The 288,358-nt window shown below is 38.8% G+C and overlaps 1 protein-coding gene and 1 pseudogene across 2 annotated transcripts; one reads left to right on the forward strand and one right to left on the reverse strand.

The window, feature by feature from the left end:
- Positions 1 to 76,453: 76,453 nt before the first annotated feature.
- KCNJ3 (potassium inwardly rectifying channel subfamily J member 3) lies at positions 76,454 to 215,333 on the reverse strand (the record flags this gene model as incomplete). The annotated part of the gene is made up of 3 exons (XM_081095680.1): positions 214,623 to 215,333; positions 203,965 to 204,181; positions 76,454 to 77,040 (listed from the first exon to the last, which is right to left on the reverse strand). Exons 1-3 carry the CDS (start codon positions 215,322 to 215,324, stop codon positions 76,454 to 76,456), a joined length of 1,506 nt encoding a protein of 501 aa, XP_080951806.1. The 5' UTR covers positions 215,325 to 215,333.
- LOC308522329 (large ribosomal subunit protein eL34-like) lies at positions 146,226 to 146,583 on the forward strand (annotated as a pseudogene). Its single transcript has one exon. The product of its transcript is annotated as a large ribosomal subunit protein eL34-like (transcript).
- Positions 215,334 to 288,358: the final 73,025 nt, after the last annotated feature.

Raw genomic sequence — 288,358 nt, forward strand, 5'->3', positions numbered from 1 at the left:
TTTATCCTCTGTAATATGAATCAGGAGGTTTTCCAATTTGGCTGGTTGGACCAGACAATCTTCTAACTGACTAAGCACTGCGTGAAGTCCTGTCATTGTTCTCTCTAATCCTTTTGGAAAAGTCCTCAAACTTATGTACTTTTTTCACAAGTATTCATATGCTTTCAGTATACATTTGATGGGACTTTCTATAGGCCTCTGGAATTCTTTGTAAGGGAAGCTATCTAGCCTTCTGTACGTTCTCTTGTGAACCCTTGTCTTCACCTGCTCAACATAAGGAGTTTCCTGGGTTTTGTCGGAGTCTACCATCCCGTGCTGCAGCCTGGTAACTCATGGGAATAAGCTGACACAATCATGGGGTTCATTCATTTGTTTACAACACTTAGAGATCCTTCATTGTCTGCTATTTAGTCTCTGGAAGCCTCTGTATCCCACGTTTGTGCATTTTTTGTGTTTTGTGTTTGTGTTTTTTTGTTTTTCAGAATGGGGGGAGTGAGGGTAAATTATGTCCATGTTTTATTCCATGTTGGCCAAAGGCTCCATTCACTTTTTTAGTTTAAGAGTCTCAATATTGCAAGATTTTTAATAAGTTGCAAGAGTATTCTACTTTTTAAAACTCTCTTGCCTGTGTAATTAAACATTGATATGAACCTTCCATTTTCCCAAGAGTTGCAAACTACTTGTGGAAGAATATTCATAGAAACTTTTCAACTATACTCTGCTTACTGTGTCAGGGTGTTCTTGTCACCATGAAAATAAAAAATAGATGGTATCATCTGGGGAGAAAACTCACTGACAACCAGGAGATAATCTCTGTGAAATGGCATTTAACTTGAACTTAGCTCTGACTGAGGCCGGTCCCTTTACTTTGGCAACACAGAAAAGGAGTTGTGTCAATATGCTTGGACATAGAGTACTTGAGATTCCAAGTTTAGGCAAAAGAATCACAACATTCTGCACAAAAAGAAATAAATAAAACAAAAAGAAAGCAAATAAATAGATATATATTGAACACCTACTATGTGCCAGACACTATTTTAGACATTGAAACTGACATGTAAAAACAAAATACCCATTTATAAATTTACAATGAATAATATCATTGTTATAGAGACCAAACAGACATTTTTTTTTTTCTGATGTATTTTTTCTCTTTCTATGAGCAAGCAATATGAAAACTCGGCATGCCTAGTGACTAAAAATTTATGTGTAGAATATCACAAAATCAGTTAAATGAAAATGCATTTTCCATAGTAATGTTCACTGTGAAGAACATATTTCTAAATAGATTCAGTGTAGAAAATAAATTTGAGTTTATAAAGATAGATACAAAAGCTGCCTTGAGTGGATTAACCTTCCACTGTATCTTAAACATGATGTGATTTAAAAACCACTTCTGTCTATATTAGATTCTGAGAGGAATTTGCTTTTTTTAAGATGAAGATCATTGCATCTACTGTGGGCTTTGAAATAATATTACATTCCAGCGACGAAATTGACTTCTTCAGCACATTTATAAATGTTTCACAGGCCTTTTTAAGGAATCTCAAACATTCTAGTTTGCATCTTTGCACTTAGGATGTGCATGGTAAAGAGAACATTGAATTTGGATAACAGATATTATTATCACATTTTAGTTCAGTGTTATAATTTGTAAAGCACATTCATGCTTCTCTGTATTTGATTCTACAACAGTAAGAAACTCCATAATTGTCTTATTGGGGTTGCATACATCTGCATTCCACAGAGTCTTTTCACGGTGCCAGATTGTCCTTGCATTTAGAGATGTTAATGGGTTCTAATGAGGCTTCAAAGATGATAAGTGTTCAGAAGTTCTCTTTGTACCACTCAGAACTCTCTACTGTGCTTGTAATAACAGTGCAACAATAACAGTCTAGATTGTTTTGCTTGGGGGATCTGCCTCTATGCTTTTTAGAGAAAATTGTTCTTATCCATGTTTTTTGTTGCTGTTTTGAAAAGTAATTTCTATTCAAATTGTTATACTATAAAAAAAAGATTATTTGTGTATTTTGAAACTAGTTTTTTAAAAGTTTAAATATTTACTTGATGAGGGACAAAAATAGAAAATGCCCAATGTTTTAGAGAGTTGAGTTACCAAAGGTTGCAGATAAATAAAAAGTCTTTTAAACACACCATATATTTCTTGTTCAATAGTCAGAAAATTATGTTTGAAATGTTGTGACAAATCTGAAAGTTATTCTGTGTCCACCATCAGCCCTCACAACACAAATATTGTGACCCTACAGTAAAGAAAGCCTTTCAGCCCTAGCTCTTTTGGCTCAGGGGATAGAGCGTCAGCCTGTGGACTGAAGGGTCCCAGGTTCAATTCCAACCAAGGGCACATGCCCGGGTTGCAGGGTCAATCCCCAGTAGGGGGCAGGCAGGAGGCAGCCAATCAATGATTCTCTTTCATCATTGATGTTTCTATCTCTTTCTCCATCTCCCTTCCTCTCTGACATCAATAAAATATATATACTAGTAGCCCGTTGCAGGAAGATTCCTGCAAGAATAGGGCTTCCTGAGACTGCAGCGAAGCAGAGAAGGGAGCGAAACCCACTGAGGCGGGCTTCACTCCCTTCTATGCTGCCTCGCTCCCTCCCTTCCCTGCTTAGCCCTCAGGTCCCTCCCTTCTCTGCCACCTGGGCTCTCTTTCTTCTCCGCCACTTTGCTCCCTCGCCAGGTCACAGATCCAAGGCCCGGATCCCCAGGGCAGCGTCAGGCGCTACCTGCCCCACCTCTCCGGGTCAGGGATCAGGGGCCCGGGTCCGAGGGCAGTGTCGCACGCTGCCAGCCCCGCCTGCAGTATGCAAATTAGCCGCCATCTTTGTTGGCGATTAATTTGCATATTGTGCTGATTAGCCAATGGGATGCATAGTGAAGGCACAGTCAATTACCATGTTTGTCTATTATTAGATAGGATATATATATATATATATATATATATATATATATATATATATCCATTCAGCTTCTGCTGTGTCTACAGGCATCTTTGTCTGGGCTTGCTCTCTCTTCCATTTCTGGAGGCTTCTCATAATCGGTTATTATAAGGGGAGTGTGGGTGCATGAAAGAGGGCCTTTCCCACTGAGCCATTTTACAAATTAGGTCTTTCCTTGATTCAGTCCCCAGAATGTTCTGCTAATGATCTCTGGAAAGAAATTAGGTTTTGCTAAATTCTCAGGAGTCATTTCTTTGGAATTTTGGATGACGATTTAGTATTGACAATCATAGGGGGAAAATAACTCGGCATAGAAATGTGCAAAAAATCCTTTATCTAGACAAATAAGCTAGGTCTCCTGGGCATGCAGGTTGAGGATGAAAATAACTATTCAAACTATTCTAACTTCAGCTTCAATGAGGCCAAATGGGGACACTTTGTGTTGGTCTTGAACTGGTCCTGCTCCTCCTATTCACCATGTGCCTGCCTTCCCTGCATATCTGATTTTTTTTTGAGGGGGAATAAAATGGCTCTAGGGAGAAATAACTAGAGAAGAATGAAACCCTTGTCACTGATAGTTAATGTACTCTAAGTATATACCTATTTCTGTATTTTTAAGACATCCATGTGAATTGACTTTACAGTGAAAAATCTTTGATTTAGGAACTAAAAGGTGAATAAAATTATTTATAGATTTAGTGATTGCTTATATTATTTTGGATTGGCATTATTTTTTTATCCATATTCATGTTTCTTTGGGTGGTGTCTTTGTAAAATAGACTCCACTGAGTGGAGAAACTTAATTTAATCAATTAGTATAACTAGACTGATATTTCTTAAATAAAGGTATAAAAGAAAATATGTGTATTAATTTTTTTTATTTACAGAATTTATTTACCTCTTTTAAAAATGTAGCATTTAGAACATTTCTATTTTACCTTTTCCAGTTCTCTAATTTTGTTTTAAAAAATAATAATTTTACTTTTGCCACATACTGCACAACTTTCAGTACATTTGAGGTCTTTATTACTGAATCAGGGAAAAGGACAATTCAGTAGTTTTGTACCTGGGTATATGGAACATTGGGGAAGCCCTTTAATGAGGCTTCAAAGGGGTTGCTCTTTGGAACTGGCCCTCGGTGGTTATTGTTTCAGTTCCATGATGACCCACATTAAAGTACATTAAAAACATTTTTCTTTTTTAATGAAAGGAGCCTGGAGTACATGGGGGAAGGAGAACAGAATTAGAAGGAAAAGGAATCCCAAATATAGGATGTAGTAGAATATATAAAGAAGAAAGAATAACATGTGCAGTTGTCAGACCTGCTACAAAAAAAAAAAAAAAAAGAAAAAAAAAAGAAAAGAAAAACAATCAAAAACAGGGAAGAAAACTGATGTAACAGTAGAAAATTTTCTGAAATTTATTTTAGGTCACTGGTAAGGAGCAGAGAGTGAGGGTGCTGGCTAGGACATCAGAATCACGTTTAACATACATCCTGTTTTCCTAGGTGCAAAAGTGGAAAGGGGAAGAGAACATTGCCTTGCAATGCTGCCAGTGAGCAGGAAGGACATGGAGGTGGGAGCAGACCCCAGAGAGATGATTAGAGTGGTCTCCTCAGCACCCACGTTTGCCAGCTCTTGAAGTTCCACTCTGGTGAACATTTCATTTCTACAGCTGAAAAAAAAAGCAGATGAAAATAATTATAGTATACCAATTTAAGCTACATCAAACATATAAACTCTACTGTGCAGTTTATCCAGTGTCTTCTTAAAAGTAGTTTTTGACAGAGTGAGCATGAAGAAAATAAGAAAGGAATAGAGTTTTGAGTGTCTGGAGGGGTTAGGGTGGGAAGGCAGTCAGTGTGGCTGGGGAAGAAGGCAGAGAAAAGTATGAAGTTGGATGCCAAAGATAAACTTGGCTTATTTTGAATTTTGCTTAAAGTGACATGATAAAATCTTTGTCCTCCAGCACATGCAACATCTGACCACCTTGGTAGGAGAAATTGCCTGAAAAAGACAAATGGATTTATGCACTAAACAGTGTTAGAATATCATTATTATTCTACAATTGTTCAGTCTCTTTATTCTAGGGAACCATGGGATTCTTAATTCAACTGCCTCCAGGCCCTCATAAAAAATACATATTACATGGTATGCTTGCAAGATAAAATCTGCATCATAAAAGTTCTCTGACCCTGTATGTAGATATTTGGAGACTACCATACTAATTTAAATGAATAAAATTTACCCACCAACTCAGAGGGTCATAAGACAATGGCATTAATTCATTCTCTATTCTTGAAAGAAGGAAGAGCGATAAAACATTTTTCCAAATCACTGGACTTGATGACTATGCTGCCTACTCTTTCAATCATTTAATCAATTCCTGATTGAGTTTTTGATTCTTCAGTTTAAAATCTAGTTGGTCTTTGTAATAGATTTGGCAGTCCATAGAAGGTCTCCAGGATGAATTGCTAGCACATTCATTGTTCCATCAACCTTGTGACAATTCTGTCACATCACCTGCTGGATCCCAATTTTCTATTTCTCCAGTGAGATAGCTGTCTTCAATCCAACTCTTTTGATGTTTTGAAATTCCAACCAAAACAACTTGAACCATCAATAAATTATGGGCGGTTAGCAACAGAAGAAAAACCCTGCAGCCTTGAACCAAGACTCTTAGTTATATGCTCAGCAATGCCATATAACAATGCAGGAGAACCTACTACAAAAGGGACAGATTGGAACATAAACCATGTCTTCAGTCCTAGAATTCCTTATGAATTCTTAAGAGTGCAGGATTCAGTTACTTCCTGAAATAAGAACTTATATATAAAGTGGAATATAAACTATGGCAAACACCCCACATCTTAAACTTGCTGCTATTCCTATACACTGTTTTTGATTTGGAACACAAATATCCATCCAGTTACCCATCATCAAATACAGTAATTATCTTTAATTCCTTGTTTTAATTTCCATATCCATTTCAACTGAGTTTCACCAATTCTTACATATCTTTAGAATCCATCCTCTTTCCTATTTTCATTCCTATTTCTTTAGCTTGTACACACCTCATCTCTTCCTATTATAATATTACTAGAGGCCCGGTGCACGACATTTGTGCACTGGGGGATATGGGGGTCCCTCAGCCCGACCTGCACACTCTCCAATCTGGGAGCCCTCAGGGGAGCCCTCTTCAATCTGGGAGTTTCTGTCTGTCTTTGCAATCATATGAGCAAATGGTCTGAGACCCCCAACCCAGTTTGGTTTGTTGCTCACAGAATAACAGAGGCATGTTTTTTTTCTTTGCTTCATTGGTGGAGAATTCCTGGAAGTTTTAGGGTATCTTCTCTTTAATTTTTTCTAGACACTCTGCTTTTACTTATGTCTCTCTCCTTGCTTTCCCTCCATCCCCCACCACAACAGTAACTTGCTTAGGCTCACTTTGCTCTAGAGTCTAGGAGATCCGTCTGCCACCAGAACTATGATTCTCAGCATTCCTGGTGCTCCCCATGCTCTGGGCTTCTGCTTCTGGTCCTGGGGCTGCCACCAGAACTACTATTCCCAGAATTCCTGGTTCACCCTGCGCTCTTGGTTTTCCCTTCTGTCTCTGTCTCCATTCCATGGCCTCCCACTCTGCCAAGTCCTCCAAACCACCAGCTCTCCCCCTCTGCTCTCTGTCTGGTGGCTTGGGGAGCCAAATTCCCTAAGCCGCTCCACTCTCTGCTGGCTCTCCCACTCTGCTCGCTACCTGGCAGCTTGTGGGGAACGACTGAGGGAGCCACCCCCCCCCCCCCACAAGCTGCTGGCTCTCCCACTCTGCTCTCTGCCCAGCACCTGTGTATGCAAATTAACCCGCCACCTTTGTTGGGTTAATTTGCATACTCACTCCTGATTGGCTGGTGAGCATGGCAGAGGGGTGGTCAATTTGCATATTTCTCTTTTATTATATAGGATAATAATTACTAACTGAATCCCTACAAATCTATGTCTATAAATGTTCAAGAACTTACTAGAGTGATTTTTTTTTCAAAGAAAGAAATCTATAATAATAAAAGTGTAATATGCTAATTAGACCAGATGTCCTTCCGGATGAAGGCATGGCTTCAAGGGAAGCCTGGGTCCCGAGTGCCTTCTGGCTGCCAGAGGGAAGCCTGGGTCCCGGGTGCCAGAGGGAAGCCGGTGCCAACAGCCAAGGGAAGGAAGGCATATTCTTACATGAATTTCGTGCATTGGGCCTCTAGTTAATTATAATAATATATGAGCTCCAAAGTTAAATTCTAAAATATAGGAAGGAAATCTGGGTCCTTTCAGAATCTAGCCAGCACCCATTTCTTATAAGCATCCTCCTATACTTCCATATATACCTTAACATCCCAGGTTTTACTAAATGAGTCATGTTTTCTTTTCTGGTTCTTCTGCCTAGAACACTTTTCTTCCTCCTGTCCATTTAGCAAACATCCACTCATTCCTCATCTCAGGTATCATTTCTTCAGTCAAACCTCCTGAAAACTCCCTCCCCAGTCAGAAAAATGTCCCCACCTCTTAGCTTCCCAAGAATCATGATCCCAATTCAATTAAATTTTCCACATAGAAATTTCTCTGCACCAGCCTGAGCTGTATGGAATTTAGGGATCACATCTTACCCTTCTTGGGTGTCAACACTGCTTCATGGATAGTAAGGATGCCAGACAAATTGGTGAGAGTGTTATCTGAACTTTATACAAATGTAATGCATTTTTGCAGGTACTTTGGCTTTTTAAGCTTGGTTCTCTTAATCATGTACATTGTTTCAATTTGGGGGGATATCCCTTATAAGTGTCTACATTTTAATTTCTTTTTGTTATGAATGTCATAGGGGTGGTAATTCATTAAGGTGAAATGTTTTCTTTACATAAATCCCATCGTAGCACCAAACTGCTGTTAACTCTCAGGAGATGCTTGCTGAAGTGTCTGGAGGAGGCAATGTTAAGAGTTAACACTTCCAATCTCTTAAATTACAACTGGCTCCCAAGAGAGAAGTGAACTTTAAAAGGATGTGTGCCAGAGAATCATCTCATGAAAAGTCATTTCTGGAAAATAATCTGTGTTAATGAGAAAAAGAGGTGAAGGAAAAGTGGGATGTGTTCTTCGCTATATTCAGCTTTCCGTGTTGCTTTCAACAACCCGTCTCTAATCCTTGCTGTAGATATGGTGCATGCTGCCTGGGTCTCATGTTCCGAGAAGTGCCAATGAAATCATGCCGAGCCATGGCACACGCCACGTGTGAGAAGAATAACCTGAATCACTAGCTTAAAGATAATTGCCTCTGGAGGTAGCTCTGCAGAAAACAAAGGACACAGTCGGTTTTACTCTTTTAGACACACAAGGCTGAAAAGAACACTGCTGACTGCACAAGCAAATGTGGCCAGCCACGCACACCTACCAGTTTTACTAGCTGTTCTGCATGTTCAAATCCTAGGAAGACAGGGTTGGAGAACTCAAACTTCTTTACTGTCTCTGAGAAAAATTAAAACCTTGCAGCCTGCCTTGATTCAAAGAATAATAGGGAATGTTTTCTCAGCCAAAAAATGCCATTAATTTTAGTAGGCTGAGTATAAAATAATGTCATTTATAGCTTTAGCGCAAACATTTTTCCCTGATCAAAGTAAGAAAACCCAAGCCACTCAGGACTCTTCCTATTCACCTGACCCTTTACAGCTCACAAATAAATAAATAAGTAGTTACTACGCCTGCTTTAATATTTTATGTTGTGCAATGGTGCTTCAACGCACGTATTCCCTACAAATAAATAAAACACAGGAGAATCCCTGTTGTCCTTACACGAAAAACTAAATAAAAGATAAGTATCCCTTTAATCCTTTGCTATTTCATTTTGTGACAAACTTCGCTATAATTGAATACAACACCAGAACACATTGAAGCATGGCTTTGTATTTAGAAAAAGCCTCATCTTTTAAAGCAAAGAAATGGAATTTTCTCAGATATGTCTTCTAGACTGCCAACTCATTCGATGCTAGTTACAGAACTCTAAAGTAATTTAGTGAACTTCTTCAGTGTTCTGTAGGCAAACATAAGACATTTTAGGTAACACTTTTTTTCAGGTGAGGTGATCATTTAAGATATAAGTATTACTACTTATAGATCTGGGATGTTGATCAATAACTAATTTGTCCCCAAAGTCACTAAATAACAGGTTATTCTGGTCTATTTGTATCTTCCCTCAAGAAGAAAAGCACAGGTAGATGGTGTGTTGGTGTGCAACAGATACTGTTGTCCTGACTTTACATCCCATGCTCTGTGGGAACAAGGGGTCTCCATGAACAATAAACCACAATTGAAATCCTGATCCTGGTATTAGTTTATAACCTGTACCTAGCCAAGAACATTGCTGTCACATTAACTCTTAGACAACCTTAACCTAAGTCATCTTTTTATTAAACTTGAGGTGATGAAAATTTCCTTTTCTGGTCTTAATAACCAGCATACTAACATATACAGGGTGCAGCAAAAGTAGCTTCACAGTTGTTCCTATGGAAAATAACACAGGAGTTAATAAATAACAATGCAAGAATAAATTCTGTGTTTTGCGTACTCACACTGCAAACCTACTTTTTCCCACCCTGTATATGAATACATGTAACTGGTACCTTGCAGATTACAGGATAACTGATACAACAGACTTGTAAGGAATATGTTATTATTATTATGTTGTTGTTGTTGTTGTTGTTCTTAATCCTCACCGAGGATATTTTTCCATTGACTTTTGGGGAGAGTAGAAAAGAGAAGGAAAGACAGAGAAAAACATCAATGTGAGAGAAACACATCAATTGGTTGGCTCCTGCACAGGCCCCAACTAGGGCTCAGGCCAGGGAGGAGCCTTCAATCAAGGTATGTGCCCTTGACCAGAATCCAACCTACAACCCTTTGGTCCACAGGCTGATGCTCTATCCCCTGAGCATACCGCAAGGGTATTATTGTTGATTTTCATTTGGTCAGATGAGAAAAAAATATAGATCAAACTTATGTGACTTGGTGGATGTCACCAAGCATAGCAGTGGTAAGGACAAGATTTCAACAAAACTTTTGTGTTTCTACTAGATCCGTACAGTCCAATACGATAGCCATGAGCCACATGTAACTAAGGAACATTTGATAGATGACTAGTTCCAACTGGTATATATGAAACATATATCGTATTTTGAAAACTTGAGATGAAATGAAAGATGTAAACTATCTTATTGATAATATATATTGCTTGCATTTTGAAATGTTAATGTTTTTACATTAGGCTAAATAAATATATTACTAAAATTTATATCACCTGTTTATTATTTTAAATAGTGTGGCTACTAGATAATTTGAAATTTTATATGCGCTTACATTTTGGCTCATGTTATATTTGTATCAGACAACATTATCTTAGATTATACTGTCTACATCTGTACAGGAAAATTGTCAGTTGATTACCTACTGTCTTTGTAAGAGAAGTAAAACACTTTTCTCAAAAGTGGATTGGGATTTCAGACTCACACTAAATGTATGGTTGTTTTTACATGTCCCAGTAAGGCTGATCACAGTTGAAGAAATTCACTTTTACCAAGATTGTGCTCCCCAAATTCAACCTGGAGAAACATCATGTTGTATGCTCTGTGTATATTTCTTTTTTCTCTCTGTGCTATACTATCAAGTATCATCTCTTCTTGTGGATATTATTTGTACTTCAAAATTCTCAACACCTGGATCTCTGAATGACTGAATAGTTTCTCCAGTTAATCAAAGTGTCTGGAATCGCATTTTCATATTGAAGGAGGGGCTTTATATTGAAAGTTTAGCAGCTGTTGTCACACTTTTGTGTACAGAACAATGTTGAAGGATGCTTGTTAAAATTATGAATCCCCAGGTTTCTATTTCTTTTAAGTATATTTTATTAATTTTTTATAGAAAGAAAGGGATAGAGAGTTAGAAACATCGATGAGAGAGAAACATCGATCAGCTGCCTCCTGCACACCTCCTACTGGGTATGTGCCCGCAACCAAGGTACATGCCCTTGACCAGAATCGAACCTGGGACCCTTCAGTTCACAGGCTAATGTTCTATCCACTGAGCCAAACTGGTTAGGGCCCAAGGTTTCCATTTCTGTTGAGCTTTATTCAGGCAATTTGAGTGGTAGGCAAATATTCATTTTGTCAGACTTCCCAGGTGATTCTAATGTATGTAGCCTGTAGACCACCCTCTGGGAAGCATTTCTGTAGAGAAAGGGCTGTGTATGCATTTGCGGGCAGAGGACATAAATGTCCCAGCAAATGGTAAAGATATCCATGATCAGAATCTATGTATTGTTTGCAAAACTATATAGATTTTTATATAGCCCCACCATGAATCAGTCATGTTAGGAAATATAAACTAATCAGAAATGGAAAGTTTGGGGATAGATTAATGATTTTCTGATCCCTGGAATTTTAAAGAAAAATGTTTTTTTATTATTTAAAATTAAATTTTATTACCTGTAAAATGAAGCAGAATTACTTAAATCACTAGAAAATGCTGTAAAATATTGTTTTTAATTCTTTAAACTTTGTATACAATAATTTAATTAATAAACATCTGGTATGATCCAATCTGTAACCTTCACTATAGCTTGGAAAAATATATGAACTATACTACCTAAGTTAGAAATTAATCAGCATTCTGACTTTTTTCTCTGATTCAAACCATACATAGGACACCTTTCAAAAAATGGAAAAGAATTTGATATTTTTAAAACATATTACTTTACAGTGAAATGCTTCCTCTCTCTCAATAGATAGATCAGAGAGAGAGAGAGAGAGAGAGAGAGAGAGAGAGAGAGAGAGAGATATTATGTCTATTATATTATACTAGAGGCCCGATGCATGAAATTCGTGCACGGGGGAGGAAAGGCAGTCTTTCAGCCCTGCTTGCACCATTTCACAATCCGGGATGCTTGCCTGCCAGCATTCCTGATTGCCCCTAACCACTCTGCCTGCCTGATTGCCCCAACTGCTTACCTGCCTGCCTGCCTGATCACCCCTAACTGCCTCTGCCTGCTTGCCTGATTGCCCCTAACTGCTCGCCTACCTGCCTGATCACCCCTAACCACCTCTGCCTCGGCTGTGCCACCACAGCTTCATCCGGAAGGATGTCTGGAATGATGTCTGGAAGGTCGTTTGGCTTTCTGGTCTAATAAGCATATGACACTTTTTAATATAGACTAGAGGCCCAATGCAAAAAATTCATGCAAGAATGGGCTTTCCTTCCCCTGGCTGCTGGCATCACCTTCGCTCCATCCTGAGCTGCCTTTCTGCCTTCCCATGCTGTCCAGAGGTCCAGAGCAGCTGGGGTGGTGTGGAACGCCTGCATCGTCACCATGGAGACAAGACAAGTGTCCCACCCTGCCCTCTGCCGCTCGGCGCCTGCATATGTAAATTAACCCACCATCTTTGCTGGGTTAATTTGCATATTCACTCCTGATTGGCTGGTGGATGTCACGATGGTATGGTCAATTTGCATCTTTCTCTTTTATTAGTGTAGATAGTTGCCTTGCTCCAAGCTGTCAGGACCTGCTTGCAATTAACTAACACAAATGGCCACTAAAAAGGTGACTTACCAAAGGTTATATAGCAAATGGTGCTGTTAAGTCCTCTTCTGTGAAAACTTGCATGTTGTGCATTGTATCTGCCTGGCTACATAAAAGAGTGAAGTTTCTGTCTGTCTTTGCAATCATATGAGCAAATTGTCTGAGACCCCAGTCCAGTCTGGTTTGGTGCTCACAGAATAATAGAGGTCTTTTTTTTTTTCTCTGCTCCATTGGTGGAGATTTCCTAGAAGTTGCAGGATATCTTCCATTTAATTTTTCCTTGACATTCTGACTTTACTTATGTCTCTCGCCTTTGCTTTCCCTCCATCCCCCACCCGCAACAGTAACCTGCTCCAGGCTCACTTTGCTCAAGTGTCTCTAGGAAGGAGATCATGCAATGCGTCTGCCACCAGAACTACAATTCCCAGCATTCCTGGTGCTCCCGTGTTCTTGGTTTCCACTTCCGGTGCAGGGGCTGCAGAAACTGAAAGGACTGGGAACTCCAGCCACAGTCTGTCCACTGGACTTCTGTCCACTGGCCTGGGGGTGTGCCCTGAGCCATGTGGTGGTGGCTAAGAGCATGCCCCCAGCCCAGCAGCACTGCTTTGTGTCCGCAGCCCTCCCCCCCCTCCACGGCCGGGGAGCAGGACGCTATGGGCACCACCATCATTGTTTCAGAGTGACAGTTAATTTGCATATTACCCTTTTATTAGATTAGATTTTATTTTATATTGTATAATGGTCAAATATTGATCCTCTTTTACTTTGGTTTTTACTGATATTATTTCCAAATTTCTAAAATCTAAAGCCTTCTGCATTCTAAAGTCAATTACTGAACTTTGCTGTTTATTTATTTATTTATTTATTTATTTATTTATTTATTTTAATTTTTTAGATAGAGTGGAAGGAGGGTAGGGAGGGAGGAAAGGAGAAAGAGAGAGAGAGAGAGTGAGGCATCAATATGAAACTTGAACCCACAACCCAGGTATGTGCCCTTGACCAGGAATCACATACGGTGTGCAGGTTGAAGCTCTAACCACTGAGAAACACTGGCCAGAGCTGCTATTTATTAAAGAATGTCAATGGAATATGAAATTGGCAAAGATGTAGCATTAGTACGATGCAATGCATGTGATTGATTTCTAATAATAAAAGTTCAGTACCTATAACATAGAAAAAGAAAGTATTGCCTTTATATTAATAAAATTCACTGACCATCTTCTTTCCCCTATTTTTATCAATCGTATCATGGGGAGCCAGCAAATGCTGAAGTAAATGTAATACAGCAATTCTTTTCCAAGAATCATTTGAATAGAATTGAGTAATCGTGATGTAAAGCATCTTACCAAGCACATTATAACGGGAAAGCAAAAGTCATGGTCTAGGCCTTGCTACATAAAGGCTGGCAAATACGGTATATCCCATTTGGAATAGAATCAGCATTCATTAAAAATTGATCATAAGTAATAAATGAGTTAGTGAATAAACAAATGAACAAATACGAGTGGAGCTAAGCAGCTCTGTAAAAATTCAGGAAACAACACATTCCTAACAATGGATGCTCTATTATCAGTGAATATAAAACATTTCTTCTTAGGTTCCAACAGCTTCTCACAATGTTGCAGGAGGAAAAATTTTAACTGTTAAGCTTAATTGTTTTACACTGACTTGTATGGCACAGGCTTAAGGTTCCTGTAAATTACACAAACAAACAAAACCTCAACTGCCAGCTATGGGAGTGGAGCCTGAGAAATTAGGAGACTGCACTCATTAAATTAGGGGTACGTCAGGTCCACAATCACAAAGACCACCAGACCACACAAAAGTTACAATGACAAGATGCAAATCTTTCAGCAGGTAGTTTTTCACTAGTGCAAAGGTGTGATTACACTCAATGCTTAGATTCACAAGCTAACATTAATGAATAGATGATGCTCAAACCAGCACAGTGCTGTGAAGAACTAAGACTGACAGCATCGGGGCAAAGCGAATAGGGGAGCTGAAGGAAGGGGGTCCAGCATTTGTTGAGGGGTTGCTGTGTACTGGACCCTTTACATTTGCTTATCTAAATTAATCCTGACCCCAAAACGGAGAGGTAGTATTGCTCTAATTTTTCCAGCAATGGAAATTGAACTCCTATAGCCTCAACTACCTAACAAAGCCATACGGTAAGTAAATGATAGATCCAAGATGTCCATTTTAATTCTTCAATTTTCTGTTCTGGTTTTGTTTTTTTGTTTTTTTGTTTGTTTTTTGTTTGTTTTCTCACTCTGCTGCCCATCAAGGAAGAATAGTGCTATGCAGACATCTGAATCATTTCTGGTGTCACTGGTATTAGTTTTAACTTCCAGTCTACGCAGAGAGCCTTCTAGTGTGATATGCCACACAGTAAGAAGAAACAATTATGGTTAGGGAAATGTCCTAATGTTCAATTCAAATGAACTCTGCATTCTTTAATGTCAGAGGTCAAAGTACAAGCAGAGCAAATCTATGAAATAAGTGCAGACTTTTACTTATGCAGGCAGAGTTTGCAACAGTCTATCCGAGGGCCACCTACCTGCTATGACTCTCCACACAGACCCTATTCATTTCACCACAACAAATTAGAAAGGCGAGCAGGGAATAAATAGTTAGCACTTTGGCCAGTCCCAGTAGGTTTTCCAGTCTAATTGTATGTATGACTCTATTCCGCAGCAAGTTTGAAACTGTGAAAACAATCGCAGAACTGAAATGAACATTTAGGTGCCTCTGAATGATCCTACAGTCTATGTTACAGTACCTGTAACACAGAAAAATAAAGTATTGCCTTTATATTAATAAAATTTACTGACCATCTTCTTTTCCCTAATTTTATCAATCATATCATGGGGAGCCAGCAACTACCAAACTAAATGTAATACAGAAATTCTTACACTGTAGGTTTTAACGAATGAATCTACTTTATTGAAATGAAAGAGAACTTTGGAACTAACTGGATATTGAATCTCTGTCGGGACATTTCTGAACCTCTTACCTGCATGCTGAACTGCTGCTTCTAAAACATATCCATGAGACATAAACAGACATATTATTGGTATCTAAAAATATTGCTAGCTAAGTAAATATTTAAAATGAAGGATGCCTAAAAAAGAAAAATGAAATATCAAGAGCAAAAAAAAAATTAAAAAATAAATTATTTATGCTAATGTTTTATACTTGCTGTGTATAAAAATATTAATTAAAATAGCTTAGACCAACTAAAACATTTAAACTCTACATTTTATAATTGAGAAAATTGAAGCACAGAGAATTTAAATAAGAGATAGGAGCAAAGTACTACTGTGCTAATCAAAAGGGAATAACAGAATCAGCAGTAAATCCATCATCTAGGTTTTTACATCTTAAAATATACCTCAGCTCAGATATTGTTATGTACATATAGGATTTATTAAAATAAAATCACACTATTCATTACAAAAAATTGATTGATTTAACTGGATCAGCTAAATTTAATCTGATCAACTTGGTCAACTAAATTTAATCTGATCAAGTTTGTTTGATTGGATCAGAAGGTCAGTCACAATTCGATTACCAGTCAGGGCACATGGCCAGGTTGCAGGCTCGACTTCCCAGTAGGAGGCATTCAGGAGGCAGCTAATCAATGATTCTCTCCCTATCCCTATCTCTCTTAAATAAATTATATACATATATATATACACACACATATATTAGAGGCCCAGTGCACGAAATCGTGTGGGTAGGATTCCTAGGCCTAGCCTGCGATCAGGGCCGTCTTCTGCCCATTCGCCAGTCCCCAGGCCGAACTCCACCTCTGCCACCGGGGAGGGTAGGTAACAGGCGCGTCCTGCAGCTTCTGTCAGCTCCACAAGCCCCAGCAGCAGTGGCAGCAGCAGCAGCGGTGGCAGCAGTGGCGCCCGAGTGAGCGGCCCTGAGTGGGCAGCATGTTCCATCTGTGACCGGCCCAGCATACGCACATGAAGATGAAGTCACCGGTGCCTGCTTTCCTGCCTCCCTGAGCCGCCGAGCATCCAGGGATGAGCTGGGGATCCCAACAGCCTGACAGCCAGTCGGTCCTCCCACCCCGGTTGCCCTGTTCACCATCGCTGATCCATCGGAGCCTGCAGGCAGTGGGGAGGGACCAACAGGTCAGCTGTTCCACCTGCTCGCCAGTCCCCAGTCCTGCCCCGCTGCCACCCACACGCTTTCCCATGGTTCCCCATTTGCCTGAGGGCTGGAGTAGGGAGTGGGGGTGGTGGGGGAGGGGAGGGACCGAGAGGTGGTCAATGCACCTCATGGCGACTGGTCAAGCAGTCATTCCGATCATTATGCTTATGGTCCCTGGCCTTTTATTATATAGGATTATATAGGATGTATATAAACCCTATATGATAAAAGCCTAATATGTTAAGTGTCCAGTTGACTGGTCAACTGTTCAACTAATCAGAACATAATATGCTAATGATATGCTAAGGCTGCTCAACCACTCAATATGACATGTACTGACCACCAGGGTGCAGGCAGTCGACCGATGGACCAGTCGCTATGACATGCAGTGACCACCAGGGGGCATGTGCTCCGACCAGTAGGTTACTGGGGTCTGTGCTGCTGGGGTCTGGCGAATCGGGACTGAGCAAGACAGGCCCAACATGCCCTGGAGCCCTCTTGCGGTCCCTCCCTGGCTGGCCAACCTCCCATGTTCCTCCCCAGTCAGCCAGCCCTGATCGGCCCTGATTGGGACTGGGCGAGACAGGGTCGAACACGTCCTGGAGCCCTCCCACAGTCCTTCCCCAGCCCCAATCATGCACTGGTGGAGTCCCTTGGCCTGGCCTGCACCCTCTCGCAATCTAGGACCCCTTGGGGGATGTCAGAGAGCCAGTTTCGGCCGGATCCTGCAGGCCAGGCTGAGGGACCCCACTGGAGCATGAATTTGTGCACCTCTTGACTGGATAGTCAACTCACATCATCAATGAGGTGACTCCAGAGGTGATACCTTGAGAGGAACACAGTATCACTTATATAGTATTCAAGTTGGGATGCATAATCTAACCATGAAGAAACAGCAGAAAATCACCAAAATGAGGAACTTTCTATTAAACACAAAAACAGGATTGTACCTTCAAAAGTGTCATAAATGACAAAGAAAGGCTGCAAAATATTCCAGATGAAAGGAGACTAAAGAATTGTGACAACTCACCCTTACCGGTTTGGCTCAGTGGATAGAGCGTCGGCCTACGGACGCAAGGGTCCCAGGTTTGATTCCGGTCAAGGGCATGTACCTTGGTTGCGGGCACATCCCCAGTAGGGACTGTGCAGGAGGCAGCTGATCGATGTTTCTCTCTCATCGATGTTTCTAACCCTTTGTCCCTCTCCCTTCCTCTCTGTAAAAAATCAATAAAATATATTTAAAAAAAAAGAATTGTGACAAATGAAATACTTGAACCTACATGTGTTTCTATACTAGAGGAAGAAAAAGAAACGTTATAAAGAACATTATCGAGTCAATTGACAAAACTGGAATATGCATGGTGGATTAGATAATATATTGTATTGATGTTAATTTACTGAAGTTGACATGTAAGAGAATATTCCTATTCTTAGCATTGAACTGTTTAAGAATAAAAGGGCATAGTGTATGCAATATATATATAAAACTCTACATTCAAAATAATATAAAATACAATGAAGAAGGCCTTCTATAGACCAATGATGATATCATACAAAGAGAAACAAACTAAGATTGACCCAATTCTGTGCACCTGACATCCATCAAGAAATAAAACACTTAACCTAGAATTTTAAAATAATGTAATAATAATTATAAGCTATCCAGGTCTTCTTTAACATATTAATTTCTGATAGAAATGTAAAATACACACACAAGGCAAGACAACAAAATCTATCATTTTTGAAGATGCTTATGCTCAAATACCGAGAATGATGATATGAGTGAAAAATCTAAATTATTTGTAACTTGCATGGATTTACAAATCCTCATATGCAGTTCCCTGAGCAGCATGCAGCAGTATTCCCAATATGGACACATCAAACTGACTTGGTTTCCAGGGTGTCCCAGTGCTTGTTTTGGATTTGCTCGCATACAGATTCAGATGCATTTTAATCTCCAGCTCAGCCCATATGGTCACCCCATGAGCAATCAGAATAATTCTCAGGTACCTAGTCATTCAGCTTTGAAACAAAAGTGTGAGCATGCCAGGCGTGTAAATTATTCATCATCTTCAATATAGTAATTCATGAACCTCAAAGAAAATGGCACAAACTCTTCCGAAGCCTATTACTTCCCAATTCCATTTAATAGCAGGATCAAAAGCTGCCTCTGCTCCCAGTGTGAGGGGCATGCACGGTGAGAGAATGGAAGGCTTTCACCACTAAGCCGGGGTACAAGCTTCTATGTGAGTAGGAGTTTCGGATCTGTTCTGTGATTTCTGTTGCTAGGCAACCGCTTCCTTTGTCTGTTTTGTTCGGAACAGTTGCTTTATTTATACTTGGTTTAAGTGATGCAGATCATAATGTGAAATCATAAAAGAAAATAGAAAAAATTATATTAAAATTGTTTCAGGGAATTATAATTCTGTATGAAAACTAATGAATGTTAATGCAAATTGAGTTCCCACAAAAAACCCCCAGAGAACTAAAACCCAGCAGTACCATCTACCTAATACTTTTTGAATAGGCTAGATAATAACTAGTTAACTTCTGATTTCATCTATGACAGAGCAAAATAAAATCAAGTGCCTAAACAATAATTACTTCAAAATATATCTTGAGGGCAATGTACAGGAAAAATATAACTTTGTTCATTGTGAGATGTTGAGATAATCTGAGGGAATTTAAAATAAAAAACTGAGAAACAAAGAAAGCAAAGTAAATAAGAAAGTTAAATACAGGAGATGAAATGTATATTCATAAACTTGCCAAAATTTGACAAACCTTAAAATAAACTATGTAATAATTTTTCCTATAACACTGATCTTCAGAGTATAAGAATTGAACAAAATTTAATCCTCATTGTTAATAAAAATCTCACCTTTAATCAAGCATCTAACTTTAAAAAATTCTTCCAAGTCTATTATTTTTAAAGGCAATTATTCAATGAAGCAAAAACAATGGTTTTGCTCAGACCCTCCTGTCACTTAAATTTTGCCAATGCCATACATATTCATTGATTTTCTCATTAGCTAGTTCTCCATTTTTTCTTTACTCAGTAATAACAATAAACCATAAGGTCCAGATATTTTAGCACTTTACAGATTTTAATTCATTTGATCTTCAAATGGCTCTATGAAGAAAGTACAGTTATTATTACCATTCCCTTGTATAGGTGAGAAAAATGAAGCACACAGGTGTAAAATAATTTTCCCAGAGGCATCCAGCTAGTAGGTGGCAGAACCTGCGGAGCCACTAATTTATGAACTGTGAATTTTTTCCCCTGTGATACAATTTTGCAATTGATTACTTTCTCTCTATACTTCTTCATTTGGATTTTCATTTAAAAATAAATCAATATCTTCTATTCCCCACTATCTTTATCTTTCAGCATATGCACTGTGGACTATAAAACATTTGAACTGCTGCATTCTAGTCACAATAAGGCCTATCTAACATGTGTCCTATTTGCGTCATTAATTTTCAGGATTTTTTTTACTGTTGACTAAAGTATTCAATTCTTATATTGTTGATGTAGTTTAGTTTTCTTTCCTACTTATTAATGTCTTCAGGCCTTTGGTTTCTCCATTATGTAGAAAAAGTGTTAAATAAATACTAATAATTAAGGATCAAATATGGGCACAGACTATACATGAAGTCTGATTATTGATATTGTGGCTAATGAAATTGGGCTTTTACTAATTTAAACAGAGGCCTCACAATGATTTTTTAAAATGCCCCCATAATTACAAAACCTTTATTTTGTCTGTCTCATTATTATTTTATAAGGAAATAATTTGACTATTTTTTTGAGTCAAGAAGAAATCTTGTGTCAAAAGTTTTTGTTAAACTTATGTCTAAATCTAGAATTTGAGAGTATTCTCTCTTATGCAGAGGCATTACTGAAAGTAGAAACATGAATGGGAAGTACAGAGAGATTTTGATTCATTGGGATTTGTCGTTTTAAGGCTACCCTTCAATAAAGGTCAACTTTGCTTTAGCCCATAAGCAACTGGCTCCAGATGAAATATTTCTCTCTAGGTCAATACTTTTCAAACCTTGGCTTCGAGACAAATAGATAAGAGTCTCTCAAGAGCACATTGTTAGCACTTATTTCTTCATTGAGTAGAAATAGAAGAGCAAGACAAAGCAAACCAAGAAATAGTGGCCATGATGAGGGGGCATTACATTTTCTTAACACTTGTAAATGTTATGTAATTCCATCCAATGGTGCTTTGACCAAATAAAGATCATTTCAGTTTGTTTACAAAATTATAATTTTCAGAGTGTAAACACTTTCCCTATAATAATATACTCAAAATAAATGTGTTTGTTACTAAATTATTATCAGTATTAAAGTTATAAGAAAATTATTCCTCAGGACAGCTCTTTGATGGAATGCACCGAGACAATAGACTGCATGTTTTATATAAGGTAATCTTCTATTTAAATTTTTTTTTGTTGATTTCAGAGAGGAAGGGAGACGGGGAGAGAGACAGAGGCATCAGTGATGAGAGAGAATCATCCATTGGCTGCTTCCTGCACGCCCTCCACTGGGGATCGAGCCTGCAACCTGGCCATGTGCTCTGACCTGGAATTGAGCCGTCACCTCCTAGTTCATAGGTCGAAGCTCAACCACTGAGCAACACTGGCTGGGTGGTAATCTTCTTAATGGTTTCCATAGTTGCTAAATAGTAATATTTATAAATATTATTTACTTCATACATTGAAATGTATTTTTGAAATGAAGTGTAGTGTGTGTTATAAAATGTGTAAATAAAAGAAATGAAATGTAAATAAAATATACTGTTGGGTCTATAACAAGAAGACCCTATGTGAATTGCATATAGAACTAAAAAATCAGCTAACAATGTCAATAATAAAGGTATTTTTTTAGTTTACTATGATACAGAGTATACATAGGGTTCAATCAAAGAATAGAGAGGTATTGTTCAAAAGCCCACCCTGAGATGCTACAAAGTCTCAATATTGACTGACAAGGTAAATGAGAGGGCTTGCCAGGAAAGGAGGGATGAGATTGCAAACTTCTCATTTTTTGTAAATTCATGAAAGTTCTGCTTCCTGCTACTTTAGAAAATTTATCTGGGTACAAGTTTCTCTTCATAACATCACATCAGAAAATTAAATGACTGTAAGGGTAACACAGGTACCAAAAGCATTTGGATTAGACCCAGTATTAAATAGGCAGTGCTAATTTTTTTGAATAAAGATTTTCCTATTTGGTATCTTCAGTTAGAGTCATAGTCAGCCAACAGAATAAAAATTTGGGTGGGAGTCATTTTGTATAGCAATATGAAAAAGTTTCTTATTTAAATTAATAATAATAACAACAACAACAAGGAGCAGGTAGGTAATACTAATTCACACCAAGCCCTACTCTAAGATCTTTTATATACCTTGATTAATTAAATTCATGTAATAACTCATAAAATAGAAACTGTCCTATTCCCATTTTAGAGATGAGGCACAGAGCAGTTAAGTAATTAGTCCAAGGTCACATAGCTATTAAAATAGTGTAGGTAGGGTTAGAATCCATGCAGTCTGGATCAAAAATCCCAGTGTTTACACTGATTTATACTTATTTTGACTTTATATTGCTTTTCCCTTCAAAGAATTAATGAGAGTTGTCTTTTTTGAAATTTTTAAGTTAAATATAATTTTCTCTATGTCCGGGGCTTGCCAATTTTTTTTAGGCACTCAAAACAGAACCAAACATGATAGCTGGGACCCATATTCCATAAGTATAACTTGATGTCACAGACTCCACTAAAATGTAGACTGCCACCTCTGTTCAAGAGAATAGATCCTCTTAAACTTCATAAAATATGTTTCTGTATTATCATATATCTTCTGGTTAAATATAAAATTATCTTTAATTTCAGAAAACAAATTGTAGATAAATAATAGCTTAAGTTCAAATTATAATGCTACCAAAAATAAATAAAAAGGAAAGTACAAGATTATGACACAAATATTTCAGCAAAACAAGCTATGTCATACTATACTTTCTACTTCTCAACCATAGGTCCTCTTATGATGTGTGTGAATAGATGTTTGAGCAGTGGACACTGACTATGAAAATTCAGTGCCTCTTCCTACCCATCAGAACATAATCACTGGTGATTTATAGGTGATATCTGAGTTTGTCCTATGCTTTATATAACACTTTTGGTGTTTTTGCCTAATTTATCCATATTGGCCTTTTTTTCCCTTCAATACAAAGCCACAGTGAGAGCTAAGGGCACCTTGAGATTGGGGAATTAATACAAATTAGCTTTAGATTACAAGAAATTGTATCCTAGGTAATTAAAAACACTCACTATCCCACAATATTGCCTATCTATACATCCGGGGGGGAAAAACCACAAAAAATTCCAAATGACCAATAGATTATGAATCTACTATTTGTTAGTTAAAATTACTAAAGAATTGTATTTTGTACTCAAGAATCTTACACGCTAAATAACTGTAAATACTGAGTCAAGTAAAGATTCATTGTCTAGTTATATTTGGAGCTATCAAAAGGCACAGAATTACCTGATATTCATCATCATTTAGAACCATTTTAAGTGCTAGATAATTAATAGTATGACTCTTATATTGAAATACAACATCTGTCTAATCCTAGAAAAAGGCCTTCAAATACATGTATGTATTTAAACTGATAGTGTTTATTGGTCTATAACGAGGCTGTGCAAACAGGAAAAATGTCACTGTGACAGATAATAAATTCATGTTAGTTGAAATATAAGAAAAATCTCATGCTGGTGAGAATGATTACATTAGAAATAGTGGGATGACTATGAAATGTGAGTTTTATATCCAATTTGGCCAACTCACACTATCCCTAGTAATGACTTTTTCCCTAACTGGAAATATTAGAATATCTATGGTCTGTTTAGAAATTTCTGGCAGTCTGCTATAGGCCAAGTCAGAATTTCATGCTAATTTAAGTATATACCACAAATGTTTATAAAATAAAAAAGTTAAAACAGTTCAGCAAAATCTCTTTTTAAAATTCCCTTTGGTAGAAACAAAGCTTTTGTTTTTGTCTGCAGGCCAACCAATTAGACACAATTATATGGAGATCTTAGCGATAACTGGATTCTCATTTGGAACAGTGTTATTCTTCTATTGCATTCTTTAGTTATAAACTCTATGCTACCAGGATTTTGAAAACTCAGAGTTTAAATGATTGTGGATTAAAACCAAAGACATTTGGCACACAGAGAAGGTTTAATGCATTGCAGGGGGTACCATCAATAAGAACAGCGGGGGTGAGCTTTATGAAAGTAGTTTTGCCACCCTTTGCCTATAAAACTCAAGCTGTTCTTAAACATTAGTTTTGATGTAGGTTGCCTCCAAGAAATGGAATTCTTTGCAAAATTTCACAGTGCAAGTTCTTGCCCTTGGCATGTCAATAGGTGTGTCTTTGTTGTTTTTTTGTTTTTTTGTTTTGTTTTTTAATAGGAACAAAAACTTCTTTTATTGGTTCTAAATATTGATGTTCTTTGTCTATATTTTTTATTTTTTCTCATAAGCAAATGCTCCTATAGTTAAATGAAAAGTCAAATTACATTTTTTTAAAAATATGTGGAGATTTTGCATTTTGAATATATTGCATTTTGTCCTGTAGCATATGTTCTATCCAAGCTCCATACAATTTTTCAATTTTAGCTTACATCTGACACTTTACATTTGATAACCCCATTTTATCATAATTAAGTCCTCTTTTAGGAGATGCTAAAAAAGTTCACTGATAGCACCAGATAATACATCTAGTCAACCCATGGCTGGGACCCCCGTGATGCTTCAAAAACTTTTGATTGGTCTGGTTCTTGAATTTCGATTGCCTTCTGTGTTCATTAGACTGAAATTATCCTATATTTCTAGCCTGAACATTCTATAGCTTACAGATTCTCACACTAGGAAAGAAGCAAGTTGTTCGTAGTGCTGCACACCTTCTGGTAGTGGCTTTGGGTGTCACTTAGTGTGAAATGTGAAAAAACAGCAAGAAAACAGATGACAGAGAGAGGTTTATTTGTGACAAATTCACCTTTGTGTCTATCTTAATGCAATATTTATGGAGCATTGTGGGAGGGGGTTTCTGTCTTGTCCTGTGGATCCCTGCTGAAAAGGATAGCATAGTCAAGGATTGATTTTTGAATTTGCAACAGAGAGGTTAAAATGAAAGAATTGGAATAAAACAGTAACAGAAGGCAGATAAAATTTAAAGAAGAATTTTACAATCACATATGTTTTTAAATTCATAAGAGATGAAAGGCAAGTTGTCAGTTCACACATCTCCCAGCCTAATCCCGTAAGTCAAAAGAAGATGGGACTGCAGAGTCTGAGGAAATTCACTGCTGCGAACAAGTGGGATTTGGAAGCACCCTGTCATTCTATGAACTAACATAGAGTGCCTACAGCTTAACAGGACTGAGGTACCATGGAAATCACTGGCCTCAGATTACTAGATTCTGCCTAAAAGTTTTCCCAATTCCATGGCTCAAATATTTTAATCTGGACATTGATCAAATTAAAAAAAAAAATGTTTTCACCTTTTTTTTCTTTATTCCTTAACATTTCATAGGGTTGGATCATATTCTGATTTTTTTTTCATCTTATTGGGATATTTCTGTAAGCCACGCAAACTTAAATGTGGTTCTAAGTAATGCTGCCCAAATTCTGAAAGGCACATCATTTCCCTTTTGCCTACCCTTGAACTCTCACCTGTCAAAGTGGACCCTCTAAGGGCCTGAAACCAACCTGTTTAGATTTTTTGTTTTATTTTGTTTTTAGTTTTTCTTATATTTTTAAAAATCTTTGCTTCCTTCCAGAAGAGAGAAGATCACCAGTCTTGCTTTGCTGTTCCTCTCTTTCCTTTTACTTTTCCATCAAGCCACAATTACCCCATGAATTTCAGTACCCTCTTTAGTTGGCACATGCCTACATACTAAGAGAAAACTAATTATAGGATCTGATTGTGATTATTTCCCCCCCATGGGTGATTACTAAAAGATAGTAATGTTTTGTGTTTAAGTGATGCTATCAATAAAAAAATAACAAACCTCTACTTGTCAGTTATATTTGAATAAAATAGTATGGGTCTTTTATTCTCTATCTCCCTAAGCAAGATAAAGTGGGAAACTAAGAATAATTGGAAACACAAAACTACTCTTAGGTTTAAATATGATAATAAGAATTAAGCCCCCTACCTTGGAAGATTTAAATCAGTAGTGGTCAGGTAAGAAGTAAGTAGAAGAATAATGTTTGACTGTTGACGCTAGAGTGGGTCAGTGGTTGAGTATTGACCCATGAACCAGGAGATCACGGTTCAATTCCTGGTCAGGGCACATGCCTCGGTTTTGGGCTTGATCCCAATAGAGGACAGAAAGGAGGCAGCCAATTGATGATTTTCTCTCATCATTTATATTTCTATCTCTCTCTCCCTCTCCCTTCTTCTCTGAAATCAATAAAAAACATATTAAAAATAATTTAAAACTATTGATTCACCATATGATTTATTGATTCACATCGTAGGAGGACTTTTCATAGTACATGTCTTTTCCTTTCATATGACACCTTGAGGTCTGACACAACCTCCTTACCTTTTCCTGGAAGAGTGGCCTTAGAAAAGATCCAGTGCCGTCTAGACATGATTTATAAAGAGTTGAGATGTTGTAGCCATCACTGCCATATTCACTTAAAGAGAAAAAGCCTGGACCATGGAGACAGTTGAGAAGATTTACAATTTTCACAAATTCCTTTGAAGATGACAGACTGCATAAATGCATTGTCCTTCTTTCAGCTACAAAACTTTTGTGAAATAAGTCTAACTACACAAAAGGAATGAATCTATAACAGCAAAGAGAATGTAAAAATAGTGGTTACAATAGAACAGGATTTTTATAACAAGATATAAAGGGGAGATTGCTGTGTGACTGCTAGAGTTGGGGCCATGTAACCGTGAGAGCACAGGAAAGGATCAAGTTTCTAAATCAGCAGATATATGGAGTTTGAAGTGAGAGATAAAGATGCTGTAAATGGAAGATCTGTCTGTGGATTATGTAATAGTCAGTGACAGTGACATTAACCAGAATGAAATTGAACTTGACCATGCTAGGATAAACAATACTTGCCTAATCAAAATGATAATAAAATTATTCTCAAATTTCTGAGCCAAGACATAGGCAAAGATGTATCTTTGATTGAGAATGTAATGTAATCTTAATGACCTCAACAATATACAATTAAAATAAATAGAGATAGGATATGGAAAAAAAGAAGAAAATAAATTTACAGGCACTATTATTCACTGTTATTTGCATATTCAAAAACAGGAAGTCAATAGATACTATTAAAAATGGCTGAAGCAAGAAATAAAAATTTAATTGTAATATTTAAGGTTTTATATAATCAGTTTATATAATCAGTTTATATAATAAAATAATACTATAACTATAGAATATTGAGAAGATGAAAGGACAAGAAGGGAGGAGATAAAATGAGCTAAGTCCTTAGCTTTTAAAAGTACAGTCAAATGTCAGAAGTTGATAAATTAAGAAGTTGAGGTAATAATACAGTCTATAATTATGGAAGAAATTGGTGGGGAAAACTAAAACAGACTACTGTTAGAATGTTGCCTCAGAATAAAGGCACAAGAGCTGGGAAAGGTGATCTCGAAGACATGATTTTAACCATAAATTCTTCTACAGTACTATTTGGTGGATCATAATTGCTACATAATTTTTATGACAAGCCAAAAAAATCGTATTTATTTAACTCCTAAATTTAGATATAGTTCTAACATTTATTCTTTCTAAATTACAGTTTTCTTGGGTCAAAATGAGATCATGACGGTAAACTGTTGAGTATAATAACTTATATGAGAACTCAGTAAAACATTTGTCAATAGTATAGTTCCCTTCATTAGCATCATTGATATTTCCTTGGATGACAGAGTAATTGGTAGAGAGGAAGATACTAAATAATAAAGCATGTGCTTTTATGTCCACATCGTTCTAATGAATAAACTGGAACTCACTACTAGAAACTGAATCCTGGAAGTTAGCAACCTCAGAGCAGACAGGTCTCATTTCCGCTATTCTGTGTAAAACTTAAAAAATAATATAAACAGCCTGGATTTGGACTTCTCTTTCTACCACTAACATCATCACAGAGATGAGGAACTGGAAACCAGGTGGAGATATGAGCTGGAAGCCAGCATTAACACAATAGTTGTTAAGAATTATTGCACTTCCCTTAGTGTCTTACCCCTAAAGTATGGTGAGGATTCAAACCATTCGGATTCATCTCATATAACTTTTAGACAACCCACTAGAAGGAAATGATGTTTTTTAGACTGCTCCCCACTTTACCTTGAAGTGTTTACCATTTATTAAAAAAAGACATTCTTTTTTTTAATACATTTTTCTATTTAAGTGTAGGAGGTTTTGATTGGAGATGACATTAATTATAAGTACAGCTAATTTAACAGATGGATGATAATGAGATACATTGACTCACCAGTAGAGAGAAAAATACAGCCTTAGAGGAGAATGCCTATTCAATGGTCATTTGTAGGCTATGTATTCAATATTTTAAATAATCATATTTAGAATAATATATTACCTTCACTAGGTAGTACATATGTATCATAAATGTGAGCTATGCTTATACCAAATTACATAATTTCAGTGATGCTAAAGTAATATATCTATATAAGGACATTGCTTATGTGTTTATGAATGGGCCAAAAGTTGAGGCAACCATTATTTTCACAGTATCTTCCATTAAGTTCTGTATTAACATTTGAATTTTGTACAGCAAACTTATTTTTTAAACATAATGAGGTGGTTGCATGAATTTCTTTAAACATTGTATAAGCATATAACAGATCATTAAAACCCTGAGGTGCTTATTTGTTAAGTCTGACTTAATGACATTAAATAGTTTGTAAGGAAGTTAAAGACTGGAGAAATATTTTTTTAAAAAAATTAGGAAAAATGTGTGATTCTGCATACATGTTGATAGATTAATGGATTGGTGAATACAACAAGTTACCATTACTTCCACATGGCATATTTGAAAGGTAAAGAACATACCAACAGCACTATTTTCATTCTCTGAACACAGAAGAGTCTCCTCTGGAAGAGACAATAGTGAGTATATTTCAAAGCTGTTTGTTAAGTTTGCTTTAGATTATTCTCAGTTTTCAGATGTGTCAAACTTTGCTTTAAGGAATTCCTTTACATTTAATTAGTCAACTAGAATAAGATATTTTAACATGAACATATTCCTGGTAGTTATTTCTCTATTAAGATTTTTTTAAATGTTTTTAATACATTTTAATGATTTTAACACATACAAAAAACACACATTGTGGACTTCCTTGATAATAACTTTCTAGTCAGGTACTACAAATGTAATGCCTGCCTCTCATTTAAGGATTTAAGAGCAGACAGCACCTTTTTATTTGTCCTGAATTGTTGGGGAAAGGATTCAGAGAGTTAACTTATAAGTTTTACATTCATGTCAAGTAAAATTCAAATTTTTTCACAATGCTCTATAACAATATATATTTTTCAGTTTAATTAAAAAAATAAAACCCAAATCTGCTTAGGATGTCTTAGATATGACAACCAAAAACAAAGACAACAAAAGAAAAAAGCTAGCTAAGTTGGATTTCATCAAAAGTAAAACTTTTTTTTTTCATTAAAGGACCATATCAACAGAGTGAAAATACAATCCATGACTAGGAGAAACTATTTGCAAACCATATGTCATCTGATTAATATAAATAATGTATTAAAAATTCCTTCAGCTTAACAACAAAGAACCTGATTTAAAAATGGGGAAATGGCTTCAAAAGACATTATTCCAAAGAAGATATAAAAGTAGCTAACACTTACCTGAAAAGGTGCTCAACATCACTCATCATTAGTGAAATGCAAATCAAAATCTCATCAGCAGATGAATGGATAAAAAAGCTGTGGCCCATTTACACAATGGAATACTATGAGGCTATAAAAAAGGATGTCTTAACCTTTGCGGCAGCAAGAATGGACCTGAAGAATATTATGCTGTGTGAAATAAGCCAGTCTGAGAAAGGAAAAAACCATATGGTCTCACTAATATGTGGAATCTAATGAACAAAATAAATGGACAAGCAAAAGTGGATCCAGAAACATAGATACATGTAACAGACTGGCGGGTGCCCAAGGGGAGGGCGAAGGAGGAGACTGGATAAAGAAGGTAAAGGAAATAGCTAAAGAACATATATGCATACCCCATGGACACAGACAATGGTTTGGTAAAGGTCAAAGAAGAGGTAGGTGGGGGAAGCTGGAGGTGGGAAGATAACACACAATGAGACTGATGCCTACAAGGATGGCTAGTATAAAAAAAGTTAAACTAAATGGAAATTTACAAGTGTTTGTGAGGGTCTGAGAAATTGAAACCATGTGCTTTGCTGATGGAAATGAAAAATAGTGCAGACACTGTGGAAAATGAGATGGCTTCTCAAAAAAGTAAGCAGAATTATTATATGATACTAGAGGCCCAGTGCACAAAAATTTGTGCACTCGGGGAGTCCCTTAGCCCAGCCTGTGCCCTCTCGCAGTCTGGGACCCCTCAGGGGATGTCCACCTGCTGGCTTAGGCCTGCTTCCCAGGGGACTGGGCCTAAGCTGGCAGTCAGACATCACTCTGGCAGCCTGGGAGCACTCAGGGGATGTCCACTTGCCAGCAGGGAGCAGGCCTAAGCTGCAGTCAGACATCTTTAGCACTGCTGAGGAGGCGGGAGAGGCTCCCACCACCACCACTGCACTGGCAGCCATCAGCCTGGCTTGTGGCTGAGCAGAGCTCCCCCATGTAAGAGAGCACTGACCATCAGAGGGCAACTCCTGCATTGAGTGTCTGCCCCTGCTGGTCAGTGTGTGTCACAGTGAGCAGTCATTCCCAGTCATTCTGCTGTTAGGGTCAATTTGCATATTACCCTTTTATTATATAGGATAGAGGCCTGGTGCATGGGTGGGGGCTGGCTAGTTTACCCTGAAGGGTGTCCCAGATCAGGTTGGGGGTCCTGCCTGGCCAGCCTAAGTGAGGGTTTGAGGGCTGTTTTCAGGTTGGCCCCAGCCCCTTCAGGGAGGGGGGTCCTGCTGCAGTGCCTGGCCAGCCTGGGTGAGGGGCTGATGGCTGCTTGCAGTCTGGCCACAGCCCCTTCAGGGTAGGGGTCCCTGCTGGGGAGCCTGGCCAGCCTGGGTGAGGGGCTGGTGGCTGTTTGCAGGCTGGCCACAGCCCTCAGCCACCCAAGCTCCCAGTGGAGGCTGGCTGGAAGCCAGTATCTGGGATTTATTTATCTTCTATAATTGAAACTTTGTTGCCTTGAGCGGAGCCCACAGCCGTCTATGGAAGGTGGGAAGCTTGGCTTCATCCATCACCAGGGCAACCAAGCCTCCTGCTTGCTCCAGCTCTGTGGCTGCCGGCCGCCATCTTGGTTGAGTTAATTTGCATATAGTCACTCTGATTGGCTGGTGGACGTGGCTTATGAGTGTAGCAAAGGTATGGTCAATTTGCATGTTTTTATTTTATTAGATAAGAGAAGATAGCAATTCTATTTCTGGGCATATGCCTAAATGAATTAAAAGCAGTCATTGAATAGATATTTGTATACAAATATTAATAGAAGCATTATTCACAATAGCCAAAATGTGGAAGAAGTAAAAAAAAAAAATGTGGTATATACACATAATGGAATATTGTTCACCTTGAAAATGGAATAAAATTCTGATACATGCTACAACATGACTAAATCTTGAAGACATTATACTAAGTGAAATAAGCCAGGCACAAAAGAGCAAATATTATATGATTCTATTTTATAAGGTGCCTAGAATAGCTAAATTCATAGAAGTGATATAAATAGAATTGTGATGGCAAAGTGCTGGGGATGGGAGTTGGCTAGTTATTGTTTAATGGGAATGGAGTTTCAGTTAGATAAGATGAAAAAGTTCTGAATGTAGAAATGGTGGTGATGGTTGCACAACAATGTGAATGTACTTAATGTCACTGAATTAAATACTTAAAATCATTACATTTTAAATTTTATGTTATGTATGATTTACCATAATTTTAAAAACTACTAGTAAAATTAAAAATTGAAACAAAGTACTGTTTAAAGGGTGTCTAAAAATTGTAAGCATCAAATCAAGGGGGCTTCTTTAAGAAGATTATTTTTTACAGTCTGACATTCTAATTGTTGCAGAGGGGTGGGTAGGATTTGCTCTTGGTCTTGACAACTCTATTGTAGTGAGATCAAAATGGAAAATGTGTTGCAAAACAGAAAAAAATTAAAATTGACCCTCTCAGAGGCTATTCTTATTTTAAAATGTTATATATTTTTTGGCATAGAAGTCATTGAACACACAGCCCAAAATTTTTTATAGATTTAAATGCATAGCAAATCTGGTATAGACATTAGTAACTCTTATAACTTCATATTTCTAGAATAATTTTCTTTTGTGTGTGTGTGTGTGTGTGTGTGTGTGTGTGTGTGTGTTTCTCTGCTGGGATTCAGCTTTAGTTCCCCAAGGGCATGAAATAATTTCTTCTTTTCTGAACACTCTGTTTCATAGTCTAAAAAAAAAATCTGTTCTTCTTGATAGCATTTTTTTTTTCAAAACTTTTCTCATTTGTATCTGGATGAAACAAAGTTGAAACATACTAGGCAGCTTACCTTTCTTTTCTAGTATCTTGTAATAATATCCCCTGAAACAAATTATTGAACTTTAAGCTTTACATTGGTCATCTAAACAATAGTGAAACATATTTTTGTGAAAATACTTTATTGAAGTATAAATTGCATTATATAAATTGAACCCTCTTTGAGTGCAGAGTGCAATCGTTTGTCAAATGTAAACACCTTTTAACCACGAACATAATCAAGATGCAGAAGACTTCTATTACCCCTCAGTGTCCCCCACAACGCTGCCCAATCACTGCCAACCCCACCCGTGGCAAACAGGCAACCACTGATCTGCTTTCTAAAAATATAGATTTGCGTGTTCCAAAGTTTCATATGTGAAACTTTACAACATGTGCCATTTTGTTTGCGAGCCCCTAAAAGTAGAGGACTTTCTGGAAGAACAGCGATGACGGAAGGAGAAGTCAGAGAGATGTAAGGCACCAAAAGGACTTGGCTTGCCGTTACTGGTTTGAGATTGCAGGTGGCATTAAAGAGCTGAGAGGCTCCCAGCTCTCAGAGAGCAAAGAAATGAGGACCTCAGTCCTACAGCCAGAAGAAACTCCATTGGAAGAACCCTGGGGAGCCCACGCCTTGGTTTTGGCCTTCTGAGACCAAGAGCAGAGGCATGGTTAGAGTACCTGGGCATCTGACCTGCAGGCTGTAAGATAGGATTTATTCCAGAAGCAATAGAAATCAAATGGAATGTATAAATAAAAGAGAAGAGAAATATTTATAATTGCAGAAATAATTAAAATAGAAAATAACCGAAAATGTTTAAAATGCCCCCAAAATGGGAAAACTAGGCTCTTTTAAAATGCCCATGAAAGAGAAAAACTTAGAGCAAGACCGATTAAGAAAACAAGAAACCTAAAAGATTTTAGGAAGTTAAGTATAACAATGGTAAAGACTAACATTACTGGGTATCTAGATTTATTCAGTCTTACTATATTTAAGGCAGGATGATTTGGCATAAGTTTAGAAAAATAAACCATTGGAACAGAATGGAGTCTATAAATAGACTCACTCATAGACCTGGTTTATAACAAAGAAATCCACTGCAATTCATGGGGAAAGGATATTCTTTACCAAAATATTAGTGCACAGCCAAGTAAATATTCATAAAAAAGGAAAAAGAAACTTTGAGCATTATTTCAAATAATTCATAAAAATTAATTTGATGTGGATTTTAGGTCTAAGTGTTAAAATTACAGCCCTGGCTGGCCTGGCTAAGTGGTTAGAGCATTGGCCTGCATACCAGAAGATGGCGGGTTGATTCCTAGTTAAGGGCATGTACCGAGGTTGCAGATTCTATCCCCAACCTGGGTCCAGGTGAGTGCAGAGGGCAACCAATCTATGTGTCTCACTCACAATGATGTTTTTCTCTCCTTCCCCTCTCCTTTCCAGTCTCTCTAGAAATCAATGGAAAAAATACCCTCACTCCTCGGGTGAGGGTTAAAGAAGAAAAATAAAAAGATGTAAAAAAGTGGCTGCTAGAGGATAATCTAGGGCAAAAAAATCTTAAACTTTGGATAGTAATAGGTTTTTAAACAAGACACAGGAGGAACTACCATAAAGAAGCCTCTGTGCATTAAATTACAGTAATAAAAAGTAAAAGTCACAGACTTGCAATAAATACCCTTGAATAAATATATCCATAAATTATTTAGCATGCATATAGTAAAAATACGTGCAACATCATTAGTCATCAGAGAAATGCAAAGTAAAACCAGAAGACAATTATACCACATAAGAATGGCTATAATCAAAAGGGCAAATAATACCAAGAGTGTGCTAAGAAGGCAGACATCTAGAACTCTCATATATTTCTGGTAGGAGTTTAACTTGATTAAACCAGTTGGGAAATTGGCTGTATTTATATGTAAAAAAAATCATCAAGTCATATACATATGATTAGTGTATATGTCATTTTTCACTAAAAGGTAAAAAGAACTAATGTAGAAATAAAAAAGATATAACTAAAAACAAGAGTTACAGGAAAGTACAATAAATTACATTATACAATATATTTGAAAAAAAATACTTGATTAATTAATCCAAAGTATTATATATTTTTAATCTGAATCAAGAGGATATTTTTGTCAATGCCATTAATTAGTAAAAAAAAAATGAGGTTTAAGGATTGAAAAGAAAAAACAGAAATATCATTATTCACAGATGATCAATTTTTTCAGATGATAGATTTTAAACACAGAAATCCAAAAAACCAACCCACAAAAGTTATGAAAATTTCAGCAGTATTGTTAGCTCAAATATATATTATCAAATTTGTGTAATTTCATGCACTGGAGACTAGTTAGAAAATACAATATTTTAAGTACTTTTTTAAATAGCTCAACTGCTGTAGCATATCAAATATTTTCCAATATTTTAAAGATTAAATTAATAAAACATCAAAATGTAAAAAAAAGACTCAATAAAGAATGAGAAATACCATGTTGCATAGAAAAATTGAACATTTAACAGCTATAAAAATATCAACACAATTTTAATAAAAATTACCAAGTTATCTAAAAAGCATGTAAAGGAATAAAAGAGTAGCCATGACAATTTTGAAAAGTAATAAATAATAGAAACTTATTAATAAGATTTGAAAATTTATTGACTAATTAAAACTATGTGGTTTCAATATAGTGTTAGCCAAATATATATTTACTAGAGGCCCGATGCATGAAATTCATGCAAGAGTGGGCCTTCCTTTCCCCAGCTGCTGGCACCGGCTTCCTTCTGGCACCCAGGACCCAGACTTCCCTCCGGCCACTGACAGGCACATGGGACCTGAGCTTCCCTCACAACCCTGGCTTCGTCTGGAAGGTTGTCTTGAAGGACGTCTTATCTAATTAGCATATTAGGCTTTTATTATTATAGATGCTACAAATAGAGAAATGGAAATGTGGCATAAACAGATCTCTGACTATATTGGAAGGTGGTTTTGGAAGAAGAAATGCTAAGCATCAGCAAGAGAAGGATGCATTCTTCCTATAAATGATGCTAGGACAACTAGCTCTCCATATGGAGAATGACAAACTAGATGCCTACCTCATACCACACTCAAAAATAAATTCCAGATGGGTTAAATAACTACATGTATAAAGCAAAACATTGCAATATTTAAAAGAAAATATATAAATATATAAAAGTATCTTTATGACATCAATGTGAGAGATTAAAAATAAGACAAACAATATTTTCCCTATAGAGTTAAATAAGAGGAAATCCAGTCTGAGAAAAATATTTGCAATGCATATTACTAATGCAATTTTTGTAGTCATTCTCTTTCTGGAAATGCATGCATACAAGATCTGTGAAGGTTTTCAGGTGAAGCATTGTTAGAAATAGTGAAAAATAAGTAAATTTTGGAAATAATGTACATACACACACATATGTATATGTGTGTATACAGAAATGTACATATATGTGCACATTTTATATGATGACAATTATCAATACAGTTTTAAGACACTGTATTTTCTACTTACAATAAAGTGCTTATAAAGTATAATGGTATTCCCCTTGCCTGTGCACATATTCCACATTTGAGTATGGAGAATGCCCAATTATTTACTACTAGAGGCTTGGTGCACAAAATCATGCATGGGTGGGGTCCAGCGGGCCCCGTCCCCAATTGGGGTGAGGGGGCCGATCCAGGTGGGACTGGCCGGGGGGAGTGGCTGCAGGCTGTTGGCTGGCCAGCCCCACCCCAGATTGAAGAAGGGGGTCGATCAGGGGTGAGGCTGGCTAGGGGAAGGGGCCTCCACTGGTTTGCCGTCTGGCCCTGCCCCTTGGTCAAACTCCCAGTCGAATTCATGTTTGAAGGGATAATTTGCATATTAGCCTTTTTTAGTTATTATTATAACTATAGCAGTTATGGCATTTGTTACAAATTTGGTTACTTCAGTGTTTTATCATGTGCAGCAATGTTAAATCTATGCTAAGGTTGGGTTAATCAACCTCCTCAATGGTGGGCCCCCAGGGAACACCACCAAATGTAGGGGCCTCAACAGTGGGAAGCTTCCAAGCATTTCTTCCCCATGCCTCCTGCATGCTGGAGCTTAGTAATATTGGGGCAGTGCCAGGCCAGTGGGTGCCAGTGGGCAGAGGGAAGGGACAGCGATCGGGGGGCAGCGGCAACCAGCGGTGGCAGCAAGGTGATGGGGGGCAGGGCCAGAGCTGCCCCCTGGTGGTCAGTACATTCTCACAGGGATATCTGTGAGGAGTGGGCCTAAGCCATCAGTCGGATATCCCCTGAGGGCTCCTGGGCTATGAGAGGACGCAGGCCAGGCTAAAAGAACCCCCTTCCCCCCGGGCCAAGTGGACTAATTTTCATACACCAAGCTTCTAGTCTCTGTATATAAAAGCCTAAGCAAACAGTCACTATGACATGCCACCGGGGGCAGATGCTCAAAGCAGGAGCTGCCCCCTGGTGGTCAGTGTGCTCCCACAGCCAGCCTCTGGCAGAACCTCCCCAGGCTGGCCAGCCAACCTCCTGAGGTTCCTCCCCACAGCCTGCAAGCCCCAATCAGCCCCAATCGTCAGCCAGGTCAAGGAACCCCACCATGCACGAATTCATGCACCAGGCCTCTAGTCCTATATGATAAAGAAATAATATGCAAATTGACCCTCACACCCTCACAAGATGGCTGCCTACAACCAGGCCAGCAGGGGGGTTACTGAGGGATGACCAAATGACTAAACAAGCAGGATGAATGGGGCAACCAGGCTGGCAGGGGGATTAGTGAGGGATGACCAAACAACTGAACAGCAGGCTGTGTGGGGTGACCAGGCCAGCAGAGGGGGGCAGTTGGGGGCAACCAGGGCAGTGGGGGGGGCAGTAAAAGCCTGTTGGGGGGTGCAGTTGGGGAAAACCAGGCCACCACGAGGGGGGGGGGCAGTTGGGGGCAATTAGGCTGGCAAGGGGGCAGTGAGGGGCGACTAGGCTGGTGGAAGGGGGCAGTTGGGGGTGCCCAGGCTGGCAGGAGGGGCAGTCAGGGGCGACCAGGCCAGCAGGGAGGGTGCAGTTAGGGGTGACCAGGCAGTCAGGCAGGTGAGCGATTAGGAGCCAGTGGTCCAGAATTGTGAGAGGGATGTCCGACTACCAGTTTAGGCCCAATCCCAGGGCTGGGGCTGGGGCTGGGGACATTAACAGTTGATTCATTTATATTTTCTACATGAAATAAATTTAATCTTTATGATTAATTGTTTTTGGTTGGCCCCATAATGGGTATTTCTAGCTATTTCCTAAGGAGAGTGGTTCTGTTATCAATTTACTGTTCTCTAGCAGGCTCAGACTGTTGAAGAATGAGTTCAGGTTGGTCCAGAATGATGATGATGCTTCTACCTTTAAATGATATAAATTCTTCCCAACTCTCCACTCCCCAAACCTCTTCTCATAAGAAATAAACTCTGTATCTCAATGGAAGTTTAATAATGTCCAAATTAATGGAGCTGGAGATTATTCCCAAATGGTAACATATGGCTGAGTTGGTAAATTGGGGCCACCTGCTGTGCTTGATTTTCAGATCTTTTGTTTTTCCTGGGATTTTCTGAGTTTATATCTGATTTGGACACCCCTTGGGCTCTCAGAAGACCTCCCCCATAATCTTCTCAAATTCCTCCACTTTCCACTCTCTTTCTGGTTTACATTAGAAATAAATATTTTCTTCTTTTCATATAACTTTGACTCTACACCTTCTAAAAAAGCTATAAATACTTTTTCTCTGAAGCCATACTCTCTGGTTTGGAATATGAGTTCTGTTACTATCCATTTATCCTCTGGAAAGTCATTACATTCTTAGATTGATTGTTTCCTCAAGATAGTAAAAGATCAATTTCATAGTGTTTTTCTGAATATTAAGTGAATTAACATGTATTCAGCACTTATGATAGGGCCTAGCAGATGGTAAGTGTTCAGGATAATTAATTGCTTGCTGTTTTACTATCTGGTATTACTTCACATCTTTCCTGGTGACCTTTCACTAGTAACCTCTAGGGAGCACCATCAATATATATGCTGCTAGAGTGTTAGATTGCTAATATTCATTGCTACTCTTGCTAATGATAACACCAATTAGAGCTTTTTACTGAGGAGCAGGCTAGTTAACTCAAAAATATATCCAATCCTGAATAAGAAGGAGGCCATTTTCTCACCACTCAGTGATAGTGGGTAAATTAGGCATTGTTCTCGTTTTAAACTCTAAGAAAACTTTTATGTCTCATTGTAATTAATGAGACAAAAAGCAGGAATTTTATAAAATGGTATGTTGTTATTAGAGTCATGAATAATAAAGTACTGGGACTCTTCATAATTATTAAATTTCATGTTAGAAAAGGAGAGACAAGAAAATCTTCTTAGTATAAAGAACTAGAAGAGGGACAATGTCTATGGAAAATCTATCCAAACTACAGAGAATCAGTGGATTCAACAAATTGATATGTGAAGAAAAGATTCAACAGAAAGGTGATCTTAAATGTGTGCCAGATTACTCCCTCAGGGAGCAGATTGCCTTGCTTAATACCTACAGGTTAGAAACATTTTTAACTACTAATAGCCCCGCAAGTGTTTAATTGTAATAAAATGTATTTCAGATTTTCAAAAAAATTTGAGAAAAGTCTTTAGATTACACAATGTGACATTTTCTTGGCTTTAAACCTCACCTCAGCACTTTTCAGATGTGCTTGCAGAGAGAAATATTTTGACTTTGCTTTAAATCTTGGAATTAATATTCGAGTTAATATTGAGAGTTCAAAAAGAATCACATTTCACCTTCCTCTTATAATAAAAACAGTTAATTCTGATTTATTTGCTCAATCTGATCTATATGTCAATGTACAGTAAGCCTGAATTTTGCAGATTAATGCAAAATAGAAAAAATTATTTTAAATTAAATTTGGTTTTAGAGTATCCATTTCTTTAAAAAATCATTTTGTTCTTTAAATTTTAGAGTAACAGATGTTGGAAAGTTTTCTACCCCTTGTGTTGCTCAAATTAAAAAATAAACCTAAAATTATAAATCATTACAAAAGTAATTTTAAGAATCTTAAAAATGAAATACAAATGGTGATTTAAAAACTTAAATAACAAAATATGTATGGCATTACCACCTCAAAGCATTTATTACAACACTGATTATTTATGATATGATATTATATTAAGCCTTGATAATAATCAGGTGTCTTTAGTTACAATGACATCTGTTATATTGTGAGTTCCCAAAGGAAAGAAAATACACTGTTTATTTTCAGAATTCTCAGCAGTCTGAAATACCATTGGTGATTGGCTATAATCATAAATAAATTACAAGAAAGGTTATATCTAACTCAGTGATCATAAACCTCTTTCCCAATTTTATATGAACTATGGTTATTTTAATTTAATACATTTTAAGTCATATTCTTGAAGGTTAACTTACATATGATTAAAAAATATCTTTCTGTAAGCATATGGTTCGATAAGTTTTGCGAAATGAATACAGTAGTGAAACCACATCATAAGACATGTTTTTATTGCATCATGCACTTTGTAGTTGATTCCCATCACCAATCCCAGGTCCTTGGAAGTCACTGATCTAATGTCTGCCTTCACAGTTTTTTTTTTCTTTTCCATAGTACCATATAAATGCCAGCATTAAATATGTAGCTTTATAAATCTGTGTTATTTCACATGGCATAATGTTCTATTAATTCATCTATCTTGTTGTATACATCAGTAGCTCATTTCATTCAATTATTGAGAACTATTCTATTGTATAGAAACACCACATTTGTTTTTCCATGTACATGTTGATGGTCATGTGAATTATTGACCATTTGGGGCAATTATGAAGGAAACTGCCATAACTACTTATGTACAGGTCTTTCTGTAGACATATGTTTTAATTTCTCTTGAGTAAATACCCAGATGTGGAATTATTGGTTCATGTGTTCAGTGTATAGGTAACTTTATAAGATATTGCCAAACTGTTTTCTAAAGTGCTATCTCAAAATAAGCCAGCCAGAAAAAGACAGGTATCGCATAATCTCACTCATATGTGGAATCTACAGAACAAAATAAACTGATAAACAAAGTAGATACCGAGACATAGAAGCATGGAAAAGACTGTTGAATCTCAGAGGGAAGGTGTGGGTGGGTGGGAGGGTGGGAAGAGATTAACCAAATAACTTATATGCATATATGCATAACCCATGGGCACAGAAAATAGGATGGTGAAGGCCCGGGGGAGGGGGTAGGTGAGGGCTAGAAGGGGACAATGGGGAAAAAAGGGGGATTCTGTAGTACTTCAACATAAAGATAAATTAAAACAATAACAAAAATGCTACCTCATACTGCATTCCCAAAACAATGTAGAAGTGTTCCACCTGTTCAGTAGCCTCATTAAGATTTGGGAATTATCGGTATTTCTAAATGTAAACATCATAGCAGGTGTGTAGAGGTACCTCTTTATGAGTTTCATTTGCATTTCCCTCATGACTAATGTGCATATTTTTTTCATAAGTTTATTTGCTCTCCATACATGCTCTTTGGTTCACATCCTCAGCGCTATAATTCAGTAAATTATTTTTATTCTTTATTATTGAGTTGCAAAAACTCTTCATATAATTTGGATACAAGTTATTATTCAGATATGTGTTTTGCAATTTTTTTTTCTGCCAGTTCATAGCTTACATTTTTATTTTTTACAATGTCTTTGGGAAAACAGACATCTTTAATTTGATGAAGTTTAATTAATTTTTTTATTCATGGCTCATGTTCTTTTTGTTCTAACAATTCTTTGCCTAATCCAAGGTACAAAATTTTTCCTCTTATATTTTAACTAAAAATGTTACCTTTATATCTAGTTCTTCAAGTTTCTTTTTACCTTTATACCTATTTCCTCAAGTTAATTTTGTATATAATGTGACATAAGGTTAAAGATATATTTCTTTTTACATATAAAAGTCCAATAATTGCAGCAGCCTTTGTTCAAAATATTATTTTTTGAGCCTTTGAATGAACTTGACCCCATTCACAAAAATAATAAATTTATACAGGTCAGTCTGTTCTGGACTCTGCATTATGTTTCATTGATATTTATGTCTTTCCTCCCACCCCCCAAAAAAAACCACACTGCCTTGAACTCTTCAGCTTCTGATTTTCTTAAAATGTTTTTACGTATAGCATGTCTTGAAACCTCATAGTCTCTGTTCTTCTTCAAAATTGCTTTGACTGTTCTGGAGCTTTTCCACATAAATTTTATAATTGAGTGGTCAATTTCTAAAAAAAAAAAAAAAAAAAAAATCAGGAGATTCACTGGGATCAAATGAATTCATTTTGGGGAAAAATTTGATTTCTAAACATATTTTTCTTCCAAACACCAAATATCATACATGTTTCCATTTACTTAGGTCAGATATACACATGTAGACAAATAAACAAACAAACAAAGACCCACCCTCAACTGACACCTTATACTAACTGATTCAAAATGGATCATGGACACAAATTTTAAAACTTCTAGATAAAAACATAGCACAAAATCTTAGGACCAAATGCAAGGCAGTGTTTTTTGACTTGTCATAAAAGTGGATCCATGAAAGAAATATTGATAAATAGACTTAATAAAAATTAAGAACTTTTGTTATGCAAAAGTCTATGGGAAAAGGATGGAAAACTACATACAAAATATTGGCAAATCTCAATTTGAAGAAGGACTACTATCTAGTTTATATAAAGAACTCTACCCCTAGTTGTTTTGGCTCAGTGGTTAGAGCATCAGCCTGTGAACCGAAGGGTTTAGATTTGATTCCCGGACAAGGGCATGTACCTGGTTTGCAGGCCCAATCCTGGCCTGGGTCGGGTGTGTGCAGGAGGCAACAGATGTATCTCCCTTCATCCATGTTTCTCTCTCTCTCTCTCTCTCTCTCTCTCTCTCTCTCTCTCTCTCTCTCTTCCCCCCCCCCCCTTCCCTCCCTTCTACTCTCTCTGGAAAAATATCCTCTGATGAGAATTAATCAAAACAAAACAAAACAAAAACCAAACCAAAAAAAAAAAAAAAACCCTCTCAAAGCTTGGCTGTCAAAAACAGAAGTTATTCAATTTGAAAATGACAATATGAAAAGATGATTTACTAAAGGGGATATACAAATGGCAAATAAGCACATGAAAATATATTTAACAGCATTAGCCATCAGGAAAATACAAATTGAATGCTCAATGAGACATCACTACACACCTATCAGTATGACTAAAATTTTTAAAAAGTGACAAATACAAATGCTAAGAAGAAACTCTAGATAACTCATACATTGCTGATGGGAACTACAACCACTTTGTAACCTCATTTAGCAGTGTCTTAAAAAACTAAACAGGCAACCACCACATGACCCAAACATTTCAGCCCTGGGCAATTATCCCAGAGAAATAAGAAATTGTGTTCAGGCAGAAATGTGCACACAAGTGTTCACAGCAATTTTATTTATAATAGCTCAACACTGGGGACAACTCAGAAGTGCTTCAAGGAGTGAATAGTTAAAGCATGTTATATACCAGTTCACAATAAAAGGAACAAACTTTTGATACATGCAACATCTTGAGTACATTTCAAGAGAATTCTGGATAAAAGAAAACCCCATTCCCAAAGATACATGCTCTATATTTTCATTTATATAACATTTTGTGATGAGCAAGTTGTAGAAATGAACAGATTCGTAGTTACCATTGGTCAAGGGCAGGGTGGGCAGAGGCTCATGAGTGTGACTCTAAAGGGCAGCAGGGAGGATCCTTGTGCTGATAGAATGTTCTGCATCTTGACTATATTAATGAAATTTGCTTTAAGCACTTGAAAATATACTAGTAAGATCCACTTATTAAATAAAGATATATGTTGATATATATTTTAATATATACATGTCAAATATAGACTGAACAAGTATAAATTTTATTAAACTGCGAATATATTCACCTCATGTTTTTGTAACGCTGGATGTTTACATGGTTAGCCTTTTGTATGACATTGTTAATATTATCAATAGCATCCTATCTAGCAATGATAACTATTCAGTTTTAATAAACATTTAGTTCTTCCAACTACTGCTACTGATATTATTTATTTGATGAATAACCCTCTCCATATATATATATTCATGTTTTCTTCCAATTTTTCATTAGACTTATTCCCACAAAGAAAATTGCTCTGGGGATAAGTATGTTTTAATTTTTAAAATTTATTGAAATATTTCCCTCCTCCTGGAAATATTTCACACCTTCCTATTGATACCAAATTTTTGGACTGGAACCCAGATTCTTCGTCTGCCAGAATCGAAGAATGAATCCACGGACAGAAAGTGGTATAGCAAAGATGGAGATTTATTGAAGAACAAGTACAGACTCCACTTTGGGAGAGGGAAGACTGGGTTCCAAGTAGGGAGGGGGAAAGGGTCCCACTGAGTTCCTGTTCCCATGGTTTATATAAAGGCTGCAGATCCTGGTGCCTGATATCCCCCCTGATTGGTCAACATTCCCCTTCGAATTGCTTACTGTAGTGACTCCTAAGGCCCTCCTCCCTCATAGTCCTTCCATTCCTCTGGGCTTTCTTCTTTTCCATCTGAATGAAAGGCTTCCTTCTCTTTATTTTGTATATATAGACCTTTCCTAGCTACTTCCAGTTCCCTTGTCTTATATAAATTTACCTGTTGCTGCTCCCTTGTCTTATGGAGATGTAAGTGCACCTGGCTTCCTTGTCTTATGGAAATGTACCTTCTCCCAGTATGCAGTCCCACACTTTTCCATGGACCCCAATTCTAAAAAAATTCCTAAGCCTGCCTATGTCCCCCCAAAATTCCTGCTTCACTATCCAAAGGGTGTGCATGTTCCCATTTATCTAATACTAGAGTCCTGGTGCACAAATTTGTGCATGGGTAGGGTCTGGCTGGCCCACCCTGATGGGAGCCCATTGGGCTGGGCTGGCGGAGGATGGGCCGCAAGAGGTTGGCCATCTGGCTCCATCCCCAGTTGGGGTGTTGGGGGCCAATCGGTGGTGGGGCCAGTTGGGTGGAGGGGGCACAGGAGGTTGGCCTACCAGCCCCACCCCCAATCGGGGTGTTGGGGGCAAATTGGGGGCTGGGCCGGCAGGGGGAGGTGGGAAGTAATCAGGGCCCAGATCAGGCTAGTTGGCTGCGGCAGTGCATGTCATAGCCACCGGTCATTCCGGTCGTTCTGGTCATTCCTCTGTTCTGGTTGCTGGGCTTTTACATATATAGATTAACTGAACCTGGAGGAATGATCACTAGCCAGAAAACCCTCACTTTGAGAAGCCAGTGCAGAATTTCTAGCTATTATTATGATAGAGGCTAGGCCAGCCGTGGGCAAACTACGGCCCGTGGGCCGGATCCGGCCCATTTGAAATGAATAAAACTAAAAAAAAAAAAGACCGTACCCTTTTATGTAATGATGTTTACTTTGAATTTATATTAGTTCACACAAACACTCCATCCATGCTTTTGTTCCGGCCCTCCGGTCCAGTTTAAGAACCCATTGTGGCCCTCGAGTCAAGAAGTTTGCCCAGGGGTGGAGTGTTTGTGTGAACTAATATAAATTCAAAGTAAACATCATTACATAAAAGGGTTCGGTCTTTTTTTTCAATAGTTTTATTCATTTCAAACGGGCTGGATCCAGCTCTCGGGCCATAGTTTGCCCACGGCTGGGCTAGGGGATTTGGACGAAAGGGGCCACATGCTGACCTGACAAGCTCAGGGGAGGCCTGCATGGCGGTCTTGCAAACTCGAACCTAAAGTAACCACAAAGGATGGTCTGAAATTAAACTTTAACTAAAGCAGTGATGGTGGGCAGTTATGTCCTAGGCCGGTGTCTTCACTGACAAGGTCCACCTTTACTGTAACTGAGCCTGTCTTTTTGCATCTATGATAACATGTCCTTGGGACGTCTGGGTAACTTGTGACTTCCTTTTTTGTGGAGCCGCTGGGGCACAGCCAGGTGCGCTGGGCCCAGGACAGATACCACAGATTCCTTCATTTAGCATGTTAACTGTTCCTGTCCATCATTTTACTTTTTATCCAATCCCGGAGGTTTCCCCCGCTTTGCTTTATCCCTCCTCCTTAATCTATCACCAATGAATTTCATGTAACTCGCCTATGTCCCTCCTTTGATTGCAATGTATAAATACAATTGTAACCCCGCCATTCTTCGGAGCACTATCTCAATTCATTGAGGTTCTGCTTCCCGGCATATGTCGACAGTTTGGCTCAAATAAACTCACAAAAATTCTTTACAGGTTTCAATGGTTTTTTACGTTAACAGGGGCATTCAAGTAGTAAAAACTTGTTCAAGTTTGAATAACATGGAATGAAGCAGAAAGGTGGAAAGAGGGAATTTACTCTGTTTAAGCACCTAAGAAGGAATTCAAGCCAAAACGGAGCAAAGTCAATATACTTTAGGATAGTTTACTTTTCGCAAACACCCAATGATTATGTTTCACATATATTGATATAACAAAAACAAACTAGGTGTTATTGTCTCAAATTAGCAATGTATTATACATTCCCAGCCATAGTTTGGGGAACATAATTCTGATGAATTTAATGTTAGTGCCAAATGACTCAGCTGCCAGTTTTTCTTGGCCATGCCCATCTTTAATCCTCCTTTGCTGTCTACAGTGTAGCTCTAGGGACTAGGCCTGCTTTTCTTCATGTTACACAGGAGGTATTTTCTGAAAGCCAAGAGATTTTAAAAGGGACAGACTTATTGTAGCTCATCAAATCCCAGTGACCACGGAAAGACAGCAAAAGAAGATCAATAGCTTCCCCCAAAATGTCATCAAGACAAAGCCTTTGATTCCTCAACTATAACAGACAATTTTTGATAAGCAATCTAAAGGTGTTTTTAGTTTTTATTTTGAATGATATGGCTATTTTAATGAATCAATTTTATAGAAATAATTTAGATAATCCTAGAAAAAAAATTTAAAACATATAAGTTACCTTTATGCCCTTATGCTTCAAAAAACAGACTCATGGAACGGACAGTGATGTGGAGCTCATGAGGTGGTAAGCACAGTCAGCTCGCTCTGGAATCTAATCCTGACTCCATCCATCCTTTTGCAGCACAGACATTAACAAGTTATTACCTCATTGCTCTTCCTTTTCCTTATCTAGCAAAGGCAACAGAAAACCTGCTTTATACTGTTTTGGAATAATCAGAGATAATGTCACATAGTGCCTTCCACCACGAGCTGATCAGTGATTGTAATATTTATGGTGACTATCATATTGTTGTTCCTCACATGTTATTTCACCTAACATACTGAATTATAATTCTGTGCTGCATGATCTCTATCTGCCAGCTATACTGTGAGTTCACTGTATACAGAGGCCATGTCTTATCTCTGTGCCCAACTATCTAACACAGGGTTGTTCCTCCATAAATATTTGCTGGCATCAACTGAAAAAAAGTCCCTGAAACCACCTTATGGCAGGTGTAGAAATTACCATAATTCATGTTAAGGATATGAATAAAGTGTGTATATAAGTAATTAAAGTAGCCTATATGAACTTTATGTAACTTGACTTAGATTTTTTATAAAGCTTTTATGAAGCTAATCAATGCTTCCAAACGGTTCATTCTTTATCACCTATTCTTATTCTGTACTTTTTAATATCCTGGAGCCTTATAAGCCGGATTTTGATAAATGTTTTTAAAATTAATTGTATATGTGTGGCCAAATTTATTCAAAAAATTCAATAATTTTCTGAAATACCTTTTATGTATCAAGAATAAGCTAAACTGTATATTAAAAATTATAAAATGAAAATATTTAAAACTCTCTAAGTTGTAGGAGAAAGGAAAAGAATGACTTGAGTATTGAGACTCACAGGAAAGAAATCAGCCTTGACCTTCTTGCATTTCTTTTTGGTGATAACCTAGCACAGTGGTTGGCAAACTCGTTAGTCAACAGAGCCAAATATCAACAGTACAACGACTGAAATTTCTTTTGAGAGCCAAATTTTTTAAACTTAAACTATATAGATAGGTACATTGTTTCTAACTTAATTAGGATACTCCTAAGGCTTAGGAAGAGCCACACTCAAGGGGCCAAAGAGCCGCATGTGGCTCACGAGCTGCAGTTTGCCGACCACGGACCTAGCAGATACAATGCTGTTGGCTGACAAACTGATGCCAATTGTAGTTAGTTCTTATGAACCTATCTACATTCTGTGTCTCTTTGTTACTATGATTTATCATATATTTATTATGTTTTATAGTATATGTTATAACAGAGCGCATTATATATTTGTGTATTAAGATTACAGAACATTAATTTAGCTTATGTTTATTAGGTATATATTATTACTATTGTTACTATTACACATTGCTTACTATTCACTTGCCTAAATAATCAGCACAGACTCTAATCAAAGTATGAAAATTTTGAGATATTCTTGACCCTCATTTGCTTTCTTCTGAGTTTTAATTTAATCATTACATCTGCTATCAATTTATTCCTATCATTTCATAGTATCAGTGTATCTGTTGTATAGTCTCTTGCCTAGCTAACCTCCTCCTCAACTCTCCATTAGAACCTGTGGCTGTTCATGAATCAGGGCTCACACTTCTGTCTTCCAGACCCAAATGGGCCCATATGGTTTATACTTCCAAGGCCTTGCTCTCAAGATTATTTCAATGTGATGATTAATGTGATGGGCTCTATCAATGTGTTTTAACGTAGAAAAGGCAGGTAACAATCCTCCTTCTGTAGGTCATTTCTGTGCATTTTTGAAGTGCACAGAAGATCATCCGCAGGCTGAATATTCCAGGCTGGAAGGGACGTTAGCAGTTTATGTCAGTCCCACCATCTGCAGAACATCAGACTAGAAACACAGTAGTGGTTCTCTCTTCATATGTCCACATTCACAGCACCTAGGCAATCACGAGGTTGAGACAATTCTCCCACTTGGATATTTCTTAAACCCTTTTTCTTCTGTTCCACTCACTTCCTTTTCACTCAACACCCCTTTCTGAACACCTGAAGCTGCCTCACTGGGTCCTATTACCTGAGTCTTAGTCATCACTTCTGTCAGGGAGACTCATCATGTAAATCACTTTGTGTCATGTCCTTGTTCAAAATTCTTCAGTGGTTCTCATCACCTGAAAGAAATTTTCATGAAAGAAATTTTCATGCCAAGCAGGACCATTGTCATTTGGCCCCTTTTCCCACCACGGTCATCCCCAAACTCTGTGCTACAGGAATTTATAAGTATTTGCAGTCTCCAAAGCACAATTCACATTTGCTTTGCTTTTCTCTAAAGTAGTCAACCTGACTTATTTACCACGACAATCTTACTCCTCTTTCAAGTCTTAGATTATTGTTGCCTGTTCTGTGACACTCTATGTGACTCTTACAAATCAACCTACTACTGTCGGCCATTTCCCCACACCATGCCATACATCCTACTTATTATTGTTCATGTCTTAAAATAAACTACATATGTTTTGAGGATGTGGGTTAATTACAGTCTTCATTGTGTTACTAGGTACTAGCATAGTCATAGCACATATTGGGAGCTCAATAAAAACTTGTTGAGTGTATGAATGCATGAGGGCCCTGGGCTACCATTCACATCATGACTAGATATACTAATTGCTAGCTCATTTTGTTAACAGTCATCACAATAAATTCAATAACAAGAATTTTTAATCTTTTAATCTACACTAATAAAAGAGAAAAATGGTAATTGGCGTACGGCGATACCTTTTTCATTGGCTAATCAGGGCTATATGCAAATTAACTGCCAACAAGATGGCGGCTAATTTGCATATGTAGGCACAATGCAGGGAGGCGAAAGGGAGAGCAGGAAGAAGCCCCCTGCCACTGACAGTGATCAGAAACCCAGGGGGGTGCTAAGAGCTGGGGGGCAGGGCAAAGGCGGCCCTGGGGCCGCCTTTGCCCTGCCCCCCAGCCATGATCAGAGAATCAGGCGCCTTTGCCGCCCTGGCCAGTGATAGCAGGAAGTACGGGTGGAGCCAGCGATGGGAGCTGGACACGGTCGAAGCTGGCAGTCCCGGGAGCTAGGGGTCCCTTGCCTGGGCCTAAAGCGAAGCCCACGATCGCTGCGCCCCCCGCTGCCACTGCAGGTCCCCGCTGCCCGGGCCAGACGCCTAGGCCAGAGGCATTAGGCCTGGGCAGGGGCGGAGCCTGCAGCCGCGGGGAGCTGGGGGTCCCCTGCCCAGGCCTGACACCTCTGCCGGAGGCCTCAGGCCTGGTCAAGTGGCCGATCCGGTGATTGGTGATCGGAGGGTGATGAGGGTCAACTCCTCTGGCTGAGGCATCAGGCCTGGGTTGGGGGCAGAGCCAGGGATTGGGGGGATATGATGGTCCCCTTGCCCAGGCCTGAAGCCTGGGTCAGAGGCGTCAGGCTTGGGCAGGGGGTGGAGCAAGCGATCAGAGGGAGATGGGGGTCCCCTGCCCAGGCATGATTCCTGGGCCAGAGGCCTCAGGCCTGGGTGGGGGCCAGAGCCAGTGATCTGGGGGAGATGGGGATCCCCTGTCCAAGCCTGATACCTCTGGCGGAGGCGTCAGGCCTGGGCAAGGGGCCGATCAGGCGATCGGAGGGTGATGGGGGTCAACCCCTGAGGGCTCCCAGTATGTGAGAGGGGGCAGGCTGGGCTGAGGGACACTCTCCACCCCCCCCCACACACACACACCCAGTGCACGAATATCGTGCACTGGGCCCCTAGTATTATATAATACACTAGAGGTCCAGTGCATGAAATTCGTGCACTCACGAGGTGGGGGTGGGGGGTCCCTCAGCCTAGATTGCAAGAGGGCACAAACCAGGCTGAAGGACCCCACTGGTGCACAATCAGGGCTGGGGAGGGACGCGGGAGGTTGGCCAGCCAGGGAGGGACCACAGGAGGGCTCTAGGGCATGTCCGGCCTGTCTCACTCAATTCTGATCGCCTGGACCTCAACAGCAAGCTAACTTACCGGTTGGAGTGTCTGCCTCCTGGTGGTCAGTGAATGTCATAGTGAGCAGTTGAGGGCATTTAGCATATCATTAGCATATTATACTTTGATTGGTTGAACGGACAACTGGACAACCAGACACTTAGCATATTAGGCTTTTATTATATAGGACTAGAGGCCCAGTGCACAAAAATTTGTGCACTCAGGGAGGAGGGGGGGGGTCCCTCAGCCCAGCATGTGTCCTCTCGTAGTCTGGGACCCCTTGGGAGATAACGACTTGCTGGCTTAGGCCTGCTCCTGGGTGGCAGAGAGCAGGCCTAATCCCTAGGTGCAGCCCCTGGTCGGGCTCAGAGCACGGCTGATTGGGGAGTTGGGGAGCCGCGCCCTGTCATGCACAGAGAAGGGTTGATTGGGAGGTTGCGATGCCACCCTCAGTCACGCTCAGGGTAGGGCCGATTGGGGGGTTGGGGCACCGCCCCCTATCACACTCAAGGGAGGGTCGATGGGGAGATTGTGGCGCCACTCCCTGTCACGCACAAAGCAAGGCCCATCAGGGGGGTTGGGGCTCCTTACCCTGTCACACACAGAGCAGGGCCGATCAGGGGGTTGGGGAGCTCCCCACTGTCATGCACAGAATAGGGCAGATAGGGGAGTTGGGGCACCGCCCCCTGTCACACACAGAGCAGGGCAGATCAGGGGGATGGGGCACCGCCACTCTCACACTCAGGGCAGGGCCGATGGGGAGGTTATGGCTCTACTCCATCACACACAGAAGCAGGGCCCGTGGGGTAGGGGTGTTGGGGTGCTGCACCCTGTCACACACAGAGCCGCAGGGCGATCAGGGGGTTGGGGTGCTGCACCCTGTCACACACAGAGCCGCAGGGTGATCAGGGGGTTGGGGAGCTCCCCCCTATCAGGCACAGAGCAGGGCCGATCAGGGGGTTGGGGCGCCTTCCCCTGTCAGGAACAGAGCAGGGCCGATAGAGAGGTTGTGGCCCCGCCCCCTGTCACACACAGAGCCACAGGGCGATCAGGGGGTTTTGGCGCTGCCCCCTGTCATGCTGATCCTGGTGCTGGGAGGCATATTACCCGTTTACTATATAGAATAGAGGCCTGGTGCAATGGTGGGGGCTGGCTGGTTTGCCCTGAAGGGTGTCCTGGATCAGGGTGGGGGTCCCCACTGGGGTGCCTGACCAGTCTGGGTGAGGGGCTGAGGGCTGTTTTCAGGCTGGCGCATGAATGAAGCTCCCAACCGCTCCTTTTTCTCTCTCTTTTTTTTATTCTGGGCCAGCTTTAGCTCTTGCTCCAGCTCTGAGGCCTCAGCTGCTGAAAGCAGGTATGTGGTTTGTTTTGGTTCTATAATCGAAACTCTGTATCAACTCCAGCTCTGAGATCCCGGTGGCTGAAAGCTGGTTTCTGGGGTTTTGTTTAGCTTCTATATTTGTTACAATGTTTCAAACTGCAAGCTCAGAGGCCGGCAATGCAGGCAGGGAACATTGCAGTCCTCCGTCACTGAAGCAAGCAAGCCTCATGTTCAGTTTAAGCTGCCTGGCTGTCGGCCGCCATCTTGGCTGGCAGTTAATTTGCATATCAACCTGATTAGCCCATGGGAAGGGTAGCGGTTGTACGCTAATTACCATGTTTCTCTTTTATTAGATAGGATAGTATTTCTAATACTTAATATTATCTAGTACTCTGTGTCTTTGGAAATTTTCTAAAAACATTACATGGGTTAATTCAATTAATCCTTAGGTGCTATCATTATCATCATTTTCTAAGTGAGGGAACTGAGACAGATGTTTTGTACGTTGCCAAAGATGTTACAGAAAGTAAGTGAAGGGGCAGGGATTCAAACAATGACAGTGTAGCTTTAAAGGTCTGTTTCCATCTGTAACAACTGTATCCCTTTATAACTGACTGGCACACGATTTTGATTCAGCTTGTTTCTAGGCTTGTCTGATGAACAGTTGGTGAATCCACTAGGAGTTATTTTCAAGAGAAATTTTTTTAACCTGAAAAAATAAATTAGGGAAAACGTTTCTGGGAAGGTGCCTGGGAGAATTAGAAAGGACTGTGGAACATAGCGTGTTGCCTGCTTTGGGTAATAATTCTCCGGCAGGGGCAATGAACTGTGCCTGAGGCAAAAGGGGAGAGGAACTCTAGGCTGAATATAAAAAGCTGATTTTACAGGAGGCAGAAGGCATAAACAGCTCTCAGAACTCCAGATGACAAACAGTGGTTAGATTAGCATCTATCTCACTTCCGCACAGAGCACAGCATGGACTTGGCCTCTTAGTTCTATAGGTCTGTGCTTCCAAAACTTTTAACATACATGGGATACACCTGTGCCATTGTTAACATGCAGACCTGATCCAGTAGGTCTGGGTGGACCCGGCATTGTGTGAATTCAGCCCCAAGCAATCAGTGAGAGCAATCAATGAAACCATACCTTCTATAAACTTTAAATTATTTCACAAAAGCAAACATCTAAATCACTGAGATCATGACAGAATTGTGTCTTAAGAGCTATCACCATACTTTGAGGTGTAACAACCCAGAATTAAAGTTATTGGTTATTGTTAAATTCAGCAATAGAAGGTAATCATCATTTCTCCGGGGCAGAGGCATTGATTTAGAGATCATTTTATTTACTACTGTCTTGTAAAGCCTGCATTTGGAAGGCTCACTCTGCTTTTCTCTTCTTTTTAATTGCAATGAGATGAGGTAACCTTTTATTTTTCTTTTGCTAAACAAAGATCATAAGTACTTTTCCTACAGTTATGAGCCATAGGCATCATGAGTTGAATGCCATATGGTTTAATGCAAAACATTCTCTGGATACCAGCTATGATTAATAGTCCAATAGGCACAATGCCAATTAACCTCCATGACCTAAATGGAAAAGGAGTACATGCAACTGCTAGAACAATGCAAAAGACCGTGCTAGAATGCCAGGCCACAAGATGATTACAGGAGGGAAAAAAGGTGCTAAAAAAAGAAAAGAAAACATATCATAATTGCCAGAGTCAAATGACAACACAGTATGTGCTTGTACTAGACTGTTTAAATAAAGGTCATCTCTCAAGCAAGTAAATATGTATTTCTGTGCCCTCTTTCCCATCAGTAATTCATTATTAAGAGAGCAATGCAGATATTGACCTTGGGCCTATTTCTGAAAACCCGTAATATGAGACTGCTGCATTTTTGCACAAAGCAGGTCAGAATGTGCCATGCTGGGATGCTGGAGAGAGAACTGCCCCACTACAGAAGTCTTCATCTAAAATCTCCTGTTCCAGCTCCCGGCTTGACCCTCAGTCTGTCTTTTCACAGTAGAAAAAAATGTTAATACTGTTACCTTGCCTCAGAGAACAGATAGGACACACCATTCATTCCTTATTTACCCCTTGGTTTTCTTGTCGACGGGTGCTCTTCAGGGCTGAGACCCCAATCTACCCCTAATCTACCGTAACGTTGTTCACTTCAGAAAGAACCCTCTCCAACAATCACAGTCTGGAGACAAGCGAGATGAAAGAAGAAGAAGAAAAAAAAACCGTAGGCGGATAGGTAGGTGGACGTGGGGTATAAGTGAGAGTAAATTGAAAGGTAAGAAATGAAGTAACTCGCTTCAAGAAATGGAAGATTAAAAAATAATGAAGCCATGAAAAATCTAAGGGCTACGGTTAGGAAAGGCTTCTCCAAGACCTCGTGGCTGTCGCTTTGTCTTCCTGGCTCAAACCTGAGCTCAACAAAACTCTTGTTCCACAAATCTTGTTACCCAAGAACTTTAGGAAGTATTCTCCTTGCTGTTTGATGGCTGCATCACTCACATGTTTGTATATATATTTGTGTTTGATGATGATGACTTTAGTTTTGTAGAAAAAATACATCCTTTACCAGGCGCTATGCCAGGTCTCTGACCTGCTCCCTTTCTTTGACAGAAGCGGGTCTGGAGGCACCAGCCTCCACACCTGACGGCCAAATACTAGAAAACTGCATCACAGCTGCCAAATCCAGGGCCTGCCAGGGACCCGGCAGGACACCTCCGCTGCGCACACCCTCCACTCCCACCTCCCTCCCCCTCCCCCCGACCCAGGCCCTTTCCCTCCAGCTCCCACCGCAGAAAACACAACCCGCGCCCCTGCCCCACCTCCCAGTCCTGCAGCCTGAGCCCAGGCCAGCGCTGACCTCTACCCACCACTCCAGGGGACTTGCAGCCAGGACCAACCTCCAGGCACCTCCCCCAACCCCTCCATCTCAGCCCGGCCCACCTCTCCCCACACACTGAAGCTCAGGCCTCCCCACTTCAGAGACCCTGTCTGGAGGAGGGCCGGGGAGGAAACACCTCCCCCAAACACACCTTACCCCCTTCAAGCGCCCCCCCCCCCAAAAAAAAAAAAACACACACCAGAATCTGGACTTCACAGTCCACCCCCTGCCCCGGCACATCTTCTCCCAACTTCCCTTTCCTCCCAACTAGCTCTTCACCAGCACCACACCTCTTTTACCGCTGTCCCCATCCTATGCCCCAAACCCTCCCTTCCTTCCTCTCCTCTTACAATTACTCTGTCTTCCCAACACCTGCTCCATCCTATTACCCCAAGGTCTACCCCTTCTCACCACTTCCAGTTCCCCCACCAGCAAAGAGAGGGAGAGGGAGGGAGAGAGAGAGAGAGAGAGAGAGAGAGAGAGAGAGAGAGAGAGAGAGAGAGAATACATCCAATGTAAGTTGGACAAATTCACAAAGTCAAACAAACATGAGGCTAATAAAGAAGTTTATTCACACCAAATTTACACATGATCTTTGCCATTTATATCCACAGCAATATAGTAAAATGCCCTAGCCACTATTTCTCTTTTATTTCCAGTTCTTATACTGTACTTCCATTTCTGACAGAGTACACATTCTTCTTTTACTGACATTGTGGAACTTCCTATGGTTTATCCTCATTTTGTTGGCTGCTGCCATGGCCAACCTAAAAATGGACACAAATCGCAGGTTCAGCTCAGAACTATCAGCCCACTTCAGGTCAGCTAGAACAAGTTCTGTCAAAGAAAACTGACACCTTGCCCTGCCTCCATTAGAGTGAGCAGTGCACCAAACCCATGTCAGAGAAAAAGAACTTTAGTCCTTCAAATAAATCAACATAAAATCAATAAATGAATGAGTAACCTTCTCTCCAAAACAGCTACCCATTTCTACTTAGTTACAGTTCCCTAAATAAATGACACCCTGAGGTTTTCCTTAACCCTCTCCCAATAAAAACAAATATTCCCCCCTCCTCCCATGTAGGGGGCTCATCAACAATAGCCTTGTTTTTCTTGTGTGTGTGTTTTCCCCCCTTTAAAACAATGAGATATTTTATTTGTTGACTTTTTTAAAAAACTATATTTTTTTTTATTGATTTCAGAGAGGAAGGGCAAGGGAAGGAGAGATAGAAACATCAATGGTGAGAGGCAATCATTGATTGGCTGTCTCCTACACACCCCCTACTGGGGATCAAGCCTGCAACCTGGCTCTGACAGGGATTGGAACCCTAACCTACTGGTTTATAGATTGATGCTCAACCATTGAGCAACACCTGCCGGACCTCATTGACTTTTTGCAAGTAAACTTTGTGTGTGTGTGTGTGTGTGTGTGTGTGTTTCTTTTATATCTTGACATTTATCATTTAGACGATGCTTTGGTGGGTGAGTTAGGGTTACAAAATATGTATAGACACTTGGATTTGTCATGGGTTGTGTTAAAATTATAAGGGTGATTTCATTCTGTTATCCTAGGAAACCCTGTAAGTCAGCTGAGAGAATATTCAGAAGACAGCCACCATACCCACAGCTGTCTCCCTGGTTCTTTTGTTAGCCTCTCTTGTCTGGCTTATTGCTAACACCTCCTGAATAGTGTCCCTGAGTTGTTTGTGATCCATAACAATCTACTTTCAACACAGCAGCCAATGTGATCATGTGAAAATGTAAATGGGATTAATGCCATTTCTTTGAGCTCAACATTTTCTCAATAATTCCTCACTCTGTGGCAGTGAAGTCTAAAAGCATTAAAATATTCCACCCATCTTTACACATCCTCCACTCACCACCACCTCCTATTACCTCACTGCTTTCATCTCACCCTTCTCAGTCATCCCTCGCTAAGTTTCCCTTGTGTTTTTTTAAAAATATATTTTATTGATTTTTTACAGAGAGGACGGGAGAGGGATAGAGAGTTAGAAACATCAATGAGAGAGAAACATTGATCAGCTGCCTCCTGCACACCCCCTACTGGGGATATGCCTGCAACCAAGGTACATGCCCTTGACCAGAATCGAACCTGGGGCCCTTCAGTCCCCAGGCTGACACTCTATCCACTGAGCCAAACTGGTTATGGCAATTTTCCTTGTTTTTTGAAATAAGATTTCTAAACATGTCTGCGCCTGTAGAATAGGCCCACTTTCTGGAATGTTCTTCTCTCAGAGAGCTTCTGGGAGCTCCTTCAGGTCATTATTCAAACATCACTATCTCTGTAAAGCCTTCCTGTGTCACCACTCCAGCACCGCTTATCATCCTTCCTCTATACAGCCGTTGTCACTGTCTATATATCATATATTTTATCTATTTGTTTTATTTATTTCTTATCTTTCCAACACTATAATATCAGCTCCAAGAAAACATATTTCTTTTTGTTTTGGGTGTTTTTGTCTCATGTCATATACATTTTTAGGAGATACGTTCATTTCCTTCATTGAGCATGTACATCCCTGTGTTAGAAGAGCATTTGTCAAGCTACTCACTGCCTTGATGTGTCAGTATCTTCATTTTTAATGTGAGGGTGATAGTTACATTTATTTCATAGAATGTTTCTGACAGTTAAAAAGAAGAAAATACATTCAAGAGTTGTCACTATGCTGGGCATCTAGTAAGGGTTCCATAAATAACAACTATGATGATGATGATGATGATGAGTAATAATGGTTAGCTATGTGATTCAGGGAATAATTGGTTTGATTTGGTCTCTTAAAATATAAAAATCAAAACAAAAAGTTTACTGCTTAGTTTTTAAAGAGCTTAGACAACTAAAATTTAATTAGCAGAGAAGATTCATATTCTCAGAAGTCTATTAGTATTTTCCTGCCATCCTGTGTTCACCAGGGCAGGCCATTTCAATATCTACAATCTCCTTCTCTGTCTTACTTCTTTACTTTATTATAATTCTCCTTACTTTACTATCAAAGCAAAAAAAATATCATCTTTTGAAAGAAAGGACGCCCTTTTTACCTGTTCCATTTTTCAAGCTGTGCAGTTCAAAACATACAGGCAAACATTTGATCTTCCCAAGGCTTTAATTCTCAGTGGTAATTGCAGCTTCTGGCATCTGTTACCAAATGATTTCACTTTTTAATATAACTTCGGTGTACATGTTTTCCATTTGAACAATAACAAATCACTGGCCCTTCTACATTACTGGGATGTTACTTATATACCAGAGGCCCGGTGCATGACATTCATGAACTGAAGGGGGAGGGGGTGCGTCCTTCAGCCCAGCCTGCGCCCTTTTGCAGTCTGGGACCCCTTGGGGGATGTCTGCCTGTAGGGAGCCAGCCTGAGCCAGGTGGACATCCCCCAAGGGGTCCTTAGTGCTACAGGGGAGGCAGGAGAGGCTCCCGCCACTGCCACAATGCTCGCCAGCCATGAGGCTGGCTTCTGGCTGACCAGCATTCCCCCTGTGGGAGCACACTGACCACCAGGGGGCAGCTCCTGCATTGAGCATCTGCCTCCTGGTGGTCAGCACGTGTCATAGTGACCAGTTGTTCTGCCATTTGGTTGATTTGCATATTAGGGTTTTGTTAAATAGGTTATCTACTTATTCCTGTTGTCACTTTCAATCACATGTTTTTACACTTTTGCTGCATTACCAACAACACCATTGTTAGAAAATTGAACACAATTGTCCCAGCAATTTAGTGATATTATTATTATTTCATCAAGTTTAAGAATGCAAATATTAAAGTGATTAAGTATTATTACTATTCTGTGATCAGCTTCATCTAAAGATCTTAGTAATTTTGAGGTACATAAAGGCATTGTCTTAGAATCCATATAAATTTTTCTGTTGAATGTTGCAAATTAAATTATCGATGTCAAATTTAAAAACTGATCTCAGTCCAGCTAGTGTTGCTTAGTGGTTGAGCATTGACCCCTGTATCAAGAGGTCACCGGTTTGGTTCCTGGTCAGGGCATATATGTCCAGGTTGTGGCTAGATCCCCAGTGGGGACTGTGCAGGAGGTGGCCAATTGATGTTTCTCTCTCATAGATGTTTCTATTTCTCTTTCCCTCTCCTTTCCTTGCTCTCTAAGAAAAATCAATAAAAACATATCGTAAAAACTAATCTCAGAACCTGGAATATGTAAATGGCTTATTTTTTCAACAATTTTCTCAACAAAATTTGAACACACACCCAAAAATAAAAATTACCTTGCTTTCACCCAGAAAAATTAAGATTTTTTAAAGGCCAAAAAATTGGTTTGTTTTTAAAGAAAACAAAAAGAAAAAACTTTAGTGAAATAAATATTGATTCTATTTGTACTTTGAACTTTAAATTGTATTTTGACCTTACCACAAAAAGATATGTGTAGATAAGTTCACTTTAAAAGTGTTTGCTTTTTAAAAATAATTATTGAATTCAATGATTGAGTGGACTAATATGCACAGGTTAAATAATTTAATTAAATTTTATAGTGCATAGGCTTATAATCATATTAGAGTTATTTCTGTAGAAAAAGTTTTTAAGGAGAAATGGAAAGCCTAAAATATTGAAAAAATAATTAGTTGATACATTATTCCCTTTTAGTAAAGGCATTATGAGAATCTAATTGCTTACATAGAAATACCTCAAAAATTCAAAACACATTTTGCTTTTGGAAAGAGGATAATATTTAGTTTCCAAATGTGTGCAAAAATCACCATCGTCTTGTAGGTCATTTTTATTGGAAATGCAATATCGCATTTCTTGCTGCATTTTATAAGTTGTTATCCAAATAAGTATGTGGAAATTTTCAAAGTATAGCTTGTGAGGTGTGGTGGTGGTGGCAGCGGTGTTTTGTTACTTACAGAGGGAAGCAAGCTACAAGATAAAGCTCCAGAAGCCTGCAAAGTAAACTCAAATTCTCAGCCCAATTAAAACACAATCTAAGACCATTTTAGTCATATATTTCTGACTAATTTTCTTTTTCTTTCTTTCTTTCTTTTTCTTTTCTTGGTTTGGCCATCATTTTCTCTTTGACTTTTAAAATAATTTATTTAAATTTTACATATTTGAACACCTGGAGTGGGTGGGTAGGGGCTGGGAGGTTAGGGAGAAAGGGGGAAAGTAAGAGATATCTATAATACTATCAACAATAAAAAAATATTAAAATAATAAATAAAAGCTACTTCAGATTTTTTTGTGGATGAGGATCTAAAAAGCAGAAAAATGAGTAAAATAAAAAATGAATAAATACATAAGGAAACAAAAGGTACATTTTTGTAACAGGTATTAGAAAAAAATATTAATTTAAGCATAAATAGAAAACTACTTTTCCTAATTACTGCTACACAGATTTTTTTTCCTCATAAAAGTCTCATTTAATATCACTGATAAAATCTGATTCAGAGGTATACTCTTTTCATCATTTTAGAAATCTTAAAACATATGAAAACATGCTCAATGTTATTAATCAGAGAGATGTAAATCAAAATGACAATAATGTATCACCTCACACCTGTCGAAATGATTACCATCAATAAATCAACAAACAACAAGTGTTGGTGAGTGTGTAGAGAAAAAGAAACCCTAGTACATTGCTGGTGGGAATGCAGACTGGTGCAGCAGCTATGGAAAACAGTATGAAATTTCCTCAAAAAATTAAAAATGGAACTGCCATTTGACCCAGTGATCCCACTTCTAGGAATATATCTTAAGAATCCCAAAACACCAACCAAAAAGAATATATGCACCCCTATGTTCATAGCAGCATTATTTACAATAGCTAAGATCTGGAAACTTCTGGAGTGCCCATCAGCAGATGAGTAGATAAAAAAGCTGTGGTACATTTACACCATGGAATACTATGCAGCAATAAAAAAGAAGGATCTATTTCCCTTTGAGACAGCAGGGAGGGACCTCGAGAGTATTATGCTAAACGAAATAAGGCAAGTAGAGAAAGACATATCACATGTTCTCACTTATATGTGGAATCTAATAAACACAATAAACTAATACATAAAATAGAATCAGAGGCTTGGAAACATGGAATAGACTGACAAATCTCAGAGGAAAGGGGGGAGGGGCAGGAAGAGATTAACGAAAAAATTTATATGCATATATGGCTTGCCAAAGACACACACAATGGGGTGGTGAAGGATTGGGGAGTGTGGAAACCAGGCAGAGGGGGGCACTGGGGGGTAAAAGAAGACATCTGTAATACTCTCAACAATAAAGATGAAGGAAAAAAACACACTTTTGTAGGACTAAACAATGTAATTGGTGATTTACTGGAGGTTTGTGTGGAATCCTACACATTTGGTATATTCTAAAGATGCAGAGAGCATCAGGGGACATATTCTGACAATTTCCTGGAGAACTAGATTTGGGGACTATCTCTATCTGTTCCAATAGTTAAATTGTACTTAGAATTGTCAAAGTCTCCAAGACAGAGAGAAAAAAAAAAATCCTCCTCATGATCCCCATCTCCTGGTGTTAATGCCTTATGTAATTCCTACTCTTGAGTGTCCACAGAACCTGTGGCCTGCTTACATGGAATGATTGTGCAAAGGTGATGGGCTTTAGACAGTTACATATATATGATATATAAAAGTGTTGCACCTATTTCTACTGCTGGCTTTAAGAAAAAGAGTTGCCTTGAATCCTACAGCCACAAGGAATGGAATACTTCTTACTTATCTCTATCATATTGCTTCTGAGCAGTAGGGTAATTATAATGCAGGACTTAATCATTATTCAAAGATAAGCAGACCCATATATTTATCACTTAGTGGTGGGAGAACAAGAGTCGATTTAATTAGGCTTTATCAGGAAATAGCACTCAGCAACTATATTGCATATTTAATGTTAGAAGCTACCTTTGTGTTCGATATGAATGGAATGCACATTAAGGAAAGGTTTAATGGGTCTTTATCGAAAACCTTCTGCAGGATGGTTGGAACAGTAATTGCACACCATTATTCCCTGAGGAATGTGTTTTCTTGTACCATAATTCTAGAAGAGAATCTAATATAATTCAATACAAATATATCCTCACTGGCATGGGACTGTTTAGTGGATGAGTACGAAAAAGATTTGGCAAATACCTAAGGTGTTATTTGTTTACTGAGAAGAATTACTGACCATCAAGCCACAGAGTGAAGCCAAGTCCCTAAATTTTCTCCATTGTAATTAGTTTTCTTTTATAGACTCAAATGAAATTATGCTATAAATTGTGTCTCACTTATAGATAAATATAAAAGTAGTCCCCCTAATGCATTAAAAATAATCCTGAGTATTTTATCTATTTTCCATATCCTCTGACCACTCACATATTATTTTGAAATCACTTATATATGAGAGCTCAGGGATCTAAATAGAAAGTGTCCACTCTTCCCTCTCAAGACAAACCCATAACTTTCACATTACAAACATTCTGGGAATGTGTTTAAACACATGTATATGCAAATATATTTAGGTCATTTATTATTTTGAACTATGACCTACTTATTTTTCATGTATTGAATAGGCATGAATTCTAGCACTAATTAAAGAAAGTACTTGGCTTAATGATCTGGCAATTTAGACTTTTAAAAAAGTTACTTTAAGACTGAGTTAGGCTGTCTTTATTTTTCTCATAGTCAGGCTTCTTAGTATTGTTTCCCTTTTGGTTTTTGCCAAGTCAGTATGGCCAGTAAGCATACTGAGTACTCAGGTAAGTCCAGGAGTGAATTTCTTCCAAGAGATCCTCAAAATTAAATTTTTCTGAAAGAAAATTGAAAATAAACCTGATAATAAAGCTAAAATATGTGCTCTGTTTACATATTTTTTCACCAGCTATCAATGAAACTAGAGTTTTATGGTAAGACAAAATGGAGTGTGGCATATTTCCTAACCTAACTAACCTATCTGTGCCCCTTGTTCCACATATTGATTAGGGTGGTCAATTCACTTCAGTTCAATTCAATTTCCATTGACATTCTAAAAGATCTGCATGATTCTGGAGACAGCAAGTTATATGCCACTGGTTGGCTATGTTTCTTTCCTCTTTCCATAGATGTGGGATATTAACTATATATTAAAATTGTATAAAAGGAACTCTGATTTGTATCTCGCCAAAGCTCACACAGTCCGAGGGATGAAAAAATATAGGGATTATCTATTAGAATATTGGTCCACATGTAGTCCACATTGATGGGTCATAATGCTGAACCCCTAGGCTGAAGGAAAGGGTCAATGTATAAACATTTCTTTCTTTTTATTGGTATGCAAGTAATTATTGGAGAACAACATTTGTTACATACATTTACAATTATAAAAATGATTTAACCAGTGAATTTTTTAAATATATATTTTTAAAATATATTTTTACTGATTTTTAGAAAGGAAAGAATAGGGAGAGAGAGATAGAAACATCTATGAGGGGAGTCATTGATCGCTGCCTCCTGCAGGCCCCCCTGGAGACCTAGCCTGCAACCCTGGCATGTGCCCTGACAGGGAATCAAACCGCGACTTCCTGGTTCATAGGTTGATGCTCAGCCATTGCGCAACACCAGGCAGATTAATCAGAGAATCTTAATTATTAAATGCCAAATCATGGAAAATCTATAAAGTTATTTTGGATGGCTCTAGCTTATATGCCAACACTAGAAATTGCTTTTTTAATATTCTATCTTGGATTAAAACTGAATAACAGCTCATATCTTGAAATGTGTTCCTGATACAAAACCATCTCTTGAGTAGCAAGAGGTCCAGTGTCAATATTTTTAAACCTTTGCTTTTTCAGAGTTTACATTTTACCACCTTATTAAAAAAAACCAATTTAATACTCTTGAATGTAACAAGAAAAGCAAAGAGAGGAAATAAACGTTTAAAGAACGCTTTCCTTTGGGGATGGTTCAGGTAATTTGTAGTGCTTGACTGCAATGGTTGAGAAAAGAGAGACATTTTTGTGGAAGTCTAATGAGATATAAAAAGGTCTGAAATTATTGGCTGCTGCTGGTAAATTGTTGTCTTTGTTCTTTACAGGGAAGAAGAATGACACAAAATGATGTCCTTACCTGCCAGGAGTGAACTATTGCATTCAGTTACAGCATCTATATTAATCTATGCAGTTAGAATATATTCTTGTTCTTGCTCCTTATCTTTCTTGTGTATTCAATTTTATTCATATTTTCCTATAATATTTTTAAGCCCCCAACATTCTTTTTCTGAGGGATGTGAGCTATAAATAAAGTTTAATAAAAATATACTGGTTCCAATAAAATGAAAATGTGGAGTTCATTTATCTCTGGTGTATATTGGAAGAGTGAACTTTTTAATGTACATATCTGATCCCACCACCCTTTTATAATCTTTAAAAGTTGTCTTCATAGAAATCCAACTAGTTTCTAGGGGTTATAAAATGAATGGGCCCCTACTAACCTCTCTAATTATTTTCCAAATTAATCCACTTCTCACATCCCATGGTTTATTTAGTCTTTCAGAATTACTTAAATTTGTAAAACATAATATTGTTTCCAAACTCCATGAATCTACACATGCTGCTTCCTTTAGGTCCCCTCTTTCTGATAAGAACAGATACTACACTTGATCTTAGCCAAAAGGCCGAGAAGCAATAGGTCCCCTCTTTCTATTATCTATATAACTTCCTCAAATTTCTGAAAACATAATTCTAATATATCCTTACTACAAAACAAGATCTTTCTTTAACCCAACACCAATCCCACATTAGATTTGAACTGGATTACCTGTTTTCAGGGTACACTCATAGTATCCTGTGCAGTTATGTTTCAAACATTTAGAATGCTGCAGTTTCATTAGCATTAGTGGATCACATTGGTAATAAGTTTGGAGCTCCTTTCTTTTATATGGTATACTCCAAGGATACCATATAATCTATAACATAATAGGCCCACAAAATTACCTAAACAAATGATTATTCATGTGAAGTTGATAGGTTTCTGTAGATATTTCAATCCTGAAGTTAAATTCAAACTGGAAATGAATGCCCAGAAAGTTCATGTCAAAAGGAATAGCAGGATACAAATAAATATTCAGATTTCAGTTGCATTTCTATAAACCAATAATTAACTATCAAAAAGGGAGACTAATAAAACAATCTCATTTACAAATGCATCAAAAAATAAAATAAAATACCTGGGAATCAATTTCATCAAGGATATAAAATACCTGCACTAGAAAAAGTATAAAGATAGTAGAAAAAAAGAAATTGAAAAGGTACAAATAAGTGGATGCATATGCCATGTTCATGGATATGAATAATTAACATCATTAAAATATATATATATATATATATATATATATATATATATATATATACTACCCAAAACAACCTATAGATTCAATGCAATTCCTATCAAGATGCCAATTGCATATTTTACAGAAATAGAACAAATATTCCAAAAATTTATATGGAACCACAAAAGACCTGACATAGATACAGCAGTCTTGAGAAAGAAAACCAAAGTTGGAGAAATCAGATTACCTGATATTGAAATATATTACAAGGCTACAGTAATCAAAACAGCCTGGTACTAGTATAAAATAGACATATAGATCAATGGAACAGAATAGAAACCCCAGAAATAAATCCACTCCTTTAAGGTCAATTAATATTTGACAAAGGAAGCAAGAACATTCAATGGGGTAAAGACAGTTTATTAAATAAATGGTGTCAAGAAAATTGGGCAGATAGGTGCAAAAAATGAAACTAAACCACTTTCTTACACTTTACACAAGAATAAAACCAAATGGGTTAAAGACTAAAATATTAGACTAGAAACGGTAAAAATCCTAGAAGAAAACACAGCCAGTAAAATCTCAGACATTTCTGGTAGCAATGTTTTTTTTCTGATGTATCTCCTAGGGCAAAGAAAACAAAATTAAAAATAAACAAATGGGACTACATCAAACTGAAAAGGTTTTGCACGGCAAAGAAAACCATCAACAAATGGAAAGATAACACACTGAATGGGATAATATATTCACTGAAAAGATAACACACTGAATGAGATAATATATTCACTGATACATATGATAAGGGGTTAATATAAAAATTTATAAAGAACTTATAAAACTCAACTCCAAGCAAACAAACACTCCAATTAAAAGATTGGGAAAAATTGAATAGACATACAGATAGCAAACTTTATGAAAAGATGCTCAATGTCACTAAGTCTCAGAGAAATGCAAATTAAAACCACAAGGCGATATCACCTCATACCTGTCAGAATGGCTATCATCAATAGATCCATAACAAGTGTTGGCAAGAATGTGGAGAAAAGGGAGCCCTTATGCACTATTGGTGGGAATGCAGATTGGTGCAGCCACTGTGGGTAGCAATATGGAGTTCTCAAAAATTAAAATGGGCCCAGCGGTATGGCTCAGTGGTTGAGCATCGAGGCAGCCAATCAATGATTCTCTCTGATCATTGATGATTTTACCTCTCCCTCTCTCTCTCTGAAAATCAGTAAAATTTAAAATAAATAAATAAATAAATAAATAAATAAATAAATAAATAAAATGGAACTGCCTAATCATCCACCAATTCCACTTCTAGGAATATATCCCAAGAAATCAGAAACACTAATTTGAAAGACTATATGAACCCCTATGTTTACAGCAGCATTATTTACAATAATCAAGATTTGAAAGCAGCCGAAGTCCGTTAGTAGATGAGTGGATAAGACAGCTGTGGTACATTTATACAATGGAATACTACTAAGCCATAAAAAAGAAGGAAGTCATACCCTTTGCTACAGCATAAATAGACCTAGAGCAGAGGTTCTCAACCTGTGGGTCCCGACCCCTTTGGGGGTCGAATGACCCTTTCACAGGGGTCGCCTAAGACCATCAGAAAACACATATATAATTACATATTGTTTTTGTGATTTATCACTATGCTTTAATTATGTTCAATTTGTAACAATGAAATTGGACGTCACCAAAACATGAGGAACTGTATTAAAGGGTCGTGGCATTAGGAAAGTTGAGAACCACTGACCTAGAGAGTAGTATGCTAAGTGAAACAATCCCGTCAGAGAAAGACAAATACCATATGATTTCATTTATATGTGGAACCTAATGAACAAAATAAGCTAACAAAATAGAAACAGACTCATAGACGAAGAACACAAACTGAGAGCTTCCAGAGGGAGGGGGAGTAGGGCTGGGAGATAAAGGTGAATGAATTAAGAAAAAAAAACAACAACTCATAAACACAGACAACAGTATGGTGATTGCCAGAGGGAAAGGGGATTTGGGGAGGTAAGAGAGGGTAAAGGGAAGATAAATGATAATGGAAGGATACTTGACTTGGGATAGTGAAAACACAATACAATATACAGATGAGGTATTAAAAAACTGTACCCCTGAAATCTATATAATTTTATTAATCAATGTCACTCCAATAAATTTAATTAAAAGTTAAATAAATACATTTAAAAACACAACAAAGGACAATAGGTGGCACAGTGTCCACATGGCACAAAGTAAGAGGTCCACCTATATACAGGGCATTCATGTTTGACAATTTGGAAAGTATTAGGAGGGTACTGGAGAAAGCAATCAATAAAATATATAAAAAGTTACTTAAAACTACCTTACCTTACTGGTTCAGAATAGACTATTGGCATGAATACTGGTCATTCACAGTTTGTGTTCCATTTCAACTGTAACCAACATCTTTATTCTTCCCAAAGCAATTTTTTCCCTCCAACTTGATCATCAATAATTATGGATGGATTGAATAAAAAAGAAGAGAGAGAGAAAGAGAGAGAGAGAAAACACTCATGGACATGGACAATAGTGTGGTGATTGTGGGTGGGGGCAGAGGTAGAGGTGGAAGAGGGCATGGAGGGGATAAATAGTCATGGTAAAAAAAAATGACTTTTACATTAATAAATCAAAAGATTATGGTTTATCCTTACTTTTACTTTCTGTAAGAAACTGTGTAATCCTATCATGGTATCGATCCAAATATATCAAATATCTTCCACTCAATCTCTTCTTTAAAGTTGAATATCAACTCTGTAAGGCTGCTAGAATGAAAAGGGACTGGCTTTAAATATAAATCTAATGTTAGTAAACTACGGTTGGATCAGAGAGTTCATTCAAATGTCCAAATCTACATATTTTAAGTAAAGTTGTAAATAATGTAAAATATGAATCTAAGAATGCAATATAACTTCATACTATTAATTTTGTATATAGGGAAAGTGAGAGCCAGTGAAGTAAAGCCTATAAATGGTTACAAAAATATGAGTCTCTATCATAATTATTATGTGCACAATTTTTCCTATAATGCATGCTTTATAAAACTGAGAAGTCCCTCTACAGTAAAAAGGAAAGGGCGGTAAAAGTTGATGATAAGAAATCATTTTAGAGTGTCGGCCTGTGGACTCAAGGGCCCCAGGTTCGATTCCAGTCAAGGGCATGTACCTTGGTTGCGGGCACATCCCCAGTAGGGAGTGTGCAGGAGGCAGCTGATCGATGTTTCTCTCTCATCGATGTTTCTAACTCTCTATCCCTCTCCCTTCCTCTCTGTAAAAAATCAATAAAATATATTTTATTTAAAAAGAAATCATTTATTTAGGAATCTATCATAATAAAAGCATACTATGCTAATTAGATTGGACATCCTTCCAGACGAAGCCGGGACTGCCAGGGAAGCCCGGGTGCCAGGTGCCAGAGGGAAGCCGGCGCTGGCAGCTGGGGGAAGGAAGGCCTACTCTTGCATGAATTTCGTTCATTGGGCCTCTAGTCTTTAATAAAAAAGAAGCCATAAATCTCATTAGCTATCACAAGTCATTTTCATAACAATGGGATGCTAGGTAGAAGACTGGCTATCATCTTTCACTTACAAAAACAAACCTGCATCTAAGTGACATGTTCACATTTACCCTTCTCATTCAGTCAGCCGCTGAAACAAATGTGATCAAAGTGCCAGCTCCCAAAGGGCCCATCCAATGTGTCTGCATACAGTTCATCGATCATTTGGCTAAAATACAATGAAATTTATTGCTAAAAGTAACTTCAGGTCATAAACTTTCATATATTTTAAGTGTCTAAGTGGCACAGTAATGTTTTTCTGCCAACAAATGATACCAGTTTAAGGCTGATTTACTGAAACCTAAACCCACCGTTGATATAGTTTTAAGACCCAAGGGCAGGGTGGCTAACCAAAAAAAAGTGGATTTTACATACAAAGTTAGGATATAACAATCTATTTCTTGAATCACTGTTTTTTGGATGTTATTATCAATCTAGTTCTTGAAACACTGTTTTGTTTGTCTGTTTTCTCCATGAAGAATTGTAAAATGAAACCTGGTCAGACATTTGTTCACAATGACAAAAATAGATTCCTAAGAGAATAATTAATGTCTTACTAAATACTGAGGCCCAATGCATGAAATTCATGAAATAGTAGGCCTTTCTTCCCCTGGCTATGGCACCGGCTTCCCTCTGGCATCTGGGACCCAGGCTTGCCTCTGGCTGCCAGTAGGCACCTTGGACCCGGGCAGCCCCGGCTTCATCTAGAAGGTCGTCCGGAAGGACATCTGGTCTAATTAGCATATTATGCTTTTATTATTATAAATGTTTCTTAACAAGCTAGGATGTAATTAATTTTTTAAAATGCCTGCTCTTATTTTTAAATCTACATAAAATTATACTTAGATTTTGGGAGGAAATGTTTTATTGAAATTAAACTCTCTTTATATAAAAGGGGATAAGTAAGAAATGTTGTGAGGTAGTCAGAATAATGACCCTCAAAGGAGTCCACGTGAATTTGTTTCTAGAACCAATGGATATGTTACCTTACTTGGCAAAAGGGACTGGAATATGTGACTAGATCAATAACCTTGAGATGAAGGTATTATTTAGATTATAGCATAGTGGGAGAGAGAAAGGTAGAAGAGCCACAAAGACACAGAGATTCAACTTTGCTGGCTTTGATGATGGAGGGAGGGGGCAATGAGCCAAAGAATGTGGATGGCCTCTGGAAAATGGGAAGATCAATGCAATCAATTCTCTTCTAAAGCCTCCAGAAAAAAACAAACAAATAAATAAAAAACACAAAAGAACCACAGATGTGTTGAGATTGATTTTAGCCAAGTGAGACCTATGTTGGGCTTCTATCTACAGATTGTAGGGTAATAAATTTGTATTATTTATGCTGCTAATTTGTGGTAATTTGTGATAACAGTGATAGAAAACTAATGCAGTTATGCTAACCTTTCTTCTCAAAGTAGCAGATTAAATACTATAAGTACTTATTCCTACTGCTTCCTAAAACACTAAAATTATAGAGAATTTTAAAGGCTTAGCAGAGCAAAGAGGTCAGGAAAGGAGACAGTAGCAAAATAAAACTTGAAAGTCTGTTTTAAAGGCATATTTAGAGAACAAAAAAGTTATTGAAAAATAAAAATGTTATAGAAGGAATGAAAATCTTGGAAGATAAATGAAACCAAATAAATGGACATAAACTGAAAGCCATAAAACTTAAAATTAAGACCATCTTCAAGAATGTAGAGAAAAAGTACATAACAATAACAAAAGAGAAAATGTAAGAACATTAGAAAATCATTCCAAGAGTTCCAACAGCCAAATAATGAAAATTCTAGGACGACAGAATAGAGAAAAATAGAGGGAAATAAAAAAATTAAGAAAACTGTCCAAACTGAAAAGGCAGAGCAAAATGGACTAAATTTGACTCACACTTAGGCAGAACATCTTGCAAATTAAGAATAGAGGGGAAGATTATAATATTCTGAAAGCTTTAAATTAAAAAGGAATTAAAACTCAGAGGAGCATCAGACATCTCAGTAGCAACATTAGACGATAAAGAAAAAAAAAAAAGAAAAAGAAAAGAAACAATGTCCCTGAAATGTTGAAGGAAAGTGATTTCTACACCAGGCCAAATTATTAATATTAGTTAGGAAGTACAGATTGATTATTTTAAAAATCAAAGTCTCAAAAAGTTCACTATCATATTTTTTTATGAGAAGCTCCTGAAAAATGTGTGTAGTGAAAACAAAGAAGTAAACCAAGAAAAGATGAAAATACATGCCTCATAAAACAGGGTTTCTACACCAAGAATGCCATAAATGGAATTCCCCAGCATGATGATAAAGGGAGATCCCAACACAATGGGAAAATGATCAAAACATACGGGCTCAGTCAGAGAAAGATAAATAACACATGATCTCATTCATTTGTGGAATATAATGAACAACATAAACTGATGAACAAAAATAGATCCAGAGATAGAGAAGCATTGATCAGACCTCCAAACCTCAGAGGAAAGGCAGGGGAAGGTTGGGATAAGGGGAAGAGATCAACCAAAGGACTTGTATGCATGCATATAAGCCTAACCAATGGACACAGACACAGAGGGGCAGGGGGATGGGGGAAGGGCATGAGTGGGGGGTGGGGGGCAATAGGGGGATAAGGATACATATGTAATACCTTAATCAATAAAGAAAAAAAAAACACATGGGCTCAATTGTTATAGCACTTAAAGAAAACACTGATAGTTAATCTAATTAAAGCATGCTGTAACAACATTGGAAATTTAGGGTAGGGTGGATATGGTGGAGGTGTAGTGGGTAGCAAGAGTTAAACAAAACAAAACCAAATTGGATTTTCATCTACTTCAGTTAAAAGCAAATAGATAATGTTCCCAAATGGAAAATCAAGAAGCAATTTAAGAATGGTTAAGGGATTTGCATGTAAATAACAGTAGAACCACCCAAGAGGGCAGGGACTTCTCATGTTTGTAGATTTAATTTAATTAAAAACAGACTAAATGGACTGACTACCTGAGAATTAGTTTTTTTCACTGTAAAATCTCTACCATATAGTTGTTTCGAAGATTCAAATAATGTGGGCAGATCACCATGCAAATGATTGACATGCGGAGCTGGGAAAGGATAAGCAGGAGTTAGGGATGAGATTCTTAGTAAGCAGTGAGGAGGTAATGGGCCCTACCTTATTTGCTGTCCATAGTACTCATTGATCACACAGAGCCCAAATATTCTGAGACAGCCAAGATTTCAAGACTTTTCAGGTAAGAAAATCAGAATTTGAAAAAAGAAAAAATATATTCTACTAAATGATGAGATCCATTTTCTTTGAACTCCTCTAGGCCAGAAGCTGTAAGAACTTGGCTTTCTGAATTAATTCTGAGAGGTACCAGGGAGTTGGCATATTACATATCACAGAACTGGCCTGATCCAAAGTTAGGAATACTATATGCTTTTTCTATGAAACTCTTTCAAAAAAAGCAACAGAACACTTTTTAAAAAGGTGACCTCTTATTTAAAGAAAACAAGGATTTGTCTGTTGTACTTACTGTGGCTTTTGAAACACTCTGGCTCAGCAAAGGAGAAGATGTCCATGAAGACACCTCCAAGAAATGCAGATCTCAAATAATGTGCATGAAGTTCAGGTTCCATATTGCTGACATGTCTCACCAATAAGGAGCCAAAATAAAAATTAACCTCAAGGATGGTATTGTGATGGATTAAATTATTACCTTTTAGGAGTTAAGAGTCTTCTGATAATCACATTGAATCAAGAAATATGAGTAGTTAACTGTTGGGAGGTGGAAAAATAATGCACACACTTTAATATTAAACCCAATCATGATTTGAAAGTTAAATATAGTTTTTATAATACTGAAGTTGCAGTATTGAATATATGATTTTATATTTTTATAACCTAAATGACCTTGTTCATTTAAATAATTATAAGTTGCATGCCAGACAATGAAATTAGTTTGATGGTAATTAAGTATTTATGTAATTCAAGCACAGCTACTGAAGTAGAGCTCACAGATGTGCTGTGCATCCAAGGTGAACTCTCTTCATGGTATGGAATGATAGAAAATTTCATAATACAGTGTATAAGACACCTTCCCATAATCACACTCTTCCTCCCACAGAAATGATCCATTAAGGTTCCATCTTGTCTAGACAAAGTGGCTCTTGAATAATCAGACAGCTAAATGCTTTTTTATAGTATTTAAAGCCATATATGAATGTATTTAGAACAGCATAAGAATTTTTTCAGAAATAATTAATGATATATCCTTATTTTTCATTTGGTAAGTATTTATAAAAGCCTATTCACCTATTGCTGAAAGTGATGAATAATATTTAAAATGAAGATGAGCATTATCAAAATAATTGTATTTCTTTTATTTACATCATTTTGATAAATAGAATGGAATATTTTATCATGACAGGAGCTACATACACCATAAAAATCCCATAAAAAGGGATTAGTTTGCAGTTGTTAAATAATTATTCAGTTCAATGAACACATTATATTTTGGTGGGCTGAAAGCTTCATTGGCTTAAGTTGACTTTTACTCTCTTTGATTTGAGCTCATACAAGTTCCTGAAATGGAAACGCCACAGGTTTATTTTTTATTCAGTCAATAAAATGCATAACATTTCACTGCTGAGAAAACACGTCACGTGTAGAACGAACAAATGTTACACAAAATCACTTTGATAAGAAGTCACCTCTTCTAAAATAATTATTTCACCCAGTCACTTTTCCATATATGAAACTGCAATGATTTTGTGTGGAATGATCAGTGTCAAAAAAATCAACAAAGGGAGAATAAAAGCAATTCTTTATTTTTATCCAAATATATTAGACTTTATAATTTAGTTAGTTTCAACAAAAATGTAGAGTCACCATATAATATATTATTCAAACCAAGACACTCTAAGAGTGAAAGGGAGTGCTGTTAATAGTTACACAGGTACAACAGGACAAGCTGGCACTCTTGAATGGAAACTGGGACTTATGAGCAGCTTAGCAATAGGGGTTAAACTGCAATTACATGCAGAAATCATACCTTTCCCATACATACGTGGTAAAAATAAGGAACTAGCATTCACTAAGAAATATTAATTTTTGCAAGAGGGGTTGCTTTCTCATCAGCCAAGTATCTGTTTAAGCATCACCCCCTCCCTAAACCAGTAACCTACTCTAAAATGATTATTATTTCACCCAGTCATTTTTTCATTTTACCCTGTTTTCCTTTCCTTAAGTAATATGTTCCTATCTGAAATCATCTCATTTGTTTTTTGTCTGTCTCACGGTGCCCCTCCCCATTCTCCTACTGATATGCATTGTTCAAATGGGCAGTGACCTCCTCTGACGTAGTCATACCCAAATCCCCCAGGAGCGAGAAATCCTGGGACATAAAAAAACAAAGCATGCAAAAAAAAAAAAAAGTTAAATGAATTAATGAAAATATTTGGAGAGTTCATTTTGGGGCCCATATTCTACTTGGTATCAAAGACAAAATAGCTCTCCAAACTGAATTATGGCTCTATTTAGTTTTAAGTGTTTGGGCTAAATGATCTATGCAGTTTCTTCCACTGGTAATAAATATACTATCCCCTCCCACTCCGCCCTCCCCTCACCCTCCCGCAACTCCTCTTTCTGCTACTATTTCACTTCTTATATCCAGCAAAAAGGAAAGTTCAGAGATTAAGGGGTAGGGCAACCAGCTTTATTCACAGTGGATGGATGCTCAAGGTTGATCATTTTGCCAGTAACAATTCCCTGGTATATGTTTGCACCTACAGAATTTGGTTGATACAGAGGTAGCCAGAAGGTATTCTTGTAATCAGTGATTGAATTGTTGATGTACTAATTTTCCAATAAGGGAATTATCACAAGATTGCTAAAAACAGGAAATGATGAGTGCCCAAACCAGCCATTAAGGATTTGCATGTTAATAAGGACAAATAGATTAATTATGGGCAGACTTGCACTGCAATGTTCAAAAAGTTTTATCGGAAAATCCATTATATTCTGATAAAGAGCACTTATAAATTTTCACTAAAATATCTGCATTCCAAATCTTTATTTTGTAGTTGTTCCGCCAAGCAATAGCTTTGATTCTGTAATGAATTATAAATATAAAACCTTAAGGTTAAAAAATAGTACTGCTAAAATTATTTTGGTAGGCCGGGGATCCAATATACCAATGAAATCAGTGTTTAACCAACCAAACAGTAACATCAAAAAAGAAAAAAGAAATGGATGGGTAAAATACTTGCAATTCATCAAATTTTAAATTCTCTCAAGTATATACAAAACATTCATCACAAACTGAGTGACAGGAGTTGGATAGGATAGGTTCCCCAGGTGAGGAAACAAAGTCTGTCCTATTACAACTAATGCCATCAACAAAAGAAAGGCATAAGAAAAGAGAATCGGAGGGAACACTCTGTAAACTGTATCCATGTCTGTCTGCTGTGCTGTACACCTGAAACTAACACACACAAAAAAGTGTTGAATGGAAACTGTAATAAAAAAATAAAATTAGCCCAAATTGCGTGGCTCAGTGATTGAGCGTTGACTTAGAAACCAGGAGGTCATGGTTTTGATTCCTGGTGGGGGCATATACCCGGGTTGTGTGCTAGATCCCCAGTGTGGGGCATGCAGAAGGCAGCTGATCTATGATTCTCTCTCATCATTGATGTATCTACTTCTCTTCCCCTTTTCCTTCCTCTCTGAAATCAACAAAAATGTCTTTAAAATTTTTAAAATAAAAGAAATCTCTGGAAAGAAAAGAAGACACTCAATAAGACATATATATTTAAAACATAAATATTTATCATCTCTTTCAGTGTATTGTTGTGTCTCCGCAAGAAAAAATTATTGGTTTTTGAAATGACAGAAGTTTCAGAAACAAAGTGGAAATTGACTCATTTTGAAACAGGGACCATTAATTATGTAATTTCACACATTCTCTGAATTCAGTATAACTTGGCTACTGACTATCACAATGACTCAACATTTGTTCAGAGCTCACAGTTGTGTTAAATCATATACAAAACAGGTGTCCAGATTTTAATTAGTCCAGGAGAGGACCAATTCTCAAATTTATTTATCTTTATTTCCCCCCAGTACTAGCAAGTTTTAAAAATTGTAAAAAATCTTCAACATATTGATATACTCTAAAATTTACAAGTTAAATATATAATGGTTATATTTTGGCAGGGCCATAAATAGCACAGACTTGTGTGACTCCCTCATATAAAGTACAATTGAAACCCTTTCAGGACCTTAAACAGCAGAAAACATTAAATTAGATTTTAAAAATGACAAATAATTTAAGGCTAAAATATTTGGTATTAATAATTAATGCCAGTAGCCTTCCTAGCTTAATAAAGTAAACATGCACAAGAACTACAACTCTGAACAAAACATCACAATTTTATCTGATATATATGTATGTATGCATGTGTGTGTTCATATATATATGTATATATGTGTATATACATATACATACATATATGTAGTTTTATCGCCCTGAAAGATAGCTATTCATCTTCGGCTTAATTTACATATTAGAAATGTCATGGAGAATACCACCCCTTTAAATATATATATATATATTTCCAGAATATACAATATAAATATACCATATATAAATCATGCCATAAAACTAAATGCAAAATTTGCACATTATTGCATGCATGATGTGATAATACATGCCCATTAGTAGGAATTTCCTTATGATGCCCTCCCTTCACAACGTTTGCTTTCTGCACAGTAGTAGTACTTGGGAAATAAGGCTTCTCAAATAAGCATATCTGACTGGGGAGGAAATGTACCTTTCAGATTCCTTAGAGAGGATTCCCTCATCAGCCAAATATTAGATTATTACTAAATCCCACAGTAAATAATGCCTAAGAGGGTGTTTGTTATGTGAATCGATCAGAGTTCATTTTCCTTAATTTGGCAGGGAGATTCCCCTCCATCCTGGCTCCTCCCCCAGCCATCCTTTGAAGCTTGGGTGGCAAGTCAGCCACTGACTGGCTCATGGGATCAGACAACATCTTGGTGGCTTTAGATACCAGTTTTTCTTCTGAGTTGCCAGGAACTGAGCTTATTCGTTGAAGTTTCATGGGCAAATCTCCCAAGCTGTAGGCTTTTTCTGAGGTTGTAGAACTCATCCTCAAGAGTTTCCTGGGAAAGTCTTCTCTTCCCGTCATTTTCTGCAGCTTGGATGGAAGTTTTGTACTAATGTCATCTAGGCCATCTAAGCAATCCACAGAATTATGTCTTTCTTTGCTGTTAGTTATGGCTGGTGCTATTAAAGGGGATGACATAAGAAGCATTTCTTCCTGTTCTTTCACACTGTAAGGTGTGGTGGGGACTTCAAATGTTGCATGGAACTGGGAGTAATCAACTTTAAAGAACCCTTCTTCTAAGGAAATTACAGGGAAAAAACGATGACCCCAAAGAACTTCATCTTCAGTGTATGATGTTCGAGCTTGACAAGTCATCCCTGCAAGCAAAAAAAAAAAAAAAAGTCCTTGATAAAACTTATGCATAGTGGAAGCACAAGTGAAGCTAGTTTGAACTAAGGAATTTATCTTGGTTTCTTATTTAAGCTTTGGAGTGTCCATCTGAGTAGAATAAGTAACAGAATATGTTAAAAGTTTTCATAAAGGTTGGTAGCTTAGAGGCATATACTTTCTTCCAATGAAAAACATGGGGCACTTCATGTTTAAAAGTTAATGTACCAATAGCATACTTAATTGTTTATCCATAAACCAAAATAAAAGGGCATTGAATAATAGCAACAATAGCAACATATTTATCTCTATAAGGAGATAAGTGTAGAAATTACATAATAATTTTCCATCATTCAAGAAACAGTGTGATTAATGAAACAAACTTGCCTTTGAATCCAAACATCACCATCGTGTAAACTTATGAAATATATTTAACTGAGCATCACTTCCCTATTCTGTTGAATAAAACATGGAAAATAACACCAGTGCCACAGGACAGCTCTGAGATTGAAATATAATAAATAACATGTACAGAAATGTAAAATATGTTGTATAATGTCTACACACAGTTTGTTCTTATAAATGACAGCAAAAATAACTAACCCAAGTATTTCTTAAATAAATAAAAGTTGGAAATATGTCTTTGTTAGATAATGGGAAGTCATTGTGGTGGCTCCATTCTTTTGGACCTTTAAGACCAGGTAAAGTTTTGGTCAAGTTAGAAATCTACATGCTAAAATCAGTAATCTGGGCCACGTGATGTTTCAAGTTCTATTCCTGCTATAAGAATCTCTGAAACCGATGCTGGATATCAAATGCCAAATTTTACTATTTATTTATTATATCACTTGGACATTTACCTCATGCTAGTTTGTTTTACGCAAGTGTGTTCTCTTCATAAACAAATATTTAAGACTAGAGGCCTGGTGCATAAAGGTTGATAGCTTAGAGGCATTTCCTGGCCTGTGGGATCGAGCCTAAACTGGCTCTCCGACATCCCCCAAGGGGTCCCTGATTGCGAAAAGATGCAGGCAAAGCCGAGGGACCCCACCGATGCACCATCGGGGCTGAGGAGGGATGCGGGAGCTTGGCCTGCTGGGGAGGGAATGCGGGAGGGCTCCAGGACATGTCCAGCCTGCCTGGTTCAGTCCCGATTGGCTAGACCCAAGCAGCAAGCTAACCTACCAGTCAGAGTGTCTGCCCCCTGGTGGTCAGTGCACATCATAGCGAGCAGTTGAGCGGCCTTAGCATATCAGTAGCATATTACTCTTTGATTGGTTGAACGGACGACTAGACAACCGGACACTTAACATATTAGGCTTTTATTATATAGGATGAGTTACTATTAAATCAGTCAACTTGTAAATATTCATTGTGTGAAGACTGGAAGTCCATGAATAAATTAATAACATATCAAATTTCAGTCTTATATTAGTCAAAAGACACAATTTCTCTAAGTTGCAAAATTTACTATTTCCCTCTACCTTTATTCTCAGACTTCTATTAGAAGCTATTACAATGTAAAATGATAGATGAATCTTTAAAAAAATGCATCTCCTCAATAATTAAGTGTAATTTAAACAATGACAGTCTTTTGTCTTTCATTTCTATTCTCCCTTTGTCACTTTATAAATAATTTCTATTGTGTTTAAGCCTAGAATAGTTTGCATAAAGGGACATTCTGTCCTTTCCCCCTGACTAATAATTATACATACAATACTTAGAATAAAGTGCATAATTAAAAAGCCATATTAAAGATAAATCCTTCATTGATTCTTTCCAAATATCTCACCTTATATTATTATCAGTTATATATCACCAAAGAATAAATTGTTGCCACTTATAATACTGTCTTTTTCCAGAAAGTTTTAAAAGAAACTTATATCAAAAATAAATACTTATCATATCTCAGGTACTATTAGCTTCTCTCTCTACATTATTTCTAATCTTCAATATTATCCTGATATGGAAATATTCTTACATCCATTTTTAAAATAAAGAATATGTTATTCAAAGAGTTTAAATATCTTGACCTTTCTTGGGAGCAAATCTAAGAAGCTGTAGGAAAAAAAAAAAGGTGTCAGTATTAATCTAATTTCTGGGGTTGTTGTTGCTGTTTTTATTTTGCCATCTGTATATTTGTTAAGAAACCAATTTTAAGGAACCTATCAATTTAACTATGATGCTAAAAATCTGTTAGTGACCAAGTATCAGTCTTAATAATCAACATTATATGAGGAATAGCCCCCAGAAATCTATATATATATAAAAGCCTAAGTGACTGTTTGACCATCCGACCAGATAGTAGCTATGATGTGCAATGACCACCAGGGGGTAGACGATCAACACAGGAGCTGCTATGCTGGGGTGACTTGGCAGCTGTGGTTCTTTGGTGACACCGGGAACCAGAGAGGAGGGAGCCCAATTCCGGGGTGCATCACCCAAGAACCACCCTCTTGTAATCTGGGACCCCTCGGGGGATGTCAGAGAGCCAGTTTCGTCCCAATCCCCACAGGCCAGGCCTGGGGATCCCACTGATGCACAAATCAGTGCACCGGGTCTCTAGTATTTGTATATGAAGATAACAATATTAGTATTAAAAGTTTAGATCCTGGATTTGTTCAGTTATTTCTACCAATAGAGAAAACACTGGAACAAAATTTAAAATCAAAAGTGTATGAATTTGACTACCAATTCCACTACTAAATAACTTGTGAAAATTACCTAAAGCTCTCTGAACCTTGGTTTTTCTCTTTTACAAAGTAGAGATAGCGACACCTTCCTTTATAATGCTGTTGAGAATCTGAGATAAGTGAAGAGTACAGAACAAAGCCTAGTATTTAGGCAATGCTCAGAAAATTATGACTGCTGTGCTTATCCTTCTGTAGTGATCACTTGCAATTCCTGTTCTTCCTGTAAATCAGTTATATTGAATTAACATAAGGAAAAATTCTGACATATTAGTCATTTGTCCCATATGAGAAATAAAGAAAATTAAATTTAAAAATCACTAGATATCAGATAGCAAATCTCTTTTATAAATGGTCAATTAAATATCTAAAATTTTTTAAAATATAGAAAAAATGCATTACTTATGTTTGCAACATTTAGAGTTTCTTAATATTTTCCACCTGTTATCTCTGATACCACAATAGCAGGAGAGGCTGACTGTGGACTCGGTGTATTGCAAAGACCTGCAGCGAGCTGAGTGACTAAACCCATTATCATACTTCGGTCATGATCCCAAGAATATTTGCCAGCACGTTAACCTTTGTTTGTTCTTCTGCTGTTTCTTTGACACTTTTATTAGATATAGGTACACAAACATCAGACATTTCCATTTTAAAAATATCATAGTTTTTATACATGGCTTCACTTCAAAATACTCATATGCAATCAACCTCTGGATAACGATAGGAAAGCATTAAAAGTTGGGTAACAGGAAATGTCTATGATGGTCACTCCGTAGTTTAAACAAGGTGCTAACATAACATGCGATTGAGAGACTACTTCGTTTTACAAGTTATTCCAAAAATGGTGCTAAAAAAAATACAAATTCCAGTTGAAAAGATTTAAAGTATAACTCTGTTTTCTAAGAACATGTATGTATCATAGTGTTCTTCCTTCTAGACTGTGTTATTTTCTATTTCTTACTCTAACCCAAATTATTTTAAAATAATTCATACTTGGATCCATAATTGAAAATGTCACTGGAATCAAAATTAATGCAGAAAAATAGCATTATTCAAAGGGTACGATATGATGCATCACTTAACTGGCAATGCAACTGTTTGCATGTTTTAACCAGATTCCAGATTTGAACAAATGTGATGAAAATCAACACAAGCTCATCTCTGTGGAAACTGGCAAAGCAACAGATGTTGCTTCTGGAAATAGCTGGGACTTTTGAATCCTTAGATGAAAAACATTTTTTTGAGGGGTGGGGGTGGGGATTTATTCTGTGATTCATGGATAAAACCTCTATATATTATTGTTTCATCTAATTCATTCCAGTGTCAATATGTCAATCTAAAAGGACAGAAGCAATGTAGGCTAACACCTTTATTTTTTACTTTTTACTTTCCTGATTCTGCCTTTCCACCATGCTATTATGACCATCTATTGAACCGAATAGAATGTTCATTCAAATAAGAAGCCTGAATGCTTTTTAAGTGAACATGGCAAAGTGAGTTGTTATTTGACAAGTCCTTTATTCACCTTTCAGAATTCTTCTAACTCAATATATCCTGGTCAGGGGTGGTACGTATGTCGCCGACATGAGGTGAGTAGGAGATTGTTAAATACAATATAACCAGGCCAAGGGGGCTGTCTGACTGCTGAGACACAGAAACTATCAAACAATCAATAGCTTCTGCACAGTGGAGGCTTTATCGTAACCTTACTATAGAAGGTGGGAAGTGGGAGAGATTGGGAGTGGGGAGAAGGGGGAGCCTAGGGTGGAGGTGGGAGGAGAGAGAGGATTCTCCTATAATGGTGGTTGTGTTTCATTATGTACACTGTAAACAAAAGGAGAAAAAAAGCAAATCCTCAATTAAGTCATGTAATAATAATAATAGTTAATATCCCTTTAGGGCTTACTACGTGCAAGTGTCTTTCTAAGCACTTTTTGCATATTATCTTGAATCCTCAGAACAACTCTGTAAATTAAGGGCTGATTTCATTAGTTTCACATGGACGTTGTGATGATTAAATGAATATGTATAAATTGGATGCACAATAAGTATTGGCCATCTTTTCCCAGAAATGTCCTTAAATACAGGCTATACTACTATTCTACAAATGTCATTAATAATGCACTCACATCCACACATACACACACAACTGCGAAATTCAGCCAAATCATATTTTGTTTTTATTCCTTAAATTTATCATTTTTGCCTATTTTTCTTCAACAGGGCAATTGATGAATAGCTTAGCATGCACAGTATGAGTTATATTTACAAAGTAATTTTCTAGACCGCTCTCTGGTTTGCTCTGAAGATTATTGAACAAGGTCTGTAGCTGTTTCTTCCCTAAAGTACTTCCAAAATTTCACCCATCCCCCAAGACATAATAACTGTAATGTTTACTTGGCTTTCTCTGCACAATCTCTACTATCTTGCACTGAACTGAACCCAAATTTAAAGAATAAACTTTTTGAGGAAGCAAATGATACTTAAAAGAAATCTTGTTAAATAAAACATAAAGACACTGTGTACACCACTGTTCAATAACACTACCATTGTGACATCAGGCTCCTCAGGGATATAGGCTGCAAAGCTGCTAAGAATATGTAATTGCTTCCAGAAACTTTACTTTTCAAACAGATGCAATCTCTTTAAAGCTCAATGTACTCTGTTCAGATAGACTTTTAGAGAAGTTTCTGGCACAGAGTCAACCCAGTATTATCCTCTATTATTCACAAGCAGTTGTTCTTACCATGTGTTCTCGTGTATCAGTTTGCTGTTATTGCTCAAGCTAGGTCAAAGAATTCTAAAAATAAATAAAAAAATAAAAACAAGAAGGAAGCCCCGATTATATTTGTTAGAAAATAAAGTGTCAATAAGAAGTTTAGTACCAAATATTTCAAAAGGAATAGTTTCGGTTTCTAAGTTCTCAGAAGAACAAAAGAAAGGAAAGCCAATTTTCAACCATGACCACTAGAACACGTTAGCTCCCAAAAAGAAATATAAGTGCAGGTGCTATAGTCAAAGGCAGGTAGAAAATCCAACAGGGAGTTTGTGGTCATACTGCTAAAAATATATTTGAAAGACATGGACTTTGAATGTAAATTTGAGATTGTTGCTGTTTTAACCACACACTTTTAGTAAGACCTTGGGCATATTATTTCAGTTATCTGACTGAGATAAAATATGGATAGTAATAAGAGATAATAATATGTAATTTATAGGTTTATTACAGTTATAAATGATATATTCTATTTAATAAGTCTACTATATTACCTGGTAATAGCTACCAATAATTTGTAGCTATTATCAGCTATTATCAATCATTATTATTATTGAGGTTCCAATTAACTAAAAGGTCATCTTAGCTATATGTCAATTCTTTAGTGATCACCTAATTTCTTAGGCTCCACTTAAACAGATGAAGTAATTTCCACTTTGTTAAGTTCTGTTAATTTGATATAGACCATGTTGTCTATACTTATTTGGAGTATGAAAAAAGCCTATTAATACACACATTATGAACTGAATCAAGTCTAGCATTGTCGATCTGACCTGCCCTGCACTAATGTGACTAACTTTACAGTAGCAACTACATCTCACAAAATAGATTAACTTCTGCTGCACTACCTCTGGCTCTCCACTCTGACTTCATATAGAAGTATGACAGAACTTTCCCAGTTCAGTTTCAACTGACTTCCTTCATTCCCCTAACCTAACGATGGAATTGTTCCATTCTTAGCACTTGGTTTTCTCTTTTCCTTCATAGTATCTACTATAACATGCTTCCTTGTATTGCCAATTATAGAAACACTAGAGGCCCAGTGCACAAAATTCATGCACTGGTAGGGTCCCTAGCAGCTGTTGGCTGCCAGTCAGGGCCTCCCTCTCTTCCGCCGACCGGCCCCACCCCCTGGTCGAACTCCTGGTTGAGGGGACAATTTGCATCCTATGCCTTTATTATATAAGATTAGCAACCTAAATTCATTCATGTCATTGTTTACTCCTGCAAAGTTATGACCTTTAGCTTCCAAAACATCTTACTGTCATAATGTCATAGACACAACGCAACCTAATCACTGTTGGGGAATAACCCATATTATAAGCCTGACATCAGAAAAAATATTTGTCTAAGAAAAAATGTAATAAATTTCTAGTGTGAAAGAAAACAGCATCTTTAAGATGACAATGGTATTAATTTATTTTGGAGAAGATGATTCCTAGTCATTGAGAAGAAAACTGTTTGAAATACTGTTCGAAGCAACAACACATATGTAAACTTTTAAAAAATGTTACATGTAAGTTACAATAATTAAATGTTTAGATTAATCCCTGTTTTTAAAAGATACTCCTAAAACTTTGCTTTCAAATAAAAATTCAAAACTGTTTTGTGTGGTGTGATGGTGGAAATAGGTTGAAAACCTACCCTGCCCTACTGTGATGGTATAAGAAGGTAGGGATAAGTAACTTTTAAACTATGTAATATTAAAACAAAATAAATAAATAAATTGAAAAAAGAAACAAACAATAACCCCCAAAATTACTATCATGTCTTCCTAGTTCCTTCAAAATCTAGTTCTAAGTTACCATTACATTTTATCTCTTCTAAAAACCTTAGTAATAATAACCATAATACATGGTAAACAATACCAGCCAGGTGCTAAGTGTTTTGTACTATGTATGTTATTGTGTCATTCTCTCCAACACTCTAAGAAGAATGAACTATTATTTTGCTCATATGACAGATAACAATACTGACTTATCAGGAGGGGGAATATCTTGTCCAATGATATATGCAAGAGATGGTTGTAGTCAAGAAATACACTCAAGCCCTCCAATTCCAGAGCCAGCTTTTTTGACCTCTATTCTATTCTGCTTCTATTTTCTTGGACAACTTTCCCATTAGAAACTATTGTTTCCCATGCACATTTTTTGGTCCATGCTTTTTCAATGGCTTGAAATATCCTCTTCCATCTCTCCACCCATTGACATAATAATTCATATTCAAAGCTCAGATCATATGCTATTAATTCTATGATTTAATTTTAATTTATTGACTTTTATGTATATCACTGTCATGCACACATGTGCACATGCACAGGCACATGCACCCACATTCCTCTCTATCTAGGTACTGTACATATTTCAATGACATACACAATTAAATTCAATCAGTAGTAGTACTTAACATTTATTAATTTATGAAACATCTTTGTTCTGCCAGGCACTCTCCTAGGTGCTAAATTATAAGGTGCCATGGCAATGGGGGGGAAAAAAAAGGTTGAATCCTTTCAACCTCCATGTTTAAACCTAGTCTTGAAAATGAGTAGTAGTTAGCCACACAGTCCATATTCACAATGTGAGAAAAACACATTCTGAGGTGGGGAAAAGACATTTACACACATTTTGTTGTATAATGTTCCTATTTGTTCATTCATTCAGTTAAAGAATCATATTGTATTAAGAACAAGCTCTTAAGGGAGCTCTTATCCACCTTGGCATCTCTAGTATCCAACATTGTACAATGCATCAGATACTCAATGAAGTCTTGGGAGAGACAGTAGGAGGATTGGAGGAAGAGGAAGAATAGAAAGGTTAAAAATGCCTGTGCAGAAGTTAACTTCTACATACTTTAGCAATCTATTTACCACCAGGAGTAATTGTCATTGACAAGGAATATAATTATTAATGAAGTAGATATCTGTAATATGTCCATCTTAATTATTTTCTACTAGAGGCCTGGTGCACAAATCTGTGCACCAGTGGGGTCCCTAGGCCTGGCTTGCAGGATCGGGCCAAAATGGGCTCTCTGACATCCCCTGAGGGGTCCTGATTGCGAGAGGGCACAGACCAGGACCAAGGGACCCCACCGGTGCATGATCAGAGCCAGGGAGGGACTGCAGGAGGGCTCCAGGGCATGCCCAGCCCATCTCGCTCAGTCTCGATTTGCCAGACCCAGCAGCAAGCTAACCTACCAGTTGGAGCGTCTGTCCCCTGGTGGTCAGTGCACATCTTAGCGAGTGGTTGAGCAGCCTTAGCATATCATTAGCATATTATGCTTTGATTGGTTGAACCACTGACTGGACAACTGGGCATTTAGCATATTAGGCTTTTATTATATAGGATGCTTTCAAGGAAAAGATCAGGTCTACCCATGAACTCCAAAATTGGCTTTGGAACATATATACTAAAAGTTTAGTTTGATCAGTAAGTAGGGGGGAAATTCTCAAAATAAATTATATATAATCACTCTATAAAATATGAACAATTCTTGCACAAAGAAGTAAGACACATTTGCTGGTAAGTTGCATTCAAAGATAACCAGTTAGTTTATAATTTCACTTTTGTAAAATTATATACCAATAAATGTATTGTCTACATACTTTTACTGGAGAGGTTAAATTCATCTGCATTTAATTATTAAATCACATGATAACTAAATTAATTGCATATTAAGATACACTTGCATACTTGATCTCTAGTTAAACCTAGTTTTAGAGAAATTTCTATCCCTCATGAAGCTATAACAGATCACTTTATAAAATAGGCTTACTTAAACACACACACACACACACACACATATTTTTATTGATTTCAGAGAGGAAGGGAAAAAGAGAGAGAGATAGAAACATCAATGATCAGAGGGAATCATTGATCGGCTGCCTCCTGCATGCCCCACACTGGGGATGGAGCCCGCAACCCAGGCATGTGCCCTTGACTGGAATCAAACTCGGTACACTTTAGTCCGCAGGTCAACACTCTCTCCACTGAGCCAAACCAGCTAGGGCAGGCTTACTTTTTATATAGCCTGCTACTTCTTTTTAAATCACTAACTAAAGCCCTTCTATTAACATCTTCTTTGGCAGAAATTCACATACATTTTGTTTGCTTGCAGGCTTAGAATGGAGCCTGAAAAAATATTTGCAATTCAGCAGTTGTTCTGGTTCTATGCTTTTCAGGGAAAGGTCAGAGCATTTTGCTTCTAATTTTGCTGTTATGTTATTTTTGAGCCTAAATGAAAAATAAAGTCCATATAATTTTATGAGAACTATTACTGAGTGTTTTTTTTATTTTAGTGTGGAAATGCCACATCACAGCAATAATCACAAATACATGATATTTTAGTACATCTATTTTTAAAGAAAAATAAATGATTGGTTAGCACCGTGGTTGGCAAACCGTGACTCGCGAGCCATATGCGGCTCTTTGGCCCCTTGAGTGTGGGTCTTCCACAAAATACCGACACACTCAAGGGGCCAAAGAGCCGCATGTGGCTTGCGAGCTACGGTTTGCTGAGCTGCAGTTTGCTGACCACTGGGTTAGCACATGTAAGTCTTATGAAAAAATTTTATTTTCTGCCCTCATAAACAAGCATTTAAAAGTCAAACTATAAAGTGTTTCCCAAATTACATAATTTCTTATCTCCTTTGATAGTATTTTAATTTACTTTAGTTAAAAATATCTCAAAAAAGGCAAATATATAAAAATGCTGAGGAAAATATCATATAAAATGCAAACAGTAACTTCCTTAAATTTGACATTTGCAGAAAGCAAATAATCAAACTCTGTAGGTTTAGGTTAAAATACAGCTCAACTCCTAAAGCAGCCTAGATATTCTCCCAGGTTTTAAATGACAAATGATCTGTCAACATGCATTCTGTTAATGTAGAGAACCAAGGTCTAAGGGTAAAATTCTCAGCTGGTCTGGTGACTTTCTGGGGAAATTTTATCACATATATCTTGGCAGGATGTCATATAAGTTATGAGCAGAACTGTTTACATCATATAGATGATACTAAGATATACAACATATAAAACTGCTTAATATCCAAAGGCTTATTAATGTTGCAAAAACAATGTAGCCAAGTTCTAATCAAGGAAGTTAGTGGTGAAGAAAGAGGAAAGGCAGGTGAGTTAATCCACTTAGAATGTGGTAAATCAAACTTCCAGGCCAGATGTCCACTTAGAAATTATAAGATAGAATTAATAACTGGTAAAGAACAGACCTATTTGGTGGCCACAGGTATCAATTTTGTGTTATTCATAATCAGATACTACAATTTATATATTCTACCAATTTTAACAGACTTTTCAAAAAAACAAATGCAAATAAGTACTAGAAAATAGCTTAATATCATGAGTTATTTTATTTCAAGTAATATCTTACTCTGCCTGATAAACAATCCAGAAGTTAACAAATTAATATTTCATTTGATTGACCTAAAAATACAAATACAAAAACTGAATTGTATTTGTTTAATCCTCTTTCATTCATATATATATATATATATATATATATATATATATATATTAAACAGGGAGACAGGGAAGGAGAAGGAAAGAGAGATAGAAACATCAAAAATGAGAGAGAATCATTTATTCGGCTGCCTCCTGCATGCCCCCTACGGGGGATCTAGTCCCCAACCCGGGCATGTGCCCTGACCTGAATCAAATCATAATGTCCTGGTTCCTGAGTTGATGCTCAATCACTGAGCCACAATGTCCGGGCATCTCTTTCATATATATTGACATAAAATTATCCAAAATTATTCTGAGACTGTTTCATTCACTAATTCATGTCTTTATTTAACCAAATTTCTACAGAAAGAAATGACAGAAATTTGCATTTGGGGGATGCGTCAAGAATAATAGAACTATTTTAAGTGAAATAAAAAGAAAAAATATTTGAGGTAATGATTTTCTTAAAAATGGGAATGAAAGCTAATTGGCAGGCTAGTTGAGGAGTAAGTTTTATTTCAGATGTATAATTATAAAGTAATTTAGATAATCCATAACAGCACTATCATCTAATATCTACTGCACATATATTCTAGAATTTATGCTACAATATTTAAATAAATTATTTTGTTTTCAAATTCTCTGTGGAATAGTTACTATCTTCTTTTTTACATGATAACCTTGCATCTAAAAAAATGAGTAAAAGGTCTGAACAGACATTTTATCAAAGAAGATATACAAATTGCAATTGCTCATATAGAAAGATGCTTGACATCATATGTCATCAGGGAATTGAGAATGAAAACAACAAATGTTGGTGAGGATTTGGAACAACAGGAATTCTCATTCATTGTTGGTGGAAATACAAAATGGTACGGCCACTTTGGAAGACAGTTTTATGGTTTCTTACAAAATTAAACATACTATTACCAGCAGGTGGTCATTCCTCGAGGGGTCCCAGACTGCAAGAGGGCACAGGCCAGGCTGAGGGACCTCCCCCCCCCCAAGTGCACAAATTTTTGTGCACCGAGCCTCTAGTTACCATATAATCCAGCAATTAGGCACTTTAGAATTTACCCAAATTTGTTGAAAATATAATATCCACACAAACATCTACACACAAATATTTATAGCAACTTCCTGCATAATTTCCAAAACTGGAAGCAACCAAAATGTCCTTCAATGGGTCAATGGATAAACCTGGTTTATATCAATACAAAGGGATATTATCTATACTAATAAAAGTCTAGGTGGTGTCTCACCCCCGCATCATCACACGATGGCTGCCCCCACATCATCACAAGATGGCCACCACAAGATGGCCAGCAGGCAAGGGCAGTTGGAGGAGATCAGGCCTGCAGAGGAGGGCAATTGGGGGCGATCGCACCGGCAGGGGAGAGCAGTTGGAGGTGATTGGAACTGCAGGGGAAGGCAGTTGAGGGCAATTGGGCCAGCAGGGGAGGGCAGTTGGGGATGATGAGTCTGGCGGGGAAGGAAAGTAGAGGGCTTCAGGCTGGCAGAGGAGCGGTTAGGTTTCAATCAGGCCAGCAGGGGAGCCGTTAGGGGGCAATCAGATGGGCAGAGGAGTGGTTAGGGGGTGATCAGGCTGGCAGGCAGAAGTGGTTAGGGGCAATCAGGCAGGCAGGCAGGTGAGAGGTTAGGAGCCAGCAGTCCCAGATTGTGAGGGATATCCGAGATTGGAGAGGATGCAGGCTGGGCTGAAGGACACCCTCCCCCGCCACCCCCCCCTCCACCCCAGTGCATGAATTTTGTGCACAGGGCCTCTAGTTCAATGATAAAAAGAAATGAGCCATCAAGCCACGAAAAAGATATGAAGTAACCTTATCTGCTTCTTCCCTCAAGTAATACATCATTTTCTTAATTTTCCTTTGGATATCAGTTCTTTAAGTACATATAATATCTAATAAATGGTGGAAAAAGTAGTGCTTATGATAAATACTATTATATAAGACTAGGGCCCAGCATGTGAAATCGAGTGAGACCCAGACTCGGTGCACCATGGGACACAGCATCAAGGCACCTCCTGGTGACTGGTCTTTGGTCGTTACAGCATTACAACCACTGGGTTTTTATTATTTAGATTTAAGCCTATGCTAGTTAAGAGCATATGCTAGGATCTTAATGAAGAAATGTTCCTATTATCATAAAAGAAAGAGAAAAGTACATTTACTATTTTTCAAAAGAAACAGAAGGTAAACATTCAAGACTTCAATCTGCCAGAGGCAGATTTAACATGATACTTATAAAGCTTAAGCTTCAAGGACTTTCACTAGCAGGCATCTTTTCCATTTTCATAAATTTGATTTCATAATGTTGTATTTGTTTTTTCCCCTTAAAGAGAATGTTCTAAATGATGGAAGCATTCATCCTTGCCTAGATTTGCTCCTGCAGAGTGCAATAACATAATCAAAACCAGGTTCACAACTTAGACTGCAGGCACAGTTAAAAAGATTTGCCATGACCTTGAGAGATTATTTTGTAATTCATTTGTTCTTGATATTGATTAACTTTGGAAGGAGATTATACATTCTGTCTACCTTTTATAGACATTTCCCATTTCGCCTCCAGTCCACACCTCATTCATAGAAATTGGCCACTGAACACTATTTCTTAACCTAATCTCATGTGCCCCCTCCCCACACCCCAAAGCTAGTCCACAGCACCTGGCAATTACCTTGACCTTCCTCACATTTCCATTCTTCGCTTTCCTGGAGGACTAGATTAATGTTGTAGACAAGTCTTTGGTATTCTACATTGAGGGAAAATTGTACTTATCACCTGAAAAAAATGTGTTACTCCCCTCAGTGGGTGGTAAGTGATGTGTTTTATCATAGGCTTGACACTGTCTGATAGTGTTTTGCAGAAATCACCTTGACTGTTCAGGGCAAGACTGAAGCAGGTACAGCAGTTGGGAAGCTGTGGTAAAAGACAGCTACCAAGCAAGTGTCTGTGAAGATGCATCGAAAAGATATTTATTTAAGAGGCAAATTTAACAGGATTTGACAACTTATTGGATTTAGAAGGTGAGAAAGACTGGCAACCAATGATTTCTTATTGTTAGAATGATGAAAATGGCCATGCCATGAAATTTTACTTGTACTTCTTGTAAGAAATGGGAGATTAAAATAGTAAATTAAATCATAACATTTTGTTTTCTTAACTTTAGAATTAAAATGGTCAGACAGTTTTGTACCCTTGAGCCTGCCAATTTATAGTCTTAGCAGCCAGTAGCATGAAAGAAACAACCATCTTCATCTAATCATTAAAGAAAGAACAGTACTTCATGCTAAACTGTCTCTTCATTCTGCTAAGCTCAAAGGAAATGTTATGACCGAAATGTCACCTCAAATTCCATTTCTATATCTGGCATTAATTATAGCTTCTTTGTTTTACTCCTGGTCAGACAGAGCACCAGCCAGGTCTCAGCAACTAATCAGATTAAAAAAATGCTTGACGCGAATCTTAACACAATTGTTTCTCCAACACTCTTTTCTGAACACATAGGATCAATAATCTTCAAGTGATCTAGATGAGGTTAAAATATAGTTTTAATGGAAGCCATTAACTTTCTTATAATTAATAGGAATCTGTTCAAATGCAGCCATAATTCACTATTCATTTCCAGGACTATCTGAGCAAAATAGGCAAAGAAAATGTACTTTGTAGCCTGGCCAGTGTTGCTCAGTGGTTTAGTGTTGACCCATGAACCATCACAGTCAGGGCACATGCCCATGTTACGGACTCGATCTCCAGTAGGGGCCATGCAGGAGGCATCCGATCATTGATTCTCTCTCATCATTGATGTTTCTATCTCTCTCTCTCTCCCTTCCTCTCTGAAGTCAATAAAAATGTTTCTGAAAATAGTAAGAAGAAGAAGATGTATGTTATTAAGGAGTATGATGAGACAAAGAATTATGCTTATTGTAAGATGAATAACCATATGGCCTGCGCAGTGCAACTGAAGAAACTCAGAATAGTTTGAGTTAGAGAGGACTCAGGAAATACCATCTAAAACACCAACTGTATCCAAGAGGGAAACTGAGGTACAGAGGAGTAACCTCCTGTACATGTGCCAGCATTAACTATTTTTACCTATGACACAATTTTGTTTATAGATGATGTCAACACCAGAAAAGTGAAACGGGAACATGGGCTCACTGACCACATAATTTGAATACAATCTAAATCCCAGCTTTAAACTGAAGAGTTGTGATCTTGTCTAAGTTATTTAGATTAATTTAACTCTCAGTATAACTTTTGTTACATTCTTAATTACCCTTTATTTTAATTAATAGCTCAGGCTGTTAGAAAATGTGAAGGGAATGGTCATCTGTCTCTTTCTCTACTGCCATTTAAAAACAGTATCTGTATGTCCGTCCTTCAGCTTATCCTGAGGTCCTATCAGCTACACTGACCTCTACTTAACTAGGGTAAGGAGACAAGTAACAGAACTAAGAGGGTGAACGAAAGCATACTACTACACAGTTATTTTTAAGTCTATTAATGTAGACCTAACTATTATATAAAATCTATTATATATGCCAGCATACCTAGCCTAGAAGCATCTTTTGCTGTAATGAAATGGTTAAGTAAATTCTACTTTCCCACTGACTTTTGTTTGAAGAACCTAAACAAAATATTTTACCCCTAAATCTATCTCATAATTTAGAGCAAAAGTTCTTGATTTTGAAAGGATATAAGGCTTCACATATCTGAAAGAATGAACAAGAAGAGAGAACAACAAGAGATTTTCCACTTCTGTCAGAGGGAGAACTTTCCAAGGGAGCAGCCTGGGTGTCATGCCTCCGCCTAACCTTGTGCTTCACATTAGAACAGAATAGCCTCTCACCTGAGCTAAGATCCATATGAACTGCTGTTCTCGTTGCCATCTCCATGATGACATCTCTCAGCCCTGATGAAAATTCATGATGATAAATAGGTGGGCCAAACAGGTTTCACCTCTGTGCTAGTGGACTCATGAGTCTAGCAAAGAATATATTTTTAAATACAACATTTCATTGAAGTATGATGAATTTTATTCCAGGCTCTTTTGGGACACAGAGCTGATGCATTCACCATGGTCATTACAAGTCCAGGAAAGTGAAGCTTTCCAAGACAGGTAAGGAAAGAGTAAGCTGGGAGGAAGACTGTCCCAGGCCAAGAGCTCTGCATACCAGAGGGGAAGCCAGAAAGCACCTCACGTATATATTGAAGAAAACCAGTTGTGGACCAAGAAAGAACAGAAGGGATGAGACACCGAAAAAGAAGGAAGGGATGAGACACCAAAAACACAGACAGTGACCAGGTCATGGGAAACCATGAAACCATAGTAAGCAGATTAAACTTTAAGGGAAATACATACGCATTGAAGGATTTTAAATGTATCACATATCTAGCAAGTGATCACTTCCCTTTGGGATTTATTTCCTTTTAAACTTTTCGCTTTTATAGCCTCTGAACATGGTCATTTTCACCTGTGCTTTACAAGATCCCTTTTCTGCAGACCTTATTGTTAAGCAGTTGCTTTGGCCTGCATACCCTGGAAGGTTAACTAGAAATGTGTTTGTTATATAAGCTATCATCTAGTTACACAATCCTTCATATGGCTCTTGCAACATCCTTTTCTTGTGGCTGCATTTGGCTTCTTGGTTTCCATACATGACAATTTATACTTATGGTCTATTTCATATGATTTAAAAATAAGCACTGTTTTCCCATTTTGTAAATGCATTTACATTTTTCTCAGGAGAAAGAGTATCATTGCAAGAAAGAGCTATATCTTAAGCCTCTTTCTTTTTAGACCTCATTTTCATAATCATGAGCCATGACATGACCCAAGCCAAAAATTTACTCAGTGCCTTTGCTGCTATGATTATCCCATGTATTTCTCATGATATGACTTGACACAACTGTCCATTGCCTTGGTCACACCTGCACTAATACAGCTTTTGCAAGTTTGTGACTGTGGTCTGCAGGAATCTTCATCTGTTCTGCTTTATCTCATTGCCTTTGGGATTTCTAGATGGCTTTGCTTAAACTGACTTAAATTGGCCCAGTTTGTTCCACCTGAAATTTTTCTCTATTATTGGATATTAATAATAATGTTTCTACTTTATTTTTAAAATAATTTTTCAATTATAGTTGATGTACAATATCACATTAATTTTAGTTGTACAACAGAGTGATTTGACATTTATATAACTTACAAAGTAATCACTCTTATATACCCAGTACCCACCTGGCACCATACATAGTTATTACGATATTATTGATTATATTCCTTATGCTGTACTTTTTATCTCAATGGCTATTTTGTGACTACCAATTTGTACTCCTTAATCCCTTCACCTTTTTCATGCATCCCTACAAATCCCCTCCCATCTGGCAACCAATCAAAATATTCTCTGTGCCTATGTGTCTGTTTCTATTCTGCTTGTTAATTTAGTTTGTATTTTAGAATCCATGTATACATAAAACAATATGGAATTTGTCTTTCTCTGTCCGACTTATTTCACTCAGTACAATACTCTTTTTTAGGTCCATTATATTATTGCAGATTGCAAGGTTTCATTCTATTTTTTTAAAAATTATCTTTATTGTTAAAAGTATTACAGATGTCATCTTTTTTTCCCCATTGACCATCTCCATCGTGTACCTTCCCCCTCCCCAGCCTTCACTGCACTATTGTATGTGTCCTTGGGTTATGCATATACACATATAAGTCCTTTGGTTAATATTTTAAGCTTCTTATAGATTACTCACTGGTTTTATTTCAGTGGTAGACCCTCAATGAACATTTGCCTTTTAAATTACTTTGCAAGGGCTAAAATTTGATGCAGTGTGACTTTGAAATTTTACGCACTCAAAACTTTGTTGGAATGAAGGGCTGATGGTTAATATTTAAGGAGACTTACATGAGTGTGTTTATAAATAAATATCAATAAAATAATATTACAGTAATGTAATATCAAGTGTAGAATAATTTAAATCCAAATAGATTTTCCCCACATTTACATCCCTTTAAAAACCAAAGCAAATAATCCAAGTACTGCACACCAATATCTTTTACGTCAAGAAGGTGGTAGCTCTTTTAAAAATTCACTCATGCAATTCAACAGTTATATGATGAGTGCATCATTTATGCTAAACATTAAAAGGTAATGACAGCAGAGAAAAGTAAATGACATAAACCCTCTGATTCCACAGAATTCATAGCCATATACAGAAGACAAAATTATAAATAAATACCTCACAAAAAGCAACATGAATAAAACAAAAATGTATGTATAAATATTGACAAAACAGAAAATCTAATCAATACTGGGCATTATGGATGAGAGGAGAAACACTATTCAACAGGAAGCAATAGATGAATTAGTCTTTTAATACACATGTAATTTATATGATTGAGAAGGGCAATATAAGACAATGAATGGATCTATTGAAGGGCTAATGAAAGCAGTAAGATTATAGACAGGAGATAACATGTAAGGGTGTTGGCATTAAGATCGATGAGGTTGCCACATTAGATGCTTGAAAAATATTTGTTGACTGAGGAAAAAAAGAATGAATAAATAAAACCATGTGTTATTGTTGGACTTTGGTCATTGACATGATACGGGAAGAGAGAATATGGGAAGTTTCTATGGCATCTCACTCCTCTTTAGTTTACCCTGACCTTTTTTCCACTTCTATGTTCTAATTCTGTATCAACATTAACTGTTCCTTATGGTACCATTGTCTTTTTATTTTTCAATTATTCTTTATATTATTACATTAATGTATAGAAGTACATGGCTAAAAGTCAACTCTGTTGCATATGTATGATTTATACACCATACTTTTTGTTACTGCTTGACCAATATTATTTTTCAATATGAATTATTAGAAACATCTGTTAAAGTCCAAGATGTTAAAAATGAATATAATGGTATTATGTACTTCATTAAAATAACATCTTTCATATTAGAAAATAAATTCAATCTTTAATATTTTGACAAAATATCCATTCTAAAGCAACAGGAGTGCCATCTTTGGTGTGGTTCTGCTATCAGATGCAGGTTCTCTTTTTTTTTTTGGAAAGGTTTTTGGTGCTCGTTACTGTAAGCTTTATTATTTTTAAAAATTTATCTTATTTTATTTTCTTTATTTTTCCATCACCATTTATCCGCTCTATGCCCTGTTCTATCCCTACCCATCTCCCCCCAGCCATCACCACCCTGTTGCCCATGTCCATGAGCTCTCTCTTGTTTTGCTTTCTTTAAGTGAGAAAGCCATTCCTAGGAAGATGAAAATATAATTAATAAAAATTTTTATATTACTTTTCAGAAAATGATTTATAGATAAATAGATTTAGAAAAGGTACTGGTAAAATATTTTTTAATAAAATTTCGAACTTCTAAAGCTTTGTGGTAGATTATTTTTGAATAGTCAACTGCCTATTAATTTACCCACGAAAATAATGTATTTCAAGGAAATATACATTGTCAATGTTTTTGACTCCTGTGTTCAGGCTATGGCTTCTCAATACATTTTCACACACACACACACACACACACACACACACACACACATGATCTTAGACTTTTTGAAGAATTGGCTCATTCCAGATCTTAGATAACAAAACACAAAATGAGACTCTTACATCTTGTGCTGAAAAACTGTCATAGTCTAGTGGGTTTGTGTAAAAAGGACACAGGAACCAGGCTGATCTGGTTAGTACTGATGAAAGATGAAGAATTTCAGTATGAAAAAGTATAACAACGCTCTGACCTGTGTGGTTTAGTGGGTTGGGCATTGTCCCAGGCACCGAAATGTTGCCAGTTCAATTCCCAGTCAGGGTATATGCCCAGATTTTGGGCTGAATCCCCAGGACGGGGTATGCAAGAGGCAACTCATTCATGTCTCACTCTCACATCAATGTTTCTCTCCTTCTCCCTTAGTTCTCTAAAAAAAAAAAATCAATAAAAAATCTTCAGCAAAAGAATAAGTACAATTAATAGAAACACTATGTATAAAAAATCATGAGCTCAAAATGACACTTAAAAACGTATTTCCCAAGAGAAATATAGATGTAGATATAGATATAGACATATATAGATAGGTATATAGAGATAGATATAAAGAGAGATAAAGTGTTCAAACAAAATAAAAGAGAAAAATAAAATCTCTGTGTATATTTTTAAATCCTGAGGATATGTTTTCATTGATTTTTAGAGAGAGAGGAAGGAATCGAGAGAGAGAAGAGAGAAACATTGATATAAGAGAGAAACATTGATGGTTGCCTCCCTTATGTGCCCTTAGCGGGGATCAAGTCAGCAATCTAGGTATGTGTCCTGACCAGGAATCAAACCCACAACTTTTTGGTGTATAGGCTGATACTCCAAACAACTAAAATACCCGGTCAGAGCAAAATATGTGGTATTCACTGGAGGTAGCTAGAGCACTAACCTTTTATTATAAAAATTGGTAGTTAAAGGGAGAAAATTAAATTTCAGGGTGTTGCAGACTGAATTTTGTACTCTCAAAGTTTATATATCAAATATGTAAAATCCAGTAACTTAGAATGTGACTGTATTTGAAGACAGGGCTTTTAAAGGGAGAATCAACATAAAAGAAGTTCATCAGTATGGGACTCAAAGCCAATATGACTGCTATTCTTATAAGAGACAGAGAAACTAGGGATTCATGAGCACAGAGAAAAGGTGGTTTAAGGCCACACCGACAAGACCGCCATTTGCACACCAAGGAAAGAGACCTTAGGAGAAACCAAACCTGCTACATCTTGGTCTTGAACTTCCAGACTCCAGAACTTTTTAAGGGTGTTTTAAACCATCCAGTGGGTAGTAATTTATTGTAGGAGTCCTAGGTAACTAATACACAGGGTAACTAAATAACATTAAAGGCATTTTGTTTTGTTTTTACATTGTGATTCCAGATAATAAATTGTGAAAGAAATAATAAAATTAGAAAATTACCACCATTTTGCAATTCCAAATGATTCAATGGATACTAAAATCATACAGAGAATTGTTTTTGGAAAAATGTACAATGTAAGAACCTGGCTGCGACCAGGAGGATATTTTTATTATATTTATTGGGGTGACATTGGTTAATAAGACTATATAGGTTTTTTAGGGAAATGGAGGACATCTGTAATACTCTCAACAATAAAATGACTTTTAAAATAGTTTTTAAAAGGTTATAAAAAAGGGTCATTTTTCATCACCATATATTTGGCCTCATTTTCCTTTGATTACCCATCTTACTCCCCTTGGTTCTGGTAACCACCATACTATTATCTGTGTCTATGAGTTTCAGTTTTATATCCCACATATAAGTGAAATCATATAGTTCTTAGCTTTTTCTGACTGATTCATTTCACTTAGTGTAATATTCTCAAGGTCCATCAATGTTGTTGCAAATGACAGTATTTCATCTTTTCTTATGACTGAATAGTATCCCACATTATGTATGTACCATATCTTCTTCTCCATCTATTGAAGGACACATTAGATGTCTCCATAGTCTTGGCCACTGTGAATAAGCTGCAATGAACATAGGGGTGCTTATATCTTTACAAATAAATGTTTTCAAAATTTTCAGGTAGATACTCAGCAGAGGAATTACTGGATCACATATAAACTATTCTTAATTTTTTGAGGAAGTGCCATACTTTTTTCCATAGAGACTGTAGCTGTTTACATTCCCATGAGGGATTTCTGAGATAGAGGAAGAATATGTTGTTCCCCCATAACATAGAGAAACTCCAAATTATACATCCTATCTAATAAAAGAGAAACATGGTAATTGGCGTACGACCGCTACCCTTCCCATTGGCTAATCAGGGTGATATGCAAATTAACTGCCAGCCAAAATGGCGGCCGGCAGCCAGGCAGCTTAAACTGAACACGAGGCTTGCTTGCTTCAGTGACGGAGGACTGCAACGTTCCCCGCCTGCCTTGCCGGCCTCTGAGCTTGCAGTTTAAAAAACATTGTAACGAATATAGAAGCTAAACAAAACCCCAGAAACAAGCTTTCAGAGAGCTGGGATCTCAGAGCTGGAGTTGATACAGAGTTTTGATTATAGAACCGAAACAAACCAGATACCTGTTTTCAGCAGCTGAGGCCTCAGAGCTGGAGCCAAGCCTCAGAGCTAAAGCTGGCCCAGAATAAAAAAAAAAGAAAAGAAAAAAAGGAGCAGTTGGGAGCTTCAGTCCCAGCCTGAAAACAGCCCTCAGCCCCTCACCCAAACTGGCCAGGCACCCCAGTGGGGACCCCCACCCTGATCCAGGACACCCTTCAGGGCAAACCAGCCAGCCCCCACCCATGCACCAGGACTCTATTCTATACAGTAAAAGGGTAATATGCCTCCCAGCACCGGGATCAGCAGAGCTGAGAGGCCTCCCGGCACCGGGATCAGCGTGACAGTAGGCAGTGCCCAAACCCCCTGATCGCCCTGCAGCTCTGTGTGTGATAGGGGGCGGGGCCACAACCTCCCTATCAGCCCTGCTCTGTGTGTGACAGGGGGCGGCATCCCAAACCCTTGATCAGCCCTGCTCTGTGGGTGACAGGGGGCGGTGCACCAACTCCCCTATCAGCCCTACTCTGTGAGTGACAGGGGGGAGCTCCCCAACCCCCAGATTGACCCTGCTCTGTGCGTGACTGGGGGGAGCTCCTCAACCCCCTGATCGGCCCTGCTCTTTGCGTGACAGGGGGGAGCTCCCCAACCCCCAATCGGCCCTACCCTGAGCATGACTGAGGGTGGCATCGCAACCTCCCAATCCGCCCTGCTCTGTGCATGACTGGGGGCGGAACCCCAACTCCCCAATCGGCCCTGCTCTGAGCCTGACCAGGGGCTGCACCTAGGGATTGGGCCTGCCCTCTGCCACCAGGGAGCAGGCCTAAGCCATCAGGGCGTTATCTCCCGAGGGGTCCCAGACTGGGAGACAGCACAGGCCGGGCTGAGGGATCCCCCCTCCCCCAGAGTGCACAAATTTTTGTGCACTGGGCCTCTAGTCATATTATAAAAACATATTCTGTTTCTTGTCTTAGTCTGTTACAACTGCCACAGGAAAACCAGACTGATGTGCTTAAACAAGAGAAATTTATTTTCTCTCAATTCCGGAGGCTGAAAGTCCTAGGTTAGCCAATTCAGTTCCTGAAGAGCACTTTCTTCCTGGCCGGTGGACAGGCCTCTCTTGCCTTTCTTTTGAGAGCCAGCAATCCTATTAGTCTAGGGGCCCACCCTTATGACCTCATTTAACCTTAATTACCTCCTAAAGGCCCTATCTACAAATAATCATATTATGCTTTTGGACTTCAACATATGAATTTAGGGGGAGGAGCATAATTCAGTCCATAGCATATGACAATGAAATATTTGTTCTAATCCTCTCCCTCACCAAGTGGGGTACAAACATCCCAAATGATAAAGTCTGGCTCAGTATTTTGATAGAAATTCTGCACAGGGATTTCCGTTAGAACATGAGAGGGGAACAATTTATACAAAAATGACTATCTCAGTTTCTGACATAAAATAAGGACATTTTTTAATTGATTAATAAGTATGACTTGCTTGTCCAAGATTTTACCTTTCTAAATCATCTTGTTACCCACATTTTGAATGTTAATTGTATCAATGTAAAATTTATACGCAATATGGGCTGTATATAATGTATAGAAACAAGTGGACTATAAAACAAAGGTTAAAATAAGAGGAAAGCATGCAATTAAAGGGGAAAAGGCCTAACAATTAAAAAGCACTTTCCAACAATGAAATCTATTAGAGCAGGGGTAAGTTCTCTCAGGGGAAGTAGAGAAGTCTTATGGACCCAGTCATTCCAAATAGACGTGATAAAAATAATAAAAACTGGCATTAAGAAAAGAGTCCCTCATGAGAAAGATAGGGTAGGAGGTTGATTAGATAATCTAATAGAGCGCTCCCTTAAATTCCATGATTCTAATGTTCTATGAGATTTTCAGACAGTTTGATCACCCAGTGGAGAGATGTTAATTTCATTTTTATGACGTATCTAATAGTTGAACAGCAGTCATCATGAAAGCTTGGCCTGGCTTGATCTCTAGGGCTCGTATTTCTGGCACAGCACTAACTGCAGCTCTCACAGAAGCCTCAATGAATCCAATAATTACTAAGTAATCCCTGTGCACCATTTCCCTCAGACATCGAAGGCTCACATCAGCACTGTTAATACAGAATTATTCAAATTTAAATCAGAAGTGTTTATCCAACACTGTGATGAGATAAAGTGATGTGAGACTGCTTATCATGATTACGGTTGCAGATTGCAGGTATTATTGGAATGAAATAGGAGTATGAAATTCATGGGAAGAAAACCCAACATAGGCTCTTACGATCAAGGGGAAGAAAAGATTGCATGTTGAATGTAATGCGTGCACTAAATGCTTGTAATCCTTTCTTGTTTGCTCACATCAATTGCTTTTTCAACTGAGGACTGCTATGACGTCAGACAAATGCCTCCGGACTTGCCAGAGCACAAAAGCAAAGTCAAACCAAAAACAAACTATGATTTTTTTTTAAATCACTGATAACCATACTGTAGTATAACTATTGTTAATGTAAGAATTTTTAAAAACTTTAAGTCCCAACAGTCAGCATTCCCTTTCACACAGTATTATGTATCACAATTTTTACTCGCTGTAGCTACTTTTCTAAGAAAATGTTTGGTTTATGTTAACTAATTCATTAAATTAAAAAGTATTCAGAATTTCTCATAAAGAATTTTTTCAATTATTTACAATTATTTCAATTATAAATAATACTGAGAATCTACCACATGCCAAGCAAAGGAACACCCTCATGAAATTTATATTTTATGGAAAGACAAAACAATAAACTAATTGAATAACATCATTTTGGGCAGTGATAAACTCTCTGAAGAACAATAAAGCAGTGTGATGGAGCATGTATTCACACAGTGGGTGTCAAGAAACACCTCCATGATGGGCAAATGTGTAAATGAAGAGAGCAAAGGACACTGAAAATATCTGTCAGAATAGGGTTCCAGAAACGGGACAGTAAACGCAAAGGCCTGGAGGTGACTGCAAACGTGGCAAGTAGCAGCAACAACAGGGCATGAGGCATTGAACATTAAGAATTGAGTCGGGGAGTCTGCTCCCATGGGCCTTGTATCTGAAAGAAGGAGATACAGGTTATAAGGAAGACAAGAAGGGGATCTCTTCCTAGTCACAATGTGTGAGCTCTTCATGCATAATCTGATGCATCAGTGCACATGAGGTCAATGCTGGGGTGACGCATACACTTTCCATCTACCAGCCTTTGATTCTCTCTGGTGAATGTGTGCCTGTGTAATAAACCTACAAATAAATTACAAAGAAGGACACTGTTGAAAGCTGATTTTACAATCAATATGAATGTCTAATGCAGTGTTTTTGTTTTTTAAAAAAGAGGTAAAGTAAAGGACTGAATAAAATGTAGTAAACGTTGTTTGCTATTAGCAAGTATTAATATAGCTTTTGGGCCCTAGCCAGTTTGGTTCAGTGGATAGAGTATCAGCATGGGGACTGAAGGATCCTGGGTTCAATTCCGGTCAAGGTTACCATAGTTGCAGGCTCCCGGCCCGTCCCCTGGTCAGGGTGCGTGCAAGAGGCAACCAATCAATGTGTTTCTCTCACAGTGATGTTTCTCTCCATTTTCTTTCCCTTTCTCTTCCACTCTCTCTAAAAAAAATCAATGGAAAAATATCTTCAGGTGAGGATTAAAAATATATGCATTTTGGGGGACAGAATTAGCAGTCAAGAATTTTTAAACTCCTGTGTTTTCTCTATAGCAGAGTTAATAAGCATGTATGTTCACCTCTTCAGGACTGAGTTAAGTTCAAAACATATATTGAAGGAGCTGAGAAGCCAAAAAAAAAAAAACAACACAAAACAAAACACAGAAAATATTTACATAGAAATATGGCTTAGAGGGAATATTTATATTGAATAGAAGTCAAACAAATTAGGCAATTCATACTTTCATATCTGCCTAACTCAGGGGCAGCAGTAACTATTCCTGCACATCTTACAAGCCATAAATAGACAAGCTTTGCTTCTGTGTAAGTCACGGTGCCTGCTTTAACTGTCTTACCTATTTATGGGTGTGATCTTTTCCAGGGCTGCTCTCTGGCTCTAAAAGTATTTTGTTAAGTTACCCATCTCACAATAAATCCTTTTGTTACCTTGTTCTTAGGATATAAGAAAGATCTTAAAATGTTCGTTGGTGGCCAACTTTCACAATAATGCACATAATATATCACTGATTATTAAATTTTTCCCCGAGGAGGAACATTTTAATAATTTTATCAACTTAATAATATATTGAAAGATTTCCTCCTTTAATGTATTTTATTTTTAAGTTGTACAACAACACTGTGACTTATGCTACTAATATGCCTATACCTTTCACAAGGCACTATGCATTTGAAAGCTTTGCTGATCATTCATAGCACTACCTCTGTCCCCTGGGAATGGAGCTGCGTCATCTGATGTTGAAAATCACACAAGTAAAGAACAGGAAAAATCTTTAGATATAGGTAAAAAAAAGAAAAAGAAAGAAAGCTACATCTTTTAAAAACTGTGTGTTAGGCAATAATCTGGACAGAAGTTTTGAGGAAGTAATGATAGAGTAGGAAAGAGTATGATAAAAGTAGAAGTGATGACACTGTTTAGTTAAAGGGACATGTAGAAAATGCTCAATACGTGGCAAATATGTAGATAGCATACACAATTGATTAATATACACATTTTATAGAGGTACAAGTTGTGCATATTTATCTGGGCATGTAAACCCTACTTTGGAACATAGTATTATAGGGACAATGCACTTATTTTATATCTTACTCAGTAGGAGTGGAATACATTGTTCTTATTTTTTTAAGTTATCTTTATCATTGAAAGTATTGCAGATGTCCCCTGCCCATTGACCCCTCCTCTCCATACCCACTCCTTCCCCAGACCTTCACCACACTATTTATTATCTATGTTCATGGATTATGCATATCCTATATAATAAACCCTAATATGCAAATTGAACGAACGGTGGAATGACCGGTCACTATGATGCACACTGACCACTAAGAGATAGACACTCAATGCAGGAGCTGCCCCCTGGTGGTCAGTGCACTCCCACAGGGGAAGCACCCTGGCATGCACAGCTGCACACCAGCAGTAAGGAGCAAGGGGTCCTGGGCTGCGAGATGGATGTCTGACTGCCAGCAGGGGGATCAGGCCTAAGCCAGCAGGCAGACATCCTCTGAGGGATCCCAGACTGCTAGAGGGTGCAGGCCAGGCTGAGGAACTCCCCCAAGTGCACAAATTTTGTGCACTGGGCCTCTAGTATAAATATAAGTTGTTTGGTTAATCTCTCCCTTCCCCCCATCCCCGGCCTAGAATCATTAGCCTGTTGCATGCTTCTATGTCTCTGGATATATTTTGTCTGTCATCTGTCTATTGTTATGATAGTATTAATTTCATACATTGCTTTAATAATTGACCCTTATAGTATCTTATCCAGTAGAATATTTTTTTAATGTGCCCCTATCTTGCTTGTTTTTTTATATCCTGACCTTAATGTAAAAAAAAAGTCTTAATCATCTTTAAAAACCATATTTAGTGCCCTGAACATACATATGTGGTACTGAAGTAAAGTTTTGGAAAATGTAAGTAAAATCAGTGTGCGTATGCATGTATGTGCATATATCCAGATATATACATATTTTTCAATGATGTAGAATTTCATATGCATTATGTGAAATAGGTAATATTATCCTAATATATAAAAACCCTGGGTCGTCACATCTGCAACAACCAGGATGCTTGACCAACCGGCGGAAGTCATTCCTACAGTCAGCGCTGGGTTGCTGTGGTGACCCAGCGCTTACTGCTATGGCTGCAGGCACAGTGACCCAGCACTGACTGCTGAAGGGGCTGTGAATCAGGCCAAGAGAGAGGGCTAGAGAGAGAAACAAGGTCTGATCCATAGCCTCTGTGGCAGCTGTTGATCAGCACTTGCCTCTCTCTTTAGGTCTGGGCCTGGTCAGCAGCCGCGCCTCCATTTCTCTCCAGGCCTCCACTGGGGCTGTTGTTCAGCACTGCCTTTCTTATCAGGCCCTGTTGATAAGCCCAGAGATGCTGACTGGCATAGAAATCGACCAATCAGAACCAAATTGGCTGGCAGAGGAGGGTAGTTGGGGGCAAATTCAGGCTGACAGGGGAGGAACCAGGCCAGCAGGGAAGGGCAGTTGAAGGCCATCAGGCCAGCAGGAGAGGTCAGTTGTGGGAAAGATCAGGCCAGTAGGGGAGCAGTTAGGGGGTGATCAGGCTGGCAGGTAGGTGAGCAGTTAGGTGCCAGCAGTCCCGGATTGTGAGAGGGATGTCCGACTGCCGTTTTAGGCCCGATTCCACAGGGATCGGGCCTAAACCGGCAGTCGGACATCCCCTGAGGGGCCCCAAATTGGAGAGGGTGCAGGCTGGGCTGAGGGACACGCCCCCCCCCCCCCATTGCACGAATTTCATGCACTGGGCCTCTAGTTTCTTTGTAAAGATTCATACAAAGATATAAAAACTTGTATAAACTAGGTATGCAATGCTGGCTCTTTGCGTATTAGACAGAAAATAAAATATTATGATAAGACACTACAAAATATGTTATTGCTATATATGAGTTCATAGTCAAAATGACTTTGGGTTGGCTCAGTGGATAGTGTTGGCCTTCAGACTGAAGGGTCCCAGGTTCGATTCTGGTCAAGGGCACATGACCAGGTTGTGGCCTCAATCCCCAGTGAGGGGCATGCAAGAGGCAGCCAATCAATTATTCTCTCTCATTATTGATGTTTCTCTCTCTCCCTCTTAATTCCTGTCTGAAATCAATAAAAAAAAGAAAAATAAATAAATAAATAAACACATCCCCAAAAAAATGACTTTGGGTTTCAGTTTAAAGTTCATGAAGGAGCATACACAATTGACCCATCTGATTCTAACGGAAAACCAGTGAATGAAAGAAAAATCTCAAGGCTTTCCAGGGTAAAAGTTGCTGATACAAGAACTCTACTACTCTTTGTCAATCCAACATCACTTAGTCCCAGCCTTGTATAAGTGTTTCTGATAAACGCTTTTGTAGACAATTTATTTTGCCTCTCAATTCAGTAATTAACCTGATTATCTTATGTAATTAGCTAACTCTCTAGCCTAGTCATTTGCACAACACTGCTGCAGGTGAGATAATTCCCTCTTCTTCCTGGCATGCTGTCTATTGAAATGAAGTTTTCATCCCTCAGAGGTACTGGGGAAATCCCCCTCACTGGTCTCATTTATCTGGCTTGTGAAATCAGGAGAAAGTGATTTATCAGGAATTGCAGGTTTTCTTCTTGCTGATCTCCTCTGCTATGTGGTAAGGTGTCCACTGGACAGGGCTACCTGCAGTGTCTAGCGCTGCTTTTATCTAGGGAAGTAAGCTGGCTGGGTGGCATGAAGCTATTGCTAGACCAATCTGATCAGCCAACCCCACTGGCTGACAATGTACTCATTTACCCTCTGGCAATAATACACTTTTTGTCATAAAGGCCACCCAAACTTTGGCCAACAGTTAAGGTATTCAATGGACAGTTCATGCCTCTTTTCATCTGAAGTGTTGGTAGCCTGATCTTTAAAAGGTATTAAGTAGCCTGATCCTTAAAGAAATATGTGAAAAAAGAATTTCTGATTCTACCTTTCTTACCTTGCCCTCATCTACACACCTTAGTAAAAGCAGTTTGGTCACTACTGATAGCTGTTTCCCAAAATAGTTGGTCTTGTTTTTGTCCATCTCCTATGGAATGACCAGGATCACAGAGCTGAGGAGTTGTACAGACCTATTTTGAAACCTCAGGGTCCCACCATTCCATTCTGGCCATGAAAGCTTCTTGTTTTCCTCTAACATCAGCCTCTGGCCAGCTTGGCAGGTACTCTTTATGTGGCAGCCTGGCCAAAAGTTAGCCATCTGAATCTCGACTTGGGTTGATATGGTCTGGATGTCATAAAGATAATAATCACTTGGTTTAGTGCGCTGACTTCTGAGTCCATGACAGAGACCCAATTGAGGCACAGTGATGGTACAATGCATCTCAATAAATTTTACTAAAATGTTCTTATCCTTCTTGCATCTGACATTGTAGATGAAAAGTTCTGGGTGCATGGAGATGCTGATTGGAGAAAACATGAACTTATAGCTACTGGAATGGGACACACTGATTTTGTGGGAGTACAGGGAGAGTAACAACAACATCTGGCAAGGGAACACCTTAAAACCAAGGAGGTACAGAACAGAAAGAAATCAAAGATCCTTTGTCTTTCAGAGACACTATGGAGAAAAACACACAGTGCACATTACCAAAGAGTAGCAAGCTACTTAAATTTAAATGACTCCTAAATCTGTCATTCCACACTAACTGGTAGAGACCATGACTTTATCACCAGACTCAATAACTTTATCTAGAAGTCAATCAGAAAGTTTAGAGGGTGGCCTCAGCTCCTGCAGCTCCCAAGCAAAATGCCTGAGAACACTTCTTAATGTCTTCCTTATTTCCATTCCCATCTCTGTCATTGGGTCACTCCATAGGATGGATGAGTTCCACCTTGTAAGTGTGTAGACAAACAGCAGTAAGTCAGACTGACACCCTCAGGCAACCCCTCTGAATACACAGGCTAAACGAGAATTGGGGAACCTGAGATCTACCAGCTGGCCTGGAGGCCACATTGGAGGCACTGTTCACCTGTGTCCCCTGACTGATGTAGGTCATACTTGGAGTGAGCAACAATTTACAGAACTGTTATCGAACATAGTATTGTACTACACATCCCTCTTTCAGACCAAGGTGGAACTTGTGTAATCACTCATTGCTGTACCTAAATTATTTCCTCTAAAAAAGTAGAAAGGTCAATGCAGAGGCTTAAAGAGAAAGTCAGGTGTCTTTCTAAAGTATACACCCTGATGTTTATGGAGCTTGATCAACTGAGTCTAGGACCCTGGGAATCATGGTTGAAGCCAATTTTGCAGGTTGGCTCCATCTGCTGTGGAGTCCTGTTCATGGTAGCTTTAATTAAATGTTGTATGAGGCAAATGCTGAACTGATGCAAGTCTAGTCTCTGTAGATAAGATTAATCATAGGGGCCCATTAAGAACTTGTAGAGAGCTAAGGGGTAGTTTGGTTTTTTATAAACAGTCCGCCAGGGCTCTGAGCATCCCTGCATATTCTAGCTGAGTGTGCGAAACTACAAAGGTCATTCATCTCCTGATACTAAGCAGTATTTCTAGATAGTCACATAAGCAACTAAGCAGGCCAAGTCCACCCGAGTGAGACAACCACGTAACTGCTTCCACTCCAGTGAAAGAGGGATCTGCTTTTCCTTCTTTGCCATAATGTTTGCTGCTTGCTCAGAGAGTGCCTGGCCCTGGGTTCCTCAGCAGTGAACCAAACCCACTGCCTGTACAGCATTTATCTGGGCCCACTGCACGGCCCCCGCGGGACCTGGGAGGCAAGGAGGACAGAGAAATATGCTGATGCTCATGTTGCTTGCTGTGCCAGGAGTAATATAGTCCTTTGTCTCTGACCCAGGAGTCTTGTGTCTTCTGCCAGCATGCTTGCGATTTTGGCCAGCTGACTTCTTGGCTTGCAAATAGGGTAAAATCAAATCTCAGAACCTCCACAGTTCTTTAGAGAAACAACATCCATTTTGAAAGGGATGTACTTGTATTTTATTTAAGTATATCTTAACCACTATCCAAACTTTTTTTGAATGTATCTTTAAAATTAATAAAAGTCACACTAGCTAGAAAGTAGCTGGATTAGGGTTTGAACTAAGCAATATACATACAAAGAATGTTTTTAACCACTCTCCTATACTATATGTTGATATAGTTTAAAAGAATTGGAACATTTTGCATTCTATTTAGTATATTTCCAGTCTATTTTATGTGATTCTGTTTATAACTCATTAGACATCACATTTTCAAAGTCCTGTTTTCTAAATTGATAATTGCTTTATCTAAATTTGGCAAGTCTGATCATCATTCTCTTTAATTTGCATATACCTTAAATGTTTTTTAAGGAAAACAATTGAATTGTAACATGTCCATGTTTCACATCATAATCTATCTTCCGAATATAACAGTTAAAAGTTTAGGTTAGTATTAAAAATAATTTCAAGCCAATTAGATCATAGCCCTTTTATCAAAAAGTTCCAGAAATCTAGAGGCAAGAGTTTACAAAGTAAAAATACAATCTTTATGTTACTTTGTTCCAAATTATAATTCATAGGATGTGCTGACTTAGAAATCATCCCTGTACTACCATTTATTAATTAACCTGAAAGAGAAAAAGACATATGTAAACGTATTATTGAAATGTTTTCTAAAACACAAAAGGAAACCAATATGACTTACAGATCCTATGTATGAGTACAAAGTCAGTCAACTTCGCAAGGCTTTTATTTCACCTTAAGCCAAGATTGTTCTACTCCTTCTCGAGTTTTTGCTCCAACCCAGTGATTTTCACCATTTTAACAGCAGAGCTTCGCCAGACTGACTGCGCCAGTTCAGGAGCAAAGGAAAGATATCAGCCCCCAATTCCCATCCCTTCCTTTCAGCCTTCTCTTTAGTTGTTAGTTAAGGGTCTATACAAAATACTACATATTTATCCCCATTTTAAAAATGTTTCAACAATTATTAAATCCACCTCTTTTGTACACACATCTATAGATTGTGACTTTTCCATTACGCACATATTCCAATTACTGAAAGGACTTTTTAGGAAAAGTGTTTGTTCTTCTCAGGATTCCATTTGCTAGTCCTTCAAAATACTAAAAAGCCCCCATATAGAGCTGAATACATCTTGACCCGTCTCTTTATTTCCTGATAATTATACTTGCTTTTTGTCAACTTTCAAGACAATTTTAAATTGTATTTCTTATCCTCATGTTCTAAATTAAAATACAGAAAAACACAAATGATGTAATAATGAAAACGGATGTGTAAATATTTCATAGTACAGATTATTAAGTCTAGTATTCAAAATGATGAGGAACATGTCAAACATTGGCAAGCATTCTTCAAGTTGGGAACATAGCTTTGAGCCAAACTGACCCATCCTTCAACCTCCATATCATTCGTTTTTAGTATCTGAACTCAGATGAACCCCTTCACTCCCTCTGTCTTGGGTTATTAATCAATAAAATGTGGATAACACCTACTTCACAGAGTTGGATGCTATATCAGTGGCACCTGGCATGGTACCTGACATTTACTTGTCATAAGGGCTGGAGTAAATCTGAGCTATTATCATGATGAGAAATTTAGCAGAAAATTTATCATGTGAATAATATCATGCCTTCATCTACATACTAGATGACCACGTCTCAGCACGAAAACAATGTGAAAAATCTTCCAGACAATTGAGAAATACAGAATTCTTGCAGATACAGACAATGGAGAAAAAGTCTGTGTCACTGACAAGCAAAGCAAGTAATATAGTATCCAAAACAGCTCCACAATAAATTTACTCCATTAGATTTTTAGCAAAAACTGGCACTTTTCAGTTTTGTTAAAACCCTGCTCAATATTTCCTTAGAGGTAGCCCACATGCCTTTCCCCTGGGTTAAATGTTTACAAACCTTCACTGGGGATCTTTTGTGCTCACACTGTGCTGTGCTATTTTTCATACATTATCTTTCACTGTGTCTCAAAAACTACCCCCTGACGTAGGCACTATTTTTACTATTTTAAAAATAAAACCAATACTCAAAAAATAAAACATCTTGAGAAAAATCTTAGTTATATTTATTAGAAATATAAAAGGGTTTTTTTGCAAAATAAGTTTGAATACCTTAATATACAATGCATTTAAATAGCAAGATACTATCACAACTCTTAGATTTTATAACCTTTCTTATGCTCTTTTTTATTTTTCCATCAGCTAAAAAATAATATTTAAAACTGCATTATTTTCTGTAGCAAGGACACCATTATTATTCACCTACCACCTCATTAGCATTATTTATTCATTTTGCAATACATTTCAGATCAAATTCAGTTTAATCTAGACTACATTTCATTTTCATGCTACAAGATATCTTTATTTCTATATGCATCTTGTCAACAAGAAGTTCTAATTAACTTTTTTCATGTTATTTCAAATTCATGACAGAGGAAAAAAACTTAGCATATCTCCATGTACAAGTATTTTGCTAGTAGCCAGAATTTAAGTCCTCGGTTTTGAAAGTTATGATTAGAGAGTAACTTAATTCAGGGATGAAAGATAAATTCATAATTCAGAACATGCAATTGAGATTTTCTTTTTTTGTTTGTTCATTTGCTGCTGTTGTTGTTGTTAATCCTCACCTGAGAAGATTTTTCCTTTTTTTTGAAAGAGAGTGGAAGGGAAGCGGGAAGCGGGAGAGAGAAAGGAGCATCGATGTGAGAGACACATTGATTGACTACCTCCTGCACACGCCCACCAGGACTGGGGCTGGAGCCTGCAACTGAGGTTTGTGCCCTTGCCAGAATCAAACCCAGGACCTGTTAGTATGTGGGACGATGCTCTATCCACTGAGCAAAACTGGCTAGGGACAATTGAAATTTTCTTAGTCCTTTGGTGAAGCTCTTCATTGGCTTAAAAACACTATGAAGATACACAACTCCAAAAACTGGCAATAATAACCCAAACCATATGTGAGACAGCACAATCAAGTTAAGGCAGAGACCAGTATAAAATTAATAAGAAGTATGGCATCTATAAATAATAGTAAATAAAATCAAGAGTAAATTTGCTAATACAGATTTCTTACTATTTGTCAACCATTCTTTAAGATATTTAAAATACATCCACTGATAATTATTTCCACTTTACAGATCAGAAAATTGAAGCCCAAGTAACTGGATTAAGGTAAATGACTTGCCCTGGGGCATGCAACTGACATGAGTGGGGAAAAGTGGAATTTAAACTCATGCATTGGGTTATAGACAGAAGCTTAGTACCACATCCTACCTTCTATACCTGAGGCTTTAAAAAAAGTAAGAGTGTCTAAGATTCTACACCAGCAGCTGGGCACCGCCTCCAAGCCAGGTAGGGAGCCTGACAGGCAGGAGCGTTTGGGGACACGAAGGTCACTGAGGGGGATAATACTACCAAGTTCCTGCTTTCCACATCCATCTTCCAATTAGGCTTTCATATCTTTTACTTAAAACGTAATGTACATAACAAGGCAGCGTTTCCTGTAAATGCACTACCAAAAGGCACAGCAGGATTCAAACTACTTTTTTTGAAAATAATTACTTGGTGACATCAAAGAATGACATGCTCTACAAAACAAGAAAATGAACTATAAGGAAAAGACAAGCTAGAATGAACAAGTTATTACAAAGAAGTTGGAAGAAATAAGTAAAAGTTGCAAAAATTTCTAAATGCTGAAGCTTAATTAAAGTCCATACCTGAAGGCAGTAAAAAGCAGAATTAACTGAACATTAGTAATGTAGAGGAAAAACATAAAAGGTGCTCTGAAAATTGAGAAGAATATCACTAAGAGAAAAACTACAAAAAAAACAAACAAAAAAAAAAACACCACAATATATGTGGGGGAAAGAGAATGGAGGACAAATCTATACATCTATTTCCATTTCTTCATTCAACAAATACTTTCCCCCACTAGGACTGCTTAAACCCAAAACCTCTTGCCTCTAAACGCATGTCCATATTTGTATGGCATTCATAAACTGAAAGAATCTGACCTCTGACCCTCATTTTGTTGAATTTCAGTGGAATTCCAATTATTCTTATAGAGGAAATTAGGACAAACTAAGCTGTATTCTAAGATATTAATGGGAAACTTTCCAGAACTGAGGGAAGGGAGAAGCTAACCTCTAGATCACAATAAATTACCGAAGACTGAACAAACATACACAAATGAATGAATAGGGACATAGTCTCTTGACTTTTTTTTTTTATTTCAAGGGTAATGCAAATAAACTTTTTACATAGGTCCAGATATATGCACTGCTAATCCAATCCTCCAACTTCTTTCAACACTTGCCACAAATGTCACTTTCTCATTTCTCTGTACTAACCACCTTATTTAAAATTATAATCCACTCGCAACTTGATCCCACTGTGCTCTACTTTTATAAATTCTTAGCACTTAACACCTGCATTCCATCCACATTTCTTATTCTCCAAGTGTAGGTTCTTGGGGCCTGATATTCTTCCTGTGTTTTTAACTTGTCTTCTCTTCCCTCCCTGGTCACTTCACTATGTAATAAAACTAGCATTTCATTGATACCTGTTATGTGCCAGGCACTATCCTGTTCTTGGGATTTATCACTGAGTAGCATGGACTAGTCCCATCTCTCATGGAGCTTACATTCTGGTCATAATATGCACTCATAACTGTTTTCAAATGTAAAAATGTCTTTACATTTTGGAACTATATATTTTTTTTCTTTATTGATTAAGGTATTACATATGTATTCTTATTCCCTCATTGCTCCCCTCCCACCCCCACTCATGCCCTCACCCCCCTGGTGTCTGTGTCCATTGGTTAGGCTTATATGCATGCATTCAAGTCCTTTGGTTGATCTCTCCCCCTTACCCCAACCCTCCCCTGCCTTCCCTCTGAGTATCTTTTTAAATAAGTATCATCACAAAGGAAACTTTAAAACATAATTTGAATTCAGTGGCTCAAAAATTAATGAGCAACACAGACCACTGTGTTAGCTTTCCAAATGGTTAATGTTTTGCCTGCATTGATGGAAAAGCATACCCTAGAATCAACTCAGTCATTACTAAAAAGATGCTAAAAAGTGTCAACCACATAGTTGAATAAGGTGGTTAGTGTTTATAAGATACAAAACAAATAATTATGTCAACGTATCAGAGAGGTCACTGAGAGAGAAATTGATAAAGACAGGTAATTGGGATACTTAAACATTGTCTAGATCATATAAATGGAAAAACTGCCTTTTCACTTTTGTATGAAGATACTCTGCAGGATTTTTTTATACCTACAGAAATCTGTATATAAATATATAAATTCTGTATGGCTATTTCACTATTCTAATGTAGTAAGATTCTTTTAATACTTTTATAAACGTTTCAGAAACTTTAAATGCTAAGACTCATTTTTTACTATCTTCTTACTATCTTTTACTATCTTTTTATTTTTTACTGTCTTCATACCTGTTTCTAGTGTGTTTCTACCTGGCTTGGCTTTTTTTTTTTTTTTTTTTCTGACTATCGGCTGAGTGCCACTTCTAGGATGAGGCCCTCTATTGTAGATCTGATCTTGTACTTTAAAGGCAGACTTAAATTCCTTTAGATAACCTCAAATGATTATGTGATTTAGCACTGCATCAGAACCTTTGTTGATTTCTAACATAACTTTCTGTTTAATCCATCACCCATGTTATGCAAGTGCTAGAAGGAGAAAGGCCAATGGGAAAAAACTTGTGATTTAATAACAAAGAACAATGATTAAAGGCAGCAATTTTCAAGACTTTAAAATATGCAGTACCTGACTATTTAGTCAGCAGCACAGACCTATTTCTCCTTAAATTGTCAAATTAAAAAATGCTAACAGTCAACACAACAATAACTGACCAGTGTGAATGAATCGAAATTATACCTATTTTTTTTGTCAGATTGGCAAAAAATATATTTTCTGGTGTGCCGCAGAATTTTAGTAATTAGTGTATGTGTGCCAGGAGATGGAAAGGTTGAAAATCGCTGGCCTAGTGCTTTGTGAATTTGTCTGCAAGGACATTTTAAAATGTGTCTTTCTCTTAGAGTTTGAGTTACTGTCATTCACACTCCAATGGGGAAATCAAATTCCTCAAAATCCAATTTCCCAGGTAGAAATCCAATTCTCTAAGTCTTTCCTTACTCTGTAATGATGCTTTGGGCTCCACACTGATTTAGCAAGGAGGATAAAAAGGAAAGCACTTCACAAAGAAATACAAAAATAAAACACGAGATCTTTTATGTCTCCAAAAGGCCTGCTTTTCAAATGTATAAAAGACAAAAATACCACATGTAAGTTATTTCCTCTAGACAGTTAGAAAACAAATCAATATGAAACATTAAAAATAAAGACATCTAGCCTATTAGAATGGCTCTGAAATTCTAAATAAAAATGTACTTAATTAGTTAAAATACTTAAAAATTTAAATATGAAAAAGTTATACATGATAGTAAAAAATTAATTTTAGAATTTAAAGTTTCTGAAAAACTTATAAAAATTATAATAAAGAAATTAATATATTACAGTAGTGAAAGAGCCATTGGGAATTAAACTTTAAGTACTAATTGCCCATTAAATATGAAGCACAACATATATATAATATATACACACATATATGGAAATATAGATGTACATGTCTATATATGAACACATACATACATATTTACTATAGGCAGTAATATAATTTCAGCCTCAAAGTGATAATTTTACTTCATTTCTGATTTTCTAGGTGAAAGGCTAAGAATTTATGATCTTTAATTTTATAAAACACTCTTTTTCCTGCTAAAACTTTACAAATGACTTCAGGTTTTTTCACTGCACAGAATATAGTCAAAGACTGCTGCAGTTAAATATTTTAGCCTTTGTTCTCCCTGCGTGATCTACAATAATAATCTGCTTTGTGTTGATATTTACTACTGTGCTGCTGACAATTACCTGGAAGAGAAGTTGGGGTGCTTCACTGGGCTGAAAAAAGTTTAGCTACATCAGAAAGCAGCTCCAATTAAGCAAGTTTACTCTCTCTATATAAAAGGCTAAGTTGACTTGTGCATGTGAGATACATATAAAGCTCTCGCTGGTGCCAATCACACGCACGTGTTTCAATCTATCATTGTCAATCATGAATTTGGCTAACACTTCTATTATAGAGAAAGGGCGAATAGAGATATTAAAATATTTCTTCTCATTAATTTCCTTTCAATGTGCGTGAATCCATGCATGGGGTCACTCATATATTATAAGTCTGAATTGAATCTTGTAAACATTCATGAAGTCAAAGCTTTTTACTGAAGGGCATTGTTTTGTGACAAGGGACATGCATGTTGCTGTTCAACAATGCATTCTCACTTGATAGATTTAAAATGCAGGCTCCCTGGAGAAGGTAAAAAGAAATTATGGTTGTTCAAAAAGTGAATTCTTCAAAAGGATAGGTTCAATCAGATTGTCCCAAGATACTTGCAAATGTTCCTTCATGAAGCTTCTTTAGTGTCCTTAGTGTTTCTTCCTTAGTGTTACAGACTGTGTCCCTCCATTTACTATGAATTTCCTAATGGCTGCAGCATTGTTTATACTCTTTTTTTTTTTTTAAGTTGATTTCAGAGAGAAGGGAGAGGGAGAGAGAGATGAAAACATCAATGATGGAAGAGAATCAGCTGCCTCCTGCATGTCCCCTACTGGGGATCGAGCCCGCAACCCAGGCACATGCCCTGACTGGGAATCCAACTGTGACCTCCTGGTTCATAGATCAATACTCAACCACTGAGCCATACTGGCTGGGTGTTTACACCCATTTTTATAACCCATTACACAGTGGTTGGTATACAGTTTGGGTATTAGGAAAGAAACAAAACATGGTAATCATCCTTTGTTAGGGAAAGCATCAGGAAACTTTTTATCAGTTACATTTACTGAATACCTACCATGTGCTAAGCATTGCGCACATACTTATATCAATAGAGTAAGACACTAAATTAAACTTCCATTGAAAAGATTGGGGCATTTGATTTATTTGTTATTCAATAATATTTAGTGCTTCACATAAATGGAAAAATTCAACAAAAGTAATGATCCCACTTGTTCATAAATGAAATTCAGTATGACTTTCAGGGCAAGATGCCATTTGGTGGGTTAATCCCCTTTGCTGGGGAAATGAAAAGAGAGATTTAGCTGTGAGTTATCTTCTAGATCTATTTATTCCTGGATCTCTCTTTCTCTTCCACTCAGTCATAATGCAACATATTTCACACTGCTTCAACTTGGAACAAACACCATCTTCAAAATTCAATTTGCAGAACATTAAAAATAGACTGAACATATCATGACAAATCAAACGTTTTGAAATAACACTGTTTGTAAGGTGGCTTTTACTTAAAATTGAAAATGTTAACATTTTGCAAGGAGGTGAACTATTTTCTTGGCAGATATATTTTAAAGAGCATTGAAAGGAAATAGTGCACAAGAAAATTTCGAAAGTACACTCAGCTCTTAAAGGAAATAAAAACATGAAAGAGACATGACAACAAAATATATATGATTACCTCTCTGACAAAACAACCCTGAACAGCAGCTTCCTATCAATAAAGCAAAAGAAATTCTTACGCAATAGCCCAAGATATAGAATTACAGAACATATTAACCTCATTCTTCCAGTTACATTTCAAATGCCCACTACAAATTAAGCCAAACCAATCTTTCCTCACAGGCTGACTTTGAGTTTCCAAACACTTTACATTGCTGAAAGTGAACATATAACAGCCCCTGAAAATAGCAAGGGGTTTATTTCAGGAGAAAAAAAAATTAAAAAAAGAACTACCATAATGTTTGGGCTCAGAACTGGCCATATGAATGCCTAGAGATATTACATTCAATTACCTATGTTCAATCCATAGCCATTTTTCAACCAACCAATATTTATTAAGGGCCAGGTTTAAATGATGCATTCCTGGGATGCATTTCCTCACTTTTCTGAATCACCTGCTGCATAAACTATCCTGCGAAAGGGCATAGATAAAGGCGGGATTTGGCACCCTCTGCAAGACTTGTAGGATCACAAGTGAACTGCTGGCCTTTGGGGACCCCTGGACCTGCTGGGACAGGACCCCAGCAGTGAACCATGGTGGACTGTCTGGCAGCATATCTGAAAATTGCTTGGTATGGACCCAAAGTTGGGAAGCTCCTAATTAGAAACAAAAAAGCAGATAAAGAACAAACCATCCACTCTACTTCTTTGCCTTTGGAAGATGCTGAATGAGGATGGGCTTTTGTTTGTTTTTTGACCTAATATAATCTCAGGACCTAATACAGAGCCTGGACCATAATAAGGGTTACTATATTTTTCTAGAATGAATGAATTCTGTTTTCCTGTGCACTTGTCCCATTCTATTAGGCATCTTGCTGATTAACAGTTTGGATCTAGTGTATTTTGTGCTTGAATCGCCATTCTTGGTTGTAAAAAACACACAAACACTATTATATATATGTAATGTTCTTGTAAACTTAGTAAAGGTTTCTAGTCTCTGTTTGACAGCCTGGTTCCCAGGCCTTTGCTTTAACTGCCTGCCCTTTATCTACCTCAAAGCAATTATATCACGAGCCGAACTCTGCTCTCCACAGTAGCGCATCCTTATCGCCTTTCCTACTGGTTCTGACACTTGTCCATAATGGTTGAAAGGGCAGATTTCTTGGTCACAGTCTAGTTTCAAAATCTGGCTTAGCCATCTGCTGGCTGTGTGAGCGCAGATAGGTTTCATAATCTCTTTTGAACTCACATTCTTTAAAATGGTAATAACAATAGAACCCACCTCATAAGAATTAAATGAGATAATGCACGTGTAACCAGTTTGCAGAACCTGCTAGTCTCAGAAGAGTTTGACGAGGAATTAAAAACATTATTTTTTTTTTAACATTATAGCCCTCCAAATCAACTTTGAAGTACCCTTTCTCCCTTTCCCTGGAAAAAAATTGGGGCATACCCTTTAGATTTTTAACCACTTTTAGAAATTAACAAGTAGTTCTTATAGTCTGTATTTAAGCTACTAAAACTTTAATTTTTTTTAAATATATTTTATTGATTTTTTAACAGAGAGGAAGGGAGAGAGATAGAGAGTTAGAAACATCGATGAGAGAGAAACATCGATCAGCTGCCTCCTGCACATCTCCAACTGGGGATATGCCCGCAACCCAGGTACATGCCCTTGACCGGTATCGAACCTGGGACCTTTCAGTCCGCAGGCCGACGCTCTATCCACTGAGCCAAACCGGTTTCGGCCTAAAACTTTAATTTTAAGCAATTTAAATTTCAATACTTCTCTAGCTCAAGCACAACCAACAAATTCCAAAGGTGGACAATGGGAGCAGGATTTACCTTTTTATTCTGTTATTTTTCCCCTCCTCCTCTAAACTCTTCCTCCCCTAAGCAACGCCTTCTCCTTTTAACTTCTATCACTAATACATCTCCCACCTGCCCAGAAAGTAGAGGAGAAGATAAAAAATGTGGGGATAAGATAAAGTCTTATTTAACTAAGGCTGTTGAAATCCAAATGCTAGTCATCTCTACTGGGATAATTTCTTGAGTTAATCAAAGATCACTTTTTGTGCTCACTGAGGTCCCACATTACCCCGCTCCTCCACAGAAGGGTCAAAACCTCTCTGGCTGACCCCTCAGGACTCTCACCCAACCCCTGCAGTACATTCCATAAACTCCTTTCTGCTATGATCACCGCAACCATTGGAGGTACACAGATTTGAAAACATATACCTTTTAATTGGAAACTCATCCAAAAATTCCAAAATCTTAGTCATCAAAAATAAGGAAGCTCTCTTACATCCTATGATAAACTTTAAAAATCTGTTTGATGTTATTAAGAACAAAGGAAACGCTCTTCAAAGCATTTAACCTCAAAACAAAGCTACAGTCAAAAATAACAGACAAGCAAAATAGTTAAAAATTAGTTTACTATCATCATTACTAATCATTCATTCAGGAAACCTCTGAGCAATTTAGGAGTGTCAGATTTAGGACAAGTATGTAAAAGGAGTAATGAAAGCAAGCAGAGGAGATAATTGAAGTTCATGTAACAATATAATTAGGAAATCATCAAAAATGTCAAAAGAGGGTACATGTTCTGTTTGGCATCTGCTGCTCTATTTCCATAGTAATTTGGCTGTCAAAGTAAGATTTACTCAAGTTAAAGTTTGTTGTACACATGGCTGTATTACCAGTGATAGCAACATAGATATCCAAGTTCCCTATATTACCGGTGAATAATTTGGTCAACTTGTGTTGAAAGTTGTGCTATTTTTTGGACTTCCATTAAAATAATATTTGATACCTGCCTGTCATGAAGGTGGGAGCCAAGGACATGCCCTGCTCAATGAGACTGGTATTTATGAAATATATCAGATCAGTTGTCTATCCCTTTCCCTACATGTAATAAAACAGCAGCTTGTTACTGATCACACTTGATGGAACTTGATTTCTGTGAATTTTTCAAACATTATACAGTAGGGGTGGGGAACCTTTTTTTCTGCCGAGGGCCATTTGGATATTTATATCATATCCTGGTCATACAAAATTATCCACTTAAAATTAGCCTGCTATATTTGATCAAACATTTAATTAACTCACCCCTAATACCTTGGCAGGACAAGACCAAAGGATTTTGTGAGCCTTATATGACCTGCAGGCCAGACGTTCCTCACCCCTGTTATAAAGTATTATTAGTAATATTCTTATTAGAGATCCAAAATCACATTAGTGTCGATTTTGTATTTCTTTATTTTGTTCCAAATGCTCTCTGTTGCAAATCATATTCCTCCCATCACAGTTTCTTTAAACTTTCTTTTTCCAACTACCTACTTATATTTGAATATCCAAAGCCTGTCCTGTTTGGATACTTTAGTACCAAAAATACACAGTTCTCCACAGAATGTCAATAAAGATTAGACATTAAATGACAATATAACATACCTGGGTGAAAATACATATCTCTAATGTTGAGGACAGAGGATAAAGGGAATTAATTTCTCTATATGTCTTTTATAGCTACATTTTGTGTAGCCAAGAAGAGTTTATGTTTTAACAAATTAATTATATCTAACGTTTGAAACAGACAACCATATGCTTTATATATTTCAAGGCACTTTTGCATGCATTATTTCAGTAGTCAGATGGACTTCTACTTCTATTCTGTTAGGTATATTAAGAGCATAAAATGGAGAGTTAGTATTTTCCAAAAAAAGTAACTCATTGCCAAGCTTCCTTAGCTCCTCTAGCTAGCTCTTAATAAAGTCTTCCATAAACTTACACAACTCAGATTCCTAGATAAAATAAATATCCTTAGTGTTTTCCCCATGATATTTCAACAAACAAAGCAAATTCAAAGAGATAGTGAGTTTAATTTCCCCGGAGGCCACTGTCTTCTTCACTTTAAGTTTAGCCTGATTACTAGTAGGCCCTGGGTACATGGTAACTTCCTGGGCTTGTTGGTGAGACAAAATAAGAAATCTAATTTGCAAAGATCTTTGTGCTTTTTTGGACAATATTATACAAATATTAAGAAAAATATCAGCTATCAAAGATCTGAGCCTTAAGCAAATTAAGGGCTATGAAATTTATGTAACACAGGGCATTCAATAATAGCAAAAGTTAACATAAATATCAACAAATTCTTGACCAACTGATAAAGGTTTCTCAAACCTTAAAACTGAAATTCAGAGTGAGACTCACAAGTAATTCTGAATCAATCCCAGATGACATAGTTTTCTTTAGAACTCTCATATCCACACCAAGGCAAATTTGGGGTAATGTGGTTTTTGATCTTCCATGGCCTCCTTATTTTGTACAGCATGCTACCTTGCTTCTTAAATATTATCCTTTCAAATACATCTGATGAGTAGGTCTCACACTTGAGCTAGAACACACCTCAAACTCACACAGTAATTTTTTTTCAACCATTTAAAAATTATAGAAATATTAATAGCAGAAAACATAAATATACTTGAAGTCAATATTTAAAAAGTAGGAAGAATGTGTGCCCATGCAAAACATGTGTGTGATAACTGTTACTAGCCATTTCAAAATTTTCCATCAATGCTTATTTAAAAAACTAGTTTTGTAGCCGGCAAGCAGTAGTATCAAAGGAATAAGGGCAAATGACAAAACATCCATTTAGACACAAGACTCTAACCAATAAATGGCTTCTCCTGCAAAATAAGAAAGGCTGCCATTTTTCTCAACTGCAACAGTATAGAGCCTCAATTCAAATTCTAGGACACCTGGAGTCTGTGCTATAAACCAGGACCACTTGTTCAGTACATGAGTTTATATTTAAGCAATCCCTATTTACCAAAAAGCAACTGGCTACAATAATCAGCAATGATTTTTGCTAGTTTCTTCATTATATATTCCCCATATTTCTATTTTCCATGTGCACATATTAGATGAGATTTGTGTAGATGACACTTACCTTATATATCAATAAAGATACATGTGTGCTGCTTCTCTGACTCTCTCTAACTGGCCTCCATTTCTGTATCTCAAATATTGGTTATCTTCAAGGCTCTGTTCAAACACCTGTTCTCATCTCAGTTTTCATGAATTCTGTGGTAACATCAGCCACTCCATTTCTTAAGTTTCCTAACTGATGACATTTATGTGGATGAATGCCTATTCTCTTCCTGAATACTCTTCTCTCTACTCAAGGAATTTCTGGCCAATTAGCACAAGTGAATGTTAGAGTATATTCCAAGAAAGGTTAAAATTATTGTCATAAAAAAAAAACCACACTGGATCTCATTTAGTTGGAAAGCACTAAGGAATAGTAGTTAGAATATTGAGATGATATAAAACAATGCATTGCTTTTCCAAAGCCAGAGATGGAAGAAGTTGTGTTCCACCTAGAAGAAAAATCAAATGCATGAATGCAGAAGGGCACAGGTAGGTTCCAGGAACCTGAACAGTACAGGTTGAATAGTGGGTGAGGTATGCTACACTTCTCTACATTTGCATCCACCCTCCTATGGCTTTTCCATTTATTAACTTCTACTTGTTATGAGAATTGGACTTGAGGAAGTTTGAGAAAACAAAGAATAAGAAGAGGCAAATAAACACGTTTCTAATGCTAGCAGCAGTCACATTCATATCTTGCTCCTGGTTCCCTAGGATTTCGAAGAGGCTCTTCATGGTTGCTGTGGAAGGGAGGAGGGCTGAGAGGGAAGAACACACAGGGTGGACTCAATCCCTGGTGCAGAGTAGCTCCATAACGATATGTTGAAATTCTGCCAAAGTTTTTATTCCAAATAATAGGGTAAAAATAGCAAAAGAGAATACAGAAAATCAGTTTTTTAGAAACAGTGTTAGGAGAAAGAACCATTAGTGAATGGAGAGGAAGACAATGTAATGTCAGAAATACCTAAGTTACAGAAAATACAAAGGGGATGAAATGGGAAGCTTAATTCCAAAACCAAATATAAAAAAAAAGTTCTCCTGCATTTCTCAATTATAAAAAATCCTTTTCATTTCAATATACTTTTAAACTGTTTTTAAATTGACATACGTTCTTTCTAGTGGCAAAAGAAAAAGATTTATTGACTGATTCCAACACAAATGCTAAACAGTATCATCCATTAATATTTTTCTCTCTTAATATCTCAAAGATTTCCTTAAGTTGCATAGTAATCTCAATTTTAAAATAAATTTAATATTCTCTGGTTCATATTTATAAACATAACTGTTAAATCTTCCAAGTTCCCTGTAATGTGGACAATATCCTCTGGTATATCATGGCTAATTCATTATTGTTTAGCTCTTCAGCTAAAAACAATGTCATCATTCAGTTTTGGCAAGTATTATCTTAAACCAAGGAATGAATATATATATATACATACACACACACACACACACACATACTTTCTTGTTTTTCTCAGTTGATTAAAATGAAATTCTTTTTATATACCTTTCATTTATGATACACAGGAATCCTGATGTCATCAGAAGACATTTTGATTTGTTTTATTTGGCTAGGGGTAATAAGTAACAGATAAGTATTGAAAAAGAAATATACATGCATCTGCATCACAATAAGAAATACAACAGCATCTAGTACTAAGAAACAATTGAACTGACTGAAATTAGCATGGGGCATGACATTTTATCCCTCACATAAAGGTGTCCAATAACTAAGTGTTAGTTATAGAGCTTGGGTGGGTAACACTATTGATCCTAAAACATACTTCTCATGTCCACTGTTAATACCCCAGAAATGAGTGAAATATTTATACATTTGAGTATCTGTTTTTCAGGAAATTCCTAGCCTTTGATGTCTCCTATGTTCCCAGGGGTCTATCCAAGGAAACTTTCATAACCTTCTACCCTCAGTTCTCAAAGTGAAGCGATAAAAAGTTCATCAGGAATCAATTGAGGTAAAAATAGATAGAACACTGACACTGACTTTTCTAACTGGTGGTAATTTCAGAATAAATGGAGTAAAAACTCTATTTCAACAGTTTCCATCAGATTTGAAACCCTTTAAAATAGCTTCGGTCTGAGTGAGCACAGTGCTTTTTATAATTAATCCATTTCCTCAGGCAATGATATTCATACCACAACAGACAATCCTAAAAAGAGACCCAGCAGTTTCAAAACTGAGACATCAGAAAGAGATGAAGATATTCCTTGGTTGGTTCAGACATTTAGTCACTGGTCTTAAATTCATTTGTCACAATTATGACTGTTACGGGCTGAATTGTGTTTTCCCATAATTCATATGTTGAAGCCCTGATCCCAGTACCTGAGAATAGACTATATATAAAAGTAAAGATGTTAAATAATAAGTTAAGGTGAGGTATTTAGTGTAGGCCCTAACCCAATCTGATTCATGTTCTTATATGGAAAGGAAATTTGGACAGGATGAGAGCTGAGGAAACACCATGTGAGGACATTGTGAGAAAGCAGCCACCTGCAAGCGAAGGAGAAAGACCTCAGGGGAAACACAACCTGATCATACCTTGGTCTTAGAACTCTAGTCTCCAAAAGAAAATAAATCACTGTGGTTTACTCTACACAGACTTTGCCATTTTATGACAGCCCAGCAAACTAATGTAATGTTTTTGCCACACACATCTTACCATTTATATAAAATTACGTTCGGTGCATGAAAATTCATGCAATGGAGGGGGGTGTCCATCAGCCCAGTCTGGGAGCCCTCAGGGGAGCGAGGTGACCTGGAGATCAGGGGAAGGCGATGCCCCATCACACCTCTGCTACAGCCACTGCTGGCAGCGCAAGCCTTGGTTGACCCTGGTTACCTATGCCTCAGGCGGCCCTGGGCGGCTGGGCAGCTGCCATCTGAGGCTTGCCTGCACTCAGGCCGGCCCTGGGTGGCTGGGCAGCTGACATCTGAGGCTTGCCTGTGTCTTAAGCCAGCCCTGGGCGGCTAGAAAGCTGCCATCTGAGGCTTGCCTGTGCCTCGGACTGGCCTTGGGCAGCTGGGGGACTGAGGAAACTGGGGGTCTCCGGAGGCAGGCACACGGAGTGGCCGGGCCCACCTGCGGGTGGGCCCAACCTTGCCGTGTGCCTGCCACCCCAGCGGGGCTGAGGGGACTGGGCACTGCCATCTTGTGGCTGTAGGCACCGCCATCTTTGAGGGTGTGGCAGTCAATTAGAATATTCCCTCCTTATTGGCTGTGGGTGCCACCATCTTTGTGGTGGTGTGAGGGTCAATTAGCACATTCCCTCTTTATTAGATAGGACTAGAGGCCTGGTGCATGAGATTTGTGCACTGCAGGGGAAGGTCCCTCAGCCTAACCTGTGCCCTGTCACAGTCCAGGACCCTTGGGGGATGTCCGCCTGCCGGCTTAGGCCGGATCCCCCCGGGGATCCGGCCTAAGCCAGCATTCAGACATCCCTCTTGCAGTCCAGGGATCTCACAGTCTGGGACCCCAGGTGGTCAGTGCGCTTCATAGCGACCAGTCGTTCTGCTGTTCAGTTGATTTGCATATTATGCTTTTATTATATAGGATATATATGTGTGTGTGTGTGTGTGTGTGTGTGTGTGTATATATATATATATGTATATATATATATATATTTATATATTTATATATACACACACACACATACACACACACACACACATATAGCCATCCTATATTCTCTATGAGAGAACAGTTGATAACAGCAAATTTAGAGTAATATTTCATTTACATAACTGGTTTCCCTGTCTTAGCTGCTATTAGAACATTCAGATTACAAGTCAGTAAAATGCCACCACCTCCTCCTCCTCCTCCTCTTTTTCCTCTCCACCACCATCACACCAACAACAGCAAAATCTAACTCTTATTGAATACATTGGATGTTGCAGGACCTATTATAAATGCTTTACATAGTAAATAATTTAATTCTCATGATTCTACAAGGTAGCTACTATTACTGTGCTCATTTTATCAATTGGGAAAAAGACTCAAAAGGTAGGTAAGTTGGCCAAAGACACAGAGTTAGGACACAAAACCCAGAAGCCTCAACCTAGAACTATTCTTTAACCATTATGTTATCAGGCAGTGATGGCGAACCTTTTGAGCTCGGCGTGTCAGCATTTTGAAAAACCCTAACTTAAATTCTGGTGCCGTGTCACATACAGAAATTTTTTGATATTTGCAACCATAGTAAAACAAAGATTTATATTTTTGATATTTATTTTATATATTTAAATGCCATTTAACAAAGAAAAATCAACCAAAAAAATGAGTTCGTGTGTCACCTCTGACACGCGTGTCATAGGTTCGCCATCACTGGTACAGGGTTTAAAATACTATTCTGACTTTTACAAAGTGAAACTCTCTTCCATTTTGGTTCAGTTACTTTTGGTTAACCTGAATCTTTTTTTTTTTTTTTTGGTTGATCTAGAAAAAAGAAGGGAGAAAGAGAGAGAAACATCAATGTGTGAGAGAAATATGATCAGTTGCCTCTCACACGCCCCAATCAAACCTGAAACCTGGGTATGTGCCCTAACTGGGATGCACAGGATGATGGTCCAACCAACTGAGCTACACCAGACCAGGGCAACCTGAATTTTTATTACAAAAATCATCTCCACTTTCTGCTGACAGGTTATTCTCTTTTATATAATGCCAATAGTTTTTTGGTCAGACACATTAAATCTAAATTTTGTCCAGTTTTTAAACAGTCATAAATAATATTTCTGTGATAAATGAGAACTTTTAACAATTAAACAGTGTTTGAAAATCCTTGGTAACATTACCAATTGGAAAACCAAATTTATCCTTGCAACAATTATTGCTATATCATTAATGTAATACCTTCAAATCTAAATGAGGTATATTATAAACCTCAAATTTTATTTCCCAGCAAGAAAAAAGTAAAAATTTGATTTTTATTTAAAGTTTGTAAGTACCATACTCTTCCATAATTCTTTTGTGAATACATGTTGAATTTTACTTTTATATGTGTTTTAGAAATTGTTTTCTGTATCTAATCCAATCAAAGAGCAGTAATCCAAATACATCTTAAGATCCAGCATGCATAGTAATTAAATGGTCCTCTTTGTTTGAGAAAATAGAATAATGGAAATAGTCACCATTTAGTTTCTTACATATAGAAGAAACACTGTCTCTTGCAGTTCAGAAAGGTAGAGAGTATAAGGTTAGCTGGGTTCAAATTTGACCCTACCACTTTGTAGCTGTGAGCTCTTGGGTAAATTATATAACCTCTGGGTGCCTTAATCGTCTCTTCTCTATGAGAATTGTTCTAACACCTACCTCAGAGTTTTTATGAGGATTTAACATTTACAAGTTAATATTTATAAGTTACTTAAAACTGTGATTTGGTCATAGTATCTTCTATATATGTATTTTTAAAAGACATGAAAGGGCCCTGGCTGGTGTGTTCAGTGGTTAGAATGTTGGCCTGGGCACCAAAGGGTCTCAGGTTCGATTCTCGGTCAAGGGCACCTACCTGGGTTGCTGGTTCAATCCTGGGCCTCAGTGGAGGAGCGTGTGGGAGGCAACCACTCAATGTGTCTCTCTTACATCTCTCTCTCTCTCTCTCTCTCTCTCTCTCTCTCTCTCTCTCTCTCTCTCTCTCTCTCTCTCTCTCTTCTTTCCATTCTCTCCAAAAAATAATAGAAAAAATATTCTCAAGTGAGGATTAAAAAATAAATAAAAAACATGAAAGGATTACCATTTGGTTGTTAATCCAGGATGTTTGTTGTGAGAAACTGCCTATTGTCTTCACTAGCAGAGAGGTGTGGACAAGGAGCCCGGAATGCTGGTGACCCTTGAGCCCTGGCAAAGGTCAGAGCTATGCACCCACTGTTTAGTGGAGACAATGGTAGCTAAAGCAACTTCCCCACTAGATAGTCATGTAAATCCTTTCTGATAAGATTGTCTGTCTGTTTGTTACTGAGAATTGCCTGCCTAAGGGCTATAGGTGGATCCCAAATTGAATAAAAGTACGGCAAGGCCTGAGCCCAAGTGCAGTCCTTCCTCTTGGGATGGGCTCCCACCTGGCCGGCCTGGCCTCCCAATTTCCAAATTATGATTTCTTGTCTCGTCTCTGTCATTTGCATGCGGCCCCTCTTCCAGAGCCCGAACCCTGAACCACGTGGGACGTGGGTCATTCCCAGTTTGTGGTGGCAGAAACACATGTACTAAGGAGACTTCTCTTACTATGTCATTGGAACTCCATCACCATGTTTCCTCATTTGTCTCATTCCAAGCAAAACAAAGAATTCAACAAGGAACAGCTCTGTGAACATTACTATAATGCTCATTAAAAAAAAAAAAAAAAAAAAAAAAAAAAAGCCGGAACTGGTTTGGCTCAGTGGATAGAGCGTCGGCCTGCGGACTGAGAGGTCCCGGGTTCGATTCCGGTCAAGGGCATGTGCCTGGGTCGCAGGCATATCCCCGGTGGGAGATGTGCAGGAGGCAGCTGATTGATGTTTCTAACTCTCTATCTCTCTCTCTTCCTCTCTGTGAAAAATCAATAAAATATATATAAAAAAAAAAAAAAAAAAAAAAGCTGAATCATGCAAAATGCATTTGGGGATGCAGATAAAAATTTTTAACATCCTTGACTATTCCAACACTATTAAATTCTAAGCTACTTTTTGTTGTTCCAATATCTCCTCTGTGTGTTTCCTCACCAAAATATACTAAAAATGTTCTTTCATGAAATGTTCTCTTCATTCCAAGAAAATATTAAATTTTGTCTCAAGTAATGTAATTTTAACCCTTAGTCTTCTTTTGTATCCATACAAACCCTGTTCTAATAAGAAAGTAAAGTAGGGATGGAATTCTCCGTGCTTTGATTTGGGTAGAACACTACCAAGAAACCCTATCTGTCTTCCAAATCTTTTCACGAAGGCAGATTGGAAGGGAATACTTTATCAGTTCTCATGCATGACACCAGACAAGCAGCTGATGACCTGTTTTAATTAATAGACATTTTATCATTATTTTCCTCCATTTTCTGATCTATAAAATGCATGTTGAAGGTGAAAGTGTGTATGAGTTTGTGTGCCTCTGTGCTTTGTATAAAACAAATACCTATGCTATTATGTATGCCATGTATTATAACAGTTTAAAATGCATGTTTCACCCATTTTTAATTACATGTTAAGTAATTATAGCTAACATTTATTTAGCACCTACTGTGAACCTGTCACTATTCTGAGTAACTTAAATATATTAACTCATTTATAATTTCAGCATTCTTATGAGGTAGGCATTATTATTATCTCCGTTTTACACATAGGGAAACTGAGGCATAGAAAGGCAAAGGAGCTTGCCCAGAATTACATGGTGAGCAGATAGCAGAACTACATTTAACCAGGTATCCTGGCTCCATAGTTCTTCTCAAGTACCAAGTGTGTCTTTAAACAACCTCATCAAAGAATGCTTCCCAATAATCATGATGCACATAAGCAAGATGGAGCTCTTAAAACAGCACCAATCCTATATAAGCACCAATCCAATAAAAGCCTAATATGCTAAGTGTCTGGTCGTCCAGTTGTCTGTTCAACCAATCAAAGTGTAATATGCTAATGATATGCTAAGGCTGCTCAACTGCTTGCTGTGACATGCACTGACCACCAGGGGCAGACACTCCAACTGGTAGGTTAGCTTGCTGCTGGGGTCTGGCCGATCGGGACTGAGTGAGATGGGCCGGATATGCCCTGGAGCCCTCAAGCAGTCCCTCTCTTGCTAGCCAATATCCCACGTTTCTCACTGGCCCCAATTGTGCACCGGTAGGGTCCCTTGGCCTGGCCTGCACCCTCTCGCAATCCAGGACCCCTCGGGGCATGTCAGAGGTCCGGTTTCAGCCTGATCCCGCAGGCCAGGCCAAGGTACCCCACTGGTGCACAAATTCGTGCACTGGGCCTTTAGTAAAAAAATAATTTTACATACTTCAATGTCACTGACAGGCCAAATAATAACAAGAACAGCTTAAAGGGCACAAGGAATTATGCAGCCACTTCAGAATATTTGTCAGCACTCGAAGGCACTGAACATTCTCTCCAGCAGTATAGACCAGTTCATCATTTGTTAGCTGACCTAATTAAAACATTGAATGAAAGCAAGTGAATTCATTAAGTCTTCACTGAGCTCCTACTAAGTACAAGGTAGGCAAAGTTGGAGAAATGAAGTCACAGAAGTACTCTACATTTACATCATTAATCTCTATATGCATTAGATATAGCTATTGTTAATAAATTTAACAGTTCAAGCCAGTAAAATGCATCCAAATGTTGATTTATTTTCACCTATAAAATCTATTTTTATCTTACCACTAGAGGCCCGTTGCACGAAGAGTTTCATGCAATAGGCCTTCCCTTCCCCTGGCTGCCAGCACTGGTTTTCCTCCGGCACCCAGGACCTAGGCTTTCGCTCTGGACGGAGGCTTCAGTCTTCGCAGGTCCGGACGGAGCCTTCAGTCTTCGCAGAGCCTTCAGTCTTTGCTCCGCCACATTGCCCTACATATGCAAATTAACTGCCATCTTTGTTGGGTTAATTTGCATACTCTCCTGATTGGCTGGTGAGCATAGCGGAGGGATGGTTAATTTACATGTTTGTCTATTATTAGGTAAGATGTCGTCAGTAGCCAAGAAGCAAGCCACTCAGAAGCCAAGATCTTGCATGCTATTGAATTCTATTATCATTTCAGTAATTAAAATGGACATTACTTAAGTACAAATTTCTACTCTTCATGGCTTATTCTTGCATTTGTACTTTTGTTTCATTGTGTGTTTCTCCTTTTTCTGTGTTTTAGACTGGTTTCGTTTTCTAAAATTCAAAGCTCAGTCTTCTCTGGAAAGGTTGTGGATGGTAGGTTGATACTAATATATCACTCTTGCAGTCTTCATATAAATAAGTAAGTGGCTATTGAGTTAGTTTTTGGTTCTTTACCATTAGAACTTAATCATTTCCTACTGGCTACCATACAGCCAGTCTCACACAGCCCACGTGGCTCAGTGGTTGAGCATTGACCTATGAACTAGGAGGTCACAGTTTGATTCCCAGTCAGGTCACAATCCCCAGAATGAGGTGTGTAGGAGGTAGATGATCAATGATTCTCTCACCATTGATGTTTCTATATCTCACTCCCCCTCTCTCTTCCTCTCTGAAATCAATAAAAAAATGTATATATTTTTTTAAAGCCAGCCTCCTTTCTCTCTTCAGTTTCCTTTTTCAACTTGGTCTGAAAATTAAATTGGGTCAATTGACTCAGAGTAGCTAAAGTTGAAAAATTCACCAGGTTTATATTATATTAAAATAACTTTTAAGCCTTTGAAACCACATTACTAAAGAATGAACTTTAAAAGAAGTAAACATTTGAAAAGTTAAAACACTCCCCAAGCCCCATATATTTAAACAGAATGTATCAAACAGTGGGAATGGGGGTGGGTGATTACTGATTCAACTTTCCAGTATCCTACACCAGGCAAATCTATAAAAAGTAGCAGTTTACTGGCAGGGAATGGGAGGGGCATGGGGATGTTAAATAAAAATGAAAAAAAAAAATAGAATTTGACAAAGTGACAGAAAGCAGGAAGGTCAGTTACGATTTCACAGGATTGTTGCTGGTTACATATCTTGCACTGGGTCAGTAATTTTTGACAGCAGACAAAGTCAACCTGGCTAAACTGAGATATGTGCGTGATGCCCATTACAAAAGAAACATTTTAAAATATAATTTAAAAAAAATAATTTTCTTAAGTTTCACACACACACACACACACACACACACACTCAAAAACCAAGGAACATGATGCAATCACAGGAAATCAGCAAGGCTTATTGCAATTCAATCACACATTCTCAATGAAAACTGTTTGAAAAGACCCTACTTATACAAAATGTTTTTATTCATCTGTGGTATGTATAAAGAGGTGTTTCAGGCTGGATTTACTATTTTTATCCATCAGACAAATTTAGCTCATGCCCCAACTGCCTCTTCCCAATTCATGACTTTTTTTGAGTGTGTGTATGTGAAAATTAGTTGAAGACACTGCTGGAAAAATTCCTTTGGAACATTTAGAAACGGAGTGATGATATGTGTGATGCCATTTTAAAATAGAACACTAGAGCATAATTCCACTTTACAGAAATTCTTAGTTTCAAATATGTAGGTTTTTTTCCCCTACTTATTGGTGATACATTGCTAAGAAAATGAAAATGCAAGACAAAAGATAACACATTTTCAATAAACTTGAGGAACATTGCTAAATGTCTAATACTATCATCTTTTTCTTGGATTATCATAATTTAACTATAGTAATATTTTTTTACTGACATTGTAGATATATACCTTGTCTTCAGTGAAACTAGGATATTAATTCAATGTAATCAAGGATAAGTTTTTTTAAGTACTTGACTATCCTTACTAAATCATACTGAACAGACATGATAATTCAATTAAGAGAATGCTTCCTATTTTATGTATAAGACAATTTAAAGAATGGAATGGATGGACCTGTTATACTAAATATTGTGCTTTTAAACTTACCTTGAAATGGCTGAAATCTTCAGCTTTAAATGCACTACATTTAATTAAATAGTTTAGCCCTAGCCAGTTTGGCTCAGTGGATAGAGCACAGGCCTGCAGACTGAAGGATCCCAGGTTTGATTCTGGTAAAGGGCACATGCCTGGGTTGCAGCACGATCCCCAGTAGTGGGCGTGCAGGAGACAGCCAATCAATGATTCTCTCTCATCATTGATGTTTCTATATTTCTCTCCCTCTCCCTTCCTTCTTGAAATCAATAAAAATAAAGATATTTAATTAAATAGTTTATAAATTACTTCATTATATGTATATCAATATAGTATTGTGCTTATATGTCTTTATCATGACCAATACAAAACAACTACTTTTGATCAAGCTCCTTTGCCATCTATTCTTCAAACTTCCAGGCAGAAAGGGAGGATGAGAAAGAAAACCATGACAGGGGAAGAGCAGAAGCACTAAAAGTCCCTTCTCCTGAATTCCTTTTAAAAATGCTCATGGTCTGCCCTGTTGGCATGGCTCAGTGGTTGAGCATTGACCTAAGAACCAGGAGGTCACAATTCAATTCCCAGTCAATGTTCTCAGGTTGTGGGCTTGAGCCTCAGTGTGGGGTGTGCAAGAGGTAGCCGATCAATTATTTTCTTATATCATTGATGTTTCTATCTATATCCCCCTCACTTCCTCTCTGAAATCAATGCTCATAGCCTGAAAAATAAAGATGCTGCTATGAACCGCAAAATAAGAAAAAAAGCAAGCTCAGTATGTTGGAAGGAATTTTTGTCTGCCTCATAGATAAGTCAAGTTTATCTAAACTTTATCTCTCTCCCTCTTCATATTTTTCCACCCCCCAAGGTTGCCCTGGTCTAAGTTCTTGTACTTTAAATTTCTATATAAATACATATTGTTTAAGGGAGAAGTTCTATAAAATTCCAAATGGAGATATGTTGCATTTCTTTGATTCTAAAATAAATGCTGTTACATAATGACATTTATAAAAATGTTTTCTAAATTTAATTAGCATATTTAATGAAACAGCATTATTTGATTGTTGTTGAAGTTAAAATAAGTCAAAGATGTAAGAAACTATAACTTTGGTTCTAAATATAAAATACTAAGCCAGTTAACTGTTTTTGTAAATTTGTATAATTGGGGTATAATAAAGATGTACTATATAAAAATATTTGATGCAAAATGTTAAATGATGCCTAAGACTATAGATTACTATATTAAAGCACTGAAGTAATGCAAGTGATCAAGAGGTATAAATAAGTGTAGCCTTCTTTATTCAAATGCTGTTAAACCAGTACTGGGAATGGCCCTAACTGGTTTGGCTCAGTGGATAGAGCATCGGCCTGCGGACTGAAGGGTCCCAGGTTCTATTCCAGTCAAGGGCATGTACCTTGGTTGCAAGCACATCCCCAGCAGGGGGTGTGCAAGAGGCAGCTGATCGATGTTTCTCTCTCATCGATGTTTCTAACTCTCTATCCCTCTCCCTTCCTCTCTGAAAAAAATCAATAAAATATATTTTAAAAAAAAAACAGTACTGGGAATGAAATGAAGTGAAGTTTATAGGCATAGAAATTAGTTTCTGTTTGAGGAAACTAGTTTTCCTCTGTAAAATCCTTTAAAACATTTGCCCTGGACTAGTTAGATATTTTGTTTTAGTTTTCATTTTGAGAATATGTGTCATTTCAAAAATTATGTGCTGGAAGCAAATTATGATTGGCAAATGATAGTTGGTCTACTTGGAAGTGACTAAAATATTAAAGTATCACGATTAATTTTTTTTTTAATTTAATAAAATAGGAGACCAATATCCATCCGTGGCCAACTTAACATGTCAAAGCTACATTTAATGATTTTTTTTCTTTGCAGCTAACTGGGATGCCATAAATGAAATGTGAACTCTTAAGAATGTAGACAATTAAAGAAAAACACTCTTGTGCATTGGTGGTATTAATAGTTGTATAGTAAGTCTATGAATAGCTGAAGATTAATAAATTTGTATCTAAGAAAATCATTCCCTGACAAAGTGTTAAAGAAATAACGTAACATCTCATAATGACTACACAAATATTTTTAGCAGGTATAATTTACATATTAAGACATGCTCTCAAGTATGAATATTAGACATTCAATCACTTTAATAACTCTTCAAAACTTCTAAAAGTGAAGAAAGGAAAAAATGTGCAACCAAAAATGGGATAGGCCTGAATTATTAATATAACATTGAAATACAGAATACTAGTGATATCCAAGTCAAAAATAAAAGGCATTAATTGAAATATGACTCTAGCACGATAGTTCTTGACATGTGGAAAAAAAAGTGAATTCTACAGCACTGTCATTCTGCTCAAAACTGGAAAGTTTTCCAAAAGTGAAGTTCATCTCTGGGCCATAAAATTTCTCCCCAAACCCTCCAAATATCCTAACGCTCCCTTAAACTACCTCCAAATTCCTGTTTTCATAATTGCACTTAAGCCAACGAATTTGCAAAATGGCCCATGGCTCAAAGACATGTCAGAATCAACAACCACCCCTCAAGTACACACTCTTGAATTCATACGCTGGTGCTAATCTCAGCAGTTATCAAAAAAAGTAATCCCAACCCAGTCAGCGTGGCTCAGTGGTTGAGGATCAACCTATGAACCAGGTGGTCACAGTTGGATTCCCAGTCAAGGCACATGCCCAGATTGGGGGCTGGATCCCCAATGCGAGGCATGCAGGAAGCAGCCAATCAATTATTCTCTCTCATCATTAATGTTTCTATCTCTCTCTCCCTCTCCCTTCCTCTCTGAAATCAATAAAAAATATATATACATATACATATACGTATTTTTTTAAATAGCCAATTTTATGGTGTCATGATTAAGGGAAATACAGTAAACCCTTCAAGGAGATGTCTTTAGGATAAAAATAAAGACTAAATACAGAAGAGGGGCCAAGAGAGATGCAATGGAGGACATCTGTAATACTGTCAACAATATAATCTACACTAATAAAAGAGAAAAATGGTAATTGGCGTACGGTGATACCTTTTTCATTGGCTAATCAGGGCTATATGCAAATTAACTGCCAACTAAGATTGGCAGTTAACTGCCAACAAGATGGCGGCTAATTTGCATATGTAGGCACAATGCAGGGAGGCGAAAGGGAAAGCAGGAAGAAGCCCCCTGCCACTGACAGTGATCGGAAACCCAGGGGGGAGCAAAGAGCTGGGGGGCAGGGCAAAGGGCCGCCTTTGCCCTGCCCCCCAGCCATGATCGGAGAATCAGGCGCCTTTGCCGCCCTGGCCAGTGATAGCAGGAAGTAGGGGTGGAGCCAGTGATGGGAGCTGGGCACGGTCGAAGCTGGCAGTCCCGGGAGCTAGGGGTCCCTTGCCTGGGCCTAAAGCGAAGCCCACGATCGCGGCGCCCCCCGCTGCCACTGCAGGTCCCCGCTGCCTGGGCCGGACGCCTAGGCCAGAGGCGTTAGGCCTGGGCAGGGGCGGAGCCTGCAACCGCGGGGAGCTGGGGGTCCCCTGCCCAGGCCTGACACCTCTGCCGGAGGCCTCAGGCCTGGTCAAGGGGCCGATCCGGTGATTGGTGACCGGAGGGTGATGAGGGTCAACTCCTCTGGCCGAGGCATCAGGCCTGGGTGGGGGGCGGAGCCGGGGATTGGGGGAATATGATAGTCCCCTTGCCCAGGCCTGAAGCCTGGGTCAGAGGTGTCAGGCCTGGGTGGAGGGTGGAGCCGGGGATTGGGGGGATATGATGGTCCCCTTGCCCAGGCTTGAAGCCTGGGTCAGAGGCGTCAGGCTTGGGCGGGGGGTGGAGCAAGCGATCAGAGGGAGATGGGGGTTCCCTGCCCAGGCATGATTCCTGGGCCGGAGGCCTCAGGCCTGGGCGGGGGCCAGAGCCAGTGATCGGGGGGAGATGGGGGTCCCCTGTCCAAGCCTGACACCTCTGGCGGAGGCGTCAGGCCTGGGCAAGGGGCCGATCAGGTGATCGGAGGGTGATGGGGGTCAATGCCTGAGGGCTCCCAGTATGTGAGAGGGGGCAGGCTGGGCTGAGGGACACTCTCCCCCCCTCCCCCACACCCAGTGCACGAATTTCGTGCACATGGCCCCTAGTAAATAAATAAATAATAAAAATTAAAGCAATTCGTATACATTATAAATTAATTTCAATAATTAAAATATGTTGTTCTCTCCATATTAAATGTGATACCTTTTAATTGGGGGTCTCTTCTTAGGCCCCATGCTTAATTCAATTAACTATTTTGTCCCAATGTATTCACTGGAATTTACCTCCCTATTTCTTAAGGATTTTCACAGATTGACAATAAGAAAAATTTAAACTTGAAATTAAAATTAAAATATTATTATAATACTAGAAGCTCAGTGCACAAAATTTGTGCACATGGGGGAGGGGGTGCCCCTCAGCCCAGCCTGTGCCGTCAGTCAGACATCCTTAGTGCTGCCACAGAGGCGGGAGAGGCTCCCACCTCCACTGCTGCACTCACCAGCCATGAGCCTGGCTTCTGGCTGAGTGACGCTCCCCCTGTGGGAGCACACTGACCACCAGGGGCAGCTCCTGTATTGAGCGTCTTCTCCCTGGTGGTCAGTGCACGTCATAGCGATCAATCATTCCGCTGTTTGGTCAATTTGCATATTAGCCTTTTATTATATAGGATACTATTGAGTTAGTAGAACCTTTTTTAAGAGGAAAAATCATTATATTTGGTTCAACTTGAGTGATTAAAAGTTTTCTCCACTTTTTTGACACTGAAAATGGTAAAGGCAAAAAGAACTTAAAAGACTGTCACTGACATCAGAATCAGGCTTATAAAAAATAGCCTCTAAAAACAGAAGTTTAAGGCCAATCATTCAACAATCTCAGCTTTCAGTATCTCTGATTGAGTTTTTAAAATCAAATTTTTATTAGACATGTTTTTACTTGCTGAAGTACCTTTCTTTCCCACCAATCAGGGAAATTACCAAGGAAAGTAAAACATTAAGATGACCATCATTCTGTCACAAATCATATTTCAAGAGCAAAACCATTAATGCAGATTTTATATTATTTGTGCTTCAACCTTTCCAATTTACATGATGCATTCTTAATACCTACCAATTGCATATTAGAATGTTTCTTATTCCAGCAGTATGGAACAAGTGAAAACAATGAACTCTGATAAAGAAATTATTAGCTGTAGTTATATCAGCTTTTAAGTCTTGTTCTCTCTCCCTTTTTTCAATGTACTCTATCCCAAGGAGAACGTAAATGTAAGGAGATGGTGATTATTCAGTACATAAAATAAAATTTAAGAATCCTGCATCTTTGCAAACAATTAGAAAAATATCTGTTTGGATGTCTCACTAAATTCAAATTTTTATTATAGATGGTTAGTTAATATCAATGTTGGCTTAGGGCAGTGATGGCGAACCTATGACACACGTGTCAGAGGTGACACATGAACTCATTTTTTTGGTTGATTTTTCTTTGTTAAATGGCATTTAAATATATAAAATAAATATCAAAAATATAAGTCTTTGTTTTACTATGGTTACAAACATCAAACAATTTCTATATGTGATACAGCACCAGAGTTAAGTTAGGGTTTTTCAAAATGCTGACACGCCGAGCTCAAAAGGTTCGCCATCACTGGCTTAGGGCCTCATCAAAACCAGTCCTCTTTCTCACGTTGGGCCACACGTAGGGTGGCACATTTGGGCACCACATGTGCCGCACCAGCATGGCCAAGGGTGAACCTGAGGAGGGCGGGTGAAGGATTGAAGAAAAGACAGACAAGAGAATACAGCTGGGGCTTGGTGGATCTCCTGTGCCTGGATGAGGACACAAAAGACTCAGCCTGTAAACTGATGCTTTATTTCATAGTCTGATTAAAACAAGGGTAGATTAACATGTATACAAATGTTCTTGTTTTGGCAACACTTGCTGCACCTCACACAGCCCATTAGCTACCTAGGAAGGAATTAGGGAGGGCTCCAAGGTCAGGCTTAATTATGCTAGGAGAGCTCTGCCCTCCAGGCTGGGACTTGTTTGTGACCCTGCCACAGGTCAGCCCAAGGCTTGACCCTAGAGCCGCTCCCTACAGTATCAATTTATATATTTTCAGCTCTTGAAACACCCAATATTTCACTTCTGTCTCTGCATCTGTTTCCAGCACATGTGAGACTAAATGTCCACAACCTCATGTGATTTCTCTGATTAACCCCAAACCTAAGCCAGAATAATTCAGTATATTACTTCAATACTTAGTAACAAGTCACCCTTTATGTGAAGCTACCACTAATGTTGAACTTCAAGTTCCTTATCTAGTAAATAGCTCACTTTGCTAGTATAAATTCTCTCTAAGGATTAGAGGAGTCAAGCCCCTGATGTCATGTAAGGAGATGGTCCCCTCAGCTATCAACATAGAACCTAGAGTCAGTCTATCTGTTTTTTAAACAGTGTTTGCTCCTTTTCCAGAACATTCTAACCCTGCTGGAAATAGCTGATAGCGACTGCAGTAAAGACCATCTGCTTGCTTATTGGCTCAAGGTATAATGAGTTCTACCTTTTGGAACACACTGCCTCCCCACTCCCATGGTTGGGTGTGTCCTATTCTGCCCCTTCACCTTTACCTTTTCAACTATCCCTCCCTAATAGGTCCAAACTTTCCTATAGATTCCTTCTCACTGACATTAGTTTTTTATATTACCACTCCATATTTATAAAGTAATTCCCTAATATTTTTATCTAGTACTTTTGTGCTTTCATTTTTAATATCTGAATACTTGATATGTTTGAAATTCATCTCATGCATGTGAGCTATAGATCCCAATTTATTTTACTTTTCAGATATAACTATTTACTTTGCCTAAAACCATTTATCGAAAAGTCCTGTATTTTGTGGGGAGTAAAATCACTAGTTTTTTTATTCTTTTTTTCATCTTATCAACAAATTGCTCTTAACAACAACCTTTAAAATTATCTTCTTAAGGCTTACTATTTGAAAGAATATTTAATATTTTAACTATCACAATTCTGTCACATAAATCAAATTCTACTGGCATCTTCAAAATGATGGGTTCAGTGTTTTGCCTAAGAGAGCTGCCATGCAGAAACTTGAGTAGGGGATAACAAAACCACTTCTGGTAAAGGAGTTAATAAAAATTACAGCATCTTTATGGATCCTTACGATTCCTAACCTCCCTCTATTTCACCCCCTTCCTAATAATCCATACTAACAACAAAAACAGTATTTTCAAAAATAATCAATAATAGCATATATAAAATAGATAAAAGTCAACTTCCTTGAATCAGAAAATCATCTAATTAGCATTGGCACAAAATAATCAAGATACTATATGATAACACAGAATGTTGGGATTGGTAGATAGAGGCCAATACAAATGCAAAGAATGCCTCAGCAGTTAAACAGGATTTGGATTGTCAGCTAAAATAAATTTGATTTAATTATAATGGTACTTACGCAATCTATGGCACAATTTAGCAAAAGTTATTGAAAAAGAAAATGCAAAGAGATTTGGAGTTTAACTAATGAAAATGATAATTATAACCAATTCCAAATAAATTCTTATAAAAGCCTTATTTAGTTCAGCCAAGATGTTAATAACTTACAAGTTTAGTAAACATCTAGTAGATACAATAATAAAGTCTAACATATACTGAAAAAAAAGCTTAGTTTCAGCTTTAACAGGCAGATAGCTCCTACAAAAACAAAAAATGCAAATGAAAATGGATAATTTTAAATAAATTTTCTTCTTTCTATTTAAGAAAACTATAAAGTGCTCTAAATCAGTCCCAAATTCTCTGAGAATTGAGCTTCAGCATAATGGCAGAATAAAACCTGCAACCTATATCAATCTTAAGTTTCTTATATATCCTTTTACAAATCATGATGTAGCATGTCATAAATGCATGATATACCTCTTAAAATATGAGCATATAAGTAACTAGAAATTAGTGTCTAATAAAAGAAAGTGTCTAGAGTGGACATAATTAAATTGGCTAAATGCAGAGATTTCCAAGCTCTCTCTCTTCATTGCTTCCTTACTGCCTCAGTAAAGTTTGTCATTAGTTTCTTAACCAAAAGAAATATCTACTGTTCTATTCATTAAGTAGTTAGGTTCAAACAACCTACCAATGTGTTTCTTTTTTTAAAAAAAATATATTTTATTGATTTTTTACAGAGAGGAAGGGAGAGGGATAGAGAGTTAGAAACATCAATGAGAGAGAAACATCGATCAGCTGCCTCCTGCACACTCCCTACTGGGGTTGTGCCCACAACCAGGGTTACATGCCCTTGACCGGAATCGAACCTGGGACCCCTCAGTCCGCAGGCCAACACTCTATCCACTGAGCCAAACTGGTCAGGGCCCAATGTGTTTCTTAAACAATTTGGTAGTCATTTTAAAAACTAAACAAAACAGTATTTGATTTCATTCTTAAATAACCACAGTTACTTACTACTGATATGTGTGCACCTGTTTAGTAATTCACCATTTCTCAGTTTGAACATCACCAGCCCCATTTTTGGTTCCATGTTAATTTTTCTTGTAGTAGTTACTTTTTGTGTCAAAGCAACTGTCAAAACCTAGCTACACAAAGATATGACATTGTCAAAAGTAACAGAATAGCTGAAACCGGTTTGGCTCAGTGGATAGAGCATCGGCCTGCGGACTGAGGGGTCCCAGGTTTGATTCCGGTCAAGGGCATGTTGCTGGGTTGCGGGCACATCCCCAGTGCAGGAGGTGGCTGATCGATGTTTCTCTCTCATCGATGTTTTTGGCTCTCTATCTCTCTCTCTTCCTCTCTGTAAAAAATCAATAAAATATATTTTTTTAAAAAAAGTAACAGAATACAATTTAGTGTTGAAACTGAAACAACTAAATCTAGTAGTTTGCAGGGATGTTACTGTATTTTCCTTGAAAAGGTATTTAAAATATTCCACAACCTCGGTGAGTTTACTGGGCACCTTGGCTCATGGTTTGGGAATCACAGAGCTAAAGATTATTTCAATGACAATAACAAGACGTTCTGAGGACTCTAATGATTGCAAAGAATCACTAATTTAAATGTATATTTAAAAAATAAAATAAATATATATTCATTTTATATAATATAAGATAAACAGACACAAATCACAGTTCATTAATTTTACAAATGCATATTGAGTGACAGCTATATGCAAGGCAGTGTGCTAGGCACTAGGATTATAGTGCAAAACCAGGCAAGAAAAGTCATTTCCTTCATGGATTTACATTCTAGCAGAAACATATAATGCAAAGTATAAAAATAAATATTAATAGTTATTTTTGTGTTATAAGTGCTGTAAGGGAAACTAATAGACAAATATGATAGCCTGATGGAGAACAGATAAAGGGTGGAAGGTACCAAGTCAGTTTAGGGGATGAGAAGTCTTCCTGAGGAAGGATATAACATTTGCAGTAAGCTCTAAAGTAGTGATCCTTAACTGAGGGTGAGTTTGCCCCATGGGACATCTGGCTGACTTTGGAGACATTTGGGTTGTTATGACTGGGGAGGGATTCCGCAAGTAAGCCCAGTGGGTAGAGGCCAGGAATGCTGCTAACATCCTACAATGCATAGGACAGCCTCAATGCACTCTCCCCGAACAAAGAATTATCTGACCCAAATGTTAATAGTGCTGAGACTGATTTAAATAGGTGTGTATGTGGGTGTGTGTTTGAAGGTGAGAGGGCATCAGTGTGCACTCCAGCTAAAGGGAACAGCATGTGCAAAGATCTTAAATAAGACTATGGTGTACCCACTGAACCAAGAGAGGGCCATTGTAGATGGAGGCCAGTGCAGACAATTGCAATAATCCTCAAAAATGAAGTGTAAATTAGAAGAAAGGAGATTCTGCGTAAATAATCATCAGGATAAAAGGAAGATGGTTGTTATTTTAATTATTCAAGTGAATGCCAGCCTATATGAAGTTTCAACTTTTGCTTCTGCTGTAAAATGTGACACAGCAGGCAAAGTTGGTGATGTACACGAAGGCCTATACAGTCATTAAATGACTATCGTGGCTTGTTTTGGCCACTGAGCAGCTGTGAGATTCTGCAGGTTGGACAAGCATAACTTGATCAAACCAAAAAACCAAAAGCAGAAAAGAGAGAAAGGTATTTTATCGTCAGAGATGTTTTCATCCCTTGGTTTCCATTATAAATAATGACTTTCATTGCTCTTCACATTGACATTTCTTTCAGCCCAGCCTATAACTGAGATAGTTCCAGCATTTTTCATACTTAAGCAAGTCCAGTAAGCTGACAATAAACATTGATGTCACAACCAAGGGCAGAGAGAATAGCTCATTTCTTGAATAACTTTGGATAATTCAGCAGGGACACCTGCACACCAGTTATATCCTAATTTATAAATCTAGAGGCTATACATTCTTCTAAAAAAATGTCTCCTCACAGTAGCAACTGCACAACAGAGGGGACAGAAAGGAGGAATGTGGATTTGTTAAACACCTAGTTTGTATACACCGGGTTTGAAGCTAAATATTTTCACTTGTTTCTATCCAGACTCAAATGTTCTCACTTTAAGGCAGAGAAAGTGAGGCCATCCAAGAAAAAGTCACTTGTCCAAATCCAGTACTTAAAAACTGAAAGCCACAGCCAGGGTTTGATTCTCACAGTTTCCCAATATACAGCGTGGAGCAAAAGTAGGCTTACAGTTGTTCATATGGAAAATAATAAAACAATTAATAAATAATTATACAATAATAAACTCTGTTTCATGTACTCACTACTGTAAATCTATTTTTGTTCCACCCCATGCAAACTCCTACCATGCCACACTTGTTTGTAGAAACAAACAAACAAACAATTCTAACTTCCCTCTTCTCTGTAACTGATTCTCCTTCTGTATTTCATCCCCTTGGTGCTCTCCATAGCAGCTGGGCAGACCCTGAGGTTGGCTGAGCACCTACTTCCTAATCTTCAGCTCTTCCTCTTGTAAGGAAAGTCTATGCCACTCTGGGTCCCAAAATAGGCAACCCATGGCTACAGAAGGTCACGACTACCTCAGATCCTTCAGACTACCAACTGCAGAACACATAGCTGAAATGAACACCAATTTATGTTGGTCAGAAACCACTTGAAAAGGACAAACACATGGACACATAGAGGAAATCTAATGGGAGCCAAAGATTCCACCTTCTTCTCCAAACTGCACTAGGTTCTAAGCCTTATTAGGTAGCCACAAGAAAGAGACTACATTCATTCTGGTAGCAAAATATGAAACAAATTATAAAGGTATACTCTAACACAGTTAAGTTTTTAATAACTAGGCAAAATTCTCACGAAGTAGATAATCAGACATCCGAGTTCCAAAGTTACAAATATAAGTAGACGGGACAGGAGACAGGACAGGTATTTCCATTATGTGACTTCATTTTATCATCACCACAGCTCTGCAAAGCCTTGGAATTGTGCTCATGTTACAGATGAAGAGACTAAAGCTTGGAGAAATTAAATAATTGGCCTGAGCCAATAATTCATAGCAAAATGGAGAATTATCTGAAATTTCCAGCAGACCACCTGCAAGACACAGTCCCCCATCCCTTACTCACTCTACCCCATCCCATACTCACCCCATTCTTTCTCTAAGCCAAATAGCTTAAAGCTTCCAGCCCTCTGAATAAGGAGTGGAAGTTACTTACAGTATGTTCAAATCAATATCCAAAGCCATGTAATGGCCAGATTTAGAAAGGATCTTGTCCAATTTGATTACCAATTGATTTTCTCTTTCTGATATGATCTTCCCTAGTGTAAGCCTAGAGAGTGAAGTCCTTCCTACTATTTTCCTCTGAATACTACTTGACAGTTTATATATAAGACCTTATTTGTCTTATATATACCAACAACTTCTGGATCTAGGAGATACTGGATATAAGAGATGTCTTTTCTGATAAACAAAAAACAAACCAAAAAAAAAGGAAACCAAGCACCGAAGAGGTGAACTGGCCTTTGCGGGAAGCACTTTTGTAAATAAATGTCTATCGGGTCTTCTAATGTGTAGCATAGAACTCCCTATTATAAATGACTGCCTCTCTTATCTTCAGTCAATCTTAATTTCTGGCCCACTCTATAGGGTCCGTTATATATACACAATTGGTAAAACTGATCCTCTCCCAAATGCCCCTACTCCTAGATGCACCGTTACTAAATTAACAAACATTTTTAATAGATAAAACATTTGCTATTTGATACATAATATTAAAGACACTTTCTACCTCACACTGAAATAGAACAGAGCCTCACAAAGCAATTTCATCAGGGCACATATTCATTTCTGTAATAAAATACCACAAACTTAGTGGTTTAAATCAACACTGATTCATCTTACATGTCTGGAGGACAGAAGTATAAAACCAAGATATTGGGAGGACTGAGTTTCTTCTAAGGGCTTTTGGGGGAATACATTGCTTGACTTTTCAAGCCTCTAGAAATTACCTACATCCCTCGGCTTGTGGCCACATCAATCTAGCCTCCATTTCAATCAGTTACAACTCTTCCTTTGCCTCCCACTTTTATCTTTCACTTATAAAACCTCATGATGACACTGGATCCATTTGGATAATCCAGGGTAATCTTTTCATCTCAAAATCTTTAATTTATACATCAGCAGATTTTTGTTAGGTAAGGTAACATAACATATTCACAGGTTCTGAGGATTATGACATGGGAAACTTTGAGAGGCCATTTTTCTGCCTACCACAAAACTTATATTAAAAAAATGAAAGTATCATCAATAATCACATGTTACATAATTGTCACAGGCTTTGATAAAGTCATTTCAAGAAGTTAAAAGAAATAATCTGATTCACAATGAATGGTAAAAACTTAAAGTATTCCCAATGAAATCTACTACTTAACAAAAACTCCTCCACAAACGTTTAAAGCTACAAACAAAATTGTTATAAAACACATTTCTCATAAAAGCTTATATCCAAAATAATCAACGAATGCCTACAAATCAATAAATAATAAGTACTTGAATAGGAAATCAAGTAACTAATAATATTATGGTTACATTTGACTAGAATCGGGAAAATATAAATTAAAATAATGACAGTGACAGTTCTAAGTCACTAGACTGGCCAAAAATTTAAGAGTCTAATTACACTGGGTATAATCTAGAATATTTTTTTATAGAGTTCATGAATATAGTTGGTAAGAGAACAAACTGAAGTAGTGCTTTGGAGAAGAATTTGGCAATGTGTTACAGTACATAGAAAATCTGTCACTATGCATTCTCTACCATCCAGCATTTCTTCTAACAGTTCTTTAGTCTTGCAAAACCTTATCTTACCTAAAGAAATTTCTACCTTTTCCTCTTCTGGGGACGGTGACTTCAGGCATTCACCATGGTGCAGCATTTGACATACTGTTAGAGACTCTCCTGCAACACAATCTCTAGCAAAACTAGGCTGTCCTGACACCCTGGTAATAGAATTGGTTACCTTTATACCAACAAAGTTGGGAAAGCACCAAAATCTGCATGTGGCATGTGCCCAGGCCGACTTCTTGGAGTTTGTGCTGTGAGACCTAAAGCTCTAATGAGGGTGTCTAAAACGAAAAAAACATGTCAGCAGGACCTATGGTAGACCCACATGTGCAAAATGTGTATCTAACAGGATCAAGTGTGCTTTCTTTATTGGGGAACAGAAAATCATTGTGAAAATATTTAAGGCACAAGCACAGAGTCAGAAAGCTAAATAAAATTTTAAAAGAAGCTTTTTTGAGTAACAAAAGCAATTAAAAAGCAAAAAAAAAAAAATGAGAGAGAGAGAGAAGCTTCTAAAATGCTATTCAGTTCAGCAAGGGCTTATCATACTTATAATTGGAAACAACCTATCAGTAAAATACTGATGAAAGAATTTTTTTTTTCCATACTATGAAAGACTTTAGAGCTGTTAAATGCATGAGTAAAATCTCAGGTTTCAAAACATACAATAAAGTTAACAATAAAAACAAATTGAAAATTATATAATTTACCTACATTTTATATATATATATATATATATATATATATATATATATATATATATTTTATTGATTTTTTACAGAGAGGAAGGGAAAGAGATAGAGAGTTAGAAACATCGATGAGAGAGAAACATCGATCAGCTGCCTCCTGCACATCTCCTACTGGGGATGTGCCCGCAACCCAGGTACATGCCCTTGACTGGAATCGAACCTGGGACCTTTCAGTCCACAGGGGGACGCTCTATCCACTGAGCCAAACCGGTTTCGGCATTACCTACATTTTTAAGAGAGAAAAATCAACATTCATTTTTATGAATGCATACAAATCCTATATAATAAAAGCTTAATATGCTAGGTGTCCAGTCATCCAGTTGGCCATTCAACCAATCAAAGCATAATATGTTAATGATATGCTAAGGCCACTCAACTGCTCGCTATGATGTGCACTGACCACCAGGGAGCAGACAGGCAACTGGTGGACCAGTCGCTATGACATGCACTGACCACAGGGGGCAGATGCTCCGACCAGTAGGTTAGCTTGCTGCTGGGGTCTGGCCGATCAGGACTGAGAGAGACAGGCCGGACAGGCCCTGGACTCCTGCCACAGTCCCTCCCTAGCTGGCCAACATCCCACGTCCCTCCCCGGCCCTGATCTTGCACCAGTGGGGTCCCTCAGCCTGGCCTGCGACCTCTCGCAATCTGGGACCCCTCGGGGGATGTCAGAGAGCCTGTTTCAGCCTGACAGCAGACTGACCGGTCGCTATGATGCACACTAACCACCAGGGGGCAGATGCTCAACACAGAAACTGCTTCCTGGTGGTCAGCGCGCTCCCACAAGGGGAGCGCCACTCAGCCAGAAGCCAGGCTCATGGCTGGTGAGCGCAACGGTAGTGGCAGGAACCTCTCTCTCTTCCACAGCAGCCATGCCCGCCTCTGCGGGTACCACTAAGGATGTGTGACTAATGGCTTAGGTCTGATCCCCCGGGGAGCAGGCCTAAACCAGCAGGTGGACATCCCCCAAGGGCTCCTGTACTACAAGAGGGCACAGGCTGGGCTGAGGGACTCCCCCACAAACACACCGAGTGCATGAATTTCATGCACCAGACCTCTAGTATGAAAATAAAAACTGTGCAAGGTATTAATACATGTCATTTCAGAATAAAAATGTCCTTGGGAGAGGGAAAAAGTGAAAAGAAAATCAGTTAGATCTTAGTGATTTGTGTTTTTAAAACACAAAATCTGTAATGAATATTTCCAAATATAAACAACTCTTACATTTTGAAAAATGGGTACACAAATGTTTCTGCTTACCCATATGTTTGAAATATTTTGTAAATAAAATTAAATTGAATTAAAATCCAAACAAAGAAGGCCTTTTGGCTATATTGCAAAAAGAACCAACTTAAAGGGCAAATAAGAAAGCTTCTAGAACTACACTGATATAAAAAGTGCAACATCCTTCTGGTGTGTCTGAGATAATCCTCAGTCCAAACACTAGACTGAGATGTCCATTCAACTGTACAAAGTACTAAGAATTGACATTACCCAGCATTGTGAGTTTGTTCTGAGGTTCAGTTCAATTCCACATAAACCTGAACTTTACAGCTGTGAGATGCACTCTGGGTTGGCTACAGACATGAACAGTACAAAAGGGCATTTCATGGAAGGATTAGAAGCACCATCTGTTCATGAGTCAGCAAAACCAGAAAATTTCCATCATCCATTAGAATCTTTTGCTTATGAAACTTGTTTTACTGTTGTCAGAGGTTTCTAGGGCAAACCCAGAAGTCCAATCAACAGTGGAAGCTGCAAACTTGAAATCACTAAGCATAATGCCCTTAAAGGAAAAGCTAAAAAAAAAAAAAAAAAAAAAAAAAAAAAAAAAAAAAAAAAGAGCTATTAAGACAAATACTTGAAAAGCACCCAATTTCTTTAAATTGGACTCCCATGTAATTAAACTGTCCTCATGTATATTAAGTTTTTTATTTAATCCAAAAAGAGGATCAGTATTTGTTTCAGGTTAAAAAATAAGCTTTCTCTCTTACCACATTCTATCTTTTGTTCAAGACTGCAATTCACCCAGAGACATCCAACATTAGTATGCAAATGTACCTGGTTTAGGTACAGCTTTTACATTAAGACCTTGTGTGCTTTATGTTTTTACTTTGCATTGAATTGCATTTAATCTGCCACTTCTCTGGAAGTCCATCATTGGTATAAATTCTGAACAATATTGTTTATCAAGTATCATTTTTTATAACAATAATAGTACGCTTTAAAAGCAAAGCAATCTCAATTTGAGTCCACCAAGATGTTTTTTCTGTATTCCAAAATATTTTTTATTCTGCACTCAAGATAGCATCAAGGCATTTCACTTGTATGGATCCTTATAAGAAGGAATTAATTGAAATACAAAACCTATTATTTCTTTAAATGAGTACAAAGTAATTTTAATAGATGTCATAGGTTGACACGCCCCTGCCTCCAAATTCATATGTTGAAGTCCCAATTAACCCACAACACCTCAGAACATGGCTGTCTTTAAAGGGGTAAGTTAAAAATTAGATCATGGATGGACCCTGCTGCTCCATGATTGATGTCATAAAAAGGAAATAGGTCAGGCAGACATAGGAGGGAGATCATGTGAGGCCCAAAAAAGAAAATGTACCAGTTATTTTCCTAAGAGAGAAATCTTATTTGTTTGGTATTGTTATTGACCTCAGATGATACCCTAAATGCTCTCTTACTGGACACAAATTTTGTCTAATGAATTATAATGTAATGACCATGTGTGTTTTTTTGTGTGTGTATTTTTAGCAAGCCCTTTTGAACTATTGAAATATTTATTTGTCATGGACTGCTAAAACTATAATTATGAGGTCAAAGGACAACAATATGACCATCTCCCTGTTAGTTTCAATGCAGGTTAAATCAGTTATACTCCTCCATAAATGAATTGTAGTAATGTTGATTAATAGCAGCATAAAGCCATTTGGAAACAACATGGCATGGTACTGATTAAAATTGGGCTGATATGACAAAGCAATCTGCAGGTGGCTGCTGCTTGTGCTGGGTTTGGAGATGCCCAGGAGAGGTCAAGCTGTAAACCACGGCCGGCTACTGCTAGTGCTGAGCCTGGGGCCACTTAGTCACAGGTATAGGGCAGATGCCATTTGTCTGAGAGATTTTTGATAAAGTCTGAATCATAAGCCAAGACAGACCATTTGAATGGAAAGCCACTGGAAACAGCTGGGATGGGCTTGCAACTTGGTTGGTGCTGTGTCTCAGGGAATCATTTGGTTTTCTGCTTCGATTTTATCAGTAGTTACTGGCCTAGAAAAATACAACCTTCTAAAACTCAATCAAGAAGAATCAGAAAACCTGAATAGACTGAGCACTACTGATGAAGTTGAAGCAGTAACAACAACAATAACAACAAACAAAAGTCCTGGTCTGGCAGATTCACAGGGGAGTTATAACAAATATTCAAAGAAGAACTAACACCTCTACTCCTCAAACTATTCCAAAAAAATTCAAGAGGAAGGAACACTTCCTATGAGGCCAGCATCACCCTAATTCTTCTGTGTTTTAAATATACTATTGTCCTTCGATACCATTTGCCCCAAAAGATGTCACTTTAAGGACATTTCTTTTCACTTTTATTCTGATGGTCTGCAGCATTTTTACATTATAGTTCCTAGATTTTATATTTTCATATTTTTTATATAGAATTTATATTTTTATATAGGCAGGTTTATATTTTTATATAGAATTCATGTTATACTATACCTTTTGTTCATTTTTCACTTTGTATACATACAGTAGGACTTTATACCAGTACCAAAGAGACTTAGCTATCACCTATGTATATAAATAATAATGATGATGACTGTAGCAATTGTCATACATATTAATAACTTCCTATATGCAAAGTTCTATCTTAACCACTATATGTGTTATTTTATTTTTTAAACATCACCATTTTATGTACTTAAGCACTAATATCCTCTAGCCTGCTATCTTGAGTGCAGAATAAAAAATATTTTGGAATACAGAAAAAACATCTTGGTGTACTCAAATTGAGACTGCTTTGCTTTTAAAGCGTACTATTATTGTTATAAAAATATTACAACAATAATCAGCAATTTTTCCTTGCAATAACCAATTAGGAAATGTGATTGGAAAAAACAAATTTATTCATAATAACAACACAAACTACCACATAAACTACAAAATCCATATGAATAAATATAAGAAGGAATGTGGAAGATACAAAAAAAGTATGAAGCTTTATAGAAGGATATAAAAAACATGAAGAAAAGTAGAGACATGTTTTCAGTTAAAGCAATCTCAATTTGAGTACACTAAAATGTTCTTTGCCTGAAAAACAATCAAGGAAAATATTAATAATAAAGCTTAAATTGAAATGCCACATATTAGGGAAAATTGTAAAATAAAGTTTTAAATACCCTAACTTTAAAAAAAGGTAATTAGGAAATATTTTTATATTAAATGAAAACTGTATTATCCAAACTTGTGAGATGGAGTTATACCTTTTCTTAGAAGTAAGTTTGTACCTTAGAGGGAAATTTATAGCATATATCTAAAAAGAAAAAAGGTTGAATGTCAACAGGCTAAACTTTTATCTTAAAAAATTAGAAAAGTGAATATCCATCCAAATAATGAAGCTTTAGCCATTATCTACATTAATAAAAGTATAATATGCTAATTAGACCAGATGACCTTCCAGAAGAAGCCGGGGCTGTGAGGGAAGCCTGGGCCCCGGGTGCCAGAGGGAAGCTGGTGCTGGCAGCCGGGGGAAGGAAGGCCGACTCTTACACGAATTTCATGCATCAGGCCTCTAGTAATGATCATATATGCAAATTTCAACTTGCCAAGTCCCAAATACAGATTTTCAAAATTTTTTGATGAAAAATAATTCCTTAACACTGAAGTAAAAACTGAAAAACAGTTGTTTCTGACTAGAAAATATATGCAATTATGATTCCAGTTATCACTCTTGATACACAACTTACACTCTTTTTCATTCTATCCATGATCTATAAATAAAAGAACTGTGATGAAGGGGAAGCTAGCAAAAGCCTCCTGTTAATAACAAATCCGCAAGTGCCGGGAGCTGGTCCATCCTTGCTGTTTCAAGGGACCTGGCATATATAGCATACTGTTCTTAATATGTTTGCTCCCCTTAGCGCTGTGTGTTTTAACCAAGGTCACCTCTCCGAGAAAGGTTGTTTCCCCAGGTAGGAATTTTTCCCTGAAGTCAGGGAGGGGATGCCTCTCCTAGAAAGGTTGTTTCCCCAGGTAGGAATTTTTCCCTGAAGTTAGGGAGGGAATAAAACCCCTCAACTAAGTGCCAGGCGGGTAATTAATCACTTTAACTATGAACAATCATGCTTAAGCTACATAATCTTTACTCCCTGGAATGGAGATAAGAAACGCCCTAACCTTTGTAATAGAGATTGACAGGATTAAAATCAACTGGTATAAATACAGATGTAATAAGACAGCAAGACACAGAACTTAGGAGACAGAAAGAAGACAGCACCTACACAGAACCTACATACAGAAGAACTTCGCTGGAGAGAACATGGCAAAAGATCCTGGACTGAACCTGACTACAGAAATTGGCAAGAGAACCTGACTAGAACCTGGTGACTGAACTTGGCTGGAGAACCTGGACAGAACCTGGCTGGAGAACCTAGCGAGGGAACATGGCTACAGAACCTGGCTGGAGAATCTGGAGAACCTGGCTGGAGAACCTAGCAAGAGAACATGGACACAGAACCTGGCTGGAGATCCTAGCCAGAACTTCGCTGGAGATCCAGACCAGAACTTGGCAGGAGACCCTGACAAGAGAACCCGGCTATGATGATCAACTGAACGCTGCCTCCGTGTCATTCCTTCTTCGCCGACTCCGTCCACACCTTTGGGGACCCCTCGACCCGCTGGGGTTGGACCCCGGCACGCAAGGGTAAATCAAAGCCATGTCTTTAGTTCTATCTTATAATGAAGTTGTATAAGAGGCACAAGCAGCTATGAGATTGAAGATAAATTGGTCAACTAGTGTTTTTGTTGTTATTATTTATGTGCTTGTCTATTTGTTTATCTCAGGCTGATATGAAATAAAGGGATTATATCACGATTCAGAACCTATTCCAATAATTGGTATAATTTCAAAATAAGAATTTATGGAAAGTCATATGTAAAGAATTCTAATCAGTTTAGAACAAGTTACCACTGCATTAAGTAGCAAAAAAACATTAAATTTGTAAAAATTCCATGTCTTACCCAGAAGTTTGTTCAGTATAGATATTTTAGTTAAATTATCAATAATTATTTCTAAAATACTATAATGAATTAGGAAAGCTTATGACCAAACCCTATAGATATTGAAGCTAACATGAAGACTTTGCTAATTAATTACCTGATTAATTACTTAAACATAATTGTGTTTAAATAATATATAAAGGATTTATTTACATGGAACTATCCAATTCACATGTTTCCCATAATATTTATATAGTTTTATTGTTTAATATTATTCAAAGGGAAAATGTGAGTAAAAGATAACTTCTGAAAATGTCACATCTTAATTGAAGAGCATAATTTTCACAATTTTGTGTCTATACAAAGGTAAGTGAATGGATATTTATTTACTGTTAATATATACTCACCACCACTTTCTCAAAAATACCCTGTTCTCATTTTACAGATGAGAGAAATAAATATCAGAGTAGTCATGTTACTTTTCCAAACTATAAAACAAAGTGATAAAGCCAGTAATTCATGCATAGCTTAAAGTACAGAAGAGCAAAAGACAAAATATCTCGGATTACAACCCTCTAAGATGAGTTATATTCTTGTAGAGTTCAATGATCAGCAGTTCTGTCTGTGCAATATTATGACAATCAGATGCAACCACAAAAGGTTTTGCTTATTTATTCACAACATGCCTATGGAATGTTGAGAATGACAGAGAAATGGGATACCATACTAGGGATTAGCAAGCTAACTACATTCATGACCACAATAAAGGAGATCTCCTGAGACTTTTGAGCAAATCCAGCCTTTTCATGGACATGGACATGAGCCTATTACAAAAAGATATCTGAGAAAACTAATTTTGGGGGGGGTCACTTGGTATCAATTACATATATCTGAAAGGTCTCTTACTTGTCAGTGAATCTATTATTCAGTGTTCAGTGGCTAAATTTCCAAATGATGATTTGTACAAAATTAATATCCTCTATAATAACTGCTTGACCTCTGTGTTGACACAATTCACCCCACAATTCCTCATTCCAACCAAAAATAAAAGCAGCAATCCTGTTTATGTACACATTTGGTAACTTTTAAAAATGAAATGAGAATGGTCCCTGCTAATCTACACTAATGAAAGACAAACATGCAAATTGACCATACCTTTGCTACACCTTAAGCCATGCCCACCAGCCAATCAGAGTGACTATGTGCAAATTAACCCAACCAAGATGGCAGCTGGCAGCCACAGAGTTGGAGCAAGCAGGAGGCTTGGTTGCATCAATGATGGAGGAAGCCAAGCTTCCCGCCTGCCATGGCTGGCTCTGAGCACCACTCAAAGCAACAAAGTTTCAATTATAGAAGGTAAATAAACCCCAGATACTTGCTTTCAGCTGGTCGTGGCCACGGAGCTGGAGCGAGCAGAAGGCTTAGGTTGTCCCTGGCGATGGAGGAAGCCAAGCTACCCTCCCGCCTGCCCTGGCCGGTTCTGAGCTCCTCTCAAGGCTACAAAGTTTCAATTATAGAAGGTAAATAAATCCCAGAAAAAAAAGAAAAAAAGGAGAGGCTGGGAGCTTCCATCACTAGGGGGGCTTGGCCAGCCTGAAAATGGCCCTCAGCCCCTCACCCAGACTGGCCAGGCACCCCAGAGGGGAACCCCCACCCTAAAAGGGGTGTGGCCAGCTTGAAAACAGCCATCAGCCCCTCACCCAGGCTGGCCAAACCTCCATGGGGTGAGGGTCCCCACTAGGGGGGGCTTGACCAGCCTGCAAACAGCCATCAGCCCCTCACCCAGGCTGGCCAGGCATCCCAGCAGGACCCCGACCCTGATCCGGGACACCCATCAGGGCAAACCAGCCGGCCCCCACAGATGCACGAGCCTCTATCCTATATAATAAAAGGGTAATATGCACATTGACCCTAACAGCAGAATGACTGGGAATGACTGGTCACTATGACACACACTGACCACCAGGGGGCAGATGCTCAATGCAGGAGCTGTCCCCTGGTTATCAGTGCGCTCCCACAGTGGGAGCTCTGCTCAGCCACAAGCCAGGCTGATGGCTGCCAGAACAGCAGTGGTGGCAGGTGCCTCTCCTGCCTCCTCAGCAGTGCTAAGGATGTCCAACTGCAGTTTAGGTCTGCTTCCTGCTGGTAAGTGGACATCCCCTGAGTGCTGCCGGGCTGCCAGAGGGGTGCCTGACTGCCAGCTTGGGCCCGATCCCCCAGGGAGCCAGCAGGTGGACATCCTCCAAGGGGTCCCAGACTATAAGAGGGCATAGGCTGGGCTGAGGAATGCCCCCTCCAAGTGCACAAATTTTTGTGCACCAGGCCTTTAGTCTATAATAATAAAAGAGTAATATGCTAATTAGACCGGACAGCAGAACAACCTTCTGGTCCAGACGACCTTCTGGAACAACCAGTGGTCAGGGGCAGGACCGGCCATGGCGGTCCCAGCACCTCCCCGCCCCCTTCCACAGAGGCAGTGGGAGAGGCCGCAGTGTGAGCCTGGTCCTAGTCCGGGGTCGCCCCTTCCACAGAGGTGGCAGGAGAGGCCATGGTGTGGGCCTGGTCTTGGACCCAGCTCCGCCCCTTCTGCAGAGGCAGTTGCAGAGGCAGTGGTGTGGGCCTGGACCAGGTCCTGACACCACGCCTTCCACAAAGGTGGGGGGACAGGGGACGGCGTGATCCCAGAGCCTCCACAGAGGCTGGACAGGGTACGACCGTGGTGCCTCAACCTCCCACAGCCCCTCCCCCATAGGCCTGGCCCCAGATCACACACCCACCAGTGGGCAGGGGGCGGGGCCAGGGCTAAGAAGCAGCAAGCCCAGCTTCTGGTTGAGCCACACTCCCTCCCCACCTCCCGCTCAGCCAGAAGCCAGGTTCACAGCTGGCAAGTGCAGCGGAGGTGGCGTGAGCCTCTCCTGCCTCCGTGGAGGCAGGCAGTAAGGAGCAAGGGGTCCTGGACTGCGAGATCCCCAGACTGCGAGATGGATATCTGAGTTTCAGCTTAGGCCAGATCCTCGGGGGTCCTGGACTGTGAGAGGGCACAAGCCAGGCTGAGGGCCACTCCACCCCATGCATGAATTTCATGCACCAGGCCTCTAGTCCTATATAATAAAATTGTAATATGCTATTTGTTAACCACTTGACCAGTTGCTATGACATGCATTGACTACCAGGGGGCAGACACTCTAACCAATAGGTTAGCTTGCTGCTGGGGTCCAGCAGATTAGGACTGGGCTAGAGGGCCAAACATGCCCTGGAGCCCTCCCGTGGTCCCTCCCCATCCGGCAGGCCCCCATCGGGACTGAGCAAGATGACCCTGATCAGCCCCGACCAGGCCGAGAGACCCCACGCATGCACGAATTCATGCACCAAGCCTCTAGTATCAAATAATGAAAATATTAAAAGTTCTATATTGCAATGAGTCTAGTCAGCTGAATTTTGCAAAGTGCTTTGCAAGCCACTTCATTTATCACCATCATGCTAAGGAAAAGTCAAGTAGCTGACAGATAATTGTTACCATATCCATAAATGTAGTACATTTACCAAATGTCTAATCTCCTGAGATCACATGAAACAATTTATGTTTCCTAGTATGTCTATCAGTCTTCTCCCTGACAGTTTTAGCTAAAATAAAAGAAAAATCTGGATTTTATTACTGCTTCTTGAGCGTGTAAGCTATTACCTAGTCTAATTTCCTAATATATCTGAATGAAGAAACTATAGACTTCTAAACAACTTGTTGACCACTGTATGACTAATAATTTTCAGGTTACTCACATTTATTCTAAACTAGATCTTACCATTGGATGGGTTTGGTTTGAAGGCATGGGACAAAGGGCACAAGGCATCTTAGAAATATCACATAGAATTGCTCCCTCACTTGCTCTCTCTAGACAATAACATTCTCCACAACAATTTGAAAGAAAAAAATAGCCTGTAACAAAGAACCACATGTAACTTTCTTTTTGTTTTTAAAAAGGACAGTCAACTGCCCTGGCCAGTTGGTAGAGCATCTTCCAGTGCACTGAAAGTTTGCTGGATCAGTTCCTGGGCAGGGCACATGCCAGGTTGCAGGTTTGGCCCCCAGGTGGGGTGCATATGGGAGGCAACAAATTGATGTTTCTTTCTACATGTTTCTCTCTCTCTCTCTGTCTCCCTCCCTCCCTCCCTCCTCCCCTCCCTCCCTCCTTCCCTTCCCTCCCTCCCTCTCTACAATCAATAAAAGTTAAATAAATACAAAGCTCCCTATCTTATATAATAAAAGAGTAATATGCAAATTGACCCTAACAGCGGAATGACCGGGAATGACCAGTCGCTATGATGCACACTGACCACTAGGGGGCAGACGCTCAATGCAGGAGCTGCCTCCTGGTGGTCAGTGTGCTTCCAGACGACTCATGGCTGGCCAGAGCAGCAGTGGTGGTGGGAACCTCTCCGCAGCAGCGCTAAGAACGTCCGACTAATGGCTTAGGTCCAATCCCCTGGGGAGTGGGCCTAAGCTAGCCGGTGGACATCCCCTGAGGGGTCCCAGACTATGAGAGGGCACAGGCCAGGCTGAGGGACTCCCCCCAACCCGAGTGCATGAATTTTCATGCACCAGGCCTCTAGTTTAAAAATAATAGCAATAATAAAAATAAAAGGGACAGTCAAGGTGATATATCATACTCTAAAATGCCAACATATTTATGTTTTTTATATAAGTTTTATTTAAAAGATATATTTATATCTCTAACACATGAAAGGTTTATGAAATGAAAAAGTACTGTAAGTGCAGTATGCACCACCTATTGTACAAAAGTCATGACCTGGGCTTCCATATTCTTTCAGTAGAAACAGCAGGAAGTAGTTTCTCTGTTAGAAGTCTATACTGTCATTTACATCAGGAAGACTAGATTTTATTGCTCAGATTCGAGCAACATGATGTTCTGCTTATTTAGATAAAAACATTGACCCTTTCATTGTGGTGTGATAACTTAGAGAATGCATTTCATAAATGATTCTGTAGGAAATTACAGCAAGAAAATATCAAGAAAAGATTTAAAGGCCTATTAATTTCCTATGTAGCTTTCAGAGCCTTTATGAACTTTCTTGTGCTCACTGTGATTTTTTTCTCCAAACTAAATACATTTCAAATATATATTACACCTATCTTATATGTGAGTAGGTATCTTTATTACAGTAATGATCATGGAATGATGTTATTACATGTCTTTATTATTTTAGCACACATACTGGTATGTCTACAAATCAAAATGTCACAAATTTCTCTGGGAGATAACTTGTTGATATATTATATTTAATTTTTTATATAAAATAAAGTCCAAAGTGACTTCCTCTTCTGGGAAGAAAGAGTAGATATATTACCCTTGTTCCTCCAGTTACATGTAACTAAAAACTCTGAATGTTATATATAAAACAAACATAAGAAAATTGAAAGCAGAAAAAAAAAGGCCAATATGACAGGGGATCTCAGTCACTGGGGAAAGATATGGCAATTAATTTACTGTGTTTCCTTTTGGCCTCTTATTTCCCAGGCTTGAAGCAAAAGAACTGGCAACCAAGAAATGCCAACAGACAAAGATCCAAAAACGTCCCATGAAAAGCCTGTTCTCCTTGCCAAAGAAAAAGACAAAGGGCAGAACAGAAGTATAGAAAATTTAAACAATGATCACTCTGCTCTAGTCAAACACCATAGAAAACATTTGGTTCTACCCCAGGCACATCGGCAAATGTCAAGTGGGCAATTCACGTTCACCTGGGGTACTCCAACTCTCCACCTGAGTGGTCTCAGAGAGGACTGAGTGGGAGCTACCCAGCGCCCCTACCCCTGTGTCAATGAAGACCATGTGAGAAGCCTGGATTTCCCTCCCAATGGGTAGTAACAGGGTGCCCTCCTCACTCCTGTGACAGTGTCAGAGGACAAAGAGACAGGACTTGCTCCAGTAACCATGCCACTCCCTTCCACCCATTGACTCAGTGGAGGCCACGTGGGGAGCAGTATCAGTGGTGTCCTACTAGGGGGACAGAATTCCCAGCTCTGCCTAGCAGTAAGGAGGAGACTCCAAAGTCAAGGAGGCTAAGTGGGAACTGGACTCCCACCTACCGCTCTTTCACTGCACCCAAGCAGTGTTAGAGGAAGCCAGCTAAATGAGAAGTTAGACAAAGTCCAGCGTCTCAAAATGTGCACTAGTCATTCCAAGATTCAAAAAAATATCAAACTAATCAAGGATAACCAATATATACCAAAACTGAGATGACAAAAAATATTAGACTAATCTGATAAAGAATTTAAAGCAGACACATCATCCTACAATTATAAGTATGCTTGAAACAAAAACTATGGTCTCAGCAAAGCAAAAGACATAAAACGAACAAAATGGAAATTTTAGAAGTAAAAACACTATAACTGAAATAAAATAACCAGGGACAAATAAGGACATTAAATAAGAAGTAATAACAATCCTAAATGTGTATATAACAAAATGCATAGATAAAAAGTAGGTGAATCAAAATCTTAGAGAAATGAAATGAGAAATGCATAAATCAATAACTATAGTTGGAGACCAAAACCCCTCATTTGAAAATTGATAGACTAATTTCAGAAAACTAGAAAGGATATAGAACTAGAAATACTATCGACCAACAGGATCTAATCAACATTTGCAAAATATTCCACCAATCATCATCAGACCATGTCCTGGGCCATAAAAACAAACCTCATCAAATTTAAGAGATTTGAAATCAAGCAATGTGTTTTCACTGAACACAATAAAAGCAAAGCAGAAATCAGTCTCAAAAAGATAATAGGAAACTCTCCAGACACTGGGAAATCAAACAGCACATTTCTAAATAATCCACAGGTCAAGGAGAACGTCTAAAAGGAAATCAAACAGTACAATGAATTGCATGAAAATAAAATTTTAACATATTTAAGTTAGTACAGTACAGCTAAAGCAATGCTGAGAAGGAAATTTACTTCACTAAATGTATATATTAGAAAAAAAGGAAAGGTTTCAAATGAACAATCTAAAGCCCTATCTCAAGAATTTAGGGAGAGTGGGGAGAAAGCAAAATAACCCCCCAGTAATCAGAAAGAAGAAAATAAGAGCATAAGCCAATGAAATTGAAAGCAGAAAAACAACTTTAAAAAAATCAGTGTTACAAATAGTTGGTTGTGTGATATGATCAATAAAACTGACCAACCTTTAGCAAAAGTCTAACAAATATACATACAAATTATCAGTGTCATTACAGACTCTGTAGACATCAGAAGATTAATCAGGGAATACTATGAACAACTCTACAAAAGTTTGACAACATCAATAAAATGGACTAATTCCTTTAAAAAACACAAATGAAATAGAGGATAAAATATTTGAATAGCCTGATAGCATAAAGAAATTGAATTTCTCATTACAAACTTCTCAAATGGAAATCTTCTGGCTGGTTTCAATGGAAAATTCTACCAAACACTTAAAGAAGAATTAACACCAATTGTACATAATCCTTTTAAAGAATTAGAAATGAAGAAATGACTCCAAAATTCATTTTATAAAGCTAGAATGAATCCAATACCAAAACAGAAACAGTACAAAAAGGAAAATTACACATCAGTATCCCCCAGAAATACAGATATCAAAATCTCTAACAATGTAAGCAAATAGAAGTCAGCAGCATATGAAAAGAATTCTAATCCATGACCAAGTGAGGTGTATTCTAAGTATGGAAGGCTGGTTCAATATTCAAAAATCAATCAATATAATCTACCATATTAAAGAGAAAAATCACTGTATCATATCAATTGATGCAGAAAAAGCATTTGATTAAATTCAACACCCATTCATATTAAAAACATTTGAAAAATAGGTAGAAATTTTCAAAAAAAGTTGTTTTAAATAAAACCCCTCTATCACTAATAAGTAAGTTCAGCAAGGTTACAGGTATGTCTAAGTCCATTCAGGCTGCTAAACCAGAATTACCAGAGACCGGGTGGCTCATAAACAAACAGGAATGTATTTCTCATAACTCTGGAAGCTGGGAAGACCAAGGCACCAGCAAATTCATTGTATGGTGAGAACCTGCTTCCTGAATTCATTTATAAATATTTTTTTGCTGTGTCTTCACATGGCAGAAAGCAAGGAAGCTCTTTGGGGTCTCTTTTATAAGGGCACTAATCCAATTCATGAGAACTCCACCTTCATTACCTCGCAAAGGCTCCAGCTCCAAATACCATCATACTGGGGATTAGGTTTCAACATATGAATCTGGGGGGGGGGGGGGACACAACCTTTCAGTGTATAACAAGACAGAATATATATATATTAAATACCAATTTTATTTCTATATACTAGCACCATTTGCAACCACTAAAAAATAAATAGTTAGGAGTAAACCTAACAAAACATATATAAAATTTCTATGCTGGAAATGACAAAATGTTGGTGAAAGAAATCAAATCAAATAAAAAATATATAAAGACATACATTGTTCCTTGATTGGAAGACTTAAAATAGTAAAGATGCCAATTCTCCCCCATATTGATATATAGGTTTAAAGAAATCCATATAAAAATCCAAACAAGATTGTTTATAGATGTAGACAATATTATTGTATAATTCACATATAAGAAATAAGAATAACTAAATAAGGTGGAAGAATATGTCTACCTGATTTTAAGACTTATTATATAGATATATAACAAGAGTGGTATTGCCAAAGGAGGAGACACATAGATCAATGGAACAGAACAGAGAATGCAGAAATAGATCCACACAAGTATGCTTAACTTATTTTTGATGAAGGTACAAAAGCAATTCTATGGAGCAAGGATGGCCCTTTCAACAAGTGGTATTAGAGCAATTTGACATCTATTGGCACAGAGAAAAAGAATTAATCTTGACCTAAGTCTAACATCTTATAAAAAATAACTCAAAATTGTCCACAGACTTAAATGTAAAAGTAAAACTAAAAAGCTGTTAGAAAAGAGTAGAAATTCTTTGGGACCTAGGGTTAGGAGACTTCTTATCTTTTGCACCAAGAGCACAAATTCAAAAAATTGATAAATTAAGCCTTATCAAAACTAAAAACTTTTGCTTTACAAAAGACTCTGTAAAAAGGATAAAAAAAGAAGAGCTACAGACTGAATGAGAATATCTGAAAACCACATATCTAATCTAACAAAAGACTGTCTAGAGCTAGAATATATAAAGAACTTTCAAAACTCAACAATTAAAAAAATACAATTAGATCATAGGTAGAAGAAATTAATATATATTTCATTGAAAATATACAAATGGCAAATAAGCTCAAGATAATAAGTTATCATTAGTTATTAGAGAAATGCACATTAAAACCACAATGAGACACCTATAGGGATGGTTGAAATAAAAATTGTGTACATCATTGATGTTTCTGTCTCTCCCTCTCCCTTACTCTCTGAAATCAATAAAAATATATTTAAAAAAACACACATAAAAATAATAGTGTGCTTTAAAAATATTTTTATTGATTTCAGAAAGGAAGGGACAGGGAGAGAGATAGAAACATCAATGATGAGAAAGAATCACTGATGGGCCGCAATCTGGACATGTATCCTGACTGGGAATCAAACCCTGACCTCCTGGTTCTTAGGTCAAGGCTCAACCACTGAGCCATACCTACAGACAAGAATGAGCTATTGATACATGCAACAATCTGAATAAATATCCAGAACTATGCTGAGTGGGGAAAAAAATTTCCAATGTTACATACTGTAGGATTCAATTTATGTGATATTCTTTAAATGACAGAATTAGAGAACAGATGAGTAGTTGCCAAGTGTTGAGAAAAGGCTGAGCAAGAAGGGGAAGTAGGTATGCCTGTATAAGAGCAGCTTAAGCAATCCGTGTAGTGATGGAAATATTCTGTCTTGACTGTCAGGACCCTGGCTGTGATATTGTACTGTATGAAATTTTGCAAGAGGGTTACCATTAGGGGAAATGAGGTAAAGAGTACAGGGAATCTCTATTATCCCTCAAAAGTGGATGTGAATAAACAATTACCCCAAAATAAAAAGTTTAATTAATTATATTAAGGCCCCAAACTGTTAACACTGAAATTTGCAAGAACTACCCCTGAGCTTTCTACTGAGTCACTTTGCCCGAGTTAGTCAGAATTATAATATAGTAGAGTGTCAAAACAAAAGCTTTAAATGACTGTACAGTAATCAGAAAGCAAGGGCTGATGGGTTCTAAAATAGGAAGATCAATCAGAAGAAAAATCCAAGATGGGAAGGAAGGTGAAGAATAGGAGATCTCAACTAAAGGTCGACCCCAAATTTTCAGTTTTCTGCCTGAAGAGAGTAAAGCTAGAAAACACAGGAAAATTTCACTGGCTCACAGGTTACCTCCTATATTAAAAAAGCTCTCTCAGCATTCTCCCCCCACCTCACCCAAATCTGGATCAGAAATCAACTAATATTTATGGAAGGCCCAGCAGGTATACTTAATACTTTGGATATGCACTGCATAAAATCTGTCTTGTAGGGTTTTAAAGTGTATTAAGAATGCAATTACAAAAGAAAGTTTTATTATAAATAATGTGACCAATATGAGCATGAATTTTGAACTATTTTGGGATATTATCCATGGATAAAATGTATGTTTAACCATGTACATTTATGTATATTTAACACTTGCAAATATCGTATCTATAATAATAAAAGCATAATATGCTAATTAGACCAGAAGTCCTTCCAGACAAAGCCAGGGCTGCGAGGGCAGCCTGGGTCCCGGGTGCCAGAGGGAAGCCGGTGTCAGAAGCCAAGGGAAGGAAGGCCTACTCTTGCATGAATTCCGTTCACCGGGCCTCTAGTAAATCTATAAAAAGTTATTCTCAGTACAGCAGTCACATACAATATATCTAATAAAGCAAATTAACTAATCTTTGTGAAATACACCCCATTTCTATTTTGTTGTTGTTGATATATTACCTTTGACAGGAGTATGGAATCATTGCAGATTTGCTAAATTACCAGTGTATTTACATAACTTTTAAAAATTAATTTGTTTGCTTTTGAGTCTCTTCTAACTAATGACTGAAATATTTCAGCACAAGCTTCCAGCAGACTGCTCATTTTAAAAATTGTTTTTTATTTTTTTGTATTAGTCTCTAAATTACATATTACCTTATTTTTAAAAAATCATTTAGTTCCTGTAGTCTGGTATATCTCTGCCTGCCCTTTTACTTCGTCTCCCTAACTGACCTTTGTCATTTTAAGCGTCACAGAGCTGGGTTTTATAAAGCAACCTAAGAGCCCCTTTCAAGCAGAAAATGTGCCTTAGGTTTAGGAATGTGAAGTCCTGAAGCCCTAGTGCCCTTTATTTTGCTCATCTCTCAGTCCACATTGACATCACCTTTCCCCAGACCCACACCAGCGAACTCTCACTTCTGCTAAACTCTTGTCCTCCCAGGCTCCAGAGGTTGTGAACATGGAAGCTGGCAGAGGGGCAGAGAGGTCCAAGTGGGCCACTCTACCAGGCTGTCTCCAAGTACCCCTGCATAGCGCCTTCTCTAAGGGGAAGAATTCTTTTGGTTCCTTCCATAAAGGGTGATATCAATTTGCTCTGAAGCAAATTTCAGGTTCAATTTTTGTGTTTCAAATTTCTCTGCTCTGATACCTCCCTCAGTGCATTTTAATGGTTTAACACATTCTGATAATTCAGCAAAATGTCTTATCTACTGATTGTACCCTTTCCTGCTTCCCAGGATTCTTATAAACTCATTTCTTTGCACATATATATTTTTTTTCTGTCATTTCGATGAAATTTGGGGGTGGAGGGAAGCCAAACTCATATGTTTCACCTGTCATCTTAAACCTCAAGTCAATACTTTTAAGTTCTATTTTCAGCTAAAATTGTCCATAGACATATTGGATTTTTTTTTTAACTCAAATTTTCATTCAAGTCTGGCTACAAGCAGAAGATTTGAAAGACATGACCATGTCCCAATATCTATAAAACAATTCAATTTTGATAATATTAATACAAATGTTTTTTGTCACCCATTTAAGGAAACATTTTATGCAAAACAAACAAACAAAACTAAGGGCTAAAGAGGAGAAAAACTTTCATTAAAATATAGCTGGAAAATCATATAGCAAAACTAGACCAAGTGTTTTTTTTCTCTGTAAGGTAGTTTAAATTCAATATGTCAGGGAAATGTGGCACCAAATGGTTTTGTAAATATATCCCGGAGACAATCAAACAGTACATTATAATGGTCTGAAATCATACTGAAAGAGTTCATATCCCAGATGCACCATTAGCTAGCTGTGTGGCTCTGCAGAGGTTACTTAACCTCTCTGACAATCGGGTTCATCTGTAAAATGCGATGAGAGTGCCTTCCTCATAAGGTAATGAGAGGTTTAAAAATATATGAAAACACTTAAAATAAGAACTAAGAAACAGTAATTACTCAAAAAAATTTACCTGAACTAAGACAGTAATTACTCAAAAAAGATTTACTAAGGTTATTAGAAGTGGAGTTTCTCAGAAAGTATGGATGTAGTACTGCCCAGAGATACAGCCCAAATATCATCTCAATATTAATATCAGTTCCCAGATTCCCTGGAAAGCAGCACTGTAGTGAGTAAAACAGGAAGCTATTTGGTACTTAGTACAAAAGCTCAGGAAAAAATGACAAACGCGCTTTGTCTTGGTCTTATTTGCAATTTGTATTGTTTTCTGTCTGGCAGAATGCAGAGCCAGAACTCATCGATTCTGCCAATACAAAACCTGTGGTCTGGATTTCATATCATGTGCCATGATAAAATGATTTTATATGGGCTTTATTTGAGAAACAGCATTTTTTTATTACAGAAAACCTTCACCAAAAAATATATAGAAAAGAGATTTTTAAAAGTCAAGGCTAAAGCTGCCTGTTTAAAAGCAAAATCCTACCATCTGTAGCTGGAGGACTTTATAAAACCCAGGGGTGTCTTTTACCCAACTGTCAACACCAGGAAATGTGCCAAGGGGACAGATGCTAAAATTGGAAAGTCTCTTCTGGGGCGTGACATCAGAGTTTTATAATTTCTCTCTCAAAAAGCATCAGTCACCAGAATGGCAACAAAATCCTAAGGAGAAAACAAAAGCAACCCCCTTAATGAGGAATGGCTTCCATTAGATAGTTATACTACTAAAATTCTATTAACAAAAATGAACATATTGTAGGATGGGAAGCAAAATCTGTATTGAGCTAGTTTCCAAGTGACCAGGCAGCTTCTTTTTTTTTTTTTTTTTTTTTTTTTTTGGATTGTTGGCAACAACAGGGAACATATGAACAATCAAGAAAGTAATAAAAGCAGCCATTACTGAAAACAGTTTCCAATGACAGCGCAGAATTGAAGAAAAACAATAAGGAAAGCTCTCCCCTGTTTTAACAATACACTCACAAAGATCTGATTATGAAAACTAATAACTAAAAAATAACATTCAGCATTAAAAAATGAAAAGCAATCTATAATTAATGCCATTCCATGGGGGCTCCATTGTGCAGAAAGTAGAATGTACTTCACGCTCATTCAAGAATTTGTTGAATTTGGATTTTTACTCCCATTAGATTTTTCCCATGCATCAAAGAAGAGATATGACTTTTAAGATTTTAGAGTCTTCAGCTGTTTCACACCCAGGCTCAGTCTGAAAACATACTTGCTGAATGCAGCTTTAGTTCCTAAGGGAGAGGTTGCAAACTCAGAGTGTGCCAAGCAGGTAACATGAATGAGCGAAGGTGACCGTGAGCCTGTGGGAACCTGGGGAGAGAATGCCCTAGGTACAGAGCACAGGTGCTATTCAGCTACAAAGCTAGCCTGGTATTGTGAAATCTCATTTTTCAAGAGAAACCTTAAAAACCCACACTTCTATTTGAAATCTCCAAGTTATGTAAGTGTTGGTTTAAAAAAAAATCAAGCATCACTGTATTTACAAATATGGGTGCCACCAATGAGCTAAATCCAACACACAGGTTATCTCTGAAGGGTCTCCACTCCATAATAGTAAGAATGGCTGTTTTGACATTGCCCCAAAATCATATCACATTTTATTTGAAGATAACGCCCATTATTTGCAAATTCTGTTCAGTTTTTATATGTAAGAGATCTAAGGTGGCTAAGAATAACTGAACTCGTGTTTATCCAGCCTCCCCACTATCAAAAGTAATACTCATTCTCTCACGAAATGAAAAGTAAAATGAGAAAAAAAATACTAGCAGTTATTTGCTTTATTTCTAAAAGGTAAGAGAGCAATATAAATTTCCATTTGTGCTGTAGGTGAGAAGAAGCACTAATGTAACCCAACCTGCTTTGGGCTTATTCAATGTTTCAGAGGGAAATAAAATTAGTAATAAGAGCTGTGTTTTAATGAGATATGAGCCACTAAAGACAGCAACTCTAATGGAAGAGACTCAGATAAATATATTGTTCTTTCCCTTACTCTATGAGTAAAAACTGTCAATAAAAACTCAAAATATTAATAAAAGAGTACCATAGGTGAATATTTTATCACCTTCAACTTCTATACAACTCCAGGAAATCCTTATAATCCACTTTTACCTCACTTCATTCTAAGCCTTAGAATCTAAGGCAAATTAATAAGGAGATTTTCTTCCCATCAGCCAGTCTTCATTTCCACCCCTCACTGCTTCTCATTTCTATTTACTGAGAAGAAGACTCATACACATCCCTCTATAACACAATGACATATCAGTCCATTGCCAAACAAAAATGAATACATTGAATTATTCTCCAAATTAGCAAAATAAAGGCAGAAAGCTCACTTTTGTCAGAACATATATGGATATATATATATATATATATATATATATATATATATCCTATCTAATAAAGAGAAACATGGTAATTGGCGTACGACTGCTACCCTTCCCATTGGCTAATCAGCAAGATATGCAAATTAACTGCCAGCCAAGATGGCGGCCGGCAGCCAGGCAGCTTGAAACTAACATGAGGCTTGCTTGCTTCAGTGACGGAGGACTCCAACATTCCCCGCCTGCATTGCCAGCCTCTGAGCCTGCAGTTTAAGAAACATTGTAACAAATATAGAAGCTAAACAAAACCCCAGAAACCTGCTTTCAGCGAGGCGGGATCTCAGAGCAGGAGTTGATACAGAGTTTCGATTATAGAACGGAAACAAACCAGATACCTGCTTTCAGGAGCGGAGGCCTAAGAGCTGGAGCCTCAGAGCTAAAGCTGGCCCAGAATAAAAAAAGAAAAAAAGGAGCGGTTGGGAGCTTCCGTCACCCGCCAGCCTGAAAACAGCCCTCAGCCCCTCACCCAGACTGGCCAGGCACCCCAGTGGGGACCTCCACCCTGAAGGGTGTGTGATCAGCTGCAAACAGCCATCATCCCCTCACCCAGGCTGGCCAGGCACCCCAGTGGGGACCCCCACCCTGATCCAGGACACCCTTCAGGGCAAACCAGCCGGCCCCCATCCATGCACCAGGCCTCTATCCTATATAGTAAAAGGGTAATATGCCTCCCAGCACCAGGATCAGCAGAGCCGCGAGGCCTCCCGGCACCGGGATCAGTGTGACAGGGGGCAGCGCCCAAACCCCCTGATTGCCCTGAGGCTCTGTGTGTGACAGGGGTGGGGGCCACAACCTCCCTATCGGCCCTGTTCTGTTCATGACAGGGGAAGGCGCCCTAACCCCCTGATCAGGCCTGCTCTGTGCGTGACAGGGTACGGAGCCCCAATCCCCCTGATTGGCCCTGCTCTGTGCGTGACAGGGGGTGGTGCCGCAACCTCCCCGTCGACCCTGCCTTGAGTGTGACAGGGGGCGGTGCCCCAACCCCCCAATCAGCCCTACCCTGAGCGTGACTAAGGGTGGCATCGAAACCTCCTGATCCGCCCTGCTCTGTGCATGCCAGGGGCGGTGCCCCAACTCCCCAATCGGCCCTGCTCTGAGCCCGACCAGGGGCTGCACCTAGGGATTGGGCCTGCCCTCTGCCACCCGGGAGCAGGCCTAAGCCAGCAGGTTGTTATCTCCCGAGGGGTCCCAGACTGCGAGAGGGCACAGGCTGGGCTGAGGGATCCCCCCTTCCCCCCGAGTGCACAAATTTTTGTGCACCGGGCCTCTAGTATATATATATCTTGAAGTATTAGCCTTAGTACTCTTCTGTATACTTTTTTGTATGTTTGTCCTAATACTGAATCGTCTAACAATGACCCATGAATTATAAGGTTTTCTACTCTAGCAAGTGAGAACAAGAGCTCTTGTGATTTCCAGCTACTGTTCCCTCTGATCCTTCTGAATGGTTCTTTCTCCAGTTGAGGTATGTTTCCTCATGCATGTGAGCTGAAGACTGTAGACGTCTGCAGCTCTCCAACGTTCTTTCTCTGTGCAGCTCTATCCTCTCGTGCATTCTGCCCTGTGAACTCCAGCCCCTTGGACCTCTCTGGGCTACCCGCTCTCCTTCTCAACTTAGGGAAGGCTCCAGACTCCACCAGGGGGTCTCCCATTTGGCACCCCAGTCTGGGAACTGTGCAGGCAGTAAACAGGGGCAGTCATAGGGCTCACCTCATTGGTTTCAAGTCTCCCAGTGATCACTGCCTTTCCTTGTCTGATACCCAATGTCCTGTTTCAGATAGGTCATTGTCTTTGTGAAACTTTTATGTTTCAAGTGGGTTAATTTACCTAGTTCCCGTTGTAAAGACAGGGAAAAGAAGGCCTTTCTTTTTCTTTCCTGTGGCCTTCCACAATTTATGAGTAGCACCTGGTAATTAAACCCAAAGATTGTTAGCTCCTCTGATTCAAACAGCCCCTCTGTTCAAACTGCAAGACAAGATAAATTACTCTCAGGGTTACATTTTTGCATACATATCCCTCCTCTCTGCTGTTTTCACAACTCAGGGATTATTAGTAGAAATTTCCCTCTGCCCTCCCCTTCAAAAAGGCCTCTTTCAATCTCTTCCTAATTTGTAATTTTCACTCCAAGGGTTTTATGGGCTTGGGATGATGCTGATAAAGACAGCTCCCTAGGACAGTGGTCCTCAACCTCCCTAATGCCGCGACCCTTTAATACAGTTCCTCATGTTGTGGTGACCCCCAACCATAAAATTATTTTCATTGCTACTTCATAACTGTAATTTTGCTACTGTTATGAATCGTAATGTAAATATCTGATATGCAGGATGTATTTTCATTGTTACAAATTGAACATAATTAAAGCATAGTGATTAATCACAAAAACAATATGTAATTATATGTTCAATATGTGTTTTCCATGGTCTTAGGCGACCCCTGTGAAAGGGTCGTTCCACCCCCAAAGGGGTCGCGACCCACAGGTTGAGAACCGCTGCCCTAGGACATCTGCCCAGACTGTCTCCTAAAGAACAAACAAACTACTATTCCTCTGATGTCTGCTCAATTTCAGCTCAAAAGTGCCCCTCCCTGTCTTGTTGCTTAGCAACAGCCAAGGCTTAAAGGGGGAAGCCACTTTTGTTTCTTGCCCTTGTATTGATTAGCAATGCACTGGCCCTTTCCCTTTGGGAAAAGTAAACTTTCTCTCTGCATTTATCTCTTCTCTCAGTTGTGAATTCTTTCACAGCCCACATCACCAGCCAAAACCTTAACACCTGTTACTCCAAAATTGCAGGCAAGGTAGATTTTTTATTTTGTTTCTTCTTTCACATATATACTTTGAAGATTAAGAATATGTTCTCTTTCTTCCCACACTCATTACTCTTTACAATTTCTATTGCTTCATTATACATACACGTTGTTAATGCTCAGGGTTGGTAAATGGTATTAGAATAAGTTAGCCCAGGCAACAAGCAGAATCCAATGTTAGATCTTTTGGTTTTGTTTTGTTTTGTTGATTTTTACCTATGACTAGTGACTCCCTTTCACTTTCTCCCACTCTAAAAAAACAAGATAAGCCCAGCTGATGTGGTTCAGTGGTTGAGCGTCGACATATGAACCAGCAGATCATGGTTCAATTCCAGTCAGGGCACATACTGGGTTGCGGGCTTGATCCCCAAGGTGGGGCATGCAGGAGGTAGCTGAACAATGATCCTCACTATTGATGTTTCTATCTCTTGCTTCCTCTCCTTTCCTCTCTGAAAATAAATAAATATATATATTTTTAAAAATAAAATAGATAAAATGGCAAGAATCTTTGAATGTCTCTTAGTTTTGAAAAAGGCTCAGGCTGTGGCCATTAAAATGTCCTGTATCAAAAGCTGTGATAATTAAGTTTATGATTTATTATACTAACCAATGTGTGATAAACTCAGGGACACTACCTAGTTTACAGCAACAGGAGAGAAAGAGGAAAGAGCATAGGAAACAGGGATTCCAAGAATGATTCAAAAGATAATGCAAGTTTCCAAAAGGCAATGAATGCCACAATAAATCACATTTACTCTGTCTTAGGATATTAACAGAAACATGGTCACCTTTTCCTAAGAATCAAAGATTATAACTTACAATTCAAAACTGAATTTACTACAGATTTTGTATCAAATTAGAGAAATGAAACTAAAATCATTTAAGCCAATGCATAACAGCGTTCTATGAAACAGCGCAAGGTCTGTCACTCAAAATAAAAATTTTCGCTGAAACCGGTTTGGCTCAGTGGATAGAGCGTCGGCCTGCGGACTGAAAGGTCCCAGGTTCGATTCCGGTCAAGGGCATGTACCTGGGTTGCAGGCATATCCCCAGTAGGAGATGTGCAGGAGGCAGCTGATCGATGTTTCTCTCTCATCAATGTTTCTAACTCTCTATCTCTCTCCCTTCCTCTCTGTAAAAAAAAAAAAAAAAAAAAAAAACATATATATATATATATATATATATATATATTTTCAGTTTTCTTCTGTTTCTCCTAAAAGATATTAGGGGTGTGGGGGATGAAAATACACAAACCATGACTTCCTTCAGACATTTTGACTATTCTGAAGGAAATAAATATTAAGATGGTAATTTAAAAATGATAATATTAAGGAAAAATTAAATTTTCAGAATGACTGGTAATGTCTCTATATACCCTAGTTTCACTTTTAACTCGGACTTCTTAATATCTTAATATTCAAAAACACTTTGTATTAGCATCAATAATTTAAGCAAATTGAATTAACTACACCCCATATAGAAAGAAAATAAGATGGGATTTTACTAAGCACATATCCAGTGTTTTTCTTCATGTCTGGAGAAAAGCTGCCACATAATTACAGCTGTTCTTATTCTGGAAGGCCGATTGTCTTGCAATTTCAGGTGGTTTGTGTCAACCAGAACAAAGATTAAGATATTCATTCCTGTGGCCTGGAGACAGGCCCACAATGGGGTGCAAAGTCCAGAAAGCTAAATCCCTCACTATTGCTTGATTGAACATAAATGGAACTTGTTTATTAAGCAACCTGAACATGATGTGGACAGAAAAATTGGCTTCATTCTTCTTCTTTTTTTTTAATCATCACTCAAGGATGGAGAGAGAGATAAAAACATCAATGATGAGAGAAAATCATCGATCGGCTGCCTCCTGCACAGCCCCTACTGGGGATCGAGCCCACAGATCAAGCCCACAACCCGGGCATGTGCCCTTGACCGGAATTGAACCCAGGGCACATTGAGACCCTTCAGTCTGCAGACTAATGCTCTATCCACTGAGCCAAACCAACTAAGGCAAGCATGATTTTTAATTGATTTTTCAGAGAGAGAAGTAAGGAGAGAGAGGTAGTGACAGAAAGAGGGAGAGAGGGAGAGAGAGCGAGATGAAACATCTATTGACTGCCCCCTGTAAGCGCCCCGATCGGACCAAACTCTCAACCTAGGTATGTACCCTGATTGGAAATTGAACATGCAACCTTTTTCTGCACAGACAATGCTCCAACCAAGTAACACTCCAGGGCCATTTTTCTTTGCTTTCTGCCTTTTAATTCACTTTGCTAGATCTTCATTCTTCAATGAATGGCAACATCTCAACATTCAGGCATAGAATATAGTTCCTTAACTGATAATTACAATTCACTTTTACAATTAATGGTTCAAACTTCTATAAAATCAAACAATCTCAGATTTTTTTTCCACTCCATCTCAGTGGTCTGCTCTTTCATTCTCCTCATCTGTTCCCTCACCCTTCTTCCCATCTCCTATTCTGCAAAATTGGAGAGGGCAGTGGGAGTAGAAATTAGAGGTAGATGGGTAAAACACTAGTACCTCTCTTGCTTAACACAAAGAGGTTGTCTTTTAATCCGTCTAGCAATCGTTAGTTGCTAGTTCTTTTATAGGATGCGTGTGTGCATGCGTGCGTGCGTGCGTGCATGTTTGTGTGTGTTTGAGCAGCTCACAATTTCTTACCCTTAGTACTTCACTAATTCACTTTTTGGAGGTGAGATGCTATAACGACCGCTTTCTCAGATCCTGACCATAGAAAATCATCCTAGATTTTCTTAATTTAAGGTGCCCTCCCTTCCAGCAGGCAGGATTCCCCTTAGGACAGATGAAGCCAGTCTCTTGCTCTGTCACGCAGTTAGCTTCTGGCAAGTAAGGCATCCTCGCCATGCCAAATGCTAGCTGCATTAGCTCTTTCAGGCCTGTAAAATTCTGTTATCTCAAGCATCTCTAGTAAATGTCCATGAATTCAACAAGTAGGGAGCAAATATTAGTTTATATTAGAGATGGAGTAATCGTAAAGATAAGTTTAAGTTCAGGATGTGATGCCGTTATAATTAACCTGGTTATTAATAGCAAAAGGAAAGAAGCAAGGGGAAGGTAAACATATGCCCAATAAAGTTGGGGTGACATCAGGTAGGTACCTGTCTATCAGTCACACCCTGAAACAGGTCATTGGACAGAATGGGCATGGCCACTGCAAGGGCATGGAATTTGGGATGTTTAATCCCCTAACCCGTGGTCGGCAAACTGCGGCTCGCGAGCCACATGTGGCTCTTTGGCCACTTGAGTGTGGTTCTTCCTAAGCCTTAGGAGTACCCTAATTAAGTTAATAACAATGTACCTATCTATCTAGTTTAAGTTTAAAAAATTTGGCTCTCAAAAGAAATTTCAATCTTGTTGATATTTGGCTCTGTTGACTAATGAGTTTGCCGACCACTGCACTAAACAAAGAGATTCACTCTCGGTTTCTCTTGGGACTCTTGCAGGTGGTGCACTCTCATGGCTCTCCTGCATTCACTCACATGGCCCACGGACATTGGGATCCCCACTCACAATGGACTGAGGGACAATAACTCGCCTGATGCTGAACTGGACCCGGCTGCAACACGGAATGGAAACTCTGGACACTGGCTTTGCTTTTAGCCTTACTAAAACCCGGCTACACTTCTGTGATTGGACTGGGACTTAGGAAACCCAGGGATGTAATTCCACACAAATAAAAACCACTCATCCTCCTGTGTGAGTCTCAGAACATTATTTTTCTTGAGATATCATAAGGACCCCACCCCCAGCACTCAGTGGAGAAAGGGATACCCCAATTTCCCTGATAACAAGCCCTTTCCAACTCTCTGAAAAGGGCCTTAGCAATGTATTCATATCATCAGATAGTTTGTAAAATTTGAAAAAAATAATATAAAGCTTAATGTAGTCAAACCCCATATTATATAAGCTAAGCTTTAAGCCCCACAAAACTTGGAACTTCTCCAGCCATTCTCTATATGAAGTTATAGTCACCAGACTTCAAGAGGAACAAACATACCAACTTCTCATAAAGACTCTCAATAGGATTTCTCCTCTTTAATCTTTTATGAGAGAGGATGGAGAAATGATGCAGGACAACAATCTCTCCAGTATGCAGACACACTCTACATTAATACGTCTCAATAATACCCCTTCAAATGGAAGTTGGCAATGAGGTTGAGAGGTACCAAACCAGTTTTGCTTTTTTTTTTTGAAAGCCCTATATGAACATATCTAGGATTTCCTTATAATGTGAGGCCCTTATCACTTAGTAATTTCAGCTTTGGAGCCCCAGCCTCAAAATTCACGATAACAAGGAATTGCATGTGACTTCCTCTGACAAAATAAAAGCATTCACCCAATACAACACATGTGGATATCATTGACTCAAGCTTCTTCCTTCATCCAAAAGACAGACTCAAAACAAAAATGATTAAAATATTCAGGAAGATAAATTTATTTTATATTTTATTTTACTAGGAAAAAACATTGTTTCCCTTCAAGGTAACATGGAAATAAAACTGACCATTCCCTAAAATGTTTATTATATCTCAATGAAAAGCAAAATTCTAGAGATTAAATTTGTAGAAGGTAAACATTTGTATGTTTAACCATAAATTTAATTTTGTAATTCATATAGAGTAAGAAAAAATATCTTGCAAATTAGGTTTAAGGATAGATAGCCAATCCAAACATAGTAATTTAACAATTTAATTTTGCAATGTATAAAAATTGTGAGAAATCTGTGAGAGAAAAAATCTATTTTGATATTCAAAACTAGTTTTTGTCATCAATAAATTGGCTGGTTTAATCTCTAAGTCTATATAAAAGGAATGTAGATTTTGAAAACCAAAATGTATACATAACAACAGGTTAAATCAGAAATAAATACTAGAGTTTTTATTTGTTTGCATTTTCTTATGTTGTGCTGGGCAGACTTGGCTTCTGTTTCCCAGAAGCCAATAAATATCTGATTTATTTTCTACTTTTAAAATAAATCACTGATAAAAGCTAACTGTGTTTTTATACTTTCCTACCTTGACTAATCCCTAGTACTTTCAAGTGATCTGTAAATACTGCATGCTTTTGAATGAAATCTTGCCAGATTGTTTGTAGCAGGCCCAGAGCTACACATTTTATTTTGATGGGCAGTTAGTGAGACATGCAAAGAAGGCACAAATGAACAGCTAATGAGCCACTCAGGATGCTGGCCTGGAAAAACTTCAAACCAAGTGGTGATACAAAGGGGAAAAAAATGATTAAAGTCACAAATCTTTTCAATCCTATTCCAAAATATGATTCTGTAAGATATTTTATGTTTCTAGAGTCCACTGAAGTCTGCAATTGTCTTTCATTTATCTGAAAACCAATAGGTAAGAAAAGTATGGACTGTCGTGAAGAAAAGGAAGTGAGGGTTATAAAATAGAAACCCCCCCATAAATGCTATGCTAGTTAGCAAACAATGACAGCTTCCATAGCACCGAAACAGTCCTGGGATGTCTAGGACACTTAGAAATTTAAAGTACATAGACATGCAGAATCAGACAGGGCACAAAACTCACTTTTCACTAGGTTGTACCTCTACAGACAGTTTCATAATGGCAGAAAAAATGAGTAAATTGTACAGCTAGCACTTTTTTACCTACTAGGTAGGTGTCTTAGCTTATCTTATAAGATTTAAATGGAGACTTTGACATGTAAAAGGCAAGTACTCTCAGATTGTTTCCTATTCTATATATATATATAAAAGCCTAAGCGACCATTACGACCTAGCCCCCTGGTGGTCAGTGCACATCATAGCTACCGGTTGACTGATCGACCAGTTGACTGGTTGCTATGATGCTCACTGACCACCAGGGGGGCAGACGATCAATGCAGGAGCTGCTCCCTGGTGGTCAGTATGTTCCCACAGCCAACCTCCCACTGCCAGCCAACCTCTCCTGGTCCTTCCCCTGAGCCAGCCAGCCCAAGGGACCCCACCTGTGCATGAATTCGTGCACCTGGTCTCTAGTCTACAAATATGAGAAAATACTGCCTAACTCATGGAAAGGTTATGACTAAACATGTTTTAGTAACAGTACAATTTCTAGTAACTGTACTAGCAATATATGTCAGTAGAGCATTATAATATTTTTTTGCTCTACAAAGACCCACTAAAATAAATTAGCATTTTCATCTTGACAAATTTATTCAGTAGAAAAATTGTGAATTGAATTATTTCAGTTGAAAAAGTACTGACAAGCAAGCAAAAACTCTTTTTTTCCAAAGCAAGATCTGTTCACCCGTCTATTTTTTAAAAAGGTAATTTCATATGACAACTATATAAGACAGTATATATATATATATATATATATATATATATATATATATATACACATATATATATACACACATATATATATATTACATATTAATTAATTTTATAAAATACTTACTTATATTTAAAAGATACCCAAAGAAGTTATCTGGTTTATCAGAACAACTCAAATATATATATATAACATTTGTATTTTAGAAAATGATTTCCCTTCAATTAACTAGGTAACTTCTCTTATTACAAAACAACTGGCCCAGCTGGCATGGCTCAGTGGTTGAGGGTCAATTTATGAACCAAGAGGTCATGGTTCCTGGTCAGGGCACATGCCCGGATTACCGGATTATGGGCTTAATCCCCAGTGTGGGGTATGCAGGAGGCAGCCGATCAATGATTCTATCTCATCATTGATATTTCTATCTCTCCCTCCCTCTCTCTTCCTCTCTGAAATCAATAAAAATATATTTTAAGCAACAGAAACAGTAAACAAGTATAGGTATTGTGGCAAAAATTACTAAAAAAAAAAGGTAGGCAATGGAAACTAATAATTTTAACAGAAAAGTTTACCTTATAAATTTGAATTTTTAAAACTGTTGAGAATTCTGCTAATCCCAAACCAGCTATCTAAATATCTTCATGATCTGGCAACCCCATCTCTTACCTTGTGTCTCAGACAGAAGGGCACACACATAACTTTCCCTAAATCACACCACACTGCATCACTCCTTCAATCCCTTGCTCTCCGTGCTGGGTAAGTTCTATTCCTCTTTTAAAATTCCAGTACAGTAAACACTTCATCTGGATAGGCTGCCTTGACCTCAAACTCAAGAGGAAATTTAATTATACCATCCTCTAAAAAGAACATCTTTATTCCACATCCCTCTAACATTATATGAATCACAACAGAGAATTTAAATGAACTGCATACTTTTTCCTTTTTTAAAAAAATTGCTAAATTACTTTTGAAATGTGATTTCAATTTTCGGTAAGCTCATTGTACCATCGCTTAGGTAGGGAATAATTGTAACTTACTGAAGGATGTGATTTACATTACATTGTAGATTTAAAAAAGTCTACTGGGAGAACATTTAAATCTGTGATGAGATTCAAACCAGAATATGTTTAGGAGAAAAAAGCCCCTTATATGAATGTATAATTAAGGATAAAATAAAATTGAGTATTTGTATAATATTTTACATGGGCTTTAGTATTTATAGGTGCGAAATTAATGAGGCAATGAAAAAAAGCCTGTGCTGTTTTTCTTTCTTTATACCTCAGCTTATCCTATATAATAAAAGCTAATATGCTAAGTGTCTGACCAATTGGTCGACCACTTGACCAGTGGCTATAACATGCCAGGGAACAGACACTCCAACTGGTAGGTGAAGTTGCCACTGGGGTCCAGCTGTCGGTACTGGGCGAGAGGGCTGGACACGCCCTGGAGCCCTCCCGCGGTCCCTCCCCCACCAGCCAGCCAGCCCCCAAAGGCCCCCATGGGGACTAGGCAAGATAGCCCCGATCGGCCCCGATGGCAGGCCGGGCCAAGGGACCCCACCAAGGCACAAATGTGTGCACCGGTCCTCTAGTTTAATATAAAAAAGCAATGTATGTTTGCTTATTTGGGTAAAACCAAATCACTAGGCTGAATAATTTTAATATTTCTCTGTCACTAATTTTTCTACCTTATATCAGCTTTTATGGGGAAAAATATAAAATTCTTGCATTTGATTATTTGCCTTTTAAAATTAAGTAGAAAAAATTTCATTTAAAAACAAAACTTTTCATTATATTGCCTTATCAAAATGACTTTTAAAACTTGTCTAAGTTTCCTTCCCCCCCCCCGAAAATATTTAGTCCCCCATCCTGTTATTCTTACAAAAAAAAATCCTTATTTAATTCAAGAAATTATGCACAGCTAAAAATACTCAATTCCTAAAACTCTTCCAGTTGGCACAAGGGCCTAGGAGGAGGTTCTGACCAATACAATAGAAAATATCCTAGGAAATGCCCTTTCCCGAATGCAACACCAAAGCCTCTCTAGGAGAAAGCCCCATTGGGCTTCTTCCCCTTCTCTCTGCTTGTAACTCTGAAATGATGCCTAAAGGTGCAGCAGCCACATGACAACCACCAGGAAAGACAAATGTTAAAGACAGCAATGCAGGAAGGCAGGAGGAGTCTGGTCTTTGATTACATCCTTGAGCAGCTGGACCAGCCTGACGGCCTGTTTCTGAACATCTTGTTACAGATGAAAAATAAACCTCCAGCTCCTGAAGCCACTGGCTGGATTATCTGCTATTTGCAACCACATGCATGCCTAATTCATACGCTATTTGGGAGAAAATATATTGCAAATTTAAATCAAGCTTTCTGAAAGTTAGTCTTATTTAACAATATTTTATTATAGCTTGTTTTATAATAAAATATTCATGATTCTTATTCATTCCACTTTTAAAAACGGATTTATAAGTGTGCTCTGCTCTAGATATGTAGCATATTAGTCGCCAGTCCTTGCTTCTCATTGATGATGAAAAGTCTCAATAATTAACTTTTTTTGGTAGTCATTGTATACCAATGTAATGTTTTACTGGTGATGGTTTAGAAAATGATTAAGCTATTGAAAAATGCTTTCAAAAATATAGCATAACAAAATGGAAAAAGAAAGGCCTAGCTCATTTAAGAGCTAAATATATAGATGATGATAAAATAAAATGTAAGACCATTATTCTGAACAGTCAATATTACATTTGGATCATGGACCAGTTCAAAAAGAACTTAATTAAATTACTGTGGCTTACTCAGTTACAGAAAAGCCCCTTACTCTTGTTATAATTTATGACATTTAATAACATTAAAAATTAAAGAATAGGTGAATTCTTCTGTCTGACTGGCAAAGCTAATTGTAAACATTATAAATTTTGAAGCTAATCCCTCCAAACTGACATAAATAAATATAATTTTCAATCCATTCTAATCATGTTAAACTTACACTTATCAATGAAAACCCTGCTGACACAGAGGAAGCCTTCATTTCTGGTACTCATTAATAAAATTTCATTATGCGTTCCCATCAGGTCCATCCTTCATCAGTAATTTTTTAAAAAACTAGTCTAAGGAAATTTGTGTATATTACATATGTTAATACATTATTAGTCTTCAAAAATGAGCTAAATTAAGAATTCTGGAACACTGATAATTTTTATTATAACAATAACAATCCTATATGATAAAACCCTAATATGCAAATTGACTGAACAGCAGAATGACTGGTCAATATGACGTGCACGGACTACCAGGGGGAAGATGCTCAATGCAGGAGCTGCCCCCTGGTGGTCAGTGCAGTCCCACAGGGAGAGTGCCACTCAGTCAGAAGCTGGGATCACGGGCTCTGCTGCAGGCAGGCGGTAAAGAGCGAAGGGTCCCAGACTGCGAGAGGGATATCTGACTGTTTGCTCAGGCCCAATCCCTGGGGTATCGAGCCTAAGCCAGCAAGCGGACATTCCCCAAGGAGTCCCGGACTGCAAGAGGGACCCCGCCCACCCCCACCCCCCCAGTGCACAAATCCATGCACCAAGCCTCTAGTTAGTAATATATACTGGTTGGCACTTAAGTACTAGTTAATATGCTCACTCTACTATCTTATTTTGATATCATTAATTTAATTTCCCCTCCTCAAAAAAAGAGAGATAGGTAAAATTTCTACCTCCATTTTCCATATGAGGATACCAAGGCAGAGGAAAGTTAGTCAACTTTCCCAGAACCATGCAAATAATACATGGTCTATAGACTCTAAAACCAGGTAGTCTGACCCTAAAGTCTATAATCACCCTGTGTGCTAAATCTCTTAAATTCAACAGCCCACTTTTCTGTAGCACCAGACATGTTTTTAAATCGACAGGTTGAAATATCATGCAACACATTCTTCTACAGGCAAGTCAACTCTGCAAAAACTGACTCTTTTTACTAAGGCTAACAGATTTACTCCAGTGCTTTCAGGAACCAACCACAAAAATGTCCAGAAAATGTGATAAATTAATAGGGAAGCGGTTTATTATACATCACAAAAGTTTTGAGAACATATGATCCTTCAGATATTCCCCTTCCAAACTGGCATCAATACAAAGTAGCCTAGACACTTATATGACTATCCCAGCATTAGAGGAGAGTATATAAATACATAAAGATTCTATATAATAAAAGGCTAAAATGCAAATAGACCAAACAGCGGGACAACCAAAGCAACCCAACAACTGAATAACCGGTCACTATGAGTGCACTGACCACTGGGGGGTAGGGGTGTGGAACATGGTGGGCATTGCCTGGGGTGGGATGGTGGAGCAGGTGAGTGGGGGTGCCAGACCGAGGCGGGGCACCAGTCACTGTCATTGGGGCTAACATCTTGTGGTTATTAAAAATTCTTTGCTCCCACGCACTGCAGTCCCACCCGGCGCTCACACTTGTTACCGGTGCTGGCCCCTCTCACATCCGCAGCCAGAGCCAGAGCCACCACTCGCACCCACTGCCAGTGCATGGCACCGGTCTCAATCACTCGGTGCCATCAGTGGTGTAAGCAGCGGCTGCTGGCCCTGATTGTCCCTGAGGGCTTCTCCACCTCCCCCTGCTCCTGAGGGGCAATTGGGGCAGCAGCCGCTGCTCACACCTGATGATGGCACCAGCCCCGCTCGCACCCACTGTTGGCGCTCGCCCCAATTGCTCCGTGCCATCAGCAGATGCCAGCAGGGCTGATGCCACCAGCGCGTGGGAGCAGACAGGAGACCAGGGCTGCAGTGGAAGGGGCTGGGCAGGGGCGCAGAGAATGGAATGAGACCTGCCCCTGTGACTACCACAGCCTCGTGGCCCACAGGTCCTTTCAAGGTGAACTAATTCATGCACTGGGCCCTTAGTAAGTACATAACATAGTAGATATAAGGAAACCGCAAGTCTATTTCTATAAAAATAAAAATAAAATGTCAAGCAGTTTTACTGGCCATAAATATACTGTCATAAAAAATGAGGTCACAATAACCACAGATGTATCTGTCCTGAAAATATATGCAAAATGACATAAAATGCTATTAAACTTTTGATACAACCATAAGGGTTAAAGAAACATAACTGGGAGATAATGACACAAGTGAAATACTAACAAGATGAAAATGACATAAGAAAATAATGTGTTTAAGTAATTGTCATTTATCAAAATCGTATTTTATATATTCTCACATTTAATAATTTCAAAAAAATATACATTTTCTTTGCCTCAGAAGAAACAGGACAAGAAACATTACTCATATATTGCAAATAGGGAAATTTTACTCAAGAATACCATTTGACTTGGCAAAGATAATATGGCCAGTGAAGGGCAGATCTGGATTCTAATTCGGCATTCTTTCTACCACAGTAGCTAGCCATGCAGGTATAGGTTATTCTAAATACCATATTAAAAAGTCAATACTATGTATAACCTCTGCTCTCTAGAAGTTTTCAGTATAATCAGACTTTCAATGTGAGAAACCATATAAAAGGACTTACAGTATTCTGTAAATAATGAAAGATACAGCTTTTAAATAAATTTAGTTTATACTCTTTCCATAACTTAATGTTCAGGTTACTGGTAGATCTCTGTAGATTACACCAAATAGTTAAATAAAATGTTAAGAATATTGTCAAGAACTAGTGAAATAAATTTTGACACAAAAAAATTAGTCAAGTATCTATAAGAAAAAATGCTGGAAGTAGAACCTTGGAAGTTCATGTTTTTAAATAAGTGGTGCGGGAATGGGGGTGAAGGGGGTAAAAATGAAAGACCCGAGTTTGGAGACGTTTTCCTACACAGGACTTCTGTGCTGCAACACATGCTTTATACAGTATTTGAATTCTTTGAGAGATAAGTGGAGGTGGTATATTACCATTTTCCAAAAAAGGAAACTTCCAAAGAAAACTATATTCCCAAAACACCCAAGCAGTTGGTAGAGGATGCAAGATATAAAAAGCAGAAAGTAACTGAAGACAAATCTCCAAAAGAGAATTTTGAAGAGAGGGAGGGGGAAAAAAAACAGTTAATAAATACGTATTAGCTGACTAGTAAATGACAGTGGGAGAATGTGATCCAAACCAGTAACAATTTGAAGGCTTTGATTTTTTTAAAAAAAACAAAAGGCTGAAGTTGAGATTATTACCAATGAAGTTATATTTCTTTAAGGTTTTTGAATGTCTAAGGAAATTATTTTAAAACATGGACCATTAAGCAGCAGAATAATATCCCAAAGGAAACATCAAAAGCCTAGATGAGCCATTAAAAACTCTTCAGAGTCAAATAACACTTCAAGTCTCAGCTCTACATTAAAGGTGTATGTGTTAACAAAATTAAAATTAATTTTAAAAATTAAAATTTTACCTATATTTATAAACAAAACAAAACCTTACATGTATAATGTAATGGTAATATAGAATTTCCTGTATCCACTACCATCAGATTTTATTCTCCCAGTCATGTAAGATCCTTATTTTCCAAAGTGAAACCACATTATATTGGGGCATGGCAAAGTGAACGCAGGAAGACAATACCCCCATGCCTATGGCACATAACTGCTGTCACAGTTCCAGAAAATGAAATGTGTCAGGGAAGGCATTTTTCAACAGATTATGCTCTATTCTCACTTTTGTGTGCAGAGTAAAAACCACTGCACAAGCAGGAAATGTATAACAACTTAGACAGATTTTGGAGACACATCAAAAGAAAACCTTTGAACCATAAGAATAATTGATTTAGCCAGGCTGGCATGGTTCAGTGGTTGGATTAAGAGGTCACAGTTCGATTCCCAGTCAGGGCACATGCCCGGGTTGCAGGCTCAATCCCCAGTGTGGGGAGTGCAGAAGGCAGTTGATCAATGATTCTGTCTCATCATTGATGTTTTTATCTTTCTCTCCCTCTCTCTTCCTCTCTGAAATCAATAAAAATATATTTAAAAACAAATAATTGATTTATCTATACCTTTTTTCCTAAATAAGTTTGAAATTTATTTTAACCAAAGTTGGGGCAGAATTCATCTATAGTTAGCATTTATTGAAGTAAGTTATTCTCATAACTGCACAAATCAAATAATAGCAGCTCTTTATTAACTTTCAGTATGCTCATGAGAAGGCACACACATATTGACATTTTGCAATTAAGATACTCATAGAATCTTATTAAATGGAAAGTGTCATTAATAGCATAATCTCCATAACTATAAAATTTGTCATCTAATTTTAATATATCAAATGTCTAAGATTTTACTTTTTCTTCAATTATAATTTTATTTCTTAAAGAATTCTAAAAGACAAGTGGGGAATGATTCAAAAGTGCTCTCTAGAACTTAATTTTAAATTATAGAGTACACATGTATAATTGAATGATTTTAAATATCTTCACAGATATCTTCTAGAAAAGGTTTTAAATTCCCACTTTAATTGGACATTGTATTTTCATATCACTGTATCTTTAAAATATTGTGTTTTGAAGACAAATATTCTAAATACTTAATAACTCTTTAAAATGAATTTTAGCAACAAATTTCAGATTAAAATAATAATTTCAGACTATTTATTTTTACCAAAGCACTGAGCATATAGCATCTGATTTATAAATGTACTCATCACATTGATATAAGGCATGTTTCAAAAGCTAAATGAATTTAAGTTATATCCATTTAACCTATGTTTCCTTTCCCAGGAAGGACAAAATGAACACAGAATACAACAAAATGATAAATACACACTATTAATACACACTATTGCTATTTTACACAGACTTAAGTACAAATCAGAACATAGCACTCTCCTCTTAAAGACCTATGATCGTTTTGCCTAATAATTGAAGTTCTAGCATCCTACGCCAGGGGTCTTCAAACTACGGCCCGCGGGCCACATGCAAATACAAATATTGTATTTGTTCCCGTTTTGTTTTTTTACTTCAAAATAAGATATGTGCAGGGTGCATAGGAATTTGTTCATAGTTTTTTTTTAAACTATAGTCCAGCCCTCCAACGGTCTGAGGGACAGTGAACTGGCCCCGTTTAAAAAGTTTGAGGACCCCTGCTAGGCTGTCCAATATCTTTCCAGCCTTCTCCACTTTATACCTCACACTCTTCGGTCCAAATCTGAATTTAGAAACTCCTCTATCTATTCCCTTCATTTTTGCACCCCTAACCCTATACTTTTACAATCTTAAATGTCTCTCCTTCATCTTCAGGCTTCAAACTTCATTAAGCGCAACATCAAATTTTATTTAATTCAATTTTTTGCCCTGGCCAGTGTGGTTCAGTTGGTTGAGCGTCACCCCAAGCACCAAAAGGTCACGTGTTGGATTCCTGGTCAGGGCACATACCTGGGTTGCCCGCCGATCCCCCTGGTAGGGGCGTGCAGGAAGCAGCCAACCCATCTCTCTCTCAAATCAATGAAAACATATTTTAATTCCAATTTTCAACAAGGTTTCTCCAACAGCCTAGCCAAAAGTGGTTGTTGATTCTTCAAATTTCCACTAGCAACCACCTCTCATCTAAATTCCTGCTATAGCACTTGAATTGATTGACCCACTTCCAGGTTTGCCCCATTTAACACTTCCCCAAGGTCAGCCAGAGTAACTTTTTATGCAGAAACGTAATTGTGATCATGTCATGTTCATGCTTAAAATCTGTGACCCTCCTCCATTATCCAAAACAATTAAGTGCAAACACATACATGGCTAAAAACTGCTACGTTTTCCTGTCTTCTCCCACTACCATCTGCTGCAACTCCTCCTTTTCCCTGTGACCTCACACATACTCTACCTCTAACCCTATGAGTGCCATTCAGGACCTTAAAGATAGCAAGTGTTCTCTTTCTCCTGCACTTCCGGCCTTCTAACTTTGTACACTGTTTCAATAATGCGCTTTGCATTTCTCTTTGCCTGGCTAACTCCCACTTACCTTCCTGAGCCTAGATGGTGGTCTTCACACTGCCCTCCATCTCCTGGTATACATCCCAATTTACACCATTCACCACTGCTTGTGTAAGAGTTTTTCTCTCTCATTGGATTATGGGTTTTGCTGGCTGAGAACCACTGAGTTCCTCATTCACTATTGTGTACCCAGAGCTTGGATTAGTGCTTTACATCTAATGGTTGCTTAATTCATAGTTGTTGAAAATATGAATGTCTCAATAACCACCACTCTTACTGTATTTGCTCAGAAAAGAACTTTTAAAGTTGTTTGAGATACAGTCTATAAGGCATTAATCTCTTGACTGACCTTCCCCTCTGCTGAGCTAGGCAACTAGATGGTCTGACCTAAAACTTAGAGCCAAGTAACAGAGAAAAAAATAATATTATTGGCATTTCTGAACAAAATACAGTCTCCGTGACCATAAATTGTGTTGTAGTAGGTAAGCAAGAAATGCAATTAAGTAAATGAAACATTGTTGGTAATAAGAATGCCAGAATAACACTCAAAGCACAAAAACATATTCCAGACTATTTTGTCAACTGGTTTTGAAAAAAATGGACAACTTATTTTATCTCACAGAATCATAGTTTCCATTTCCAGCAAATAGACATTTTGATTAGATTATCACTAAAGTGTATTTATAATTCTATCATTCAAATTCTATTATTGAATTAGGTGACAACTGAGCTTCAAAAATCATAAATGTGCCTTTTTTTATTCTATCAACTTTTTCTGGTTCTAATAATACTATGGCTTCTACTACAAAGAAAATAAAGGCTCCCTTAAAGGTGAAATTAGCATATTAGATTGTACCAAGCATATGCAAGCAAGGGAAGATATCATATCATAATTAAATGATAGCTTCAATAATATCGGATACTTTAACTGGTATCTGTACTGCTGGTCTAGTTGAACCTGAAACATAGGAAGGCACTCCATAAAGGTCAGGTCCCTTCCTTTACTGATAATTCAGACACATTTTAGAGATAAGCTTAATTCAGCTTTTAGACAATATTCAATAACTGAATTAAAAATATCGGATAGACATAAAAAGTTCATGATCAAAAAGTGTCTTCAATCTTAGCCTCAAAAACTTCAGACACTTGAACTTCTTTATAAAGAATGATTGTGAGGCACAACCATTCTACAATTTACAGTTTATGAAATATTAAAATTGTAACTAAATGAAGAGAGTAGCCATATAAGTTTAATAAACCTTCCCATTTTTTTCATTTACTGTATAAAAAAATGGATGGTAACGAAGCACATTTGAGAAAAGGCCACTGGGAGAAACTGCAGAGCAAAGCAAAACCAGAAAGAAACAGATAACACATGGTAAAACATTTTTGGAACTGATAATGCTAATCTGAATAAATACACACATAGAAAGAGACTGTCATTTTCTCTCCACATTCTCTAAGTAGTGCTGCCAAATACGGGAGGATTGGAGCCATTTCGGGGAAACTGCTGAATCAGGAGCATGAGTCAGAAAGTAAGCCCTTCACACAGAAAAAGTGCTTTAAAAAGTGCTGATACCTCATCCACAAACAGGCATGCATTCGGTTCAGCAGGTCCAAGCCTTCTCTAGTCACCATGGCCCCAGGCACTCTTCCCTTCCCGAACTCATCGGCTCATAGCATGTGCATTTGGAAGAAAGTGATTCCTCCAAAGGACCAGAGTTTATCTGTGACTAAATGCTGCCTGGGATGTCTGTAAAGATGTCTCTAAAAACTAATGGCAGAACGTTTTCTAATTCAAATAACAAAAAAAGTCTAAAATAAAAAATAAAATTAGGCAAACTAAAATAAAGGCTTAAATCATATTACAAATTAACTGAGAGACACAGGGGGAAATTGCTTGACAGTAATTTCAGGGAAACTCAGAAACCCTTTCTCCACAAGCCTGTAAGATCTAAGCATCCCTCCCACCTGGTCTAGACATTGCTCTTCTCTGAAGGTGGCAGCAGGGATAGATCCTAAGTAGAGTTACCCTCAGGCTGATGAGGATATTTTTGGCACAAGCGGTTCAGCAAGGGCACCCTGTGTATAATTACCACAGGGTGATGCTCCAAGGTCACGGCATCCTTGGACAACAAGGAATTGATTGTTCTCTCTCCTCCCAAGACAAGACCTTCTCATGCTGAGAATCTCCATCAGTGTCATTAGTAAATATTAAAATGCCCCAGTTTATAAAATTATTTCCTATTGATCTCATTCGACATTTATTTTCTAACGCAACAATAACAACAGCAGCAGCAATGATTTCCCACTTGAATTTCAGCTCTAAGCACTCCTCTGTGAGCTGAATGGGTTAATGATCTTAGCTCTTCTTCAGACAGAGCCTAAGGCATAGAAGGGACAATGTAATAATTAATCAAAGCAAGCACTGTTAAATTGGGCCTAGAATTTTTATTTGTCAAGATAAACTCACTCTATTTGGATCTCAAATCATCATTTCCTACTTTAAAAGCATATTTCTATTTCATTTCTGCAATCTCCACAAAATATAACATCATAAAAGAAAAGGCCTCAAATAGTTTAGCTATATTGTGTAGTAGCCAGTGTCAGTCTTAGTATAAAATTATGGAAACTGTCCTTTGAAACTTTTCAGTAAGCATAATGACATCCCCTCCTATGAAACAGTAAATAACCACACAAAGTATTCTGTAATAATGCATGTGCAGCGATTTCAATGATCAGAATTCTCTCCATCAATGAATGGTACTAACATCCTTGTTTGGCATTTCTATTACATCTTCACGCAATGTTCCACAAGAGCTATAACATCTTGTTCCTAGTTATGATGATGAATAGCAATGCATTTTAATTCATACTCCTGATTTTCACCCTTTTCTACCCACCTTAATTTGCATTTGGCTACACAGTCTGAAGTGAAATAAAGCTTCATCTCTGAAGACTTGAGAAATTTAAAGAATTATGTTGTCCTTCATTTTTATCAAATGTCAGTGTGACAGACTAGGCCAAAATATTGCAGTTGAGTAGTTAATTCAATAAAGTTATCAAACTTTATTTTCTTAATAAGAATTAGCCCTAACCAGTTTGGCTCAGTGTATAGAGCATCGGCCTGTGGACTGAAGGGTCCCAGGTTTGATTCTGGTCAAGGGCATGTACCTTGGTTGAGGGCACATCCCCAGTAGGGGGTGTGCAGGAGGCAGCTGATCGATGTTTCTCTCTCATTGATGTTTCTAACTCTCTATCCCTCTCCCTTCCTCTCTGTAAAAAAATCAATAAAATATATGTTTTTTTAAAAAAGAATCACCTGGGTACTTTTTTAAAATGCAAATTTCCTGGGCCACAAGCACTAGACGTTTTGACAATGTAAGTCTAAGCAAGGACCCAGAAGTCAAATTTTTAATAAGTATCCTATAGGGTTTTAGTGTAGGTCATCCCAGGATGTCACCTTGAAAATCTCTGAAAATGAATTAGTTAATGTCTAAAATGTGAAGTTCCTTGTCATTGAACTATGCCACATCTTCACCAAAACTGTTTTCCCCAATTACAATTCCCCTATGCCTACATTAAAAATTAACTAGGTTATTCATAAGGTTTGCTAACATATTTTATTCATATCAGCCATAGGCAAGATTGTGACAAATACAGTGTGAGTACTGTCCAACACACCTCACGCACAGCAATTTACCCATCCAACCTCCTACTCAAAAAAAAAAGGAGAAACTTCCATCCTAAGAAGCTAAGGATGGTATCAATGATAAGGGTTAGCTAGCTAACTTAATTAGGCACACAGGAAGTGGGGGGTCCAGGAGGCATTTCTGGCCTGAGCAAATAAAACAGCCATAAACAAAGGACAGAGGTATCTCTGGCCTGAGCAATGAAAGCAGCCCTGGCCTGAGCAGCTGGAAGAGCAGAGGGGTAATAAAACATCCTCAGCCAGGACACCTGAGAGAGAGCCATAAGGAAGTTCAAAACCAACTCCAACCAGCAAGGTAAGTGGAGAGTGAGGGGCACCACGTGGGCTTTGAGCTTAGAAACTAATACTGTGTAGCAGAGGAAAGCACGGGGTTCCCAAATTCAGGAAAGGGTCCAATTAGGAAAGGTCATGCTCAGACAAGGAGCTACCGCCTTTATACGCCCAGAGACAAAGAGACCCAGCAGATTACAGATTTTTTATTTTGTCCCATTAGAGAGAGAAAGAGCAGGCTTTTTCCATTTGGGGGCCCACCCCGAGGAGTCCCCTTTGGGAACACCCTTGCCCAGATGGAGTTTGTATATGCTTTCAATAAACTTTTACATTTTTATGAAAGAAATCTGTTAGTCCACGAATTTATTCTTCAACTTCGTCGGACAAGAACCCAGGAGGAGAAGTCTGAACCACCGAACCCCATGTTTCATTAATTAAATATTCTATAAAAGATAGCAATAAAATTATAGAGAAAATAGGTAAGTGAAAATATTCTTTTTATGTAGTTTTGAGACAATGTTGACAAAAACAGAGTAAGAGAATTAGTGGAGTAACACCCATCATGAGTTTGAAAAGATCTATTCCACTATTAATAACTCAAATTTCTCAATTAAACTGAAACCGGGATGTAGGAAGGTTTAACTGACCAACCATCCCAGCTTGATTTTAGCACTGAAAGCCCCCCTGGCCCAGAAAACCTTTTAGTCCCAGGGCAACCAAGACGGTTGGCCACCCTATTTCCTGCCTCAATATTTAGGTATTAATTTTCAAAATCCATTGAAAATTTCTACAACGTCCTATTAAAATAGAATGATGGAGTAGGATTTGATTTAGGAATTGGTCATAAAAAGTTGCCTTAAATTAAAAAATATCAATATACCCCCCCAAAAAAATTTTGGTTTTCTTTTGACTCAAAGACTTATTGAAAAGGATCTCTAAAAAAGCATCATAATTAGGAAGCAATAAATATTTAATCAATGTATAATAATAAAAATTACTGGGAGGAAGGTACTTTGAGATTTCTAATATATACATATCCATATGCCATGAACTTTTATCTGATGAGGTGGAATATCTTCTGAAATGGCAGCAATTACTTAAAAAAGTAACATCAATCTGGGCAAAAACAGGCAACCAGAGAGACAACCCATCGATGCTCCTGATTTAGGGCCTGGCTACCCCAAATATAAAGAGCTCACAGGCTAATGACTCAGAACTGCAATGAGGAGGGGTGAATAACATTTCCAATGGTCAGGAGAGTGCTACCTCATTTACAATAACACTAGGGGGTTTGCTGATCACTACCTTCTGACAGATCACTAAGGAGTAATGATTCATTACAGTTAATAAAGCTAAATACTGTGGAATCATTCAGGAGGAAAATTATTAGCACATCTCAATTATTCACAAGTTGAGCTCTCCTCTGTGCTTTATTCATTAGAAAATTTGAAAATGTTTTTCACTAATAAGAAGAGTCAATAGCTTGTTTGTGCTGTTTTATTCATTTTTTCTCAATTTATCTTTTGATTTTTTGGGTGCCTTGACTTCTTTTAAATAGCCTGTGGAACCTCAGTGGGAAGGATCCTGTGGCCCTTTTTCCTATTCCTGGTTAATCATAAGTAACAGCTTTAAACTAGAGGCTTTTCTCATTATTTTCAAAAATCACATAGTTGCCTGAGCCAGACAATTCCATGCAGGACCCAATTACCTCTGGTCTGGCCTATTGTAACAGCCTAATAACTGGTCTGTCTCCGGTCTCAGCCCCGCTCAATCCATCCTCCACCTGCAGCCAGAGGGATCTTTCTATCAAACAAATCTGATCATGGCATTCTCCTGCTTAAAATCATTCAAGGGTATTATTGCTTGAAGAATTAGGTATAATTATGACTCAGGGATAGGCTCATCTCCAGCCACTTCCGCTCCACCTCTTCAATGCTCTGACTGTACCAAATCATGTGATTCCTCTAACAAAGTGAATTCTCACTGTTTCTCTGGCCAGAATGCTCAGCTTCCCTTTCCCTGCTGATGAGCTTCTGCTTTACCTTCCTGTCTCAGCTCCTGCTATGTCCTTTAGGGTGGCCTTCTCACTCTCCTTAGGAACAAATCCAGAGGGAAACCAAGATGGCAGTGTAGGTAACCGCTGGTACTCGCCATCTCCCACAACCACATCAAAGTTAAAACTAAAATACAGAACAACCATCATTCAGAACCTCTTGAAATCTGGCTGAAATCTGGTTGTAGGAATGGAAGTCCTACAACTAGAGAAGTAAAGAAGAAAGCACATTGAGACTGGTAGGAGGGGCAGAAGTGTGGAACAGGCTGATCCAACACCCACACGTGGCATTTATTTAATTGAGAGGGATATCTCTAAGGCCTCCTGTGAGAAGCAGGGGGCCCCAGCCCCACACCAGATCCCTAGGAAAGGCCAGGGGTCCAGAGCTTGGAAGAGAAGTCTCCATAACTTTGGGCTATAAAAACCAGTGGGGATTGTGACTGAGTGACATGGAAACTGCTGGAGTCCCAGATATTCCTCTTAAAGGGCTCGACAAACTTACATGGTCCTGCTTCCTCTGAGCTCCAGCTTCGGGCATTGTTTTTGGGATCATCCAGGGACATACAGGGACGAACTGGACTGCCTGACATTGGGGCAGGAACATGGAGATCGCTTCTTCCCAGACAAGGGCACTCCCAGGGGTCATTATTCCTGTGCTAGAACCTCCCTGTCATAGAGCTGACTGGCAGCCAAATTTGAGTTTCCATCAACATGGCCCACACTGTTCATTCCACCCTAGTGATTCCCTGAGACCCCAGCCCATCCAATTTGCAGCCCCACCCAAGCTGTTTGCAGCAGCTTTTCGATATGAATGGCCTGTCCTGGCTCAGGCTTTAGACTTTGCTAAAATCTCTCAAATAAGCAGCAGCTGGCATCAGACCTATCAATAAAAGGCCCAAGACTCGTCATCAGCACCAGCCTGCCTTGCTTCACATATGGGCCTCACCTGGGCACTTCCTAGCCCAATACAAGTAGCAGCCATCTGCAAAGCTCTTTTTAGCTCCTGCTGGGTGGCCCCAGGCAGTGGCTGACTTTGCAACTCCCTAGAGGTCCCAAAGCCATGCATGAACCCAACAGACAGCTTCAGACCAAACCAGATTACAAATCTACACATCCACAAGCAACACACTCAAGAGACAGACTCAGTGAGCACCAAAGCCCCACTGAAACAAGTCCTGCTCCATAGGGTTTTCTCCTGCACAGCAGCTCTTCCATTCTAGACTCAGCTGTTCCTCATAGCCAATTAGCCTGGACACCAACAGCAATCAAGGCTCAACTACAATAAGACTGTGCACACAGCCCACACAGAGGCACACCTAGAGTGCCTAGCTGAGGATAGTGGGGAAGCTGAACCACTGGGCCTTACAGGACACCTAATACACAAGGCCACTCTACCAATTCCAGGAGATATAACAGCTCTACCTAATACATAGAAACAAACACAGGGAAGCAGCCAAAATATGGAGACAAAGAAGCATGTCACAAATGAAAGAAATGGAAGCAAGCAACCTACTGGATATAGAGTTCAAAACAATGGTTATAAGATTACTCAAGGATCTTAATGACAGCTTCAAGGGAATTAATGAGAGCTTCAAGAGACTTATTGAGACTTTCAAGGATCTTAGTAAGAATGTCAAAGACATGAAAAGGGACCAGAAATTAAGCATACACTAACTGAAATAAAGAATAATTTACAGGGATTCAACAGTAGAGTAGAGGATTCTGAGAATCAAATAAACAATTTGGAATATGAGGAAGCAGAAAACACCCAATCAAAAGAGCAAAAAGAAAAAAGAATCCAAAAATATGAAAATAGTGTAAGGAGCTTTTGGGACAACTTCAAGCATACCTACATTCTCATTTATGGGGGTTCCAGAAAGAGAAAAGAGAGAGAGCAAGATATTGAAAACCTATTTGAAGAAATAATGACAGAAAACTTCCCCTACCTGGTGAAAGAAATAGACTTAACAGTCCAGGAAGGCAGAGAGTCCCAAACAAGAAGAACCCAAAGAGGCCCACACCAAGACACATCATAATTAAAATTCCAAAGGTTAAAGAAAAAGAGAGAATCTTAAAAGCAGCAAGAGAAAAGCGTTAGCGTTACCTACAGGGGAGCACCCTTACAACTGTCAGCTGATTTCCCAAAAGAAACTTTGCAGGCCAGAAGGGAGTAGCAGGAAATATTCAAAATGATAAATAGCAAGGACCTACAACCAAAATCACTTTATGCAGCAAAGCTATCATTTAGAATTGAAGGTCAGAAAAAGAGCTTCACAGACAAGAAAAAGCTAAAGGAGTTCATCACCACAAAACCAGTATTACATGAAATGTTGAAGGGTACACTTTAAGAAGAAGAGCAAGAAGGATGATAAAAAATATGAAGGATAAAATGGCAATAAATACATACCTAGCAACAATTAATCTAAAAATCAAAATAAATGAACAAGAAATCTAATGAACAAAATAAACTGATGAACAAAATAGAATCAGAGGCATGGAAACATGAAACAGACTGATTAATCTCACAGGGAAGGGGTAAGGAGGTGCAGGAAGAGATTAACCAAAGATCTTATATGCATTTATGCATCACTATGGACACCGACAATAGGTTGGTAAAGGCCTAAGGCAGAGCAGGTGGAAGGGTGCAATGCAGGGAAAATGGGAGATATCTGTAAATATCAATCAGGTACCACTATTTTAGACCCCAATGTAAGACTGGCATATGTCTTTTTGAGTACATATTGGTAATACTCATTTTAGTTCATCTTTTGTCTCCCTCTTGACTCTAGACTTTCTCCTTTATCATCTCTGTATTATCTTACACCTAATATAACAGATAATCAACAAGCATTTATTGATTTAATTCCTATAAGAAACAACTGATGACTCTGAAAGCAAGCGTATGAAATAGAGAACAACTCTATTAAAATCAATAAAAAATAACAACAAACATCAGAAGCATTTACTGGGATTGATCACTTTCTGAATTCTATAACATATTTAAAAAAAGCCATGAAACAAAGTCTCCAATCAATCCTGGAAATTTCAAGTTTATCTGACGCTATTATAAAGCACATACAAAATAATGTGATAAAATTACACATGTATATCTTTGTAAAGAAAATAAGCAATATTAACTAATAATTTATTAAATAAAGCCCATAGATGATACAATAATTTCAATCTCACTAATAATTGAAAATCAAAAAAATAATGTCAAATTGGCCACAATAAAAATGATTATAAGGGTATGAGAAAATGGGCAATTTCATATACAATTGTAAATTGCTACAACTTTCTATTTAATAACTCTGAAATATATATTTAAAAACAACAGCTTCACATGCCCTGTACCCAGGAATTCCATCTTTAGACATTTATATAAAACTAGGGGCCCAGTGCATGAAGATTCATGCACAGGGGTGGGGGATGTTGGGAGAGGGGTCCCTCAGCCCGACCTGCACCCTCTCCAATCTGGGAGCTCTCATAGGAGCCCTCTCCAATCCAGGAGTTTCTGTCTGTCTTTGCAATCATATGAGTAAATTATATGAGACCCCCAACCCAGTTTGATTTGTTGCTCACAGAATAATAGAGGCTTTTTTTTCTTTGCTTCATTGGTGGAGATTTCCCAGAAGCTTTAGGGTATCTTCCCTTTAATTTTTCCTAGACACTCTGATTTTACTTATGTCTCTCACCTTTGCTTTCCCTCCATCCCCCACTGCAACAGTAACCTGCTCCAGGCTCACTTTGCTCTAGTGTCTAGGGCAGGGGTGGGCAAACTTTTTGACTCGAGGGCCACAATGGGTTCTTAAACTGGACTGGAGGGCCGGAACAAAAGCATGGATGGAGTGTTTGTGTGAACTAATATAAATTCACAGTAAACATCATTACATAAAAGGGTACGGTCTTTTTTTTTTTTTTTTAGTTTTACTCATTTCAAACAGGCCGGATCCAGCCCGCGGGCCGTAGTTTGCCCACGGACGGTCTAGGAGATCCATCTAATACCAGAACTATGATTCCCAGGATTTCTGGTGCTCCCCACACTCTGGGATTCTGCTCTGGTCCTGGGGCTGCCACCAGAACTACTATTCCCAGAATTCCTGGTGTTCCATGCACTGGGAGCGACCAAGGGAGCCACAAACCCCCAAGCCTCTGGCTCTCCTGCTCTGTTCTCTGCCCAACGACCAAGGGAGTCACATCCCCCCAAGGGAGCGACTGAGGGAGCGACCGAGGGAGCCAAGTCCTCCCAAGCTGCAGGCTCTCCCACTTCTGCTCTCTGCCCGGCACCTGTGTATGCAAATTAACCCACCATCTTTGCATATTCACTCCTGATTGGCTGGTGAGTGTAGCGAAGGGACAGTCAATTTACATGTTTCTCTTTTATTATATAGGATAGTAAATTTGTAAAGGAGGCACATATATCAAATCTATTATACTATTTACATTATTAAAAAAAGAAATGACTAAAAATCTCAGACTAGGAGATAGGTAATAAGAATTAAGATATATACCTATATTAACATACAATAAAGACCAAGATTAGCACACAATAAAGACATTAAAACTAATGGTATAGAATGATAATTTGACATGAAATGTGTTAACAATATATTATACAATAAAGCAAGTTATAAAACAGCACACGTGGCATAATAACAATATATCTGAGTGCAATTGTCAAAAGGTTAATGACCAAATACCTTAATAGAATAGTAGTTTAAATTAACAGTAAAGTTTTTATTTTACATATTTCTATTTTTCCCCTTATGGGAATGTATTTAATATCCCTTTCATTATAAAAATAGTTTTTTAACGTGTGTTTTAAAGAAAAACACGTGAACTAATATTCTCAGGGAAGAATGGACTAATATAGTAGCTATTATGCCATATGAGGGAAGACAGAGTGCTATCCAGGCAGTGAAAATAGTATTATCACAGACACGGAAACCAAGAATGAGCATCAGTGAGTGTATGGACAGACATTACATGAGGAAGAGCAGCCTAATATTCTCAGGAAGAAATAAAAGCATTCGGATTTGGCAGTCATTAGGGATTTTGGGACAAAGGTATATCATGAAAGGAGTGTTGTAAGGAAATTTACCAAGCAGTACTGCACAATCTGCATGCAAGCAGAGATCCTAGAGACAGGGACCTATTCCTGAGACAACTGCTGTGATTTAGAAGCACATGTTGCAGGCTTACAGAGGAACAGATGAATTGACAGACTTTGGGAACTAAGAGAAAGGAACAGCCAGGTACCTGGGTCCTTTGGAGCATTTACTGATATTTCCTCCTGGAATGCCCTTTTCCTAGGTATTTTTTTCACTGTGTTTGAGTTCAAATGTCTCCTTCTCCCTGCAGCCTACCCTGATCTCCCTACACTCCCAGTCTCTCTCTTGACTTTATTTTTTCCCAGAGCACGCATCACTTCCTCACATTCTAGATGAAACACTACTTCATTCTGTGGTCTGCTTCCTCAATAAGGAATATATGTACCCAGAGAGGAAACAGGTAGAGGGAGGGTGAAGTGGGTAAAAGGGGGTCAAGTATATGGGAACTGAAGGAAACTAGTCTTCAGGTGGGTAGCATGAAAAAGATGTCGAACTATATAATCTTATGCATCTGAAAATAATATAATGTTATTCAATGTTACCACAATAAATTTAATTTTAAAAATGAGAAAAAAGAATATATGCACCCACAAGGGCAGAAATGTGTCCCCTATGGTCGAGAATAGGTGTATCCTGTAATAGGTGCTCCGTAGGTATTTGTGGAATGAACAAACTAATTGGAAATGGTGTGGGAAGAAGTCTGGGATAAAACTGCAATCTCCAATACAGACAAACTTTCCAAATGAGGATGTAATTTGAAGGTTAAATGATGACTTGGCACTTGGTCAAACTGACTCTAAATTAAAATGCCCCAAAAATGAATAGCAACTATAAGATCATAGCTGGTAGGAGGCTCCACAGGAATGGTGAATTTGTACTTTAAGAATTCAATTAAAAAAGAAAAAGGCACCCAGCCAGTGTGGCTCATTGGTTGAGCACTGACTCATGAACCAGGAGGTCATGGTTTGAATCTGGGTCAAGGCACATGCCCAGGGTTGTGGGCTCAATCCCCACTTGGGGCTGGGGGAGAGGTGTGCAGGAAGCAGCCAATCTGTGATTCTCTCTCATCCTCTCCCTTCTCTCTGAAATCAATCAAAAATATTTTTAAAAATCAAAAGGCAAGTATGTAGATACTAAGGAAAAGAAGACAAAGAGAGATACAGGAAACATCAGAGAGGAGGATTAGGAAGGGGCAATGACACGGTATATAAGGAACAATTGGAAACTATAAAGGGGGAGGGATAATGCTGTGTCTCTGAATCCCAGGAACAACCTTGAGAATAAAGTGACAAATAATGAGATTTTTTCATTCAAAAAACAAAACACGGAAATGTCTGAAAGCAAATAGAGTGGATGGGATTTTAAGTATTTGACATGTATTGGTAAGTTTTGGAGCTTGAGTCACAACGTAACTAGTTATAAAGAAGATGGCTTTAGAGACTAAAGATGCTTTCCCCCACAAACACTAGGAAAGAAAAAAAAACTACAAGAGAAGGATTAATGAGAGTAAGAAATATATAAAAGTTGAAGTGTTACATTTTTGATAGACTAGGTGGAGAGATGATATGCCAAGGAAGGGATAGGACAGCTGGGACTGGGGGCACGGAAAGAGAGACAAGGTCTAAAATAGCTCCCATGGGGAGAGAGCCGGGGAGTACAGAAAAGACAATTAAACAGACTGCCAAATAGCAGCAGAGAGCAGATTGAAGTTTGAAAGCATCCAGTTCTAATGAGCCAAATCTGCTACGCTGTTCGCCTCTAGCAGTGCTCTCTCTCCTGGGAGAAGAAGCAAAGGAAGCAGGAGTTAGAGGTAACCTGTTCTCAGGAATGTGTTGGGTGAGGTCAAGGTTATTAATGAAGAGGCCAATCTTGTGTTCCTTGTTGGGAGTGAAAATCCACCTCATCTGAAGCAAGGAGGGCAACAATGGGTGCATCTGATCCAAGGAGGGCGGGACAAGTAATGATTGTGAATCCCAAGCTGAAAGTTGAAACTTTCAAGGAAATTAGAAAGCTTCTAATTTTCTAATTTCTCATCTCCCATTCCTCCACTCCAACCACCCCTGCTGAGACCACAGGAGCTGGAAGAAGCAGAAACTAAATGAGATAAGCAGATTCTTGTCAGAGGACTGCTGTGAAGTGAGTGCATGCAGATGTGTGTGTGTGTGTGTGTGTGTGTGTGTGTGTGTGTGTGTGTGTGTGTGTGTTGGGGGGAAGTGGGGATGAGGCGGGTGTTAGCATCAATACAATAAAAAGTGGAAATCTAAACTGCATTCAGTTCCAACACATTAGGGTCACTCACTGTTAAATATACTCCATGAAAAAAAAAAGTGTTTCTATTTTTTTTGTTATATACAGTTTAGATTACTAAATTATTACTTTCATATAAATATAGGCTTTGCTTTTTAATCAAATCTTCCCACTTCCTGTCGGAGCAACGCAATCATCTAGTGAAGAGGCGGCCCCTCCGCCACTCTGCCTTCTCCTCACCCCACTCTTCACATTGCTCATCTGCTCCAACCACCTCCACCTTCTTTTAGTTCCTGGAATCAGTCAAGCTGATTCCCAGCTCCGAGCCCTTGTCAGCCTTCACCAGGCCTGCCAAGCTCTGCCTCCAGATCTTTCTGGACAGTCAGGTCTCCTCTGAGGTGTCACCTCCTTGGAAAGGCTTTCCTTGTCAATCTGAAGTAGCCTGGGATGTACTCTTTACCCCATAACCTTGTTTTGTTTTGTCTTTTATTATTAAGACACTTTATCTATAATATCTTGCTTTTTTGTTGTTTTGTGGTCTGCCTCCTCCATTTAGAATAGAACTTCCATGAGGAAATGGATTCTGCCTCTCTCGGTCACCATTGTATCGCCAGCATTTCAAACACTTCTGAGCACACAGTATACACCCAAGTACTTGTCTAATAAATGAACGCATGATTTTTAAAAACCTTAGTATTTTCATGCTTAGTATGATGGGAAGTTACATTGAGTAAGTGTTTATTCACAGGCTGTTGTTACAAAAAGGGTATTACTGCTGTCTCAGAATAACCTGAAAGATTTCATCTAATTCTGAGCAATAAATATTAGGAGAAAGTAAAATATTGAGAATGAAAGGATAGAGCAGGGGTGGGCAACCCCTGGCACACGTGCCAAACATGGCACGCCAGTAACTTTTGCTGGCATGCGAAACCCTCTCTTATAATCTTCCATTTACAATTTTTTTCTTAATATCAACTTTTTTATTTTTCAGATAAATTCAATGTAGGTGCATCTTAGATAAATAAATAATTTTACATAACAAGTTATCAGGGGAAGAGCAATTTCTATGCCTCTGCCTTAACTCTCCCTGCCTTCCTAGATCCAACCATTGTTTTGGTTTCATCCACATACGCTTGTGAATCTTTGGTCTCAGTGATGGATTTTGTTAAGCCTCAAAATAGGAGTAGCCTTACGGATGAAAGTAGTAGCTCGTGCATATCTCTGAAGGTCACGAAATATAAACCTGATGTAAAATCTCTATCATCAGTGATGCAGCAGCAAAAGTCCCACTGATAATATCAAATGGAGTCATAAAGTTTTCTGTTGGACTATCAGTGTACATGTATACATTAAAAAATAAATGTATTTTTCATTATCAGATAGTGTGTTTTTGTCGCTCGAATGAATTTTATTATTTCTTCAAGGTTCTTCACATACATACACTTTAAGAGATATCAAGTAGGCGTAACATGTTCTCAAAAAATTAGGGTTGGCACGCAGAAGAATTTTGAGTCAGAGATTTTGCTGATTTTGGCACACACTCACAAAAAGGTTGCCCACCTCTGGGATAGAGGATGAAACATCCTTAAAAATGAATCTATATAAATTTTAGTAAGATAGTAAATAGATAATAAATAGCATAAAAGTGTTTATGCTATTTTTATAAGGCTCAGGGAAGTCTGAAAATATAGATATATTTGATAGAATCTGAAACAGTATGGGATTTAATTAGAGCAAATACACAAATAAAATGTCAGATAAATTTTCCATGATATAATTTCTATAAATTGTGAGTAATAGTTATGCTGTTTGGCTTGCTATATTAGATCTAGAAAGCAGGCTTAATTAAGAGGTTAAGAGGAAGCAAATTTTAATCTCTTCTTCATAAAAGTAAATATCTAATTAAGAAACTCAGTCTCCATTAAGGTTTCATATTTTCTGTGAAAAGCATTCTCTGTCAGTTCATTGTTTTGTTATTGTTTTGATTTAAAAGGGAGGCGGGAGGGCCCGGCTGGTATGGCTCATTGGTTAAGCATCAACCTGTGAACCATGAGATCACAGTTAGATTCCGGTCAGGGCACATGCCCAGGTTGTGGCTCAATTCCTAGTAGGGGGCATGAAAGAAGCAACCAATCCATGATTCTTTCTCATCATTGATGTTTCTATCTCTCTCTCCCTCTCCCTTCCTCTCTGAAATCAATAAAAAAAAAATATTTTCAAAAAATAAATAAATAAAGGGGAGGCCGGAGGAAATATTAAAATCTACAGTCCTAACAAATAATTAAATATTACAAAACTTCTAATGACCTTATGTAAGACATTATATACTAACCATGGCCTTTTGAAATACGATGACATGTTAATTGCATAAGGAATACATAAGTAAACTTAAAAAGCAATCTGCTTCAAAATTCCCTTAAGATGTCCAGGTAGAAGTCAAAAATCAAAAGAATTAACAAGGGAACCCCAGACAAATTCCATTGGGGAGGCATGCTACAAAATACCTGGCCTGTACTTCTGAGTATGTCAAGGTCAAGAACACAAAGTGAGGTTGAAGAATGACTCCATCTTGGGAGTAAGAAGACAAGCGATCCTTAAAGTGATGCTGAAACGGGGGGGAGGGGGGGAGGAGGGGGGAATAGCTCGGATAGAAATTACTATGACAACGAATGGTATTTGGCCTTGCTCTCAGAACTAATGGCAGTCATGGTATTGCTAAATTTCCTGTTTTAAAAATTTCACTGTGGTTTTGTAGGGAAATGTCCTCATTCTTAAGAAAGAAACATAAACTAGCAATAAACAGGAAAAAAGAATGGATAGATAGGTTGGTGGATGGAACTAACGAAAGGCTTCTAGGGCTGTCAAGTGAAACAGAAACTTCTCACGTGTCCGTAACTAGAATAATAAGCAATTGGTAAGTTGTAAGCAGGTCTGTCAGACAGAAGCATATACGAAATACACCAATAAAAACTGCAACATCTGCTGTTTAAGTTCTACCAATATATGACTACTGCAATATATAAGATGACTAAAAATTGAAATTTAAATGTAAAGATTTTCTTAAATTAAAAGGCTTTGTAAATTGACTGTATTCTTTATCAACATATGGCATTTTAGAAATACACTATGGTATCATTTAAATATTAAGTTAAAAAACTAAATAGAGGACTTAAACCATAAAATATTCTACAGAAATCAAATTTCCTGTATAGATTGATGAGTTCAATGTTTACTCACTGTTCTTAAAAATCTTAATGTTTAAACTGAAGTCATTACTATAATAGAATGCTAGAAAATGACAAACAGCTTCAAGGTGGTTATTTTATGATTCATGCTTTAAAGAGAAAGAAACGCTTATAGAGATTATGTATATTGCCCAATTTTCAAAGAGGTGTTATTTGACAGGTGTAGAAAAATTGCAATGCCTTCTTCACCCTGTTCCTTGGACAAAGCTTTCTACAAAGGTGAGAGATATTTGATTATGTAGTTTCCCACCTGGCTTTGAAGTTTGAATGTTTCCATGTTACTGCCTATGTTATTTTCTATAGTACTACAGTTTATACATAATAACTAGCATTTTAAGATTGTTAAAACAATATTGGTTAAAATATTGAGAGCTAAAATATGTCTTTCTTTCTCATTACTTGTAGAAAGGGTACAACACAACTGGAATACAACACATATACTAGTATATACATACATATATGTATACAATTACGTGGATAGTATATTATTCCTCTCAGACACCTTTCAGGTTCCAAACGCTCAGGCCCCAAACAAAGTACTCTAATTATTGTTTCATTCCTTTTGACAATTTTACTCTCCTTAGAGAATAGAACATTGGGGTATACCAATGCTACATTGCGTCTTAACAAATAACACACAGCATGTAGCTTATCCCAAAGCAGAAAAAGAAGAAAAAATATGCTTCAATTTTTTTTTGGTCAAGGTTCATCTGGGGAAATCGACTGACCCATTTTGACATTAAAGTGCTGCTTTAGCACATGTGCCCGCGCACGCATGCACATACACACACACACACACACACACACAGGAATTTTCCATTGAGGTTGCACATAGCAGCATATCAAAGCTCTGTCAGTGACACCCTGAATCATCATCCCCAAGGCAAGAACGTGCATGCTGAGTCCAGGCTGCTCACTAATTATGCAGAATTTACTTTAACCTTAAGTCTTTAAAGAAAAATTATGATTATAGAAAATCCAAGACTGTAATAAAAACAGAACATCATAATCATTTCTAAGGAGTCATCTCAGTTGCGGTTTTGGGTTTTTTTTGCAGTGAGTATTCCTGAGTTAATATTACATCTGCAATCATCACCACAGTAAATCTTCATATTAAAAGTATCAATTTAATATTACAAAGAAATTAAGAGGCAAGTCATCATTTTCAACATTGTGAGCTGAGAAATTTAACCCAATTTGTGACAAGCATTGTGCATATAACATAATGCCATTATGAAATAAAGAAACGTGATGGTATATCTCTGTTTTTACTCACCAGTTGTTTCCACAATGCCTTCTAGGATGACGACAATCTCGAACTGTTCAGTTTGCATGCTTCGCTGGGATAGGTCATAAAAGGGGCTTTTGGCATCGATCACGTGGCAAATCGTGAGGGGGGAAACAAGAAAAAGTTGATCTGCCCCTGTACTAAAACCTACATCCAGTTCAAGTTGATCAAGGGGAAGGAACTCACCCTCAGGTGTCTGCCGAGACTAGACAAGCACACAGAAAAAGAGAAGAAATCACCACTTGCACTGAAATTTTCAAGGCAGCCTAACAGTAATTTACATCATTGCCAACATTCTGCACTATCAATCATCAGCAACAAACTCCAAACAAATCTTTATGCAGCTATGTTCTGGCAAATGGGCCGAAATCCCACATAGCTCATGCGGGACATCCATGCATTATTTATAATATACGACTTACTATAATTACCATTCCCTAACTCGTGAGCTTTGGAGAAATGCCTGGTCCAACAATGGCTGTTAGGACAAACTGTGCAACTGAAAGTGCATGTGCTACTTCTTGACATAAATCGCTGCATGGGAACCCATTGCAAGCCAGATATTTTCTCAGAAAGCAAATAAGCAGGCAATTCTTATGGAGTTTGTTAAAGCTGAAGAAGGTTGATCAAAATTTAAAGTGAGATTTATTTCATTATTACAAAGCAAAACTTAAGAATTTATTTTCCAGGACTTTTGAAAAGCAACAAATAGATATAAAATAGAAGAGTGAAGATGTTACCATATTAAATTATGTTATGTACACACACAACAGTTCACAGTTAAAATAAAAGGCAGATGCTATTATTTAATGGCTTTCAAACTCCTAATAATAAATTGCATTAAAGTTGTTCACTTCTCTATTTATTTTATGAATTTTAAAGTAGTGTACAAAATTGGGCTAAAGAGAAATTTTTAAGACCAAATGCCATTTAATAATCTATCTTGGATAAACTTATGGTTTATTAAAACTTTCATGAGGCAGCGGCATCCAATATCAATCAGCATAAATCACTGTAAACCTTATTGAAACTTAAATATGCAACTATTTAAAATTAGCAAACCACGAAAGCAAACCTATTTTTATTTTCTATTCATTTTTACTTTATTTTCCGTGTCTGTTACTTATAAGGATCATATATAAACAAATATTAAAGTTTAATTTACATAATGATGCTTGCTGTTTGTGAAATGGGGCTTGGAAACATTTAACAGGTTCTTTGCAAAGCTAATTCAATGAACAAAATAGAATCACAGAATCTGTTAACAGGTCTGTCCAATGAAGTGGTAGTTGGAAGAGAAAATCCTTACTTTCAAAATTCCAAGAAATACATTGGCTTTTTATGTAGAATAGATGAGTGTGAAAACACTGAGAAATGCGCTTTAGGAAGATGTACTCTACTGCAAAACAGAACCAAGAGTTTCAAATTGGTGGGCAATTGTACGGCAGCAAGTGCCAGAAAGAGTTTCAATAGCAGAATTTCAGAGGCTATTTTCTAACTAATGATACTCAGGACTTTTATTGTGTAGAAAAAAATCCAATGAAAATATTGAGACTATTTATCTCCTCTACCTTGTGAGTGGTTCATTTAAAAAAAAAAAAAAAGACATGAGATTTCTGATAAGAAAAATCCATGAAAAAAACCTGATAGTGCAAAAATAAAAACAGTAGCTCCACCAACCAATATTAGAGAAAACTGGGTATTTCCGGGCAGGTAGAAGTCACCTATGTTTCTGAACCTGTCTTCAACCCAGTAAAATATGGATGAGACCAGATTCTTTCCAATTACACCGTTGTATAAGTATTGATTAATATAACACAGTAAAAGCCAAAATCAAAACAAAAACCCTGTGTCACTGTTATCTACTAAGAAACAGGTGCTATATAAACACAAGGTGGTACTCTGATGTTTATAATTGATAAACAGATATTGGTAATTTTATTAAATATTCTAAGCTCTGAATTTTCAGTACTAAATGGAAGTGTTCACAAAGATAATTCTATAAAAACTCAATTTCTCATTTGTTTAAAAAATCATTTTTCCCAAAGAAGATACATTTTTCTAATGATTATATATGTACCTCAAAATTAAATTTCATCCTCCTTTTATGTATATCTTTGCTATTAAGCCTTTGCCTCATTCTAAAAGCTTTTGAGTAAGTAATTAACTTTTAAATTCACTGATCATCCAACAACCCATGAAAAGAAGTAGCCTAGAAATACAGGTAGGCAGTCTATCAGAAGAATGCCAACCTAGAGTAAGAAATATTTTGTTTTTAGCAAAGCAGTTTATTCACATATAGGTAATTTAGACTTAAATATGCATGGAAATGCTCTATTCAAACTCCATACACCTTCTTATTTAAAAGAAATCTGTCCTATATACTCAAAATTATACCTTCCCTCCCACCACCACCAATGTTTTATGTCCTATCCAAGTACTGGTAGGAAAAACTTGACACTGTACCTCTTACGTGGCACTGTGTATAAAGTATTAACATTACATTGCTTTGAAAGATGTTTTCCATGTTTATATATTTTTCAAGTAAGTGAAATTCCCTATGTATTAATTGAAAAGTATTTGCCAGTGGATACTATCTAATTTACCCTTCCTTTAAATGACTCAGAGACTCTATATCCCCAATTTTATCTTCAGGTCTTTATGTTAGACAATCAAATATTTCAACTTTCTTACCTCCTTGATTTTTGTTTGCTTTCTTCACTTATTATAGACTGGGAAACCTATTAATCACTGTGGATTAAATAGAATGCTTTTTTATTTATAAGAGAGGAGGATGTGGTTTTTGTTGGAAGGTGCTTGGAGTTGTGGACTTGTTTAAAATCTGAGCTCCTGGTTAGAGCAAGTTTATGTTCAATCAAACACCTATGATGTTCTAGAAACCTACATATGCCTACAGAATACATTTTCAGAAGCATAGACTTCTACTCTAGGCTTACAAAAAATTCTAATCTAGGTTTTTCTAATTCTGATGCAATTGCAGACATTTTCTGGGGCCAAGGGGAAAATGCATAGTAAGTCTCTGGACTTGTATAAGCAGAGTGAGAAATCTTTTGTTCAAGGAACTGTCATATACACATGTATATGAAGAGGAGAGGAGAGGGGAGGGGAGGGGAGGGGAGGGGAGAAGGGAAAGGAAAGGGGGAAGAGGAGGGGGAAAGGAAAGGGGGAAGAGGAAAGGAAAGGGGGAAGGGGAAGGGGGAGGGGAAGGGGAAGGGGAAGGGGAAAGGGAAGGGGAAGGGGAAGGGGAAGGGGAGGGAGAGAAGAAGGGGAAGAGGTAGGGGTTATGCATGTCCTTTATAAAATTAAAGCATGATCTCTACCTGGACTATGTAATAAATCAGGAGCATTGATATTCCATTGATATTTCTAATTCTCTTATTTAACTATCAATTGGCCCAGAAATTTTGACAATAGGTGTAAGAAATTTTAGATAAAAACCAATTTAACCTTTATTATGTTATCTCTTATGACATATAAGAAGAAATCTTTCTTTTATAGAGCAATTTGTTAATGGTTCAATTGTCTCCTTTAGTTCTTTAAACTTCCTAAATTTCAAAGGGAACACAGAACCATGATCATTTTCTAGATAAAATTGTGTAAATAGATATGCTAGAGATCAACAATAATTCAAAACAACTGCTAAAGATTAGGATTGATGTAGTAAAGAATGGATAACGAATGTTGACGTCAATTGATGAAATAATCACTTAGAACTACAAAACTACTGAGTAAACAGGAAAGTGAGAAAAAAGTGAAAAGAAATTCATCAGAATTTGGAAATTCTTAAAAATTCAGAACATAATTTGAAAACAATAGGACCAGAGTTGGCTTTAATACAACTTCTATTTTCAATTATATAGAATTTTGGGAAGGAAATAAAAACTTTCCTCCATTTGAAAGGTTTTCTGGTTGACTGAGCTATAACAAATGCTGGGAATTAAAATAAAAATCAAAGAAATCTATAGCTTAAAGTTTGTTTAAATTTACTGCCCAAAAATTATAATTAGGAGATCATGGATTTTTTAAATGATTGTTTTTACAATTTAGGTTATGAAAATCATTTCTAAGTTATTTTTCACAAATAATAAGAAAAATATTATTATTTAAAAATAGTATTCCTATGATACAGATTTTAAATTATGTGCAAATGAATATATGTATAGAATTTAAGGCTTGTTGCTCATTTTATCGCCACATGTACTAATTTCAAAGAAGCAGGTAATGTCAAATGACTTTAAATTGAGAGTCCAAAAAGACCCACACAATAATTACAATTCTGACTACAGGTGGAAAAAGATTCAAGTCAGAGATGACTAGAAGGGACTATCATGATAGTCCCCAATCACATACTTTACTGATAAATGGCTTTTATATTACAAAAAAACAAACAAAAAAAAACCTGTTGAGCACTTGTGCAAAGATACACACACACACACACACACACACAACTGGAATACACATTTAGCACTGTCTTGGCATAGCAGATCCACATTTGGCCATCCTCCTTCTGGGAGATTTGTGACCAGTTGTCCACATTCATTCAGCAAGAACACGCTTCACCAATACAATCAATCTCATTGCTGCCTTTCTCCCATTTCTCTAATCCATTACTCTGTTCTAGTTATAACCACTGTGGTCTGTCCTGGCTCCAAGGGAGGCTTGGGAAATTTTGAATGAAACATTTAGTCATTATCATCTGACTCATGAAATTTACCTCTATCATGTTCTAACGGTTCTCAACCTGTGGGTCCGACCCCTTTGGCGGTCCAAAGACCCTTTCACAGGGGTCGCCTAAGACCATCCTGCATATCAGATATTTACATTACGATTCATAACAGTAGCAACATTACAGTTACGAAGTAGCAATGAAAACAATTTTATGGTCGGGTCACAACATGTGGAACTGTATTTAAAGGGCCAGAAGGTTGAGAACCACTTTGATCCACACCCCTTCACCTCCCACAAGTCCCTACTACAGAAGGGCACTGAAGGCCAGTTGTAGGGAAAGGGAAAGGAAGAAAAGGAAACCAGTCCCAGCTGGAGAGGGAAAGCCAGTCTTGCTAAACACCTCCCCAGGATTTCATCAGTAATTTCACTTCTCCTTAAGTGTGTGTGTGTGCGTGTGCGTGTGCGTGTGCGTGTGTGTGTGCGTGTGTGTGTGTGTGTGTGTGTGTGTGTGTTGAATATATGCTGAAGTCAGGAAGAAAACACATGGAATGAGGTCAGAGTACTCTCTGGAAGCTAAAATTAGGAAATGAGCCCAAATGCCAGCACCACGATAAGGAATAAAAAATGCCTTGGGACTGAAAGCAGTTTTGGCAATGGTTTTGGGACTCAGACCAAAATTAAGGCCAGGTAGAGAAGTGTGTGGATGTATCATTTTATTTAGACCATCTACAATTAAAGTGCACATTTCTTTTGACTATGTAAGCTTGACATTCCATCAATATCAAGTGGAAAACCCTATGGCCAACGTCAATTCTAAAATAAAGATTTTTTTAATACTAAGCTACTTATCCCATAAAAATATGTTCACTTTATAAAAATAAAGTACCTCATGGAATGGAATGGAATTTGTGTGGTAATCAATCATGTGAGACTTTTATGCCATTCAAATGAAAGAACGGCTTTATAATTATTTAGGGGCCTTTTATGGAATTTATAATAACTGTGGACAGAATTTGTATCCTTCCATGCACAAGCGCCCTCCTACTTACAAGCAACCTCAAATGCATTAAATGCCTTTTCCTGCTTCCCTTTATCATTTCTCCTTACCTACTGCTGTTTATATTTGGATCTTTATTTCCCTTATGTATTCAGCCTGTATTCTCCTGAGTACAAGCCACCCTGTCCTTTTCAGTACTAAGTTAAAAATAAAGAACAAAAGCAAACAAAACAACATATTACTACTATTTTTTAAAATAATAACAATTATAGATTTTAAAATTATTGTACTTGTTTCAGAGAAAACAAAGGTAGACTAAATAGGAATTGTGTTCTTTTTTCCCCCAAGTCATAATTAATCCATGTAAAAAAAATTACCCAATTATAGGATCTAGCTCTAAGAATTCTGGAGTATTCAGCTCTAAACTCTTTCAATATTTTTATTAACAGCTTATATGATGTTCAGAAAAACTGTTTTTGTAAAATAATCATTTATAGATTTAACTTTTTTAAAAAGAAGTTAAAAACTAAAGTGCAAACTGGCCTGGCTCAATCAGTGAAAGAGTCCAACAATTTTGTTTTTATTGCATCTTAACTTGTTCACACGTATATGAGTAAGCCAGATAACACCCAATTTTGAGTATCCATATAAATAAAGAATTTAAAAGTGATACAAAAATAATGTATGTGATACACTAGAAGAAGATTGTACACCATTACTTTTTCAACAAGTGAAAATTAAGGGTTGCACAGCTGACCTCCCAGGAAAGAAAGAAAACGACTACCTGCAACGAATAAAAATATAAAGAAATATACTTTCATAAGAAAATTTTTTCCTTATCTCTTTATTTCAAAATATGGATCCAATAATAGTTGATTTTAGGTTTACTTTATGTGAATAAGGATTAACTGAGTGCCTATATGTCATATATACATATGACAGCTTCTGAATAAGTTTGTAAATTCCTGAATAATATATCAAAAAAGACAATTAAAACCTTCCCCTAATAAGATGTAAATCTAGGGCAGTCAACCTCTAGTATTAGATTTGTAGAAAGAAGTATGTGAAATGTCCAAATCCTTTATACCCATCAGTAAATTACAGGATCCAACATTCCAGCCATCAATCTCAACTCCCTAATCCAGACATTTTTATTAAAACTTTCAACTAGATGATGTATTAACATGACATTGCTATTCATTAGTCACTATATTTTAGGTCAAAAGAAAAAGAAAACTAGAATAAATATAAAAATCTAATAAAAATCAGCATGAAGACAAAAATAAGAGAATGGTCATCTTAAAAGAGTTGATAAACTTATAAATATTAATGTAAAAATAACTTCATAGTATATTAATGTTTTAAATTTAATCTGCTTCCTTTTTTGTTTTCTAAGTAGAAAAAGGACCAACTGCTCCAGGCATAAAATTGGAAAATCTATATTTAAATAAATAAATTTCAGTATTCACAAGCTTGGAAGACAGAAATAGTGTTGAAGTAAAATTTGCTTTCATATAAGTGAATAACAATTAAAAACAGGGCAGAGAAGTTATAAAAAAACTTCCATCAAAACGTAGAGAATTCAACAGAAATATGCATGAAAACTTTCATACTAGCAAGGATTAAAAAGTCATATCCTTATTCTTACAATCTTCCAACGAATAGAAAGTGCCTTATAGTTATTAAAAAGAAAGTTTTTATTAATACTAAAAAATCCGATTTTATTCAGCAAAAAAAGAAAAACTTCAATAGAAAAATACAGGGTGGACAAAAGTAAGTTTACAGTGATTTCTATGGAAAATAATACAATAATTAATTAATAATGCAAGAATAAACTGGTTTGCATACTCACAATTGTAAACCTACATTTTTTTATTACAAAGAGGACGGGAGAGGGAGAGAGGGATAGAAACATCAATGATGAGAGAGAATCACTGATAGGCTGCCTCCTGCACACCCCGCATTGGGGACTGAGCCTGAAACCAGGGCAGATGCCCTGACCTGGAATCGAACTCTAACCCCCAGGTTCATAGGTTGAGGCTCAACCACTTAGCCATGCCAGCCAGGCTGTAAACCTATTTTTGCCCAACTCTGTACTAGTATAAGTGAAATTAAATTAGGTAATAGGAATAACATACATAGACTATAATTACTACCATTAAATATAATGGGTGTTGGTTCCTTAAAATTCTGTATATTTCTCTGTATTAAATATACATAAATCTTATATTTAAAATGTCAAACGGGGGTTAAAGGAGGAAACTGAATATGTGTAGTGATTTTTATAAGAAGCTGTATAAGACTAATATCAAAATAGTATACTATATGATTTGGTGTAGGTTCTCTTTTAAAATATAGTTGGCTGTTTTAGGTCAATTCATATCAGGCCCTTAAAAAAATAAGGGAAACATATTAAAAGCAAATCTCCCACCTAATTTTGCTGAATGTTATCAGTTCCCTAATAAAACATGACTCCTTTTAGTGAAGTCTAAGGAAATAATGTGAACTATGAGAATTCATTTTAATTACCATGGTTACAAGAAAAATCAACTTCAAACTACAACTGGCTGGATGATGAGCTGCCACCAATCAACTTTCTTGCTTCACAAAAAAGCAAGAGAAAATCGCCCCATATTTTGTTTAAATACAAATTTATGCCACATGCCAATCATTTTAACTTCTAGCAATGATATCTTCCTAACAAATCAAGAGCAAAATATTTTATAGAAATATCATACATATTGTTTTAATTAGATGTTTTTATCACCTTGTGTTGATATAGCACCTTGGTTTAAATTTGCCAACACTATCAACCTTTCATTATTATTTTTTTAATCAGGACATTCCTTAAGGTACATATGGCACATGGTCTTATGCACAGAAATCATTATTAATGTTCTGAACCACTGTAGCAACTGAATAATTCAGATTCATTGTCCCTTTGTAAAAAACAAACAAACAAACAAAAAATTGATATGTAAATTAATTCTAATTATTTCTGGCTTTTTAAAAATAAAACTTGATAAAGTCTAAAAGCACCTAAAAATATGTTGCCTTAAAAGGATATTTGCTTTAATAAATGGCTTTACATATTTGGAAAACTAGAGAACAGCATGTAAAATGACCTTTAAAGTCTAATTTTAAATTTCCAATAGAGCAATCAATATGGTAATCTACTCTTCAATAAGAATCTCAAAGCAACACATAACATGGGTTCCTTGAGAGACTGCACTGTATTAACAAAGTAGGTCTAACACAGAGAGATTATACATCTTGTTCTATTAACAGAACAGGCACATATTACAAATATCAATGCAATAAACATATCTACAACACAACTGCTTAGCTTAACCCAAACTACTCACTTAGTTCAAACAGTGGTCAGTAACACAATATGCTAAGTTAAATAAAAAAGCTGTATGTAGCTCATTGAAGTTAATTATACAGCATATGATCTATTCAAATTAATTATTGCAGTTATCTTAATGAACACGTACATCAGAAACAGGCTGAAAATTTTCCACCGTGCCCTACAAACTTTAATTTCTACACTGTCTGTAAGCGTAGTAAATACGTGCCTGATGTGGAATGACAGAACAACTGAACTGCTTTAATCTAACAATTTGCTGAGCAACATGGTCAAGTCATAGGGTAAGATCTCATACGTGAATCATGAAAATGACAGGAGGTCCAAACTTTTCAAAGCAGATTGGATCACCTTTAACTGCAACCTAAGTTGAGACTGTGTAAAACAATATGTATTTGTAGAGTGCAAATTGAATTTTAAAGCCAAATCTCAACTTGTAACTGTAACCGATTTTCATCTTATCAATGCTAAATTTGGAAACTGGCTACGCTTCTGTATGCAAGCTCAGATAAGTTTTCACGATTTCATTTAAGGGCACGCTTTTAAAGCTGTGAATACTTGAAAACTACCCAAATCCATCCAAAAGATGAATTGTAAATAACACTCAGAGAACTGGGCTTATATCCTGTTCCCAGACTCTGACTGGCTGAGTGATGAGGGTGGGCTTCTCTTCCTGTTTGTAGTGGTGCCCTCTAACGACTAGATGAACTTTGCTTTAGCAACCACTCTTAGGTGCAATTTGTTTTAGCATTTACACTGCTGATGGTAGGAGGCAATCTTCTTTAATGGATGCTGAAAAGCTTTAAGTGAAATCGGTAATTGACAAAGGCTTCATAGAACTAGGCAATTGAGAATAAAATTAACAAGAGGCTCTACAGGAAAAGCACTCAAGCTTTCACAGAATACTTCTCTAGGAAAATATTTAGTAAAAGTAAAATGTTAAAGAACCAGGTGTTGTTTCTTCCACTTTATTAACTGGTTTTTTTTGTTGTTTTGTTTTGTTTTTGTTGTGTGTTTTTTTTTGGGGGGGAGGGGGGCTCTGTGTTCATTCAAAAGATGGCCCTAGACAGAGTTACTGTTACTGGCTCTAGAGGTATACTCCACCTGCTGATATTATTAAGGAGGGGGAAAAAGAAATAATGAAAGGAAGAAGAGCTCTAAGTAAAAGTTGGGGTAAGTTCAGCACCTATTTCTTCCAAATAAAACCTGCCCAGTTCTCGTACCCGAAATTTAAGGAAGCAAAGTATTGACAACAAATCCAAAGAGCTCTAAAGAGCAAAGCAGCAAGGGTAAGGCAGAAAACAGGGCACACTCATTCACCTCTGGGCTCCAGGAAACCAGCGCACTCCTTAAGTGTCGCTAGTCCAGAAAGTGATACAAGCACAACCAAAGGATGCATAGGAAGAGCAGCGAGGGAGCGGAGCCAGGGCAGTACTGCCCACTGTGCTTTCTGGGCCCAAGCCCCCCACCCCCCCCAACCCCCCCCCCCACGGAAGTTTACCTGTGGCGGAAGGTGAGACTGAGGGGGCGGGGTGGGTCTCAGGCTGGAGGGGGCGCGGTGGCCGGGTGGGGAAGGGGGCGGGTCGCACTTACTTTGAGCAGCTTGCAGCGGATCTGCGCGGAGACCATGTGGCTGTTGCGCAGGTTGCCCACCCGGAACATGAGCGTGAGTTTGCCGTCCCGCATGGAAATCACCGCGTGCTCGCTGAACATCAGGGTCTCCGCGCGCTTCTTGGGCTGGGACATCTTGATGAACATGCAGCCGATGAGGAAAGCGTCCACGATGGAGCCGAGGATGGACTGGAAGAGGAAGAGGATGATGCCCTCGGGGCACTTGTCGGTGATGTAGCGGTAGCCATAGCCGATGGTGGCCTCGGTCTCGATGAAGAAGAGGAAGGCGGAGGGGAAGTTATAGACATTGGCCACGCAGGGCGTGTAGTTGCCGACGTGAGCTTTGTTGAGGTCGCCCCGAGTGTAGGCGATCACCCACCACATGGACGCCATGAAGAGCCAGGCCACGGTGTAGGTGAGGATGAAGATGAAGAGGTTCCAGCGCCACTTGAGGTCCACCAGGGTGGTGAAGAGGTCCGAGAGGTAGCGGCTGGTCTCGCTGCCCAGGTTGCCGTGCTGCACATTGCACCGGCCGTTCTTGTCCACGAACCGCTGCCGCTTCTTCTTGGGCACGAGCTGCTGCTGCGGGCCCTGGCCCGGCCCCTGGGGCTGCAAGCCCGAACCGCTGGACGAGGTGGTCACTACCTGGTAATCGTCCCCAAATTTCCTTCGGAGTGCAGACATAATACGGAGGGGCGAGCCAGATTCACACGCGAAAGTGAAGGCGCAGGAGCCGAGCGCTGCAAACCAGCACCAATAAGGAGGTGGGGGCGGGGGAGAGAGTGGGGAGCCGAGGGGGGTGGACAAAAGAGAGCGCACCTGGCTTGGGGGGCGCAGCGGCCGGGAGCGGCGGGCTCTGCAGCCGCCGCTCCTCCCCTGGGACGGAGGCTCGCCTCCCCAGCCGAGTCTCTAAAAAGTGTCCTCCCGCCCTCAAGGCAGGAGGGCGGCCAGGACCGCAAGCGCAATTTCGCCTCCAAGCTTCCCGGGGCGTCTCTTTTCTTCCCCCACCACCGGCATCCCGGCCACCCCTTCTCGCCTGGCCCAGCCCTCCTGACCGTCCTCCCCAGCTGACTCTTTAAATGAATAGTTGGCAAGCGAGTTCCACTCCACCTGCCAACTCGCCGGGCTGCCCAGGCTGCGTTACCTGCTGGGGCCAGACCCTCCCCCTCCCCCGCCGCTCCCGGATCGCCCGCCCCTCCCCGGGACGGCTCCCGCCTGCCCCCGGCGCTCCCCCTCCTATCTTTTGGCCCAAATCCCGCCCCAAGGCATGTCTGCCAAGTAGTGTTGCAACACCCCTTACCCACGCCTCCAGGCTCAGAGTCCCCCGCTCCGCACTCCGGAGAGGTGTCTGCTGGCCTCCGAGTTTCCGTGGGCGCCCCCAGGCCCTCGGGCGGACCCCGAAGGTCCCCAGCCGCCCCCGCGCGCACTCACCCCGCGGAGACGGCGCCCCGGCCGCGGGAGCCCGGCCTCGCTCTGCGCTCAGGGCTGCTTCCCTCGCCCCCACTTTTCCTGCTGTACCTCGATGGGCGCCGGCTCAGTCCCCCAGAGCCCCGTAACTTCCAGAGGGCAGCACGCTGCCCCCACCAGAAGGATCCTGGCTCCGCCGGCACAGACCGATGGGGGCGCGGGACTTAGGGGTTCCTGGACGCCGCGTTTTCCCAGCAGGCGGCGGCGGCACCGTGGTGAGGGTTCGAGCCTCGAGCTGCCGGTCACTTTGAGGTTAGAGGCGAGCGGCACTCCAGCTTTTCCTCCGCTGCACGGTGCTTCCCTTCACCCCTGTCTTCGAGGACCTAGGTCTTCCTACTCCCGGCCCGCGCCTCGGGGGCCCGGCCCGGGGAGAAGACGCCAGGCGCCGGCGGGAGCGGCGGGAGAGCGGGGCTGTGCGACGCGTGTGATCAGCTGCAGAGCCGCGCTAGCCCCGCCTGTCCCCGCTTCCCCCGCGGCTCCACCAGCCCGAATTGCACCTCCGCGCCTCAGTTGAGCCTGCAGTGTCTGGCAGCTCAGGAAAACCGAGCCTCTCCAATGAGAAGCGATTCTCCATTGGCTCCCAACCGCCAGGCAACACTCCTTCGCCGCTCCGCATCAGGCAGCAAGCCCCCAGCAAGCAGCAGATGCTGGTCTCTGAAAGCAAAGGAGTACAATCTGTCTCTATAACTAGGGCTCTGCTCTCATTGAAACGGATGCCTGGGTCGGGGACTACATCACAGAGATCCCAACTGGCTCCGAGATAAGCATGTCTAGAACTCAAAGTTGCAAGTAGCCAAGGGGGCCTTGGGCTGGGAACAGAAAGGAGAAGAAACACTTATAGGAAAGCTCATAATCTCTCCTGAAAATGGCTCCATTAAAAAGGTTCAGGATGTCCAGAGTTAACGCGTGGCTGTAATTGAGGGAAGAAGGCTGGATTGTAATGGCCCAGCTTGGCAGTTAACTTAATGGAGGGTCAAAGTGCAGAAATAGCTCATATAGTGCCCATGTGTAAATACCAGCTTATTTACCACCTTTCATGTTTGTTTTAAAAATGCCATGGTATCTTGTGGCACAGTCATTACATTCAGGCCTTTCAGTACAGATGTATAAAATTGATTTTGTTAGAAAAAATATCATCAAATCCTGAGATTAGTAAAGCAAAAGGCTGCTATAAGACTCTCAAGCAAAGGAAAATAGGTACATAATCACTCGACCAATTCTCTGCCTATAAGCACTCCTCCCTACATCTCCACCCTTAAACCTTAGTGCAGGCAAGCAGGTGTGGCCTTCTCAGCCACAAACCGAGGGCTTTTCACTGTCATTTAGTTAAAACAGCTGCCCGGAGTTACAGGCGCCTCTCCTGCAGGCCCTCTGGTAAGAGGCCAGTCATCCTCGTATTCTTTAGGATTACATAAGAAGGGAAGTGACACTGCGGGAAGTGGAAACTGCTCCGGACCTGGAATCCTAAGACCTGATGTGGGTCCTGGCCCTGCCATTCACAAACTGTGTGACCTTGAACAAGTAGCTAAGTATATTTGGGCCCCGGTTTTCTTCTCTGAAAAATTGGGAGTTTCAACATATTTCCAAAATTTGCATGGAAAAAGAATGAATGTGGTTCTATTAACTACTTTTGCTGCCAGGGATGCTATCTCCTGGGCTATAAAAATGCAACAAGGCCAAGAGGAGATTAGAAATGAGTTTTTGGAGTTGACTCCATCCAGTGAACTAGCATGTGCATTGTCTTCTTATTTCTGACTGCTCTCCCTCTAACTCAGCGGTTCTCAACCTGTGGGTCGCGACCCCTTTGGCGGTCGAAGGACCCTTTCACTGGGGTTGCCTAAGACCATCCTGCATATCAGATATTTACATTACGATTCATAACAGTAGCAACATTACAGTTATGAAGTAGCAACGAAAATAATTTTATGGTTGGGTCACAACATGAGGAACTGTATTTGAAGGGCCACAAGGTTGAGAACCACTGCTAACTCATTATGCCCTTAACAGGCTGGCTTCTTTCAATTCCTAAAACCCACCAAAGCATTATCCCCATCCTTGTACCTTTGTGCTACCTGTTCCCTCTTTCTGGAATGTTCTTGCCCTACTCTTCCATGTCAGTGGCTCCTTCTTTCATTCAGCCTGAATGCTTCTTCCTAGGGAGAACTTCACTAGCCCTGTACTCTCTATCACATCAGTTTGGCTCATTTTCTTCACAACACTTTTTTCTAAAGAGTATTATCTTCATTTGTTTGTTGTCTCTCTCTCATTACATCACAGTCTTGCAATGCAAGCTCTACAAGAACCGGAACTTTGCCTCTCTCTTTTACTATGTCCCTAACACCTGTCATATACCAGGTCCACAATTAATATCTGTTGGATCAATAATATGTACCAATCCATATCACTAGGAACTCCACATACTTTGAAACTCTCTCTGAGTAATACAAAATTAAAAGTCATCACTAAGTCAGGTCACTTATATGATTTAATATAAAAGAACATGAAATAAAAAAAGGAATACTTCCTGTGCTTCTTAGGTATAGAATGGATACTCAATCAGATGCCAAATTCTTTTGATTGTACCACTGCAGTATCTCTCATATGATTTCCCCTCTCCCTTTAAAAATGCTACTATCTTTCTTTAAATCCCAATTTCAGTTTAGGCCCAATGTGAAATGATTTTCTTGTCTTCAGTCTTTTACACCTTCAAACTGTCCTACATAGTATTACTAGATCTATTTTCTTAGAATCATAAAAAGTTTAGTAAGGAAATGAAAATGAAAGAATTCTCTGATTATTTCATTTGATTATTTTATCCCCAAGCTTTTAAACATTCTCACTTTAAAAAACAAAAACAAAACACTTTCCTATGGGAAACCTTTGCCATTTTTCAGCAACCAAATTTACAAACAAATAATTTGATACCTCAAGAGACATAATTTAATCTAATTCTCTCCTTTAACAAATAAGCACATTGAGGCTAGAAAGAGAAAATAATTTGTTCAGTATTCGAATTGACAAGTGAAAACGCTGAGATTTGAACCCAGAACATTGTACCTCCAGAACCAGAATGCTCTGCCATCCCTTACAAGGTGCCTGGAAGACAGACTAGGATTTCTGATTCATATCCAGGGCCACCCTCCACTACATCATGCTTCTCAGAAGCTTGAGATCTCAGGGCCTTACAATATGCCTAACCTCTAGTTCCAAAATTATCTCCTACCCTGCCTTTAATGGGGGCAATACTCCAACCAACTTTGACTGTTCTCAATTCCCCAAAAATGCCCTATATGAATTTCATTTGCTCAATTTCTTCCCTGTCACTTAAGTACCCTTTTTCTATCCCTGCAAAATGCAAATCACTGTCCCTAGAGAAGAAAATAATTTATTTGGCTTTTATTTTCCAGTGCCACCTCCCCCAGGAAGCTTTACATTATCTTTCCACTAACAAAAATCTCTCCCTTTTTGAATTCTTACTTCCCTAGATTTGTAATGTGGCTTTTTTCTTTCTTTCTTTCTTTCTAGCCTATATTTGAGCTCAGCATTTACCAAGATTTCCCTCCAGAGCACCTCGAGCATCTACCTCTTAATATTTTTATACCATTCAGTACTCCAGTTATCTGACCTTGCCTTGCACGTGGTAAATATTTATAAATATTTAAACAGGACTAAAATTTATTGAGCTTACTTTAATGTGCCACGCAATATTGTTGGTGCTTGGAACTTTACAATTCGTATTCCCATTGTATAGCTAGAAAGATCGTAGAGCATGTATTCCAAAACATATCTGCCCATTTTCAAGGTCTTCATTTTAAAGAAACAGTACTTCTTGAAACATTAAATATTTGTTCAGGATGCCATAATGTCACACGGTAAAGGTGGCTGAGCCTTGACCTCTCTGGGACATTAAGTCCAACTCCTTGAAAATATGTAAAGATGAACCAAACTCTTCTTCTGTCAGCACAGCTGCTTCCACGATGAGGTTCTGGAGGCCGGCCAGCCCCGCGGTGCCAAAGCCAGGCGGGATGTGTGGGGAATGGATGACAGAAGGCCGCCTAATCAGGTGCTGTCTGATGAACTGAAGTGAAATACTGCAAACAGAACGGGTCAAAGGAAAGAGACGCACACGATTTCAGCCAAAGCCACAAAGCCAGAAAAACCTGGAAAATACAACCACAGAATGTACAAGCATTTGGAGTCTAACATATAAAGACAGGGTGGTTATAAACAAACTACCATACAGATCTTGGGAGTAAGGCGGGGAGGGGTTAAAGCTATATTTACCAACAAACTCAATTAAGAACAAGCTACATATTTATTCTGTGTTTACAATGACTAATATCACGAAAAAGTGTAACTTTGAAAACAAGGTATACGATTCTGTGTTTTAATACTGAAAAGGCATGACTTTGCACCTGCACTCACCCTATTATGTAACTGAACAGTGTGAGGAAAAGAGTACATTGACTGTAAAAGAAGAAAAACCTCTGCTCTTGAGAAGTCCAAATTCTAAAAATGACTTAATCGGCCAACTACGGAAAAAGCCAGGCTTTGAACACCTCAGTACAGCTGGAGCGCGCCTTCTCGTCATTCACTTATTGTCACTGTGTCCTGCTATGTGATGGTCTGTGCGACCGGAAATATTAATTACTCTCAGGTGAAAATGGTATTATATTTAATACTCCTTTACTCTTAACCCTACCATCCTCTGAACTACAATGAAGAGATGGGCAGGCCTGGGGATCTGAAGCTGTGTGCTTCAAACAGTAACACATTCCCATTGTCACCATAAGTTCTGCTATATCTGGGAAGAGGTCACTCTTTGAAATTCTATATGCAATTTTAGGCAATGGAATTGTGTTTCTTTTTTTTTTTTTAACCCTCCTAAAATAAGAATACTGAATTTATTTTCTCTCTTGCCAAAAAAAAAAAAAAAAGAATAAGAAAAATGAAAAGGAGAAATCAGCTTGAGATTTCACTGCACAGATTTGAGAACAGAGCCATTGCCCTCCCCTGGCGGTGACTCATCCAGCCCTTAATGTTGGCTCCAAATCCCGGCCTCTGCTTGAAGATTCAGAGAAAAGCTAAATGCCATCGTCACTTGGAGGCCATTTATTTAGCAACGTTTTCCTGACTTAAACCCTCGCTTTACTCCAGCACTGTGCCTGGGAGTACTCTGGTTTGTGAAAGAATAGAGTCTTTAAAAACTTTTCCAGAACTCGACATCTGTTAACAAAGAAATGATGGTTTTTATCAGACTCAAGGGCTTATTGGCAAAGCATCGAGGAAAAACAACAATGTTCTATCATTTTCCATGTCAGTGGAAGTTATACTTCTCAGGATTTCTCCCCTGAGCACACCAATGAAATACTAGATGTCAAAATATGGACAAGAGTGTTGTTTAGTTCAATACAACAGACACCTAATGTGCACCAACCATGTGCCTAGCATTAGATCAGGTTTGTGCAGGTCAGGAATAATGATGACAAAATCTATTAACAACAACAACAACGATGAGTAATACAATGTAGTGAACACCTAAAGGAAAAGATTGCTTTATTTACATTTAGAAGAACAAGTCTCGTTAGGAAATACTCCTCTAGCTAATGTAACCTATCAAACAGGAACCACATTTTGTTAAGCATGAAGTTACCTCTGTCCAAGCACCTTTATTTTGGAAATCTGAAGATAAATTTTTAAAAAGTCTTTTTACTGATTTCAGAGAGGGAGAGAGTGAAACATCAATGATGAGAATCATTGATTGGCTGCCTCCTGCACACCCCACAGTGTGGGATGAAACCTGCAACCTGGGCATGTGCCCTTACCGGGAATCAAACCATGACCTCCTGGTTCATAGATCGATGCTCAACCACTGAGCCATGCCAGCTGGGCTAGACTTTTAATGACAAGCTTTCTAAGAGGTAAAATTTTTGCATAATTTAAAAAAGAGGAGATATAATTTGTACTCATCTTTTAGAACCTTACAAACATGTATTAAAATACTAGAAGAAAAATGCAAATAGCCAGCATTTTTGGAGGTGGTAGAGTAAATTTGTCACTTTAATTTCCTGTGTTAGTGTATATAAAAAGATTGGAATCATTTCCACTATTGAAATATGATAATGTGACTTTCACAATTTAAAAAATGTTTTAAAAGATTGAGAGGTCGTGTCAGTACAGTTTATCTGGGAAGAAGCAGATACTGAGACAAAGCTAGGGAGACAAAAGGTTTGTTAGGGGTAATGCACATTAAAGATAATAAGGGAAGGGACAGAATAAAGCTGAATTAACTGTAGTCTATGATGCTGATCTGACACCAACTAAAGAAAAGGAAAGATAGGAGGAGGCAGAATTCAGTAGCAGGACACTCAGACTATGGTGCAAATTTTAAAATTGAATCCTATCTAATAAAAGAGAAACATGGTAATTAGCATACGTCCACTACCCTTCCCATTGGCTAATCAGCGAGATATGCAAATTAACTGCCAGCCAAGATGGTGGCCAGCAGCCAGGCAACTTAAAACTAACATGAGGCTTGCTTGCTTCAGTGACGGAGGACCCCAACATTCCCCGCCTGCCTGGCAGCCTCTGAGCTTGCAGTTTGAAACATTGTTACAAATATAGAAGCTAAACAAAACCCCAGAAACCTGCTTTCAGCCCGCCAGGATCTTAGAGCTGGAGTTGATACAGTTTCGACTGTAGAACCCAAATAAACCAGATACCTGCTTTCAGCAGCAGAGGCCTCAGAGCTGGAGCCAGAACTAAAGCTGGCCCAGAATAAAAAAAGAAAAAAAGAAAAAAAGGAGCGGTTGGGAGCTTCAGTCACCCACCAGCCTGAAAGCAGCCCTCAGCCCCTCACCCAGACTGGCCAGGCACCCCAGTGGGGACCTCCACCCTGAAGGGGGTGTGACCAGCTGCAAACAGCCATCATCCCCTCACCCAGGGTGGCCGGGCACCCCTGTGGGGACCCCCACCCTGATACAGGACACCCTTCAGGGCAAACCAGCCGGCCCCCACCCGTGAACCAGGCCTCTATCCTATATAGTAAAAGGGTAATATGCCTCCTGGCACCAGGATCAGCGTGACAGGGGGCAGCGCCCAAACCCCTGATCGCCCTGAGGCTCTGTGTGTGACAGGGGGCGGGGCCACAACCTCCCTATCTGCCCTGCTATGTTCGTGACAGGGGAAGGCGCCCCAACCCCCTGATCAGCCCTGCTCTGTGCCTGATAGGGGGGAGCTCCCCAACCCCCGATCACCCTGCAGCTCTGTGTGTGACAGGGTGCGGCGCCCCAACCCCCTGATCGGCCCTGCTCTGTTTGTGACAGGGTAGAGCCATAACTTCCCCATCGGCCCTGCCCTGAGTGTGAGAGTGGCGGCGCCCCAACCCCCTGATCGGCCCTGCTCTGTGAGTGTTAGAGGGCGGTGCCCCAACCCCCTGATCCGCCCTGCTCTGTGCATGATAGGGGAGAGCTACCCAACCACCTGATGGGCCCTGCTCTGTGCGTGACAGGGTATGGAGCCCCAACCCCCTTGATGGGCCCTGCTCTGTGCGTGACAGGGGGCAGCGCCCCAACTCCCCAATCATCCCTGCTCTGAGCCCGACCAGGGGCTGCACCTAGGGATTGGGCCTGCCCTCTGCCACCAGGGAGTAGGCCTAAGCCAGCAGGTCGTTATCTCCCGAGGGGTCCCAGACAGTGAGAGGGCACAGGCCGGGCTGAGGGACCCCCCCCCCCTCACCCCCGCCGAGTGCACAAATTTTTGTGCACCGGGCCTCTAGTTTATTATGATGATAAACCATACAGGTTTCAAGTGTACAACACAACAAAACATCATCTGCACACTGCAGCTTGCACCTATCCTCCCAAGCAGAGTCTTTTTTCATCCCCATTCCCCCTGTCCCCTGCATCTTTGCCCACCTCCACCTAGCTCCCACCAACTTTCCCTCTGGCATTCACCACAATATTGTCTGTATCTATGTGTTATGTATATACTAGTAGCCTGGTACACGAAATTTGTGCACATTAAAAGGGAATTAATTGCCCTAACTGGTTTGACTCAGTGGATAGAGCATCGGCCTGTGGACTCAAGGGTCCCAGGCTCGATTCCGGTCAAGGGCATGTACCTTGGTTGGGGGGAACATCCCCAGTGGGGACTGTGCAGGAGGCAACTGATCAATGTTTCTCTCTCATAGATGTTTCTAACTCTCTATCCCTCTCCCTTCCTCTCTGTAAAAAATCAATAAAATATATGTTTTAAAAAGGGAATTAATTAGCAGAGATATTTTAATATTGCTATTTGCCCTTTCTCTGTAATAGAAGTGTAAGAGATGAAAGGAAATTAGTAAAATGTATATGAAAACAATATATAAATTTATTAATAAATAAACAGTAACAAAAGGATATAATAACAACAGAGGCATGATTTAAAAACAACAAAAACAGCCAAAACCGGTTTGGCTCAGTGGATAGAGCGTCGGCCTGCGGACTGAAAGGTCCCAGGTTCGATTCCGGTCAAGGGCATGTACCTGGGTTGCGGGCACATCCCCAGTGGGAGATGTGCAGGAGGCAGCTGATCGATGTTTCTCTCTCATCGATGTTTCTAACTCTCTATCTCTCTCCCTTCCTCTCTGTAAAAAATCAATAAAACATATTTAAAAAAAAACAACAACAAAAACATGATATGAAAACAACAAAAACATGATATGAAAACAACAATGATTCAAACAATGGCTGATAAAGTGATTAACCTTATTCTCATATTTCCCTATACACCACATTAAGAGTGAAAACACTTTCAGAGTGCTTGACTAATTTCCCTTTTGATGAAGTACTTAGAACTTTAACTGTAACATCACATGCTCTTCAAACTTGAGAGAAAGCAACATATAACTGACCATGTGCAAAAATGGGTTCAGGTAGGAATATGCCTACTTTGTCTAGAGTTTGTCCTTGTGATTTATCAATAGTCATCACAAATGCTGGCATCACGGGAAACTGTTGTCGAATCAATTTAAATGGGAGGCTAGTGTCAGATGGGGACAAATTAATTCTTAGAATCAGAACAGCCTCTCCCTCTGCAGATCCTGTTGATACTTCAGCTTCAATAATGTTAGGTTGTAATCTTTTGTTAATAAATCTGGTACCATTACAAAGACCCCATTTACTATTGAGATTTCTCAATAGCATGATAATTGCACCCACTTTCAATTTTAATTTATGACACGGCAATCCTGAAGGAGTAATACTATTAAGAAATTTGATGGGAAAATTTTTTTTTTCAGCATCATCTGTGGAATCAATGGAATCATCACTCAAATATGTGTGAAACTCTCCATCGAGTATATCCAAATTTTCTTCATTTAATTTTTGAACATGCTCATTTTTTGGACAAAGAATTGCACGTGTAGATATATTTTTAATATTATCTATAGCAATGGTTCTCAACATTGGTTGCACATTAGAATCACCTGGGAATCTTTTTAAAATCCTGATTTCTGGGCCCCATCCTCCGGAAATTGTTTCCTTGTTATGAGGTGGGGCCATAACATTAGTAACAAAGAAACAGAATTAAAACTTTATTTTGGGGAGCCACTACAGTGTTTTGGACAGGTTCAAGCACAGTCCTCTCATTGCCATGTCCAAGTCCCAGCTTGGAGGGCAGGGCTCTCCCAGCACAATTATAGCCAACAGCTGTAGTTGTAAGCTTGAACCTATGGTCCGAACACTTGTCCCCACGTGCATGAGTGATGTAGGCTGATAGAGTTCAGGTGCATGTAGTTGAGTAGGATTGAAACCCAGGAGAATGTTGTAAACATCTTGGTCATGCCCTTACTTTGCTTGTAGCATCTGCTATGAAATAAAGACATGGCTGTGGGCGTGGGTGTTCCACTGAGACCCAGCTTTCATTCTCTTGTCTGTCTTTCCTAAGCCTTTCAGCCGCCCCCACTCAGGTTCACCCTTGGCTGTGCTGGCGTGGCACACTTTATAAAGATATGCCTCCATGCTCCAAGGGCGGGTTCCTGCCTCAAACCCCACCCTTACAGGAAACAGCTCCAGGAAACAGCTAGGGGGAGGGCGCAGCCATAGCTAAGACAATCCCTGAAGGACTGACTTCCTTCCGCTTGGTCGAGGTTCTGGTCGTGATGAACACCACCCAGGGTTTTTATATAAGTAGACTAGAGGCCCGGTGCACAAAAATTTGTGCACTCGGGGGGGAGGGTGGGTCCCTCAGCCTGGCCTGTGCCCTCTCACAGTCTGGGACCCCTCGGGAGATAACGACCTGCTGGCTTAGGCCTACTCCCGGGTGGCAGAGGGCAGGCCCAATCCCTAGGTGCAGCCCCTGGTCGGGCTCAGAGCAGGGCTGATTGGGGAGTTGGGGCACCGCCCCATGTCATGCACAGAGCAGAGTGGATAGGGAGGTTGCGATGCTAACCTCAGTCACACTCAGGGTAGGGCCGATTGGGGGGTGGGGCACCACCCCTGTCACACTCAAGGCAGGGTCGATGGGGAGGTTGCGGCGCCACCCCCTGTCACGCACAGAGCAGGGCCCATCATGGGGTTGAGGAGCTCCCCCCTTCACACACAGAGCAGGGCGGATCAGGGGGTTGGAGCACCACAGCCTGTCACACACAGAGCCGCAGGGCGATAAGGGGGTTGGGGAACTCCCCCTTATCAGGCACAGAGCAGGGCTGATCAGGGGGTTGTGGTGCCTTCCCCTGTCACAAATAGAGCAGGGCTGATAGTGAGGTTGTGCCCCCCCCCCCCCCGTCACACACAGAGCCTCAGGGCGATTAGGGGGTTTGGGCACTGCCCCCTGTCACGCTGATCCTGGTGCCAGGAGGCATATTACCCTTTTACTATATAGGATAGAGGCCTGGTTCACGGGTGGGGGCCGGCTGGTTTGCCCTGAAAGGTTTCCTGTATCAGGGTGGGGGTCCCACAGGGGTGCCTGGCCACCCTGGATGAGGGCCTGATGGCTGTTTGCAGCTGGTCACACCCCCTTCAGGGTGGGGGCACTACTGGGGTGCCTGGCCAGTCTGGGTGAGGGGCTGAGGGCTGTTTTCAGGCTGGCAGGTGACTGAAGCTCCCAACTGCTCCTTTTTTTCTTTTTTTCTTTTTTTTATTCTGGGCCAGCTTTAGCTCTGAGGCTTGTCTCCAGCTCTGAGGCCTCTGCTGCTGAAAGCAGGTATCTGGTTCGTTTGGGTTCGATAATCGAAACACTGTTTCAACTCCAGCTCTGAGATCCTGGCGGGCTGAAAGCAGGTTTCTGGGGTTTTGTTTAGCTTCTATATTTGTAACAATGTTTCAAACTGCAAGCTCAGAGGCTGCCAGGCAGGCGGGGAATGTTGGGGTCCTCTGTCACTGAAGCAAGCAAGCCTCATGTTCGCTTCAAGCTGCCTGGCTGCCACCGCCATCTTGGCTGGCAGTTAATTTGCATATCGCCCTGATTAGCCAATGGGAAGGGTAGCGGATGTAAGGCTAATTGCCATGTTTCTCTTTTATTAGATAGGATGTGTGTTTTTTGCTAATCTCTGCACCCTCTTTCATCTAGTCCTTCCTCCCCTTCCTTCTGACAGCTGTCAATCTTTCCATGTATCTATGCCAATGTTTCTATTTTGTTCATTAGATTCTACATATGAGTGAAATAATGTGGTATTTTTCTTTCTCTGAATGGCATATTTCACTTAACATAATAATCTCCAGGTCCATCATTCTATGCTGTCATAAAAGGTAATTCTTGGACACCTCAATGGGAGGCTCTAGAGCAAAAGTTGCCCTTTAGTATATTACTACATTGGGCTGAGATGGTTCTGTCTGATGGTGCCTGCTGAGTTGTCATTGGTAGTTCTTGCAAGAAAATGACTTTAGTTAAATGTTGCATCTGATTGGGCAAATGCTGTTGCTGAATGCCATCCGCTCAATGCACTCTTTCCAAAGACGTGTTCTTCTTTAAGGGAGATCAAGTGACACACCTCATGGCTGCCAGACAGAGCAGAATCTCAAGTGGAAGTGGAATTTATTAGTGTCTTCACAGAGTTTTTGTTAGAAATATACAGAAACACTAGTATACTCTATAAAACTGATTACAAATGTGTGCTTAGTAACTTTAGTTTTGTCTTGGTACCATCACAAAAATCTTTTCTTTTTTGTTTGGAGAGGATGGATAACATGGCCATGTTGATCTTGCCTTTGATTATAGTCTGTTAGAAGGTAGAAATGTATTTATATATATTTAATTTATTTTAGCATCTTCCAATGCTGAGGCAACCTTAAAAGTGCAGGAAGGGGCGGGAGAGATGGGAGAAATGGAGCAGTTGGACTATAGAACTGGGGAGGGGTAGAAAGAAGAAGCCAGTAAAACACAAATGACCCTGGATGACAAAGGGCGGGAGAATAGAACTCCAACAACATCTCATGGCATGTGATCCAGATGAGAAAGGAAAAGGAGAACAATGAATAGAATTTTCTGAAATAAAATTGCCCTTTTTACAATTCCTAGCTGCGCATTGGAATCACCCCAGGAATCCACCCTGGATAAGTATTGATTCTGATAATAGAGCTAGGATTCAGAAACCTGGATCTGTGGGAACCTCATGCCTTTCAGTAAAGGAGCTCCCCAGAACTATCACAAGGAAGTACCATCCATCTTCCTTTCCCACTCCAGAGAGCCCTCATCCATTGGCATCAAAGAGAGACAGTTGGGATTAGTAAAACCTGTGTCCTATGCTCTTACAAATCCCTAGTCCAACAGGTGTGTACACGAACTTCAGGTGACAGGAGCATCTTCCCCTCATTGGAAAAGCACCCGAGAAAAGCAGGACACATTGTGGGTTGACTGTAGTTTAATCCAGTTTTATCACCCATAGTCATAAATAATGAACATGAATGGAGGAATCTGGGACCACTGAACTGTAAAGCCCATAAATGTCTTAACTCTTTTATTAACAATGTTTGTTTTTTTCTGTTGTCTGTGGAGATGAAAGTGAATGTGCCCGGCCTGCATGGCTCAGTGGTTGAGCATTGACCTATGGGCCAGGAGGTCACGGTTTGATTCCTGGTTAGGGCACATGCCCAGATTTTGGGCTCCATCCCCAATTGGTGGCTTGATGGAGGCAGCCAATCAATTATTCTTTCTCATCATTGATGTTTCTATCTCTCTCCCTCTCCCTTCCTTTATGAAATCAATAATATATATAAGAAATAAAAAGCCCCCAAATTAAGATTCTCACAAGGACTACCAATAAACCAGTGGAAGAGCATGTCACTGTTGAACTGTGTGGCCACACTGGCAAAGAGCATGTTGGGGTTGGCCATTTGCTTTATACTACACACTTGTTTGGAGAGAGAGAGAGAGAGAGAGAGAGAGAGAGAGAGAGAGAGAGAGAGGAAGAAGAATCACAGTAATAAAGACAATAACCATTAGAAAGTAAGATATCATTTCCATACACTTATTTTTTAGAATTCCTCCCAGTTTTTATACAAAGAACATTCTCAAAAATCTTCACTTAGATTTTCACTCCCAAGAAAGATAACTGCTTTGAGGTCACCCACTTTACTGATTACCCAGTAGTCCACAGCTCATCTTCATAGTCCCAATGAGATAATGGAAGAGGCCCTGGAGGTTTATTTAGGGGTGGAGTGGTAATGCACTAAAACTCTCCAATTTCTTGTTGTGTGGTTCCAATTTACAAAGCGGGTGCTTAGGTGATTCAATGCGTCAGTAGCAATTACTGTTCAAAACTGATCTGAGAGTAAAAATTGTATTCAATTCATTCATGGAGAGCCTCTACCTATTTATTATGACCCCATAGATAATACTGTGGCTCTAGAAACATCTTGGTATTAACATAATAATTAAATGTAATGATTCTCTAAAGCACTAAAGCACTCTTTTCCCTCTCTCATCTCTATCTACTAATTGGAAAGTCTATTCTCCAAATAGAGCTTAGATGAGTGACAGGTTTTTAAAAAACAAGAGGGTTTTTCTATTAGAGAGAGTGGATGGATGTTAGCACTCTATTAGGCATATAATATAAAAAAGATGTCTGCTGTTTAATATTTACATGTATGTATTGTTTTGGTTTTGCCTCAAGCTGAAAGATTTTTAAAAAAGAAATAAAAATGTGCTGTGATATGACCAAATAATGAAATACCTTCCTATATATGTAGAAGGTTCTTTCAGTGAGTTCTTTTTAGAAAATCAAGAATAGGGGTGTAATCATTAGTGAAAGCGGGGGGAGAAGAAAGACAGAAGAGGGAGGTCAAGGCCCAGTGTTAGCTATCTGTCCACTGCAAATTCTTTTTGCATTCTGTGGCTGGAGTTGCTGCTGATGAAATGTCCTCACATCGTCTGTCAATGTCAGAATGCAAACATCACTAAATAAACCCTTGTGTCAAAATGTCACCTAGTGATTATTTATGCTTCTTAACAACACCGATGAATGACAAGGTTGCCTCTACGGCTGGAAAAGGTTGCATACCAATTGTTAGAAATAGCATAGATGAAGGACAATGTAGTCATCAGATGTATTGAAATGATGCTATTAAATTAGATATGTAACCAATGGCCAACCCAACATAGTAAATAATTCTGTGATTCTCCTGAAAGAGGAAATATTGACTAAACAACAATGCAAAGCATTTAATAATTAACATGCATTTCTGAATTTCTGCTATCAAGTAAATAGACTGAAACATAAGTGTCACTTAATTTTCTTCTTTATTTGTCCATTTTTTTCACAATATCACTTCTTCTGGAATTGAATTTATAGCCTACATGTTTAGAGGAGGCTGCAATTGCTAATGAAGGTCGGATAACACAAACCCCAATGGCACAGTGATCAAGTCTTTGCAATATGTATACAAAGTGACTAAGGGTTGTTCCTGAATTCCATATTGTCTCTGGTTCTAAATCTACTCTGTGAGGAATAAGAGGCATAGCATTGATTATAGGGCAAATATATATTGTGAAAATATTTATCAAATCAATCAGTAAAAATTGTAAGGTAATTATAAACCCATTATTATACATTTTAAGTATTTAAAAACAACTAAAATTATTGTTTTATTAGGGATTATTTCTAACCTGCAAGCTATCATGACCTGACTTTTTACAATAAGACAGGCTCTCTCTCCCCTTGTCTAAGAGACCTTTGGGGAGATCTGACCTGATTGCTTCATTGCTGAAGCTATAAGTTCCTGATTGTGGCAACTTCGTCTTTTTCTCTCATTTGAATAGTTTTAGATAGTTGATCAGCCAGAATTGCCTGTTCATTAGTACGCATGGTTGGACAGTTTAATTTATATTGCTTAACCAGAGTTATAAGCTCTCTATCTAGTCCTTCCAAAAATGCTGAATTTAGCAAGGGCTCATTTTGATGATGGTTAAAACTGACGGAGATGGACCTGAATGTTGTTTGAAAGGTTTTATTTTTTGAAGTGTTCAAAAAAATCAAGCAAATCAAAGCAATAAAGTTATCAACTCTCTTTTACATTTCTGGGTTTTGGTCCAGTCCATTTTTTAGGGAAAAATCTCAGGTATTACTTGGTGACTCCTGAAAGGCTAATTTCCTGCATTTTTCTCAGTTGGTCTGTCTCTCTGTTTTGTTTTTTTTTTTTCTTTTTTAAAATGTTTTAAATTACAGCTAACTTTCGATATTATTTTGTATTAGTTTCTGGTGTATAACATAGTGGTTAGACAATTATAACCTTAACAAAGTGCTCCCCCCTACATTTCCAGTACCCACCTGGCAATATACATAGTTATCACAATATTATTGATTATATTTCATATATTTACATCCCCATAATTATTTTGTAACTACAAATCTGTACTTCTCAATCCTTTCACATCTTTCACACCGTATGACAAACTCCCTCCCCTCTGCCAACCACCAGACCACTCTCTGTGTCTATGAGTCTGTTTCAATTTTATTTGTTTGTTTATTTTGTTCTTTAGAGTACACATATAAGTAAAATCATATAGAATTTGTCTTTCTTTGACTGATTTATTTCACTGAGCATAACACCCTCTAAGTCCATCCATGCAGTTCCAAATGGTAAGATGTCATTCTTTTTATGGCTGAGTAATAGTCCACTGCATATACGTACCACAACTTTTATAATGTCTCTCTCTGTGTGTTTTAAAACATCCTCTACAAGGGTTTCCCAGTGAACCTTATTTATTCTGTTGCTTTTCTCTCAGAAGTAGGTGTATTAATTGGAGTAGTTCAGAATATCCAGGAGCATATCTTCTAACAGTTAAATCAAATTCCTTTGCAAACCCATCAGGGTCCTGGAGAGGGTCGGAGAAATCTTTAAGTAGATTCTGTCCCAGTCCAAGGAATACATTTTTTGGTTCCCCTCTGCCTAAGACTGGCTTTTCTCCAAAGAGAGCTGCCAACATTTCTGCTCCTTTTTTTTCTAGTCTATTCTGGTCTGGTTTTCTATTCTGAGTGTCCCCTAGGTCAGTAGAGAACTGTGGTGGAGGAGGTGGAGAAGAGAGAGAAAAGAGGGGTGGGAGGAGGAAAGGAGAGTAAAGGCTACAAAGCAAAGGTTACAGCAGGGCAGTTAGAGAAGAGGGGAAACTAGGGTGTTGGTATTGAGCAGCTTTGGAAACCTTCTTTATTTCAGAGACAATCTCTACAATGTTCTTATTAACCTTCTGGAGAAAACAGTCTCTCTGTGCTTTGTTTCAGAGGCTTCTCTTTGCCAGTTGAGGTAAGCCTCTCATTCATTCAGTTTTATTTTAGATCTGGCTTTATTTTTTTTCTCAAATACATGCAAAAAAAGTTAATTTAGGTGTCAAAAGAACTCCATTTCAGCCATCTTAAGTTGATATCACTTCTAGTTAAATCTCATTTCTGTAAGTATTTGCAAGTATTAGTAAAGGCTCCCAATGAATTGTCTATCTGCAGGAGCATTAATGGGGGCTGGAGACTGGGGGCCTGTTGGCTTTGGAAGTATGATTTCCCAGGGTAATTTTAGTTTTCTTTTGAGGTCTAAACAAATTTCTAGGGATGTTGTGTAGTGCTGTCTGAAGTGCACTCCTTATAGATTGAGCTCCACGGGGCTGTAATCTCTGGAGTCACTTCAACCTTCTCATAAGCCTCAGTTTCTCTCCCCAGCTGTCTGGTATAACCATGAGGACTCAGAGTGGTAGGGAACTGAACTTGAGGTGCATGTCCACAGATGAGTCAGTTATTTAATTGCAGTTGTGTTGGAATTTTCTATGGGGCCCAGATCATTTTGAAAGGTGCCCTCAAACACCTCCACGTAGATTCTCAGTTACTTAAGAGCACCCTAAATTCAAGTTGGAGGGAGTAGATGTCCCTTAACTGCAGACCTGAACAAGTTCAGAATGTCATTTATGCAGCAAAAGGTTTTGCTCAGACTCACAATAACTAGTTCCAACTGAAAAGCCAAAAATTAAAACCAGTCACCCATTATTATTTTTTTCTGTCCTGCATTATCTCAACTCTTATCTTTAGCCTGGGTTATCTCATTCCTTAATTTTCTGTGCCACCTTGAGGATTTTATTTTATTTTTTTAAGAACAGCTCAAATAAAGTCAGGGACTTCTATCTTAAAACAGGAAGATCTGGAATTAAAAAAACAACAAAAACCACAACTCATTCAAGTTTACCCAAAGCAGGGTGCTGGTGGGCACAATGGACTCCTGCTGGTGGTATCCAGCACCAGGTCCAGGTCTGCAGGGTGGTCCTGGGTGGGCTTCTTGGGAACCCCACTACACCAACTATGTCAACAAAAGAATGTCCAGACTAAGAAAAGGTCTTTTAAGAGTTTATTTGAGCCACAGTGATAACAACTGTCAGAAGCAAAATCTCAATGAATTGAGAAAATGCTCTGCAGAATGGCAATTTTACAGTTTATTTTATATATTAGAATCAAAGGTGGAGACGTAAGAAGGGTTACATGAAATCCATTGGTGGTACATTAGGGAGGCAGGGGAAAGCAAAGTGAGGAAAACTCTGGGGTTGGATAAAAAGTAAAACTGAGAGACGCATACTTTTTTACATTGGTGGGCACAAGATAGTTAGCAATGAACATTTACAGCACATAGAGATGGTACTCGAGGAACAAGAGAGCGATGAGGGACTCCGGGGTCTGCTCTGGTGTGGTGGGGGTGCCCTGGGGAGTCTGGTAAAGGAGATTAGTCTGGTAATTGAAAAGTATGTTATTTTAGATGCAAAGAGATATACAGTCTCACTTAAGGTAAAGAAAGAGAAGCTACATGCCTACTGCCCACGACTCACTTTTAGTCAGGAATTTTTATGTTTACATCCTATGTGACTGATTTTGGTCTCTGAGTCTGTAGGGCCCAACATGCAGGCCCACCTGAGCTTGTCATGTTCAGTATGTGACCCCTTTGCATTCACATCACCAAGTCAAAGAACCCAGGGCTGCGCCAAATCAGCGTTTTCACCATTAACCTTTCATTGTGCTCCAGGTGGGGTACGAAATGGCACAACTGAAAAATGAGCAGTTTGAAGCTCAGAGATAGACGTAGGCCTGGCTATTGAAATAACCGTGCAAATAACCCAGAAACACTAGCAGAGTATTTCAACTAATGACTTCAGAAGCTAATCCCATCTAACACAACGCACATTTAAACTGGTGCTATTTAAAGGCAAACAGCTATACTATAAAAAATGTCACTGATACTTCAATTCTACGTTCCCTCCAAACAGTATGAAAAGCGGTAACTTTGGGGTATGATTCAAATGTATATTTACAATCTCCTGAGAAAGATCTTTTATCCACATTCTAGAGCATGTGAATTGTATTTTTCAAAATTAAAGACACTTTTTTTAAAAAATATATTTTGTTGAGTTTTTACAGAGAGGAAAGGAGAGAGATAGAGAGTTAGAAACATCAATGAGAGAGAAACATCGACCAGCTGCCTCCTGCACACTCCCCACTGGGGATGTGCCCGCAACCAAGGTACATGCCCTTGACCAGAATCAAACCTGGGACCTTTCAGTCCGCAGGCCGATGCTCTATCCACTGAGCAAAACCGGTCTTGGCATTAAAGACACTTTTAAGTAATACATTAGTTTCATGCAAGTGTTTTGATGAGAATGTGGGGAGAAGGAAAAATTTGTATTCAAAGTATGCTTTCCAGAATTGCATATTATTCGCCATCTATTTGGGAGAAGTTAGGATTGACTGCATCTATACCAGGGTTACTAGTCATAGTTACCAATGCTAACACTCATGAAGATAAGCACCTTCTAGAACTGTGATTGAATGTAGTGGAGAATAAAATTCTTGAAACTCATTCTTAAAAAGAAAGCTCCTGAGAGCAAAATAATAACAGATAAAAGCAGAGCTATCCCTGCCGGAGCTGGGTTGGGGCACAGATGCCCACCCACTCAGACCTTCCCTCCTCTCTTATAGTGGCACCTAGGAAAGCTGGGGAAAGTAAAGGACTCTGAGGAGCATAGGTCATCCTTCATGACTTTCTGGAATTTAAAAGATAAAATGGAAGAGGCGTGGGTGAGGAAGAGATGCCAACTTTATCCCACACTGTGTACACTCCTGGGATTCTTTCACATTTGGATGAATGATGGGGCCAACCTGATGAAAACGAATTCCTTAAGAGACATGAAAGACAATTCATTCTTTACAAGGAAAGAGGGAATGGGGCCAAGATACTAGTAACAAAGACTTAGTCAAGAAAGATGAGCAATTCTGCAATTCTGTACCTGTCATACAAATGTCTCTCATTCAGGCACTAATCAGCTAATGTAATGCATGAATCTTACCAATGTGCAGGTGTGAAAAAGGGTTCATGGGATTCTAAATTTGAAAAAAGAATAGACTGCTTAATTTAAAAGTCTGTGGAGGAAAAGTTGGGTATGAGCAGCATGCTTTGGTAAACTAGTAGAAAAGTACTAACATTGCAGGAGAGAGTGTGTTTGAATAAGCTTAGTTTCTGGAACATGGGGACATGCAAAGAACACCTAGGCTAGTTGCAGTGATGTGAAGTGGACTCGATCTCAGAATAGAAAGGAGGAAAATATTGCTGGAGAGTGAAATGCCCAGAGTTGACAGCAAACAGAAGTTTCTTCTCTTTGTGGTTATTCCAGTTCCTAAGAGGAGGAAGAGCAGGGAAAAGGAAAAACACAAGTCTATGTTACTTGACCAAGCCTCGATTTGTCCATCAACAATAATGAGCAACCACCAAAAAGTTCTCCCAAAATGAGTTGGATAGTAGAAGTTACATTAATTGAAAGAGAAATGCTGGGAAAACGGGACAAGGAAAAAAGAAGTAAACCACATAGAACAAGATTGTATAATCTTTACTCTTTCAAGATTTAAGAAAACAATTGATCAAATTCTTTCTCTACTCATCTCCACATTCTGTCCTTGACCTTTCCTGAAATATTCAAATCATTCTGCTTTGTGCTAAGTAGACATCCTTGGCCCTTTGGGGCTCACATGTAGTAGGTAAATTCCAGCCTGGTTGTCTTACAAGAGATTGAATGTGTGGTTTCCCACTTTTCTTCTTTTTTTAAAAAAAGATGGTGCTACATTACAAGATAAATAAAGATGGAAAGATACAATGGAATCACTGAGAATAGCATTGCTTAGCAGGGCAATTCATCTTGGCATCACCAGAAGTTATTTTCCTTAGGCACAGCAAAGGCCATAGCCTTAGTATGGAAAAGGATGCAGCTCTGTGTGGATGAGAAAACAGGCAATGAAAGCCATGTGTTCTGGATTCATGAGGTGGCTTCTGTCCTGACCCAATGTTCATGGTATTAGACTTAGCTTCTTCGGGTGATAGCCAAGTGATAAGATGCTGGTCACCAGACCTGGAACTTTGGGTAGAGAAGACAGTCTCTCTCCCAGGTGTGTTCCAGATGCAAACATCAGGGGCTGGTTCAGGTAATGCCTTGCTGTGAAGCACCTTGTTCCCTCTGGGATTCCAATGTGCCCTGCTGCTGGCATTCACCATAACCTGAGTCTCACTGATCATGAAGTGACAAATAATTGAAAGAACTTGAACCTCAAGGCATTAGCCTCTTGATTGAAGATTTCCCCTTTTAAAGATGTTTTGATTGTTCTTTCTGATAAACCTAAGAGTTCCCTTGCTAGTGCCCTCCAAATTCTCCATGGACCATGCTGGCTGCTTATAACTCCTCCCTCAGCCTCCTGAACTTGAGTGTGCAACCCTGGCCTTGTTTGCTTTCCTAGCAGGAGCACCCTGGGCTCTTTCCCAAAGTGGTTCACGGCCAGCTCCACTTCCCACAGATACTTTGCCCCACCAAGTGTAGCTTGTTCCCAATGAAAGCCCTCTGACCTAGCTGCCTTGGCTGTTCTCTCCAATGTATAGCTGTTCTTTACACTTTTCAGGTGTGACTCCGTTTTTGTTCCAGTGTCCCTCAAGTTCCAGGGAATCCATGTCAAAAAATTCCTTCTGCCCTGGCTAGTTTTGCTCAGTGGTTAGAATGCCGGTGCAGGGGCTCTTGATTCCCAGTCAAGAGCATGTACCTCAGTTGCAGGTTCATTCACCAGTCCGGTTGGGGTGCTTACGGGAGGCAACCAATCAATATCTCTCTTACATCATTGTTTCTCTCTCTCTCTCTCTTTTTCTCCCTCCCCCTCCATCCCTCCCACTCTCTTTAAAAAGCAATGGGAAAATATCCTTGGGTGAGGATTAACAACAACAAAATAATAAAATAAAATAATAAAATAAAATAAAATAAAATAAAAAATATTCCTTCCATTTTGGCTTTCTCTTTCTCATCCCCTCATGGGCAGATATAAGAACACAGAAATCTATTAACTTTTTACAAAGCAATTCTGACTACAACCTCAAATAAGTCTTTGTTTTCTTACATCTAGCTGAAAATGGCTAATGGAATAACGCTGGTTGAGTCAATTTCTTAATAACTGAGCATGTGTCAAAGAGGCCTGGCACTTCATTTTAGAAATTCAGGAACTTGGTAGCTATTGCCATGTTCATGATTTTTAAGGTCTATGACGAATGAAACACAACTATAAATTTGATAACATTAGACAGGAATGCTGTCCCAATGATCACATTATACATTAATAATGTTATGCATTAACAGAGAGAAGTAACATTTTGAAAATAAAGAATAATGTGAAAAGAACTCATATTAAAATGTATTATATAACTGAAATAAATAAAGAGAAATCAACAGAATAGATTATACACCCAAACCCACCGAATAACCTATTGTAAAAGAACTCCAAACCAGTGAGGAAAGAATGGGTTCTTAATGGATGTCATTGTTGTTGATATTGTTGAGTAATGTCTTAGCTTTGGATTCATGGAGAACATGTCCTGAGGCAATGGCTTATGGGATACCCTTTAATTAGTGAGTATAATTCCAGATAGCAAGAGTGAAGGAATGTAAAATGAGGAAAGCCAATGGAGGATGCAAGGATTAAGTGGACTGCTCCACTTCAAAAGACAATTTCTAAGAGGCAGTTTTTGCTTCACATAGCCACCATCTGGAACCAAAAGGTAGAAAAATATATCTTTAGCTGCCCCCTCCCAAGCATACCCATCTGTCATTGATTGGTCAAGGACATGCCCAAGCAGATTAATTACTCCAGTTTTTCCCAAACACACGTAAACACACACACACACACACACACATCCTCTATTGAACCAAATTTGAAATGAGTAGTATCCCAGTGAAGTGATTTTAAAAATGCTTTTGTTTACAAATTCATTAATTCACTGTAATGAGATAATAAAGATACTTGCCTCTCATGTAAATCTTTATTCTTTGGAAGAATATATAATATGACCCAAAAATAAAGTTTTCTTATTGCATTTAGAATATTTTGTAAGGCAGGTAAAAGAAACTTAGAGCAAGGTTACTTTCTAAATGCTACTCCAAGCAAATATCACGGAAGATATCTAATTCCACAGGGCAACAGCAGTAATAAATAAAATATTTTGAGATCTCAGGGCAATGCTGATAATGAAAAGCAGGCATGTTGATCATTACCATGTATTAGAAAATCAAACAATCCAAGGAAATAATAATAACTACCACATTAGATTATTTCAGAAGAAATACAATTTAATTATTCTCAAATATTACTAGATAGAAAAATGATTTGCTGTATTTATTAAGAGGCAAGTTCTGATTTCTGTAATCTGTATTGGAACCCAAGAGGCTTTAAGAAGTTTTCCTTGCATTTGTTATGCAAATAATCCAGATATTAACAGATAACACTTTACATATCTGCCTTCAATTATAACAGTCTATTAAAAGGCTACATGAAGGAAAGTGAACAAACAGGGTGTGATGGCTATTTTTATATGTCAATTTGACTGGGCCATGGTGCCAAGACATTTGGTCCAACATTATTTTGGATGTTCCTATTTTTGGATGAGATTTGTATTTAATTGGTGGACTTTGAGTAAAGCAGATAGCCCACTATACTGTAGGTGGGCCTTTTAAAGTCCATTGAAGGCTCAACTACAATATAGGACTGAATTCTGCCCTCCTATTTGAGCAAGCAGAAATTCTCCAGCAGAAGGCTTTCAATATGCATATGCAAAAGTGGATCTTCACATTCATGGACTTGGACTACAGTGTGCTCATTGCAGGTGCGGGGGGGCGGGGTGCAGAAGGGGAGTGAGGAGGGCATAGAAGGGATAAATTATGATGGGAAAAAATAAAGAGAAAAAAAAGTGATTCTTCATTTCTTGCCAGCAGACTGCCTTTGGACTCAAACTAAAACTCACATCAGTTTCTAAGCTGCCAGCCTCCTTCATCAGATTTTAGACTTGCCAAACCCCCATAAGAATGAGAGCTAAGCCTTGTGGGTGTGGCTCAGAGGTTGAGCATCGACCCATGAACCAAGAGTTCAGGGCACATGCGCTGGTTGAGGCTTGATCTCCAATAGGAGGTGTGCAGGAGGTAGCCAACTGATGTTTTTCTCTCATCATTGTTTATATCTCTCTATCCTTCTCCCTTTCTCTCTCTCTAAAATCAATTTAAAAAAGTTTTGTTAAAGAATGAGAGCCAATTCCTTAAAATAAACTGAGTGACTGAATGAATGAATGCATGCATATCCTATTGGTTCTCTTTCTTGGGAGAACCCTGATTAATGTATAGGAGGAAACAATGACAGTAACTATAGACTCATCTAGTCCAACCTCTCTTAAGTTAGGTTATAGAATTTCTATTCATGGATTCACCAACACTGTATAATTTTCTGATCATCCCATTCCATTTACTCCTCTACTTGACCACTCCACCCCAGACTGCATTCCTGGCACATCAGAAATAAAATTGAGAAAGTACAATAAATTCACTTTAAGGTACCTGAATAAAAGAATCACAGGCATTTATTATAATTTGAAGTCAAGGCTGAGAACCACCAACCCAGTACCTTATGTGCTATATCAAGACCAGTGGTTTGTTCATTTGTGTTCTTTTGTTTTTAATTCTAGGAATCATGGGAAGCTACTAAAGTGTTTCAATAAAATAGTGTCCTTATCACATTTGATTTTTTTTTTAATATGCTCATTTCTGCAGCTCAGAGAGAATAATTGGGTGAAGAGGGATAAGTACAGACATATAAGATTAAATGACAGGTGAGGGAAGTAGCAGTGAAGATTCAAGATACATTAACAGATGAAACTGACAGGAAATTACCAATTAGTTATCTGGATATGTGCATTAAAAAGAGTGAGGAGGTCAGAGGTGACTCCTACATTGTACAGGAAATAGATGGCAACAAGACACTTGCATGTACTAAATAGAAAACAATGCAAAGGGATCAGGTTTGGAATTCCCTCTTGGGCATTTGAGTTTGAAATGCAAGAAGTTGAGTATATATGTCTAGACTACAGACAGAAATTTGGGAGTGAGCATCACACTGACAAATCACACTGACAACCTCTGTATGCTCTCTTCTCTGGTAACACGCTGGTTACAGGGACTATGAATTATTACAGAAGAGAGAAAGGAGCGGAATTAGGAATAAACATGAAATACTGCAGGAGAAATATTTTCTAATTTTATGTCTGGTCAAAATGTGCTTCTTTGAACTATGATTAAGATACTGTAGTGCCAGCCTGAGAAGGAAAAACAAAGATCAATAAAGTTTCTAAATGATCCTTCAAACCTTATTTGATTTAATTTTCTATTTTGTTCAGAATTTAAGGTAGGACCCTAGTAGCATAGAAAGTCAACACCAATCCAGTGTAGTCGTTTCAGTAAAAGTGTCTTTGATTTGCATTTAAGATATTAATAGATTTATACATACCAATATGATTGATTCTTGATGTTTTGAAGAATAGGTCTACATGTCTGACATTCGAGGGGACTGTTTTTCTTGTCTCCAGGTTTTACTTCCATGGTAATTCTGGAGACTATGACATGAGAAAATAGTTGGTGCCTACAGCACAGTATTCACCAAAACTTTTCCAGAAGTTACCAGCAGTACCCCTCTGAGAAAAACTGAATTTCTCAGCAAAATACTCCTTGTCTCAGAGCTCCGCGATCTCAGGTGTGGGCCCTGCACTCCCTCATCTCTAAGGCCGAATGCAGATAAAGGATTGGTGAATGGCGGTCAAAGACATGTTGGCTTTCTTTCAGCAAATACATTCTCCCAAAAGATTAAATGAAAGATATTGACAGCTTAATGAAATACAAACAACAAATGAAAAACAAGGCAAAACAAAAAAATGATTATGCCTGTAAAAGAAATAATTTCTAGATAGAAGGCTTATTTATTTGTTCTTCTAGGTCAAAAAGCGTAAATATGTTCAATTACAATCTATTTAAAAAGCATCAACTTACACTATCTTTTTGTAACAGAAAAGTTCAAACCAATAGTGAAAGGTCAACAACAGTGAAAGAGACCTCATACTCACAAATATCAAGCCATTTGGCATGCAGTTTTACCTCTAGAATTGCATTTTTATTTTTATTTTCTTAATTTAAGTTAATTTAACTTTTCTCATCATCTTTTATCCCCTCTATGCCCTCTACAATCTCTACCCATCCTCCTCCACCACCACAATCACCACACGGTTGTCTTTGCCCATGAGTTCTCTTTCTCTGTTTTTACATTTTTAAAATAATAAATCTTTCTTAGATCTTTAGAGCTCACTATAACACTCAAGGGTTCCCCATGGAAGGACCTAATTAGACTCATTTAACCAAGACTCGTAGATTAGGAACACTAGCTGGCAAGCCATATCCTTAGCTAGGACATTGTGATTGGCAGAAGTCCATGACATAGCGTTTGTTAAATATTTTTATTCTCTCTCCTGGGCCTCCTTAAGCCATTATTGTCCCAAACCTGGAGGAATAGTTCCACCTTATCAAAGAGATGTAGTTAATCCAAAATGATACATGGTGTGGAAAGCACATATATTTGGCTTTGAAATGTATTTTTGTACTTACATTTGAATGTGTGTCTGGTGTTCTGAGAAATTGCTTCAAAGAGATTAATGAAGCCATGCTGTGAACACCTGACTCAGGAGAGCTGGGAAACTGTCCAGCTTTCTCTTCATTCTGCTCCCATGCTGAACTCCTCTTTAACACCACTCTCTGTAGCTAAAATGTCTTTTAGAATAATGTCAGTCCTTATGGAATGAGAGATGAGAGCCTGAGTACCTCAGAATTTTTTTTGCAACAGGCAAAGCATTCATTGATTGTATCTTCAATATGCATTTTCCTTTTAACCTATTCTTTTTCAAGTGTGTCTGGTTTTATTTAGAGATCCTGGTTCTTCCAGGAAACTTGGCTCCTCTCTCAGCTTCAGGTATGGGTAATGTGACTTGGGCATCCTCCAAGCTTCAGGTGTGGGAAGTGACCTTGACTCAGTATAATTCTATTCCCTTCTTCACAGTCATAGGGTTCAGACCTGAATATTCATTCTAGGTTTGTCTAATAATAGTCAGCCTCAGGATTTTTGAAGTCAGCCCAGGCTCCCTTTCCTTAGATCAGCAATTTTCAACAGATATGCCAAAAGAATTTATAAAACATGAAATACCTATTTAGTCAGGGGCACTGATCTCTTTTCCCATAGATTGTCAAATTAAGAAAATGACAACAGCCAACATAACAATAGCCCTCAGGTGTAAATGTCGTCTTGAACTATAAATATATAGGTCATACAATAGAGTTGCATATTATTAGTCACGTCACATAATAAGGTTGTGTCTGATTGGCTCATTGTTTTTAATTACATTTATTTGGGTGATACTGGTTAACAAAATTACCCAGGTTTCAGGTGCACAATTCTGCATCATATCATCTGTATGTTGTATTGTGTGTTTACTACCCCAAGTCAAGTCTTTGACCATTTATCTCCCCTATACCCTTTCCACTTCCCCTACTGCCCTCTACTAAGCAATCATCACACTGTTGTCTGTGTCCATGAGTTTTTTCTCTTCTTTTTTTGCTCAATCTGATTGGTTATTTCTTGGTACCAGACATTCTTATATACAAGTATAATAGGCACCTGATTTTTAAAAAAGTCACTTTGGAACAAAAAGGGTAGGTAATTACTATTATTATTTTTTGTAAAGCAATCAAAATTATACCCATTTTTGGAAGATCAGCAAAAATATAATATACTAGAGGCCCGGTACACAAAATTCATGCATGAAGGTGGGGGGTGTCCCTCAGCCCAGCCTACACCCTCTCCAATCTGAGACCCCTCAGATTGCAAGGCGGCCTGGGCAAAGGGCCTGTGGTGGTTTGCAGGCCGGCCATGCCCCCATTGGGGTGGGGGTCCCCACTGGGGATGGTGCCGGCCTGGGCAGGGGCTGGGGCAGTTTTCAGGCCAGCCACGCCCCTATGGGGTGAGGGTCCCTGCTAGGGGGTTTGGCCAGCTGGGGTGAGGGGCTGAGGGCTGTTTTCAGGCTGGCCACACCCTCTGCAGGGTGGGGGTCCCTGCTGGGGTGCCTGGCCAGCCTGGGTGAGGGGCTGAGGGCCGTTTGCAGGCCCCTCCTTCAGCGGCTGGCCAGGGCAGGCAGTCAGGAAGCTTGTGCTGCCCCCGGCACTCCAACCTGTTCTGTGGCTGCTGCCTACAGGCTCTTCCTCTGGTGGCCGGCCCAGGCGGGCAGCTTGGCTTCCTCTGTTGCCAGGGGCAACCCAAGCCTGCTGCCCACTCCAGCTGGCTCTGTGGCTGCCCCCATCTTTGTCCTGCTAATTTGCATACTCACTCCTGATTGGCTGGTGGGTGTTGCAAAGTGAAGGTTAATTTACATATTTCTCTTTTGATAGTGTAGATTTTTTGTGTGCCACATAATTTTAGTAATTAGTTTATGTGTGCCATGAGATGAGAAAGGTTGAAAATAGCTGCCATAGATGATTTCACACATAGTAATGTGAGCCTTACATGTGCTGCAATCACTTTAATAAAGTCATCATTAGGAAAAACCAATATGTGAAGATGAATAGATCCAAGAGACACAGAACTCGATTCCTCACAATATAATAAGCCCCTGATTTAAATCATGTCTGAGCGCTGAACCTCAGCTTCCACCAATACACAGACTCAACCAAAATTTTCCTTTATTTTTTAAGCTAATTAAATTGGAGCTTTCTGTTATTTGTGATTTAAGGCTTTCTAATTAAAACAATAAGTCAACAAACAGGTAATTAAGCTGGTTAGGAAGTAGCAATTATGTTAAAATATAAATGCTGCCAATTCATATAAAACAATTTCATCACAGATAATCACAAATTGATACACACATTCACTTCTCTCTCTCTACACACACACACCATCAATCTATGTTGCCTGGTCTAATTTAGTTAAGCTGTATATTTTCAAAGAATGCATGACAACAAGATATAAAGTAATCTCTGTGCTATAAGTTAAGGTTCACTTGATCATGGGAAAGCAGCCTGGGAGAAAGTCAATGTATATACAAATATTGGAATGTTCAGCCTCAAAAGTTATACTAGATTAAGCTTCAGTGCTTTAATCAGAAATAAATTTAATCACTTTGTACAAAGAAGTATATTCATTTGGATTAGAAGAAGAAACAGAAATGTTATTTGCAATAAATGAAAATAAATGCTGTGAATTAGACTTACCTTTAGTAATCATAATTTTCACATTGGCATGCCATCTATGTCAATATTTTGAAGTATTCAAGAGAAATCTTATGTCCCTTATAAGTACATATTTAGATGTTATATTGCACAAGTTATGCCAATTTTCTTATGTATATTACTTAGAACTAAAGGCAAAAATAAAAGAAGTCAATATTCAGCAAGGTTACTGTAGTGAAAATAATGTTTTGTCATTTTTTGGAATATGATGGCAAGTATAAATACATAATGAGTTTTTCCTCCCGGATTTTGCTACAACAGTTTCTTTGACCTATGATGCAGGGGTTACACCAAAGCAAATTCATCAGTTACAATTTTGTCAATATTACTTGGAATCTGCATAGAAGTGATCAAAAATTCCTAAGAGAGTTTCATGATCAGAAATCATGATGCTATTGTTCAGGCCCCATAAGCAGATAATTGCTTTCTCTAAGAAAAATTATTGGAGATGCTTCATTAGCCAGAGAAATTGCAGTGAAGCTGTTTTTTCTAAGAGTGCTCCCTGACACATGCTACAGGGTAATGGCTTAGTTCATCTGTACTCTGCTTCCTGCTGCAGAGATGTGTGGGACCGACTGATGGGCTCACAGCTGGGAAACAGGCATTATGACACAATGGAACAGTAAATCCATTGCAGCCACAGCAGCTATAGCAGCCAGCCAGAGAGAAAGTTCGGTGATGGAAGAGGCAGTTATGGTGGCTACAGCAGTAGACATTTAAGATTGAGTTAGCAACTAAATTCTGAAACTCAGTAGAATCTGAGAGATTTCAGGTGTAAGGGGTTCAAAAAGAGTCATCCAAATATATTTGTCTGTGGTGTGTGTATTGTTTTGAGATAAAGGCAACCAAGACCCTGGGATATTAAGAAAAACTTCTCCCCCATCGCCTCTTAACTACCTAAAAGAATTTGAATTTGAAGCCTTGCCCATAAAAGGAGATTATCAGAGTTAATCTTTTTTGACCTGAATATGTGTTCTCCCTGCAATGATCTTCTGAAGCCCCAAGATGCCTTACCTCCTCCCTAGCTCAGAATGTCATACACACTAAATGTTCCCTTTCTTTGAACCTCTCATGTATGCAAGGTTCTCATTCATATGAATGTAATTAAATTTGGTCATTTTCTCTTTCTAATCTCTCTGATGTCTATTTGATTGTTAGGCCAGCTGAAGGAACCTTGGGGGTAGAAGAAAGTTTCTTTCCTCCCCACACAAGGAAAGTCACTGACAAATCAGAAGTTGGTGTTTGTTTCACATGAAAGAGTTCTAAAGAGAGCAGCTAAGCAAAGGATTAAATGGTCACACCTGTAGAGTCTTGACTTCCTGTCATTCAAAAAAGGAATTTATTGTACCATATCATATCAATTTCTTAATAATCAAAGAGACTATATGATATTTATAAACTTTTTCTTCTTTTTTGAATTACATGAGAGCAGTGTGATGTGTTTCCCTACTCATCTTAGCCATGAACTTTGCACATAAAAAATAAGATTGTGATTATTGACTTAAACTATAAATACCATTTATAGAGAATTAAAGCAACACACACACACACTCATACACACACACACACACACACACACAAAGCAGTTTTACATCATCATCATTTTAACCTCAACATCACCATCATTATGATCATCAGCTTCATCATGAGACAAAATGACTGTCAGACAGCTGAACTGTACTCTATAATTTATAAATATTAACACACCTAATGTGATACTGGGTTATCGAGAGACGGATTTTTCTGCTGAGAACAGAGAGGAAAAATAAGCCCAAATGGGCAACTGTTGAAGTGCCCACAATGCTCCATAAATAGGACCACAGTTTCTATAAAACAGTGTAGGGAAGACTGCATTCTCTTCATGGCTCTACATTGGCCGTAGAAATATTACAACTAATTCTCCATTTACTACCTTCATGCTCACTAAGATTTTTATTTTTTTTTTAATAATTTGGCTTCTTGTGCAACATTTCCTGTAGCAGAGGATATATTTTTTATTCGCATTGATTATTAGCATTTGACATTCAGATTTTTGTGCATCAGCTCCTTGTTAATGTATTTAACAGGAGACTATTCCTGACAATCCTATGGTCTCTAAACTTAATTTAATTTCTAATCCTGATAAAAGGAGGGATAGACCTTGAAATGAGGAACCCCATCTATACAGAAAGACATTTTTCCCAGGTAGCATCCCATTCTCTTGCCCTGTGCCTTTGGTTTTGTAAACTTTCTTTATTCTTCCTTCCCAGTTACCAAAAGAAATATGATTATTAATAGTAGTTCTAATTGTCCTTTTTGTAATAAACAATCACAATCCTAAAAAGGTTTGATATATATGAAAATTATTCTTTGCTAGAAAGATGAGAGTAAACAGCAAAGAAAACTAGGGAATGAAAGTGTAGATTCAAAGGAAAGTGTGTATTTGATAAGTAAAAATCTCCTTAGTTATAGTAGTAATTTGAAATACTCGAAAATCTACAAAACAATGAGATGGGCTAAAATATGAAAAAAGTGAAAGTAATGATGAGCTTTTCTCACATCTGTCAAATTTAAAGGTTTAAATTAGCATATCCAGTTCTCAGAAGATATTTTTTGAAAGAGGACTTTCCTGGTACTTATCTATGAATATTTCATTAGAAAGAAACTTTTAAACCCACAGGATATATTAGGACTGCTCTTACATAAAGAAACGGCCACAAACCAAAATAAGGTTAATAAAAAAATAATAATTTTGCATTTGGAAATGACTTCCATATACCTATTTTCCAAAGCTCCAGTAGTATGTCCTCCCCAATTTTTAGATTAAAAAAAAAGAAAATGTGAAAGGATAGAAGGAGCCAAAGGCCTTCTTTTTATTTACTTTAGGCATTTTGCTAAGCACCTAATAGGCATTATCTTATTTAATCTTCATATAACTTCTTTAAGTTGTTAAAAATAAGTGCTTCTTTCATTCCAATTTAAGAGAAAGTTGGCCTGGACAATATGATATTTCAAATCCTGGAACCATTTTTGGTTCCAAAGACTTCTTTTTCTTTCCTTATCTCTGCAGGAAAATGATACTTTAAGAGAACTGAGGGCGTGGCATTATGTGAGAAAACTAGCCCTACTCTCTTCTGTTCACATGTTTTGTGTGAATGTGGACAGCAGCAAAAATAACTGCTGTACATTTTAGCAAACTCAAAACTGAAATACCTGTTACTTTAGATCAGGAGTGTGGACCCATTTTTCTTCCAAGGGCCATTTGGATATTTATAACACCATTCTCTTAATATAAATTTATTTTTCTATGAAAAAAGTTCCTAGATTTATTGAATTCCTAGTCCCGTTTGCAATTGCCTTGGCAGGGCTAGACCAATGATTTGCAGGCCTTATACAGGCTGTGGGCCTGATGCTACCCATGCCTGCTTTAGATATACAAATATGATTAATTTTTTTTCAGCTAACTGGGTGGTCAATGCTTACACTTTTTCCCCAAGTAGACAATGCAGTACATTTATTTTGGTATAATAGATGATGCCAAAGGTGTTTTCGAATCAGGGACCTCTTGATTCATGGGTAGATGCTCAACCACTGACTCACACTGGCCAGGCACCAAGTCCATTTTAACTTCATTTTACAATAGCATCTATGATACAACTAGAAAAATCTAAAGAAGAATGAGGTTTTCATTTTTTTTATATATATATTTTATTTATTTTTTACAGAGGGGAAGGGAGAGAGATAGAGAGCCAGAAACATCGATGAGAGAGAAACATCGATCAGCTGCCTCCTGCACATCTCCTACTGGGGATATGCCCGCAACCCAGGTACATGCCCTTGACCGGAATCGAACCTGGGACCTTTCAGTCCGCAGGCTGACGCTCTATCCACTGAGCCAAACCGGTTTCGGCAGGTTTTCATTTTAATTACATTCCCAGAACACATTGTTGCACTGGACATACAATAAGTGCTCAATAAAAAGTGTTGGAAAAATGAATAAATTGTTAGAAGAGCAGTGCTTCATTCAAAGATTGAAATGCTTGTATACAAGTCAATTTATCTAAGAGATGATTTTCATTTCTACTACCAACCAGTGTTTTCAAATACTGACTTGACTATGAAGGAACAGTTTTCTATATAAAACCAATATAAGTTTATGAATTAACAATTTGAAAATATATAAAAAGAAAAATAGGTGGTAAAAATACCCATAATCATATAATCTAATGATAACTATTATTAGTATTTTAATATAATTATTTCATTTTTCTTAAATATGAATTTATGTGATATATAGCTCTTAAATTGCACCTATCCATTTTTTTCCTTTTACTCATTAAAAAAATACTAACATAAACATTTTCTGTTATTCCCATATCTTAGTAAATAATATTTTTATAGTCCAGCCAATGGATTACACTAAATATTTTCTTTTTGTAGGTCATTAATTTTAAGAATTTTTGTTAGGTTACACTACATCCAGTTCAGGTCTGTAGCATGATTTTCTTGAAATTTTACATTGAATGATTTATGTGCCAATGTCAAGGACCAATCTGGCTTCTTTATAATAGAAATGTCCTTAAATGAGTGGGTTTCGAACCTTTCTGTTTGCTAGCACAAACGCCTTATTAAAACAAGCGCTAATGGCATTTGAAAAAACAAAACAAGCAAAAATAGAGCAAATCTGGTTGATTCGGACTCAGAACACTAACCTAAAATAACAAATTTGAAATACCATTATTTGAAGAATGTCATGTTTCCCAGTGAATAAGTTTAGCAATTCATTTTCTGCAAATGCCACAAAAGTGGTGAGTGCAACTAAATTAGAAATCCAAGAGAAAAGGAGGTGTCTTTGGAATTGAAGGTCGTATTAATTGGCCCTTTCTGAACCATTTTTTCCCAGGGATGCTTTCTTCTTCCCCTGTGTCTCATCCATAGCGATAAGAACTGCATGAACAGGACTTGCTGATTTTCCCCGTAGTCTGGTTTTCCTAGAACCATTCTATCAGTGTTCCCAATTGTTCACCAAAGCATGTGGCTGTCTATCGCCAAGAAGTACATGTTCACACAGAGACTTCCTTAGAACCTGCACAAATAAACGTTTCAAATGGAGCTGCTTTTTAAATGCCTAGGTGGTACTAGGGTACTTACACTAAGAAATTAACAGCCAACACTTCACTGATTTGGAAATTATCTACTCAATTATAAGTCATTTTGCCATTTCCAGATGTTCATTAGTTATTGCTTATTCAGAGGAGTGGCTATATTGGTTTTCATATATTTTTAGGTTTATTAGAGTGTGAAGATATACAGCAATTACGAGATGCAGATGAGCAACCATCTGCAGATATTTCTCCCCTTCTCAAGGACTTTCAGATCAAACTGAGTCATATTCCACTGATGAGTTTCCCCTGGATTAAAGCTTTGCAGCACTGTAAATGGCAATAATTATGGTGCTGAAAATATAAAGTTTCTCTGTACTAGAATCTTCCTTTTCTGTCTTTTCAGACTTTAAAGTAACTTCTAAAATAAATATCTTGTGTGATATGTTAATAGTGCTTTAGGTCAACTTTATTAGTTATGTTTTAAGTGGACTATTATTGATAACTAAGCAATTTATTTTTGTCACAACTTTGGAACCAAAAAAAGCAACTGAAGTGTTTGATGATAATTCTTAAATATATATGTTCATCCAATTAGTCACCTCAATGCATATCCCTTTTAGAGCAAAGATTCATCTTATCTCAGTATATCTCTATTTATCGGAAATGTCTACAGTGGAGTCCTTTGGAAGCACCCTAGGTATTCTTGCCATAGCCTAACATCACAAATAGAATAGTCAAATTCTATTAGTAAATATTGCTTATGAAAATTTAATTCAAAGAGATTATTTGAAATGGGTGTGTTTTTTTAAATTGTGTTTTCTTTTGTCTTGTGGATTACACACTCAAAAATATATTATTTCAATATTATGAAGCAAACGAGTATGACTTTGTATGGTCTCCTGAAGAACACTTGCTTTGTTTTTAATTACAACAAATTAATAAGCTTTAAGAAGTTAATTCAAAGATCTTTAATATTAGTATATCCAGTTGGAAATGTTTTATTCCAATCTCAATGTCACATTATTTCCTACATATTTATTACAATCCAAAATGGGCAGATATCTATTGTATAGTGGTGGATCTGGGGAAAAATATACAGCATAGTTTTTAATGCCCTGCTTACTAACTAGTGGGAACAAATAGACAGATAGACTTAAAACTGTCCAACTCTAGTGAGAAGAATTAAGTTGCTATCAGAGGAAGAAGAATATAAAGAAGTAATTTGGGTTGGAATTGCTCAGCTTTTGTCTACCAACCATCCTCTTTTTTGTCTTCTAGGTGTGGGTAGTTGAAGACTACAGTTAAGACTCAGTATAGAAATCAGAAAGCCAACAACTAATGACAAACTACTCAGCTTGTCCAGAGAAATGTAAATTAAAACAATAATATACAATCAAACAAAAAAACAAGAAAAAAAACTTTATCAGTTTGGTTGAAGGTGTAGAGAAACTGATACTTTCAAACACTACTGATGTGAGTGTAAATTGGGGGTGATCAATTTGGCAATATCTAATTAAAAATAATAATATACTCTTATAGAGCAATTCAGTTTCTGTTTATCTTAGAAAAATATCCATACATGACCACAAAGAAGAATATGTGTGTTCAGTGTAGGCTTTTGAAAGGTGTAAATATTAGAATCAAATTCACTCACTAAATATCCATCAGGATATGAAAGACTAAATTATTGAATAATCAATTAGATCTCTATATTAAAAAAGATTTATAAGATATAAAAATGGCTAAGTTTTATATCATTTATGCTGGTGGGGAAAACAGAAATATATACTTAGAAATAATATGTTTTCTAGGGGTACATACATGTATATGTAAATACAAAGAAGTTGATCCGCTAAAATAGTTTGTCCAGAGAAAGTAAGAGAAGATATTATTAGTAGAGATAGTGATAAAATGGGATTTTAGTTTTGTTTCTGATATCTACTATAGTAGTGAATTACAATACACACAGGTAAGAGGACACACCATAAGTGCACAGCCTGATTTATTTTCATAAAATCAGCACGCCTATGTAATTAAAACCACAGAAGTATAGCTCTGTTTCATTTCAGTCACAAAACGTCCCTCAACAGTAACTGTTACATCATTTTCTAAAAGCATAGATGCCATATGCATTTAATTATAGGAGGAATAAAAAACACACAAAACAAATAAATAAGACAAAATGGAAACAGATAAATAGATAAAGAGAACAAGCTGATGGTTGGCAAAGGGGAGGAGGAGAATGGGAGTCAGGAGTGTCAAATAAAAAAATTCATTCATTAATTAAAATAAAGTAAGTAAATCCTATATAATAAAAGGGTAATATGCAAATTGACCAAATGGGAGAACAACCAGTTGCTATGATGCATACTGACCACCAGGGGGAAGATGCTCAATGCAGGAGCTGCCCCCTGACGGTCAGTGTGCTCCCACAGGGGGAGTGCTGTTCAGCCAGAAGCCAGGCTCATGGCTGGCTAGTGCAGCACCAGTGGCAGGAGCCTCTCCCCCCTCCATAGCAGTGCTAAGGATGTCCAACTGACATCCCCAGACTGTGAAAGGGCACAGGCCGGGCTGAGAGGCCCAACCTCCACGCCCCCCCCCCCCCGGCAGTGCACAAATGCCATGCACCAGGCATCTAGTAAAAAATAAAAGCCTTCTGAACTATGTGATTTTCAAAACCAATTTGTATGTATTTACCGTGGTAACAAAAATAAATAAATAAATATAAAAATTGTAAAGGTTAAATCCTGACTTCATGAAAAAGATAATAAGTACACAAATAAATATATAGTTTTAGGAAATGAGAAAAACTATGTAAAATTTTAAATTAATGTTATCGGGGTAAATTTAATAGTTAATAACATTATATAACATTATATAATCTTACATCATCTGTATATCACACTTTCCTCACCACCCAAAGTCTAGTTTACTTCTGTGACCATATATTTGGCTTTTTTTACCCTCTTTATCCTCCTCTAAACTTCCTTTCCCTCTGTTAAACACCATACTGTTTTCTGTGTCAGTTTGTTTGTTTCATTTGTTTCATATCCAACATAAGAGTGAAATCATTGTTTTTGGTCCTTTCCCATCTGACTTATTTCTCTTACCATGATACTTTCAAGATCCATCCATGTTGTTACAAATGGCACCATCTTACCTTATTTTTATAGCTAAGTAGTATACAAGAGGACAAGAAGGGTGGGAGAAATACTAGTATGAAGAGAGTAGATCAAAAATATGGTGACAGAGGAGACTGTGATGAGCACACAATACAATACACAGACGATGTACTATAAAATGTATACCTGGGACATAAAATATTATTAACCAATGTTACTATAAAACTTTTAATTTTTAAAAAAGTATTCAAATATTCTTAGAAAAATACCTTAAGCAAACAAAAAAATGTATTGTAGGTTCTAAAGACCCTAAAGTTCTTCTCATTCACCGACTGTTTGCTTCAATGTCCCTATAAGGAATTTTCTTTTTGCTCAAATGCCTCTAGTTACAGTGAAGTCACTGTCCACTGGGGCATTTCAAACATCTCACTTGGCAATTCCTTTAATGGCTAGAAATTCTTCCTGCTCTAAGAGCTTAAACTTGGAGCCATAGAACTCCCACCCATTAGTCCTAGTGTTGCCCTTTGAGATTACCTGCAACAACAACAGCAAAACAATCTCTTTTTCCCCAAGACAGCCCTCTCATAATGTTGGCATGGTTTTAAGTGCCCTCACCAGTCTGTCTACTGCTTTCTGGACAAACTCCAGTTAGTGAATAGCATCTTTAAAATGTGGTTCCCATTCTGAGAAACATAAAATCTCTGCTGAAGCTGCTACCAATGTGAACACACGCATACATGTGCATGCACATGTGCACAAGCACTTGCATGTAGAAATAAAGTTCCTCTAACTGTATTTTCACCCATTCCACATTTCACATCATACTGTCAAATGCCTCGCTGAAATTAAAGTGTACAATATCCAAAGCATGTTTTGATCCATGACTATATTGTCTCGAAAAGAAAAAAAAACTAAGAAAGAAGGATAGGTGCCCAGAAATGGACCAACAACACAGGGATGGACAGGACCCATCCTTGTTCTAGTCATGAATCCCCTATTTATTCCACCTCAGCTCACATTAGCCTTCATGGAAATCAGAGTTTATTATTGATTCAAACTGAGTTTCTAGCCATGTCACAAACTCAGATTGCCTGTTTGTTTTAATACAGGAATAACGGAAGAGTTAGCATAATAATGTATGATGTATTTTGCCACTACATGTTAGAGTAGGCCAGCATTGAGCTTCTAAAGGACCCCTGGGTGAAATTTTGTGCAAAGGCCCTAAAAGGAGTGGGGAAGGAGGGAAATGCTTTGGGTCGGGGGTGATGACAAGGTAGATCATGGTAGATCATGGTGTTCCCTGACCACTGGGCAGAAATGTGCACCGGGTAGCAAGGACAAGTGTCCTGCAGGCCCATGGTAGCCATCAGCAAAGAGGATAGCTCTCAGGGCATTTTCAACCTCTCTAGAGCAGAGTGTCCAGGAAAGAAGGGTAGACTCCAGGGCTGAACCCCAGCATGAAGCAGCAGAGAAATAACCTTGGAGGTAGTAGCAAATACTTCTTCCCTGAGGAGGAGTTCTGGGGGATTCCAGAAGGGTGAGAATGACACTAAGAGGTGACTGAGGTTGATTTATTCTGACTCAGATAAATAAATGCATGTGATATAAAAATAAATTAATATAAAATAATATAATAGAAAATAAACTATAATCATAATTTAAAAATTCCTATGCATCAAATGTGAAATTAGGTTTTATATAAAAATCTGCTTAGTATGTACTTTGCAAAAGCAGTTGGGGATTATATATAAACTAGTGGCCTGGTGCATGAAATTCGTGCATGGGGGAGGGTATGTTCCTCAGCCTGGCCTGCATCCTTCCAATCTGGGACCCCTCGAAGGATGTCCTATTGCCAGTTACAGGGATCAGGCCTAAACTGGCAGTTGGACATCCCTCTCGCAATCCAGGACTGCTGGCTCCTAACCACACACTTGCCTGCCTACCTGCTTGGTTGCCTCTAACCACTCTGCCTGCCGGTCTGCTTGCTCCCAACTGCCCCCACCCCCTGCTGGCCTGCTTACCCCCAAATACCCCCCCACCAGCCTGATCACCCAAACTGCCCCCCTGCTGGCCTGCTCGCACCTACCTTCCTTCTCCACTGGCCTGCTCATCCCCAACTGTCCCCCTGATGGCCTGATCACTCCAAACTGCCCCCCCCTTGTCCTGATCACCTCCAACTGACCCCCACTGATGGCCTGCTTGTCCCCAACTGGCCCCCCTGCTGGTCTGCTTACCCCCAATGGCCCTGCCCCCCACCAGTCTGATCACCCACAACTACCCTCCCCTCTTGGCCTCTAACCGCCTCTACCTCAGCCCTGCCACCATGGCTTTGTCCAGAAGAACATCTGGAAGGTCTCCCAGGCTAATTAACATATTACCCTTTTATTAGTATTGATGAATTAATTTGTGCACTCTGGGGGGGGGGGTGTCCCTCAGCCCAGCCTGTGCCCTCTCACAGTCTGGGAACCCTCAGGAGATAACGACCTGCTGGCTTAGGCTTGCTCCCAGGTGGCAGAGGGCAGGCCCAATCCCTAGGTGCAGCCCCTGGTCGGGCTCAGAGCAGGGCCAATTGGGGAGTTGGGGCACCGCCCCCTGTCATGCACAGAGCAGGGCGGATCGGGAGGTTGTGATGCCACCCTCAGTCACGCTCAGGGTAGGGCCGATTGGGGGGTTGGGGTGCCGCCCCCTGTCACACTCAAGGCAGAGTCGATGGGGAGGTTGCGGTGCCACCCACTGTCACGCACAGAGCAGGGCCCATCAGGGGGGTTGGGGCTCCATACCCTGTCACACACAGAGCAGGACCAATCAGGGGGTTGGGGCACTCCCATGTCACACTCAGGGCAGGGCCCATGGGGAGGTTGCGGCTCCACCCGGTCACACACAGAGCAGGGCCCATGGGAGGGTTGGGGTGCCTTCCCCTGTCACACACAGAGCCGCAGGGCAATCAGGGGGTTTGGGCGCTGCCCCCTGTCACGCTGCTCCAGGGGCCAGGAGGCCTCGTGGCTCCGCTGATCCCAGTCCTGGGAGGCCTCGCGGCTCTGCTTAACACAGGGGCAATGAGGCCGTGCTGCTCCGCTGATCCCGGTGCTGGGAGGCCTCGCGGCTCTACTGATCCTGGTGCCAGGAGGCCTTGTGACTCCACTGATCCTGGTGCTGGGAGACCTCGTGGCTCTGCTGATCCTGATGCTGGGAGGCCTCACTTCTCTGCTGATCTCAGTGCTGGGATGCCTCGCTGCTCCACTGATCCCAGTGCCAGGAGGCCTCGCGGCTCTGCTGATCCCGGGTTCGGGAGGCCTCGTGGCTCCGCTGATCCCAGTGTTGGGAGGCGTATTATCCTTTTACTATATAGGATAGAGGACTGGTGCATGGGTGGGGGCCGGCTGGTTTGCCCTAAAGGGTGTCCTGGATCAGGGTGCGGGTCCCGCTTGGGTGCCTGGCCAGCCTGGGTGAGGGGATGATGGCTGTTTGCAGCTGGCCACACCCCCTTCAGGGTGGGGGTCCTCACTGGGGTGCCTGGCCAGTCTGGGTGAGGGGCTGAGGGCCGTTTTCAGGCTAGCGGGTGACTGAAGCTCCCAACCTCTCCTATTTTTCTTTTTTTTTTTTTATTCTGGAATTTATTTACCTTCTATGGCTGTCACTGGAACTGAGAGCCGGCTTTAGCTTTGAGGCTCGGTTCCAGCTCTGAGACCTCGGCTGCTGAAAGCAGGTATCTGGGTTTGTTTGGGTTCTATAATCGAAACTCTGTTGCAACTCCAGCTCGGTGGGCTGGCTGAAAGCTTGGGGATTGCTTAGCCTCTATAATTGCAACATAGTTGCTTAGAGTGCAAGCTCAGAGCCAAGCAGCTGCAGGTGGGGAACCTTGGCTTCTTTTTTCACTGGAGCAAGCAAGCCTCCTGTTGGCTTCAGCTTCCTGGTTGCTGGCTGCCATCTTGGTTGACAGTTAATTTGCATATGGCCCTGATTAGCCAATGGGAAGCGTGTCGGAGGTACGGTTAATTACCATGTTTGTCTATTATTAGATAGGATTATTCTTTTCTATCAGAAAAGAAGGAACAAAATAGGTAGCTAGAATAAAATATAAAAACTGTTGCAGCTTGGCCGGTGTGCTCAGTGGTTGGAGTCATCCTATGAACCAGGAGTTCACACCTCTATTCAGGTCAGAACACATGCCCAGGTTGTGGGCTTGATCCCCAGTAGGGAGCATACAGGAGGCAGTCGATGGATGAGTCTCTCTCATCATAGATGTTTCTGTCTCTCTCTCCCTCTCCCTTCCTCTCTGACATCACTAAAAGTATGGTTTTTTAATAAAACTGTTTGCAGAGTTCAAGTTATTTAGATTAGTCTCTTAAATCCTTCAGTTTGTAGTATTTTATGTATCTGGTAAAATAAGAAAATGTCTCCCTTCCTATATGTATGCTTGTTCATTTTGATAGATAGATAGAATTTCTCTATTGAAAAATCCATATTTTAATGTGAGATTTTAAATCCACATTTAAAATGTGATCTTTTATTTTTACTCCAATAGACAAAAAGTACCAAGAAAATTTTAAGTGCATCATTGTGGTTTGAACACTGTCTTTGTCTAGTCTTTTTTTCAATCTTACCCTAGGACATACTCATAGATTTTTTTTAGAGAGAGGAAGGGAGAGACATTGATGTGAAAAAGAAACATTGATTGGCTACCATATGTTTTAAAATATGTTTTTATTGATTTTTAGAGAGAGAGGGAGAGAGAGAAACATTGGTGAGATCCAGAGAGAAACATCCATCTGGCTGCAACCTGCATGTCCCCTGCTGGAGATGGAGCCCACATCCTGGCTATGTGCCCTGACCTGGAATGGATTCTTGGACCTCTTGTTGTATGGGTTGTCATTCAACCACTGAGCCACATTGGTTGGGCCAATAGCGAAATCTGAATCACTTTTACGTCTAAGTACATTCTGGGTTCCATGTATCAGAATATCTGTGTTCCATGCATTCCTGGATGAAAATCTGAGGTTCATCAGCCCAGAGGCAAGCCACATGGAAACTCACATTTGACATATAGAAGTATTTTAGAGAAGTACTGAACAAGTAAAAGGCTGGATTTCTCACACATGCCTAAAAGGGCAGTATATTTGCTGAAAATGCATACTCAGAAAAATAGTTCTTAGAGGGAGAAAGATACATTTTAAAAAGCTTGGCTAAAGCACAATTGTCATTTGACTTTCACAGTTTTCTTGAGAAGGTGAAAGAAGGAAACCTTTTGATATGTTAACCAGTTTTATTTCAGACCTCTTAGATCTGCTGTCCTAAATGGCTTTCACCGTCAAACATTATGGCAGCACCACATTATATGTTGAAAAAGAGAATGAGCAAGTATTGTTCTAACTACTAAAGCTACAATATCTCTCAGCACTTACATTTTTTAGTATTTTTCTATTAAAGTTAATCACTGGTGAATTACTTCCTTTTCAAATTTATACTCGGTATTACTTTAAGGAAATCATGATGAATTTTTCAAAGTGTAGTGTGATCACACAAATTGATAGTCAAAGTATCAACACAAAGCATACATTAAATTTGCTTATAATTGTTCTTAGTTTAAATAACTTCTGAGGAAGAAATTCTACAGATCCTCTACAGATCTTTACCACAAAACTTACAGAGCCTGGCACCATGTCCAAATGCAAGGGTTGAAGTAAAAAAAAAAAAAGTTGTGTGGTTGTGTGTGTGTGTGTGTGTGTGTGTGTGTGTGTGAAGAGAGAAAGGAGAGAGAGAGAGAGAGAGAGAGAGAGAGAGAGAGAGAGAGAGCTGGAGAGTGGAGTGTGTAAAAAGTTATGGTATTTATTTGTGAGGGTGAGGTGGTTATGCAAAATGGTCCAGAGTCTTTGAACAGTTTTAAACAGGAAAGAAGGATGGGGGAAGCTCTGAGAATTCTTTAAAACTTGTATACTTTCCTGTCTATAATCATAACCTTAAGCCTTCTTTGTATCCATTTCCATCTCTATTAATTATGTGGTAATCATTACTTCTAATCCACAGAATTATTTCCATAATCAATTTTAAATAACTTCTGAGGAAGTTATTTAATGTAATATTTTATGTGCAAAGGTATTTTGTGTCAGTATAGCACATTAAAAAGCATGTCATATTGTTTAGATTACAGCAGTTCTCAACCTGTGGTCGCGACCCCTTTGGAGGTTGAACAACCCTTTCACAGGGGTCGCCTAAGACCATCGGAAAACACATATATAATTACATATTGTTTTTGTGATTAATCACTATGCTTTAATTATGTTCAATTTGTAACAATGAAAATACATCCTGCATATCAGATATTTACATTATGACTCATAACAGTAGCAAAATTACAGTTATGAAGTAGCAACAAAAATAATTTTATAAATGGGGGTCACCACAACATGAGGAACTGTATTAAAGGGTCGCGGCATTAGGAAGGTTGAGAACCACTGGTTTAGAAGAATGTCAGACAGGCCCTATAAGTGCAGTTTCCAAAAGGTGTTACATCAGGAATGTCCCATATGAACTATGGTTTTGTATATAACTGATTTGATTGAGTACCTGGTATGTTTTTTAAAATCTATTTTTATTGATTTCAGAGAGTAAGGAAGAGGGAGAGAGAAAAACATCAATGATGAGAGAGAATCACTGATTGGCTGCCTCCTGCACACCCACACCCCCTATTGAGAATTGAGCCTGCAACCCAGGCATGTGTCTTGCCTGAGAATTGAACCATGGCCTCCTGGTTTATACGTCGATACTCAACCACTGAACCACACGGGCCAAGCTGATTACTTGGTATCTTGCTATTGGAACAGCAGCACAGTAAAGTGGGAAATGCTGCAACTATATAGTTAGGACTTATTTGTGTTATCATTACAGCTCCCATGCATATTGACTTCAGGCAAATTATAGAATTCTTGATCTTTACTTTCTTTATTTGAATTATGGATATAATAACATGCTTAAAAAAGCATTAGTTGCTTTGTGAAAACACATAGTCTCTTTCTTGGTTAATTTGATTGCCCTTCTTCCAACTTCTAAATAGGGAAACAAATTAGAAGAAGAAAAAAAAGTATGAGAAAAACAAACACTTCACACCTGATCACTTTCTAGCATGAGGTTGAAAATAATGGCCTTTCCATCCTCATTGGTGAAATACAGCTCTTTCCTTTTAGAGATCTATCTTTTTTTTCCATTGTTTCATCTTTGTATGTTTGAGGAAGGAAAATATTTTTAAACCTCTAAATGTAGCATAAGGGTCATAGAATCTTGGGAAGAAGTGAAATTACCATGCTGGAGTACCATTTTAAATACACTCCACTTAATTAACTTTAAATTTTAAAAACGATTAAAATGGGTATCAATAAAATGCCTTTGTTTTTAAAATGCTAAGTACACTAAACAATGTATTTATAGAATTAGCATTCTAAGCTAAAATAGTGTTATATAATTAGAATAGTCCAAAATAAAAAGCAGGTTAAAGATAAACTACAAAAATTGAGTGTAAATATTTTAGATCCACGTTTATCACTATGTTTTACAAGTTAGTAATCTTTGGAACTCTGCATAACAGTGTTTGCAAAAGAAAACCCTACCAGAAAGATAACTATGATTAGTAAGCTGTGTTTTCTATTATTCAGAGCGCTCTAAAAATTCTCCTGCTGGGATGACATTTGCAAGTTACTGTACCAAAAAGCATTTCTCCTTTCAAAAAAATTTAAATATATTTTTTACAAATCCAGAAATGAAGAAAATAAAAAAACCTCATTTTTTTTTTTTTTTTTTTTTTTACAAATGGGAAGCTTTTAACACATACCACAATATGAAATCATACATAATAATAATAAATGCTTTTCAAATATTCCAACTTTATTATGGAAGTTTATTTTAAAATTTAATTTAAAAACAGAACAAGGGCCGTAGCTGATTTGGCTCAGTGGACAGAGCATCAGCCTGCAGACTGAAGGGTCTCAGGTTCGATTCCGGACAAAGGCACATACCTGGGTTGTTGGCTCAATCCCCAGTGGAGGGTGTGCAGGAGGCAGCTGGTCAATGATTCTGTCATCATTGATGTTTCTATCTCTCTCTCCCTCTCCCTTCCTCTCTGAAATCAATAAAAAAAAATATATTTTTTTTTAAAAAAAACAGAACAAGGGATTTACCCACAGCATTCACTAAAATAATTTATTCATGCCGAAACCGGTTTGGCTCAGTGGATAGAGCGTTGGCCTGCGGACTGAAAGGTCCCAGGTTCGATTCCAGTCAAGGGCATGTACCTGGGTTGCAGGCACATCCCCAGTAGGAGATGTGCAGGAGGCAGCTGATCAATGTTTCTCTCTCATCGATGTTTCTAACTCTCTATCTCTCTCCCTTCCTCTCTGTAAAAAAATCAATAAAAATATATTTAAAAAAATAATAATTTATTTATGTAATTAATATTATAAGATACATTAAAATTAGAATTCTAAGAAGAATAAAAAGTAGCCAAAGCTTTTTTTATTTACATAAAATTTAGTTCCGAATAAAACAGACCTGAAGCCCAGAAATCAGGATTCTGTGGGTCGCATTCATAGATTGATTAGACTTGTTTTAAATCCTCTATTACAAGAAGGATGGTTTTCTGAAAACATGTTGAATTACTGGGACAGCTTCAGAAGGCAGAACTGGTTCCAATCAATGCCCATAACTGGGAGATAGATTTAAGCTCAAGATCAGTATAGAAACAGTTTCCAATAGTCAGAACACCCGGTCCTAGGACGCAGTGACTTGGGAACATTCACTGGGGGAATCAAACTATCTTTCAAGGATGATCAATGGAGGATCGGGGCAGTAACAGTGACCTAGAAATCCTCTAAGAGAAACGACACTGTACATTTTCACTGACCAAACTGAACATGAAGTTGGCTCAGACTAATTTTCAGGAGAAAAAAGATTATTTTAAAAGCAAGGAGAGACTCTCTCTTTTTTTTTTTTAAATTAAAAACATAAATATATATCAGAAAAAAATCATGGTAACACAACTATTTTTAATATTGCTAATAACTATGTAATGCTTTCCAAACTGCTAACACATTTTAAACAGTTGCACTAAGTATGTACCATATTTTGACCCCCCCACCCCCATTAATATATTATGAACTTTTGGTTAAGATTTTATCCATTCTTTACAAAAGCTGATGTCAATGCAATGAAAATAAAAGATGATCATGAAGATGGGGGTGATGATTGATTATGTCAATTGAGTGCTTCTTATATGCCAGGCATTGTTAGAAGCATTTGGGGTAACTATCTTATTTAATCCTCACAAATCCTTTACAGATGGAGTTATTTATGCAAAGAGAGTTTAAATATTTGCTCAATCATAGAGCTATTATGTGGCATAACTGGATTTTTATACCAGGTAGATTCTCTAGGCTGCTATGTCATAATTTGCTAAATAATGGAAACTTACTATAGAGACCTAAGAGAGACAATTATTTATTTGAATCTGAAGGGAGGAGAATTTCTGATGTCAAATGTGAATTAGTTTGTATTTTCTCCTATCTTCTTAGAGATAAGAATGAATACATTTCTGTATAGCCCTTCAGTCTATTAAATAAAATTAAAAGATCATAATCTGTGAGGGGTTTTGTTTTGTTTTGTTTTGTTATTTTTTTATTTTGTTTTGTTTTTGGATCAACTTGACACGTAGAAATTAGTACTTTGATATTCCTAGGAAAAACTCTAGGAATACCCCTGAAGCCAAGCTATTAGAGGGTTTACATGGACCTAGAACTTTTTCCAGGGTGGAAGGAGTGGTACCAGGTATCACAAGATTTCAAAATTTTATAATAATAAAGTAAGGTCCTTCTTTTAAAACTATCAACATCAATACCCATGCAGAGGCAATGTGAGTAACAATGGAGGGCTTAGTTCTTTATTTGTGTCCAGATGGCAACAATCTGTCATAGGTTGGTTTTGGTTTATTATAGTAGTGAAAAGAGATGAAACTAGGACAAAAGTTTTCAGTGCTGCAGTGGAATAATATAGTAGAACTTAAGACTCAGCAGCTGCCTCCATGTAGGTGGCAGGCTTCATGGAGGCAACATCTGCAATGTTTCTGTCAGCTTTAAGGAATCTTATTCCCTTATTTGATTAAGATGAGCTGGAATTGCAAGTTCCTGTAGGCCAAAGGTCAGGGAACTATACAGCCTCTGGGGACAGTCTGACCTGCCACCTGTTTTGTAAAATAACTTGCAGTGGAAAACAGTCACATTCATTTGTCATTGTCTATGGCAGTGGTTCTCAACCATGGCTGCACATTAGAACCACCTGGGAATCTTTTTAAAATCCTGATTTCTGGGCCTCTTCTTCCGGAAATTGTTTCTTTGTTACTAATGATGAGGCCCAGAAATCAGAATTTAAAAAGATTCCCAGGTGAGTCTAATGTGTAGCCAAGGATGAGAACCACTGGTCTATGGCTTCTTTCTTGCTACAGTGGTACAGCTGAGTTGTCATGACAGAGGCAGTATAGCCCTAAAAGCCTGTAATATTTGCTATCTGGACCTGTACAGAAAAAAATAAAATTGTCAACCCCTGCTTTAGACAGGGGTTTCTTGCTAAAAAAATAACTTAAATCACCTTTAAAAGATAGTATCACTCACACTTTCTTTCTTTTTTTCTATACTATTTTACATACCACTTCTAACTCGTAATCAAAATGAACAAAGCACACAAGTAGAAAGAAAGCTCTGTGACATGGGTTTCTCCTAGAAGTAGGCCCTAAAAGGGGTAGTCAAGTACAAATATATTTGAGAGGATATGACCTGAGAAAACATGTTTAGAGGAGTGGAGATGTAAGGCAGAGGAAAAGAAGAAAACTAATAAAGGATGCATTATTGAGCCAATTACCTTTGGGGATAACTGAAGTCTATCTCTTTAGGAACCTTAAGGAGATACTGTAAAACATGTCTCCTCACCCAAGAGGTGAGGAAGCTGGGGTTTTCATTCATCAACTTCCAAACAATCTTTACATAAATGCTACTTCTGCAGGCATTATCTTATCAGCATTTCCAGCGGGCACTATGCCAAGGGCAGGCATGCTCCCAGGGGCAAAACAAAGCTGAACAGGCAGGAAGGAAGTGAGGCTGGCAGAAGACTGCTTTGACCTGTAGAGATAAAAGCCCAGGAAATGATGGCAAGGCACTACCAGCCTTTGTGACCCAGGATGCAGTTAACAGAAATGGGTTTAAATATAACTGTACTTAATATGCTTGAGGAAACAAAAGACAAGATTTAGAGTTCTGGTAGAAATTGGACTGTAAAACAACCAAATGCAAACTCCATAACTACAAAAGACAGTTACTGAAGTTAAAAGAGCTCAAAGTATTGTTTCCACCGGGAATTAGGTAACAGCTGGAAAGAGACTTAGTGAACTAGAATATAGGTCAGAAAAAAACATTCGTGTTAATACTGAATGTGACTAAAAGATGAAGAATGCAGGAAAAATCTGTAAAACTGTCTGATATAAGTGTAACTAGAGTCCCAGGAAGAGAAGAGACATAGCACGAAACAGGAGAAATATAAAAATAATTAACTAGCATTAATTACGGTGATTTTCTGGAAATTGGTACTTAGTTTGAAGAGCACATTGTGGTGAGTGCCATTTTAGGATGGATAGAAACAAGGCTCAAGAAATCACTTAATAAATATAAATGATTCTGCCACACACAAGGAAAATTAATTGTTTCTGAGCCCCAATCGAATAAAAGAAAGCAGTAATGTTACCATCAAATTATCTTCTCTGTATTACAACCTATTCATCATGTTCTTTTAACTTTATTTTTTATTCCTTGCTCCACATTGCAAACACAAAATTCTAAGATATATTGCTTTAAAATTAAAGCTTAAAACAACAGCTTAAGAAGTGACTAAAATTCGGGCGGGGGGGGGGGGGGATGTTATGAGACATCATTTAGCAATGAGATATTAAAGTCATAGAGAGAATTTCCATGGCTTAAACTTTTTGAGAGTTCTGAAACACATTGAATGCATATATTTTTTGACAAGTGATACCATGTCTAGGATTTACAGAAATATATACATACATACATGAAATGACAAAAGTGCAATGACATTTATATTGCTTATAAACAATTACTGTTCATAATATGTTCATAATAGTAAAATATAATAAACTATTTAAATTGCTTAAATAAGTTATGTGGCATTATTAATGTAATGTTGTATAATATTGTGCAGCAACAAAAAATGTAATATTAGGAAATTATATAGTAACTAGAGGCTGGGTGCACGGAATTCATGCGGGGGGGGTGGGGGGGTCTCCGCAGCCCAGCCTGCACCCTCTCCAATCCGGGACCCCTTGGGGGATGTCCGACTGCCAGATATCCCTCTCACAATCCTGGACCACTGGCTCCTAATTGCTCACCTGCCTGCCTGCCTAGTTGCCCCTAACTGCCTCCCTGTGCTGTGCCAGCACAACCAAGAGTTCGGTGAGCCTGAGGGGGTCGGGGGCAGGGGGGGGTAGCACGGTGGTGAAGGATGTAGAAAAGACAAAGAATAAGCTGGGTCTAGGTGGATCTTCCTGAGCCTGGCTGAGGCCACAGAGAGACCCAGACAGCAAGCTGAGCCTTTATTTTATAGCCAGGGGTAAACAAGGTAGTGGGCACCATAGTTACAATGTTCTTGTGAATTTCACTTGTTTTGGCAGCACTTGTTGCACCTCCCACAGCCCATTAGCTACCCAGATAAGATCTAGAGAGTGTCATAAGGTCAAGCCTAATTATGCTAAGGGGGCTGTGCCCTCTAAGCTGGGACTTGTTTGTGGCTTTGCCAACAGGTCAGTCCAAGGCTTAACCCTATAGCCGCTCCCTACACCTCTCCTGCTGGTCTGGTCGCCCTAACTACCCCTGCTGCTGGCCAGGTTGCCCCCAACTGACCCCTCCCTGCCGACCTGGTCACTCCTAACTGCCCCACGCTGGCCGGGTCACCCCTTACTGCCTCCATGCCCACCTGGTTGCCCCCAACTGCCCCTCCTGCTGGCCTGGTCATCCCTCACTGCACCCCCGCTGGCCTGGTCACCCCACCCAGCCTACTGCTCAGTCATTTGGTTGTCCCTCACTAAACCCCCTGCCGGCCTGGTTGTCCCACGCAGTCTGATTGTTCAGTCATTTGGTCATCCTTCACTCACTCCCCTGCCAGCCTGGTCATAGGCAGCCATCTTGTGAGGGCGTGAGGGTTAATTTGCATATTACTTCTTTATTATATAGGGTTTTAGAAGACTTCCACACAATAGCTTTGAAAATTATTATTATTCCTGCCAGGCTGGTGTGGCTTAGTGGCTGAGTGTCGACCTATGAACCAGGATGTCATGGTTCAATTCCCAGTCAGGACACACACCCAGGTTGCAGGCTTGATCCCCAGTGTGGGGCATGCAGGAGGCAGCTGATCTCATCATTGGTGTTTCTATCTCTCTCTCCCTCTCCCTTCCTCTCTGAAATCAATAAAAAATATATTTTTTAAAAAAGAAAATGATTATTATTCCTGTTACACTGGTGAGGAAACAGGCATATAGAGAATGTTACATGTTCAGAGAGGTTATAACTCTGTTGAGTCAGAGTTGAATGTTAACCCAGACATTCATTAAAAATATCTTTGCTGGTGAGGGTGTGGGGAAAAGGAAACCTTAGTGCACTGTTGGTGGGCATGCAGACTCGTGCAGCCACTGTGGAAAACAGTATTGAGTTTCCTCAAAAAAGTAAAAATGGAACTGCCTATTGACCCAGCAATCCCACTTCTGGGAATATGTCTTAAGAATTCTGAAACCCAATTTGAAAGAATATATGCACTCCTATGTTCATAGGAGCATTATTTACAACTAGAGGCCCAGTGCACGAAATTCGTGTGTGGGGGAGGGGGGTCCCTCAGCCCAGCCTGTGCCCTCAGGGGATGTCTGACTGCCAGTTTAGGCCCAATCCCTGCAGGCCTAAACCGGAAGTCAGACATCCCTCTCGCAATCCAGGTGCTTCATGCACCAGTGACCATACTTTTCATACAGGTGAAAAGCATCTTGCTGTTGTATGGGCTACACTTTTCTTTTTTTTGCCCTAATTATAAAAAGTAGTACATAACATGATCCTCTGAGGCAGTAGTGCCATTTTCCCCATCTTATGGGTGGATAAACTGAAGCAGAGAGAAGTTAAGTAATTGGCTTTGTCACACAGTTATAAGTGCCAGAATCAGGGCTGACCACAAAATGTACAAGCCAGAGTCCATGCATGTCATCGCTGCATCATCTTGTTTTTTATTACAGTAGCCTTGCCATGTCTTAATTTTTAAATCTAAGAGACTGTTCCCAATATATAGGGTAGGGTCTCTAGGCCTGGCCTGTGATCAGGGCCATCTGTGGGGTGACCAGCAGACAGGGTGATCTGGGGGCCCCCACTGGCACCCACCTTGGCTGGCAGCCTTGCCCCCAATTGCTGCCATGGTCGCCTCCCTCTTGGGGGGCAGACGCTCAATGCAAGAGCTGCCCCCAAACTGAGGGCAGCTCCTGCGTTGAACATCTCCCTGGTGGTCAGTGCGCATCATAGCCACCTGTTGTTCTGCTGGTCTTTCTACTGTTCGGTTAATTTGCATAGTAGGGTTTTATTGTATAGGATAGCCATGATCTGGAAAGAGCCCAGTAGATGAGTGGGTAAAAAAGCTGAGGTACATTTACACAGTGGAATACTATGTGGCCATAAAAAGAAGGAAATATTACCCTTTCCGACAGCATGGATGGACCTGGAGATTATTATGCTAAGTGAAATAAGCCAGTTGGAGAAAGACAAATACCATATGAGCTCCCATTCATGTTCAAATGTATCTTGGTTTGCATGATAATTTTATGGTAACCTTATATATGATACCAGAGCCCCAGTGCACAAATTCGTGCACCTTGAAAGGAACTGTGGGCGATGAGGCTGCTGTGGGCACAGAGGCGGGTCTCAGCCCATCCTCCATGCCCCTGCCCAGCCCCTCCTGCTGTGGCCCCCAATCCCTTGTCTGCTGACAGCCCCACTCCCACTGCCACTGCTCCCACCGCCACCGCTCCCACCGCCGCCGCTCCCATGCACTGATGGCGCCGGCCTTGCTCGATTGAGGCCAGTGCCAGCAGCAGGTGCAAGCACCTGGCAGGACCGCAGCATGGGGGAGCAAAGAATTTTCAGTAACCACTAGAGGCTTGCCTCATTGACAGGAACAGAGCCCCATCTTATTCTGGCATCCCCGCTCACCTGCTCCACCATCCCGCTGCTGCCAATGCCTGCCATGTTTCATGCTCTGCCTCCTGCTGCTGATGCCCGCCATGTTCTATGCGTGCCCCCTGGTGGTCAGCGCTCGTCATAGCGACCGGTTGTTTGGTTGTTTGGTTGTTCGGTTGTTCTACTGTTCAGTCTATTTGCTTATTAGGATTTTTATATATATATATATATAGATAGATAGATAGATATCCTTGGTTAGAATGTATCCCTAAGGAAGAAGAAATGACAATGTACATTCTACAAGCTTGTAATATTGGTTTTCATGTCAATAATTTTTTCACATTACTGTCTTTCCACCATATTGAAATTATATTTTCATTTTCCAACATTGCAATTCAATAATCATTTATTCTGATCGTCCAGAGAGCATTTTAGATTTCCCATGTTTTCCAAAGTTGATAGCTTTGGCTCATAATTCTTACCTCAAGTGTGTTTAAAATACATTTCTAAATATTAGTGTGCCCCTTCACTTCTGTTCTCTAACAGACACATTGAATTTCATATCTCAGGAAAGAATTTTAAGAAATGCACATCTTGCATGGAACATGATGAAAACCTAAGTTCAATCATTTTAGTTTTTAGAGATTATTCTGACATCTAGAGTTGGTCTTGTTAAATGTATATATTGTAATTTTCTAAAAAGTTATTAGATTTACTGCCTTGCCCTGGTTGGTGTGGCTCAATTGGTGGGCATCATTCCATACACCAGAAGGTCGCCAGTTTGATTCCCAGTCAGTGCTCATTCCTGGGTTGTGGGTTTGATACCTGGTAGGGGCTGTGCAGGAGGCATCTGATTGCTATTCCCCTCTCACATTGATGTTTCTCTATCTCTCTTTCTCTTTAAAAATCAATAGAAGTATTTTTTAAAATTAAGAATACTGTAGTATGATATTAAAGAGAAATCAACCATAATTTATAACTAAATGCCTGTTACTACATGAATACAAACATTAAGTAAAATAATTGAAAGATATTCAATGGTGAGACATTGGGGTCATTCAAAAACTAAATCTGGATATTAGATTTTTTAAAAAGAAAAACATTAAATAAAGAATAATGATAATTAGAGTTGTATTGTGAAATTAAAGTTGATTCAAGGACATCTTCTCTCTTGACTCTGATATAATAGTCCTTGTGTTTTATCCAATGTAACTAAACACTAATTTTTAAATACCATGCATCGCTTAGTTATATAAAATTAGTTATGTAAATACTGGTAGTTTCAAGGTGTCTCCATTAATCAAGCCTTCCTTATAAATCATTGTACCTTGGATACACTGCTGTTCTACATTTTAATAACAAATATAATTTTCTCCAAGTCATCTATGCATTGCTAACTTGCAAGTTTATATCTACATTGTCTGTGGGTAACAAATTAATGACCTATGTGATATCAAATATTGCAATTTCCCCACGTTCTATTATTTAAATTCATTTTTAAAATATACCTTTTGGCTCAGGACATTTTAGTGAGAAAGGTCATATTTAAGACCTCTCATGTCCATCAACATTGGATAGAAAAGTGCTAATTTCTCAGAGCATCTCAAAATATTTATTACTTCTCATCCTTGTCTTATTGTCCTTATTCTTGCCATTTGTAACATATTTAAAATTAGCATAAAATGATACTGTAGTTATCTACTTTGCCTGATAAATCAGCAAGATAAAGATTTGCTCAGTACTTTCTAATAGTGTTCAAGAAATATAACTTTCACTTTTATTTTATTATTATATAATATTTCAAATTATCCTATATAATAATAGACAAACATGGTAATTCACCGTACCTCTGACACGCTTCCCATTGGCTAATCAGGGTGATATGCAAATTAACTGCCAACCAAGATGGCGGCTGGCAGCCAGGCAGCTGAAGCCAACGGGAGGCTTGCTTGCTCCAGTGATGGAGGAAGCCAACGTTCCCCGCCTGCCACTGCCGGCCTCTGAGCTTGCACTCTAAGAAACAATGTTACAATTATAGAAGTTAAACAAAACCCAGAAACCTGTTTTCGGCCAGCCGGGCTTCAGCCAGCAGGATCGCAACAGTGTTTTAATTATAGAATCCAAACAAACCCAGATCCCTGCTTTCAGCAGCCGAGGTCTCAGAGCTGCACCCGGGCCTCAGAGCTAAAGCCGGCTCTCAGCTCCAGTGACAGCCATTGAAGGTAAATAAATACCAGAATTAAAAAGAAAAAAAGAAAAAAAGGAGCGGTTGGGAGCTTCAGTCACCTGCCAGCCTGAAAACGGCCCTTAGCCCCTCACCCAGACTGGCCAGGCACCCCAGTGGGGACCCCCACCCTGAAGGGGGTATGACCAGCTGCAAACAGCCATCATCCCCTCATCCAGGCTGGCCAGGCACCCCAGTGGGGACCCCCACCCTGAAGCAACAAGATGGCAGCTAATTTGCATACTGAATGCGGGCGGCAGCGGGCAAGGCTGTCGGTGGTCCGGGACCAAATCTGTGACCTGCCGGGCGGGGTGCAGTGCTTGAGGCTGCCCGCAGTCCCAGGACCCAGTTCTGTGATCCTGCCGGGCAGGGGCAGCGCTTGAGGCTGTTGGTGGTCCAGGACCCGAATCTGTGACCTGCCGGGTGGGGGACAGTGCTTGAGGCTGTCCGCAGTCCCAGGACCCAGTTCTGTGACCCTGCTGGGCGGGGGGCAGTGCTTGAGGCTGTCCGCGGTCCTGGGACCTGGATCCGTGACCCTTCCCTGCAGGGTGGCAGCTCGCACAGGGGCGGATCGGCCGGGGTTGGGCAGGGCAGGAAGCCGGGCTTCCACCGAGCCCCTGTCACTCTGGGCAGGTGAGCAGCACAGAGAGACTCTGGAAAGGGGAGGCAGGCCGGCGGAGGGCGGCCTGTACTCCCCACATGGTGGTGGTAACAGCTGTGAACGCACCAAGCAGAGCCTGCAGGCTGAGCTGAATTAGCACCTGCAGGCCATCAGCCCCCAGGAGTGGCTGCGCAAGATCAGCCTCCTGTCCCAGAAGGTGCAGGATCGCAGGGACAGCCACCGTGGTGGGCCAGACTGACGTCCTCCTGGCTGCACCGCGGGGGTTTGCGGATCTGCAAAGCCAGAGGCCTCAGGTGTGCACATCCCCCCCTGGCCTGCGAACATCCCCCAGCACAGTCACCCTCCCACGCCTGCAACAGTTGCAAACCAAGGCGTGCACAAGTTCCCCCCGCCTCTCCACCGCACTTCCATCAACCCGGCATGCCTAACACCCCCACAGGATGTGCACACATCCCCTCTGATGCGCTCACGTCCTTTGGAGAGTGTCTGGGTGTTCTGGGTGCTGAGGGTGGGTGCCTGTGAGATGACAGTGAGAGGGCAGAGTGGTGATGACCTGTTCCCACAGAGGGCAGTGCAGCTATGAGATCACCTCTAGGGGGTTAATGCAGGTGCTGAGGCGGGAGCAGGTGCAGACAGACACACCTGGTGGGCGCGGGTGGCCCTTGCTGAGGTGCCTTCTATCAGCGTTCAAGATCAAGAACCCAGAGGTGGAGAGGAATTCCGTCATCTCAGTGAAACAGTGGGATAGTCGGGGCGACTGTAGATGAGGAATGTGCACTTTGGGTGCCAGCACCCATGCGCGAAGGCTGCCCTGACTGAGCCTCGCTTGCTTGGGGCCTAGCGCACTCCTGCCAGGCAGCAGGTGACAGGACGTGCTTTTCCAAAGTAATGAGAGAAAACATTGATTCTCCTGCTGCCCACGAAGGTGGAAAGTGAAGTGGGGAGACATGTGGGGAGTGAGCGAGGTTCCCTGTCTGGGGGTTCCAAGTCTGCTGTTGATTTCTTTCACCACTGACTAGAGATATACAGGGTGTCCCCCCAAAATGTATACACACTTTGAATACCTACTAATTCCAATGGTTTTAAGCATAAGAGAGAAACAAAAATGGAGCTGTTATCTGTTAAAAATGTGGGCGCAAACAGGTAGTTGGACATTCCCTGAGGGGTCTCAGATAGGAGAGGGTGAAGGCCAGACTGAGGGGCCCTTCCCCCGCCCCACCACCCCCACCACTCCAGTGCACGAATTTCGTGCACTGGGCTACTAGTGATAAATAATATTTATGAAAAGTAAAAAAAATATATATTCCATATATATAACAAATACTTGAAGAGCAGATGTCCAGATCCCTAGATAGAAAACCACAACTCTGAGAGCAATAAATTATTAAATGTTGTGACATTTATTTCTCATAACTTTCAGAAAAAGAAGGAACAAGTGGTGGAACCCATTTAAATCATGGAAGGCAATGTGCAAAAAAAGGAGATCGTACCCTTTGCGACAGCGTGGTTAGAATTAGACTACAAAATTGAGATGTGCCCTGTGAAATGAAAGATACCTGTTGAACATGTGTAATGATATTCATGTTTGTTCTTTTCAAATTGGTTTTGACTATACGTATATTTATATTCATATATATATATATATATATATATATATATATACACACATATATATATATATATATATACCCAACTTACTGAGTAAGTTGGATATGTATGTATGTATGTATGTATAGATATATGTATGTATGTATATCCAACTTACTGAGTAAGGAATATATTTATTAAAGTGTTTGATTAAAGTGTTTGATTCTTTTTGAACTGCCCTGTACGTAATAGGGAGCTGAGATAGGAAAATCATTAAAAGGATTCAGTTTCAGACACTTACCTGGCTTAAAAGACAGGAACATAAATCAAGTACAATGTTCCCATTTTATATAAGTATTCTTTCTTCAACATGTTTCACAAAAAATGGCCTCCTGACAGCATCAGAATCTCAGAAGAGCTGGCTATTGCAGCCTGAGCTCCTGTCAAGCCAGAAGCAACACAAATGAATCTTTATCTAAATTAGTGACATCTGCTCAGATGGAGAGATTGGAAGTATCAAAGGGGTTTGGGGAAATGTATACTTTTCTTTATGTCTTATAGATGGGGTCTAGAGTGTGAACTTGCCTTGGTTTTAAGATTACATAATTGACAGTTATCAATAGCACAATTCTTTGGTAGCAGAAGTTAACTAGATTTATGTTGGCTCTGCAAATTGCTTAAGAATTCCAGTTATAGACTGAATGCAAGTAAGATCTTGAATTCCACCCCAACTTATCTATTTTCTGTCTTAAAAAGTTGATTTAAACTCTGGCCATGTAGCTCAGTTGGTTAGAGTGTCATCCTGATATCTCAATGTTTCAGGTCCGATCACTGGTCAAGGCACACACAAGTATCAATCAATGAATATGAATAAGTGGAACAAAAAATTGATGATCTCTCTCTCTCTCTCTCTCTCTCTCTCTCTTTTTCTCTCTCTCTCCCTCTCTCCTCCTCCCCTTCCTCTCTCTCAAATCAATTTTTAAAAAGTTAAAGTTAATTTAGTTCTCTCAAATTAATTTTTAAAAAAGTAAGTTTTAATTTAATTTAAAATTTAATTTATTTAAATTTAATTTAAATAAACAGATGATAGATAAAATATTAAGCCATTGATACTTATCAAATAACATGTTTTCTTTAAAATTATTGATATATAACCTTTTAGATTATAGAAATATTTGAAAATCTGTTTAAGTTTGGAGTTGACAGTGTTCTTTCTCAGTGCTCATCTGTGAGGCAGAGCTGTTTATTTATTGTCAGATATCTCAAGTATAGGAAGAGCCCAGACTTAGCCTCAAATTGCCCACTGGCGTTGGATGGGTAGCTAGAATATTCAACACAGTAGATAGGCTGTTTGGTAACTCCATCCACTCTTCAGACCCAGGACAAGTTAAAATAATAGGAGCAAGGGTTCAAGTTCCTAGGGAAAATAAGTGGTGAGACCAGGAAGAATCCTAGTTCTGAAAGACAGTCTGTGGAACACTGCAAATTTTTGGAACAGAATCTTAAAACAAGATCTAAACCATGTACTAATGGGCATGGGGAAATCAGACTTGGGAACATGAGCAAGAGCCAAAATATCAGAAGAGTCTCTCTTGACAGCAATTAGGTTGCAACTCAGGGAGCCAAGTGAGACTCAATGTATAGCATCAGGATATCAAATTTCTGATCTCAGAAAGCTAAGTGGTGCTATGATGGTATTCCTCCACAGAGACCTATTTTCTTTCTATCCTAAATAAATAATAAAATCATTCCTTACAAAGAATACCCGATCATCTATGTATACAAAAAGCCAGCGAACAGCACGCCATAATGACTGGAAGTACTGGTTGCTATGATGCCCACTGCAGCCAGTGAAACACCCTGATGGAGGAGCGTGAGAGGGTGGGGCCTGTGGCCCACCTCCTGCCACCCCTCCTCCTGGCCATCCCTGCCCTTGATCAGCCTCTCCCACCCTGATTGAGGGCGGGGCGGCCATCCAACCCCACCTCGGCCCTTACCTCCGGCTGGCAATGTCCCTGATCAGCCACCCACCCCAATCAGGGGCAGGGCCAGCTGGCCAACCACCTTTTCCCCTCCCCGCTGGCCCCCACTACCCCAATTGGCCCACGGCCACCCCCCATAAGCAGCTCCACTCCTGATCAGCCCCCCACACCAATCGGGGATGGGGCTGGCCAGCCAACCTCCCATGGCCCTTCCCCACTGCTGGCCCTGCCAGCAATCAGCCCCCTCACCCCAATCAGAGGTGGGGACTATGGGCCAATCGCCAGCAGCCCCTCCCCCGAACCAGCCTGGCCTTGATCAGGCCCTGATAGGGACAGGCCAGCCAGCCAACCACCCACCATCTCTTCCTCTCGGCAGGAGCAACCCCAATCCCCGATCCTATATGATAAAAACCTAATAAAGCCTAGTGTTTGGTCATCCAATCAGCCATTCAACCAATAAAGCATAATATGCTAATGATATGCCAAGGCCACTCAACTGCTCGCTATGACATGCACTGACCACCAGGGGGCAGATGCTCTGACCTGTAGGTGAGCTTGCTGCTGGGTTCCAGCTGATCAGGACTGGGTGAGATGGGCCGGACACACCCTGGAGCACTCCTGCAGTCCCTCCCTGGCTGACCAACCTCCCGTGCCCCTCCCCAGCCCTGATCGTGCACTGGTGGGGTCTCTCAGCCTGGCCTGCACCCTCTCACAATTCAAGACCCCTTGGGGGATGTCGGAGAGCTGTTTTGGCCCAACAATGGAATGACTGGTTGCTATGATGTTCACTGACCACCAGAGGACAGACACTCAATGCAGGAGCTGACCCCTGGTGGTCAGTGTGCCCCCACAGGGGAAACGCCACTCAGCCAGAAGCCAGGCTCACCCAGAGTCTCTCCCCTTTCTGCGACAGTGCTAAGGATGTCCGACTGACGGCTTAGGCCTGGGAGCTGGCCTAAGCCATCAGTCGGACATCCCCTGGGGGCTCCTGAACTACGAGAGGGTGCAGGCCAGGCTGAGGGACCACCCCTTCCCCCAATGCAGGAATTTTGTGCACCAGGCCTCTAGTATATAATGTGCACACCAACATTCTTAAATTTTAGTAAGCACACATATCAGTAAGCACACATTACCACATTTTATCCTTTCAAATACTAGTGTGATAGAGAATGTTGTTTGCTTATCTAGATATCTGTTTTTAGATATCTACCCCTCCCAGTCCAGATCATGTCACTCAAGGAAAGCTGACGTCATTTTCAGTTTCAGGGTCTGTCATATTCAATAGGTCCTAAAATTCTAGTCCAATAATTTTCAACTGGTATGCCACAAGAGACACACTGGTGTGCTGCAAGAATTTTTAAAACATGCAATACCTGACTAGTTAAAGGCACTGACTTCTTTTCCCTTGGATTGTCAAATAAAATAGTGACAACAGCCAACACAACAATAGCTGTCTGTTGTGAATGAGTCAAAATTATACCTACTTCTTTTTTGGCCAGATTAGCAAAAAATATATTATTTGGTGTGCCACCGAATTTTAGTGATTAGTTCATGTGTGTCATGAGATGATAAAGCTTGAAAACAGCTGGTCTAGTCAATTGTTGTAACCCTATTCCATATGGCAATGATGGCAATCCTGTGCCACATGTCAACAATGACACATCACGGCCTTTCCCTAGTTATTGTTATTTGACTAGGGATGGAAACATGCTTCAGTCCTATCAGTCTGAAAGGAACAGCTTTTATTTTCATGTTTAAGAGAGTACTTTTTTTCACTTTTCCCAAGCATATAATCTTGAGCAGCCCTTTGGTATTAATGAGAAAAGACAGACTGAGGAGGAGTTTAAAGTTGAAAAGTCATCACAACCAGATTTAGGGAGTCCAGCTATGGGCTTCTTCCCATTTGAGATAATTCCTCTCCTTACTAAGCCAGTTTAAATCAGGTTTTTCATTCATTTCATCCAAAAGAATCCCAATTGACAAATATATTCTCTGCATTTGTCTATTTTCCTGATCATCTGTTCAGGTCAGATCTTTTTGTTCACAATCATTCTTTTCTTGGTCATCAAGCTTCTTGGTTGTTTTCACCCATTTCCATGGCTCTAATGACTCTTCTATGTGTTGATATATTCATGTCAGACCTACATATTGAGCACCAAAATCATATTCACAAGTGCTACTAGTCATCTCCTGTGTCACCAACAAGCTTCTCAATTAGCATTCTAATATTGAAATTCTCAGCTCTGGTCTATATTGTTACCAGCTCTGTTTTACTTAGATTTTCATTATTCGTTGTATTGTCATCCATCTAACTTAAAGCTTCAAAGATTTTATTTTCATCTTATCTTTCTTGCTCTCATCCAATCAGCAATGCATGTTTTTCCTACCTTCTAAAGTATTCCTATATTTCTTTTTTTTGCCCTTATTATGTAACTCTGTCTCCAACTTCTTCCTCATCTCTCACGTTGAGTGCTGCAATGTCCTCTTGTTTGGACTTTCAGCCATGAATGTCTCCCCCTTCCATCTCTCTTCAAGATACATATTCCAGTTATCGTTGTAAACAAAAAGTAATTCCCACATTTCCCTACAGGACAATCAAACTGCTCAGCATGTTTTCCACAGCTCTTCACGGTCAGATCCCAATCTATCTCCCGGGGCTTATTTTATTTTACTAAGATTCTTTCACACATTTCTGGGCCTGACCTTCTATGTTTGGTTCAGATGTCTGTTGGTTCACAGACTCAGGAGATTCCCTGTGTAATAAGAAACCGGTACCCATACACAGATGCCAAGGAGATGCTACAGAAAGAGACAGGCCACTCTGGATTGGTAGGTACAGGTTTAATATGCAAGGGAACTTACATATGAGACTTGTCCTGGGTGGCCTCACGCTGACTACATCTCCACTCCATACTTGCCCACCAGAATCCTAACAGTGTACATGCAGGCCTTCACTGGATTTAGTCACATATACCATCCAGATGGTCTCCACAACACCTTACTCTCTCAAGTCTGAGTCCTTGAAAATGGCTCTGACTGTGGAAACAGTGGGCAGAACATACTGTATATATTTCAAGGGCCAGGGAAAGGGATGAGGAGCCTCTGATTGCCCGGGTTCAGCTCTCAGTTCAATGACCAGTCACACCCTCTCAATGACCTCCTCCAACAGTGTCTCACTTTTCCCCAAGTATGCCTTATTTCCTCTTGAATCCATGTAGTTACCCATGTTTATTCCCCTGCTTCAAAGTCCTGACCCGCTTTCTCTGCCTGGAAGGCTATTATTTATTCTCCAACATAGAGCTTAGTAACTTCCCTGAAAACATATTCTTAGCAGCAACCTCAGCTCTCAGACAGAATTAATCTCCTCTTGTCCTATACTCCAATCACATGTTATACATAAGCTCCTATACAGCATTGCCCACAGCATGCTGTCATTTATAGTTTGGGAGTCTAGAGCTGCTTTGAAACCATTAGCACTTTTAAAAAGAGAGACATGATTCATCTGGGAATCTCTCTGACCAGTTAACTCAGTGTCTGGTATATAATAATGTTTCAATAAATGTCTATGAAAGGAAAAAGCTAAAGGATTTCTCAGGGCTCCCCGCAATAGAAACATCTATGCTTTGTCAGGAAAGGTTAAAATTTTAAGCTTGTGCTAACTACACTCATGCTCTGTCATCACTCTATCACTTGGTAATTCTACTTCACATTCTAGATTATCCTCAAGGACAAATAACTTGGAAATTTCTCTCCCAGCCAAAAGCTGGGGGAAAAAATATAACTATGTCCTGGATCTAAATGGGAGAATAAAGATGATCATGAATTTATTTCTGATAAATAACCCATTACATCCTAAAGCTGTTAGAGCTGAAAATTACATGATATGCATATCTACAAAGTTTAATGAGGTTTGAAGAAATCAATAGAGAAACGTAAATTGATATAATGCTTTTTATGTCACTCTGTTGCAGCTGTATTGGAATATTTTTGTCCAAAGTAAAACCTTTAAAGTAAAGGGAGATGTTTTGCTAGAACAGGGCAAAAAATGCAGAGCCAAACTTATCTTGACCCAAACACAGAACACCTCTCTGGAGCCTTCATAAAGAGCAGTTCACCAAATGTGCTATGACATCTTGTAGGACACAGTGATATTCTGTTTCCAAGCTTCCTAACAGAGATGATAATCTGCAGCCAAATATTAGGTGCTATATTTCTCAGTAGCTTTGCAATGGTGCTAAATTCTTTTAAAGGGTTGCTTTGCCCTCTCCTGCATGAAGGGCCTGGCATGGCACATGGACCGGGAAGCTTTTTATTTTTTACGAGAATAGAATTTTGTGTTTCATGTAGGCTGGAACATTCATGAAAATGCTGAAATTAACTAGATTGAAATGGAGCCCAAACTGTCATCATGAGACAGTTTTGAATAAAAGACGTGTCCCCTGAGGACTCACTCCATGCTGGAACAAAGCTATAAAACTCCGTAGTTTATGTGTGCCATGTTTGTCCATTATAACCACATTATGAACTTGTTTAGTAAGAAAAACAATGGGGGAAATTTAGAATACATAATTATGGGATCAAAATAATAATAGTAGTAGTAATTATGATAATCATAATTTCTTGAGTGCTTCCTATGTGTCAAATACTACTTAAAACACTTTGAATGTATTAATGCATTTAAATGTCACAGGAATCTTATTACATAAGACACCACTATTATACCCATTTTACAGAAATTGAATTACGGATTGAAAAAGTAACTTGTTCAAGGGCACACGTTAGGATGAGGCAGAGCTAATCATAGAATTAAGTCTGGCTTCAGAGCCTACATATTTTATCAACATTCAAATTGCCTCTGTGTTTTAGTATTATCCAAGAAGAACTATTGACTTTCTGGAAAAGGTGAAAAGCTTCTTGCATATTACTTATTTCAAGATACAATGCCAATTATAAATTTTATTTTAGCCTTTTGCACTTGTGCATAACCAAGTCTTAAATATTCAGGAATCATTTGCATGCAAATTCTCTTTACCAATGTCTGTTAAACAGGATTTAATCATTGAATTGTATAGTTGAAAGTTATCCAGAAAATATACAAGAGCAAACATAAGCCTGGATGTTTTAAACAGCCAATTTGAATACTTCAAAGAAAAATAACAAGCAAGTTATTCAAAGTTATGTTGGATTCCAATGAAACCCAAATTAGTAAGTCATGGTCAGGTAGACAATATTACATGGTACAAATGAAACTCTAAGGAGAAGTTCCCAAGGAAGAGAGGAGTGGGCTACACAGCCATCCAAAAGGACTTCTACAATCACTTATATGCAATTAAATAATCTAATTAAAATTATAATTAATGGATTTCAATGACCAGTTTGTTCCTATTATTATGAGCAATGAAAAATAACTCTGAAAAATGGAAAGCTTCAGTTTAGGAAATATCAATGGAACAATGCTAGAATATCTCTATATACAGTTAAGAGGCCCTTGCCAACTCACTATGAGAGGAAATGCTATCCAGTTTTCAACTTCCTGCAGGAGCTGAGAAGTAAAATATGTTCAGAAAGCAGAATGAAATTGATTTTGTAGCAACCAAATTAATCTTTTATTAGCAAATAAAAACCACATAACCTCATCCAATCTGAAAAGTTAAATAGTGAAACTCCAGGAGCTGAAGATAGAAAGCATACCATTAAAGCTTGAAAATCCCATTTATCAGTAAAAACAAATTCAGAACTCCAACATTTGATGCTATTCTTTCATAATTTATTAAGTCTAGCCTCCACTTTCAGTTAATGCATTGGGTAGGGGAAAGTTCTTTACATGAGTCATGCTGAGTAAGAGAATGAAATGGTTACACAGTAGAAAGCTTGATGCAAAAAAAGGAGAGGAGTCTAGAGTCTAGAAATGGAAATTCCGCATCAACACTGCAAGGGAGGGGAGAAGGCACTCTGGCAGAGAAACTGAACTGGTTCCAAAGAAGATGAAGGGAAATAGAGACAAATTTCAGACCTGCTTAGTGCATTGTAATCTTTCCCCTTTGGATTTGACTAGGCAAATATTAACAGTAAAAATTACTTTCATTTGTCAACATTAAGTTATAATACATCATAGCCTGAATCTAAGCTGTGTATTTTACAACTTTACACTTATAATTAAAAAAGACAAGTTAACTTTCTACACATGGTAAAATTTTGTACAGAAATATAGGACTCCCTGGTTCATACGGTAACAAGATTTTCAGCTTTAATAGTTGTCTTTATACTTCCTGTTAAAATGTCCATGAATATACCAAAAAAGCCAAAAACAAACAGTAGCATTGGAACTAAAAATAAAATTAAAATCATATATCAACAGGCAGAGGGGAAGTTCATGAACTTTATTATTGGGGATAAATTACTGAGAAGCAGAGGCACCAGTTAAGCACCATGTACTTTATTTTTGGAACACAACCAAATAAAACAAACACAAAAGCATACTCCAGAGTTTCTCAGAGTATGGTCCTGGAATCATGAGAAATAGAACATTAAAATCACATGGAAATGTGTTATAAATGCATATTCAGCAAATTCACAAACTCCAACCTCAAATCTACTAAGTTAGAAACTCTGCAGGTAAGGCGCAGCAATCTGTGGTCTACCAAGCTCTCCAGATGATGTTCATACCCACTGAAGTTTGAGAACCACTGGCACAAACACAAAAGAGATGGAAGGAAAATATTTGATTCATCCACACTCTATGAAGGAACTCCAAAAGAATTTGCAATGGCCCAAAATAGATAAGCCCTGTCATTCACACTCTCAAGTGAGAAGATTAAGAATAAGGAATTAAGAGCTTTGATCCAATCCAGCACAATTAGGAAGAGTCAGAGTTAATGTGTTAATTATTTGGCCCTAAAGACTATCTTTCTTAACCATTTTAGTGTGCTGTTTCCCGAGGGTTGATCATATAAAGTTTTCTGAATCATCAAAGAATTGTTTTTTTAGTAAAAAAAAAAAAAAAAAAAAAAAAAAAAATCAAAGAAAACAAAGCCAGTAAAAATAGTGATAATATTTCTCTGCAATTTATAAAAAATTGTTGCAGTAGATTTTTTATAATGATATGGAACTACTGACAATTTATTGAATTTGTAAATGATTGTAGCAGATTATAAACATTATATACTGCACTATTCTATTTTTATAAAATTGTGTTTCATGGGGTGAACCATTTGCACTGCTATGTTGAGATTTGTTGTCTATAATGCCAGAGACATTACCAGCACCTACGACTGGTGCTTCTCTTCTCTGTCTAAATGTACTTAACAATGACTTTATGGTAAATAAAATAACATAGTTCCTTCTTCACAGAACCTAATGTCTAGTGGAAAAGACAGATATTTATAACTAATATAATATTTAGGGCTTTTATGAGTGCCAACAGATTAAAATACTATGCAAAATAATGAATGATATTATGTTGGTCTAATACAGAACTTCAAAGTAGTCTCACCTAATTAAAAATTCCTAAAGTGGACATCAGAAAAATTAGTAGAGGTGGAAGTGAAATGACATGGAGTAATGTCTAGATTGAAGGAAGAAAATACCAAAAGTCTTCAGACATAAGGAAACATTATTTGTTTGAGGAACCAAATGACATCTAATATGGCAATATTGAAGAGAAAAAGGAAGAGGGGCTGGTAAATACAACAAGACGGAAGTGGAGAAACAGATGGGAGTTGATTAGATTAATCAGGACCTTGCATGACCAATTAAGGGAGTTGGGTTTGGATCCCAATGACATAATATGAGAACATTTTAGATTTTTTTAAGAGTGTCATGCAAAAAGAGGTTAGAATAGGGTAAGGAAAGGTTGAGGGAGAACCATTAGGAGGCTATTCAATTATCCAAGCAAAATATGATCATAAACTGAATTATTATAGAGAAATGGATGTGGACCATTTGTAAGAAAGTTAGGAATAAATAAGAGCAGGAATAGATGACATATAAGAGAAGCAGAAACAGAGGAAGTTTAAAAGAAATACTGTCTGTGACTTGGGAAACAATATGAATGATGGGGACAATCAGTGAAATAGGAAACAAAGGAAGATTAAAAATCAAATTGAGAGATGGTCATGAGTTTCAGATGAATGTATAATTAGAATTAGAAAATTAAAGCAGATAAATAGATGTGAGTAATCATTCAGTTGAATCCTTCATTTTGTAGATGAGGAAAGTGAGTACCAGAGAGGCTGAGAATATAAGAATTTTTAAGTGTTACATAAAATATACATGCATATGCACATACATTTGCAAAAATATTGCACTATGTGGCCATATTGTCTATTCTATAATAAATATGTACATGTAGTCTGCCATTCTTAAATATTTAAAAATTTTTGGTAAAAAAGAAACATGTGATTATGTATAATTTTCCAGAAAACAAAAGTATAATTAAATAATCATCACAACCCAATATTATATAATAAATTATGGAAAATGGATGGAGGATAAATAAATAATTGGAATCATAGACTTATTTAATTTTACTGCTGGCTGCGGTAAAATAACAGCATATATGGTAATACCCCTGATAAGATGTCAGGCATACCCAGAATATTACAGTAAAATATATTTCTGAACAACACTCACTAAAGTTATATGTAATGATTGTTAATTTCATGTGTCAACTTGACTGGGCCAAGGGATGCCTAGATAGCTGATTAACATTATTCTTGGATGTGTCTATAAATGAAGAGATTAGCATTTGAATTTGACTGCGTGAAGCCTTCCGCAATGTGGGCAGGTATCATTCAGTTCACTGAGGGCCTGACTAGAACAAAAGACAAAAGGTTAAATTTGCTCTCTGCCAGACTGCTGAGATGGGACATCTACCTTCTCCTGCCGGCAGTACTCTCGATTCGCAGGCTTCCATATCCAGACTGGAATCTGTAACCTCTTATTTCTCACCTCTCAAACCTTTAAACTACACCACTAGCATTACTGGCTCTCCAGCTTGCAGAATTTTCAGCTTCCATAATCATGTGAGATATCTATATCTCCAGTTGGTTATATAGTATGTAATACAAACACATGCACATACACATATTCTATTGGCTTTGTTACTCTGGAAAACCCTGACTGATACAGATTTTGATACTGGGAATGGCTCTAGAGCAGCAGTTCTCAACCTGTGGGTTGCGACCCCTTTGGCGGTCGAACGACCCTTTCACAGGGGTCACCTAAGACCATCCTGCATATCAGATATTTACATTACAATTCATAACAGTAGCAACATTACAGTTATGAAGTAGCAATGAAAATAATTTTATGTTTGGGTCACAACATGAGGAACTGTATTTAAAGGGCCAGAAGGTTGAGAACCACTGCTCTAGAGGCACAAAAGTTTAAGGATCAGTTTTCTGAATTAGTTTTGGGGTTTCTGAAATTGGCTCTCTAATATGATTAGATTTAAAGATGCTACTGACTATCCTATGTAATAAAAGTCTAATATGCTAAGTGTCTGGCGGCCCAGTCGACCATTCAACCAATCAAAGCATAATATGCTAATGATATGCTAAGGCTGCTCACCCGCTCGCTATGACATGCACTGACCACCAAGGGGCAGATGCTCCGACCAGTAAGTGAGCTTGCTACTGGGGTCTGGCTGTTCGGGATTGAGCAAGATGGGCCAGACACACCCTGGAGCCCTCAAGCAGTCCCCCCCCGGCTGGCCAACCTCCTGCATCCCTCCCTGGCCCCAGTCATGCACCAGTGGGGTCCCTCGGCCTGGCCTGCACCCTCTGGCAATCCAGAACCCCTTGGGGGATGTTGGAGAGCCAGTTTCAGCCCAATCCCACAGGCCAGGCCAAGGGATCACACTGGTGCAAGAATTCATGCACTGGACCTCTAGTTTTCAATAGTAAAGAGAGCGCTGATAGTTCAACAGTTTATAGTAACACCCAAAATAATGTGCCTTGGATATTCCTAATCAACCACTTATAAGAGGCAAGGAGCTGGGTGACCATGCATATGATATTTTCAAAATTTTTCGGAAAACGAACATATAATAAAGTTAGCAGGTTGTTCCTAATATAACTGGACAAATGATGAAAGAAAAGAATGAGCTCAGGGATTTAAATTCCCAACTCAAGTTCCATATAAAAGACCTAAATATTTCTTTGTGTGCCCTGAAGGAGAGCCTTACCTCCTGTAACCTCAGGGCTAATTACTGAAAATCAAATACCGAATCTCATTCTGAGACTGGCTGATTTACATACAAGTTAAATTCAGCCTCGCAGGCTGTTTGCCGTTAAAGTGAGGCTGTTGATTGGGAAAGAATGGGGTCCCACACCTTGAAATGGGATGTGTGGGAAGACTCTGATGAAGCTGGGGACACTGAGCCCCTAAATTCTGATAAGTTTTTGACAGTGGAAGTGACTCCCTGCCCCAAATGAAGCAGTTTTCCCCTCCTCCCTGTGCTATGAGCATCCCCACCCACAAGGGTATTTGCCTTTCCACTCCCAGAGGTAAAGGGATTGGCCCTGCCCTGCCTGAGGAAACTGGAAGGGCCCCTGAGGCAATGCCATGCGAGGCCTTGATGATTCTCCTCAGGTCCCACATTCACTCACACCCCCTAAAATAAGATGCATTGATTATTTCATAGACTTTAAGAATTGTTCATTTTACCTCACAGTATTTAATTTACAGGATATCAAAGAGAAAAGTAAATGTTATTCAAGAACTTTACCTCCTTTTATGGGGAAGCAGTTAGTGTGTTTTTGGCTGTATGTGGGATAATTGTAATATGTTAGGCAGACTTATTACCTTGTTAAAGTCATCATTTAGAGATTAAGTATGGTTTAAGAAGATATGTATTGGTGCCCCATTGACAATGAAAAGGCTAGCTAGCTAGTTTAATTAGGCAGTTTTGGGAAGTTTTATGAATGAAAGGGGTCTATAGGAGAAGAATACATAATGGAGACTTGAAGATGCTAGGCAGCTAGGGTGTTTATCTTACTTGTACAGAGAGTAGAGAAATGGAATAGGCAAATCAAAATATATCTGGCCCCTGCAATTAAAGACAGCTATAAACCAAAAGGTATCTTGGGCCTGAGCAGTTAAAGTGACCATAAGTTAGGCCAAACGGAGCCCTGAACCTGAGTAGCTGGGAGGGCCATAAGATAGGGCTTTCTCTGCCAAAACAACTGGGAGAGCTATAAGATAAACCAACAGTGACTCTAACCAACAAGATAAGGGGCAGAGAAAATGAGGGACACCATGTGGGCTTTGAGCTTTGAAAACTAACTCCATGTATCAGAATGACCAATAAGTAGAGATCAGGTTCAGACAAAGAACTTCAGCTTATTTAATGCCTCAAGACAAAGAAGCAGCAGTCACCCTTCTCAGGGGCCCCTCTGTCCATCCAGGAGGAACAGAGTCCTAGGCTTAGAATTAGAATTAGGTTTTAGAGATAGTGTCTGCTTGCAATAAAGTTTCTGCTTATAGTAAAATTTCTGTACTTTTCACCTATCACCTTTTGTCTGTGGCTTCATTCTTCGAAACCATCCAGACAAGAACCTGGGAATTCAGGGTGTTCCAGTTCAATTTTCATGTTTCAACAGGAGGTAGACCTGTGATGGTCAAAGTGACTGGGCCACAGGATGACCAAGTAGCTAATTAAGCATTTCTGGGTGTGTCTGTGAGTAAAGCAGATGGCCCTCCCCTATGAGGGTGAGCATTGTCCAATCATCCAATTCCTTGAAGGACTGAATAGAAAAAAAAAAAAATCAGATGAAGTTGGCATTTGCTCTTGGCCTGACTCCTGGGCTAGGACATGGAACTTCTCTCAAGCTTTCAAAATACACCACTACCTTCCCCGGGTTTCCAGTGTAAATGGAAGATCATGTGACTTCTCAAGCTCCATAATATGAGCCAATATTTTACAATAAATCTCTTGTTTCTATTTCTCTGGAGAACACTGACTAGTATACCATATCTTCCAAAAATAGTAATTGTATGATTCTAATATTGGGGAATTTTATAGGGAAACTAGAGGCCTTGTGCACGAATTCATGCACGGGTGGGGTCCCTCAGCATGACCAGAGGGGATTGTGCTGAAACCAGCAGGCCAATGTCACCTGCTGCTCCTGCTCATCCCAACCCTGCTGCACCTGCCATGGGCTTGTGCTCAGTCAGTCCTGATTGAGAGAGGCTCCTGCTGCCACAGCAATGCTCACCAGCTGTGAGCCCTGCATCTGGTGCCCATCCTGAGGGGGGGAGGGGATGCAACTGGCCCTCCGGGTGGGCGGTGAGATGCCCTTGCTGGCCTGGGGTCCAGATCTGTCCCACTGACATTCGCACTGGTTGTTGGGAGCCACCTGGTGGCTGCTTTTATATCGTTTCTTCCTCGTAGAGCTTCGAAGCGGCCGAGGTGCTTGAGGCCGACTTCCAGGAGGCTGGCAGCACTGTTGGGATCATGCCAGCAGTGCCAGTCTATCAATGCTTGGCCCATTCTCCGGAGATTGGACCTGCAAAACTACTGAGGGAGTGAGTGGCTGTCACCAGGCTGGTGGGCCCAGGGGATGGGTCAGTCAGCTGAGCAGCACTCCCACTGTGGGAGCACACTGACCACAAGGAGGCAGCTCCTGCATTGAGCGTCTGCTCCTGGTGGTCAGTGTGTGTCATAGCGACCAGTCGATCTGTCGTATGGTTGTTCGGTCATTCAGTTGCTCAACCGCTTAGGCTTTTATATATATAGATGTTTAACTCTAGTCGAGAAATGGTTAACTCTAGAATTAAAAACGGTTAATTAAAATTAAAACAATTAAAATATTATTTTTTATATTTGGAATATGTTTAATCCATATTTACATTAAACTCAAAGAGTTGAGAAAATGAAGTTGCCAAAGTAACTACATACTAAGGAAAACACTTTAACAATTAATTTCATTCTTTGAAGTTTAAAAATTAATTTATACCAAATATGTCAAATAAGGTAATAACCTTACTCTGTAGAATTTGTGAAATATTTCTTTTTTTTCTTTTTTTAAAAATATATTTCTTTATTGATTTCAGAGAGGAAGGGAGAAGGAGAGAGAGCTAGAAACATCAATGATGAGAGAGAATCATTGATCGGCTGCCTCCTGCACATCCCCTACTGGGGATCAAGCCCGCAACCCAGGCATGTGCCCTTGGCCGGAATCGAAACTGGGACCCTTCAATCCCCAGGCTGATGCTCTATCCACTGAGCCAAGCCGGCTAGGGCTGTGAAATATTTCTTGAAGATTCAGACTGTTGTACC

Source organism: Myotis nattereri (assembly GCF_964212035.1).
Source record: "Myotis nattereri genome assembly, chromosome: 7".
Lineage (NCBI taxonomy): Eukaryota > Metazoa > Chordata > Mammalia > Chiroptera > Vespertilionidae > Myotis > Myotis nattereri.